Source organism: Bubalus kerabau, chromosome 7 (assembly GCF_029407905.1).
Source record: "Bubalus kerabau isolate K-KA32 ecotype Philippines breed swamp buffalo chromosome 7, PCC_UOA_SB_1v2, whole genome shotgun sequence".
In the NCBI taxonomy this organism is placed as follows: Eukaryota; Metazoa; Chordata; class Mammalia; order Artiodactyla; family Bovidae; genus Bubalus; species Bubalus kerabau.
In genome coordinates this window covers 69,452,901-69,723,517 of record NC_073630.1, presented here as the reverse complement: position 1 = coordinate 69,723,517, position 270,617 = coordinate 69,452,901, and the positions used below count along the sequence as shown (strand labels likewise).

General features: G+C 37.9%; 1 protein-coding gene across 8 annotated transcripts; it reads left to right on the top strand.

The window, feature by feature from the left end:
• Positions 1 to 29,662: 29,662 nt before the first annotated feature.
• Positions 29,663 to 171,033, top strand: LOC129657828 (cytochrome c oxidase subunit 7B2, mitochondrial). Of its 8 annotated transcripts, none has more exons than XM_055588474.1 (4): positions 31,021 to 31,161; positions 87,188 to 87,243; positions 118,447 to 118,509; positions 170,617 to 171,033. In XM_055588474.1, exon 4 carries the CDS (start codon positions 170,679 to 170,681, stop codon positions 170,913 to 170,915), a length of 237 nt encoding a protein of 78 aa, XP_055444449.1. In that variant the 5' UTR covers positions 31,021 to 31,161; positions 87,188 to 87,243; positions 118,447 to 118,509; positions 170,617 to 170,678; the 3' UTR covers positions 170,916 to 171,033. The 8 variants fall into 8 exon arrangements, 6 of the variants coding, with proteins under 6 accessions (XP_055444449.1, XP_055444444.1, XP_055444445.1 ...); XM_055588470.1 differs by lacking the exon at positions 118,447 to 118,509 and adding an exon at positions 86,282 to 86,407 and having other exon boundaries at positions 31,039 to 31,161; XM_055588471.1 differs by lacking the exon at positions 118,447 to 118,509 and adding an exon at positions 86,282 to 86,455 and having other exon boundaries at positions 31,039 to 31,161.
• Positions 171,034 to 270,617: the final 99,584 nt, after the last annotated feature.

Below are 270,617 nucleotides of genomic sequence, written 5' to 3'. Positions count from 1 at the left end.
GCTTAACAGCTTAATTAATTTTCTTTCAGCAGTCCTATGCCTCTAAATCTAGGCCTAGTTTTTTTTGTTGTGTTACTTCCAAGATTTTTCTTCTGTACTTCTCTCTTCCTGATCTGGGGTATGTGAATGAATGTGTTCTGGATGTTTGGGGACTATTTTGATAGAAATGGCCACCTTGTCAACAGTATTTCTTATTTTTTTAGAAAATATATATATTAATTTGCATTAGTTTTTTAGTTGTTGAATTGCCTTGAAATGGTTGTATATGAGACCTATAAAACGTGCAAATACTAAATATTAATTTGAATCATATCTGAGAATTCCTTCTTGGCTATGTCTCTAGGTGTTTCTTAGAATCATCAATAATTTTAAGGCTGAAGAATATTTTAGAAATCATCCAGTCCAAACTCCTCATTTACAAATTGATGCCAGTAGTATGAAGCCCAATAAAATTTGTATATGTGTATATATTTAATAAAGAATACTTATAACAAAAAAGCTGATAATAAATTATTTCATGAATGTGAGTAGATTTATAGCCTTCAGGATGATGTTTGAAATTGTGGTCAGAAGCTATGATTGTTCTTTATTCCAACAAAATGACCTTATTTCTTTGGTGAGGAAAATGCTCTTTGCTTGTCTGTTGGCCTATTCTTAAGAATAGTTCATTGGCTTTCTTTTTTTTAAAAGAAATTCTTCTCCTATAAATTCTTGCAGATTTTTAGGGAATAAAAAGAAATGGTTTTAGATTTGTAGATCAGTGATACAGGTGGATTCATAATTTTGTCTTTACCTTTGTATGTGAAGATTTTTAAAATAATTCAGGTAGCCAAGCAAAGAGAAAGGACAAAACTAACCAAGGATTCTTCGTTGTTAAATGGAAGAATAAATTGACCAGAATGTTTAATCATTCTTGTGAAAAGGAATTATTTCTATTGCCCACAATGTTAGTAGTAAAAATATACAGTTTGTTTTTCTTAACTCAATTCCATCAAATTAATTCAAAGCTAACTTTTTAAAATGATCTTTTCTATCTTTTCAATAACTCAGAGATGCATTAATGGAACATTCTTGTGAAGAACCAGTCACATTTCACCATGAGAAAATATCACAAGAGTTATTAGGAGAGCCCAAATCCTGGCAGTTTGTGGAAAAGAATGGCTATGAATGGTACCTTTTTACGTCTCTATCTTCTTATTTTTGGCTGCATCGTAGTTGCAGCACTAAGGATCGTCATTGCATTGTGCAGGAACTTTTGTTGCAGTGCATAGACTATATATTTGTGGCAAACAGGCTTCAATGCGCTGCAGGCTGTGGGATCTTAGCTCCCTGACCAGGAATCAAACCCACGTCATTGCAAGGCAGATTCTTTTTTTTTTTTTTTTTTTAATTTTATTTTATTTTATTTTTAAACTTTACATAATTGTATTAGTTTTGCCAAATATCAAAATGAATCCACCACAGGTATACATGTGTTCCCCATCCTGAACCCTCCTCCCTCCTCCCTCCCCATTCCATCCCTCTGGGTCGTCCCAGTGCACCAGCCCCAAGCATCCAGTATCGTGCATCGAACCTGGGCTGGCAACTCATTTCATACATGATATTTTACATGTTTCAATGCCATTCTCCCAAATCTTCCCACCCTCTCCCTCTCTCACAGAGTCCATAAGACTGTTCTATACATCAGTGTCTCTTTTGCTGTCTCGTACACAGGGTTATTGTTACCATCTTTCTAAATTCCATATATATGTGTTAGTATACTGTATTGGTGCTTTTCTTTCTGGCTTACTTCACTCTGTATAATAGGCTCCAGTTTCATCCACCTCATTAGAACTGATTCAAATGTATTCTTTTTAATGGCTGAGTAATACTCCATTGTGTATATGTACCACTGCTTTCTTATCCATTCATCTCCTGATGGACATCTAGGTTGCTGCCATGTCCTGGCTATTATAAACAGTGCTGCGATGAACATTGGGGTACATGTGTCTCTTTCCCTTCTGGTTTCCTCAGTGTGTATGCCCAGCAGTGGGATTGCTGGATCATAAGGCAGTTCTATTTCCAGTTTTTTAAGGCATCTCCACACTGTTCTCCATAGTGGCTGTACTAGTTTGCATTCCCACCAACAGTGTAAGAGGGTTCCCTTTTCTCCACACCCTCTCCAGCATTTATTACTTGTAGACTTTTGAATCGCAGCCATTCTGACTGGTGTGAAATGGTACCTCATAGTGGTTTTGATTTGCATTTCTCTGATAATGAGTGATGTTGAGCATCTTTTCATGTGTTTGTTAGCCATCTGTATGTCTTCTTTGGAGAAATGTCTATTTAGTTCTTTGGCCCATTTTTTGATTGGGTCATTTATTTTTCTGGAGTTGAGCTGTAGGAGTTGCTTGTATATTCTCGAGATTAATTGTTTGTCAGTTGCTTCATTTGCTATTATCTTCTCCCATTCTGAAGGCTGTCTTTTCACCTTGCTAATAGTTTCCTTTGATGTGCAGAAGCTTTTAAGGTTAATTAGGTCCCATTTGTTTATTTTTGCTTTTATTTCCAATATTCTGGGAGGTGGGTCATAGAGGATCCTGCTGTGATGTATGTCAGAGAGTGTTTTGCCTATGTTCTCCTCTAGGAGTTTTATAGTTTCTGGTCTTACGTTGAGATCTTTAATCCATTTTGAGTTTATTTTTGTGTATGGTGTTAGAAAGTGTTCTAGTTTCATTCTTTTACAAGTGGTTGACCAGTTTTCCCAGCACCACTTGTTAAAGAGATTGTCTTTAATCCATTGTATATTCTTGCCTCCTTTGTCAAAGATAAGGTGTCCATATGTGTGTGGATTTATCTCTGGGTTTTCTATTTTGTTCCATTGATTTATATTTCTGTCTTTGTGCCAGTACCATACTGTCTTGATAACTGTGGCTTTGTAGTAGAGCCTGAAGTCAGGTAGGTTGATTCCTCCAGTTCCATTCTTCTTTCTCAAGATCGCTTTGGCTATTCGAGGTTTTTTGTATTTCCATACAAATTGTGAAATTATTTGTTCTAGCTCTGTGAAGAATGCTGTTGGTAGCTTGATAGGGATTGCATTGAATCTATAGATTGCTTTGCAGATTCTTAACCACTGGACCACCAAGGAAGTACTTGTCTCTATCATTTAAAGATGAAATTCAGAATTGTTTCCTTCAGTACCAGGATCTATATTCACTAGCTGCTACGTAATTACTTCCAACTTCCAGGTATGACTAGGGATGATAATATATACTTACATGATTAATCCACAGTTGAAAAGGGCTTGCATTTTGTGTATATACAGAGTATTTGAATAATGTGTACTTTAAATTGAACCTCACAAACCTTGAATTTTAGTTGGCAGAGAGTAGAATCACCCTGTTTTACAAATGGACATGAATGATAGAGAAGTTAGTGACCAAGATAAAAGCAAAGCTGTGGAAAGAACTCTGAAAGGTCATTTTTCCATCATTTAAAATCAAAATTAATGCAAAAATTGATGATGAACAAAATGCCTAAATTTTAAAAAAATATGGGATTGGTACTAATAATTTATCCTTTTGTATCAGCCTCTAATATTGCTTGGCATGGTACTGGTATAGACAGTGAAAAAAGAATGCATGTAATTGTATGACTGTTGATGGGGAGAAAAAAAGAGTGATGGCAGGGAAGGCTTCACAGAGATCTTAAACTGAATTTTGTAGAATAACTGGGAGTTCTTATCCCTCTGTCTACTCCCACAAATAAGAAAAGCATATTTTCACCACCCTCTGAGGCATGAAAAGAGATACAGATTTTGAACTTCAAGAGGAAACTCTTTCAACAGATTGTTCACAGTATTGGGAAGCAAGGTAAACATGAGGAAGTGAGAGTTGCTGATGTTGGAAAGACCTGCTGGGACAGCGAGAGTTTTGTGTAAATTACTAAAGAGAATAGATATGATCCTGGATTAGTGGGAGTTTAATGAAAATCTTGCAGGATAATAAGATGAAAATGAACATGCTATGCTTCTGTTTCAGAGAAATTATCTGATTGCCATAAGAGCTATGAAATAGATGGCCGTAAATCTAGAATTAGTAACAGAATGGTGATATCTCATTTTTCTTTTCTCTCAATCTTTGCCTTCTAATTCTTTTTTTTGTACCCCAATGAGTTCATTGTCATTCATAAAAATATGTGATTTTTAAAAAATAAATATAGGTATCACAGAAAATTATGAACCATCTCAAAATCCCACTGCAGAGAAATTGTTAATATTTCATGAATATTGTGCCAGATACTTTTGTACAAGTGCTTGTATTGAAGACTAGAAAGACCGATTAAAAGACAGAATTCTGTAAATTTGAGCCAAATGTTCCATAAATGAATGCTCTTAAATAATTTTAAAAATATTCCATTTATCTTTATCTCAACTTAAGATAGAAATACAAGGATAAGACTGAAGAAATTATTGAAATTTAGATAGTCAAAGCAAAAGGTTTGAAAGATACCATATCTTTTTACCCCAGATTTTGGAATTTATTTCAGGATTTTTCCCCCTATTATGTGTCTAAATCACGTTTTTTCAAAGTGTTCTTTTGTTTCTCTAAAAGTGTTTAGTTTTGTTTGTGTTTGTTTTTTAATCGTCTGTTGTAATTTTAAACTTCATAATGGTTTTGGTTTTCTTCTTTTCCCGTCCTTTCCCACTCTGTGTCATTTCAATTTTTCATTTCTCTCTTCTTGTTTTTATAGTCTCTGTTAAATTTTTCTTTTTGAGCTTCTGACTCTCTTAATGAGATCATGTCTATAATTTATTTGAGGCTATAGAGAATTATTTATACAAACTTTTCCTTCATTTCCACCCCAAAAATGTTTTCTCTAGTATGAACTTCACCTGCATTTTCATTGTGCTTTTGTTCTTTGCCTTCTGGGCTGATTTCTGTTAATCACTGAATGAAGTCAGGTATTTAGCAAACTATAGTGTGGGAAGTTGGAGAAGGCAATGGCACCCCACTCTAGTACTCTTGCCTGGAAAATCCCATGGACGGAGGAGCCTGGTGGGCTGCAGTCCATGGCATCACGAAGAGTCGGACACGACTGAGCGACTTCACTTTCACTTTTCACTTTCATGCATTAGAGAAGGAAATGGCAATCCACTCCAGTGTTCTTGCCTGGAGAATCCCAGGGACGGGGGAGTCTGGTGGGCTGCCGTCTATAGGGTTGCACAGAGTCGGACACGACTGAAGCGACTTAGCAGCAGCAGTGTGGGAAGTGGTAGGAGAATGATTAGCCCACAGCAGCTTTTTAAATCTCAGGTTTCAAGCCCATCTCCCCAGATTTGGTTTATCTTCTGCCTAGAGACCATATTACTTGTCTGCTGTTGACATTTGGGTGGTCAATGTGGCTCATAGTGTAGAACTCTCAGTTTTACTTTCTCCATGTTAGTCTTTTAGTGGTTATTGCTGCTTTCCCCAGCTTTCCCACTGTGATGCCAGTGCTCCGTATTATGCTGCATCTGTGTCACAGCTATCAGAGTCTTCCAGCAATTTTGTCTTTACCCCCATATTCTACCATCTGGGAATAAACAACTGGAAACTCATGAAGACAGAATTGTTTTTCTCTTCCCTTTTCACACTCTATATTATGGTTATTTCAGTCTTTGGAGGACAGTGTAGGACTGTAACATTCAGTGAAATCCACATCCTGTCAAGATATGTGTGCCAGTCAATATTTTTCTACTGTAAGTCCAAATGTCTCTCCATTTGAAAGCTATTTATTATAGTTTATGGTCAATTACTTGTAATTATAGATGTGTTTTTCATCCCAATTTTTCATTATTATATTTTTGGGAAGGATTTCTTAGGAGCAAAGTGCATTATAAATGTCTGTGTTTCACTCTTTTAAATTGAATCCGTCTATCATTTTCCTTTCCATTAGATCAAGGTTGACCAGATTATCATTTGCTGATATCATTTACTGACAACCAGAGCTACCTGGTTTTCCCTTCTGCTTATCAGGTGTCATTGGAATCAGGTATTCAACCTACATTAAATCTGTTATGACAGTGTTGATAGAAAACACTTCCCTTTGGGGGAAGGAAAAGAAACTATAATACTAGAAAATAAATATTATTGCAGTTAACCATTGACTGACATAGTCTTTCTCAGCCATCTATATTTGTGAACAGTAGTCTACATTCCAGCTTTGCAGGTTTGCTGATATAATGCAACATGTTTGTTGTCATTTTACTGATTCCATATACTGTATTCCAATTTAATATACAATAAACCAAAGCTTTCATTTTTTAACATACATATAAATTAGTATTGGTCGATGAGGTAAGGGTCTATGATTTTAAGGAAGCGTTACTGTAAATTGAATTAAAATCCAAAGTGTTCATGCCAAACTGTACTCTGTGTTATAAGACATTGAATGGCCATAGTAAATAAGAAGCTAAATTTTCCATTGGTTTATCCTTAATGATGAAAACCTCTTAACAATTAACTGAAGAAGAAATTAAGTATTCTGTCTGGCTTTTCAATTGGAATGTTGTACAAATTGAGGAATAAAAGCTTATCTGCTTGCCCTCTGACTGATTTTGTTTCCTTAATTGTACAATTGAAAATATTGCTTATCATGAAAGTAAAGAACAGTAATAACACATATTTTATTTTATCATAAAAAACTAAATTTGTCCTCCTTTGAGCTTCATTATTCTTCTTTAATCAGAATAGCAGATAGTTAAGTGTGGTATTTAAAACAGCTCAAAATTCTGTAATAGATACACATGTTTTGATTTCATGGGGATGCAGTTTTCTTACAAAGTACCCAGTTCTGGAGCTTATAGCAACCACATTTGCCCCTGTGAAACTGATGATTTTATTCCTGTAAGCGTATTATATATTTTAATGAGTACAATACAAGGAAGAGCACATAGTCATTATGATTTTGCTTGGGCAGATTTCTTTTGAAAAAGGGATATCAAATATTGGTTTAGTATTTTAAATAATTCATCAGGAGATGAGTTTTTAAAACTGTCTTTAAGCAAACTTCCCTTGCTTCTCAAAGTTTAACTTGTTACTAGAGGTACTTTTCCTTTGCTTCTTAAAAACAATATACTTGAGCATGGCATGGTGAATAATTCAGTTTTCAATTTTCACTGGAGAGTGAGTATTTAAAATATTAAGGATTAAAATTTCCATAAAATTTGATCACAGATACTTATATCTTAAGAGACATATTTTGGAGTTGAACTCTGGAATCATTAAAATACAAACATTGTATCTCTCTAATGCAGTTTTCTATTTAAAACAATAAATATAAATATCTTTGGAATATTTGGGGGGGTGCTTAAGAACTTTTCTTCTGTTTGTAAATATGTTTTCTTTAAATTGGTCATAGAATCGTTAGTGACAAGATATGTCACTTTTGAAGCCCTGCCCGTATCATGAGTATTTCTAGTTTTTCTTACCTTTAATTCCCTGCATAACCCATACCATCATCTAGGTTATAGTTTTGCCAAGCTCTCATAATTGGGGAATTTATTTGTGGGTGATGTGGTTGAAGGTAATTTATAAGGCCCATGAGATCTGATATAGCACAATAAAAGCCTGTAACTAGCTGGTTTTGATTAAAGAGGTATCAAATTTTCTGATAAGTCAAAATAATGTATAGCTCTCCATGGTTTAATACTAACTTGTGAAAACAAAATAAAATTCTGAGAAACTAAACAATGCTAACTTATAAAAATATGTGTGTTTATGTTTTTAAATATATAGCTCAGAATAATAGTGTAATTATTTTGATGAGATGAAGCACTTTGAATGTTCTGATGGTCTTTAATGAAATTTTTAAAAAATATAATGTATTTTGAAGCACTTTTTATGTAACCCTTCTTACTCTAAAGCAACTGTTTTCTGAAGAAAAATTCAGCTTTCTGAATTATACCTTTTAAAAAGGAGAACACCTAAGAGATAAAAAGTTGACCACAGATTTTCCGTGATGTACAAGCACATGTGCATATCTGAATGCATACTAATAAATTACATAGTATTTTTGTTTTGGTTGTTCACTTTTCAGTTCAGTTCAGTTCAGTTCAGTCGCTCAGTCATGTCCGACTCTTTGCAACCCCATGAATCACAGCACGCCAGGCCTCCCTGTCCATCACCACCTCCCGGAGTTCACCCAAACTCATGTCCATGCAGTCGGTGATGCCATCCAGCCATCTCATTCTCTGTCGTCCCCTTCTCCTCCTGCCCCCAATCCCTCCCAGCATCAAGGTCTTTTCTAATGAGTCAACTCTTTGCATGAGGTGGCCAAAGTACTGGAGTTTCAGCTTCAGCATCAGTCCTTCCAATGAACACCCAGGACTGATCTCCTTTAGGATGGACTGGTTTGGATCTCCTTCACTTTTACAAGATATTAATTTAGTCCCTTCATACTTAACTGTATTTATTCAGTTAAATGTGATTCTTGTTGTGGACTGAATATTTGTGTCACCCAGGATGCATATGTTGAACCTTGACCTTCCATGTGATGGTGTTAGGAGATGGGGTTATGGAGAGAGAATTTGGCTTACATAAGGTTATAAGAGTGGAACCCTTATTAATGGGATTAGTGCCCTTATAAGAGTCAGATGAGTTTACTTCCTCTCTCTGCTGTTACATGAAGATACATTAAAAATGTGGCAGTCTGTTGGACTATGTGGGCACCTGATCATGGACTTCCAGCCTCTGTAACTGTGAGGAATACATCTCTGTTGTTTAAGCTACCCAGTCCTTCAATCATGTCCAACTCTTGTGACCCCCATGGACTACAGCCCACCAGGCTCCTCTATCCATGGAATTCTCCCGGCAAGAATTCTGGAGTGGGTAAGCTATTCCCTTCTCCAGGGGATCCAGAGATGAAACCCAGGTCTCCTGCATTGTATGCAGATTCTTTACACAGTCTATGTTATTCTGTTATGGCTGCCTAATCTGACTAAGGCAATTCTTTACTCTTGGGAGAATATTTCTATTAAATTTTTAATATTTAGATTTGTGTGAGTGGGTGTTCAGTCTCTCCATCATGTCCAACTCTTTGAGACCCCATGGACTGTAACCCTCTAGGCTCCTCTGTCCATGGGATTTTCCAGGCAAGAATATATGAGTGGGTTGCCATTTCCATCTCCAGGGTAGCTTGCCCACCCAGGGATGGAGTGCACACATGTTTCCTGCATCTCCTGCATTGGTAGGTGGATCCTTCACTACTGATCCACCTGAGAAGCCCAATATTTAAATATGTAGCCCCTTTGTTGTGTAGTGATTTGTGTTCTGCTTTAAAAAAAAAAATTGAAAGTTGTATTGATCACCAGATCTGATTTCCAATTGAAATTAATTTGCATTAGAAAATACCTGCCTTTTATAGTTAATATTGATCATAGAGAAGTACAGCTAATGTAAAAAAAAGTCAAAGTCAAAATCAAACAAACAAAGCTATTCTGAAACACAAGGTGATAATGCCACATATAGAGTTTATGACTTTTCAATTGTTATGGCATCAGTTGTTTAAATTATACCAATTTTGTTTGTTTGAATCTTCTATGAATAATTTCTACATAGCTTATATTTAAAGGTTAATTTTCTTTCTGACTAATTGGAAGCAGAAGCTCAATGCTGGCCACGTGGATATGAAAATACACCCTGGGGCAATTCAGTAATTGTGAGCTTGTTTACAATATTACCTAATCCGTATTATCATTCTCTGTGCATTTTGAAAATTAATCTCTCTCCTGAGGAAAATTATATTAAATTCTTGCTATTATATTCTCATATGTTTTCTTGATGTCAAATATGCATCCATCATGTGAGTTCTTAAATGTTATCCCTCTCATTTTATTCCAGAGGATATAAAATAATGTCATTCACTTAATGTTGTTTTGGATTATGTTCTCATTTAAAAACTCTTTAGGGTAACATTCATCAACTTGGTATTCTAAGCAAATGAATTCAGGAATCTGTATCATTAGCATTAAGATAAATGCTAATCAGTGGTATCATTTATTAAGTAAGACCCTTATGTCTGCTTTTGAAATAATAATATTGTTAAAATGCCCACATGCATCTATCAGCTGAAAACTAAACAGACTTATACATAGGTACTTTTAACAGAAGGAAATCTCTGAGTTGGCATTTACTCCAACATTCTGATACATTTCCATTTCTTCCTTCAGTCTCCTATATTTTGCCTCCTTGCTCATTACTGTAAACTTATGGTACCCAAACTCCTTCCCTCGAGTTTATGGTGTTCCGACTAGTGTCATAGAGAGAAGAGATTAAAAAAATATCTTTTTCTCCTGAATGCAAAATGGAAAGGGTATAGGCATCATTCTATTTTTGTGTGCATAATTGTTTAACCAATACATCATATAATACTCCCCCATAAATGAGAACAATACATTTTTACTCAGAAGTAAAACTTGGTTTAATGTTTCTTTTAGCAGAAAAGCAAATGTGAGGGGGAAAGCTATTGCTTTTTATTTTGGAAAAGGTTGCATTGTGAATAGAATAATACCTTCTGGCCACTCTAAGAATAAACCATAGAATTGAAAATGCCCTGTAGAGACTTGTGCTAACTGAATTATTCAAATACATCCTTTAAAGAGAAGATCTAAAATGCTGGCATTCATCATAAAAGTTGAGTGATACGTAATCCATTTTTCATTACACAATTACTCCTTGCATTTCTGCCTAAGTGATGGCCTTATTTAAGCTCCTTGATCTTAATGTCTATATAGTCTGTAATGTCTGTATAGTCTCACCCTTCTACATGCTGATGTCAGAATATTTCAGCTCATTTTACACTTATCTCTGGCTTCTCTGGTAGCTCAGCTGGTAAAGAATCCGCCTGCAATGTGGGAGACTTGGGTTCAATCCCTGGGTTGGGAAGATCCCTTGGAGAAGGAAATGTCACTCATTTCAGTATTCTGCCCTGGAGAATTCCATGGACTGTAAAGTCTATGGGGTCGCAAAGAATCAGACATGACTGAGCGACTTTCACTTCACTTCACTTTAAGTTTCTATTGGTTGGTTCATCACCTGTGTGAAAAAATATTAATACTGACCATGACATTCAGGTTCCAGTTCTGATGTCGCCTTTATCCTCTCCTTCCACCTATTCTACCATCCAGCCACCCAGGACAACATGGAATTCTCTGGACATATCTGCATTGGTCTCTTTTCAACCTAAATCCTTTGTTCGGATTGCCTTTCTTACGCTCTTGTCTTGTTGATGACCTCTTATAAGTAATAGCTCTAACATCAAAAATAGATGTAAGAAACACAAGGAAGTCCATTTCTCATTCTCATTAGTAGAATTAATTCATGGAACTTCCCCATATTTCCTACATCTATTTTTGTAGTAACTTTCATATGGAATTATGATTATTTGATAATATTTGCTTTTAATTTCTGTGTTTAATTTATAAATTAACTACATTTAGATAATGGTGTGAAGGGGCTTGGCTCCTTGACCACAAGTTCAATCTTATCTCATCAGTATAACAGGATTAAAATTAATGTGTATATTGTCTTATGGACTTCCCATGTGGCACTAGTGGTAAAGAACCGACCAGCCAATGTAGGAGGCGTAAGAGATGCGAGTTCGATCCCTGGGTTGGGAAGATCCCTTGGAGGAGGGCACAGCAATCCACTCCAGTATTCTTGCCTAGAGAATCTCATGGACAGAGGAGCCTGCAAAGAGTCCATGGGGTAGCCAAGAGTCAGACACGACTGAAGCAACTTAGCATGCACACATGCTTATTGCTTTATAACAAACAGGATCATAGCATACTGGTTGGTAATTCATAGGTTGTGTTTTTTTTTTTTCTTTTAACTTATTTTTTTATTGAGGGATAATTGCTTTACAGAATTTTGTTGTTTTCTGTCAAACTGCAACATGAATCAGCCATAGGCATACATATATCCCCTCCCTCTTGAACCTCCCTCCCATCTCCCTCCCCATCCCAACTGACCCATACAGCAAATTCCCATTGGCTATCTATTTTACATATGGTAATGTAAGTTTCCATGTTACTCTTTCCATATATCTCACCCTCTCCTCCCCTCTACCCATGTCCATAAGTTTATTCTCAATGTCTGTTTCTCCATTGCTTCCCTATAAATAAATTCTTTAGTACCATTTTCTAGATTCCATATATGTGTGTTAGAATATGATATTTATCTTTCTCTTTCTGACTCACTTCACTCTGTATAATAGATTCTAGTTTTATCCACCTCATTAGAACTGACTCAGATGTGTTCCTTTTTATGGCTGAGTTATATTCCATTGTGTGTATGCACCACAACTTCTTTATCCATTCATCTATTGATGGGCATCTAGGTTGCTTCCATGTTCTAGCTATTGTAAATAGTGCTGCAGTGAACAATGGGATACAAGTGTCTTTTTCAATTTTGGTTTCCTCAGGGTATATGCCTAGGAGTGGGATTTCTGGGTCATATGGTGGTTTTATTCCTAGTTTTTTAAGGAATCTCTAAACCATCTTCCATAGTTGGTGTATCAGTTCACATTCCCAGCAACAGTGCAAGAGCGTTCCCTTTTCTCCACACCCTCTCCAGCATTTATTGTTTGTAGACTTTTTGATGATGGCCATTCTGACTGGTGTGAGGTCATATCTTGTTGTTTTGATTTGCATTTCTCTAATAATAAGTGATGTTGAACATCTTTTCATATGTTTGTTAGCCATCTGTAGGTCTTCTTTGGAGAAGTATCTTTTTCCCAGTTTTTGATGGGTTGTTTGTGTTTCTGGCATTGAGTTGTATGAGCTGCTTGTATATTTTGGAAATAAATCCTTTGCCAGTTATTTCATTTGCTATTATTTTCTCCCATTCTGAAGGTTGTCTTTTCACCTTGCTTGTAGGTGTGTAAGGTTTTTGAAAGCTTAAAAGCTGTGCAAAAGCTTTTAAGTTTAATTAGGTCCCACTTGTTTACTTGTTTTTATTTCCATTACTCTAGGAGGTGGGTCATGGAGGATCTTGCTTTGATTTATATCTTCAAGTATTCTGCCTCTGTTTTCCTCTAAGTGTTTTATAGTTTCTGGTCTTACATTTAGGTCTTTAATCCACTTTTGAATTTATCTTTCTGTATGGTGTTAAGAAGTGTTCTAATTTCATCCTTTACCATGTAGCTGTCCAGTTTTCCCAGCACCATTTATTGAAGAGGTTGTCTTCTCCCCATTGTATAGTCTTGCCTCCTTTGTCAAAAACAAGGTACTGATAGGTGCATGGGTTTATTTCTGGGCTTTCTGTCTTGTTCCATTGGTCTATATTTGTGTTTTTGTGCCAGTACCATACTGTCTTGATGACTGTAGCTTTGTAGTATAATCTGAAGTCACAAAGGTTGATTCCTCCAGCTCCATTCTTCTTTCTCAAGACTGTTTGGCTATTCGGGGTCATTTGTGTTTCCATATGACTTGGAAATTTTTTGTTGTAGTTCTGTGAAAATTGCCATTGGTAATTTGATAGGGATCACATTGAATCTGTAGATTGCATTTGGTATTAAAATCATTTTCACAATATTGATTCATCTTACTCAGTAACATGGAATATCTCTCCTTCTGTTTATGTAGTCTTTTATTTCTTTCATAAGTGTCATATAATTTTCTGTGTACAGTTCTTTTGTCTTCTTAGGTAAGTTTCTTCCTATATATTTAATTATTATTCTTTTTTTTTTTTGCAATGGTGAATGGGATTGATTCCTTGATTTCTCTTTCTGATTTTTCATTGTTAGTATATAGAAATGCAGATGATTTCTGTGTATTGATTTTGTATCCTGCAACTTTTGCTAAATTCACTGATTAGCTCTAGTAATTTTCTGATACTATCTTTAGGGTTTTCTATGTACATATCATGTCATCTGCAAACAGTGAGAGATTTACTTCTTTTCTGATCTGGATTCCTTTTATTTCTTTTTCTTCTGATTGCCAAAGCTAGGACTTCCAGAACTATGTTGAATAATAGTGGTGAAAGTGGACACCCTTGTCTGGTTCCTGATCTTGGGGGAATGCTTTCAGTGTTTCACCACTGAGAATAATGTTTGCTGTAGGTTTATCATTTATGAGACTTCCCTGGTGGCTCAGATGGTAAAGCGTCTGCCTACAATGTGGGAGACCCAGGTTCAAACCCCGGATGGGGAAGATCTCCTGGAGAAGGAAATGGTAACCCGCTCCAGTATTCTTGCCTGGAAAATCTCATGGATGGAGGAGCCTGGTAGGCTACATTCCATGGGGTTGCAAAGAGTTGGACTTTGCAAAGAGTTCGACTTCACTTTCTTTCTTTCTTTCTATCATATATGGCCTTTACTGTGTTGAAGTAGTTTCCTTCTATGCCCATCTTTTGAAGAGTTTTAATCATAAATGGTGCTGATTTTGTCAAGGGCTTTTTCTGCATCTATTGAGATGCTCATACGGTTTTTTTTAATCTTTCAATATGTTAATATGGTGTATCACATTGATTGATTTGTGTATATTGAAGAATCCTTGCATTGCTGGAACAAACCCAACTTGATCATGGTGTTGGAGCTTTTTGATGTGTTGCTGAATTCAGTTTGTTAAAATTTTGTTGAGGATTTTTGCATCTATGTTCCTTAGTGATATTGGCCTATAGTTTTCTTTTTCTGTGTTGTCTTTGTCTGGTTTTGGGATCAGGGTGATGGTGATCCTGTAGAATGAGTTTGGAAGTGTTCCTTCCTCTGCAATTTTTGAAAGAGTTTTAGAAGGATAGGTGTTAGCTCTTCTCTACATGTTTGATAGAATTCTCCTGTGAAGCCATCTGGTCCTGAGCTTTTGATTTTTGGGAGAGTTTTGATCACAGCTTCAATTTCAGTGCTTGCAATTGGGTTGTTCATGATTTCTATATCTTCCTGGTTCAGTCTTAGAACATTGAACTTTTTTAAGAATCTGTCCATTTCTTCCAGGGTATCCATTTTATTGCCATATAGCTGTTCATAATAGTCTCTTATAATCTTTTGTATTTCTGTACTGTCTGTTGTAAACTCTCCTTTTTCATTTCTAATTTTATTGATTTGGTTCTTCTCTCTTTTTCCTTGATTAGTCTGGCCAAAGGTTTGTCAATTTTATCTTCTTGAAGAACCAGTTTTTAGTTTTATTAATCTTTACTTTGTTTCTTTCATTTCTTTTTCAGATGTTTAGGCTCAGATCTTTATTATTTCTTTGTTTTTACTAATTTTGGGGGTTTTTTTGTTCTTCTTTTTCCAATTGTTTTAGGTATAAAGTTAGGTTGTCTATTTGATGTTTTTCTTGTTTCTTTAGGTAGGATTGTATTGCTATAAACTTCCCTCTTAGAACTGCTTTTGCTGCATCCCATAGGTTTCGAGTTGTTGTATTTTCATTGTCATTTGTTTTTAGAATTTTTTTTATTTCCCTTCGATTTCTTCAGTAACCTGTTAGTTATTTTAAAATGTGTTGTTTAATCTCATGTGTTTGTGTTTCTTACAGTTTTTTCTTATAATTGATATCTAGTCTCATAGCATTGTGGTCAGAGAAGATGCATGTTATGATTTCAATTTTCTTAAATTTACTGAGGTTTGATTTGTGACCCAAGATGTGGTCTATCTTGGAGAATAGTCCATGTGTACTTGAGAAGAAGGTATATTCTTCTGCTTTGGATGGAATCTCCTGAAGATATCAGTGAGATGCATCTCATTTAATGTATCATTTAAGACTTGTGTTTCCTTATTAATTTTCTGTTTTGATGATCTGTCCATTGGTGTGAGTAGGGTGTTAAATTCTCCTACTATTATTGTGTTCCTGTCAATTTCTCCTTCTATGTCTGTTAGTGTTTGTCTTATGTATTGAGCTGCTCCTATGTTGGGTGCATAGATATTTACAATTGTTATGCCTTCCTCTTGGATTGATCCCTTGATCATTATGTAGTGTCCTTCCTTATCTCTTGTAATCTTTAAGGTCTATTTTGTCTGATATGAGGATTGTTACTCCAGCTTTCTTTTGCTTCCCATTTGCATGGAATATATTTTTCCATTCTCTCACTTTCAGTCTGTTTGTGTGTTGAGGTCTGAAGTGGGGTTTCTTGTAGACAGCATATATATGGGTCTTGTTTTTGTATCCATTCAGCCAGTCTGTGTCTTTTGGTTGGAGCATTTAATCCATTTACATTTAAAGTAATTATTGGTATATATGTTCCTATTGTCATTTTCTTAATTGGGGTTGATTCTGTAGATCTTTTTTCTTCTCTTGTATTTCTTGGCTATATAAGTCCCTTTAACATTTGTTGTAAAGTTGATTTGGTGATACTGAATTCTCTTAACTTTTGCTTGTTTGATAAGCTTTTGATTTCTCCATCAATTTTGAATGAGATCTTTGCCAGGTACAGTAGTCTTGGTTGTAGATTTTTTCCCTTCAGTATTTTAAATATATCCTGCCATTCCTTTCTGGCCTGCAATTTCTGCTGAACGATCAGCTGTTAAGCATATGGGATTTCCCTTGTATGTTACTTGTTGCTTTTCTCTTGCTGCTTTTAATATTCTTTCTTTGTGTTTAGTCTTTGTTAGTTTGATTAGTGTATGTCTTGGTGTGTTTCTCCTTGGGTTTATCCTTTATGGGACTCTTTGTGCCTGTTGGACTTGACTGACTATTTCCTTTTCCATGTTGGGGAAATTTACAACTATAATCTCTTTAAAAATTTTCTCATACCCTTTCTTTTTCTCTTCTTCCTCTGGGACCCCTATTATTCAAATGTTGCTGCATTTGATATTGTTCCAGAGGTCTCTGAGACTATCCTCGGTTCCTTTCATTCTTGTACTTTATTCTGCTCTTCAAAAGTTATTTCCACCAGTTTATCTTCCAGCTCACTGATTTGTTCCACTGCTTCAGATATTCTGCTATTGATTCCTTCTAGAGTATTTTTAATTTCAGTAGTTGTGTTGTTTGTCTCTGTATGTTTATTCTTTAATTCTCCTAGGTTTTTGTTAATTGATTCTTGCATTTTCTCAATTTTGTTTTCAATGTTTTTAATCATCTTTACTATCATTATTCTGAATTCTTTTTCAGGGAGTTTGCCTATTTCCTTTTCATTTATTTGGACTTCTGTTTCTAGTTTGTTTCTTCATTTGTGTAGTATTTCTCTGACTTTTCATTATTTTTTAAAACTTATTGTGTTTGATGTCTCCTTATCTGAGGCTTCAAAGTTCAATTCTTTCTTCCATTTGGTTTCTGCCCTCCTAAGGTTTGTCCAGTGATTTGTGTAAGCTTCATATAGGGTGAGATTTGTGCTGAGTTTTTGTTTGTTTGTTTTTCTTCTGATGGGCAAGACTGAGTGAGGTGGTAATCTTGTCTACTGGTGATTGGATTTGTATTTTTGTTTTGTTTGTTGTTTAGATGAGGAGTCCTGCACAGGGTGATGTGCAGGTCTTGGTTGGGTGATGCCTGGTCTTGTATTGAAGTGGTTTCCTTTGTGTGAGTTCTCACTATTGGATACTCGCTAGGGTTAGTTCTCTGGTAGTCTAGGGTCTTGGAATCAGTGCTCCCACTCCAAAGGCTCAGGGCTTGATTCAAGATAGACCATATTCTGGGCCATAAAACACACCTCACTCTCAAGTCTTTAAGGCTGCAGTTGCCATAGCATGCAAACAACTTAAGATATGAAAGGAGCTTTTCTCTGGTGTCTGCCAAACTCCTCAAACTTCAGAGGCTGAAGTCATTGCTAAACCCTTGGGGTTTGCCAGTGCTCCTCTCAGCAACAGATAGGTTTGTTTCATTCAATAATTTGAATTAGTTGATTACCAAAGAGGACAGTAAGCCAACAATAGATTTCACTTTTCATATACATAATGATAAAATATTTAATTATCTAAAAAAGTAGGATAAAACAAATTCCTTCATATAATTCCAATGTAAGGTTGTGTATTATGATGAAAACACCCTTTTTTAATGTTGAAAACTTCTCCCCCAGTTTTATTGAAGTATAATTGATGTACGTGACTGTATAAATTTAAGGTGTACAGTATAATGATTTGACTTACATACACCATTAAATGATTACCACAAAAATGTTAGTGAATAGCCATTATCTCATAAAGACACAAAGCTGAAGAAATAGAAAACGTATTTTTACTTGTGATGAGAACTCTTAACAACGTTGATCTACAACAAATAGCAGTGTTGTTCAGTCGCTCAGTCATGTCCGACTTCTGCCATCCCATTGACTGCAGCATGCTAGTCTTCTCTGTCCTTCACCATCTTCCAGAGCTTGTTCAAACTCATGTCCATTGAGTCAGTGATGCCAGCTAACCATCTCGTCCACTGTCATCCCCTTCTCCTGCCTTCTATCTCTCCCACCATCAGGGTCTTTTCTAATGAATTGGCTCTTTGCATCAGGTGGCCAAAGTATTGGAGCTTCATCTAAAGCATCAGTTCTTCCAATGAATATTCAAGATTGATTTCCTTTAGGGTTGACTGGTTTGATCTCCTTGCAGTCCAAGGGAGTCTCAAGAGTCTTCTCCAGTGTCACAGTTCAAAGGCATCAATTCTTCGGCACTCAGCCTTCTGTATGGTCCAACTCTCACATCCATACATGACTACTGAAAAAACCATAGCTTTGTCTAGACAGACCTTTGTTGGCAAAGTAATGTCTCAGCTTTTTAATATGCTGTCTAGGTTTGTCATAGTTTTCTTCCAAGGAGCAAACATCTTTTAATTTCATGGCTGCAGTCACCATCTGCAGTGATTTTGGAGCCCAAGAAAATAAAGTCTGTCACTGTTTCCATTGTTTCCCCATATATTTGCCATGACATGATGGAGTTTTTTGAACGTTGGGTTTTAAGCCAGGTTTTTCACTCTCCTCTTTCACTTTCATTAAGAGTCTCTTTAGTTCTTCTTCACCTTCTACCATAAGGGTGGCGTCATCTGCATATCTGAGGTTATTGATATTTCTCCCGGAAATCTTGATTCCAGCTTGGGCTTCATCTATCCTGCATTTTGCATGATGTACTCTGCATATAATTTAAATAAGCAGGGTGACAATATACAGCCTTGACGTACTCCTTTCTCAATTTGGAACCAGTCTGTTGTTCCATGTCTAGTTCTAACTGTTGCTTCTTGACCTGCATACAGGTTTCTCAGGAGGAAGGTAAGATGGTCTGGTATTCCCATCTCTTTAAGAATTTTCTTTAAATATAATGAATTAGTAGGAATGTTAAATACATTTATTATGTTCTACATTATATCCCTAGTACTTATTTATTTTATTTATTCTATAATGTACCTAGTTTGTACCTTTTGAATGCTTTCATCCAATTCTCACTCCACCGTACTCTCCACTCCTGGTAACCACAAATGTGACCTCTTTTTCTGCCTTCTTTTGATCTTGTTTCTCAGTCTTGTTTTGAAGTATAATTGACCTGAAACATGTTAGTTTCTATTATACAACATAGTGATTTGATATTTCTGTACATTTCAAAATAATCACCATGAAAAGTGTGGTTATGTCACCATATAAAGATATTACAAAGTTATTGATTATATTTCCGATACTGCGTATTTTATAACCATGACTCATTTATTTTGCAACTGGAAATTTGTTCCTTTCTCCTCATGTTTCTCTCCTCTGACAGTCACCTTTTTGTTCTCTGTATGTACAACTTTTTTTCTCTTTTCTATTTTTCCATTTGCTTTGTCATTCAGAATCTACATATAAATTAAATCATATAGTATTTGTCTTTGTCTGAGTTACTTCACTTATCATAATATCCTCTGGGTCCATACATGTTGTCACCAAATGCAAGATTTCATTCTTTTTTATGGTTTATGGCTGAGTTATATTCCATTGTGTGTAGATTGATATATGTATCTATATATAATTACATATCTCATATCTTCTAAATCAATTTGTTTGTTGATAAGCATTTAGGCTGCTTCCATGTCTTGGCTATTATAAACTGGGGTATAATGAACAGAGGAGTGTGTATGTCTTTTCTAATTTTTGTTTTCATGTCTTTGGATAAATACCCATGTGTGGAATTGCTGGATCATATGGTCATTCTATTTTTACTTTTTTGAGGAGTCTCCATGCTGTTTTCCATGGTGGCTGCACCAATTTATGTTCCCAACAACAGAGCAAGAGGATTCCCTTTTCTCTACATCTTGGTCAACACTTTTTATCTTTTTTTTTTTTTTTTTTGGCCAGTAGTCAATCTAACAGGTATAAAGTGGTATCTCATTGCAGTTTTGATTTGCATTTTCCTGGTGATTAGTGATGTTGAGTATCTTTTCATGTGTCTGTTGGCCATGTGTATATCTTGTTTGAAACAATGTTCAGATCCTCTGCCCATTTTTAATTGAATTATTTGCTTTTTTGATGTTAATTTGTAGTTCTTTGTATATTTTGGATATTAACCACATATTGGATATATTACATGCATTATATTATATTTCCTCCCATTCAGTAAGTGGCTTTATTGTTGGTTACTTTCACTGTGCTAAACTTTTTTCTGTGATTTAGTCACATTTGTTTCTCTTTTCTTTTGTTTCCCTTGCCTGAGGATACAAAAAAGCTCCTAAAAACCTATTACTAAGACTGATGTCATAGATCTTACTGTCTGTATTTTCTTCCAAATGTTTCATGGTTTCAGGCCTTACATATAAGTCTTTAATCCTGTTTGAATTTATTTTTGTGCATGATGTAAGAGAGTAGTCCACTTTGGACAGATACATGCAAAGAGTCTAAACAACCATTTTTAATACTCTTAACCAAAGGCATTATCATGACTCTATAATTATCAATGTAATTCTGACATGTAGTTGATAGAAATTGGGCTGAGATTCAGACCTATATATTTCAAAATTGTTGTTGGGTTGTATATTTTTGTTAAATAATAAATACAGCTCTACTCTTCTTGACTGTTGTTTTCTCCACTTGCCACTTTAAAATAATAGGTATAGAAAATACAAAGGATCAGCTTCACACTCACTTCTTGGTTGTAAACTTTTAATGGGATTTCTTGTGGCACAGGGGCAAAGAATCTGCCTGCAATGCAGGAGACCATGGTGCATATCTGAGTGGGGAAGATTCCCTGGAGAAGGAAATGGCCATCCACTCCAGTATACTTGTCTGGGAAATCCCACGGACAGAGGGGCCTGGCAGCCTACAGTCCACGAGTCACAAAGAGTTGGATATGACTGAGCAACTGAGCATGCACACACACATAAATGTTCTATTAACTAACAGTAGAATAGGTTGATTCCACTGGTTTTTGAAGAACACTGACATACATTGTCATTCTATGAAAACCTTACTTTAGTGCACTACTCATTGAGTTTACCAAATTCCTTCCTATAATGAGAATAGGATGAGAAAAGTAGTATCAAAGAGGTAAGAGAGTAAAAAAAGTTAGAAACACTGGTAAGAAGCATTTGAAAGAAGTTCAGCAATAGTTTTTAAAATTGGCCAGGAGCAGAATGAAATACTTGACAAAGCAGGGATGCCATTTCTACTACTTTTAGATCCGTTTTCAAATCTTACAAAATTAAAAGTTAACCTTGGGCCACAGCAATAAGTTGGAGAAGATAAAATGAGACGAGTCTTTTTCAGTTACTATAACATGATGTATATTTAAGCTTGCTGATGTTCTTATTTCTGAACTGTTTGCACAGGGACGGATGTTTAGTGGTGTGGAAAAATCAAATTGTTGCTGATCTAGCTACCTGTATTGGGTGTTGTTGGCTTTGTGGATATAAATGGAAAACTAAATCAATCGTATCTCCAACCTGTTTCCTGATTGGCAAGAAATGACTTTGTAAGAACACAAATTGATATTTGTATTATTATGTAATAACAATTTAAAGATAGAAAACTGGGCTTCCCCTGTGGCTTGGTGGTAAAGAATCCGCCTATAATGCAGGAGTCACAAGAGGCACAGGTTTGATCCTTGGGTTGGGTAGATCCCTTGGAGAAGGAAATGGCAACTTGCACCATTATTCTTGCCAGGATAATCCCAGGGTCAGGAGCCTGGCAGGCTCCAGTCCATGGTGTCACAAAAAGTCAGATGTGACTGAACACACACACACAAAGATAGAAAAGAAACTGTGGAAATAAAGACAGAGTAAGGGCAGAGAAGAAAATAAAATGAAATGTTTGTTTCACAGTCATGTCTGACTCTTTGTGACCCCATGAACTGTAGCATGCCAGGCTGATCCAGTATTTTACTTTCAATGTGTTAATATTACTTTTAAGTCTACATGATATATGGATGGATAAGCACTTACATACCTGTGATTTTTATTCACTTACTTTACTCATTTGAGGAAAGAAACATGTCTGGTACTATGTAAGTAATGGAAACATATGTGTACGATATAGATATATTTTTGTGTCAATACTATTGATTTTACTTTTAAATTTAAGATTTACAGTGTCTTTAGAGTTTATATATGTCTTGTCATCTGATATGATGAAGCTGAAAATATTTTCAATTAAGTCAATGCATGCTGGCACAAATTATTAAGCAGGGACACACATATACATACAAACACAATATGGTAAATGAGAGACAACAAACTAAGATATTTAAGGTGACAATCTACTACCTAGAAGTAGGTTAATATAGTGTTAGTTCAGGGTCTCTAGGTTCATAGATCACTTAGTAGTGTGTGACATTAGACTTATCATTTAATCTCATTGCTTTTAGTCTCCTCATCAGTCAAATAAGAATAATCACCTGAACAGTGATTTTGATGTGAACCAACTCACCTCATGAGTTGATTCATGTGAATATGTTTTGAAAAATACCTGGCTCATAGTTAAATGCTCCATAAATGATGGGTTTTATTCTCAGTTATCAATTGAGCCTAACAAACTTCCCTGACATTTGGTGGCTTAAAAACATCAATTTATTATTTACCTTTGTTGTTCTTTTGGCTCAACTGAGTGGTTCTCACTTGCAGTCCCAGATATAGTTGCAGTCAAATGGCAGGTGAAGATGGGGCCATAGGAAAGTTTTTATACTCCCAGACCTAATTCTTGGACTGAGAGGCCCACAATTATGGTGGTTATTTGAGGATTCCTGTCTGTATGTGGCCATTTTGTGCCTTCCCATGACAAGGCAGTTTCATAAATCAGATTTTATATAGGGCAGCTAGCTTTCCCGGAGCAAGCATTCCAAGAGATAGGAAGTAGAAGCAGCATGTCTATCAATGTCCATCCTACAAACTGGCACAAATATCGTGCTTGTGCCATGTTCTCTAGGTCAAAATGGAGTCCTTTCAGATTCAAGAAGAGGGGACTCAAACCTTACCTCTCAGTGGGATGTGTGTCAAAGGATTACAGCCATCTTTAATCTATCACATATATTAACATTATTCAGTGGCCTATTTAATGAATACCAACATTTCATGACTTCTTGGCAGTTGATGACCTCTGTGGAATTTAGATACATTTGCCCTAGATTCTCAATATTACAATGTTAAAAAAATGGTATTTGAACAATTAGCATTATAATCACTGGAGAATTCCAACCTATGAAAAAGACAACCCCAGCTTTATCCCCCATTGACTTGCATCATGTGGAGTGCTGTTGTGTATACCACCATTACCTAATAGTTAAAGCTCAATTCAGAGAAGAAACATTTGTTTTTCCATAAAATTCGTCAAGGATAAATATCTCTGTTTTAAAACATGAAACAAGATTGTGAGAGAACTGGGTCACATATGTTGCTGTCAACAGGGTATAAAAATTAGAGGTCATTCAGCTTCCAGGGAAAAGAATTACTGGGGCAGGGTGGCTTCTTCCTAAACCTTAGCTAAAAATGGCAGCACAGTTAAGTAAAGGGAGTTCAAAGTTTGGGATTGTGACAGTGGAGATATGTTTTTCTGCTCCTGTTGCACCAGCCCCTTAACCATCCCTTTATATAGCTAATTGACTCCAGACCTTAGTGAACTGGCACTTGAGCCAGTTAAAGTGGCAATTTGAAACAAAGAAATTTTAAAATTAGTTTTGTAGGTTCAATTCAGTTCAGTTCAGTCGCTCAGTCGTGTCAGACCCTTTGTGACCCCATGGACTGCAGCAGCCAGGCTATCTGTTCATCACCAACTCCCAGAGCATACTCAAACTCATGTCCATCAAATCAGTGATGCCATCCAGCCATCTCATCCTCTGTGGTCCACTTCTCCTTCTGCCTTCTATCTCTCCTAGCATCAGGGTCTTTTCCAATGAGTCAGTTCTTCCCATCAGGTGGCCAAAGTATTGGAGTGTCAGCTTCGGCATCAGTCCTTCAGGTGAATATTCAAGATTGATTTCCTTTGGGATTGACTGGTTAGATCTCCTTGCAGTCCAAGGGACTCTTAAGATTCTTTTCCAACATCACAGTTCAAAAGCTTCAAATCTAATACAGTTATGTAAAGTTTAAAAATAAAATAAAATTAAAAAAAAAAAAAAATGAAAAAAAAAAAAAAAAAAAAAAAAAAAAAAAAAAAAAAAAAGCTTCAATTCTTCGGTGCTCAGCTTTCTTTATGGTCCAACTCTCACATCCATACATGACTACTGGAAAAACCCTAGCTTTGACTAGATGGACCTTTGTTGGCAAAGTAATGTCTCTGCTTTTTATATGCTAAGCTGGTCATAGCTTTTCTTCCAAGGAGCAAGCATCTTTTAATTTCATGGTTGCAGTCACCATCTGCAGTGATTTTGGAGCCTCTCACTGTTTCCATTGTTTCCCCCTCTATTTGCCATGAAGTGATGGGACTGGATGCCATGCCATGATCTTCTTTTTTTGAATGTAGAGTTTTAAGCTTTTTCACTCTCCTCTTTCACTTTCATCAAAAGGCTCTTTAGTTCCTCTTTGCTTTCTGCCATAAGGGTGGTGTCATCTGCATATGAGAGGTTATTAATATTTCTTCCTGCAATCTTGATTCCAGATTGTGCTTCATCCAGCCCAGCATTTTGCATGATGTCCTCTGCATATAAGCTAAATAAGCAAGATGACAATATACAGCCTTGACTCCTTTCCCTATTTGGAACCAGCCTATTGTTCCACATTTTGAGGTTCAGTATCACAAATTTAGACAGGCGGTTCCAATGACCTAAATAAATGGAGAAGTCATTTCTGTCTAATATCCTGCACAGTATTAGCTATAAAGAAAATAAAAATAAAAACTTGCCAGGAAACATAATCTCTCAAGCATTCATGTGGTACTAATGTAGTTAGATATTTATTTTTAACCTGAATCACTTCTTGACGAAGATATATTATTTTATGACATCTCCTACTAAATTCCATTGTTTGTTTCATTAAAAAAAAAAACTTGAAATCATACACTTGGAGTAGAGTGGTTGTAGAATCACAGCACAGCAATCAAAAATCAATTTCCAAGTAAATTAATTTATTCACTTGGATTTCTTACACACCTTGAAGTGTATGCATATAATAAAAATGAACACTTAAAATCTCCTCTTATGTCCTATCCCTTTCCCCATATTCCACAGTCATTCCCATTTCCCTGCCTCCAAAAGTCTTCATAAATGCCTCCTTAAGGACCTATATCATTCACCTCTCATTTTTTACAGCTTTCTGCCTAACTCTCTAGTTTGCTTCTTCTTCATATTCCATTGTTCTTTAAAACAAAGCATCAGACTTTACTTTCACCACCAGACACATGCACAACTGGTCATCATTTCTGCTTTGGCTCAGCCTCTTCACACTTTCTGGAGCTATTTCTCTCCTCTTCCCCAGTAGCATATTGGACACCTACTGACCTGGGGGCCTTATCTTCCAGTGTCATATCTTTTTGTCTCTTCTTACTGTTTATGGAGTTCTCAAGGCAAGAATACTGAAGTGATTTGCCACTCCCTTCTCCAGCGGACTATGTTTTGTCCTTGAATATTCATTGGAAGGACTGATGCTGAAGCTGAAGCTTCAATACTTTAGCCACCTGATGTGAAGAGCCAACTCATTGGAAAAGACCCTGAAGTTGGAAAAGACTGAGGGCATGAGGAGAAGGAGCGACAAAGGATGAGATGGTTGGATGGCATCATCGCCTCAATGGACATGAGTTTGAGAAGACTCTGGGAGATATTGAAGGACAGGGAAGTATGGTGTGCTGCAGTCCCTTGGGTCACAAAGAGTTGGACATGACTGAGTGACTGAACAACAACAACATATTCCATTATGAACAAAATAACCCATCAGGCAATTGACAAAATTTTCTTTAGAGAATTCCGATCATTCCTTCTCCCCAACTTGGATTCTGAATGGATGTAAATTTAGAAGTAGGAGTAGTGTGATCAGTTTTCAGAGATAGAGAAAAGAAAAATGTAGGAAAAGAAGAGAGGTAATACAGGATGCCAAATTTCACTTCTGAAGTTAAGCTCTATGATGGAACAACAACAAAAAATCTACATGGTTAGAAATAACTATAAAGGGAGGAAAGTACACAAAATAAATGTAGTTGAGTTGGAGAAGATCTTTTGAAAGGGGATTGCTTCCACACCTTTTCTGAAGACTTTCTGAAAGTGTCAGGCTCAGAGAAGTGTGCCACAGAAAAGATTGTATATCCCATTTCTTGGAATCTTGTCCAAAATAGTATTTATCCCAGATTTTTAATTTTTGATTAAAAATTAGTCTTTATGTTTGTACTAAAATAAGTCAGCTATTTGTTAGATCTTAGCTTTATTCTTCTGACTTCTACCATGGTCTCATTAGAAATGTGAAGCATGTATAGTAAACAAAAATCTGATTTTGTTTGTTATGCATGATCAAACCTCAGAAACAACCAACAGTAGATTGTCTCTGGTTCTTGTCTTTCCAGACCCAATATAACCAACATCTTTCCATTAAGAATATTAGGTAAGATACTAATAAAGCAACATGATCTGGGACACTAGCAGCTCAGGGCAGCTAAGAGAACTAACTTCTTCTGGTCTTGGGTCACGGTGAGCAAGCTTTCTGATGCTGTTCTCCTTACTGTCCTGTTGGGGTACCATCCTGCTGTGACCTGGTTCAATAGGCCTTTGAGAGACAGAGGTCCTCCCTTAGATGCCAAAGGATGTACTCAGTGAAACATTGCAGATAAGGTACACAAAACAAGCCTGGGCAACTGAGGCTAACTTATACTACTCTTGAGCTCATGCATAATAAGCTGAATTTTCTTGTTACAGTTGTTTTGTCATTTATTATATGTTATAATAAAGTACTTTATTATTTAGTAAAATTTTAACTTGCAATAAGCCTTTTTATAGACAATCAGACTTAAAAAAAGGAAAGTGTATATTAAATGAGATTTTAAATATTAAATTTCTCTTTTTAAGAAAGTTCATAAATATTAAGTACACAAAAAAGTTGTCACCATTTATTACCCATAATGAGAACATTAGTGATATCACTACCAAAGCCAGAAGTGATGGATTTGCAAAAGAATCATCAGCATTTACTTCAAAGGTTAGTAGTTATTTTAAGACGACTGTACTGGAAGATAAGAAATTAACCCACACATGGCTACAGAAGGTGCTTCTATACATTTCATTGTGAAATAAGTATTTTCCTTTAGAGCAAGTGACTATTTATCTAGTTGTTTTTATTAGATTTTTAATCCCAATTTTTTAGTGCATGCAGTTTGATATATTGGCTATTACATAAGGCCGGTTTTGTATTATATTGCTATCTGGTGCTTCAGGTAGAAAACAAGTAAATTCCCATGCTTTTTCTTTACTATTCAGCTTGTGGAATCACATTAAAACCTGAAAATTCATTCCTCAAAAGTAAAACATCTTCTATTTTTGTGAATGTCATTTTATATTAAGTTAAAAGGATTATATTTAAAATAAAATTATCTGCAGTGATATCAATTTAAATTGGGCAGGTCATAAGATCATAGTAAAAGATAAAAATTCTTACTGAGAAATATATGTAATGACTATATCCTCAGAATTGGCTGTGGTATGTGCATAATTCATAAATGCATCCGAACTGCAATTGACTTGTAAGCTGTTAATTGTCAAACTTCACAAATAATGTTAGGTACAGATATACCTTGGTTTTTTTTGTGTGTGCGTGCTTCATGTCACTGTGTTTTGTAGATACTGAGTTTTTTACAAATTGGAGGTTTGTGACAACTCTCCTTTGGGCAAATCTATTGGAGACATTTTTCCAACAACATTTGATCACCTCGTGTCTCTGTGTCACATTTCAGGAATTCTTGGAATATGTCAAACCTCTTCATTTTATTATATTTGCTATTGTGATCTGGATTAGTGATCTTTGATGTTACTACTATGACTTGCTGAAGGCTCAGATGATGGCTAGCATATTTTAGCAATAAAATATTTAATTAAGGTATATCTTTAAATTTTAATTAAGGTATATACATTGTCTTTTTTTAGATATAATGCTATTGTACATTTAATAGACTACAATGTACTTAAACATAAATTTTATATGTGGTGGGAAGACAAAAAGTGTGTGTAACTTGATTTATTTGATATTTGCTTTGTTCTGGTGGTCTTGGGCTGAATTTACAATATCGCTGAGATATGCCTGTATATAGTTGACCTTCAGCATCTGCAGATTCCACATCCACAGATTCAACCAACCAAAGATTGAAAATATTTGAAAAAAAATTCAGAAATTTATGAAAAGCAAAACTTAAATTTGTGGTACACAGGTAACTACTTATATAGCGTTTACATTGCTTCAAATATTGTAAGCAATCTAGAGATAATTTAAAGTAAATGGGAGAATGTACATAGGTTATATGCATATTCTATGGAATTTTATATGAGGAACTAGAGCATCCATGAATTACTACTGTATATAACAGTTTGATGAATTAAACTATAAAACATTTTGTGATAAAACCAGAATTGGTTACCCCCTCCAAAAAAAAAAAAAAACCAACAACACTAAAACATAATAGCATATGTTTTCTCTCTTTAGTTTCTCCTTAATAAGATTTTATGAATATTTAATTCTTTAAAAATACATTTTAAAATAAATTTAATTATCTAAAAAGCTACTCAATTTTTTATAAACCAAAGTTAAAAATTTTGTTGCATTGTTTAAAATTCATTTAGAAATTTTAAACAGTTCAAAAGCTGTGCTAATGGAATTCAGATTTTGAAGATATTACAGTTATTGAAAAAGAGCTTGTGACACAAGAAAGACATTTATATTTACCTCTCCAAAATAGAGAAATAACCTAATCAAGTTCACATGAATTTTAAATGATGCATAATATAAGATTTAATTTTGACATTCTATAATTATTTCTTGGGATATTTTAACTCATATGAAGAATCTTTTGATGGAGTGCTTATTAAAACAGGATAAATTTGCATTCTTAGAGAAAATAAACGAAATTTAAGAGGCTCTCCAATTTGCAGCATCTAAGTTTGGCAAAACCTTCAAAAAGATCATAAATAATGGAAAACATTTTATGAAACTTGTATCATACAAATGTTTGCTGAAGATTGTTACTTTGAGTAGAGACAAAAAAGACAGTACTTGGGAAAATATTTGGACTGAAAATTATATATTTTAAGAAAAACTGGAAATGAGATTTTCTGTTTAGCATAATTTCTCTGAGTTTATTTTCTAAATTTAAAATATTATCTACAGTGAGGAGTAAATTAAAGATGTCAAAATTTCCCATATATCAAACATAAGATACATGTTTGACAAGACTGAAGGCAATTAAAAAATTTTAAAACAGTAACACCATATTGGAGAAGGCAATGGCAACCCACTCCAGTACTCTTGCCTGGAAAATCCAATGGACGGAGGAGCCTGGTAGGCTGCAGTCCATGGGGTCGCAAAGAGTTGGACACTACTGAGTGACTTCACTTTCACTTTTCACTTTCATGCCTTGGAGAAGGAAATGGCAACCCACTCCAGTGTTCTTGCCTGGAGAATCCCAGGGATGGGGGAGCCTGGTGGGCTTCCGTCTATGGGGTCGCACAGAGTCGGACACGACTGAAGCGACTTAGCGGCAGCAGCAGAAGCGACTTAGCAGCAGACTTAACAGTAGCAGAAGCAACTTAGCAGCTGCAGCGACAGCAGCAGCAACACCATATTAAAAATGTATTCTTCAGGAAAATATTAGTGAGTATTACAGACAATAAAGGCTGAAACTAATTAAAATACATTAAGATTTGCCAAGAATTACCATTTTGCTGTTTTTTAATATTCATATTATAATGAAGACATCTTAAAGTTTTTGCTTAAATATAGTTTAACTTTGAGAAATAATTTTATTTTAAAAAATGAATTTTGAATTGCTGTCTATACTAAATTCACCAATATAAAAATCTCAAAAATTTATAAATTTATTTTATTGTCCCCTTTCACTTTCAGGGGTCCTAGCTTGGAAAACATATGGTTACCATAATTAATCGGAGAAGGCAATGGCACCCCACTCCAGTACTCTTGCCTGGCAAATCCCATGGATGGAGGAGCCTGGAAGGCTGCAGTCCGTGGGGTCGCTGAGGGTCGGACACGACTGAGTGACTTCACTTTCACTTTTCACTTTCATGCTTTGGAGAAGGAAATGGCAACCCACTCCAGTGTTCTTGCCTGGAGAATCCCAGGGACGGGGAAGCCTGGTGGGCTTCCGTCTATGGGGTCGCACAGAGTCGGACATGACTGAAGTGACTTAGCAACATAATTAATAACTTGGCATGCTTAGGAGAGCTCAGAAACACTGCAAGACTTGTGGCTCATTCTCTGATTACAGGCACTTTCAAATTTCCCTCACGGCCAGGTGGGATTAAGATGTAACTGAAAGAAACAACCAGAGAGTTTGCCAAAAGATCGCTATGACAAAGGAAAAGATTCCCACCGGAAAGACCATGCATTATGTTAAGGAACAGGAACCCTTGTCCCAATGCTGTTTCCTTTACGTGGAGGGACACATACAAGAACAACACCCTTAACGGTTCTCGATCTTTGAACTTCTTCCTGTACAGCCTGTGGCAATTAGCTGTCTGATTGGTCAGTTCTGAAAGAGGAAGTCGGATGTGACCCGCCCCTTTATTTCCTTTTAGGGAGGAGCGATTTCTAGTAGGTTCCCACCTCACTCGGCACCGAGGCCGCCAGGCGGTCAAGTTGACAGGCGAGGAATTTGCTTTTGCGCCATCTTCCGTTGGACGCTGTCTGGCCAGTGGTTGGTAAGTCTAATTCTGGAGTTCAGTATCAGTAAGCCTGCGGTTATAAGCCACACTTAATTAAGTACCTTCTCTAGCAGTTGTAAGGAAATATTTTGGTTTTCCTGCCGTTTTTTTTTTTTTTTTTTTTCCATTTCTTTTAAGAGAAGAAAGAGAGGGACTTTACTTGCGGGACCCTTCTCACATGCAGACATCTAGAATATAGAGTGGGAGAAAAGAGAAAACGAAAAAGAGAAATCTGTGTTTTAGAGTGTTTATGGAGTAACACTTCGGGTACATGCTTATGGTATGGTTAGAGTGGGAGGTATTGGACAGTGTTGGACTAGGCACTGACCACATATTTTCAGCTGTAGGGAGCTGTGACAACATATTTTCAGTGGTAAGGGGCTGTTCCAGCTTATGGCAATTTTGTTTACAGGAGAGTGGCTGTTTTTATATAAGCAGATGCCGATTTTTGTAGCGGGCAAGTCTGCATGCTTTGGGATGTAAGCAAAGGTAGGCAAGCTTTCAAGGGCTCAGCAAGAAAATCTGACCAGTACCACTGAGATATCCTTATTAAATGCGCCCTAGCCAAATAGTTGCTGCTGCTTGACCTTAAATTCTGCATATTTGATTATTTCTAAGTAGCCTTGTCAGAGACAAGGGTTTGATTATAGAGAGTCTTTTCGTGTACCAGCCTTTTTTAGGTCTCAAAGTGTTTCTACTGTAATCAGCAGTATCTGCGGGATGTATTTAGTGCTAGGCTTAGGTTGTGGCAGAGAAAATATGATGAAATTCTGGTTATTTTTTATATTGTTTTCAGTCCTTTCCAGAGTCAAGAGAGAAAACAGAGGGACAAATCTAGGAGTCAGGTGACTTGTTCCTATGTTTAAAAGTTGCTCTTATCTCTTTGGGGAGATACAACAGGACTTTGTGACTAAACCACCACCACTTATCTCTTGATCTCAAGTGGCCCTAAATTTGATAATTTCATACAGTCTGACCATGACTTTTCACTGCTGAGATTCAAATTGTGACTGCACCAACAGGAGGTTGATGGATATAAAAATTAAAAAAAAAAGAGAGAACCCTTACTGTAAAGAGTATCTTGTTGTTTAGTCCCTCAGTCATGTCCAACTCTTTTATGACAGGCTTCTCTGTCTGTGGGATTTCCCAAGCAAGAATACTGGAGTGGGTTCTCATTTCCTTCTCCAGAGGATCTGCCTGATGCAAGGATTGAACTTCGGTCTCCTGCATTGTGGGCAAATTCTTTACCGCTGAGCCACCAGGGAAGCCGATAAGGACCATATAACTTCCTAAATTCAGAAGGAAAAATAACTCAATAAAACAATTGCAAAAATAGTGTCTAAGAAAACAAGTCAGATAGGCTTGTGCTTGGGAATCTCTGGTTCTAATGATTGCATTTGCTTAGTTTGAGGTATTCAAGTAATTTAAAATTCGTGCTCAGGTTAATATAGAACAATGGAAACAAATGAACAATGGACCAAATAAAAACTGGAGGAGAATAAAACTTATTTTAGAAGAAAACTTGAGAAATTATGAAGTGAATTGACAAAGGTGACGTAGAAAATTACACTTTGAAGTTCCAGTAGACATCTATAAGGGAGAAATAGAGTCAAGGGGATGTAAATGCTGTTCAACCGAGTATAAGAAAAGGGAGAGGTGTTTAGTTGTTACTAGATTGAAATAGGTCCCCAGGTCCCAAATTAATCAAAAAGAGAAAGAGGCAGGGTCTCAAATGGAATGTCTCCTTCAAAGAGAGTCAAGAAACAATTGAGGTAAGAAAATGATGTAAAGTACATTAGAACAGAATCTTAAATAGTGAGAAAAGTAGGAAGGTCTGTAGAATATACAGAGTATCATTAGGTGATTTTCAGGTACTGTAGTCTTTGTAGATTTGCAGAGAGATATACTTAGTTTGTGCCTTAAAGGAATATGCCCAAGAATTAGGACTAAAGACAAGGCTCAGCAAGATAAGGCTTATTGCAAGGAACAAGGCAAGAAGATGAGTTAAATTTAAGCTTGTATGGGCTTGATATCAGTCTGATGGGAGAAAAGTCTTTTTTGTGGAATTATCCATCTCAGAGAAGTGGGGGATAAGAAATCTGTTTAAATAGTAGATACTTTTAGTAAACTCAGAATGTAGTGATTTCATCATTGATAGTTGAAATGATTCTGGAATTTAAGAAATGGAGGAAGAAATTAGGAAAAAAAAAACAAAACCCACAAACCCTGATGTCTAGAAAAGATAAAAAGGAAGGCAAGTATTCATTTCCAGCAAACAGCAATAATCTGTTATATTTTGGAGAAGAGACCAAATTAATAAGCAGGTTAAGCAGTTAGAAACTCAACTTTTGAAATGGATTAAATGGTTAACAAATTAACTCCAACTTTCTGAAAGTTATAGGAAGATAAAAAGTAGAGGCATATTTTATTGCTGTAGAAAAATGTGTAGCAGAAAAAAAAAATGCTATTCAAGGCCTAAACACTTCAGTGATGAAAGGCACTGCCCGCAGGAGCATATGGAAGGGCTATTAGTTCTCAGTGGGCCCCTAGGCTCTCAGGCTTCAGAAACATCAATTGCAGCTTCACTTCAGGAATCAACTTTTGAGAGTGATTTTTCAGTCAAAATAAATAAGATAAAAAGGAAACCCTCTCTGAGATACAGGTTTCACCAGCTAAGCCATTCCGTAGCAAGAGGCAGAGGAAAGAGCCACTGTCATATAGGATTGAAAATATCTGCTTTCTGGAGATAGTAAGGCTTATTTCATGAGATAGAGTTTCCACTTCCAGTAGTAACAGAGTGTCAAAAACTGGAAGTTAAAGGAGAGAACAGAAATGAAGAGGTTTTAAACATATGTTGCAGAGGGAAAAATTATACTTCAAGTAAAATCTGGTGATCTTGATTGCAGAATTTTAAACTTTTCTGAAAGTCAGGAATGTCTGAAATGTCAGTCCAAGAGAGGCAGTGGTATGCTAAATGCATTTTTGTGCCTAGATTTATGAGTCCATAGTGTCATAATCAATGTACAAATAGTTTCCTGGAATCTGTACTGCTCACACAGACTTAGAAGCATCCAGATAAAGCTAAAACCAAGAATATTTCCAGGTATACTTCTTCCTTTTCGTGCATACTCAGTCGCTCAGTCCCGTCCAACTCTTTGTGACCCTATGGGCTGTAGCTTGTTAGGCTCCTCTGTCCAGGGGATTTTCCAGGCAAGAATACTGAAGCAGGTTGCCATTTCCTACACCAGGGGATCTTCCCAACTCAGGGATCAAACCTGCATCTCTTGTGTCTCCTGCTTTGGCAGGTGGATTCTTTACCGCTTGTGCCACCAATTCTGATTTTTAAGAACACAGTGTTTTAGGGGGATATCTAGTCTAGAATCTGGGAATGTCTTATATTTAAATTTTAGTGCTGTGGGGCCAGTTTTAAGTTTATATGTTAATTTACTTTTGTTTTTGAACTATACATTCCAAACTCAAAAACTTATAATTCAAAAACTAAAAAAATATACATTGATAAATCTAATTTCTGTTATATTTCTTTCAAGTTGTACTTAACTAATATTTACTTGTTTAACATGGGATTCCCAGGTGCTTCAGGGGCAGAGAATTTGCTTGCCAAGCAAGAGACCCTGATTTGATTCCTGTGTAGAGAAGATGCCCTGGAGAAGGAAATGGCAACCCAATCCAATATTCTTGCCTGGGAAATTCCTTGGACGGAGGAGCCTGGCAGGCTACAGTCCAGGGAGTCGCAAAGAGTCAGACATGACTTTGCCACTAAACAGAAGCAGCAGTTGTTTAACAAACATTACTGTAATTGTTAGTAAATGCCCAATATTGTCCTGTGTACTTTGCAGTTGTTAACTCATTATTTTTGTGCATCAATCCCATAAAGTAAGAATTCCTACAATTTCCATTTTACAGATCGTCTAAAAGATTTTAATTAATTTGTAAGTGCGAAAGATAGACCTAGGCAGTTTGGTTTGAGTTAGACTATGTGGAAAATTCTTAAAGAGATGGGAATACCAGACCATCTTACCTGCCTCCTGAGAAACCTGTATGCAGGTCAAGAAGCAACAGTTAGAAATGGACATGGAACAACAGACTGGTTCCAAATTGGGAAGGAATGCATTAAGGCTGTATATTGTCACCCTGCTTATTTAAGTTATATGTAGAGGACATCATGAGAAATGCTGGGCTGGATGAAGCACAGCCTGGAATCAAGATTTCTGAGAGAAATATCAATAATCTCAGGTATGACAGATGACATCACCCTTACGGCAGAAAGTGAAGAGGAACTACAGAGACTCTTGATGAAACTGAAAGAGAAGAGTGAAAACCTGGCTTAAAACTCAACATTTAAAAAGCTAAGATCATGGCATCCAGTCCCATCACTTCATGGCAACTAGATGGGGAAACAATGGAAACAGTGAGAGACTTTTTTTTCTTGGGCTCCAAAATCACTGCAGATGGTTACTGCAGCCATGAAATTAAAAGACACTTGCTCCTTGGAAGAAAAGCTACAACCAACCTAAACAGCATACTAAAAGGCAGAGACGTTACTTTGCCAACAAAGGGCAGTCTAGTCAAGGCTATGGTTTTTCCAGTAGTCATGTATGGATGTGAAAGTTGGACCATACAGAAGGCTGAGCACTGAAGAATTGATACTTTTGAACTGTGGTATTGGAGAAGACTCCCGAGAGTCCCTTGGACTGCAAGGAGATCCAATCAGTCCCTCCTAAAGGAAATCAGTCCTGAATATTCATTGGAAAGACTGATGCTGAAGCTGAAGCTCCGATACTTTGGCCACCTGGTGCAAAGAGCTGACTCACAGAAAAGACCCTGATGCTGGGAAAGATTGAAGGCAGAAGAAGAAGGGGATGACAGGATGAGGTGGTTGGATGGCATCACTGACTCAATGGACATGAGTTTGAGCAAGCTCTGAAAGATGGTGAAGGACAGGGAAGTCTGGTGTGCTGCAGTCCTTGGGGTTGCAAAGTTTAAACGCAATGTATGCATATATGAATACATATTTTTAATTTTGCCTTTTCTCTATAAAAGAAATCAAATTTTATATACTGTTCTACATCTTGTTTTTTCCCTTTGTTGCTCATTCTAGAAATACTTCCATATCAATAGGTAGAGAGCTTCTTTCTCATGGTATAAAATATTAATATAGCTGTAGCATGAATATTTGCTATGTGAATGTATCATAGTTTATTTAAATATTCCCCTGTTGATAGACACTTGAGTGATTTCCCTTCTTTTGCAATTAAAAATAATAGTTTGGTAATAAGCTTATATACTTCTCATTTTTGGCAAGTTATCTATAGTATAAATTCTGAGACTTGATTTTTTGGATCAGAAGTTAAATGCATATATAACATTGTTTGGTGATGGTGGTTTAATCGCTAAGTTGTGTCTGACTCTTGTGACCCCATGGACTGTAGCCTGCCAGGCTCCTCTGTCCGTGGGATTCTCCAGGCAAGAGCATTGGAGTGGGTTGCCATTTCCTTCCCCAGGAAATCTTCTTAACCTAGGAATCAAACCCAGGGCCCCCACATTGCAGGCAGATTCCCTACCGACTGAGCTATGAATAAACGATTTCAAATATTACCAATGGACCATACATCTAATCAGTTACAGGTTCCATTGTTCATCAAATATATGTTAAACTTAGCTACCAAATTCATCCAAATCTTACGTATGGAATTTTATTCAGAAACTAATGCTCTCCATTTCAAGAGACTAATATTGTCAACACTTAAGCACTTAATATCCAATTCTTCACATGAATTTTTTTGTCTGATGGACCACTGTTAACTTTTCTCATGAAGTCTGAGCAATAAAATTATATTTCATAGATGTTCTTACAGTATTTTGCAGTAGATAGCATTGTTTATATATTGCCAAATCTCATAAGTCTTTTACATTTTGCATTCTGCTTATATGCTTCACAATAGCCTTATTAACAATATTATGAAAGGTTGAGATTTTTGCCAATCTGATAAGTGAAAAATGTTACTTCAGTGTTGTTTTAATTTGCATTCATTATATAATAATAGGACACAAAAGAGTTTGATATCTTTCCATTTGTTTAAGGGCCACTTGAATTTTTCTGTGAACTGGCTTTTTGTCCTTTTTCTAGGGAACCCTTAGTGTTTTATTTCTGGTTAATATCCAGCTGCTCTTTTTATATGAAGAAGATATTAGTTTTGTCTCTGATGTGAGTTTCACATGTTTTTCCCATGTCAGTCATTTGTCTTTTGACCCTACTAATTTTTTTAATGTGGTAAAAATATATCTATTTTATTTTATAAGTTTGGGGTCCTATTTAGAAATGTATTTCTCCAAGTTTATAAAGAAATTTATTTTCTTTAGTACTTTCATGGTTTCTTTTTTTCCTTTATACATTAAATTTTTGATTCTTTTTGAGTTTGTCAGTGGTCATGAAGTAAGATACAGATTCAACTTTATTTTTTTTCAGATGACTACTTTTTGGACTCTTTAAGATGTTTGTAGTAAAAACATGTCTTTTTACCTGTCTTTGACATGATACAATTTATGACTCCTTGAGGAAACTATACCCATTTCAGACACTGAGAATACCTCTGACTGAGAAAAAGTAGAATAAATTTATCAACATGAGTTTTGGACTTTCTACTAGAAATTTGATTTTAATATTTTCAAACTGCAGCTCACAAAGGCCTGAGACTTTGATCATAGACATTAAATTTCTTTAAACCTTAAAATTTCTTGTATTTAAACTTTCAAGTTTATCTAATTTTTGGACTTTAATTTATCCTTGGGATTTTAATAATTTAAAGAGGTTATTTTCAAGTTTGGAATATGTCTATAATGTCAGAATTTTATTCTTAGAATTTCAGCCTTTTGATATAATTACAGGACTGCTGATGAAAATGGTGAATGTGCTGGTCAAAATTTGGGATAAGAAATAGAATTGGGATTAAATTTTCAGCTTTAGATTTAGAATGACTACAGATTTACTTCAGTTAATGTGGTTTTTGACCTGTTATTGAAGGATTCTGGGCTTGAAAATCAAAACTGGAAACACTAGCTCTAGAAAGATACCCAAAGTCATAGTTGGAGTGGGTGACTCAATAGTGGGAGCAGGAATGTCTTGATAAGATACTCATTCCTTTCTCTAGGGGAAAGCCACACCTCAAGCTGAGCTGAAGCTTAATGATTAAGCTTAGAGGTTTAGAAAGAACAGAATGCTGCAGAATATTGGTGTATGGGAGGGACCATAGGATGCTTCCTACCCACCTCTGATGTTTCCTTTATGTGTAAGATCCATTGTCATAACATGTCTGAAGTAGTTCAGAGAGTTATTTGATTGTTGAATTGAGAAGGAGAAACTAGGAACCCCTTTATATTCACTTGTTCTTGGAATTGAACTGTCTTCAGGAAGCTGCTCTGCTCTCCTGTTTTACAAGGGTAGAAGAAGGACTGTCGCCAATACCTTATTTCTGAGACTAAAAGGGAAAAAGCATAATTTTGGATTCAGTACTAGAAAACATATTAATAGATAAAGCGCAGTCTTCACTATCTGCTTTAGTTAGTTAATTCAGTCGCTCAGTCATGTCCGACTCTTTGCGACCCCATGAATCGCAGCATGCCAGGCCACCCTGTCCATCACCAGCTCCCGGAGTTCACTCAGACTCACGTCCATCGAGTCAGTGATGCCATCCAGCCATCTCATCCTCTGTCATCCCCTTCTCCTCCTGCCCCCAATCCCTCCCAGCATCAGAGTCTTTTCCAGTGAGTCAACTCTTCACATGAGGTGGCCAAAGTACTGGAGTTTCAGCTTGAACATCATTCCTTCCAAAGAAATCCCAGGGCTGATCTCCTTCAGAATGGACTGGTTGGATCTTCTTGCAGTCCAAGAGATTCTCAAGAGTCTTCTCCAACACCACAGTTCAAAAGCATCAATTCTTCGGCGCTCAGCCTTCTTCACAGTCCAACTCTCACATCCATACATGACCACAGGAAAAACCATAGCCTTGACTAGACAAACCTTTGTTGGCAAAGGAATGTCTCTGCTTTTGAATATGCTGTCTAAGTTGATCATAAGTTTCCTTCCAAGGAGTAAGCGTCTTTTAATTTCATGGCTGCAGTCACCATCTCCAGTGATTTTGGAGCCCCACCCCCCAAAAAAAGTCTGACACTTTCCACTGTTTCCCCATCTGTTTCCCATGAAGTGATGGGACCAGATGCCATGATCTTCGTTTTCTGAATGTTGAGCTTTAAGCCAACTTTTTCACTCTACTCTTTAACTTTCATCAAGAGGCTTTTTAAAAGTTCCTCTTCACTTTCTGCCATAAGGGTGGTGTCATCTGCATATCTGAGGTTATTGATATTTTTCCCAGCAATCTTGATTCCAGCTTGTGTTTCTTCCAGTCCAACGTTTCTCATAAGGTACTCTGCATATAAATTAAATAAGCAGGGTGACAATATACAGCCTTGACGAACTCCTTTTCCTATTTGGAACCAGTCTGTTGTTCCATGTCCAGTTCTAACTGTTGCTTCCTGACCTGCATATAGGTTTCTCAAGAGGCAGGTCAGGTGGTCTGGTATTCCCATCTCTTTCAGAATTTTCCACAGTTTATTGTGATCCACACAGTCAAAGGCTTTGGCATAGTCAATAAAGCAGAAATAGATGCTTTTCTGGAACTCTCTTGCTTTTTCCATGATGCAGTGCATGTTGGCAATTTGATCTCTGGTTCCTCTGCCTTTTCTAAAACCAGCTTGAACATCAGGAAGTTCACGGTTCACATATTGCTGAAGCCTGGCTTGGAGAATTCTGAGCATTACTTTACTAGCGTGTGAGATGAGTGCAATTGTGTGGTAGTTTGAGCATTCTTTGGCATTGCCTTTCTTTGGGATTGGAATGAAGACACCTTTTCCAGTCCTGTGGCCACTGCTGAGTTTTCCAGATTTGCTGGCATATTGAAAAAAAGAGAAGGATGAATACAGGTTGAAGTATTGATAATGTTTATTGGAGGAGATGGTACATGATTTGGACCTTGCTTTTTATAAGTAAAAAATGAAAGCATATCGGGTATGGATATTAATATGAATTAAAGCCATTTCTTGAACATATGATAACTTTCTTCTCCAGCTATAGAGAAATACAGCAATAAACAAAAAGTGATGAACAGCCCCTTTTCCCTGATTTTACAGTGTGGTAATTTTACAATACACTGTGATTTATTGATTATTCCTGTGATTAGGGAACAAAGGAGATATGCTGTCAGCAATGAACCTACCAGGTTAGACCAAAGAGTTTAAGATAGATGCTATGCATAAAGTAGGATCAACAAGAGATTTTAAACCAGAAAGTGAAAGCATGAAAAACGGTACTTTAGAAAATTTGGTTGTTGGTAAATTGAATGGAGAGAGACATAAGTCAGGAAAACCAATTAGGGAAATAGTAGAATAATCTAAGCAATAAATAATAATTTAATTTGACTTTTTCAGCAGAGAATTCAAAAGAATCAGTAGTTCTTTTAGGTTTAATTTATGAATGGAAGAGGTAATTCAGCTTCAAGATTTGTAAAAAGGTATAGAAATTTGGAAGAGAAGTAGTTAAATTCATCTTGATATACATTTGGATATTGGTCAGTGCCTATATACAGGAGAAAAATTCCTATATAAATATTGTTTTAATATTAAAAATGTTATAAAAATTAACATTATAAAATTTAATTTTGTATTTTGGCGTGGCCTGCCTTGAACCCCATCATTTGAGAGTGGACAGTAATAGGCTGTTTCCTAAATTAGTGTCTGTTAGTACTACTGGTAGCTACTTTGTTTCTTAGCAGAAGTCCAAGTGGTGTTTTTCTGCCTTAGCATTTTCTTGTTATAGAGAGAAAGAATGCCAACTGAACCAGGAGAGATATCACCTCCTTTTCTTTTTAAAGACCTGAAACAAGCATGGGGGTAGGTGAAGACAGGGGAGAAAAGAGCTGAAAACTAAATTTTATGAAAAAACTAGCATTTCTTAATAGGGCCCACAGCTTGAGTGACCTGTATTTCCAGACAGTTGTCCCTGTCTTGACCTGTTCGTTTCTGGTTTGTTGTCTGTGCCCCTGGGGTGAGGCTAAGGACAAAGGACAGTTGGGAAGCCAGCCCTGGCCCGCAAAATAAGCCTTCAATTGTCATTTTAATGGCTCTGCCATTTCACCTTAATTTAATTTCCCTACCTCCAAGAATATATCTTGTTTTGTAAGTTCACAAGCTGACACATCATCCAGAGAGACTATTTATTTTTCCTATCTTCTTCACACAAATGCTGAGATTATTCTAGCAACAGTAATCAAGATCTTCTGTCTTTGGGTTGCAAAGAAAATGCATTCAACTGTATTTGAAAGAGGAAATTGAAATTTGGCAACAGATGATAAAGTACATTCTCCTCTCTTTCGATTCTGTCTGCTCTTATCCACTGAACTGCATTAATAAAAGCAAAAGGGGCAAATATACAATAATCAGTTGCCCAAAACTATGTTTTAGGTGTGTTGTGGTTATTCCCAGTACAGAACCTTGTGCTTCTAGTCCTTTTTTGGGTCAGTGCTAGCATGGTGCAAAATGAACCACGAAAATAGTCCCTAGAGGAAGGTTTTCCCACTAGCTTTAATAGCAGAGCTACTGTGAATTTTCTAGAAATATGATCAGATCTCAAATATGATTGTCTTGCCTATCTGCTCACTGTAGCCTTTTTACATTTACTGGGGTAATTATTTTAGGAAACAACCCTGTAAATTTATTAGCATGCTTAATGCTAGCTTTAATTATTTATTGCATTTATTGGGTATGCAAGTCATGAAATTGCCACTGGGTACATTTACCAATAGCACAACCACCACATTAATAAAAGGCATCCAAAAATAAAAGTAGGTTGGTGCCTCTGAGAGAGAGTGAGTTCCATAAATAAAGGGCGTACTGCAGATTTTTCTTTTCCCCCATCAGACATTCTCATGGTCATGATGATTGTGAAACCATAGTCAAATTTATAGAAATGCATGGGTAAGGGCAAAATAAAAGTTCATACTCACGTACACTCAAAATAATCCTTTATTGCTAGCCCTGTAATAGGTGGGTGGCACACGTCTAGGCAAAATTTTGAAGTAGGAATAGTTCAATTTTAGGTGCTTCTAGTTGGAGAAGGAAATGGCAGCCCACTCCAGTGTTCTTGCCTGGAGAATCCCAGGGACGGGGGAGCCTGGTGGGCTGCCGTCTATGGGGTCTCACAGAGTCGGACACGACTGAAGCGACTTAGCAGCAGCAGACTCCTCCTTGTGTACCTACTAACATTTCCTTCTCCAGAAGCCTCATTTATTTTCTTTCCCCTCCAAAATTATTTATTCTCAAGAGGAGATGAGATGCATTAACACCGGGGGTTAAATGATGAAGGGGGCTCTATGACGCCAAGCAGCCCTAGTTTCAAGTCCATTTTTTATTATTTTCCATCTATGTGATTTTAATGAATGATGTCTGCCTCAGGGAGATGAGGTGTTGGTACAGCTTGAGTTTATGCAATTTAGAGGACTCTTTAGAAAAATATAAAACTGTGTCTATACATTTAGGTAAGAAAGTGAATATTTATAATTATACTTTAAAAATGACAAATACATCAAAATTCAGGAAAATAAACTTTACTGGACATTCACCAATCATATTTGTCCATAAAAATTTTTCTACAACAACAACAACAAGAATACCTTTCCAAAATAACGAGTGGTCTTGGGATACAGTGACCTATTCTGATTTTCTGAAGATATAGGACTACTTTGATTTTCTCTCCTCTTAATGAGTCATTTTTTTCTGATAATGAAAACTGATGTGGGGAAGATGGGTAAAGTTTGGGATGAGTCAGGCACCACTGAGTAAGTCACCTCTTCAAGAACACTGAGCTCTCCCATTCATATAAGCTGGTGGCAAGTCCCCAAAGTAACTCTTGTGCAAGGAATGCATGTCTTTGCCTTACTTCCTGAATCATGGCCAAGCCAATAAACTGCTTGTAAGATGTATCATAAAGTCCATAAAGAACTATAGAAATAAAGATAACATGACAGTGATTTCAAAGATGCTCACCTATACTGTTTACCTATATGTGACATTTCCAATAGACTTCTCCCAGTAACATTATGAAAAGTTTCACTTAAGTCTAATACCACATGTGATACTGCTTGTCTTTTCTTTTTAGCCTATATTCTAACCTGTAACAGTAATACCAACAGTCCCTGCAGTTAATATCAAAGTCAGGAAGAAGACTCTCAGGCCACCAGAGTTAGCAAGAAGTCTTGGACCCTCCTGAGAGGAAAGATTCTTTCCTTTGACATTGATGCATTAAGCAGGCTGTTCTTTGGAACCTTTGGGTTGTACTCAATTATAGTCCTTAGTATTTGCCTCTCCTAAAGGATGCCCAACAATAGCTAAAAATAAATTTAACTGAATAGGGTGAAAGAGTAAGGAAATAAAATGAATACATAAGAGGTCCGTTGCACAGAGCTGGAACAAAAGAAACCTACTTATATCTGAGATTCATTTTCTCTTCACTGCATCAGAATAACATGCCTGAAATATAATTTGATTTTACAATGCTCACAATCAAGCTCGGCTTTCAGGATGTGTTATTCTGAAAAATCTGTGGTCTCTTCAGCTTTTGCTGAATCCAGAGTCATCCTCTAGTTGCAAGAGGAGAAGGGAAAGAAACAAGAGTGGGCTCAGAGTAAGCAAACTAATTCATAACGAGGTGGCACAGTATTTACTAGTCTACTACATAGATTTCCCCCATGAGAATTGGGGAAACTGAGACTTGGTGTAAACTACTGTCTTTTCTCCAAGGCTCTGAGATCAGAGACAAGACAAGGGAGTTTTACATAGTTGTGTTATTCATCATATGTGAAACGAATCACCAGTCCAGGTTCGATGCATGATACAGGATGCTCAGGACTGGTGCACTGGGATGACCCAGAGGGGTGGTATGGGGAGGGAGGTGGGAGGGGGGTTCAGGATGGGGAACACGTGTACACCCGTGGCGGATTCATGTTGATGTATGGCAAAACCAATACAATATTGCAAAGTAATTAGCCTCAAATTAAAATAAATAAATTTATATTAAAAACATCAAAGTGCATTCTCTTAGACTCTTTCAGTTGGTTCTGGGGGCATCTTCTAATCTTCTCCTTGTCTCATTGGTTTTCCCTTTCAGTCCTCTCTGCTGGATCCTCTTTTTCATTCTGGCCTTAAATGTTGAAGTGTCCCAGGACTCCGTCCCTCGACCACGCCTATTCTTTAGACACATTCACTCCCTAGGTGATCTTTTAATTACCACTCTGACACCGAAGGCTCCCTAGGTTCCATCTATGGCCTGAATCTTTGAGCCCCATATCCAAATGTCTGCTTAAACCTAACGTAACCAAACTTGAATTCTCGATTTTTCTCTACCAACTCTGTTTATCTCATAGTATTCCCCTTCAAGCAAATGATAATATCTAGTTGCTCAAGTCAAAAAATTTGGCATCATCCTTGACATCACTCTTTGTTTCATATCCCACATCAGCAAAACTGTTGGTTGTGAACTTTTGAATCTGACTACTTCTCTCCATTTCTATTGTCACCACTTTCATTCAAGCCATCATCATCTATTGCCTGGACGTTTACTTAATCCTCCTACCTCTTATGTCTTCCCTTGCCTCCATTTAGCTATATGTCTTACATTGCCAAAAGTTCCATTTAAAATGTAAATATGCTACGACCCTCTGAGTAAAGCCCTTGAGTGCATTGCTATCATACTCAATGAAGTATAAAATCCTTATTCACCCGAAGGCCTTACATTATGTGCCTCCAGACTCCCTAGTTTCTGTCCTTACTTCCTGTTCTCCAGCAGCTCTGCTGCTCCTTTGCACTCGCTGTTCTGTCCAAAATGATCTTAGTCCGTGTGGTTCGCTCTTTTATTTCTTTCAGTCTTTGTCAGCTTGTCAGAGAAAACTTCACTGCTTGTCTTGCTCAAAGAAGCAGCTTTATCCTGCTTTATTTTTCTTTAAATCTTTATTGTCTGCATCTCCCAGTAGTATGTGAGATCTATGTGGAAAGAGATGTGGTCTGATTTGTCTTCTTTTATATGCCCTAAGTGTCAGATGTCCGGGCATAGTGTAGTCAGTAAGTAAATATTTGGAGAGTGAATGGATAAGTCATCATTAATGTTCTTGGGGGGCTCCATTTGTTTTAGAGCAGCATCCTTTCTGTTCTGTAGTCAAGTCCATTATAGTTCCCAGCCAGTTTCCAGTCCTGGCTTTTAGTAGCTAATCTCTACTAGAACAGATGCCAAATCCTAGTGATTATGAGAACATGGCATGCACTAAGGAAGGCCTAGACTTAGGCTACATTTCTGCCCAGACACACCAGAGTAACAAAGCTTCAGAGCTCATTACAGATTCTTCTTAATGGAGGCTTAAGTCTGCTGTCCCGCTCTCTTCAGCTATAAGTCATATTTTCAGAGCAGGGACACCTGGCTGTGCTGGTTGAAGGTTTCAAGGCTTAGTGACTTTCTGTAAGAAATGCTGCTGGAATTTATTCCTTTGTGTAAATCAATTTTCCTTTGTTATAAAAATAACACTGACTAGATGAATGAGGAAACATTGGCAAAACAAGAATTGTAGAAAAAGGTAGAGAAATAATTATTCAAAATTCCACTACTTGCTGTGTTTCTCATTAACTTTATTTTAGTGTTTGTTTATGTGTGTGTGTGTGTGTGTGTTTTACACAGTCGGGGTAAGCCAACAGTATTTATTGAGCACTATTTGTTGTCCTGGTGGCTCAGGCAGTAAAGAATTTGCCCACAATGCGAGAGACCTGGGTTCAATTCCTGGGTTGGGAAGATCCCGTGGAGAAGGGAATGCAACCCACTCCAGTATTTTTGCCTGGAGAATTTCATGGACAGAGGAGCCTGACGAGCCCCAGTCCATGGGGTCTCAAAGAGTCGGACACGACTGACTGACTTACACACACATTTTTATTCAGAGCCTTCTGTCCCTGTCCTAATGATCTTATAAAAAAATGAGGGGTTTTGACTTTCTGTCCTCAATATGAATACTCTCCAGGAGGCATTCCTTTCACATGAAATTAAACTTCAGTCTTTCCACGTTACCATTACCCTGTGCTGAATGTACATTTGTCCTTTTAGTTACCTATCTATCTAGTCTCTCTCCCCCTCTCTGAGAGGTAATTCCCCTAGAAGCCTGCCCAGATATGTTGGAACAGTGTTGGAAAACAGAATTCCAGTGAAAACAAGAGAAAAGTATGTGAGAGTGTCATTGACTTGAAGAAGAGTCAAGTAGTATTGTGGTGTCAGGCTTGGTGGATATAGGGAAGAGTTGAATGTTAAGAAATATTTGTGACTGAACCTAAATTCAGGGAGCAGATAGCAGGTTTAAGGCCAGACCTAACAAAGAAGATGTGAAGTCCTAGCCAGAGAGAATGCAGATAGTAAACATAATGTATAATGGAAATGTGAGGACGTTTTATAGAGGTAGATGGATTAGTTCTACCAAATGGACTTTTCTCCTTGGGTTTATTAATATATGGTCATTATAGAAACACTAGAAAGTGCAGTTAAGTAGCTGTCCACTTGGTGCTTGCTTTGTGATATTAGTGATGTCTAGGGTAGAGATTAGAGAAAGAGAGAATTGGAAATTGGAAGAGGTAGGGCTTCCCTGATGGCTCAGATGGTAAAGAATTTGCCTGCAATGCTGGAGACCCGAGTTTGATCCCTGGGTCAGGAAGATCCCCTGGAGAAGGTAATGGCTACCCACCCCAGTATTATTGCCTGGTAAAGTCCATGGACAGAGGAGCCTGGCAAGCTACAGTCTGTGAGGTCACAAGGAGTCAGACATGACTGAGTGACTTTCACTTTCAGTATACAAGAAATGAATAGGGAAACACGTCATTGTAATATAATCATTCAGAAAGAAATAGTAATCTGTCATCTTTATAAATATAGTAACCTGTATATCCCTGCTACTTGACTTGTTATGTATTACTTTTGTGATTTGAGTCAAATCTGTTACATTTAAAAAAACACTTAAATTCATAAACTGGCATTAAGAAGGTGGAAATAGACCAGAATTTAAATGCTACTTATTTCCTCTAATTCTAAAAGAATTCTTTGAAATCTTAGTGGAATGCAATGTCTAAGTCTTTGCCTCAAAGAAAAGCGATGGGCTCTTGTGGCCGGGGCCACTTTGTCACTCTCATTGTGCTCTGAATTCATAGTACCCGGCATGTGATTTATTGCTTATTAGAGAAGCTCTTACTGTCACTGTGAAATGTTGTTCTCCACATGTTTGAGTCATTAAGAGTGGTGTCAGCACAGCAAGCAAGCCTTCCGTTTTGGAACATCAGTGCCTTCTGCAGGGGTCGGCAGCCTGCCGGTTCTGGCCTGATTAATAGTTGCAAACAGAAGTGAGCTGTGTCCAAGAGGTGGCGAAAGAATCCCTGGACCAGGCTAAGTGCTTCCTTTGTTTTTATTCTTCAAGCTGCCTCCAGTGTGTGGAGGCTAACTCTGCTTTGGTGAGGCAATTAGGGAATAGTCAGATAGTAAGACTGCTTTCCTAGCTGGTAAAAATTGTCACACAAGCCTCATTTTTACACACATCTTAGATGAAACCTATGAGTCCTAGGTGGCAGACAGTGTACAGATGAAGGACATAAGAACCTTTTCTCATAAACGTCAAACTGGTTAGGGTTAGAATGAAGTTTTGCTTCTTAAATGAATGTATTTGCATTTTGATGTTATTTGTTAATACTCTTGGGCTGGGAGGACATAGTATCTTTCTGTGGAAAATGCACATGAAAATTTATGCCCTAAAATGCGTCTCAGCAAAAATGAACAAAATGAAGCATTAACAGTCTAGAAAGAAGAGATGAGATTCATTCCTTCCTTCCCTCTCTCCTCCCTTTCTCTCTTTTTTCCTCCCTCCCTTCCTTCCTTTCAGTTTGATTTATATTAAACCCTCCTAGATTGAGGTCCACTTAATGACTCCTGCCTCTTGTTAGGATTGTAATGCTAATTGTTTTTTAAAAAGCCAATTATATTTTCATGTTGCTGAGAGGATTTCTGCCTAGAGTATAAGACATCTGCTTGTGATTTTTTTCCCCACACCAATTAACTGTTCTGTCCAGTAGGTGGACTCCTTCATGAACATATAAGGGTTTTCTTTTTCCTTTAATCAAGTGTTCCTTAACTCTGTGAAAAAGCATTTCCTCATATTGAACTTTTGATTTCACCAATTTATTTTCTGAAAGGCTAAAAATAGATTCTGGAATACTGCCTATTCCTGTTGAGAAATGACTTCATCTTTAGTTATTTTTTTAAATTTCATTTTTGTTTTAGTCTGTATCTTGACATTTTTTATTTATAAGTCAGAGCTTCTTTGCAGTAACTAAACTTCATCTTCACTGGATTCTCTTAAACTGCATTTCTGTGCTTATATTCACCACCATATACAAATATATGATTAATGCAAATTGACACCAAGGACTAATAATTACGTTTGTTATAATAATAAATCACTTTATAGTCTCCATAGTTTTCTTCACCTTGTTCTGCAGTAAATACTTTTTATAATGGTTTTTTCAACAAATAATCTGTCACTTGGGTCATTTGTAAGCCAGTCCCTGAAGCTTCCACTAGTTACTGCCCCTAGGCTGATCTGAAGTCAGGTGTTTTTAGCAGTTTCTCTGTGGCCTCTGGGACAAGTGCAAATTCTCATTTTATGTCTTTCTTTGTCCCTAAATTCTTACTTTGTTCTTTGAAAATCTTATCATATCATGTACTTACAGACACAGATGTTGTATGCATGAAAATTACAGTAGTTGATTCAATACTTTTATGTCAACATGAAGGAGAAATCTTTTGAAATGGAAATCCAATTTAGGAAAAGCTTCATTTGGTTAACCTTTGTGTGCTATTTCTCTGTGACTGAGCCAGTGAGGATAGCATGTGATCCGAAACCAAATTTCTCTAGCAATTCATTGCCTTTAAATATATGTTCCACCTCCAGTGAAAGATTAAAATGTCAAAGATAAGTAGAAAAAGAAAAGACAACCTTTTTCTTGTACAATCAAGACCAATTTTGCTGTTTTTATTCTAGCTTATAAATTTGTTGAAAGAGTTGTATCTTACTCATCTTTATATTTATCTTAGTATCTGATATCAAACATGGAGGTATAGCTGAACAGAATGTGTTCTATTACTTTAAAAATTGAAATAACTTGAATTAGAACCTTCTATTAAGCAGAATAATTAAGGATGTCATTATAGAAACAGAATATTTTTTAAACCCACACACAGATATTCAAGACAGGCAGGTACAGTTTTGACTCATGACTCCTTTTATTAGCTGCCTGACCCCGTACAAGTCATTGAACCTCTTGGAGCTTCAGGTTTCTCAGTTTCTAAAATGGGATTAACAATACTTAGAAATAATCAAGAACAAGGTATTATATAAATTATCCAATAATATGTTACAAAAATGATTCAAACCTAGCTCTTCTGATTTATTTTATATAACACTGAAATTGTCTTCCTATACTTTAAGCACTTATAAGGACAGGGATTAGAAAATTCTCCACACTAGTTGTGATAATCCTGTTCTACGATGATACAGAGAGAAGAAAATAGGAAACTTCATTCTGAAAGCAGATTTAAATTTTGAGACCTTTATACTATCTGAACGTTTGAGTCCCCTTCAAATTCATATGTGGAAATCCTAAGGCCCCATGTGAAAGTGTTAGTATGTGGTGCCCTTAGGCAGGGTGCTTAGGTCATGAGGGTGGAGCCTTCATAAATGAGATTAGTGCTTTTATAGAAGTGACCCCCATAGAGCTCCCTAGCCTCTTCCACCTTGTGAGGATACAATAAGAAGTTTGTAACAGGAAGAGAACCCTCAACCAACCACACAACCTGACCTTGGACTTCCGGCCTCCAGAACCATGAAAAATAAATGTTTATTGTTTATAAACCGCCCGGTATATGGTAGTCTGTTGTAGCAGCCCAAATGGGCTAAGACAGATCCTGATAAGAATTTTAAACTGATATTCAGGCAATGCAATTAAATGTTTATAAATTGGTAGATAAGAATTATTTTTAGAGAAAATTTTTAGTGTGAAAAAATGTGGAATGATGAGGAATTCTGAAAGGAACAAATCTGAGATACTATTCTAAATTAAGTAAAAAAACCAAGATATATGCCAAGCCATTAAATCTATGAAGTAATTTCAAGAAAGCATGAAGAAAATAAACAATCAGAATTGTCAGAGCAATTGATAACATCTTTCACATGGTTAGACATTTTCTTCTAGAATTGAAAATTTTAATCCAGATATGATATCAATTTAATTATACTCAAGATTGGTGCTAGCCTTATCTAGGATTCAACTGTGAGTATGAAAATATAATACACCTTGATTTTTTTCTTTATCAAAAATTTAAAACATTTTATTTCCTACTACCTATCAAAAATAAGAGGAAATTGACTTTATTTTTTATACTATTATAACCTTCAGATTTGGTTGTCCAAGATCCTGAGTGAAGTGAAAGTGAAAGTGTTAATCACTCAGTCATGTCCAACTCTTTGGTACACCATGAACTGTAGCTTTCCAGGCTCCTCTGTCCATGGAAGAATACTGAAGTGGGTTGCTATTCCCTTTTCCAGGGGATTTTACCAACCCAGGGATTGAATCCAGGTTTCCTGCATTGCAAGCAGATTCTTGGCATATGAGCTGCCAGGGAAGCCCATAAAACCCTGAGTAAAGGATATTTACTGTATGTCTTTTTCTTTTCCCCATTGCAAAACTAGGAATAGTACAGATATGTGATAATAATGATAATTGCATACAAAAAATGATTAAGAACCAAGGTTATGGGACTTTTCAAGGAAATGAACAGAGTCTACAATTTGATTTTTACTCTTTACTGCAGGCACTGTATCAAAAGCATTCAAAAGATTCAGTTCAGTTCAGTCACTCAGTTGTGTCCAATTCTTTCTGACTCCATGGAGGGCAGCACACCAGGCTTCCCTGTCCATCACCAACTCTCAGAGCTTACTCAAACTCATGTCTGTCAAGTCGGTGATGCCATTCCACCATCTCATCCTCTGTCATCTTTTTCTCCTCCTGCCTTCAATCTTGCCCAGTATCAGGGTCTTTTCTGGTCAGTTCTTCTCATCAGGTGTCCAAAGTATTGGAGCTTCAGCTTCACCATCAGTCCTTCCAGTGAATATTCAGGATGATTTCCTTTAGCATTGACTGGTTTGATCTCCTTGCAGTTCAAGGGACTCTCAAGAGTCTTCTCCAACACCACAGTTCAAAAGCATCAATTCTTCAGTGCTCAGCTTTCTTTATAGTCCAGCTCTCACATCCTGGAAAAACCCTAGTTTTGACTATATGGACCTTTGTCGGCAAAGTAATATCTCTGCTTTTTAATATGCTGTTTAGGTTTGTCATAGCTTTTCTTACAGGGAGCAGGCATCTTTTAATTTCATGGCTGTAGTCACAATCTGCAGTGATTTTGGAGCTCAAGAAAATAAAGTCTGTCACTGTTTCCATTGTTTCCCCATCTATTTGCTGTGAAATGATGGGACTGGATGACCTGATCTTAATATTTTAAATGTTGAGTTTTAAGCCAGCTTTTTCACTCTCTTTCACCTTTGTCAAAAGTCTCTTTTAGTTCCTCTTTGCTTTCTGCCATAAGGGTAGTGTCATCTGCATATCTGAGGTTATTGATATTTATCCCTGTCATCTTGATTCCAGCTTGTGCTTCATCCAGTTCAGCCTTTCTCATGATGTACTCTACATATTAAATAAGCAGAGTGACAATATACAGCCTTGATGTACTCCTTTCCCCATTTGGGACCAGTCTGTTGTTCCATGTCTGGTTCTAACTGTTGCTTCTTGACCAGTGTACAGATTTCTTAGGAAGCAAGTAAGGTGGTCTGGTGTTCCCATCTCTTTAAGAATTTTTCACATGTGTTATTCAAAAGATTAGGCTCTACCTAATATCCTTTGGGCTTTGCAAATCTGCATGCTACATTGGGAAAACCTCATCTTATAAGATATCCTGTTCAAGCTGTACTGTAAAAGCAGAGAAAGAAACAGGTCCAGGCTTTCTGTTAGGACTCCTCTTGAGATATTAATGTATACATTTACTAACGTTGAATTACAACCCAGGTTCGATTGGATCCATTAAAATGGCTTATGGTTCTGAGTAATTTATCAGATTTTTATATCTATTGGCAGAAATTGTAGTGTCATATAGACCACATACACATTGAGTTGAGGAAAGAAATCAATCCTTGTCATCTTTTAGTCTCTTTTGTCTTTGAGATGTGGCAGGAGTAGTGCTGAATGAAAGCCAAGTAAGCCGGAATCTATCCTTCTGTTAGACTGACTTGGGATAAGCTCTCAATTTTCACATAGGTGTTATTTTTAAAATACTGAATTTAGAAAGAAGAGAGCTTCGATTGTCAAAGAGATATTTTTATTATCCTGGGATACATACATCTCAAATTCTGAGACTTTTCAGTAAAAAATTTCTGCATAGCTTCCAATCAATTGCACCAGCTGCTGCTTCAGAACACCTCTTGCTCAGTATTGCCCATGACACTGGAAGGAAAGGAGAGAAACTTTCTATACATTAGAAGTGGAATCTCTGCTAAGAAATTTCTATATCCGGTTGCTGGTCTGAAGCTTTGAACTGCTCCATTTTTTTCTAATATTTCTTGTTAGATCAAGAATGTGTATTTTTATGGTATTTTATTTATCTAAAAAAAATTTATGGCTCTTCTAGTTCAGTGCAGTTCAGTTCAGTGGCTCAGTCGTGTCTGACTCTTTGCGACCCCATGAATTGCAGCACGCCAGGCCTCCCTGTCCATCACCAGCTCCCAGAGTTCACTCAGACTCATGTCCATCGAGTCAGTGATGCCATCCAGCCATCTCATCCTCTGTCGTCCCCTTCTCCTCCTGCCCCCAATCCCTCCCAGTATCACAGTCTTTTCCAATGAGTCAACTCTTCGCATGAGGTGGCCAAAGTACAGGAGTTTCAGCTTTAGCATCATTCCTTCCAAAGAAATCCCAGGGCTGATCTCCTTCAGAATGGACTGGTTGGATCTCCTTGCAGTCCAAGGGACTCTCAAGAGTCTTCTCCAACACCACAGTTCAAAATCATCAATTCTTTGGTGCTCAGCTTTCTTCACAGTCCAACTTTCACATCCATACATGACCACAGGAAAAACCATAGCCTTGACTAGACGGACCTTTGTTGGCAAAGTAATGTCTCTGCTTTTGAATATGCTATCTAGGTTGGTCATAACTTTCCTTCTAGTTAGCAGAAGACAAAGTCAGCCCACCATATTTGGACCTTAGTCAGTCATTACCAGGCTAGACTAACTGCCTTTCCAAGATGAATTTAGCAAATAAACTTTGAACAACCAAAGTTTTTCTAATAAAAATCAGTTGCATTTAACCCTAATTAGATGTAGAGACTTTTCAGAGTAAAAATGTCAGATATGTTTTCAGCATAGATGAAACTTCACAAGTACCCTTTTGGGTACTTGCATCAAACTTCCCTGCTCTAATTTATTTAATATACATGTGGCTTTACATTAACCTGTTCTAAAACATTGTAATTTTTTTTTCAAAGTATCTGTTGTTAATACTTTTCTTATAGAATTTCAAACTTAGAAAAATTAGAAGCACAGTACAAATACTACTTTCTTCTCCTGAACCATTTGTAAGTTACTGAATTGATTCTTTATCATTCCCAATACTTTAGTGTTTAAACCTTATGAAGAAGGACATTCTCCCACATAATCATGGTACTACCTTCAAAACCAAGAAATCAACTTCGGTACATCAGAGAACTCTCAGATTGCATTCACATTTTGCCTGTTGACCTAAATGCATCCAGCAAAAGAATCCAGCTAAAATTCTCATATTGTATTTAGCTGTTTTGCCTCTTTTGACTTCTTTATTCTGGAACATTTCCATGATTTTTCCTTTGATGCAAGCTCCGGGAGTTGGTGATGGACAGGGAAGCCTGGCATGCTGCAATTCATGGGGTGGCAAAGAGTCAGACATGACTGAGTGTCTGAACTGAACTGATTATGACCCTAACACTCTTGAAGATTGGAGACTAGTTATTTGGTAGAATGCCCCTTTAATGTGAATTTGTCTGATGTTTCCTCATGATTAGATTCAGATTAGGAATCTTGGTCAGAAACCACAGAAATATTTCCCTCTTTTCATTGCAGCCTATGAGGTGGTACATGATTTCAGTTTTACCCTTTACTCATGATATTCACCTTGATTACTAGATTAATGCAGTATCTGCTAGATTCCTTCACTTTTATAAAGCAACTCTTGTCCCTGTTTATATTTTGTGGGAAGTTACTTTGGTGCTGCTGCTGCTGCTATGCCTCTTGAGTCGTGTACGACTCTGTGCGACCTCATAGACGGAAGCTCACCAGGCTCCCCTGTCCCTGGGATTCTCCAGGCAACCCACTGGAGTGGGTTGCCATTTCCTTCTCCAATGTATGAAAGTGAAAAGTGAAAGTGAAGTCGCTCAGTCGTGTCCGACTCTTCGCGACCTCATGGATTGCAGCCTACCAGGCTCCTCCGTCCGTGGGATTTTTCCAGGCAAGAGTACTGGAGTGGAGGGGTGCCATCGCCTTCTCTGGGGAAGTTACTTTGGAACTGTGTAAATATCCTGTTCCTCATAAGTCTATTCTTTAATTTGTTAATTTAGGTCAATATAAACTAGAGACTTTCTATTTTATTTTTGTGTTCAAATTGTCCCAATTTGGCAAGCAGTAGCCCACTTAAGCTGGCTTCTTTGTTCTTAGGATATGCATATTATTTGAGTACTTCCTTTTTGTGACTTATCTTTTAAATTTTTTTCCAGCTCTGTTGAAACTATGACCAACAGATACACATTGTTTTTATTTAAGGTGTATGGTGCAATGATTTGGTATATATATATATACCTTGTGAAATGATTACTGGAGGGTTCAGGATGGGGAACACATGTATACCTGTGGCAGATTCATTTTGATATTTGGCAAAACTAATACAATTATGTAAAGTTTAAAAATAAAATAAAATTAAAAAAAAAAAACCCAAGATAATTACATGGATAATTGTACAAAAGTCTACCATATATTAGCTAACTATGTGTCAGTTACTGTGCTTAGGAGGTTTCTCTACTATGGCCCTTCAATAATATATTATTATCACACACACAAAAAAGAAAATTAGCATACCTGTTGCCCCACAGCTAACTTTGTGTGTGTGTGTGTGTGTGTGTGTGTGTGTGTGTGTGTGTGTGTGTATGGTGAGAAGACTTAGTATCTCTTTCCTTAGCAGATTTCGAGTAAACAATACATTATTATTAACTGTAGTCACCATTCTGAACTTACTCATCTTAAAACTGAAAGTACCTTTTGGCGAACATTTACCCATTTTCCCTAACCCCCAGGCTCCAGTAACCATTCTTCTGCTCCGTTTCTATGGATTCAACTCTTTTTTAGATTCCATATATAAGTGGGATCATGCAGTATTTCTCTTTCTGTGTTTGGCTTATTTCACTTAGCATAGTGTCCTCAAGATTTCTTATGTTGTCACAAATGGTGACATGTTGAATACTATTTCATTGCATGTATATGTATATCTTTATATGTATTTGTATATTATATATAAATAATAATACTTGTATGTGAAATATATATATTTATGATAAATTTATGCATTGTATATAATATATATATGATTGGATATGGAAAATTTGGTTTATATATATAATTGTCTTTATTCAGTCATCTCTTGATGCACACTTAGGTTGTTTTCATGTCTTGGCTGTTGTAAATGATTCTGCAGTCAGCATGAGAATGCAGATATCTCTTTGAGGTATTAATTTTATTTCCTTTAGATATATATCCATAAGTAGAATTGGTGGCTCATAGGATAGTTGTTTTTAATTTTTTGAGAACCTCTCTACTATTTTCCTTATGGCTATAACAAATTACTTTCCCACCAATAGTATATAAAAATTTCCTTTTTGCCACATCCTTGCCAACCCTTATCTTTTGACTTTTTGATAATAGCCATTCTGACAGGTTTGAAGTATCTAACTGTGGCTTTGATTTGTGTTTCCCTAATGATTCCCTAATGGCTGTCTGGGGAGGCCTTACAAATGGCTATGAAAAGAAGAGAAGCAAAAAGCAAAGGAGAAAAGGAAAGATATAAACATCTGAATGCAGAGTTCCAAAGAATAGCAAGAGATAAGAAAGCCTTCTTCAGCGATCAATGCAGAGAAATAGAGGAAAACAACAGAATGGGAAAGACTAGAGATCTCGTCAAGAAAATCAGAGATACCAAAGGAACATTTCATGCAAAGATGGGCTCGATAAAGGACAGAAATGGTATGGACCTAACAGAAGCAGAAGATATTAAGAAGAGATGGCAAGAATACACAGAAGAACTGTACAAAAAAGAGCTTCACGATCCAGATAACCACGATGGTGTGATCACTGACCTAGAGCCAGACATCCTGGAATGTGAAGTCAAGTGGGCCTTAGAAAGCATCACTATGAACAAAGCTAGTGGAGGTGATGGAATTCCAGTGGAGCTATTCCAAATCCTGAAAGATGATGCTGTGAAAGTGCTGCACTCAATATGCCAGCAAATTTGTAAAACTCAGCAGTGGCCACAGGACTGGAAAAGGTCAGTTTTCATTCCAATCCCAAAGAAAGGCAATGCCAAAGAATGCTCAAATTACCGCACAATAGCACTCATCTCACACGCTAGTAAAGTAATGCTCAGAATTCTCCAAGCCAGGCTTCAGCAATATGTGAACCGTGAACTTCCTGATGTTCAAGCTGGTTTTAGAAAAGGCAGAGGAACCAGAGATCAAACTGCCAACATCTGCTGGATCATGGAAAAAGCAAGAGAGCTCCAGAAAGCATCTATTTCTGCTTTATTGACTATGCCAAAGCCTTTGACTGTGTGGATCACAATAAACTGTGGAAAATTCTGAAAGAGATGGGAATACCAGACCACCTGACCTGCCTCTTGAGAAACCTATATGCAGGTCAGGAAGCAACAGTTAGAACTGGATATGGAACAACAGACTGGTTCCAGATAGGAAAAGGAGTTCGTCAAGGCTGTATATTGTCACCCTGCTTATTTAACTTATATGCAGAGTATATCATGAGAAATGATGGACTGGAAGAAACACAAGCTGGAATCAAGGTTGTCGGGAGAAATATCAAATACCTCAGATATGCAGATGACACCACCCTTATGGCAGAAAGTGAAGAGGAACTAAAAAGCGTCTTGATGGAAGTGAAAGAGGAGAGTGAAAAAGTTGGCTTAAAGCTCAACATTCAGAAAACGAAGATCATGGCATCCGGTCCCACCACTTCATGTGAAATAGATGGGGAAACAGGGGAAACAGTGTCAGACTTTTATTTTTGGGGGCTCCAAAATCACTACAGATGATGACTGCAGCCATGAAATTAAAAGATGCTTACTCCTTGGAAGGAAAGTTACGACCAACCTAGATAGCATATTCAAAAGCAGAGACATTACTTTGCCAACAAAGGTTCTCTAGTCAAGGCTATGGTTTTTCCTGTGGTCATGTATGGATGTGAGAGTTGGACTGTGAAGAAGGCTGAGCGCCAAAGAATTGATGCTTTTGAACTGTGGTGTTGGAGAGACTCTTGAGAGTCCCTTGGACTGCAAGGAGATCCAACCAGTCCATTCTGAAGGAGATCAGCCCTGGGATTTCTTAGGAAGGAATGATGCTAAAGCTGAAACTCCAGTACTTTGGCCACCTCATGCGAAGAGTTGACTCATTGGAAAAGACTGTGATGCTGGGAGGGATTCAGGGCAGGAGGAGAAGGGGACGACGGAGGATGAGATGGCTGGATGGCATCACTGACTCGATGGACATGATTCTGAGTGAACTCCGGGAGTTGGTGATGGACAGGGAGGCCTGGCATGCTGCAATTCATTAGGTCGCAAAGAGTCGGACACGACTGAGTGACTGATCTGATCTGATCTGAATGATTAGTGGTGCTGAGCACCTTTTTGTATACCTGTTGGCCATTTGTATATCTTCTTTGGACTCCCACGTGTACATGTCCTCTTCACATCACTAAGGATCTTATACCCCATCCTACATCACTCTTCATTGAAAGGAGCTCACCACCTCATTTGGATTGTGACATCCAGTGCTACACTGCCTTCACTTACAAATATTTTCCTCTCTGCATTTGGGCTCCTGGTTCTCCTTGTTGGACCAATCTCGGTCTATACAAAAAGATCCTTCTCACTCTGCTGGAGCTCTGACATGGCACACAAAGCTATGCCCATGAAGAGATACCCTCCTCTTCTTGCTTTGATGCTGGCATCTCACGTCAGGCCAACTTCCCACAGGAGTCACTGCTAACTCTGGTTCTGAGTGCCTGCCTTGGCCTCTCCTCTTCTCTCTTGTTTGGGTGTTCCCTAATTCACTCCAGGTTGCTATTCCATGAGGGAGGCCCTCTTCACATCAGACTCTGATACTTCAGAGGGAGATTTTCTCTGTGGATATCCTTGCTTCTCATTCATGCTCTGATACAGTGCTCTGGGTTTCTGTTGGTACCCTTCTCACAGCTGGCAGACATATCTATTAATATTTTGTTTTCCTCCTTTATCTTTTTTTAACTCCTACTTTAAAAAATAAAAAAGCTTTCTTTTTTAAGAGAACAGGACTGAAACCTGTTTGAAACTTTGGATGTGACGTGGCCCTCTTCTGTTTATAAAAATGCGATTTCTACTTAATCTTTTTCAGAGAATATACATTTGCCCCATTCACATATCATATGCAATCATTAATTAATCCATAAGTAACACTACAATTAGAATTTTATTTTGTAAACCTTTTTTAAAGATGATGATGTCATGTCCACTTTGTGTTCTCATATATCTAGTGTGTTTCCAGCAATGAAAAAAAAATTGGTAATAGATGGCATAGGGTACTATCTCATCACCTCAAGTTGGTCATGATCTTTTTGGATTAGCAGTAGTTCCAAAGGATAATGAAGGCAGCACAATATATAAACTTCTGTGAATAACTTAGACAGTTGCTAAGTATGGTGTAAATTCCAAGAAAAATATGACTTGTGGCCTAGAGCAGTTGAATTTTCTTATAGGAAATGTCTAAAGGGTCATCACTTCAGTTGATTATGAACAGTAAATGGGATGCAGATAGGTGAGTGGATGGGGAAAAAAGAAGAGGCAAACATCAGGAAAATCACAGGTAGAATAAGCATGGCACATGGGGGATGCAAAGAAATCTATTCTGATGGGAGCAACAGTAAAGGAGAAAGTCGTAGGAGGTTAGATTGATAACTAAAATGGGGGCTATTTCCCACACTGTGGAACCTGTCAGTATAAAGAGTATGATCTTTTTTCATAATCACTAGAACCACGTTGGGATCTTGAGCAATATTATGACATGATGAAAGTTGTGTTTTAGGAAATTTAATCCAGAGGTTGTTTCTACCTTGTGTGGATTAGAGTTGGGGAAAATTGTCACTTAGGCAGTTAAAAATGAATTGGGAATGTCCAGAACCTAAAATTCAGCTATGAGACTGAAGATGGAAAAGATGAAACAACTCAGAGCTCTTTTCAAGAACAACTGAGAACACAGTGAAACAAACTGAAAAATGAAGGGTAAAGAGTGGCTTCAGAAGACATCAGGCAAAATGAGTGGACAGTGCATCCTCTGAAAGAAACATTAACATCTAACATTTTGCACTTACTATTGGATTTAAATGCTTTTCTTTAACTTCCTTGTTTAGTAATTATTTTAATCCATGACTTTCCAGGAAATCTGCAGAATGTTGATTTAAAAAAGCAAAATAGGAAAATTAAAAAGAATTGGTAATGAGTGATCCAAAACACATACATGAACAGAAGTTATATCTTGATGCAGTGTAGCAGTTACCCACAGGAGGTACATGTTAGGCAGCTTTAGTTCCCAGCCATACTCTTGGAAGCAGATGGGAGATTTGAAATATTTTTAATAAGCATTTGGAGGCGGGATTGAACCCATAATTTTCAGAGAATACTTAGGAGACCAGCTGATATATCAGATTGGGAGCCCTTTGGTAAATGATAATGTGATTATATCTGTACAAACAAACACATAACAGAAGAGAAGCAACCAGCATAGAATTGCATGTGTCAGTCTTAGAAAATACAGAAAAATATCAGTGTTGAGAGAAAATCTAGGAAACATCTTCATTTGCAGCTATTCAGCCAAGTTTACAATTTTCTCTTTTAAGCTTCGTATAGAAGTCTACATAGAGAAAAAATACTGTGGTTTCAGAGGGCATCAGGGACTATATACAACCTACTTATCAAAGCATAATGTTTATTTTGAAATATTAATATAGCTGAAAATACATTCTATTCTTGGAACAAAAATAATACCCAAAGAATTAATATGATGGGCCATGTATTATTTGGTAGTTATAAAATGAAGGCTAGTTAGTTTTCAGTTGTTTTTTAGTTATATATATATTTAATGTTGCAAGTGAAAAAAATATATTCTCAGTGAAGATGTTAGGGGTGAAATCCTACTCACTGCTGCATTTCATTTGGTTCTTATTGTATCTTGACTGCAACTAAAATAACCTCAAATTTGCTTTAAGTATATTTTGTGAATCTTAAAAGTATCTCAAATGTAAGCAAATTCCAACTCCCCCCCCTCCCCCCCCCAGGTATGTTGCTCTTACTTGACTAAAACAAAATTAAATGTTGGCTTTTGGTTGTAGGTTGTAAATTATGCACTGAATTTAGTTTTCTCTGAAACGTGAGCCAAATGTTTTTTGGTTTTTTTTTTAAAGCAACAAAATAGATGGATAAGCTACAGTTTCCAAACTAAGAAAAGACTTGCTTCTGTTTGAGTTGGGACACAAAGTAAATGTAATCTGAAAGGAAAATATATTTTTTCTCTTTATAGTTTATAATATTTTAATTTACTTACCAACTGGGTATCAGTCTCCTGATAATCTGAGCAAAAAGATGTGGCTGAGGTTTAAATAAACAAGGAAATAATATCTCTACATAATAATAAAATTTATTAAATTCTTATCATAATTTAAGTGCTATTTTCTATTTAATTAAATTAACACCAAAACTCTATGAGGTGGGTAGCATTGCTGTTGCTATTCTAGGCACAGAGTGAGTCAGTAAATTGTCCAAGTTTCCACAGCTAGGAGCAGGTGAAGATAGAAACTCGGACATTCTGACCTCTGAGTTCATTTCCTTTTCTCATGCTGTAGAACTTCTCTGTTTGACATAATTTGTGAAGAATTACCTTTCTGAGATAGAAATAAGAAACACAGATATGTATTACCTAGAATCAGATAACTTGAGGATACAAAATGTCATTAAAGACATAGAATATAATGGCAATAGCTACTAGACATACTTCTTAGGTTATCATACGTAAGAGCTTTTTACTTATTTTCTTTCCCAAGCACCATTTTCCAGATGAGGAAACTAGACCTCAGATACATTATATACCTTCTTCAGTATCACAGAGCTTGTAAATGTCAGATTCAGAATTTAAACACAGATCTCTGACTCCAGAAATCTGTGTTCCTTTTAATAGGAACCTGTGAGTCCAAAAAAAAAAGGGAGCTGAATAAAGATTTAGGAAAAATATAAGATGCTGTATCTGTGGCAAGGGCAGTAAGGAAAAGGAGGAAGTTGGTAGATCTGGAATATGGATTGTTAGGTTGGAGACAACCTCATTGGCAGGAAGAGACATTTCTGGTGAGACAGGGGCTTTTAGTAATCTCACCCTCGAGGACTAATACATCTAACCATGCATTTCTCAACATATCCATCCACATGTTTTAAAGACAACACACTCTCTGTGACACTCTTGATGAGTATTTTTTCCACCCTAAGTCAGCAGATATAAGATGAGGTTCTGAATCTGCCAGCTACTGTATAATGATGAGGAATATCATAAACACACACTTTTCAGCATTCATCTGTCAAGGTTGAAGTAAGGAGCAATCAGTGGTGTTTGTGAAATGACTTTAGGAAAGTGGTCAACGTGTCATACATGTTAGTTGCTGTCATGAGTAGCAACTGTCTAGGACAGTGATTGTCAATCCTTACAACCTCCAGAACCCAAACAAAGGTACCCATACAAACACACACACACACACACACACACACACACACACACACACACACACGGTACCCATCAGAATCTTTAAGAATTGAGGGAAACGGAGTTGTATTATTTGGTAAAGTCTCCTGGTCCCAGGGAATTCTTAGGTATTACTCTTGGGTATGTCTAACTGTGGGCTTCCCTGGTGGTTCAGTTGATAATCTGCCTGCAATGCGGGAGACTTGGGTTCAATCCTTGGAGGAGGGCATGGCAACCCACTCCAGTATTCTTGCCTAGAGAATCCCCATTGACAGAGGAGCCTGGCCGGCTATAGTCCATGGGGTCGCAAGAGAGTCGGACATGACTGAGTGACTAAACACAGCATATCTAACTATACCAAACCAAATAATTGGATAACTTTGAGATGTAGTATTTTATTTATTTTCTTAGTTCTATATTTTCTTAAATTTTTACTGGGGTATAATTGATTTACAATGTTGTGTTAGTCTCAGGTGTACAGCTAAGTGAATCTGTTACTCAAATAAATATATCCACTCTTTTTTAGATTCTTTTCCCATATAGGCCATAACAGAGTATTGAATAGAGTTCCATGTGCTATACAGTAGGTCCTTAATAGTTACCTACTTTATATATAGTAATGTGTATGTGTCAATCCTAGTCTTTCAATTTATCAGTGCCTACTGTAACTCTGGTAACCGTAAGCTTATTTTCTACATCTTTGACTCTGTTGGTGTTTTGTGGGAAAGTTCATTTGTAGCCTTTTTTTAAGACTCCACATCTGAGTTGTGTCATGTGATATTTGTCTTTGTCTGACTGACTTCACTCAGTATGAGAATCTCTAGGCATATCCATGTTGCTGCATATGGCATTACTTTGTTCTTTTTTTATGGCTGAATAATATTCCATTGTATGTACATATGTACCATGTCTTCTTTATCCTTTCTTCTGTTGGATGGGGGCTTCTCTGGTGGCTCAGATAGTAAAGAGTCTGCCTGAAGTGTGGGAAACCCCGGTTTGATCCCTGGATTGGGAAGATCCTTGGAGAAGGAAATGGCAACCCACTCCAGTATTCTTGTCTGGAAAATCCCACGGACAAAGGAACATGGTCAGCCACAGTCCATGGGGTCACAAAGAGTCAGATATGACTGAGCGACTTCTCTTTCTTTCTGTTGACGGATATTTAGGTTGCTTCCATGTCCTGGCTAATGTAAATAGTGCTGCAGTGAGTATTGGAGTTCATGTATTTTTTCAGATTATGGTTTTTCTCTGAGTATATATGCCCAGGAGTGAGATTTCTAGGTCATAATGGCTCAGTCATGTCTGACTCTGCAAACCCATGGACTCTGCAAACACACTGGGCTCCTCTGGCCGTGGAATTCTCCAGGCAGGAATACTGGAGTGGGTTGCCAATTCCTTATGGTAGTTCTGTTTTTAGCTTTTTGAACTGAGAACTTCCAGATGTACAAGCTGGATTTAAAAAAGGCAGAGGATCCAGAGATCAAATTGCCAACTCCATTGTATCATAGAAAAAGCAAGGGAATTCCAGAAAAACATCTATTTCTGCTTCATTGACTAAAGACTTTCTGTGGATTACAACAAACCATGGAAAATTCTCAAACAGATGGGAATACCAGATCACCTTACCTGTGTCCTGAGAAATATGTATGCAGATCAAGAAGCAACAGTTAGAAATGGGCATGGAATGATGGGCTGCTTCCAAATTGGGAAAGGAGTACGTCAAGGCTGTATATTGTCATTCTGCTTATTTAACTTATATGCAGAGTACATCATGCAAAACACTGGGCTGAAGGAAGCACAGGCTGGAATCAATATTGCCGGGAGAAATATCAATGATCCCAAATTTGCAGATAACACTACCCTTATGGCAGAAGGCGAAAAGGAATTAAAGAGCCTTTTGATGAAGGTGAAAGAGGAGAGTGAAAAAAGCTGGCTTAAAACTCAACATTAAAAATATTAAGATCATGGCATCTGGTCCCATCACTTCATGGAAAATAGATGGGGAAACATGGAAACAGTGGCAGACATTTTTTTCTTGGGCTCCAAAATCACTGTGGACCGTGACTGCAGCCGTGAAATTAAAAGACACTTGTTCCTTGGTAGAAAAGCCATGACAAACCTTGACAGCATATTAAACGACAGAGACATTACTTTGCTGACAAAGGTCTGTATAGTCTAAGCTATAGTTTAACTTAGTTTAACTATAGCCATAGTCTCAGCTATGATTTTTCCAGTAGTCATGTACAGATGTGAGAGCTGGACCATAAAGAAGGCTGAGTGCCAAAGAATCAGTGCTTTCAAGCTGTAATGCTGGAGAAGACTCCTGAGAGTCCCTTGGACTGTAAGGAGATCAAATAAGTCAATCGACTGATGCTGAAGCTGAAGCTCAATACTTTGGCCACCTGATGTGAAGAGCTGACTCATTAGAGATCTTGATCCTGGGAAAGATTGTGGGCAGGAAGAGAAAGGGATGACAGAGGATGAGATGGTTGGATGGCATCACTGACTCAATGGACATGAAAATTTGAGCAAAGTCTGGGAGATGGTGAAGGACAGGGTAGCCTGGCCTGCTGCAGTCCATGGGGTTGCAAAGAGTTGGACACAACTGAGCGACTGAACAACAAAAAGGAACCTCCATACTGTTCTCCATAGTGCTGTAACAGTTTGCGTTCCCACAGACAGTGTGGGAGGGTTCCCTTTTCTCGACATCCACTCCAGCTTTCATTGTAGACTTTCTGATGTTTAAGGTGACTTGTGTAAGGTGATACCTCGTTGTAGTTTTGATTGCCATTTCTCTAATAATTAGTGATGTTGTGCATCTTTTCATATACTTTTTAACTATCTGTGTATCTTATTTGGAGAAATGGCTCTTTAGATTTTCCACCTATTTTTGATTGTTTTGTTTATTGCTTTGATATTGAGTTACTTGAGGTGTTTGTATATTTTGGAGGTTAATCTTTTGCCAGTTCCTTTATTTGCAAATGCTTTCTCCCATTCTGAGGGTTCTCGTTTCATTTTGTTTATGGTTTCCTTCGTCACGCAAAAGCTTTTAAGTTTTATTGGGTCCCATTTGTTATTTTTTTTTTTTTTCATTATTCTAGGAGGTGGATTGAAAAAGATCTTGCTGTGACTTATGTCTGAGAGTGTTTTCTCTATGTTTTCCTCTAAAAGTGTTATATAGTCTTTAATTCATTTTGAGTTTATTTTTGTGTATGGTGTTAGGATGTGTTCTAATTTCGTTCATTTACATGTAGCTGTCCAGTCCAGCACCACCTTTTGAAGAGACTGTCTTTTCTCCACAGTATATTCTTGTCTCTTTTGTCTTGTATTACTACTACTACGTCACTTCAGTCGTGTCCGACTCCGTGCGACCCCAGAGACAGCAGCCCACCAGGCTCCCCCGTCCCTGGGATTCTCCAGGCAAGAACACTGGAGTGGGTTGCCATTTCCTTCTCCAATGCATGAAAGTGAAAAGTCAAAGTGAAGTCGCTGAGTTGTGTCCAACCGTCAGCGACCCCATGGACTGCAGCCTACCAGGCTCCTCCGTCCATGGAATTTTCCAGGCAAGAGTACTGGAGTGGGGTGCCATTGCCTTCTCCGATTAGGTGATGATAATGCATGTGTTTATCTCTGGCCTTTCTATCCCGTTCCATTGTTTTTGTACCAGTACCATATTCTTTGTTAATGTGGGGTATCACATTGATTTGTGCATGTTGAAGAATCCTTGCATCACTAGGATAAATCCCACTTGATCCTTTTAATGTGTTGTTGGATTCAATTGAGCTTTGATAGTGGCTCAGATGGTCAAGTGTAGAAGGCAATGGCACCCCACTCCAGTACTCTTGCCTGGAAAATCCCATAGATGGAGGAGCCTGGTAGGCTTCAGTCCATAGGGTCACGAAGAGTCGGACACGACTGAGCGACTTCACTTTCACTTTTCACTTTCATCCATTGGAGAAGGAAATGGCAACCCATTCCAGTGTTCTTGCCTGGAGAATCCCAGGGACAGGGGAGCCTGGTGGGCTGCCGTCTATGGGGTCGCACAGAGTCGGACACAACTAAAGCGACTTAGCAGCAGCAGCAGCAGATGGTCAAGAATCTGCCTGAAATATGGGAGACCGGAGTATTCAGTTTGCTAATATTTTGTTGAGGACTCTTGCATCTATGTTCATCAGTAACATTGGCCTGTAAATTTATTTTTTTGTGATTTTTCTGTCTGGTATTGGTGTCAGGGCAAAGGTGGTCTTATTGAATAAGCTTGGAAGTGTTCCTTCCTCTGAAGTTTTTTGGAAGAGTTTCAGAAGGGTAGATGTTAATTTCTCTAAATGTTTGATAGAATTTGCCTGTGATTCCATCTAGTCCTGTACCAGTCATCTAATCCTGAACTTTTGTTTGTTGGAAGATTTAAAAAATAATTTTATTTATTTATTTTTGGCTGTGCTGGGTCTTCATTGCTGCATGGGCTTTTCTCTCATTGTGGTGGGTGGGGGCTGCTCTCTAGTTGTGTGGTGTGGGCTTTTCATTGCCCAGGCTTCTCTTGTGGCAGAGCATGGGCTCTAGGCACATGGCCTTCAGTAGTTTGTGGTACATGAGCTCAGTAGTTGCGGTTCCTGGGTTCTAGAGCACAGGCTCAGTAGTTGTAGCACACAGACCTAGTTGCTCCACAGCATGTGGGATCTTCCCAAATCAAGGACTGAACCTGTATCTTCTGCATTGGCAGGCGAATTTTTTACCACTGAGCTACCAGGGAACCTCCTGTTGGATGATTTTTAATTGCACTTTCAATTTCATATTTATGATTGAATGTATTCATATTTTCTGTTTCTTCCTAGTTCAGTCTTGAAAAGTTATATCTTTTTAAGATTTGTCCATTTATTCTAGGTTGTCCATTTTATTGGCATATAGTTGCTTGTAGTAATCCCTTATGATTCTTTGTATGTCTGTGGTGTCTGTTGTGACTTCTCCTTTTTCATTTTTAATTTTATTGATTTGGATTCTCTCCCTTTTTTTCTTGATGAGTCTGGCTAAAGGTTCATCAATTTTATTTATTGTCTCAAGGAATCAGCTTTTAATTTCATTGATCTTTGCTGTTGTTTTCTTGATCTCTGTTTCATTGTAGTTTTGCTCTGATCTCTGATTTCTTTCCTTCTAACTAACTTTGAGTTTTTGTTGTTGTTATTCTTTCTTTAGTTGCTTTAGGTGTAAGGATAGGTTGTTTATTTGCTATTCTTATTTCTGGAGGTAAGATTATATTGCAGTAAACTTGCCTCTTAAAACTGCTTTTGCTGTGCCCCATAGGTTTTGAGTTGTCATGTTTTTATTGTCATTCATATCTAGGTACTTTTTGATTTCCTCTTTGATTTCTTCAGTGATCCATTGATCATTAAATCAGATATTGTTTTGTCTCCATGTATTTGTGTTTTTTACAGTTTTTTCCCCCTATAATTGATTTCTAATCTGAGCATTGTGGTCAGAAAAGATGCTTGATACAATTTCAGTTTTCTTAAATTTACCAAGACATGATTTGTGACCTACCCTGGAGATGTGATTTGTCCTGGAGAATGTTCCATGTGCACTTGAGAAGAAAGTGTATTCTGCCACTTTCAGATGGAATGTCCTATAAACATCAATTAAGTCTATATGATCTAATGTATCATTTAAGGCTTGCATTTCCTTATTAAGTTCCTGTCTGGTTGCTCTTTCCATTTATATAAATGTCGATGCCCCTTTTATGGCTGTTAGCATTTGTCTTATATATTGATGTGCTCCTATGTTGGATCCATATATATTTACAATCGTTACGTCTTCCTCTTGGTTTGATCCCTTGATCATAATGTAGTGTCCTTTCTTGTCTCTTACAGTAGTCTTTATTTTAAAGTCTGTTTTGTCTGATATGAGTATTGCTTCTCCAGCTTTCTTTTGACTTCCATTTGAATTGAATATCTTTTTCCGTTCCCTTACTTTCAGTCTGTATGTGTTCCTAGGCTTGCAGTGGGTCTCTTGGAAACATCATATGTATGAATCTTGCTTTTGTATTCATGATGAAGTATTTTAAATCTCTAAAATAATGTCTATATCTTTTCTCTTTCTCTGTTTTAAATGTATTAATACAGAGCTAATCTTTTTATGAATGAAAAATTTCCTGAAACCCACATGCTGCTTAGGCTGGTTTATTAAAATATCTTAAACTATAAGTGATGCTACAATATTTTCTTCATTTTGATGGAAAATTGGGTAAGGGGAACAAAGAATATTGTATTAAAGAAACTTAACAAGTGATTTTTGTGTTTCCCAAATGTAATTAGCAGTCTCTTTCCTCCTCACCTTTGCATAAGCCATTCCTACACAAAGTTTCTTATAGCAGTGCTTGAACATTACTCCTTATATTCCCTGCTCTGACCCAACCATGGCTAATTTCTGAATTTCCTTTAGGGGGTCTGCAGACTTTTGGCTTTTTATTTTTCTAACCTTATAAGTTATTTTCTTAACTGAGCCAAGATTTTAAAAATTGAGACTTTACATTTAAAAACCCCTGCCTTCCAATTTTTTTTTTTTTAAAGAATATCAAAAGTTCTAACAACACTGGACTCTCTCTCCAAGGCTAGATCTGAGATAAATAACCTTACTCACGAGACTATTATTTTAGATTTTCCCACAAAGCTTAGGTAATTTTAAGGAAGATAGTATAATTTTATTTTTAAATCAAATTTAAAAGGGATCAGTGCCTTCTTTTTGTGGTTTTGAAATTAACATTATTTGTTTAAGAAAGTAGACTAGTTTCATTGTGATCAAGGCACTTCTTAAACTTTTGGCTGGGGACAGATCATACTCTCTTGCAATACCAGTGTCAGACATTTTGTGGCGAGACTGGGTAATCTTTAGATGAAATTAAGAAATGTAACTTTAAAATAAGAATGACAGTAAAAGTTGTTGTTGATCATTATTTGACACTGAAGATTAGCAGGAATAGAAAAGAATAATTTAAGTTTACTAGCTTTTGATGTTCTGTTTTGTGTCAAATGTTAAATTAAATGTTATTTATGTATTATATATAATCGATTTTTCCTAGTTCCAACTATGAAATGTCTACCAGTCCAGTTTCCAAGTTTATCTCTAAAAATACCATGCTCATTCCTTCCTCCAGTATTCACATATTGCCTGTAACTAAAACCATTTCATATCTCCCCTTACCCAGATCTTTCCTCCCCTCCAGGGTCTAAAATAAAGTTATCTTTTTTCATGCATCTTTTTTTTTTTTTTAATCAAAAAGTATTGCCTATTAGAAAGGATAGGGACTTTAGAGGTGGACAAACTCCTGAGAAATCTGTATGCAAGTAAAGAAGCAACAGTTAGAACTGGACAAGGAACAACAGACTGGTTCCAAATCAGGAAAGGAGGACGTCAAGGCTGTATATTGTCACCCTGCTCATTTAACTTATATGTTAAAGTACATCATGAGTAGAGTACATCATGAGAAATGCTGGGCTGGATGAAGCACAAGCTGGAATCAAGATTGCTGGGAGAAATATCAATAACCTCAGATATGCAGATGACACCACACTTATGGGAAAAAGCAAAGAAGAACTAAAGAGCCTCTTGATGAAAGTTAAAGAGGAGAGTGAAAAAGTTGACTTAAAACTCAACATTCAGAAAACTAAGATCATGGCATCTGGTCCTATCACTTCATGGGAAATAAATGGGGAAACAGTGGAAACAGTGACAGACTTTATTTTGGGGGGCTCCAAAATCACTTCAGATGGTGACTGCAACCATGAAATTAAAACTTGCTTCTTGGAAGAAAAGTTATGACCAACCTAGACAGCATATTAAAAGGCAGAGGCATTACTTTGCCAACAAAGGTCCATCTAGTCAAAGCTATGGTTTTTCCAGTAGTCATGTATGGATGTGAGAGTTGGGCTATAAAGAAATCTGAGCACTGAAGAATTGATGTTTTTGAACTGTCGTGTTGGAGAAGACTCTTGAGAGTCCCTTGGACAGCAAGGAGATCCAACCAGTCCATCCTAAAGGAAATCAGTCCTGGGTATTCATTGGAAGGACTAATGCTGAAGCTGAAACTCCCAATACTTTGGCCACCTAATGCGAAGAGCTGATTCATTGGAAAAGACCCTAATGCTAGGAAGGGTTGAAGGCAGGAGGAAAAGGGGATGACAGAGGATGAGATGGTTGGATGGCATCACCAACTCAATGGACAGTTTGAGTAGGCTCCGGGAGTTGGTGATAGACAGGGAAGCCTGGCATGCTGCAGTCCATGGAGTTACAAAGATTTGGACACGACTGAGCTGAACAGAAACTTGGTTTTGAAACCAAGTCTGCTTATTTATGTGACTGTGTAGACAATTTTAGCTTTCCTGATCCTCCATTTCCCCATAAAATCATAAAGTTGGTGTAATAATTGCCTCACTTTTTATGAGAAAAATGTTACATGCTAAACATCTGAAGATTCATAAAGTGTTAACATATTTTCTCTAGCATTTAATAATCCAAAGTAGCAGCTCACAAGATGCATAAGCCTCAAAGTTGTGTCTGTTTGATTTACCCATGTTTTAAAATGTTTACATTAATTTCCAGCACTAGAAAAATATTGATATTTTAAATAAACCTCTAAACTCCTGTTTCTGTTTAGAAAATTTGAAGATCTGGGAACCCTCGACCTCTGTTACTAAATGGCAGCAATCCATGGGTAGCTTTTCTGAAAAAACATGTTTCAGTGTGGCTCAGTATCTACTTTGCCCATTGCATGCACTTATTTGCCTTTCTTGGGTGTGATTATCATTTGAATTTGCTATCCTAGTGTTAAGCCATTTATTTTTGTATTTGAATATATTCTACCTTTCATCTTTAACTATATGTATATATATATTTCTAGTCTGCGCATGCATGCTCAATTGCTCAGTCATGTCCGACTCTTTGCAGTCCTATGAATTGTAGCTCACCATGCTTCTCTGTCCATGGGTTTTCCCAGGCAAGAATTCTTGAGTGGGTTGCCATTTCCTTCTCTGGGGGATCTTCCCAATCCAGGGATTGAACCCTGGTCTCCTGTATTGCAGGCAGATTCTTTACTGCTGAGCCACTGGCGATGCCCATCATAGTCTATAGTGTTTAAAAATACCATATATTTTAATGTACCTTGTTATATATAATGTATATTGTATGCCTTATTCTATTATATATTATAAACATATAAATGGGGCTACCCTGATAGCTCCATTGGTAAAGAATCCACCTGCAATGCAGGAGACCCTGGTTTGATTCCTGGGTTGGGAAGATCCACTGGAGAAGGGATAGGCTACCCATCCACTCCGGTATTCCTAGGCTTCCCTTGTGGCTCAGCTGCTAAAGAATCTGCCTGCAGTGTGGGAGACCTGGGTTTGATCCCAGGTTGGGAAGATCCCCTGGAGGAGGGAACGGCTACCCACTCCAGTATTCTGGCCTGGAGAATTTCATGGAGTGTACAGTTCATGGGGTTGCAAAGAGTCAGACATGACTGAGCAACTTTAAGGACTTCCTTGTAGCTAAAATGGTAGAGAATCTGCCTGTGATACAGGAGACCCAGGGTTCGATCCCTGGGTCGGGAAAATCCTCTGGAGAAGGGAATGCAATCCACTCCAATATTCTTACCTGGAGAATCCCATGGGCAGAGGAGCCTGGCAGGCTACAGTCCATGGGGTTGCAAAGAATTGGACACTATTGAGTGACTAGCACACAGACATATATAAATAAATTCCTAGATGGCACATATGAGATTTTAAAAAATCTTCAAAACTCTACCAGCTTCTGGTTGTTATGTCACATCATAAGTTAATAAATAGTGGTTAAATTATGCTGCTGCTGCTGCTTAGTCGCTTCAGTCGTGTCCAACTCTGTGCGACCCCATAGACGGCAGCCCACCAGGCTCCCCTGTTCCTGGGATTCTGCAGGCAAGAACACTGGAGTGGGTTGCCATTTCCTTCTCCAGTGCATGAAAGGGAAAAGTGAAAGTGAAGTTGCTCAGTTGTGTCTGACTCTTCACGACCCCATGGACTGCAGCCTACCAGGCTCCTCCGTCCATGGGATTTTCCAGGCAAGAGTACTGGAGTGGGGTGCCACTGCCTTCTCCGGTTAAATTATAGTATAAGGTTAAAAGGTGTAAAGATGTAAAGATGTAATGTGTCCGTGGAGTTAATTTTATCTATCATCAGTGTACCTTTCATCTCTCTATGAAACTATGAAGGAGGATACATGCAGAGGGGGAAAAAACTTATTTTTTTTTTTTCTTTTCAGCATCAGGATTGGTTTTTCAGGGTTTTTATTCTGTTCACTGAAACTTTAGTATGCATACATTCTGAAAATTCTTTGTTTTGATCAGTTTTTACTTCTGTAGCTCTCCCACTGGGAAATTTTACTTGCTCTTTGTTTAATTTAGCTGTTACATAAATATGTTGAAATGATCCATTATTTCAATTCCTACTGTGAAAATATTTTGTAAGCAGCAGTATTAAAGCACTTTTTTTTTCCTCTCAGCTGTATAGATCATAGGAATTTGAAAGCAGCCAGAGAATATAAACCTTATCCAGCAGACCTCCTCATGACACCACTGGGGCTCTGGAAAGAAAATGTCCACAGCTCACCTCTAGATTGAAGAACCTCAAGTAGGGCCCAGCATACATGACTCCTGTTCCAACCAGTGTTTAAATTTTAAATAGTAATTCAGCTTTTTATGCTGATGTGAAGCAAATAAAATGGATTTCACTGAAATAGTTATGTTTTCAACCTCATAATCTAAATCAACTAGTATTTATTAAACCTACTATGTAGTTTTATTTTATTTTCACAAGAGCTGTGTGGGATATGTACTGTTATTATCTCATCTTATGGCAGGGAAATCTGAGTGACTTTTTGAGAGTTAGAAAGCTAGTGATGGTGGATGTGAGATTTCCATTCTGGCCCTCAGACTTCAGCTTCCATGTCTGTAACCATTCAGGCCACCTGCTTTGTCATCATGTGCTTATTTTCTCTGTTCTGTCTTGCATTTGTCATGTTCATGTGTAAGAACTGATACAATGTTGACAGAGTTTTCAGTCTATCTGTGATTGTTTGAATGTTAACTTCTAAAGTTAAAAATTTCTACCTTCATTACACAGTTCTATCAAACTGTATCGCTACTGTTCTGATTCACCATTTCACCTATCTGTGAAATTCTGAAATTGCTATAGTGGTGATTTTCTTCCTCTGCAAATATCTCTACTGATATTTGCCACTTTAAAAAGCAAACAAAAACACTTTAGGTATGATGACTTTGGATGAGCAAAATAATTCTTTTAATAAGTATGCCTCAAGCTTTTTCTCGATTGCTCAAAAAAATCTCATTTCCCATAGAAATAATTTTGGTCTTCAATTTTCAGTTTCACCCTTTTTATGTAAAGAGTGCCTGATGGGATGAAAAGCTGTGTACTTTCTATTCAAGAGAGGGTTTTTCATAAAACTTTTTAATGTCTTCATTTTTACAAAAGCTAGATCCTGTGCTGGATGAGGCACTATGTAGGAGACCAAAGGATTGGAAGTTGGACTTCACAGTTGAGAATTAAAACATATGAACAATCGGTTAAATAACCTAAATCCATATAAGGTGACCCTGAGCAGTGAAAGTCAGTGTTCTAGTCCTCTAGTGCTGAGCTAAAGAGAGTATGTGAAATGAAGCACAATTGAGTCAGGTGATGTTAATCAAGGGCTTTGGAAAAAAGTACCATCCAGTTCTGGTTCTGTAGTCATATCCTCTGCCTGGCTTTCATTTCTCACTGATCTGTAAGAAATTGGAGGAGGCACATAAGTAAGATTCTGGGCTATCTTTTTTGTAACACTTTATTTTTCTGACTAGAAAACAAAACCAGACTTAACTGTGAATATTTAGAAACTATAAAAAAGTATGAAGAAAAATATTGTCATCCAACACCCAGAGAAATCCTTTGTAAACAGTTAATTTTCTATTTTTCCAGGTCTATGTGCTTAACTGTTTAAACATCTCTTTGTTGCCTTTATATTATATATGTTCAACAAATTTAGGATCGTATTGTTTATGTACAATTTGTTTATTTTTAGTTCACTTTTTCTCACTTAGCCCAGAACTCAGAGGAGCATGAAATGCATGACTAGTTTGCATACATTTAGTATTGCTCAAAAGGATGTTTTAATGCCTTTGTCATGTTTTCTTCTGTGATGATTAGTGTATTGTTATTCTGCTATTACATCTTCTCTCTTCATTTTTTAATTGAAGTATAGTTGATTTATATATTATATTAGTTTTAATTGCATAATATAGTGATTGAATAATTTTATAGATTATACTCCATTTAAAATTATTATAATGGCTGTATGTGCTGTGCTATACATTATATCCTTGTATCTTATTTACTTTGTAGATAATAGTTTGTACTTAGTCCTGTATCTCTATCTTGCCCCTTCCCCCTTTCTCTCTCCCTGTTGGTAACCACTAGTTTGTTCTCTATATCTGTGACTTTGTTTCTGTTTTGTGTTTCTGTATTCATTTATTTTTTTTATTTTTTAGATTCCACATATAAATGATATAATACTTATCTTTCTTTCTTGACATATTTCATTGCACCTAATGCCCTCCAGTTTCATCCATATTGTTATAAATGGCAAAATTTTATTTTTTATGGCTGAATAATATTTTATTATATATCTCTCATATCTTCTTTATACATTCATCTGTTGGTGGAAACTGAGGTTGCTTGCTTTCATATGGTGGAAATTGCAAATAATGCTGGTAAGAACATTGGAGTACATGTATCATTTTGAATTAGTGTTTTCATTTCCTTCAAGTACATATGTATTAGTGGACTTGCTGGATCATATGATAGCTACATTTTTATGGTAGATAAATTTTGAGGCACCTCCATACTATTTTCCATAGTAGCTACACCAATTTATATTCCCACAAACGGTGTTTTAGGGTTCCCTTATCTCCATGTCATAGCTGATAATTGTTATTTGTATTCTTTTTGATGATAACCATTCTGACAGGTGTTAGGTGATACCTCACTGTGGTTTTATTTGATTTTTCTGATGATTAGTGATGTTGCACATCTTTTCATGTGCTGGTTGGCCATCTGCATGTTCTCTTTGAAAAAAATGTCTATTCTGTTCTTCTGCCTATTTTTATTCTGTTTATATTTGGTATTGAGTTGTATGAGTTGTTTGTATGTTTTAGATATTGATCCCTATCAGTCATATAATTTGCAAATATTTTCTCCCATTCAGTAGTTTGTCTTTTTGTTGTATTGATGTTTTTCTTTGCTGTGTAAAAGCTTTTAATTAGGTCCCATTTGTTTATATTTGCTTTTGTTTTCTTTGCCTTAGGAGGTGGATCCAAAAAAATATTATGGAAATTTTTGTCAATGAATGTTCTGCCTATGTTTTCTTTTAGGAATTTTATAGCTTCTGGTCTTACATTTAGGTCTTTAATCCATTTTGAGTTTATTTTGTATATGGTGTAGCCATATGGAAAAGGTTTGGCGATTCCTCAAAAAATTAAAAATTGATCCCTGGGTTGGGAAGATCCCGTGGAGAAGGAAATGGCAACCCACTCCAATCCTCTTGCCTGAAAAATCCCATGGATGGAGAAGCCTGGTAGGCTACAGTTGATGAGGTTGCAGAGAGTCGGATACGACTGAGCAACTTCACTTCATTTCATTTCATGATCCAGAACTCACTTCTAGGTGTATATCCTAAAGCAATGAAATCATTTCCATAGGGAAAGATAGCTGCACCCTCATGTTCATTGTTTCATTATTTACAATAGCCAAGGTATGGAAATAAGTATCTGTTGATGGGTGAATGGATAAGGAAAATATCCTGTACAGGTTTCTCACACTACTCAAAAGCAGAATGTTCCTATGAAACCTTTCTTAAGCTGAAATGGCCTAAAGTGAAGCAGCAGTTACCTTATGATACACACATCTCACTAACAGATGCATGAAATAAATCTAGATAAAACACACATGCTCACACACAGTTCAAACTATGATGACTTTATGCTAAGATACTGAGTGTAGTTAATGGGGAAGAAGCTTGGTGGTGCCACTCTAAAACAGATGCTGAATGCTATTTTCACTTTTTGCCTTTTTTCATATATGTGAAAAGTCTTCTCTGGATTTCTTTTAACTAACAAAAACTGGTACTAAAAGCCAACTGGTGTAAAGCAAACCTTTGAAAAAGCAGGATTCTATATATCCTGGAGGATATGTATCTCCTGGAGGAGGGCATAACAACCCACCCATTCCAGTATTCTTGCCTGGAGAATCCCATGGACCGAGGAGCCTGGTGGGCTACAATCTATAGGGTTGCATAGAGTTGGACACAACTGAAGCGACTTACCATCCAGTATGCACTAATATAGTATGTTGATTATTGATACTCATAACTAATATATAAACATTGTGTAATATAATTATTATTATATAATATTTTCTAAATAATATAAACTGTTATTCAACCATAAATAGAAGAAAATTCAATCTCAGACAACAAGGATGGATCTTGAGGGCTAAGTGACTTAAGTCAGAGAAAGTACTGAATGATCTCATTTATATGTGAAATAAAAAAAAAATAAACTCAGAAACAATAGAGTTGCAGTGGGCAGAGGGAAATTGGGTGATAATGGTCAAAAGGTACACACTTCCAGTTATAAAATGAGTAAATTAGGGGGATATAATGTATTACGTACTTGAAAATTGCTTAGAGTGTATCTTAAATATTCTTACTGCACCACACCCACACTGCCCTACACATGTAACTATGAGAGGTGATGGCTGTGTTAACTGGCCTTACTCTGGTAATCATTTTGCAATATATCGTTGTTGTTCAGTCCTTCAGTCATCTCCAACTCTTTGCACACACCAGGCTTGCAATATATATATCTATCACATCGGCATATTGTAGCCGTTAAACTTACCCTTTGTTATATGTCAATTATATCTCACTAAAGCTGGGGGAAAAAAGGTGTCTTCTTATTAGAACACAGATGAATTTGTACTGAATTGCAACGCAGGTGCTCTTGGGGGCTACCTACTTTCTTGGATCCTGTCATAAACCAAAACACCTCCAATGGCAACTCTACTATCCTCAATGCCTATATTCCCAAGTAACATTTATTGCCTCTTTATTCCTCTGTCATTTTCAATTCCATCACTGCTCAATCTCCTTGTCATTTCTTAGTTTGAATCCAAAGAGAAAGAAGTACATTGGCTCCAGCATTTTTTAAACTTGAACCAGTTCTCATTTATTGTCACAAGCCAACCCAATGAATTCACTGTCCTTGGATTAGATGCCTAGCCCAAGATGACTGACTTCTGTTTCTATGGGGACATGGAAATGTGGTACAAAGCCTGGCTGCCTAATAATTGCACTCATCAGGAATAATGGTTTCAGCAGCCTGCTGTGGTACTGGCAAGCAATGCATTTGGCCTATGGAGAACAGCAATTTATTCTCACTAATATATGACTTGGTAAATAACTATACTTTTTTTTTTTTACAATGTTTGTAATTAATTTACATTTCTGAAGTGTTTCATAGGCTAAAATTGTGTTCACTTACATAATTTCATGTGATACTTCAGAGGGGAATAGAAAATGGATCTTAATATTAAGATATGTTTTCCATGTGTGATATCTATACTATACAAATTATTCTGTATTTGGGAAATTTACAAGATACTTATGTTCATTTAGCAATCTGTTTCTTTTTCTTGAAAATGCTCACTAACTTGTTCTAATAAATAATAATTATCCCTGGATGTAGGAATAATTAACACTAAGTAGAGGATCATGTCATCTGCAAACAGTGAGAGCTTTACTTCTTCTTTTCCAATGATCCTCTACATAGAAAACCCTAAAGACTCCACCAGAAAATTACTAGAACTAATCAATGACTATAGTAAAGTTGCAGGATATAAAATCAACACACAGAAATCCCTTGCATTCCTATACACTAATAATGAGAAAACAGAAAGAGAAATTAAGGAAACAATTCCATTCACCATTGCAACAGAAAGAATAAAATACTTAGGAATATATCTACCTAAAGAATCTAAAGACCTATATATAGAAAACTATAAAACACTGGTGAAAGAAATCAAAGAGGACACTAACAGATGGAGAAATATACCATGTTCATGGATTGGAAGAATCAATGTAGTGAAAATGAGTATATTACCCAAAGCAATCTATAGATTCAATGCAATCCCTATCAAGCTACCAACAGCATTCTTCACAGAGCTAGAACAAATAATTTCACAATTTGTATGGAAAAACAAAAAACCTCGAATAGCCAAAGCGATCTTGAGAAAGAAGAATGGAACTGGAGGAATCAACCTACCTGACTTCAGGCTCTACTACAAAGCCACAGTTATCAAGACAGTATGGTACTGGCACAAAGACAGAAATATAGATCAATGGAACAAAATAGAAAGCCCAGAGATAAATCCACGCACATATGGACACCTTATCTTCGACAAAGGAGGCAAGAATATACAATGGATAAAAGACAATCTCTTTAACAAGTGGTGCTGGGAACTCTGGTCAACCACTTGTAAAAGAATGAAACTAGAACACTTTCTAACACCATACACAAAAATAAACTCAAAATGGATTAAAGATCTAAATGTAAGACCAGAAACTATAAAACTCCTAGAGGAGAACATAGGCAAAACACTCTCTGACATACATCACAGCAGGATCCTCTATGACCCACCTCCCAGAATATTGGAAATAAAAGCAAAAATAAACAAATGGGACCTAATTAACCTTAAAAGCTTCTGCACATCAAAGGAAACTATTAGCAAGGTGAAAAGACAGCCTTCAGAATGGGAGAAGATAATAGCAAATGAAGCAACTGACAAACAACTAATCTCGAGAATATACAAGCAACTCCTCCAGCTCAACTCCAGAAAAATAAATGACCCAATCAAAAAATGGGCCAAAGAACTAAATAGACATTTCTCCAAAGAAGACATACAGATGGCTAACAAACACATGAAAAGATGCTCAACATCACTCATTATCAGAGAAATGCAAATCAAAACCACTATGAGATACCATTTCACACCAGTCAGAATGGCTGCGATCCAAAAGTCTACAAGTAATAAATGCTGGAGAGGGTGTGGAGAAAAGGGAACCCTCTTACACTGTTGGTGGGAATGCAAACTAATACAGCCACTATGGAGAACAGTGTGGAGATTCCTTAAAAAACTGGAAATAGACATGCCTTATGATCCAGCAATCCCACTGCTGGGCATACACACTGAGAAAACCAGAAGGGAAAGAGACACGAGTACCCCAATGTTCATCGCAGCACTGTTTATAATAGCCAGGACATGGAAGCAACCTAGATGTCCATCAGCAGATGAATGGATAAGAAAGCTGTGGTACATATACACAATGGAGTATTATTCAGCCATTAAAAAGAATACATTTGAATCAGTTCTAATGAGGTGGATGAAACTGGAGCCTATTATCCAGAGTGAAGTAAGCCAGAAAGAAAAACACCAATACAGTATACTAACACATATATATGGAATTTAGAAAGATGGTAACAATAACCCTGTGTACAAGACAGCAAAAGAGACACCGATGTATAGAACAGTCTTATGGACTCTGTGGGAGAGGGAGAGGGTGGGAAGATTTGGGAGAATGGCATTGAAACATGTAAAATATCACGTATGAAATGAGTTGCCAGTCCAGGTTCGATGCACGATACTGGATGCTTGGGGCTGGTGCACTGGGACGACCCAGAGGGATGGAATGGGGAGGGAGGAGGGAGGAGGGTTCAGGATGGGGAACACATGTATACCTGTGGCGGATTCATTTTGATATTTGGCAAATCTAATACAGTTATGTAAAGTTTAAAAATAAAATAAAATTTAAAATAAAAAAAAAAAAAAAGAATAATCAAGCAATACTTTTCTGAAGGGGAAAAAAAAAAAAAAAATTAACACTAAGAATGATAGTTGATAGAATCACACAGTTGATAGAATTTCTGGAAAGAGCTGTATACCTCACTCAATTCAACATCTTCATTTTAACAATGCTGTGTCCATTTATCCATCTTTCTTTAGATCATTAAGGAAGACATGCTCTGATTTTTAATTATCTTTGCAATAAATTCTTGGAATTAATCACCTAGGGAAAGATGTTTTCTTTCATAAAATGAAATACTTATTTTTGTTGGAAATAAGGTTACAGAACTTGTATTTCTGTCTTTGTAATAGCTGTGAGAAAGCACAGGGCTGGATTTAATTTTGAAAACAATTATATGGGCATATTTTTCAAAACAATTATTGTCTTCAATTCATTAGACAAATTATTGAGTGAACAAAACTATGGGTTAAGCATTTTGTAGGCCTTTATATTTAGCTGTAGTTTGTATATGTTTATCTAATAATGTATTTCCATTTGCTTGTGTAAATGCATATTTCCATTTTCATGCAAGCCACCTCAGTCATTTGGAAAAGTAGTTTTCCAGTCAGGTAAATCTTATCGAGCACATACTGTGGGTTCAAAAGTGTTTCAGTGAAAAGCTAATAGGAGTAAATACTGTGGAGGGACATATATTCTAGTGAGGTTTTGACATAGAAGATTAGGAAAACTGTTAGTAATAAAATAAGTTGAAAACGCCTCCATGCCATGACATAATTCCCCTTGCTTCATGGTGCCAAGGACATTACTGAGAATAATGAAACCTGCTAATCCAAACAAAATGAAGTATATCAGCAATTGATTTAACTTTTAGCATTAATAATGGAGTAAAACCTTGGGAAGAGCTGATGGTGCAAGATGGTGAGTTGTATTGCTAGCTTAGCAGAATATCTATAGAGAAATATACTATAAGTATATATATACACACATACACACATACATATGTATATACACACAATATATTTATATACATATATATGTGTATATATATGTGTTAGGCAGAGTAAATGCATATATAATGTATATGTTTACAGATATAATTGACCCTTGAACAACACAGATTTCATCTGCACAGATCCACTTATAGGCAGATTTCTTTCTATAGTAAATGCTATAATACTACCTAATCTGAGTTTGGTTGAATCCACAGATGTGGAATTGAGAATATGGTGGAACCATTAATTCAGAAGGCAGACTGTAAAGGTATAGAAGAATTTTTATATGTGCTGATGGTTGTCACCCTAACTCCTGTGTTGATTAAAAGAGTCAACTCTGTATAATATACACACACATATAACACATGTATACACACATATATATAGATACCACATATTGCATATGTAAAATAAAAGGGAAACATTTTGCACATTTTGGATAGTATTGTTTTCTAATAGAACAGGAATAATGAATACTTGTGTATCTTTTATACAGTTTGCCTCTCTGTTTAGCTAAGTAGGTGCTCAATATATCTTCAGTGAATAAGTGAACAAGAAAGAAACTGCTTTCAAAGCATTATAGGAAAATAGGATGCTCACTGTAGATAAATGTAGATAAAAGCTGAATACTAATGATACTAGAGCACAACATAGGCTTTGATTATGTGACAGTGTTTTATAAATAGTATAAGTTTGCATACAAATTATAGATGTTCAAAAAGTGGCAGGGCAGCTTCTTTCACTGAGACATACCTAGTTAATTCAGGGCCTTTCACATAATACATGCTCATTAGATTTAGTTGTATTAATTTTTTAAAAATGCACATTAAATGCTAATATGAGCATGTCTAAAAACAAAAGTTTTAAAATAGGTTATGTTAGCTACTTAGTAATTAAAATGAACTGACTTTGATTAATATTAAGTATTAACCAGTTTTGAAATACTAACTTTCAAAGCCTTATAAACAGTGAAGTAGCACAACTCTGGCACTAATTGGGTCTTCCTGGGAGCCTAATAAGGCTGAATGTCTTTTACTTAGGAATGCTACTTAGCGCTTTCTCCTCAGAAGGAGGCTGGAGTGAAGGTGGCTGGGACTTTGCTTCTTGTGTCCCTTCCAATGATGATCACCTATAAGCTGGCTAGAACACTAAGACCCACCTCCTCACAGAAACATCTGCAGGGACACTCATCATTGCTTAAAAAACTGTTAGGAAGGACTAGTATTATTAGTGAATGACCTCCTAAGGCAGAAGGAACTGAATGCTTACTGGCTTCTACCAATGTCCACGCAGAATCACTGCCTCTTACCACTTTCTGCCAGCAAGGCGTTAAGTAGAGGATTCCAAGGCTGGAATGGAGATGGCTCCCCCTGGTTTCCTTGTTCCTGTAAGTGGTGATTGCCCCTGTGCTCCTAGTAGGTCAGAGGACTCAACTTTCTCTTTGCTCTTTATTTTTGTGTCAGATTTGTCTGAAGAATCTGGAGAAATTTCTCTTGGAGAAATGCTTTTCTCTTGGTTTTCCTCCTACCTCACTAGTCTCTCTTCCTTCGTCTTTTCCCTGGCTTTTTCATAATTCCCTAGCCTCTAAATTTTGTGGTAGCTCAGGACTTGCATACATTTCTACTGATGCATAAAAAAATTACATCAAAGTTGGCTCAGATGGTAAAGAATCTGCCTGCAATGCAGGAAACCCAGGTTCGATCCCCAGGTGGAGAAGATCCTCTTGAGAAGGGAATGGCTACCCATTCCAGTATTTTTGCCTGGAGAACTCTATGGACAGAGGAGCGTGGTGGTCCCTGCTTGGGGTCTTTGGTCTTTGTGTCACAAAGAATCAGAAAAAACTGAGCAACTGACACTTTCCAATTGTTTTAAACAGCACACATATAATCTCACAGTTTCTTTGGGTCAGAAGTCTAGATGCAGCTTAAGTAGGTCTTCTGAAAGACTGCAGACAAGGTGTCAGCTGGTGTGGAGGTAACATCTGAATCTTTACTAGAGAAGAATATATTTCCAAGCTAAACGGGTTGTTGGCAAAATATATTTTCTTAAGGCAATAGAAGTGAGGGCTTCATTTCTTGGCTGAAGTTTAGAGACATTACAAGAAGCCAGCTAGAGGCTGCCCTCGGTTCTTTGCCTAGTGGGTTCCCCAACATGGCTCTTGCTTCACAGAAATCAGCTAGCAAGGGAAAATCTCCAACACTTTGGGCACTATATACTTTATTGTAATACTGTGGTCACAGTGTCAATCATGTGCATGCTGTCATGTATTCTGTTGGTTAGAAGCAAGTTGCAGGTCCTGCCCACATTCTAGGGAATGGGAATCAAACAAGAGCATGATCCCCAGGAGGCAGGAAGGAGTGAAGCACCTTAAGAATCCACTCACCTCTAAGGCTGGTCTCTGTCATCTTTCTTCTGTCTGTACTCACTTCCTCTTATATCTCATGTCTTTATACTATCAATGAGTTTACAACCCTGTTTTATATTTAAAACTTGATATCCTTCTGTAAGGGGCTTCCTCTGTAGCTCAGCAGTAAAGAATCCAGTGTTCTCACCAGGAAAAATCTCATGGACAGAGAAGACTGATAGGCTAACAGTCTGTAGGGTCACAAGAGACAAGTGTGACTGAGTTGGCACACACAAGCAGATACAAATCCTTCTGTAAACTCCACACTGATAAGACACTGCATTCTTTATATTGTTCCTCTTGAGTATGTCTGATAGATACCTAAAAAATTAAAATATCCAAAGTCAAAATAATTGTTTCCCCTAATAGTAAAAATAATTGCTTTACCAGTGGTTTCACAGTCCCACTAAATGGCAGCTATATTCTATGCTTTCAGTTCCTCAGATCAAGAAACTTGTGTCATTCTTGACTCTTCTTCTCTCTTATCCAAGACCCAAGTTATTAAATCTCTTACTTTTTAATTGGTCATTTCTTGATTATCCTTATCAATGTAAAGAAATTTAGGAAAACAATAGAATGGGAAAGACGAGATCTCTTCAAGAAAATTAGAGATACCAAGGGAATATTTCATGCAATGATGGGCACAATGAAGGACAGAAACAGTATGGACCTAACAGAAGCAGAAGATATTAAGAAAAGGTGGCAAGAATACACAGAAGAACTATACAGAAAAGATCTTCATGACCCAGATAACCACAATGGTGTGATCACTCACCTAGAGCCAGACATCCTGGAGTGCAAAGTCAAGTGGGTCTTAGGAAGCATCACTACGAACAAAGCTAGTGGAGGTGATGGAATTCCAGGTGAGCTATTTCAAATCCTAAAAGATGATTCTGTGAAAGTGGCGCACTCAATATGCCAGCAAATTTGGAAAACTCAGCAGTGGCCACAGGACTGGAAAAGGTCAGTTTTCATTCTAATACCAAAGTAGCACAATGCCAGAGAATGTTCAAACTACCACACAATTGCACTCATCTCACACGCTAGCAAATTAATGCTCAAAATTCCCGAACCTAGGCCTCAACAGTACGTGAACTGAGAATTTCCAGATATTCAAATTGGATTTAGAAAAGACAGAGAAACCATAGATCAAATTGCAACATCTGTTGGATCATAGAAAAAGCAAGAGAATTCAAGAAAAACATCTGCTTCATTGACTATTCTAAAGCCTTTGACTGTGTGGATCACAAGAAACTGTGGAAAATTCTTAAACAGATGGGAATACCAGACAATCTTACCTGCCTCCTGAGAAATCTGTATGCAGGTCAAGAAGCAACAGTTAGAACTGGACATGGAACAAAGACTGGTCCATAATAGGGAAAGGAGTACGTCAAGGCTGTATATTGTCATCTTGCTTATTTAACTTACATGCAGAGCACGTCATGTGAAATGCTGGACTTGATGAATCACAATCCAGTTTGTGATGAATCACAAACTGGAATCAAGGTTGCAGGGTGAAATATCAGTAACCTCAGATATGCAGATGACACCACATTTATGGCAGAAAGTGCACAGGAACTAAAGAGCCTCTTGATGAAAGTGAAAGAGGAGGGTGAAAGAGCTGGCTTAAAAACACAACATTCAAAAAACAGATCATGGCATCCAGTCCCATCACTTCATGGTAAATAGATGGGGAAAACAATGGAAACGGTGAGAAATTTTATTTTCTTGGGCACCAAAATCACTGCAGATGGTGATTGCAGCCATGAAATTAAGAGACTCTTGCTCCTTGGAAGAAAAGCTATGACAAACCTAGCATATCAAGAAGCAGAGATATTACTTTGCTGACAGTGGTCATGTGTGGATGTGAGATTTGGACCATAAAGAAAGCTGAGCTCTGAAGTTCGATGCTTTTGAACTGTAGTGTTGAGAAGAGTCTTTTGACTTTTGAATGTCCTTGGACCACAAGGAGATCAAACAAGTCAGTCCTAAAGGAAATCAGTCTTGAATATTCATTGGAAGGGCTGATGCTGAAGCTGAAGCTCCAATACTTTGACCACCTGATGCAAAGAACTGATTCATTGGAAAAGACCCTGGTGCTGGGAAAGATTGAAGGCAAGAGGCAAAGGGGACGGCAGAGGATGAGATGGTTGGATGGCATCACCAACTTGATGGATATGAATTTGAGCAAGCTTCAGGAGTTGGTGATGGGTAGGGAAGCCTGATGTGATGTAGTTCATGGGGTCACAAATAGTTGGACCTGATCCTTATGTTCAGGTAGCACTGGGACCTGATCTAAAATATAGGTAGGTCCCTTGGCGACTCTGGCAACTGGAGTCATATGGTACTTTTCAAGTAACCATTTCAAGTAACCATTGGCTGGTATCTGTTTTCTACCAGCCAGCTCAGTCATAATGAGAAGTAACCATTTCTGGTACTTTTCAAGTAACCATTTCAAGTAACCATTGGCTGGTATCTGTTTTCTACCAGCCAGCTCAGTGCCTGCTTCTACCGGGATGGACCACGTGACACTCCAACCCCTCAGCTTTCTGACTTTGCTGCTGATGGAAACTCTTGTGATTTTACAATGTGCCAGAGTTGCCTCTCACCAAACAGGTCTGCTTTTGCCTTAATGAACCTCTCAGTACAGAGTAGGAGGTGCAGGTAATGGGAGTCACATACCTCCTGTCTTAATATACTCTGTCTTCAGGGTTCTCTCTTCTTGGGCCTTCCCGCTTTTCTTCCATTATTCTTTTTGTTCTTCTTTCATACCCACATTTTGGAAAACTTATTATCTGTTTCTGGCTAGGTAGGGCTTCCCATCATCCATTTACACTTTGGTCGAAAGTATTGAATAAATAATACCATTTTCTCCAGGTGTATTTTTATAGAATAGAAAAAAAGTGTTCCTGTGACTAGAATTTGAGGCATTAATGTGATGGTGAATTTGATTTAGGGCACAAACAGTAGAGACATTCATAATTGTTTCCTTGAACTCGCATGGATGAGGTAGCTGCCTGTATTTGTACATATTAGGTGAACCTTGATCAGAACTCTGCCTATTTGAGCTTGGATACAGGTAAATGGTGACTCATGGAGGCAGCTGACAGATAAAAGAGTGTGGTCTCTACTACATGGGTTTAGAAAATTTTACAGACTCCTTCTGTATCTCCATAGGAAGGCAGGAACCATGTCCCCTTCCTTCCATATGCTTTGCAATTCTTTTCTTTGTACTTTATTTCTTCAAGTTTATTTAATCAGGTGTCACTTGTATAAAATATTTATTGTTGGTGGAGTAGTCTATGGTGATTTTCTGGATAATATAGCTCACTCTTTACTTTTTGCCTTTTTCTGTTTCCTTGAAACCTCATACTAATTCTCTAATTATATTTTTAGGAATCTGAATCTTGAACTTTGTGAGGAGAACATCTGAGCTTCAGTGTTCCTGTCAGGTAATGACAAGATATGGAAAAGGCCCATAGCGCCAAGATTAGAAATTTCACTATGAGTGTCAATTTTAGATAATTTTAAGGAACTCATTTTTTTATGGGGGGAAAAAAAAGCTAAAGTGCTAGTAAGAAATTATAAACAAATAAAATTAACAACAAAGCCGGGGTGAAAAGTTGTATGTACTTCTAAGCAGTGTATTTATTATTCAGAATTAGTCCCACCACAGAAAGACTGGGGGCATATGTAAATAGGTAAATGTTTCCAAAATAAGATTAATTCCTATCAGTCAAAAATGTTTTATTTGAGAGATTAATTTGATAATCTTAAAATTAAAGCAGTTGGATGAAAAATAAAATGTGTTTATTGCCAGCAAACATTTTGGAGAGGTAAACACTTATTGCAAGTACTGTACAGGCTTAGAAAGATCTTTTTTTTAGCTAGCTAAGACCACCATTTGTTTTAAAATGCCATCCATCATTTCAGTGTTAAGAGCGCCCCCTGGTGTGATTGTATAATCATGCTTATGAGAAATTTAGGCACTATCCTTTTTCATTTTAAAACATTTTTATTGAGTACTCTTTTATTGATACATATAGTTGATTTTTAATATTATCTTAACTTCAAATATACAGTACAGTGATTCAGAATCTTTGTATATTATACTCCATTATAAGTTATTAAAAGATAAAACTTAAAATTCTGTGTCCTGTACAATATCCTTTGTTACCTTTTTTATATACTGTTTTTTAAATCTCATTTTTCTATTATATGGTGATAGGACTTCTTTTCCTGCTATGCCAACCAGACCAGTATGGTGTGTAACTATCTGAAGAAATGTGAATTTATTTTTTTCCTTGCCCTTATCCATTTTTATATCTGGAATCAGTGGTGAACCTGAATGTAGAATTTGGGAATACTAAGCCATAAACTCCTTAAGTTAAAGTTAATGATCAGTAATATATGCTTTGGTAAATATGAAATTATATACTGAGATAAAATTTTACAGGATAATAAAATTCTTTGATGGTGATAGCTTTGTTAAGTGCCAAATTTCTATAAACAGTTTCTTTTTGGTAAACTCATGAACATTTTAATAATTAAATATGAGAATTAAGACATCACATTTTACTTTTGAAATATTCATTGTGTGAAAAAATTGATCTTAAGTTCTCTAAGTTTTTTTTTTATATTCTAGTACCCTCCTATAACCACAGAAATTCCAAATATAAACATAATAATTCATCCTTGAATCATAAACAGAACTCTTACCCACCCCCTGAAATCACCCTCACTCCTGTAAATTATCATTCAAATGTGGCAACAGATTGTCTGTTTTATAACTTCATTTTCCTTTGCATTTAATATTTAGTCCTTGGGGTATAATTAAACCATCCTTGCAAACTGAAAATGTGTATATTATTCTAAACTACATTTCTGTAAATTTGGTAATTGCAGTTATATTCCCCCTACTCTCTCTTCTCCAAACTTAAATTATCATGATGATTTTAACCATTTCTTTTAGGTTCTGTGTTCTAAACATGATCATTTAGAGGGCTATCACACTGAACTCTTTGGAGTAAACTGGTTTTACTTTCATTTTCTTCTATATGGTACCTCTTTCACTGAATTCTGAAGTTACAAGCTCAGCACAGGATTAATATTATTTCCTGGCCTGTTAAAAGGATATTTTCTAAAATATAGAATTAAAAAAATCAGAACAGTGAACGTATGATAGTTGACCTGTATTTGAATCTGTTGTTGAAATTTACTAGCATTGTGACCTTGAATAAGTCAGTATCCATTTCAGAGCCTTAATCTCTCTGTAAAAGGGGAATGCAAATTGCTACTTTGCAGAATATTGTTAATTCATCATTTATATTAATATGCATTTAAGATTTACTATCTGCCAGATTTAAGGCTGGATGCCTCGTGAGCATTTTATTCTCAAAATAATTCTGTGAAGTGGGTGCTGTTATTTCTGTGTTATTGATGAGGCTTAGGCCAAGATTTCTATTGTTATCTTTCTGATTTAAAATGAGCTTATAAACACTATGCTTTGTATTTGTTTAAATCATACTTACTCATTTCTGTTAATTCATTGATTTTATTGGCTGGATGGCATTACTGACTCGATGGACGTGAGTCTCAGTGAACTCCGGGAGTTGGTGATGGACAGGGAGGCCTGGCATGCTGCGATTCATGGGGTCGAAAAGAGTTGGACACGACTGAGCGACTGATCTGATCTGATTGTCCTTAAGGTCAAATTATCTCCCAATATACAAACGTACAAGAACCCAATCTTTTGAAAAAGAAGAGCTGGATCTTTTAATATGGATGCTCTTTATATTTGGAAAACAGAATTACTTCGGAGATTTATTCTTCTACACAATTTTTTCAAACCAGGCAATGCATTAAGAGGTTATTAGCATGGTTGAGCTGATAGTAGTGACAAGGACTATTGGGTTAGTGAACCTTGAGGTACTTTTATGCATACTATAATAAATGCTAATTTTAGGAACTGTTGCATGCTTCCAACTCACCATTTCTGCTGGTTTTCTCTGGAGCTGGAACCATAATCTATTCCTTTGTGCCTTATTAATTACTAGGAATGGCTTTGTGAAGACTACATCATTTTCCTTAAGGTTTAAGAATTTTACCTCATGTTTTAGATACCAGATTTTATTCTTTAATTGCTACAGAAGCTAATATAAGTTTCTCATTTTGCTAATAAGTTGTTTTGAAGACTACTAAACAACTCACTAAGGAAACGGTGTGAACAGGCTTGTTCTTTTGGAACACTATCTCTAGGAAAATCATCATTATTGAATCCATGAATGAGTGAAGAAATAGGAGTTGTTTTAGTTTTCTACCCTCATTTCTGTCCCATTTCTGAACTTAGTCTCCTGCCTGCCCATTACATACACATACACACACAGCATTTGGTGAGTTTATTCTTTGACTTGTTTAATGTTCGTGGAATCCAGTCTCTTTTTTTCCCCAAATCCTCTAATATTGTTTTAGAACATATTTTTCATTGTAACAATTGGAATACTCCTTTATTTTTCATATTTTTCATTGGAACAATCATATTTTTCATTGAAACAATCATATTTTTCATTGGAGCAGTCGGAATACTCCTTTAACTGAATTCTCCCTCCAGTGTTACCTGTCTCCAATAAATTGTCCCTGGTAGCACCAGAATAATTTTCTTAAAACTTAGAGCTAGTAACAGCTTAAAATTATTCATTGTCTCATTGTTCAGAAAGACTCTTTGGTTCTTGCTTACCTGTCTTCTGATTTGCCTCACTACCATTGTCTTTACCCTTTGAATTCTGTGCTTTGCACTACTGAATATGTTACACATCCCAGAATGCTTTTCACTTTCTTTGTCTTCCTGAGCCTTTATGCACTAATGCATTTGCCTTTATGCTGGTAACATCCTTCTGCATTTCATCTGGTAAGCTCCACTTTTTCTTCTCTGACAGTCAGTCCTTCCCTCTCAAAACTCACCCCACAAGCACATAGAGAGTCTAAGTGCTTCTTTAGTGGACAATTGCAAGATCCTATGCTCACTTCTGTTGTTACAAAGTTTAAATTAAGGAGGGCAGCTTTAAAGCTAGTATTGTGTTATATTATTCAACATACCACAGAGCCAGATATTTAGAAAACGCTCAGGACTACTTTATTTATAAAGCCCATAAAGAAGCTTGATGAAAAATAAATATTGTGTTAGGATTCCCATGAAGATCCCATGCCTCAGTCAGGCTTGTGGATCTGATTGATTTCTGTCAGCCGGGCAGGATAGTGAAGCAGCCATCAGCTGACTTTATATGCTCTTTCATTTACATTGAATCTTTTACATTTTCACTTAAATTGACTTTTTCCCAGCATGCATGCACTTCTCAGTACCCCTGTGTGACAGCAATTTCTTGTGACTTGTTCTGTACTCATTCTCTTCTTCTTACTTGTGGAGTCAAGAGAAAGAAAAAAACCCCCACAAATTTCCCATTATCTCATTCTCCTTGTTGTTATGGGAGACAATCTGCCATAATTCTGTCTAATGAAATATAAACAAAAATCCGATGAAATTCCTGGGATATTTCTGCATTCTTGATGTTGATTTTATCTTGTCTTCCTTCTGGCCTTTTCTTTCTTGTTCCTGGAAGGTGCACATGATGACTGGAACCTTGCTACTTTGAAAGATTAGGAATATTGCTGAAATTTTAGCCATGACTTCCTTGAACTTCCAAATCAATATCAGTAATCTTCTTCCCTTGAACTTATTATGCGAGACAAGTGTCACCATTTTGTGTTTAAGTCATTGTTATTTGAATTTTCTGTTGCATCAACTGACTCGGTTCCCAAATTGATACTTCTTACAGTTGAAATGAATGTGTTGGAAGTTAGTGGTATAAGTTTTTCACCTATTCCACGTGTTTTGCATCTGGTAACTCAACAGCCATGTATTTAGACCTATTGTCATCATATACTACACTAGACACTAACATATAAGGTCTAGAACACCATTCCTATGTAGGTGGCTTACAGTCCCATAGATGCATATAAACAAAATTAATTGTGATATTATATATGAACTATGATGAATTATGACAATAGAATATGAAATAGAATATATAATATGGTAAACACCTCAGCAGTATATGTAAAAAGCCTAAGTGTGTACAGAAGACAGTATTTACAATTTGATCAAGCTCTCCTAAAAACAAAGCTGCAATTTTTGAAATCAGAGAAATGAACCTCTTTTCTGGGATTTCAGGCACCCTGGACAGGACAGTGTGGGTGGTTACTTACCTTTATGGGTCTGTCTTCTGACTCTTACTAATAATTAAAATGAACACAGTCTTTGAAACCAGAGATAAAAATCCACACTCTGAATTGCTGACAGGCTATCTTTGGAAAGTCAAATTGGTGAAAAGCAATCTGTGGAGAAGGAGTGGCAAGAAATGACACAGGAAGTTGCCAAGGATTCTATTGACACAGAATAGTAAGCCAAGAGCTGTGACAAGGATGGCAGTAAACAAGGAACTGAAGCTCGGTGGTTGAAAGGCAAGAGTTAGTTAATGGAGAGAGACATCAAAACATCAGGCAGCCAACAGCCCGGAACAAACTCACAATGAGGGAGGGCTAGGGAACAAGCCTCCTCAAGAGAGCACAAAAATAGGCTGCTCTTCTCCGGGACTCTCGGCAAAGTCTGTGAGGAAAGCCAGAAACAGATCATAATAAAGACACTATTTATAAAATTACAGCAACTCAAAGGAGTTAAAAGGAGAAAATGGTCTCAAAATAGAGCATAAAAATTAATCCGTCAGTGTTTTGAAAAGCACTAAACATTCAAAGAACTTGCTTCAAAAAGAGAGTCCAGGGACATTGGCATTGATTTCAGTGCTTGATCTTGAAGTGATGTTTTTTTGGTACAGATTTTGAAATGAAAAAATGTTCAGGAAAGGCAAAAATCAATGTGGAATAAAATTTCTGGGCTTGGGCCAAATGCCATTCAGAATTCTCAGGTCTTGGGCTAAACTACAGAAGGAAATTTGAGCACGTTACTGTTTCTTCTAACTGTGACACGGGGTTTTCCCAGAAGATGAATGAGAGGAAAGCTGCCAGTGATCCAGGTTTGAATAATAAGGACTGGCCATCTCTAGTCTACCACACACTTGAGAGAAGCTATGAATACCAATCAGGCAACAAGACATGTTGTGTGATCACAGAATACTCCATACTTTTGCTCTACTCAGGATTAATGAACCAAGTTATGCTTTGATAGATGACTCCCAGAGTCTGATAGAAAGTTATAGATACTTTTCTGTGGCACAGTTCCAGTCTTCCTGAAAAAGAAAAAAGAGGATAACTAACAAAAATAAAGAGATATTTTGGCTTCTATGACCATATTGCATCTGCATTCTTCATCTAATGAAGGATGCTAATTACCTTGTTAAAATGGAATTTGATCAAGAGTGATTTTCTGGTGTGTGTGTGTGTGTGTGTGTGTGTGTGTGTATATATTTAATTTTTATATATTTTTATATCTGAAATATTAAATCATTTAATACAAATTAAATTATTTCTAATGTAAGACATATAGATAGTTCATTCATGATTTTGTTTTTTTTTTTTTTATAACTTTTAAAGTGCTTGCTGCCTCTGAGGAAGCATAATTATTTTGCATGATGTCAAATGCCACAGAATAAGGGTTTGACCTAAATACCTTTTACCTTTTCTTCATAATTTGATGCTTATCTAGAATATGCAAATTCATCTAAATTTTCTAGGAACTATTTTGCTTGTAGTTGGCAGGCTGCTTTGCTTCATCTGTGAAACACTAATGTGCTTTCTACTGTTTTCTAGATTTATGTTCTAGGCATCCAGAATTCAGTAAATGCCTATGTTCACTTTATTCATGTCTTCTCTTTTTGCAGTAGCTTCAGTTATTTCAACCTCAGTCTCAGAATGAGGAGTTTTGACCTTTGGTGTCTTTTTCATTTATAAATCTGTTCTATGGTTTATTATTATTATTGTCCTTAACCAAACCTTACCTTGCTTTTTAGTATTTCTGAAATGTAGCAAACAGCATGAGGCTGTATGTGTGCATACATGCTCAGTTGCTCAGTAATATCCGATTCTTTGTGACCCCATGGACTACAGCCTGCCAGGCTCCTTTATACATGGGATTTTCCAGGCAAGAATATTGGAGTGGGTTGCCATTGCCTCCTCCAGGGAATCTTCCTGACCCAGGGATCAAACCCGAATCTCCTGCATCACCTGCATTGTCAGGTGGATTCTTTAACACTGAGCCACCTGGGAAGCCCATGAGGCTATATAGAAACACAAAAAAGAGAATGTTATAAAAAACTCTTGGTGGATATATAATCATCATTACTTTTCTAAGAGCCCTGTCTCTTCCTGTTGATGAAAACTATCTCCAATAATATATTCCTGATTTTGATAAACAAGGTTATGATTATAGTGAGTCATTAATATTTGATGAATATAACTTGAAAATTACATTAGATTTCCAAAAGAGATCAAGGTCATATAATAATCAGGAATTAATTATGAATTTGCAAAGAAGTTTTATTTAAAGAGGTATTTTGTTTTTAACTTCTCAGTATCTTCCTTAGATTATTTATATAGGAAGATATTTTTTTCTTTCAAGAGTTTTCACCTATAGAAAACCAAAGTTAATGTTTTCATTTATTTGTGCCTCTACTTGTATGTTTGGGTTGGATCTCACTTACATGTTGCACAGGCTTCCCCAGGTAAGTCTGATGCACACCAGTATTATAAGAACATTCTAAAATACTCAATAAATGCAGAGTGAAAACTATTATAATGAGAAGATACTTAAAAATATGTTTAAGGTTTCTGTGTTGACTTCAAATTAAATATAATTGCAAAGTATGTGTTGTGGACTGAATGTTTGTGTTTCCCCAGAATTCATTTGTTAATTCATTCATCAAAATTCATTTGATGGTATTAGGAGGTGGAGCCTTTTGGAGTTCATTAGTTTAGATGAAGTCATGAGAGTGGAGACCCCATAGTGGGAACAGTGTTAAATGTTAGAGGATTATCAATATAATTAATATAAGAAGGGGAAGAGACTAGAGCTCTATGTGAGGACACAGTGATCTATGATACACTGCAAGCCAGGAAGAGAGCTCTCACCAGGAACCAAATCTGCCAGCACTTTGATCTTAAACTTTGCGGCCTCCAGAAGTGAGAAATTGTATTGTTCAAGCAGTCCAGTCTATGTATTTTGTGTTACAGTGGCCTGAACAGATTTAATGGTATGAATTGGAAGCCAGAAACAAATTGAAAATTTAAATACCTTTTTCTTTTTTTTTGAGTTTGGAATAGCTCTTTTACTAGCATTGAACTCTTTTTTTTTTTTAATTTTATTTTTAAACTTTACAATATTGTATTAGTTTTGCCAAATATCGAAATGAATCCGCCACAGGTATACCTGTGTTCCCCATCCTGAACCCTCTTCCCTCCTCCCTCTCCATACCCTCCCTCTGGGTTGTCCCAGTGCACCAGACCCAAGCATCCAGTATCGTGCATTGAACCTGGACTGGCGACTCATTTCATACATGGTATTATACATGGTTCAATGACATTCTCCCAAATCTCCCCACCCTCTCCCTCTCCCACAGAGTCCATAAGACTGTTCTATACATCAGTGTCTCTTTTGTTGTCTCGTACACAGGGTTATTGTTACCATCTTTCTAAATTCCATATATATGCATTAGTATACTGTATTGGTGTTTTTCTTTCTGGCTTACTTCACTGTGTATAATAGGCTCCAGTTTCATCTACCTCATTAGAACTGATTCAAATGTATTCTTTTTAATGGCTGAGTAATACTCCATTGTGTATATGTACCACAGCTTTCTTATCCATTCATCTGCTGATGGACATCTAGGTTGCTTCCATGTCCTGGCTATTATAAACAGTGCTGCGATGAACATTGGGGTACACGTGTCTCTTTCCCTTCTGGTTTCCTCAGTGTGTATGCCCAGGAGTGGGATTGCTGGATCATAAGGCAGTTCTATTTCCAGTTTTTTGAGGAATCTCCACACTGTTCTCCATAGTGGCTGTACTAGTTTGCATTCCCACCAACAGTGTAAGAGGGTTCCCTTTTCTCTACACCCTCTCCAGCATTTATTGCTTGTAGACTTTTGGATTGCAGCCATTCTGACTGGCGTGAAATGGTACCTCATAGTGGTTTTGATTTGCATTTCTCTGATAATGAGTGATGTTGAGCATCTTTTCATGTGTTTGTTAGCCATCTGTATGTCTTCTTTGGAGAAATGTCTATTTAGTTCTTTGGCCCATTTTTTGATTGGGTCATTTATTTTTCTACCTTTTTCTAACTAAAGTTGACTACTAAACTTGGAGCTGCCTCAATAAAGAATGTAAGCAAATGACCAATAGTAGGCATTACAGAAAAGATGATCCATTAGGAAACAGAATGTTTGGAAAATGTAGTGCAGATACATCCTATAGCTAAATTTAAATATGGAAAAACATAGTTAAGCAGAATGCCTAGAGAGACATTGTTCTAATTTAATTGGATCTTTGATAAAAGTTGAGCTGAATGTCCTTTGTGACTCAGTCATTGCTGACAACTTTATCATCAGTAAAATGTTATCCTTATTTGCTCTCCCTTAATGTAATCAGAATTGAATTGTTTGCTTTTGGAAACTTTACCCTGAAGCATAGTTCTCATTCCACAGTACTATCAAGGGATGAGGATTAAGAGCCATAAGTGTTTGTAATGGGACTCTCTGACATTACCTTTGTGTGATTTGCCACATTATGTTATTAATGGAATATAGAGAATTATAGATAAATAATTCAAGTTAATGATTTTATTGAAAAAACTTTTAAATCTTAGCTGTTAAAGGTGTTTATTCATCATAATAGTCATTAATTTAGAGAAAGAATTTTGTAAAACAGGATTGAGGAGATTGATATAGTCTAAAATATTTAAAGATGTATCCTGATTCTGCACACTACTTTTTAAAATTAATGGAGGTCTAAATGGAGCTCTATCTATAGTACTTATTTTGTGCTGGGCATTGAGTTAAACGTGTATACACCTAAGCATACACATATAAAATCTCAATGCTATATAATATATATAGTCTAGTTTCCGTAACAGCCTAGAAAATTAATGTATTTGTGAAAATGACTTGAGTTTGTGTGTTTGTATGTGGATTTGAGTGTTCAGAGCAATAGCAAGCAAAATTGCTCTATTATCAACTGGAACATAATTGTATTTATTATTATTATTGCTGTTGTTAGTTAAGCTTGTTCTAAAACTTGAGGAAATAAAATGAAAACTTAATAGAACTCTCAGAAATAAAGTGCTAAATTAAAAGCATGGAAAAGATAAAAAAAGAAGCACTAGAATTATCAAAATAGTGTATTCAGAGGAGTGAGAATCAGGAACAGGGCAGAAACAGTAGAAGACTTGTGTTTTATCTCGTAAACCTATTTTAAAAAAACATTTGATTTTTGTAAAATATTATTTTATAAATAGGTTTCAAATGTAACAAAAAAATAATTTTATGAGTTAAAAAAGAGAAATGAAGTGCTTAAGATACAAACTGTCAGAACCATTCTAGGTCGCTTTAGCATCAGGTAGGAAAGAAACAAGTTCATCAATTAGGTAATTACAAATTAATTAACTTTAAAGTAGCAAGATGTGTAAGATCTTTCTTCTTTTACTACCTTTACTTGATTCCTTGTCTCCACTGGCATTCCTCTCCACTCTTACTCATGTTAGATTTGAGTTGAATGTATATTTGAAAATTGTATAGTGTTTCTCTGTATGTATGTGTTCATGTGTTTTTAGTTTACATAAATTATGACCAGTGGGCCTCCCTGATGGCTCAGCTGGTAAAGAATCCGCCTGCAATGCAGGACACCCCAGTTCAATTCCTGGGTCGGGAAGATCCGCTGGAGGAGGGATAGGCTTCCCACTCCAGTATTCTTGGGCTTCCCTTGTGGCTCAACTGGTGAAGAATCCGCCTGCAGTGTTGGAGACTGGGTCTGATGGCTGGGTTGGGAAGATTTCCTGGATGAAGGGAAAGACTACCCACTCCAGTATTCTGGCCTAGAGAATAAATGAAAGTCAGTCACTCAGTCCATGGGGTTGCAAAGAGTCGGACATGACTGAATGACTTTCACTTACTTATTCTATTTAATAGGTTTTCTGATCAGCCCTGTTTTTTCTTGTGATTTATTAATTCTCTTAATAGTATTCATCTAATTTTATTCTTCTGATTGTTGCCTTGAGTTCATCTCATGCGTATACCACATTTTACTCATCTTATCTCTTATGATTGACACTTTGTATTACCAAAAGAGGATTCTATAGGTCACATGTGCATATAATTTTACTAAGTACTTCTTGATTGCTTTTCTGAAATAGTTTATAGGCCTAGCAGTAAAACCTGGAAGTTTAACTTCACCCTTATACTTTCTAACATTTGTACTATGCAACTTCCTGATTTTTGTCACTTTGAAAATTGGTATTTTGAAATTTGTATTACTTAGTAGTGAAGATGAGCCTCTTTTTCACATATGTAGCCTTTGTTCATTCTTTCTTTTGAGTTTCTTGTGTTTTCCTTGACAATTTTTAGTAGCTTCTTATATATTCTCGATTAATACTTTGCAACATCTAGTCTTTAATATCTTTTAACTTTGCTTATAGTATTCTTCACTGAACAGAAATTCTGCATGTTTTGTCAAATTTAGTAGATTTTTGCTTTATATATATCTTAATCAAAGTTAATAAGGTGTAATTTATATACAGTAAAATGCACCCATGCTGAGGATACAGTATGAAAAATTTGACAAGTATATACATCTGTGTGCTTACCATCACAATGAAGATACAGAAAATTTCCATCACACCAGAAACTACCCTTGTGACCCTTTGCAGTCAATTTCTTCCTTTTGTCTCCAGCCCCAGACAACTAATGTTCTCTTTTCTGTTGTTAAAGATTAGTTTTGCTTTTTCTAGAATATCATATAAATGGGATCATGCAGTGTGAACATTCTTTTTCACTTCTTATACTCAACATAATGTTTTTTAAAGAAATTAAAAGAAGAAAATGTATCTCTACATAAATACACATACACATATATGCATGCATACAAAAATGTGTACGCATACACAGTTAGATGTATACATATTATACATATATGTACAGTTTATGTTTCTTCTTGTGTATCTTATATATCATTTCTTTTTAATCCTTCAGACTTCCTTTAGCATTTCTTTTATGAACATCTGCTAACTCATTAAAAATGTTTTTCAACTTTATTTTGGAAGAGTAGTTTCACTCGATATAGATTAGTTATTAGCTGAATTGTTTTTTCATTTGTACTTCGGACACATCATTCTCTTCTGGAATCCACTGTTTTTGATATAAAACCCATTGTTGATTGAATCACTATTGACATCTGTGTAATATGTCAATTTTTCCCCTGCTTCCAGAGCTTTTTTTTTTTAATCTGTAGCTTTCAGAAGTTGACTGTGCAGTACCTGAGTGTGATTTTCTTTGTGTTTACCCCACTGGGAGTTTGTTAAACTTCTTGGATATGTAAGTTGTAATACTTTTTTCTTTCTTTTTTTCCTTTATATTAAGTTTATGAAGATTACAGCCCTTATTTCTTGAAATATTTCTCTTTCATTTGTTGTCTCTATTCTCCTGGTACATTGAATCATTTGATGTTACCCCAGAATTTCTGGGGCTTCCCTGATGGCTCAGACAGTAAAGGATCTGCCTGCAATGCAGAAGACCTGGGTTTGATCCCTGGGTTGGGAAGATTCTGGAGAAGGGAATGGCTATACACTCCAGTATTCTTGCCTGGAGAATTCCATGGACAAAGGAGTCCAGTGGGCTACAGTCCTTGGGGTCACAAAGAGCCAGATATGACTGAGTGACTTTTCACTTTCTGAGTGAGTACTCAGAGTCTCTGAGCCTTTATTTATTTTCTAAAGTTTTTGTCTCTTCAAATTCTATTCATTCTAATGATCTACTTTCAAATTCATTGATTCTTCTTCAACTAGTGTTGACCACATTTAGTAAAATTTAAATTTCAGTTTACTTTTCAATCCAGAATTTCCATCTCATTTTTTTTATAGTTTCTATTTCTCTGCTAAGATTCCATATCTGTTCACACATTGAAGTGTTTTCCTTTAAGTTTTGAATGGTGGTGTTTAGTTACTAAGTCCTGTCTGACTCATTGTGACCTCATGGACTGTAGCCTGCCAGACTCTTCTGTCCATGGGATTGCCCAGGCAAGAATGCTGGAATGGGTTGCCATTTCCTTCTCCAGGGGATCTTCCCCACCCAGGCATCAAACCTGTGTGCTCCACTTCTCCTTTATTGGAAGGTGAATTCTTTACCATATCTCTCTTTAATTCTTTGAACATGTTTGTAATAGCTGCCTTGAATTCTTTGCCTGGTATGTCTAGCATTTTTGCCTGGTATGTCTAGCATCTGTGCCTGTTCAAAGTCAGGTTATATTAAAATGAATATTTCATGAACAGGGGCCACAGTTTCCTGCTTTTATTGTTATTTTATTGCTTGCCTACTAATTTTTGGTAGAAAAGTGGACATTGTAAGTAATATGCTTTAATGACTCAGAAACTCCTTTTTTTCTTTCCCTGAAGATGATGATGGTGATTATGATTTTGTTCATCAGAAAAAATGGAGAAAGCTCTTATAAGTTAATTTGTTTGGAATCAAATTTTGAAATCTTATTTCTCCTTCAGTGTTCATCAGCATCTGATTTTTTCTTAGCTTCTGGCTGTTGCTACTGCCTCTTTGTCCTCCTATTCTCTCCTTGTTCTTCTTCTTCCTTTTCTCTTACTTCATTTTTCTTTTTCCCTCTTTTTGTCTAGCCTCCCAGCTCTAACCTGAGCATGAAGTTTAGCAATTAATCAAATATCTTATGTGCAGAGTTTATACTCAGATTCTGGGGCTCTGTTAGCTTTTTACCAGTCTGTTTGCTTTGTCTTTAGTTATTGACATAATTTTTTTTTACTTTATTATCTTACAATTGTGCATTACATTGGTTAGTTTCAAATATAAAATCAATTTATATATGATTGGTTTCCCTTTTTATATATTTCTAGATTTGATTGACTGATATTGTTAAAGTATTAATGTTGATTTTTATGTAGTTTTTTTTTTCCTCTAATGTCTTAATCTACTTTTGATTTCAAGATAATTCTGGAGTCAAAAAATGAGCAGAGATTTATTTCTTCCTCTCATTGTAATATTGCTTTGGCAGGGTTTCTATTTTTTTTTTTTATGTGTTTGGTAAAACTGTCAGTAAAGCAGTTTATCCTGTAGTAGTCTTTATGGGGAGTTATTAAGTTACAAATGCAATTTCCCTAGTATATATAGAGCTATTTAATTTTAAGATAATTTTTGAGTTAATTGTATTGTAGTCATGAGGAACCAGAGCTCAAATTGCCAACATCCATTGGATCATGGAAAAAGCACAAGAGTTCTAGAAAAACATCTACTTCTGCTTTATTGACTACACCAAAGCCTTGGTTATGTGGATCATAACAAACTGTGGAAAACTCTTCAAGAGATGGGAATACCAGACCACCTTCCCAGCCTCCTGAGAAATCTGTATGCAGGTCAAGAAGCAACAGTTAGAACTGGACATAGAACAACTGACTGGTTCCACATTGGGAAAGGAGTATGTCAAGGCTGTATATTGTCACCCTGCTTATTTAACTTATATGCAGAGTACATCATGCAAAATGCTGGACTGGATGAAGCACAAGCTGGAATCAACATTGCCAGGAGAAACATCAATAACCTCAGATATGCAGATGACACCACATTTATGGCAGAAAGCGAAGAGGATGTAAAGACCTTCTTGAGGAAAGTGAAAGAGGAGAGTGGAAAAGCTGGCTTAAAACTCAGCATTCAAAAAATGAAGATCATGGCATCCAGTCCCATCACTTCATGACAAATAGATGGGAAAACAATGGAAACAGTGAGAGACTTTATGTTTTGGGTTCCAAAATCACTGCAGATGGTGACAGCAGCCATGAAATTAAAAGACACTTGCTCCTTGAAAGAAAAGCTATGAAAACCCTATAAAGAAAAGCTATGACAAAGCATATTAAAAAGCAGAGACATTACTTTGCTGACAAAGGTCCATGTAGTCCAAGCTGTGGTTTTTCCAGTAGTCATGTATGGATATGAGAGTTGGACCATAAAGAAGGCTGAACACCAAAGAATTAATGCCTTTGAGCTGTCGTGTTGGAGAGACTCCTGAGAGTCCCTTGGACTAAAAGGTGATCAAACCAGTCAATTAAAGGAAATCAGTCCTGAATATTCATTGGAAGGACTGATGCTGAAGCTGAAGCTCCAGTACTTTGGTCACCTGATGCAAAGAACTCACTCCTTGGAAAAGACCCTGATGCCGGGAAAGATTGAAGGCAGGAGAATAAAGGGATGATAGAGGATGAGATGGTTGGATGGCATCACCGATTTGATGAATATGAGTTTGAGTAAGCTCTGGAAGTTGGTGATGGACAGAGAATCCCTCAGTGCTATAGTACACGGGTCACAAAGAGTCAGATGCGACTGAAGGACTGAACTGACTATAATATTTGTGATATGAACCCTTTAAATGACTAGTTTTATGGTATAATATATGATTTTTAAAAAAATGATTAGGTATAAAGTTTCATAAATGTCATCTAGATCAAGTGAAATTTTCTCAGTCATGTCTGACTCTTTGTGATCCCTTGGATTGTAGCCTGCCAGGCTTCTCTGCCCATGGAATTCTCCAGGCAAGACTACTGTAGTGGGTTGCCATGCCCTCCTCCAGGGGATCTTCCCAACCTGGGGTTCAAATCCCGGTCTGCATTGCAGGCATAATGTTTACCCTCTGAGCTACCAGGGAAGCCCAGTTTATTAATAGTGTCATTCAAAATTTGTATATTGTTAGTAAGTAATATTCTGTTTTTTTAGTTTTTTAGTTTTTTAGTCTAACACTTGTGGGGTCATATGGTAAATATATGTTTAACTTTATGAGAACATGCCAAACCATTTTCCAAAGTGGTTGTATCATTTTGAATTCCCACTCTCAATAAACGAGTGCTCTTTTTGCTTCAAAGGCATTTTTTATAGAACTAGAAAAAAAAATTTACAATTTCTGTGGAAACACAGAAGACTGCAAATAACCGAAACAGTCTTGGGAAAAAAGAATAGAGCTGCAAGAGTCAAGCTTCCCAACTTCAGACTATACTACAAACCTATAGTAATCAAGAAAGTATGGTACTGGTGCAAAAACAGATACGTTATATAGCTCAATGGAACAGGATAAAAAACCCAGGTATAAGCCCATGCACTTACAGTATGTGACTTCACTTGTAATGTGATATTTTTGTTTGGTATAGAATTCTTTGTTGGCAAGTTTTTGTCTGCTTGTGTTGTTTTCTCTTAACACAAGAAAGATATCACTCTATTGTCGTCTTGCTTGCCTGGTGGTCTGGATCCAAACCATCAATATATTTGAAGTATTCCTGTAACTGTTTGTGTTGAGACCTCAGTTCTTTGGTGGATTAAAGATAATTTTTAATTTGCTGTTTGTCTTATTTTTGTTTCTGTCATGTAAATTAGGAGTGAGGCTCTTTCTAGTTCTATTGAACTCTAAACTATTATTTTTAATGTACTAGTATATTATACAGTGTGTGAACTGTGGGCTTCCAGATGTTCAAGCTGGATTCCAAATAGGAAAAGGAGTAGGTCAAGGCTGTATGTTATCATCCTGGTTATTTAACTTATATGCAGAGGATATCATGCGAAATACTGGGCTGGATGAAGCACAAGCTGGAGTCAAGATTGCCAGGAGAAATATTTATGACCTCGGATATGCAGATGACACCACCTTTATGGCAGAAAGCAAAGAAGAACTAAAGAACCTCTTGAGGAAAGTGAAAGAGGAGAGTGAAAAGGTTGGCTTAAAACTTAACTTCAGAAAACTAAGATTGTGGCATCCAGACCCATAACTTCATGGCAAATAGATGTGGAAACAATGGAAGCAACTAAACTGAACTGATTGCTATCTAGTAATCTATATTTGCTTCCATAAATACTTTCCTTATCCTGTTTTAGAATATGTATTGTCAGTTCAGTTCAGTCGCTCAGTTGTGTCTGACTCTGTGCAACCCCATGGACTGTGCCAGGCTTCATTGTCCCTAATCAACTCCCAGAGCTTGCTCAAACTCATGTCCATCAAGTCGGTGATGCTATCCAACCACCTCATCCTCTGTTGTCCCCTTCTCCTGCCTTCAATCTTTTCCAGCATCAGGGTCTACTCCAATGGGTCAGTCCTTTGCATCAGGTGTCCAAAGTATTGAAGCTTCAGCTTCAGCATCAATCCTTCCAATGAATATTCAGGACTGATTTCGTTTAGGATTGATTGGTTGGATCTCCTTGCTGTCCAGTAGATTCTCAAGAGTCTTCTCCAATACCACAGTTCAAAAGCATCAATTCTTCAGTGCTCAGCTTTCTTTATAGCCCAACTCTTACTTGCATACATGACTAAGGGAAAAACCATAGCTTTGATTAGATGGACTTTTGTTAGCAAAGTAATGTCTCTGTTTTTTAACATGCTGTCTAGGTTGGTCATATCTGTTATCCCAAGAAGCAAGCATCTTTTAATTTTATGGCTGCAGTTCGTTCCATAATATAAGTTGGTAGAATCATTTTTTTTTCTGTAAGAATTTATGTGACATTAGATATTAACTGTTTTTAAAAACAATATGGAGGGAGATGGGAGGGGGGTTCAGGATGGGGAACACATGTACACCCGTGGCAGATGCATGTTGATGTATGGCAAAACCAATACAATATTGTAAAGTAAAATAAATAAAAAAATAAAAAACAATATGATTGTGGAAAATCTAGGATTTTTAAAATTGTTGTAAGGGAAGACATTCCTTTAATTTCATTTTGTGTAAGTTTTTCTATTTTTGTTCCAATTTTGCACAGTGCTTCTGTTTTCCTGCCTATGATGGGGTTGGGCAAAAGTTTCATCATAAGGAAGAAAAATAACACATAAATAGATATTTTCCCCTATCCCTCCATAGTCCTCTCTCCACCTGCACCTCCTTCATGTTATCTTTTGTCTCTCTAGATGTTTCTTGTAGTTTTCATGCTATATTCTGGGCTCTTTTCATCCTTCCTTGTCATTTTTGAAGCATATCCCATGTTGTTTTTGTGGACAGGATCTAGTTCATGTTAGTGGCCTTTTCCTTGAAAGACAGAATCTCTCATAATTTCTATTTAAAAATAGAAGAAACTGAATTCTTAAAGTATATTAAACACTTGACATCTATTTTGGCAGTGTTAGAGAGACATACTTCATGATTTCTGTTTCCTAGGCTTAGTTTATCGGAGAAGGCAATGGCACCCCACTCCAGTACTCTTGCCTGGAAAATCCCATGGGCGGAGGAGCCGTCTTTGGGGTTGCACAGAGTCAGACAAGACTGAAGCGACTTAGCAGCAGCAGCAGCAGCAGGCTTAGTTTATAGACTTCCCCGGTGGCACTAATGGTAAAGAGCCCGCCTGCCAATGCAGGAGATGTGGATTCTATCCCTGGGTTGGGATGATCCCCTAGAGGAAGGCACGGCAGCTCACTCCAGTATTCTTGCCTGGAAAATCCCCTGGATAGAGGAGCCTGGCAGACTATGGTCCATAGGATCACAAAGAGTCAGAAATGACTGAAGCGACTTGGCACACACACATGTGGTTAATCAACAGAGATCCCTCCATATTCCATTATCATCCTAAGTATTTGACCTTGATAATAAATATTTGTGACAGTGATGATTATTCAGCTTCTATATTTAAATAATACGTCAGGTTTTATACTACTTATACATTCAATTGATTCTCTTTTCTGCAAGTGTGAGCTAAGATACTGTTGTCTGCGTATCTAAGATTAGAGAATCTGATGCTCAGATGGGATTAAATGATCTCCCTAATATAAAAAAGTAAATGGTGGAGCAACCACCAGATCTTAATATTCCAAACCCAGTCCTGCTATTGCTAAAAAGACTGCTGCCTGTGATCACCCTTCTTGGCTGCTTATGTTGTGTCTTAATTTGTCAATTTACATACAAGCTGTAACATGGAGTCAAAAGTACTTAAGGATTCACTGAAAACTTCAAAGAATGTTTCTGCTAAATACAGTTCATATTTTCTTCTGGAAAAGTAATTTCTGTCAGAAGGAATTATCTATGCTAACTGATATTACTTTCTTGATGAGATTGACTGAATTCTGTCTGGTACAGTTTTCAAAGTGCCTCTCATGACTTTGACTTCACATTTTCCTTTTGTGTTTATGACATCTTGTTAAAGGATAATTAGAAATCCGTATTTGAGTTGAAGTCAGAGCAGAAGAACCTCAACAAGAACAACTAGGTATGAAACTCAGAGTTGATTTTTAAGTCAGCATACAGTAGTGGATCTAATTTTAGTATGTGGAAAACTTAATTGACAGACCTGTTAAAATTCAGATTCCTAGCCTTCAACTATAGTAATTCTGGTTGGCTTTCTGTGATGGGCTGTTGCATCTAAATTTTTACCTTTTAGAGATGTGCTACCTAACTTACTCTTCTGTATAAGCCAAAAGTAAGTAAGCAAAAAGCAAGTCATCAGATTAGATAGAGAATTATATTAAGCTGAATAGCTAGCATCAATCTTGCAGAAACAGTGCAATTGCCTTTTGAAATGCAGACAGTGGAAAGATCTGGAATTCTACCCTGATCTAGTTTCTATCTGGGACTAGATGAGAATTTCCTGTCACTACTCGGTTTTACTTTAGCATTTAATTATGGTTTGTAACACTTATTTGTTGCTTTAATTTATTTCTGTACCTGTGGATTGTAAAATTCCTAAGAGTGAGGTATTTGTTACTGTTTTCCTTTCAGCCCTTAGGATGGGAGCTTTAATTCCATATGTAGAAAGAATGAATGAGGTGTGACTATGAAATGATACCACCAAAGGAATTTTTGATGAAAAGTTCAATCAAGAAGTTTTCCAAATCAGATTTGCCCTAATTTTGCATTTTTTTCTATCAAAAATACTCAATAATCCCTATTATGCAAGGAACTCTTTGTCACTTGTCAGCCAAGAGAAGCTAACATGCTATGAAAAAAAGACTTTGTTTTAAGAAGGGCAAAATTTGAAGTGATTGTGAACATGTCAAAGTGACACTGAAGACGTATTCATTTTATTCAGTCATTCATTAAAAAATAGTTTTTGAGCACTTATATAAGTAGTTTTGAGCACTTATATTAATTTACAGGTAAATTAATTAATAGGTAGAATAGGTAAATTAATAGGTAGAAATAATGGTCACTTCGTTTTTGAAGCTTACGGTGTTTGGAGGAAGAAAGACAGCCAAATGAGTAGGTAAAACAAAGGAGGGGCTTTCTGCAACATTGAGATATCTGAAGTATCACAGAACAGAGCCTCCAAATTTATGGCATAGATAAGACAGATATGGAATCTGTGGTCTGCTTCACACAGATGATAACACATATGTATGCCATGTCTAAGAGAACTACTTATAGTAATGAGAACATTTTTGTGTACTTGGTTTTCCATTACATTGAAAGATGCTTAAAGTCTGCCATGCTTTGCTAAGTTACTTCAGTCATGTCTGACTCTTTGCAACCCCACCAGTCTCCTCTGTCCATGTGGTTTCTCCTGCACTGGTACCCATGCCAGAATGGACTGTTTGAAAACATCCAGAAAGTTGTGCAAGTGAGAATAAGTAAAGAGAGAAATTATGTCGATTCTCAAATTATTCAATGATCTTGTAGTACTCAGTAACCTTTATTGAATTTACTGTCTTATTAATCCTTTGTACTTCCAGCAGAAGGTAAGAAGGGTCAGTTTGGTTTTTTGTTTTGTTTTGCTTTTGTTTGTTTTATTGGAGTTCCACTCTATTATAGAGTATTCCAGTGAACTTTGTAGAGAATGTTGGTATTGTTTAGTTACTAAGGGATCCAGGGATCAAACTCAAGTCTCCTGTGGCTCCTGCACTGCAGGCAGATTCTTTACTGCTGAGCCTTATGCTCTTGTATTTTTCACAAGGGTGGCTAAGTGGTAAAGAATCCTCCTGCCAATGCAGGAGATGCAAGTTCAATCCCTGAGTCGGGAAGATCACATGGAGAAGGTTACTGAGTATACACAAGATCATTGAATAATTTGAGAATGACATAATTTTTCTCTTTATTCTCACTTGTACAACTTTCTGGATGTTTTCAAACAGTCCATTCTGGCACAGGTACCAGTGCAGTTATCCTTTGTAAGGGGCTTAATAAGACACTGGAAGCCACTGTACACTATTTTGGGGAGAAGTCTATCTTCTTCAATTTTGAATTTTTCTGAAATTTAAATTTCTAATCAGTTCTTTTTCTTTGTTCTACTGAGAAATGCGTAGGTTCAAAGAGTTATTCAGACATCTCGTGTGCAAAGCAAGTTCTGAAGTTGAGGGATAAAATGTGTTTGAAGAGGGTTTCAATAAGGTGACCCTCCAACTCTGCTCACTACCTAAACTCTAATCTACTGAGATGATTAGAGTGTCTAGGCTTTTTCAGCTGCCCCAGTTTGAGGCTTTTCCCCCTATTCCTGGTTTTCTTTAAATTTCATTGAGCCTGACTCTGTAACCAGACCCTAAGCCTCTTTGAGGCTTCTTTAACTTCATCCTGTTTCCTCAAGATGGGAAAGTATTTCAGAAAGTGCTTTTTACTCTGTGACCTAGGATTATGCTTTGATTATGTGATTATTCAGAATATTTAGAGTTTGTAGTTAGTGAATTAGAGTCACCCAATTAATGTCAGAGAGAAGTAATAAAAAAAGCACAGTGACAGTGAAAATGTCAATATTCAGATTGTACTTGATTTTTTCAGCATACTATAGTAGAGAGATCATAAACTGAGGAACTCATGGGATGAACTGTGAACCTGGCTTGTCTACTCACCTTGTAGGTATACTTAAATCCCTAGTGCCTCAGTTTCTTCAACAATGAAAAGAAGGAAAATGATTCTATCAGATGTTAGAAAGGAATAAAATAATTCATGTAAATCACTCAGCAGAACGTCTGGCTCTTGCTAATATCTAATGTGTTAACTTTTCTCTGATTCTTACTTTGCCTTTCTTCCTTCCACACACAGATAGACTCTAGCAAAGAATGTTGACATGTTATTAGTTAACCACTTAATCTGTGTAGTTGAGGTTTAAAATTTACTTGCTTCCCTTCTATCCCCTTTCTTGTCTCATTTTAATTTCCCATTTATGTTACGAGCTTAAAGCCTTGAGCTAAGGTTTTATTTATTTATTTTTTTTAAATTTTTATTTATTTTATTTTATTTTTAAACTTTGCAATATTGTATTGGTTTTGCCAAATATTGAAATGAATCTGCCACAGGTATACATGTGTTCCCCATCCTGAACCCTCCTCCCTCCTCCCTCCCCATTCCATCCCTCTGGGTCGTCCCAGTGCACCAGCCCCAAGCATCCAGTATCGTGCATCGAACCTGGACTGGCAACTCGTTTCATACATGATATTTTACATGTTTCAATGCCATTCTCCCAAATCTTCCCACCCTCTCCCTCTCCCACAGAGTCCATAAGACTGTTCTATACATCAGTGTCTCTTTTGCTGTCTTGTATACAGGGTTATTGTTGTCATCTTTCTAAATTCCATATATATGCGTTAGTATACTGTATTGGTGTTTTTCTTTCTGGCTTACTTCACTGTGTATAATAGGCTCCAGTTTCATCCACCTCATTAGAACTAATTCAAGTGTATTCTTTTTAATGGCTAATACTCCATTGTGTATATGTACCATAGCTTTCTTATCCATTCATCTGCTGATGGACATCTAGGTTGCTTCCATGTCCTGGCTATTATAAACAGTGCTGCGATGAACATTGGGGTACACATGTCTCTTTCCCTTCTGGTTTCCTCAGTGTGTATGCCCAGCAGTGGGATTGCTGGATCATAAGGCAGTTCTATTTCCAGTTTTTTAAGGCATCTCCACACTGTTCTCCATAGTGGCTGTACTAGTTTGCATTCCCACCGACAGTGTAAGAGGGTTCCCTTTTCTCCACACCCTCTCCAGCATTTATTACTTGTAGACTTTTGGATCGCAGCCATTCTGACTGGCATGAAATGGTACCTCATAGTGGTTTTGATTTGCATTTCTCTGATAATGAGTGATGTTGAGCATCGTTTCATGTGTTTGTTAGCCATCTGTATGTCTTCTTTGGAGAAATATCTATTTAGTTCTTTGGCCCATTTTTTGATTGGGTCATTTATTTTTCTGGAATTGAGCTGTAGGAGTTGCTTGTATATCTTTGAGATTAGTTGTTTGTCAGTTGCTTAATTTGCTATTATTTTCTCCCATTCTGAAGGCTGCCTTTTCACCTTGCTAATAGTTTCCTTTGTTGTGCAGAAGCTTTTAAGTTTAATTAGGTCCCATTTGTTTATTTTTGCTTTTATTTCCAATATTCTGGGAGGTGGGTCATAGAGGATCCTGCTGTGATGTATGTCGGAGAGTGTTTTGCCTATGTTCTCCTCTAGGAGTTTTATAGTTTCTGGTCTTACGTTTAGATCTTTAATCCATTTTGAGTTTATTTTTGTGTATGGTGTTAGAAAGTGCTCTAGTTTCATTCTTTTACAAGTGGTTAGCCAGTTTTTCCAGCACCACTTGTTAAAGAGATTGTCTTTAATGCATTGTATATTCTTGCCTCCTTTGTCAAAGATAAGGTGTCCATATGTGCTGCTAAGGTTTTATCACTCTCTCTCTCTCTCCATACAAAATCTAAAAGGCAAAGTGAAGCAAAATCTTGAATCTAACCCCCATTTGAAAAACAAAATTCTCAGAGGCTCAAAAAAAGCTGTAAGCTATTCAAAGTAGGATGCCAGTAAATTGACAACAACACAGCAAATAATACACTAGATGCCTCGTATGAAGGTCCACTTCTAGCCCACACATAACCAGGGTTATGGTGAAAACGAATCAGTGAGATATGAAGTATTCTAGTGAAAGTGAATACTGTGCTATTTCATGAATTTTTATTATGCAAAATAATTTTTCTTGTGGAAAATCATCCTAATGAAAATAATATATTATTTTGAAATTAAATATTTCTTAAAATTAAATAATATTTTCAACATTTGATTTGCATTTCTGCCATGTACAGGATATTTCACAGAGAATTAAAAAAAGTCCAGGTACCAAACATGATCTCAAGGTGATTACAGTATAGTAATAGGATAACTATTAAATAATTATAAGCCAGACTCGATCATTTTAAAGTTTCTAATAACATACTATGAGAATTTAGAGAAGAACATGATTACTTCCTCTCACCTAAACAAGAAAGTAAAATTTTTAAGTTCTTAATTCACTATTTAAGCAGAACTGAATCTGCATTTCTGCAGTTGTAAGTGAAGGCAGAATGTGTCCATTTTCTTACTTTGCTGAGATTTCTTTTACTAGAATCAGGGCAGTCTTTAATTTCAAAGGCTAAGCTCTGAAATTTTCTTGGTTAGCACTGAAGAGTTGCATGGGGAAGTCAGATCTAAGATGTACAAAAGGTACACTATAAATAGGGAAAGCTGTATTAGAATTGCTAGCAAGTAGGATTGTTAATGATCACATTGGAAGCCATAATGTGACTATCATGATTTCTATTGATATCTAAATAGAGTCTGCATAATTTTATGTTAATAGGCATAAATTCACTCATTCTACATTAATCATTTATTTATCATTTAAAAGAAGAGTCTACCCGTAGCCCAACTGGAGGTAATTTTTATTCACTATCTGAATAATTTATATGCCTCTCAATGACATTTTTAAAAACCAAATTTGTATACTAATAAATAGAAGAACGATAGGATTGGCAGAATTGGTTTTACCAATGCATCCAAATTCCCTAACGTCTAAAATATAACTACTGTAGGAAATCATAACTCATGCTGATATCTCTTCAATGAAAGAATCCAATGGCAGTCAGTACATCAGTAATACACAGTTACAAAAAATGACTGTCAAAACTTATAATACAATCTTTGAAATCATTCATTGCCAACAACCTCATATCATATCACCATTCATTAGTATAACTATAACTTCACATAGCAAAGAGGGTGTTTGCTATGACACATGGACATCACCAGATGGTCAATACCGAAATCAGATTGATTATATTCTTTGCAGTGAAAAATGGAGAAACTATACAGCCAGCAGAACAAGACAGGGAGCTGCCTGTGGCTCAGATCGTGAATTCCTTATTGCCAAATTTAGACTTAAATTGAAGAAAGTAGGGAAAACCACTAGACCATTCAGGTATGACCTAAATCATATCCCTTATGATTATACAGTAGAAGTGAGAAATAGATTTAAGGGACTAGATATGATAGAGAGGTGCCTCATGAACTATGGATGGGGGTTTGTGACATTGTACAGGAGACAGGGAGCAAGACCATCCCCCAAAAAAGAAATTAAAAAAGCAATGCAAATGCAAAAGCAAATGCAAAAAAAAAAAAATGGTTGTCTGAGGAGGCCTTACAAATACCTGTGAAAAGCAGTGAAAAGCAAAGGAGAAAAGGAAAGATATACCCATTTGAATGCAGAGTTCCAAAGAATAGGAAGGAGAGATTAAAAAAAGCCTTCCTCAGTTATCAGTGCAAATAAATAGAGGAAAACAATAGAATGGGAAAGACTAGAGATCTCTTCAAGAAAATTAGAGACACCAAGGGAACATTTCATGCAAAGATGGGCTCAATAAAGGACAGAAATAGTATGGACCTAACAAAGCAGAAGATATTAAGAAGAGGTGGCAAGAATACACAGAAGAACTATACAAAAAAGATCTTCATGACCAAGATAATCACAATGATGTGATCACTCATCCTGGAATGTGAAGTCAAGTGGGCTTCAGGAAGCATCACTATGAACAAAGCTAGTGGAGGTGATGGAATTCCAGTTGAGCTATTTCAAATCCTGAAAGATGATGCTGTGAAAGTGCTACACTCAATATGCCAGCAAATTTGGAAAACTTAGCAGTGGCCACAGGACTGAAAAAGTTCAGTTTTCATTCCAATCCCAAAGGAAGGCAGTGCCAAAGAATGCTCAAACTACTGCACAAACACTCATCTCACATGCTGCAAAGTAATGCTCAAAATTCTCCAAGCCAGGAAGCTCAACAGTATGTGAACTGTGAACTTCCAGATGTTCAAACTGGTTTTAGAATAGGCAGAAAAACCAGAGATCAAATTGCTAACATCGTTGGATCATCTAAAAACCAAGAGAGTTCCAGAAAAACATCTATTTCTGCTTTATTGACTATGCCAAAGCCTTTGACTGTGTGGATCACAACAAACTGTGGAAAATTCTGAAGGATATGGCAATACCAGATACCTGACCTACCTCTTGAGAAATCTGTTTGCAGGTCAGGAAGCAACAGTTAGAACTGGACATGAAACAACAGACTGGTTTCAAATAGGAAAGGAGTACGTCAAGACTGTATATTGTCACCCTGCTTATTTAACTTCTATCCAGAGTACATCATGAGAAACACTAGGCTGGATGAAGCACAAGCTGGAATCAAGATTGCCGGGAGAAATATCAATAACCTCAAATATGCAGATGACAGACACCACCGTTATGGCAGAAAGTGAAGAAGAACTAAAGAGTCGCTTGATGAAAGTGAACGAGGATTGTGAAAAAGTTGGCTTAAAGCTCAACATTCAGAAAAACAAGATCATGGCATCTGGTCCCATCACTTCATGGGAAATAGATGGGAAAATAGAAGAAACAGTGGCAGACTTTATTTTTTGGGGGGCTCCAAAATCAATGTAGATGGTGATTGCAGCCATGAAATTAAAAAACGCTTGCTCCTTGGAAGAAACGTTATGATCAACCTAGATAGCATATTCAAAAGCAGAGACATTACTTTGCCAACAAAGGTCCATCTAGTCAAAGCTATCGTTTTTCTGGTAGTCATGTATGGATGTGAAAGTTGGGCTATAAAGAAAGCTGACCACCGAAGAATCGATGCTTTTGAACTGTGATGTTGGAGAAGACTCTTGAGAGTCCTTTGGACTGCAGGGAAATCCAACTGGTCCATCCTAAAGGAAGTCAGTCCTGAATATTCATTGGAAGGACTGATGTTGAAGCTGAATCTCCAATACTTTGGCTACCTGATGCAAAGAACTGACTCATTTGAAAAGACCCTGGTGCTGGGAAAGATTGAGCATGGGAGGAGTAGGGTACAACAAAGGATGAGGTGGTTGGATGGCGTCACTGACTCAATGGATATGAGTTTGAGTAAACTCTAGGAGTTGGTGATGGACAGGGAAGCCTGGCGTTCTACAGTCCATTGAGTTACAGCGAGTCGGGCATGACTGAGCGACTGAACTGAACTGAACTGAACTTTACCTATACATACCTTTAAAGAAGGACTCTCTTAAAGTTGCTTTTATTGAATAATCGCTGTAGGCTTAGTTCATTTCCTAAAGGAAACATGTTATTTTAAAAATGTTCCATAATTTGCACTGAAATCAACTATATATTTTTAGTAGTAATTTTTCAGTAGGAAGATGATTCTGCCCAGGAAGGATACACTTAAAGATACATATTACATGTCACTTTCCCAAGGTTGATCCAACTAAAGGAAAACAGATGATGTATTTCTTTGCACATGGCAACTTCTCTGGTGAACTACAGAAAGCAAAGTGGAAGTTTCCTTCTGAAATCTGCAAGGCTACAATATCTTATGACAGACTAATAGTTTAGGCAAATAAGAAATATTTTAAAAAGTTTGTCATATGATTAAAGAAGTATCATCAGATTAACCTCAAAATTCACATGCAGCTAATGGTACTATTTTAGACATTGCTGGTTGCTGATCAAAATCCATGTTTTAATCGTCTTTCTAGTCACACTGGTAGTGTTTGCCAAACTTTCTTGTGAATAGGCATGCCATGTGACTGAGTGCCACCAAGTGGAATGGGAGCAAAAGTAAAACATGCCACTTACTCACTTGAAAATGAAATTAAACTTCTCATGTTTGTGCTTCCCTGTTTATGACCCTTTTCAACAGCCTGGAATTGAGACTCCATTTTGCATGGGAAGTCAGCTCTACTGTTTACCCATCTAATGCTTTTATGTGAACAAGAAACAAATTTCTAATATGCTTCACTCATACTGTATTTTGGAGTATATTTGTTATAACCATTAGACCATCCTAACTCATATAAATATGTATTATAGTAATTAAATAGAATATTATTCTGGTTAAGTACTGAAGCTAGGGGAGCCGCACAGTGTAAGTCCATATTTGTTAAAAGGAGCAACAACAGCAACAACAAACAGATCTAACCGATGATGGTTACATGAAAATATGGAAGGGTATTCCTCTTACTTTTATTTTTCATGATAGGGAAAGTCAGTTATTAGCATTGTGATTTTATTTTTCCAATTAAAGCCCTAAGCCATGCTTCTTGTCATTTGACTTGGTTGGTTATTAGAACATATTAAAATGGTGTATTAAAATATAGATAATCTGTTACAATTGAGATGAATAAAAGGAGAATGATTGTAAGGGCATAGTTAGGGCCAGTACATTAAGGACCAGCAGAAACCCATGTAACCTAAAATAGCAGCAAAGAAATAAGATGAATACACAATGACAAGAAGATTGAAATTGAACCAAACAAGTATTTCTTATGAGGCAAATTAGAAAGGCACAGACAATGCCTCTTGAGATGTGTGTATGCATGTATGTACACGTGGATATGTGCATGCTTGCACCTACCTGTCCGTATTGATTAAGCATACATGCTGTATGAAGAATTAGAAATATAAAGGAAGCGGAAGAAAAAGATCAGGACTCCAGGTGATCAAAATATAAGGCTATTCAAGACATCTGGTAAAGAACTTGTATTTTCCCATTCCTTCAAATATTCAAAGATTACATGAAGACATGGAAGGTTTTTATTTTATTTTATTTTTTTGAAACAATGTCAAATAGAAGCATAAAGAGTAAAAACATATAAAAGATACTATTTACCTATGAAAATCTACAAAGTGTCTGGAAATATGGGGGGAAAGAGGACATTGCAAGAAGATAAATGAAGATAGCATGAAATGACAAAAAGAAGGAAACAAATGACATCATTAAAATATTATATTTGAAGTCTTTTTTAAATTAAAAAATTATTGAAATATAGTTAGTTGTTTTACAGCCATATTTCAGGTATTAGTTTCAGGGGTACACCAAGTTAATTATGTGTGTGTGTGTATGTATATATATATATATATATATATATATATATATATTCCTTTTTTACATTCTTTTCCCATTACAGGTTATTACAAGATATTAGTGTCGTTCCCCTTGCTATGCAGTAGGTCCTTGTTGATTTTCATCTATTTTATATGTAGTAGTGTGTATCTTTTAATCCCAAACTCCTAATTTGTCCCACCCTCTCCTTTAGTAACCGTGTTTGTTTTCTATGTCTATGAGTCTTATTTCTATTTTGTAAATAAATTTGTTTGTATTATCCTTTTTAGATTCCACATATAAGCATATCATATGTTATTTGTCTTTCTCTGTCTGGATCACTTCACTTAGTATGGTAATCCCTAGGTCCATCCATGTTGCAACAAATGGCATTATTTCATTCTTTTTTGGGGGCTGAGTAATATCCCATTATAATATTTGAAGTCTTAAAAAATCTAGGCTTAGCCCCTACACCTTCCATTTGTTGGACATATAACCTTTGATTTCACCATTCTTAATTTTAGTAGTCCTATCTGTGAAAAAGAAACCAGAATTCTTGATGTATTTATCTTGTAGGATTGTAATGAAGGTGAAACAGGATAATGGGTGTGAAAGAACTTTACAACCTATAACATAGTCTTACGTACATAGGTTTTGGAGTATATTATTTGGTTAACATGTAACATCTTGAGTTTTTTTGGAAGGAGTGTAGTGATATTTTCCTAACAGAGACCTCCAAGGTAACACAAAGGCAAGAAGATTCATAGGGAAGATAGCTTACAAAAGTCTCATTCTGATTTTTTTTTTTTTTAATGAGGGGGGTGTAAACTATAATGAATACTTTACTTTGTGGACAGCTTTATATATTACAAAGTAGAGAAAGCAATGAAGTAAATGAGATTTAATTTTTGGACAAAGAGCAAGAATGATTGTGATTTGAAAGCACTGAGGAAAGAAAGAAAATGGAAAGAAAGTGTCCAATTTATCTGAGAATAAAGATTTGTACTATATTTATAAATGCTAAACATATTTGGAGTAGGGGGTAGTGGGAGAAAATGTAAAGAAATTGCATGGTCTCAGATTCTTAAAGGAACACTGGCTCAAGTCAGATGAGAATCTTAAAATTATTGAATCTAATGAAATAAAGTATTTGATGAAGAAATGGGAAGCACGGTAACTGGACAAGGAACTGTAATTGAACTCATATTTTTAATAAAGATCCAGAGAAAAGATGAAAAGAGGCTCAGTTAACCCCACAGCATTGTGAAAGAATACCAAACAGAGCTCAGATTGAGCTACAATTTGAGAAAAGTGCTAAATTCAAGAAGCAGGAAATTTTATTTGTGATTAAGGAAAGTTGGACAGGATTCTAACTCTAGGTATGGATGTCATGATGTTAGCACATGAAGCAAGAAGTCATAACACCATGGTTTTATTTGAATTCCATCTTCTCCTATAAGGAGGAAGTGGTTGAAACATAGAATCCTTTTTCTCCACACAGCATATTTAGAACCAATAGAGAAGTTACCTCAAAAGAGGCACCATGAAAGGTGGAACATGGTATAAATTTTCAGTAACTGAAAATCTGATGGTCTAGCCTAGAAGGTAGTGAAACTTGCATCTCTAGAAGTACTCAAGTAAAGGTCACATCGTTAATATCATTATTGAGTGGAACTTAAGTTGAAGTAGTTTGTTATGTTCACTCGCTCAGTCATGTCTGACTCTTTGTGGCCCCATGGATTGTAGCCCTCCAAGCTCCTCTGTCCGTGGGGTTTCCCAGGCAAGAATACTGGAGGAGGTTGCCATTTCCTTCTCCAGGGAATCTTCCCAACCTGTGTCTCCTGCTTGGCAGACAGATTCTTTACCACTGAGCCATCTGGGAAGCCCCCCAAATACAGGACACCTGGTTAAATGTGAATTTTAGATAAACAATGAATAATTTTTTAGTATAAGTATATATAAGATATTTTATCTAGAAAGCCTTCTTCTAGACATTTTTTTCCCCAATGACTCTCTGGGTCAATTTTTCCTGCTCTCTTATTATACAAGGAATAGGGAATAAAGAAATTACCAGCACAGCACAGCCCAACACTACTTACAGACTTGACTCCAGGGGTTTTCTCAAGATTGTTAAGTTAGAATCCATAGAATCACAAAATTGAAAGGAACTCCTATGTGAAATCTGGACAATTCCTTAATTTTAAGAGGAAAATGAATGATTTGGCTTCGCCAAGACAGAACATAATGATGTAGAAAGTTGTTTGCCACAGTTATTGGTTGCTAAGAAAGTTTATGGATTCTCCTTTATTGTAGGTGATTCAAAACCATTTAAAATTCATCCTTGTGCTTCTGGGAATGGAAGATAAACTTCTCCAGGTACCTTTTTGCTCTGGAAGCCTATTTTTAAGCCTTACCACAATTCCCCTGACGTATAATCCCTTCACAGTTTTATAGGACTAAGTTTTTCAGCTCATCAATCCCTGAAGTTCCAGTAACTTCACTACAGATAGTTGTGGGGATAATTTAAGCAAGTCCCATTTCCCCCCAATTTCCTTTTCCACAACTTTACAAAATAACCCAAGCGTGGGACATTCTGTAAATGTGACAGCCTAGTTTTCAGCCTCTCCTGGGGTTAGAAGCTCTTGTGGCTAACCTTTGAAGAACTAACTCAAAGAAGGAATCTCTTAAATAGATTGTTGTTCAGTCACTAAGTTGTGTCCAACACTTTGCATCCCCGTGGACTGTAGCCCACCAGGCTCTTCTGTCCATGGAATTTCCCAGGCAAGAATACTGGAGTGGGTTGCCATTCCCTTCTCCGTTCAATAGATTGCAAACTGTAATTCATTTTTTGTTGCTTGAATAACATATAAAATGATAGTAATGTTGCTGGGCATGAGGGTGGGGTGAATATTTGACTTATAATTAAAGCCATGTACCCCGAAAAAGGACATTTTAAAATATCCTGCAAAATTTTCTATTATGCATGATTTTTTCAATGTCAGCACTTTCATAAAACCATTTTACTCATTCCATGAAAGAAGCCATAGAAATTAGCTAAAATTAGCAAGTTTTTGTCATATTTAAGGACACCTTCCAAGATGTTTCATGCACATTCAACCTAATTCCCTTGTCTACTCCTGCATATCTCCTTTAAACTAATAGACTTATCCGTGTAACATGTAGCCAAAATCACTTAATATAACCCTAACAATCCTTTGAGCTTCCCTGGTGGCTCAGTAGTAAAGAATCTGCCTGCATATAGGAGAAGCATATTTGATCCCTGGGTTAAGAAGATACCCTGGAGAAGAAAATCTCAACCCACTCCAGAATTCTTGCCTGGGAAATTTCATGGACGGAAGAAACTGGCAGGCTATATAGTTCATGGGGGTCACAAAAGAGTTGGACACGACCTTAGCGATTAAACAGCAACAATCATTTGAGCTCTTGGGATTCTCCTCTTCATCTAAGCACTGGCTCTTTAGACTGACATATCTGCCTGGTTTGTTCTAACCAAATGAATGGAAACCATCTCAAACTGAACTCTCAACTCTAAAACAGAGGTAACTCCTATGCTGGTTGTTTTCTATCGAGAGGTCCCCTTAAAGTAGGAAACAACTATATTCATAAAAGGGCTGTCTCTATTAACATCATGTATGGAACTCACAGTGCTTAGAATAAATATATCTGCTCTAAGCTCTAAAGACCTGTGCATACAAGGGATATATTCAGAGCTTCCTGAGGCAAATTTTGTATGAGTTCTTTGATCTTCCTGGCAAAGGCCCCAATACTTTTATGTTAAGAAAACAAATGGGGAACTCAGAGGCAACAGAAGTACTAAGTACTTAATTTAGGGCCTGGGTTGTTCCTCAGCTTTCTCAACTGACTATGTCAGATGGGATGGTGAAGCTTAGAAAATTCACTAAACTTCCAAAGTGACTCTTAACTCATTGATACCTGGTATATGGCACCCCACTCCAGTACTCTTGCCTGGAGAATCCCGTGGATGGAGGAGCCTGGTGGGCTGCAGTCCATGGGGTCGCTGGGGGTCGGACATGACTGAGCGACTTCACTTTCACTTTTCACTTTCATGCATTGGAGAAGGAAATGACAACTCACTCCAGTGTTCTTGCCTGGATAATCCCAGGGACGGGGAGCCTGATGGGCTGCCATCTCTGGGGTTGCACAGAGTCGGACACGACTGAAGTGACTTAGCAGCAGCAGCAGCAGCAGAGCAGTGGATGTTAGAGTATTTAAAATCTGATTTGGGTGATGGCAGTGCCAAATGCTTCATTTGGGTTATGTGATATATTAAAACATGGGGCTTCCCAGGTGATACTAGTGGTAAAGAACCTGCCTGCCAATGCAGGAGATGTAAGAGATGTGGGTTTGATCCCTGGATGGGAAGATCCCCTGGAGGAGGAAATGGCAACACACTCCAGTATTCTTGCCTGGAGAATCCCATGGACAGGGGAGCCTGGCAGGCTACAGTGCATGGGGCTGTGAAGAGTCAGACATGACTGAAGTGACTTATCATACATGCATACCATGCATGCATGCAATATATTAAAGATTACAATGTCTAATAAATCATATTCTCTTTGGCTTCTTAGAATCTGGGATAGGAACAATAGGTCTTGGGAATGTCTTGCAAAATCAACTGGTTCAAAAAATATAGAAGCAACTTCAATGACATCTCCTCTGGGTCAGTATAGATTCAAGACCTTTAACTAGATTCTTGTTTAAGTATCTGAAGGTCACAGTCTTAGGCAATCTGATTGGGAAACTGGAAGATTCTAAGCAAAGTATTTGCCCTCCTAAATCTATGTGATCTATCAAGCACACATAGGAGTTCTGACTCACATGTTGAAACCTACTTCTGGAAGTTAATCAGGCATGTTTCACTGGATCTTTGTGATAGCTGAAATATTGGGGGAATTTGAGGTGCTCTTTGTATGCATTTGAACAGTGTTATTGCATTTCATTGGTTATGTTCTAAAGTCAGAGTTGAAAACACCTGTTAATTGTCATATCATCTTTTCATGCAGTGTCTAAAGACTTGGGTAATACCAATAACCATTCCTGGGTGCAAGCTGGAATTCAGGCAGGAGGGTCAGCAGATAGAGAGGTCCCTTGTTCTTTCAGAGTCCCGTGGAAAGGAATGCTTGGGTATGAGGGCAGATGTAATGCTCTGTGGGTTTGGATTCCAGGAGAGGGACTCTTAACAGCTGTTGTTTTCTTTCAATAGGGCAAATGTGAGAACAGCTTTGCATGGGAAGAAATGGACAATTTGGGCATAGGTGCTGGGCATTTGAGTGTTAGAAAGCCAGATGCCCAGCCCTGTGGCATCTAGGAAGCTCCTAGTCCCCTTGGGAGTTTTAATTTGGAAAAAGGAGAGCTACTTGGTCCTAGCTACCTAACTGCAAAGCAGTCTAGAGGAACCTCCCAGTGTCATTCACTAGATTATCCTATCTAACATGAAGTAAAAGAGACAAATGTATATCTGCAGGTTAGTCAAGACTCACCTACAAATCTACTTAAAATCCACCACTCTTGTTCAAAATAGTATCATTTTGTTAGAATTATAAAATATTATATGTATTTCCTGATACTGTTTCCACTTGAAAAGGTGCTCAGTCACACAGTTTGTCAGACTCTTAGTGACTCCATGGACTGTAGCTCTCTAAACTCGGTGGGATTTTCCCAGTAAGAATACTGCAGTGGGTTACCACTTCCTACTTCAGGGGATCCTCCCATGCAGGGATCAGACCAACGTCTCCTGTGTCTCCTGCATTGCAGGCAGATTCTTTACTGCTGAGCCACTGGGGAAGCATTTTTACTCAAAAAATTCGGTGATTAATTAATACATAGTATAGAGTTTCACACAGCTGAGAGACTTACACTTTTCACTTTTTTTCCCCCATTGGACTGAGGGTGAGATGAAGTATCCTTCTGGAGCAAACTGAACTTTTTTTGTACAATGGAATTCCACTCTCATTGAGGACATTCAGGGAAAAAAAAGAACAGAAAAATGAGAATAAGCTAGGGCTTGATGCTTAATAAGCAACAAGAATGATAGTGAGAAGTGAAAGTCGCTCAGTCATGTCTGACTACTTGCAACCCCATGGACTGTACCAGTCCATGGGATTCTCCAGGCCAGAATACTGGAGTGGGTAGCCTTTCCCTTCTCCAGGGGATCTTCCAAACCCAGGGATTAAACCCAGGTCTCCCACACAAAAATAGGGTGTTTTAATAAACAGAGTTGGGGCATAATAGATGGTTCCACATGGTAGATGGAACCATAATAGATGGTCAGGCATGTGCCCAGAGCTCATCTGGTAGACTTTATCTCAGCAGACCCTATTGAGACTGATAATACATTGCTTTCTTTGGACAGATTTGTTAGGAATAGTAAGAGTCTGAGCTTATTAGAAATTCCGGGAGGATATAGGGAACTAGAACAGACATGGGTTGAAAATAATTAAAATGTATTGGGAAGTGGGATACCAAAGGCAGAGAATATAGTTTGGGTGACCCTGTTTGGCTTTGTCTGAAATGGCACAGTCTTGATCTGGGATCAAGTAGTGACAGTGAAAGAGGAGCAAAAATAAGACAGGCATAGCAATAATAAAATAATATATATGTAATATGAATTTTGAACATGAAGTCACCAAACTGCTGATCAAAATACTATTCAAAACACTACAAATGTTAGATACATACCTAGAAGACTCAGGAATCTGGCTCTTTAGGGGCTATTTAGCTGCCCCCTCCAAATGAAATAAACCTACACATTTAGGGTACAAACTGAGTCATCTATAGAGCTTAGCCTTAGGGCAGGGCTTAATAAATATTTGCTGAGTAAGTTAATAGAATTGCAAAGAACACACCTACTTTGCCAACAAAGGTTCGTCTAGTCAAGGCTATGGTTTTTCCTGTGGTCATGTATGGATGTGAGAGTTGGACTGTGAAGAAGGCTGAACGCCGAAGAATTGATGCTTTTGAACTGTGGTGTTGGAGAAGACTCTTGAGAGTCCCTTGGACTGCAAGGAGATCCAACCAGTCCATTCTGAAGGAGGTCAGCCCTGGGATTTCTTTGGAAGGAATGATGCTAAAGCTAAAACTCCAGTACTTTGGCCACCTCATGTGAAGAGTTGACTCATTGGAAAAGACTGTGATGGTGGGAGGGATTGAGGGCAGGAGGAGAAGGGGACGACCGAGGATGAGATGGCTGGATGGCATCACTGACTCGATGGACGTGAGTCTGAGTGAACTCCGGGAGTTGGTGTTGGACAGGGAGGCCTGGTGTGCTGCGATTCATGGGGTCGCAAAGAGTCAGACACGACTGAGTGACTGATCTGATCTGATCTGATCTGAAGACAGATAAATTGTTTACTCTGCTTCTGCCTCAAATGTCCCAATGTTTCCTGATTGTAAGTAGACAATGTATAAAGGTATGCTTAGATGACAGACATAAAAGTTAAAGACATTACATCTTTTCACCAAAAGTATACCTGATTTTAAGATATAGTATTGGTCCAAACCAATATATATTATTGCTACCTCTTTTAAAACAAACCTAAAAAATAGTTTTTAGATGCAAAATATATGATAACCTTTGTTTATTTTAGTTACTAAGAGACAGTTCCACAGAGGGTCTCACTTACCTCATGTTTCTTTAAAATTCCAAGAAGTGTCACTCTTACACTTTCTAAACCTGAACTTCTACTAGTAAGATGCTCTTTAATTGGATCTATAAAAGCAATTCCCCTAGAGTATAGTTACAACCAGTTTACAGAAACCAGTTCAGGGTTTACAGAGAGAGAGGAAAAAACAACAACAACACTGAAAAACGGCAAGTCTTCCTTTGCTCAGCTTAATATTTAGAGGAAAAAGTGAGGGGGTTAAGCTTCAGTGGTTCATCTGAATGACAATTTTTTCCTTCCTTGGATTATATGAAATAAAGAAATAAAACACATTGTTTTATTTCTTTTTATGTAGTTTTCCCCAGTGTTTCAGGATCATGACATTATTAAAGCTGTGAACAGTAATATATGCCCACTGGCAATAGTTCATTCTAGAATTTTCAGAGTAATGGTAAACAGTGTTAGATCAATGAAATTGACAGATAATTCAAAAGGGTGTTCTTATTCAATAAACAATTTCAACATTCCTAGAGAATACAGTTTCTAAACCTGTTTTTCTGTTGTGAGATTTTGCTTTTTGTAATGATTGTTTTTAACAGTAGTTACATACAGGTAGGAGAGGCACAGTATTGATCTGTTTTTTGATTCAGTTGTCTTGTTTACTTATTTTGGACCTTTCTGTATTTTCATCTTATCTGGTAGAAATGCAAGTAGACAATTGAATAGTTAAAGGAGAGGCAATCAGAGGAATAGAAGTAAATGGCTTTGATAATCCATACATTAGCTAATCATCCACCTAATTTTTGAGAGTTGATTGGATTCACAGGGCGTGAAATAGAGTCCTGTAAAGTTTTTCTAACTAAACTTCAACTTATTTTTGCTTCCCAGTAACAAACTTTGTGAAGTTCAGAAATCGAATACTAAGAACAGACCAGAGATGACTTAGGACCCAAAACAGAAAATAGAAAAGCAGATATTTGGGGAAACTAGCTGAGTCATCGCAGTGCTTATTAGAAATGGTAGCCTCCACACTGAAGTCTCTCTACAATCCTGAGGATAAATAATTTTGCTCCATGGATCATTCATGGGCTGATGTAGGTCAACACTTTTCTCTGCTTTCCACTTGCATGTGTGCTAAGTCACTTCAGTCCTGTCCGACTCTTTGCTACCTGATGGACTGTAACCCACCAGGCTTCTCTGTCCCTGGGATTCTCCAGGCAAGAATACTGGAGTGGGTCGCCATTTCCTTCTCCAGGGGATCTTCCAGACCCAGGGATCGAACCCAAATTTCTTACGTCTCTCTTGCATTGGTTGCGGGTTCTTTACCACTAGCACCACCTGGGAATAGGCAAAATCATGTTCTCCATGAATGCATTATTTTTTTTAGGGGGCAAGCATCATTTCAGTAAATTAGAACAATATGAATTTATTATTAGAGTTGGAACATACTGGATCAATTTGGAATTTAGATCATATTGGAACAATATGAATGTATTAATAGATTACTATTAGATTATTTTTTGTGACTTTGTTAGAAAGTTTTATTAATTAACATGACAAGAATCAATCAATCCTGGTGATTCTTAGGATCCTAAAAAGTATCATTTAGGTCAAAGCATGCTTGTTAGAAATTCTGTTTTGAAATTCTGACTCCTTATTTTAGATTTTTGACTCCTTAAAAACAGCCATTTCACTTGATATGGATTTTTTAGCTAAGAAATGACTTTTGGTATTAAAATAATAGCATTAAAAAATAGAGAAATTTTTTCAAGGACACATTAATCTCATCAAAACTCTCAAAAGGCAACTTTTGCCTTTTGTTATCCTGTTATGTATAATGTTTTTATTGTATGACAAATAAAATTGGTTTTTCATTTCAGTTTTTATTATGTACTATCCAGCCTTGCTTGGTTTCATTTATATTGATTTAAATATAACTAGACTGAATGTAGGTGACCAAGAATATGGAACATGTTAAACTATGGAATTGGGGGCTTCTGTCTTATTGGATACCTTGTTCTACAATGTTGTTCTATAACTTTTCCTTTACTTTTCTTTCCTGGGCTTTTGTTTGTGCTGTTTTCACAATTTGGGCGTATTCTCTCTAAGTCCAAGTGCCCAGCTCAGTTTGTTGAAAGCCTTGTCTCGTAAGTCCTAAGCTACAAGAGAGATAGCTGTAGAATAGAGTTGATATCATATTTAAACAATATGGTACATAAAGATGTGTTAAGAGGGTAGATCTCATGTTAAATATTCTTAGCACAGTAGTTTTTAAAAAGCAGGAGGGAGAGAGTTTTAAAAAAAAAGGAATTGCGATCACAGGTCATACATGTCAGGACTAAAAAGCCATTCAAGAGTCTTGGAGAGAGAAAGATACACTTTGAGTGATGGGATTACCTGGGTGGTGAGGAACTGGCTAGGTTGAAGCCACTAAAACTAGAGTAAACTAAAATCCTGGGAAAGAAAATAAGGAGAACACCAAGTACATAGAACCAATGCAGGGTGTGAAAGTAATTTCAGAATTTATTTCTAGCTTCCCTGCAGTTTAATGAAGTCCTACTGAGCAGGCACTGAGTTCTACTTATTTTGAGGTCTGGCTCAGCCAGACACTGCCTTCTAGGATTTTCATCTCAGATGGTTTCTGTTCGATGCACTCTCTTTGGTATTCCCAAAGCTACAATTAATATATCCCCTCAGTACTCCACCAATATTCCCATTGTATTTTTACTTTCTAATTCAGTTTAATAAATATTGAGTGGCTACAATGTTTCAGACATTCTGCTAGGAAATACCTTGTCATTTTTTATTGGTCTCCCATTTCCTTCTAAGGCTTCCCAGATGACTCAGTGGTAAAGAATCTGTCTGCCATGCAGGAGACATTTGATCCCTGGGTTGGGAAGATCCCCTGGAGGAGGAAATGGCAACCCACTCCAGTATTCTTGCCTGGAGAATCCCATGGACAGAGGAGCCTGGTGGGCTAGGGTCCGTAAGATCACAGAGTTGGACATGACTGAGTATGCATGCACATTGTTCCCTCCTAACATCAAAAAGGAGAATTTGCACTTATTAGAAAATGGAAGAAGATTTCTGACTGGTCTCTTTGTCATGATTGTTAGTATCATCATCTTTTCCAAGCCCACAGCAAACACTTGAAATCCAGAAACTTGATCTGTTTTCATATATTTTCTGAGGATTCAAGTTTCTAAGGTATGCTATCCTGCAACGATACCCTCTTAGATATGGCCACCTTGGGGACCAACTATGGTCTATAATACCAAAGGTACCTTGTCCCTCAGTCGTGTCCAACTATTTGCAACCCCCTGGACTGTAGCACGCCAGGTCACCCTGTCCATCTCCAACTCCTGGAGTTTACTCAAACTCATGTCCATTGAGTTGGTGATGCCATCCAACCATCTCATCCTCCGTCCTCCCCTTCTCCTCCTGCCTTTAATCTTTCCCAGCATCAGAGTCTTTTCCAAGGACTCAGTTGTTCACATCAGGTGCCCAAAGGATTGGAGTTTCAGCTTCAGCATCAGTCCTTCCAATGAATATTCAGGATTGATTTCCTTTAGGATGGACCCGTTGGATCTCCTTGCAGTCCAAGGGACTCTCAAGAGTCTTCTCCAACACCACAGTTCAAAAGCATCAATTCTTCGGCACTAAGCTTTCTGGAGTCCAACTCTGACATCCATACATGACTACTGGAAAACCATAGCTTTGACTAGATGGGCCTTTGTTGGCAATGTCTCTGCTTTTTAATATGCTGTCTAGGTTGGTCATAGCTTTTCTTCCAAGGAGCAAGCGTCTTTTAATTTCATGACTACAGACAGCTTTTTCTACAAACAGGTATCCTTACTGTAATGTTTTCCACCGTAGGGTATCTCATATAGTCTCCTGAATGATTTTATGCTTTTTATAAAGGACATGCTTCTTAGGTTGCTTCTGCTTTCTACCCAGCTGTAAACATCCATACATGACTACTGGAAAACCATAGCTTTGACTAGATGGGCCTTTGTTTGCAATGTCTCTGCTTTTTAATATGCTGTCTAGGTTGGTCATAGCTTTTCTTCCAAGGAGCAAGCGTCTTTTAATTTCATGACTACAGACAGCTTTTTCTACAAACAGGTATCCTTACTGTAATGTTTTCCACCGTAGGGTATCTCATATAGTCTCCTGAATGATTTTATGCTTTTTATAAAGGACATGCTTCTTAGGTTGCTTCTGCTTTCTACTCAGCTGTAAACCCTGAGGGGAAGAATTATGAAGCCAGATTATCTCAGTAAAATGGGGGAAGGGAAAAGAGAAAATATAGCTGAAGTTCTCAAAAATTAACTTCCCAGATAGATATTGAACAAATGACTATTATAGATGAGAAAAATAATTATAGTTATCAGATCAGATCAGTTGCTCAGTCATGTCTGACTCTTTGCGACCCCATGAATCGCAGCACGCCAGGCCTCCCTGTCCATCACGAACTCCCGGAGTTCACTCAGACTCACGTCCATTGAGTCAGTGATGCCATCCAGCCATCTCATCCTCTGTCGTCCCCTTCTCCTCCTGCCCCCAATCCCTCCCAGCATCACAGTCTTTTCCAATGAGTCAACTCTTCGCATGAGGTGGCCAAAGTACTGGAGTTTCAGCTTTAGCATCATTCCTTCCAAAGAAATCCCAGGGCTGACCTCCTTCAGAATGGACTGGTTGGATCTCCTTGCAGTCCAAGGGACTCTCAAGAGTCTTCTCCAACACCACAGTTCAAAAGCATCAATTCTTTGGTGCTCAGCCTTCTTCACAGTCCAACACTCACATCCTTACATGACCACAGGAAAAACCATAGCCTTGACTAGAAGAACCTTTGTTGGCAAAGTAATGTCTCTGCTTTTGAATATGCTATCTAGGTTGGTCAGAACTTTCCTTCCAAGGAGCAGCATCTTTTAATTTCATGGCTGCAGTTACCATCTGCAGTGATTTTGGAGCCCAGAAAAATAAAGTCTGACACTGTTTCCATGTTTCCCCATCTATTTCCCATGAAGTGGTGGGATTGGATGCCATGATCTTCGTTTTCTGAATGTTGAGGTTTAAGCCAACTTTTTCACTCTCCACTTTCACTTTCATCAAGAGGCTTTTGAGTTCCTCTTCACTTTCTGCCATAAGGGTGGTGTCATCTGCATATCTGAGGTGATTGATATTTCTCCCGGCAATCTTGATTCCAGTTTGTGTTTCTTCCAGTCCAGTGTTTCTCATGATGTATTCTGCATATAAGTTAAATAAGCAGGGTGACAATATACAGCCTTGATGAACTCCTTTTCCTATTTGGAACCAGTGTGTTGTTCCATGTCCAGTTCTAACTGTTGCTTCCTGACCTGCATACAAATTTCTCAAGAGGCAGATCAGGTGGTCTGGTATTCCCATCTCTTTCAGAGTTTTCCACAGTTTATTGTGATCCACATAGTCAAAGGCTTTGTCATAGTCAATAAAGCAGAAATAGATGTTTTTCTGGAACTCTCTTGCTTTTTTCATGATCCAGCAGATGCTGGCAATTTGATCTCTGGTTCCTCTGCCATTTCTAAAACCAGCTTGAACATCAGGAAGTTCATGGTTCACATATTGCTGAAGCCTGGCTTGGAGAATTTTGAGCATTACTTTACTAGCGTGTGAGATGAGTGCAATTGTGCAGTAGTTTGAGCATTCTTTGGCATTGCCTTTATTTGGGATTGGAATGAAAACTGCCCTTTTCCAGTCCTGTGGCCACTGCTGAGTTTTACAAATTTGCTGGCATATTGAGTGTAGCACTTTCACAGCATCATCTTTCAGGATTTGGAATAGCTCAACTGGAATTCTATCACCTCCACTAGCTTTGTTCGTAGTGATGCTTTCTAAGGCCCACTTGACTTCACGTTCCAGGATGTCTGGCTCTAGGTCAGTGATCACACCATCGTGATTATCTGGGTCATGAAGATCTTTTTTGTACAGTTCTTCTGTGTATTCTTGCCATCTCTTCTTAATATCTTCTGCTTCTGTTAGGTCCATACCATTTCTGTCCTTTATCGAGCCCATCTTTGCATGAAATGTTCCCTTGGTATCTCTGATTTTCTTGAAGAGATCCCTAGTCTTTCCCATTCTGTTGTTTTCCTCTATTTCTTTGCATTGATCGCTGAAGAAGGGTTTCTTATCTCTTCTTGCTATTCTTTGGAACTCTGCATTCAGATGTTTATCTTTCCTTTTCTCCTTTGCTTTTCTCTTCTCTTCTTTTCACAGCTATTTGTAAGGCCTCCCCAGACAGCCATTTTGCTTTTTTGCATTTCTTTTCCATGAGGATGGTCTTGATCCCTGTCTCCTGTACAATGTCACGAACCTCATTCCGTAGTAGATCAGGCACTCTTATCTATCAGATCTAGGCCCTTAAATCTATTTCTCACTTCCACTGTATAATCATAAGGGATTGGATTTAGGTCATACCTGAATGGTTTAGTGGTTTTCCCTACTTTCTTCAATTTCAGTCTGAATTGGGCAATAAGGAGTTCATGGTCTGAGCCACAGTCAGCTCCTGGTCTTGTTTTTGCTGACTGTATAGAGCTTCTCCATCTTTGGCTGCAAAGAATATAATCAATCTGATTTCGGTGTTGACCATCTGGTGATGTCCATGTATAGAGTCTTCTCTTGTGTTTTTGGAAGAGGGTGTTTGTTATGACCAGTGCATTTTCTTGGCGAACCTCTATTAGTCTTTGCCCTGCTTCATTCCATATTCCAAGGCCAAATTTGCCTGTTACTCCAGGTGTTTCTTGACTTCTACTTTTGCATTCCAGTCCCCTATAATGAAAAGGACATCTTTTTGGGTGTTTGTTCTAAAAGGTCTTGTAGGTCTTCATAGAACCGTTAGCTACCCAATAAATTTGAAGGATTTATTTCCCCCAAACAATCAAACACACTAGTATTTAGTTACATTTATGTCTAGCATTGGTGAAGGAAATGGCAACCCACTCCAGTACTCTTGCCTGGAAAATCCCATGGACGGAGGAGCCTGGTAGGCTTCAGTCCATGGGGTTGCGAAGAGTCAGACAGGACTGAGCGACTTCACTTTCACTTTCCATTTTCAAACGTTGGAGAAGGAAATGGCAACCCACTCCATTGTTCTTGCCTGGAGAATCCCAGGGACAGCAGAGCCTGGTGGGCTGCCGTCCTTGGGGTCACACAGAGTTGGACATGACTGGAGTGACTTAGCATGTCTAGCATGTTCAAAAGCAGAGACATTACTTTGCCACCAAAGGTTCGTCTAGTCAAGGCTATGGTTTTTCCAGTAGTCATGTATGGATATGAGAGTTGGACTGTGAAGAAAGCTGAGCATTGAAGAATTGATGCTTTTGAACTGCTGTGGTGTTGGAGAAGACTCTTGAGAGTCCCTTGGACTGCAAGGAGATCCAACCAGTCCATTATAAAGGAGATCAGCCCTGGGTGCTAAAGCTGAAACTCCGGTACTTTGGCCACCTCCTGTGAAGAGTTGACTCATTGGAAAAGACTCTGATGCTGGGAGGGATTGGGAGCAGGAGGAGAAGAGGACGACAGAGGGATGGGATGGCTGGATGGGATCACCGACTCGATGGACGTGAGTTTGAGTGAACTCTGGGAGTTGGTGATGGACAGGGAGGCCTGGCGTGCTACAATCCATGGGGTCGCTAAGAGTCAGACTGAGCAACTGAACTGAACTGAACTGAACTGATGTCTATCACCAACCCTCTCCAGTATTCTTTCCTGAAAGTCCCATGAACAGCGTCACAAAAAGTGGGACACAGCTGAAGAGACTTAGCATGCATGGCTTGGCATGCCTATCACAGAGTCACTTATTAGAAAAAAAGGCATAGATATTAGTGGTCAGTAATGAGAGTATTCAAATAAAGTGTTCAAATAAAGTTACATCTGTAAAAGGATGTACTGCATGCATGGGTACATGGGCATTTAAATGATGGTGATATTGACATTAGAAAATGTAATATATATTTAGATGCAAAATACAGTTTACAAAGAATATGATTAACAAGATACATACCCATTTTATACCAGTGGTTATGACTAGTCCATTTAGTGGGAATTCAACAGTTTGCAGCTTTATTCTTTTTGTTCTCTTGCATTTTAAAATTTTTCTCCAAGGAATGTGTATTGTCTCTTAACCATGAAAATAAAACTAATGAACAATTTTGAATTTCAAAAAGATCTAACTGCTTCCATCTAGTAAGTGTTTATTGTGTGTGGTCACTTTGATAGGCACTTTACATACATTATTTCTATTTTTCTCCCAGTGTTAAGAATTGGTATAAAATGGAATTTTTTCCTATTTATTTCCTTTATTTGTTTCTAGAAGAGATAGTGTTAATCAGATTGGTAGATGGGAAAGCCCTGTTTCCTTCTCGGCAGGGTTGCTGTATAGTAACAGGCTCTTTTCTCACAGCCCACCCCCCTTCTGCTCCATCCATGTGATTAAGTGAAGAAGAACCCTCCACCCATGGCTTTCTTTTTTCCTTTCTCTATGATTATTATCTTAACATACTTGCTGTAATTTGGATAAAATGTGGTGATGAAGGGACAGCAAATGGACTTTAAGTATGGAGTAAGAAGAAGAAATCTGATTTTTAAAAATTTAACTGTGGAGGAATTTCCACACAAATGGCTGCATTAGATTTTATGGAATTCATGTATGTTTGTTTCCCAGCAAGGGGATAGATTTCTCAGGAAAGCAGCATTGTGTTAGTTCTACACCTTTGGTAGTATTTTCCATTTCAGTGATGGGTATAACTTTGCTTAACAGAGTATCATCCACTAATTTAATGGGCATGTAAGTGAAGCTGTACTAATTGGAGAATCAAAAAGCTGCACAAGCAATGAGACATAAAGTGATAAAATATGTGCCTTAACTGATTATTTTTAATGCTACTGAAATATATTTTTAAAAATCAGAGTAATAGGTTCTGAAAATGTATTGCAATATTTTAAATTTCTTTGTATTTACAATTTTATGCCAAATTCTTTTCATGTACCTAAATAAGCATATTATATTGGGCTTCTCTGGTGGCTCAGATGGTAAAGAAACTGCCTGCAATGCAGGAGACCTGGGTTCGATCCCTGGGTCAGGAAGATCCCCTGGAGAAGGGAATGCATATGGATAAGATACCCTTTGAGTCATGAGAATTACAACCTGTCATGGCCTAACTGATCCTTATATATCTAACGTAGATCTTGGAGTTGAAAATTTCACTCCAGTTGGTTTTTAGTATATAGAAATAGGTTATTCACTTGATTCACATAGCTCGTTTTTTTTTGTATAAGTCTATTTAGTCTTTACTGTTGTTGTTCAGTTGCTAAGCTGTGTCTGACTCTTTGCAACTCCATGGACTGCAGCACAGCAGCTCCTCTGTCCTCCACTATCTCCTGGAGTTTCCTCAGATTCATGCCCATTGAGTTAGTGATGCTAACCATCTTTACTACCTAAGCCTGAATTTATATGGCTGTTGTTGTTCACAACAACAACAGTGATGCCATCCAACCATCTCATTCTCTATCGCCCCCTTCTCCTCTTGATTTCAATCTTTCCCAGCATCAGGGTTTTTTCCAGTGAGTCAGCTTATCTTATCAGGTGGCCAAGGTATTGGGGTTCAGCTTCAGCATCAGTCCTTCCACATTTCATTTTCTTGGCCTCCAAAATCAACATGGACAGTGACTGCAGACACAAAATTAAAAGATGCCTGCTCCCTGGAAGAATAGCTATGACAAAACTTAACAGTGTATTAAAAAGCAGAGACATCTATTGTCAATAAAGGTCTGTATAGTCAAAGCTATGGCTTTTTCAGTAGTCATGGATGGGTGTGAGAGTAAGGCTAAATTTATATGGTACTTTATACTTTGCAGTGTAGTATGCTTTTTAATCCACAGTTCGATTTTTGCCTACCGAGTATCAATTTTGCTAATACTAGTACCAACTTCTTTGTACTTTACCATTCCTCTATTCCATGAGGTTCTGAGGGGACTGCTATTCTCCAAGGTAATTTGATAGTGTAGGAGGCTTGTAAGGTACTGGAGATCTGGCTGTGATTACAATGAGGACATTTTTAACATTGAATGAAATACTGTATACAAACACTGGGAAATAGAAGAAAAGTTATGATATTGTCTCAGTCATGTCCTCTGCCAAAGAGAGGATTCCAACCATTAGTAGAAAAGATAAAGAATGAGGAAAAGCAAAGCTAACAAATTCTGAGACCTGGCATTTCTATCTTATCACTCTCTGTCTGTTATAGGTAGCATTTCTAACCTTCCCAGTTAAGTAAGTTGGTAATTTATTTTTTAGCTTGTTTCATATTATTTGCACACAAAATGTGAGTGACCTCATTGAAGTGAAGTCACTTAGTCGTGTCCAACTCTTTGCGACCCCATGGACTGTAGCCTACCAGGCTCCTCCATCCATGGGATTTTCCAGGCAAGGGTACTGGAGTAGGTTGCCATTTCCTTCTCCAGGGAATCTTCCCAACCCAGGGACTGAACCCGGTCTCCCGCATTGTAAGCAAACACTTTACCATCTGAGCCACCAAGCTTATGCCCAGTATATGTGACTTTTCATTAGTAAGACCCTACTTCAAAGAAAGGTAAATAGAATGACCTACTTTATAGGTGCAGTCATTCTGCTTCCTTTGTCAACTCAGGGTTTATTCAGTAGGCTCATTTACAAAGTGGAAAAATAGAATGAGTATGGAGATGCTGGTGTGCTCAATAAAATGAGCACCTTACCCTTACCAAGACTGACCTGGCTACATCCACTGAGAGTGCCTAATTTTCCCAAATTGTTGACAAACATCACCTAATATGAAATGATATTTCTAGGAGATCAGCCAACTACCTAGTTACGGGTCAACTGCATTGAATTTCTTTCATTTTAAAATGCCAACAGTCTACAACCTCAAAAATACATATTTTGAATTTGGTTTTGTTTTCCTACCTGTAATGTTTCTGTCAGAGCCATTATTCATCGATTTCCTGAATGTTCTAATATTGTCAAAATATTTCACACAAACCATCTTTTCATATTCTGTTTGACTTCACAGTGGAACAAGGGATGTAGTGGACCAAGGCCTTGGGTTCCCTAGACTTTTCATGAATCCCACTTGAGGTACCAGGTTAGAATTTATAACTGTTTTAGTAGTGCAAAAAGAACTAAGTTGAACATAGAACTGGTGATGGACAGGGAAGCCTGGCATGCTGTAGTCCATGTGGTCGCAAAGAGTCAGAAATGACAGAGTGACTGAACTGACACAGAATATGTAGGAAAGGATTGAAGGGAAGACTTGAAAACCAAGCCTTGAGGTGTTCAGAAACTAGAGCAGTTCTGTTTTTGTCTACAGTAGATGATGCTGACTGAATCTCTAAGGCACTGTCATCAGAATCTCAGCTCTAATTTTGGTTTCTCTGTGTGTGTGTTTTTCCAGACACTATCATTTCTGGAGCGGAGAATCTGGTTGGCTTAGTTTGGGTCTGTGCTTACTCCTGTGATAAATGTGGGGAGAAAGAAGTGTATTAAATATTAGGCATCCAAGGACTGGACTGTAGTAGCTATTACTTTTGCTTCCTCAGGATGTTTCCTTTGTGTCTCCCTCTTCCCTGCTGCCCACTATTTAATAATAGAAAGTCTGTTCTCCTAGCTATATGGTTGAACATATGATCTGAGCTATTGATAAGCAAATCTAACTGTTACTGTGGTGACTGTTTCTAATTTCAAAATGATAATAGTCATCCTTTGTCTATCATATTGAAATTCATCATAAGCTATAAAATCTCCTTTGCAAGGATAATTTACAGTTAAAATATTTTCATATGGTTTATAAGTTTATTTTCCTAGGTGTAATAAATGAAGACATTGACTTCACATAATAAAAATGATATGGAGTTGTGGAGTAATGCACTATTTTATGAAGAAGGCAATGGCACCCCACTCCAGTACTCTTGCCTGGAAAATCCCATGGATGGAGGAGCCTGGTAGGCTGTAGTCCATGGGGTCGCTAAGAGTCGGACACGATTGAGCGACTTCCCTTTCACTTTTCACTTTCATTCATTGGAGAAGGAAATGGCAACCCACTCCAGTGTTCTTGCCTGGAGAATCCCAAGGACGGGGGAGCCTGGTGGGCTTCCGTCTCTGGGGTCGCACAGAGTTGGACACGACTGAAACGACTTAGCAGCAGCAGCACTATTTTAATTTTATTAATTTTATAGAGAAGATGAGTATGGATTGCCTCCAAATTACTTATAATGTATAAACAAAATATTTTGCAGTTGTTCAACTAGATGATAAATTGGAGCAAAAGAGTGTAAGCATGCTAACCTGAAGACAAAGAAAAAAAGTCAAAACAATTAGGGTTGTATTTACATTTCAGATATAGGTAATCACAGATCTGATGTTTTAATTCTTAGGGAACCAACCAAATCCTGCCAGAGATTGTATGCCTGAATAATTCTGTATTTTTTCCTTAGAGTAATTTATTATATTGGTTCTGAAATTTTTGGTTTTATGTTCTTTGTCCATGTATCACACGGTGAGGCAGAGACTGTGTCATTCATTTCTATATTTCATAATCTACTCTTTAGTTCAGAACGTGACAACACAGAACATAATGGTCACAGACATAGCACATGAGTTTTGGCTTTAGTGAAAGCTGTTTGATTATTGGATTTACCAAGGTCGAGCCATGTAACCAGGAGTAAATTGTTGACCCTAATCATGCTTATTACATTTTTATATGTGATCTGGGAATAACATTGCCTCTTTGGGTAATGTAAGAATTAGGTGTGATAATGTAAATAAATTTCTAATCACAGTTTTGACATAAATTTTAGATGAAATATAGTTAGTAGCATTGGTTATCCAATAAATATTTTTGGCTTCTTAAGTGAATGGTTATTTAATTCTTCTTGGTAAAAGCTGTTTTTTTTTGTTTTTTTTTTTTGTTTTGTTTTTTTTTTTGTCTAAAAAATTAAATCAATGAATGTAAATATTTCCAGTATCTACAATGCAAGAGTATTATCTTGTGTTTGATATAGTATTTTTGAATGTATGCAGTTATAAAAATGCAGTGTTATTGAGTAAGAACACATGCCTACTACATAAAATATTGTTACGTAAGAAGAATGAGTCTTGTAATTGAATAAAATAGGCACAGGGACCATTGAACTACTACAGTGAAAGTTTGGTTTCATTGATTATTCTGCTAGCTGAATTAACAGATGCTATAAATACTAGCAAATATCTTAATGCTGATGGAGCTAATTGATATATCAAACTATTCAGTGGATCATCAGCTGATGTGATTAAATATGCAAGATGTAAGTGATATTTTAAAATGTCTACTAATTCTATATACTTCATCTCACACATTAACACCACACATTTTTAAATTTGAGTGTAACAGTGGCAAGCTGTTTAAGTATGTCATTCATAATTGCAATTGATATATAGTGCTTATTTTTCTTGTTCTGCTAGTCAACAAATATTTTGGTAGGGTAGTCATGAACAATAATGAAACTTAAGATCTGCATGCATTTACCTGTAACTATGGTATTACTAGGAGAAAATACTGATAGCATAGAGAATTCAGAATACAGCTTGTTTTGCCAAATGCATGTTATTGTCATAGTTACTTTATATTGAGAGAGAAAAATTAATGAAAATAGCAGATTTTGTAAATCCCTTTAGAAGAAATACAAACAGTAAGGATAGTGATACAAAGGGTTTTAGCCTTGTTCTGGATACTCCCGAGAAAGAATCTGGACCTTTTCAATCTATTACAGAATTTGATTTTTAGATCATGTCTCTCACACCTGCTCTCCCCTCACCTCATAGCCACTTTAACCACAGGGAAGGTCTTTTCTTTGTTGTGGGAAGGAATCATTTCACTCTGAATCAATGAGGATAGTGTTAAAATTAGTAACTGGTGGTAATAGTAATAGGTCACCCTTTTTGAATACTTATTCTGTGTCAGGTACTATGTAAGCACTTTTCAGGTGTTATTTATTCATTATTAGTTCTGTGCCTACTAAGTCTTGGACATTTAAGAACTAGGAATATAACATAAAAAAGGAAAAATGATGGAAATTCATGTCATCACAAGCTTATATTTTGTTGAGAGTATATTGAAAAATAGATTGCTGTGTTATTTAATCCTTTTCCGCTTTATTCATTTGGTTCCAGTATTATCTTCATCTACCATTGAAGAAATGGAGGTTTAAAAGAAACCCACAATGCTGTGGCTCAGATTGTAAAGAATCTTCCTGCAATGCAGGAGACCCAGGCTTGATCCCTGGGTCAGGAAGACCTCCTGGAGAAAGGAATAGCTACCCATTCCAATATTCTACCCTTGAGATTTCCATGAACAGAGGAGCCTGGTGGGCCTGTAGTTGTTCTATGGGGTCCCAAAGAGTAGGAATGATGGCAAGACTAACACTTTGTTAATTTGCTTTACAGTTCAGTTCGGTCCAGTCTCTCAGCTGTATCCAACTCTTTGCGACCCCATGAACTGCAGCACACCAGGCCTCCCTGTCCATCACCAACTCCCGGAGTTTACTCAAACTCATGTCCATTGAGTCGGTGATACCATCCAACTATCTCATCCTCTGTCCTCCCCTTCTCCTCCTGTCTTCAATCTTTCCCAGCATCAGGGTCTTTTCAAATGAGTCAGCTCTTCACATCAGGTGGCCAAAGTATTGGGGTCTCAGCTTCAACATCAATCCTTCCAATGAATATTCAGGACTGATTTCCTTTAGCATGGACTGGTTGGATCTCCTTGCAGTCCAAGGGACTCTCAAGAGTCTTCTCCAACACCACAGTTCAAAAGCATCAATTCTTTGGCACTCAGCTTTCTTTAGAGTCCAACTCTCAACATCCATACATGACTACTGGAAAAACCATAGCTTTGACTAGATGGACCTTTGTTGGCAAAGTAATGTCTCTGCTTTTTAGTATGCCGTGTGGGTTGGTCATAACGTTTCTTCCAACGGGCAAGTATCTTTTAATTTCATGGCTGCAATCACCATCTGCAGTGATTTGGGAGCCCCAAAAAGTAACATCTGTCACCATTTCCCCATCTATTTGCCATGAAGTGATGGGACCAAATGTCATGATCTCAGTTTTCTGAATGTTGAGTCTTAAGCCAACTTTTTTACTCTCCCCTTTCACTTTCATCAAGAAGCTCTTTAGTTCTTCTTTGCTTTCAGCCATATGGGTGGTGTCATCTGCATACCTGAGATTATTGATGTTTCTCCCGGCGATCTTGATTCCAGCTTGTGCTTCATCCAGCCCAGTGTTTCTCATGATGTACTCTGCATATCTTTTAGGCAATGGCTATTTTAGGACTGAACCCAGGAACTAAAGCCCTGCAGTGTCTTGCTCTACCATGATATTCTGTTTTTCCTAGTCTACTGCTTCTTTCTTTACAGCCCTGTTCATTTCTTGAGAAAACTGAAGTTTCTTCCTGGCAGCATCTGTCATCCACATATTCTGTCTTCATCCTAATGATACAGATGAATTTTATGTGTGCCATTCTGGAGCCAGTTCCTCCGTTTGTACCCAGGATCCCTCTGCTCTTGTCTAGTTAAGGACCTTGTTCTAGCAAATTTCCCCTTTCTTTCCTGCATTAGTATTTTCCTCTCTCACTCTCTCTCTAGATCTACTGGATCATTCCCAATTAGAAGACATAAATTCTATTATTTTCTGTTATTTGAAACACTTGTGCATGCATGCACATGGGCACACATTCTCTTTACCTCAGTTTACCCTTCCGTTACTGACTCATTTATCTGTTCTTTGTTAAAAGCAGAATTTCTCATGAGTAATCCATACTGGTTGTATTCAATTGCACTTCTTCCACATTTTCTTAAAACCATCACATTCAAGCTATCACTCTTATTTCACACTGAAGTTTCCATAAGTCCAAAGGCTTCTGAATTCCTAAATCCAGTTGTCATTTGTCAGTTCCCATTAGCTTATTATTGACATTTGGCACAAATAATAACTCTCTTCTCCTTGAAATTCCTTCTATACTTAGTTTCCAGTTGAATACACTCTTCTGTTTTGTTATTTAGTGGTAGCTTTTTCTTAGTCTCTTATCAATTTTTCTTCATCTGGTTGTCCTTCTAATGATAAAATGAGCCTGGGCTCAGTTCTTAATAATTTTACTTCTTTTGCTGCTATACTCAATTGATGATCCATCTAGTCTTGATTTGTAAATACAAATATATAATCTGTGATAAACTATACTATTGCACTCACTCACTCATTCCTTGCGTTCTTGCAACAAGGTTTCACATTCTTTTCTCTTGTAGCACTGTTTTATCTTCAGGGCACAGGAGAATTCCTAATGGAAAGTAAATACATCTTTGGATAAATTTTCTCCAGTTAAAATAAACATTCTACTGTCTTTTCTAAAATTGCCAATAATTGCATCTAGTCTTTTGCCAACAACTTGGAAATAATGATAGCCATTGTCCTGTTTTAGTGCTTGGATTTTCCATCAACTTCAGGCTTCTTTTAACACCTCAGAAAACAGGGATCTCACTACCTCCCAAGGTTCTTGTTTCCTCAAAAGATAGCTTTAATGTTTATAATTCTCTTCCTTGTGTTGAGCCAAAATCTCTCTGAACCCCAACTACTGTTTTTGCAGACCTCGTAAATAATGGAAGGTTTTGACTGTCTATGTATCTTGCTGCTATAACAGATTTTACTTTGTATGTGGAGAAAATGACATTATTCAGGAGCTTCATATTATACATCAATACATAATGCAGGGCGCTGTTCATTGCAATATGACCCAATTAGAAAAAAGCATTTAAATAACATATTTATCACTGAACAGTAAGATATTAAGCTAATAAAAGTAGTGCACAGTTATGTGCAATCTATTTGAGGGAAATGTAAGATTCTAAAAAGTGGACATTATGATTTCCATGATGAAAGATTTAAAGTCATCCTAAAGTACAGTGACTTTTTGCAATCGCATTAGAGCACCAAACTGAATAGAGATGATCCCTTTAACAATACATGACTATAGTGCTACAATTTGGCTCCAGAGGGCCCAATACTCTGGTTTGCAAAATACAGTCTTATAAGATAGGCTTTGCATAACATACTGGAAGTCCTCTTTTACTTTCCTATAAAGACTATAGCTTGTCTTTTCTTAGTCATTTTCTTTAATAGTAATAAAGAATGACTAGCAAACCCTGTATATTTGCTGTATATTTTTAAGTATCAAGCGGTATCACGTATAATATCGAGGTTAAGGTTATGTCACTTCAGTCGTGTCTGACTCTGTGCGACCCCATAGACTGCAGCCCATCAGGCTCCCCCGTCCCTGGGATTCTCCAGGCAAGAACACTGGAGTGGGTTGCCATTTCCTTCTGTCTAGAGTAGGGCTAATTATGTAAATGAGGTAACAAATCAGAATATTAAAAGTTTCAGAAGTCTAATTTTATTTCAAAGATACAGAAACATCAGTTGCATATTTGACAGTAAATGGTACCTCTTTATTTATATTTCCAAGTAAAAATAACCTGTCTTATTATATAATGCCTTGTGTTTCTGAGTGAATAACTTGCTGTGTGAATTGAATAGTCAAAGTGTAAATTTTACATGTAGTTAAATCTCTGATGCATTTAACTGTTTTCCTTTTGGAGTCAAGATCAACCTTAGGAAAAGCAGTCCCTTCACTGCTCTCAAGAGAGTTTATTATCAGCTACTGTTTTTACTCACCTGTGATAAGATTTGAGAAGAGAGGCTCTGGTGAAAATGGAGCTTTCAAAATAGATGGAGATGTGAAAGAAGAGTAGGGTATATAACAAAGAAGGAGGAAAGAAAAGTCATCGATAACTCTCTATAGCCAATCAGTCCAGCAAACCATAGTTCACATGTAATTTGGAGAAACAGACAATAGTCTACCAATGGAAAAAGAGTAAGATAGACATCACCTTCCTCCTAAAATCAAGTATTCCATTTTGTGCCAACATAATAAGACGATCTGGAGAAGGCACTGGCAACCCACTCCAGTTCTCTTGCCTGGAAAATCCCATGGACGAAGGAGCCTTGTAGGCTGCAGTCCATGGGGTCTCGAAGAGTCAGACACGACTGAGTGACTTCACTTTCACGCATTGGAGAAGGAAATGGCAACCCCCTCCAGTGTTCTTGCCTGGAGAATCCCAGGGATGGGGGAGCCTGGTGGGCTGCCGTCTATGGGGTTGCACAGAGTTGGACATAACTGAAGCAACTTAGCAGCAGTAGCAGCAATAAGACTATCCACAAAAGATTTAGAGTGGAAAATTGGTGATAGGCATGAAAAATTAATAAAACTAAAGCACTGGAGCAGTACTGTATAGACTAATGGGGAGTTAGTATAATTTCTCTGCATATGAGGACATGGTCAGGCAAATTTAAAATCCAGGGCAGAATCTTTGAAAGTAGCCATTAATAGAAGAATTGAGTTCTAAAATAATGAATTATAATTGTATGGTTAGCCAACGCAAGTAAGGAAGGATGCATTTTTAAAATCATCTGCAAAAATTGGAGGCATCTTCCAAGAAGGGATTATTGGCTATTTGAGCTATTGAAAACAATAAAAGGTGAAAGCCTTAACTGAAAAACAGCCATGAAAAACATAACCTAACCAAATCTGTAACAGACTTTTTAGAAACTGTTAATGGGCTAGATTCCTGAAAGAGCAATGCTTAAGAGGAAATATCCAGGTCAGTTTAAAGAGAAAAACTGGATGAAGGAATTAGGAGGGTACATGTTTCCAGTTACTATAGGAAATACAGCCTTCTCAGGATCATGAAATTAAGTTTATTCGTTGTCTGACTGAAACATCCATCTCAGTCCATTCGGGTTGCTATAATAAAGTGCTACACGTGGAGTAGCTGATAAACAATAGTTCTGGAGATCAGAAGTTCTGAGATTTATTTCTCACAGTTATAGAGGTCGAAAGTAAGAGATCAGGGTACAAGCATTGTTGGGTAAGGGCCTTCTTCTGCATTGCAGACTGCAAGCTTCTTGCTATGTCCTCAAGTACTGAAAGGGTTGAGGATCTCTCTGGAGCCTCTTTTATAAGGTACTAGTACTCTTGCCTGGAAAATCCCATGGACAGAGGGGCCTGGTAGGCTGCAGTCCATGGGGTCGCTAGGAGTTGGACACGACTGAGCGACTTCACTTTCACTTTTCACTTTCATGCATTGGAGAAGGAAATGGCAACCCACTCCAGTGTTCTTGCCTGGAGAATCCCAGGGATGGAGAGCCTGGTGGGCTGCCGTCTATGGGGTCGCACAGAGTCGGATACGACTGAAGCGACTTAGCAGCAGCAGCAGCAATCCCATTCATGAGGGTTCCACTTTCATGATTTAAGTGCCTCCAAAATGCTCCATCTTCTAATACTGTTACATTTGGGGGTTAGGATTTCAACATGAAATTATGGGGGAGGCAAGCATATAGACAATAGCAACATTCCTCTAGATAAGGTCTTACAGAGGCACTCCATAGACTGAATATGGCCCTCAAAAGTGTTTTGTTTGCCCTACACCTTATTTTTAAAAATTAAACCTACTCTTGAAAGTCAGAATATTTCACATTCATAATCTGGATGTTCAGCTTCTCTTTAAAAAAATGAGATCTGGAAAACCATCTCAAGTCCTAACAAGGCAACAGTGAAATAAAGTTTCCATTTGTGGAAAGGATTTGATTTCATTCCTTTACCATGGTTTCCAACATAGCCTATTTTTCCCTAGCACTAAAACTTGGTGTCAGTTCTGAATTTGAATCATGCTTACACCATGGATTTTCTTTGTAACAGTATAGAAATATTTTTCTGTGCCCACATCTCTATCTAGAATGGAAAATCTAATCAGTGTAAAAATCAATGTTGTATTTCATATGTTACAAGGAAATGGAGAATACATGTATTTGGGGGGGCTTCCCTCGTGGTTCAGTGGTAAAGAATCCACCTGCAATGCAGGAGACACGGGTTTGATCCCTGGGTCAGGACGATCCCTTGGAGAAGGAAATGGCAACCCATTCCAGTATTATTGCCTGGGAAATCTCATGGACAGAGGAGCCTGGCAGGCTTCAGTCCATGGGGTTGCAAGAGTCGACTAAACCACCACCACCACCACCACATTATTTTTGTTGAAATGTAAAAATGTTCTGCCTAATTCGTATGAAAGTCTTTAGACCCTTTGCCATGTTTCCATTATTTTTCTAGCTTCTGTGGACATTTAAGTCTATGCCTTGTGTAGTGGTCTCAATAGTCCAAAGTTTTAAAAAACAATCTTACTTAAAGCTCATGACACAGAGTCATTAGGTAGTTTCGGTGTCCTTGAGTCAGGTACTCTAAATAGGCACTAAGGAGGCACCGGCAATAAATCACCCTGAACATCTGAAACCTAGACAATCTGCATACGTTGTTGGGAAAAAAAAAGACTTCTGTGCAAATGAAAATGAGGTACTGGATTGGGATCACTCCACTTAAACACATAATATAGCTGACTGCTATTCTATTCCTTGACATTTCTTTAAGTGAAAAAAACACATTATTTTCTGAGTTTTTTGCACGTCAGCATTTCTGAAATGAGTTTATCTGAACATCAGTGTGTACATTTGATGTAGCAATATTGTTTTTAATCTTTAAATAATTGTTATTGAATTTGATGACCATCGAAGCAAAGAGGAAATTTTAAAAATGCTCATTGCCTTAATATATACATTTAAAGATCCTAAATAGTAAGAAAAAAATGCTAAAGAATTCTGACATAGCAGCAGCTGGAAAAAGGAAACATTTTTTGGAAAGGTAATCTTTCAGACCATTTCAAATCAATTATGTAGATGGTTACCTACTCCTGAGTGAGGCTGACCTGAGATATTATCATTGGCCATATTTTTATCTCCAAACTATTTTGTCTTCCCTATCATACCACAAGTGTTTGAATTACCTTCTTTGCGTAGCCAAATTATATTCAGACTGAATGTGAAGACATTCAGATAGTCACTCAAGTATAACTTGGATAGAGAATCAATTTGTTGCCCATGTCATTAGTCATTTATCTATTTTGTTTCTATGTGTATATGCATATATTAATATATTTTATCTATAAACCCATATATGGGTGTAACTTCAAATATAAATGACATTTGAATTCTCTGATGGCTTCATGTTTAGTTCATATAATTGAAAGGTTGATTTTCCATTTAAGAAATCATATAGAGTGTACACCTCATTCCTGCCTTGGGCTGGATTTCTTGCCTCTTAAGTTCCTATGATTTGGCAGGGGCGGAGACATAATTACTGAGGTACACATAGAGTCTGATTAAGTTAGTGTGAAATTTGGTTGAAATAAGATCATGTTCGTGAACTCTGATAGAAATGGTCAGGAGCAGGATCAAAGACCTTATTTTGTTCTTGAAGATTTAAATGTTGTAGTCCTTTAGAAAATATATCAAAGACAATTTGAAGTCCAACTAGACCACCTGAGTCACTGTTGGTAAGAATAAGATTCTGTCCTTGGGTCTACTCTAAGACCATTTAATGTAAAGGATCACATATGCACAAAAAGGGGGAAATGGGACATGTTTTTTAAGCTCATGAAATTATAACCTTTATAGAAAAGGAAACTGAAGCAAGCTGTTATATATGTCTATATGTATATGTTTCCATTTTCCTGAGGTGGCATGAAAACTGCGATGTATACATCCCCACTTCCTTGTCATCTCTGTTAAGGGGCTGTAGTTGGACGCTTACTGACTTAACTCTATCCGAATTTATTCACTCAGCAAGGATTTATTGAGAACTTTTATATTCAAGATACTCTGTAGGTGCGAGTAATTCAAATATGAGTTGAAAACTACCTATTTTTAGTAAGTTTATTATTAAGTGGGAAAATATCAGATGGCAGGCCTTATTAATAAAGTTTAGAATGTATAACTATAGAGCTAAGAGCCTTCTTATTCTGTGTTGGACACTGTATTTCATTGTCACCTATTTCTATGCTGATTAAACCTCTTATAAACTATTTCCCCTAAGACTGCAACAGTTATTATTATCCTTATTTATATATTAGGAAAATTAAGCAAGGAAAGTTTACAACCTGCCCAAGGTCACATAGTTACTAAAGTTGCAGAGTTGAGACTAGAAATTCCTGAATCCTTCACCCAGGATCATACTATTCATGTGGTTATGTGCAGTCTCAGCAAGATAGTCTAAAAAAATAGTAGATAAATATATGACAGTCATGATTAAAGGTATCAGTAAGGTGCCTTAATAAATGATGGAATTTTTAGGTCTTTTATATTTCACTCTTCTCAACAACTTTGACCTATAGTTAGAATTTTTGATCTCTCCTGGGTGCTCTCGATTTTTAATCCCGAATGTTTCCAAAGGTCTGAGAAGGGCATAACAGAAAGCAATTCATCATGTTGGCCAGCAGAGATCCATATTTCCCTGGGGCAAAGCAATGAACCTTTGAGTTTCAAACTGCTTGGGATATTGAGTCCAAGCATTCTGATTTCAGACGTAAAACTAAAAGGAACTAATAGTCTCTGAAAAATGCATTCTCAGCCTTAATTCTATTCATACTTTCTCAGCAAGAAGCAGTGGTATGAAAACGCAAACAGGAACAGTTCATCTCTCTCCCACCTTTGGGACCAGGAGAACACAGTTGGAATGATTGACCAATTAAAGCAATGTAATCTAAATGTGGAAGGAAGAGGAGACTGTATTTGGTAAAGGCCGTTTCTAATGTGCCTCTGGTAGCTGTGCCAGATCTTTAATGGATACCATGGCCACATGAAAACTGCAGGGAACTATATTGCACTCCAGATGCTACCATTTAGGTGGTCCCCTGCTACTGGTTCTGCTGACAAGCAAGTTGTGCAAATAGAAGGAAGGGCTATTTTTCAGGGAGCTCTGGCTTCTGTTGGCATAGTGTTCTTTTTAAAGTCACTTAAAAAAAAAAAAGTGAAAGTTGCTCAGTCATGTCCAACTCTTTGCGACTTCATGGACCATAGTCCATGGAATTCTCCAGGCCAGAATACTAGAGTGAGTAGTCTTTTCCTTCTCCAGGGGATTGTTCCAACCCAGGGATCGAACCTAGGTCTCTTGCATTGTGGGAGGATTCTTTACCAGCTGAGCCACAGTTCAGTTCAGTTCAGTCGCTCAGTTTTGTCTTACTCTTTTCGACCCCATGAACTGCAGCATGCCAGGCCTCCCTATCCATCACCAACTCCCGGAGTCCACCCAGACCCATGCCCATTGAGTTGGTGATGCCATCCAACCATCTCATCCTCTTTCGACCCCTTCTCTTCCTGCCCTCAACCTTTGCCAGCATCAGGGTCTTTTCAAATGAGTCAGCTCTTCGCATCAGGTGGCCAAAGTATTGGAGTTTCAGCTTCAACATCATACCTACCAATGAACACCCAGGACTGATCTCCTTTAGGATGGACTGGTTGTATCTCCTTGCAGTCCAAGGGACTCTCAAGAGTCTTCTCCAACACTACAGCTCAAAAGAATAAATTCTTCAGCACTCAGCTTTCTTTATAGTCCAACTCTTACATCCATGCATGACCACTGGAAAAACCATAGCCTTGAATAGACGGACCTTTGTGGACAGCGTAATGTCTCTGCTTTTTAATATGCTGTCTAGGTTGGTCAAGACTTTCATTCCAAGGAGTAAGCGTCTTTTCATTTCATGGCTGCAGTCACCATCTGCAGTGATTCTGGAGCCCAGAAAAATAAAGTCAGCCACTGTTTCCACTGTTTCCCATCTATTGCCATGAAGTGATGGGACTATATGCCATGATCTTAGTTTTCTGAATGTTGAGCTTTAAGCCAACTTTTTCACTCTCCACTTTGACTTTCATCAAGAGGCTTTTGAGTTCCTCTTCACTTTCTGCCATAAGGGTGGTGTCATCTGCATATCTGAGGTTATTGATATTTCTCCCGGCAATCTTGATTCCAGCTTGTGCTTCTTCCAGCCCAGCGTTCTCATGATGTACTCTGCATATAAGTTAAATAAGCAGGGTGACAATATACAGCCTTGACGTACTCCTTTTCCTATTTGGAACCAGTCTGTTGACGTATGCTCTAAAATGATAGTAATAATTAACTTTCACATTTTCTAATGGAAGTTAAAAGAAAATCTTGGCATAAGAAGTAGATTCTAAAGTAGGCATACAAATATTGACTAAATAGCCTGCCATGAACTCCACCACCACCAATTACAGATGTACACGTGTGCTTCAATAAAAGTCCAAATGAGTCATATCATAGAGCTAGTTTTTGTTTGTTTGTTTTTAAGTAGTTGAAATGGTCAGTAAGAAAATATAAAGGTCTCTCTGAGGATACTTTGAGTTTACAACAGAAGGATGAATTAAAACTGGCTACCTGAAGTAAGAGGAGGAAAATCAGGAAACTCAGTAGAGAGAATGAATAGAAGTTGCAAAAAAATGAAGTCTATGTGTAACTGGAATGTAAGCAGTGAATAGAAGATGTTGATGAAGCAGTGATGTGAGATGTTGCTGATTAAATAATCATCCTACTAGCCTTATAGGTCATTGTTATGAACTGAATACTTGTGCCCCATGAAAGCCCTAACCCTCAGTTTGATTGTTTTTGAAGACAGGACCTGTGGGTAAGAAAGGTTAAATCAGGTTATAAGGGTGGGGCCCTCACATGATAAAGCTGGTGTCCTTATAAGCAGGACTTCCCAGATGGCCAGTTGGTAAAGAATCTGCCTCCAAATCCAGGAGATGCAAGAGACACAGATTCAGTCCTTGGGTTGGAAAGATTCCCCGGAGTAGGAAATGTCAATCCACTTCAGTGTTCTTGCCTGGAAAATTCCATGAACAAAGGAGCCTAGTGGGCTACAATCCATGGGGTCACAAAGAGTAGGACATGACTGAGCAGATGTGCTCACATGCATGGCAACAAACTGGTCAAAGAGGAAAAAGAAGAGGGAGAGAAAAAAAATGTGTGTGTGTGTGTGTGTGTGTGTGTATATATATATATATATATATATATATATATATATGAAAAGGAAAAAGATAGCAGAGCTTGTTCTCTGTCTGCTATGGAGGACACAAGGGGGTACATGTCTGTAAGCCAGGAAGAGGGCCCACACCAGAAAACAGACCCTGCTTGCCCTTGATCTTAGAATTTCCAGCCTCCAGAACTGTGAGAAAATAAAATTCTGCTTAAGTCAGGCAGTTTGTGGTATTTTTCATGGCAGCCTGAGCAGACTGGGATAGTCATATCCAATGTAAGTCTTTATCTTCAAACAATAAATGACTATTGATACTGTGTTCTGACCTAAGACAATTTGGCCTTTCATCATTGTCAGGTTACTTTGGAAAATATTTGTATTCACTAATAGTTTGAGTAGGTTGTTCACATGGATGGTATTATGATGAAAGAAATTCTTTAACTTAATATTCTCATATATGGAATGAATAGAAATAAGATATGAGAACAGAAATTCAGGGCAATATCCTTGGGCACTTTGGCACACTTCTTACATTAAAACGCGGGTGATGATATTCTTTTTTAAAGGCAGGAACAGCCAGGCATATAGTTTAATTAGATAATAGAATTCTGTATACAGTAGATAGAGTCAGGACAAATCAGATCAGATCAGTCGCTCAGTCATGTCCGACTCTTTGCTACTCCATGAATCGCAGCACACCAGGCCTCCCTGTCCATCACCAACTCCCTGAGTTCACTCAGACTCATGTCCATCGAGTCAGTGATGCCATCCAGCCATCTCATCCTCTCGTCCCCTTCTCCTCTTGCCCCCAATCCCTCCCAGCATCAGAGTCTTTTCCAATGAGTCAACTTTTCGCATGAGGTGGCCAAAGTACTGGAGTTTCAGCTTTAGCATCATTCCTTCCAAAGAAATCCAAGGGCTGATCTCCTTCAGAATGGACTGGTTGGATCTCCTTGCAGTCCAAGGGACTCTCAAGAGTCTTCTCCAGCACCACAGTTCAAAAGCATCAATTCTTTGGTGCTCAGCCTTCTTCACAGTCCAACTCTCACATCCATACGTGACCACAGGAAAAACCATAACCTTGACTAGATGAACCTTTGTTGGCAAAGGAATGTCTCTGCTTTTCAATATGATATCTAGGTTGGTTATAACTTTCCTTCCAAGGAGTAAGCATCTTTTAATTTCATGGCTGCAGTCACCATCTGCAGTGATTTTGCAGCCCCCCAAAATAAAGTCAGCCACTGTTTCCTCATCTATTTCCCATGAAGTAATGGGACCAGATGCCATGATCTTCGTTTTCTGAATGTTGAGCTTTAAGCCAACTTTTTCACTCTCCACTTTCATTTCCATAAAGACGCCTTTTAGTTCCTCTTCACTTTCTGCCATAAGGGTGGTGTCATCTGCATATCTGAGGTGATTGATATTTCTCCCGGCAATCTTGATTCCAGCTTGTGTTTCTTCCAGCCCAGCGTTTCTCATGATGTACTCTGCATATAATTTAAATAAGCAGGGTGACAATATACAGCCTTGACGAGCTCCTTTTCCTATTTGGAACCAGTCTGTTGTTCCATATCCAGTTCTAACTGTTGCTTCCTGACCTGCATACAAATTTCTCACGAAGCAGATCAGGTGGTCTGGTATTGCCATCTCTTTCAGAATTTTCCACAGTTTATTGTGATCCACATAGTCAAAGGCTTTGGCATAGTCAATAAAGCAGAAATAGATGCTTTTCTGGAACTCTCTTGCTTTTCCCATGATCCAGCGGACGTTGGCAATTTGATCTCTGGTTCCTCTGTCTTTCCTAAAACCAGCTTGAATATCAGGAAGTTCACGGTTCACATATTGCTGAAGCCTGGCTTGGAGAATTTTGAGCATTATTTTACTAGCATGTGAGATGAGTGCAGTTGTGCAGTAGTTTGAGCATTCTTTGGCATTGCCTTTATTTGGGATTGGAATGAAAACTGCCCTTTTCCAGTCCTGTGGCCACTGCTGAGTTTTCCAAATTTGCTGGCATATTGAGTGCAGCACTTTCACAGCATCATCCATCAGGATTTGGAATAGCTCAACTGGAATTCCATCACCTCCACTAGCTTTGTTTGTAGTGATGCTTTCTAAGGCCCACTTGACTTCACATTCCAGGATGTCTGGCTGTAGGTCAGTGATCACACCATTGTGATTATCTTGGTCGTGAAGATCTTTTTTTGTACAGTTCTTCTGTGTATTCTTGCCATCTCTTCTTAATATCTTCTGCATCTGTTAGGTCCATACCATTTCTGTCCTTTATCAAGCCCATCTTTGCATGAAATGTTCCTTTGGTATCTCTGATTTTCTTGAAGAGATCCCTAGTCTTTCCCATTCTGTTGTTTTCCTCTATTTCTTTGCATTGATCGCTGAGGAAGGCTTTCTTATCTCTTCTTGCTATTCTTTGGAACTCTGCATTCAAATGTTTATATCTTTCCTTTTCTCCTTTGCTTTTCGCTTCTCTTCTTTTCACAGCTATTTGTAAGGCCTCCCCAGACAGCCATTTTGCTTTTTTGCATTTCTTTTCCATGAGGATGGTCTTGATCCCTGTCTTCTGTACAATGTCATGAACCTCATTTCATAGTTCATCAGGCACTCTATCTATCAGATCTAGGCCCTTAAATCTATTTCTCACTTCTACTGTATAATCATAAGGGATTTGATTTAGGTCATACCTGAATGGTCTAGTGGTTTTCCCTACTTTCTTCAATTTAAGTCTGAATTTGGCAATAAGGAGTTCATGGTCTGAGCCACAGTCAGCTCCTGGTCTTGTTTTTGCTGACTGTATAGAGCTTCTCCATCTTTGGCTGCAAAGAATATAATTAATCTGATTTTGGTGTTGACCATCTGGTGATGTCCATGTATAGAGTCTTCTCCTGTGTTGTTGGAAGAGGGTGTTTGTTATGACCAGTGCATTTTCTTGGCAAAACTCTATTAGTCTTTGCCCTACTTCATTCCGTATTCCAAGGCCAAATTTGCCTATTACTCCAGGTGTTTCTTGACTTCCTACTTTTGCATTCCATTCCCCTATAATGAAAAGGACATCTTTTTGGGTGTTAGTTCTAAAAGGTCTTATAGGTCTTCATAGAGACCTACAGTAGATAGAGTCAGGAAAAATAAAACTGTAAAATTAAAGTACTATTTCCAGTTTATCAGGCTACTGTGTGCGCCAAAATTTCATTCTTCATCAATGCAAGAGTATTATTAGACCTAATATAACATTTCTAGTGAACCATGTATCTTGTTGTTGTGGTTCAGTTGTTAAGTTGTGTCTAACATTTTGAGACCCCATGGACTGCAGCATGGCAGACTTTCTTGTCCTTCACCATCTCCTGGAGTTTACTCAAACTCATGTCCATTGAGTCGGTTATTCTATCCAACCATCTCACCTTGTATCACCCCCTTCTCCTCCTGCCCTCCATCTTTCCCAGCATCAGGTTCTTTTCCAATGAGTAAGTTCTTCGCCATCAGGTGACCAAAGTATTGGAACTTTAGCTTCAGCATCAGTCCTTCCAATGAGTAATCAGGGTTGGTCTCCTTTAAGGTTGACTGGTTTGATCTCCTTGCTGTCCAAAGGATTCTCAAGAGTCTTCTCCAGTAGCACAGTTCAAAAGCATTAATTCTTTGGCACTCAGCCTTCTTTCTGGTCCAAGTCTCACATCTGTACATGACTACTGGGAAAACTATAGCTTTGACTCTGCAGGCCTTTGTTGGCAAAGTGATGACTCTGCTTTTTAATACACTGTCTGGGTTTGTCATACCTTTTTTTAGGAGCAAGTGTCTTTTAATTTCATGGCAGCAGTCACTGTCTAACTCATATTTTCATTGAAAAATTATTTCTAATATATTTTATTCTAAATAAGCCCTCTGATATATATTTCTATGGTTATGTGCTGGGTGCATATGTAATTATTCCTGAAATGTACATTTCTGACTGCATGCATGCTAAGCCACTTCTGTCGTGTATGACTCTTTGTGACCCTATGGACTGTATAGCCTGCCAGGCTCCTCTGTCCATGGGATTTTCCAGGCGAGAATACTGGAGCAGATTGCCATGTCCTCCCCCAGGGAATCTTTGCAACCCAGGGATCAAACCCATGTGTCTTATGTCCCCTGTATTGGCAGGTGAATTCTTTACCACTAGTGCCACCTAGGAAGCCCATGCATTTCTGATTAATAAAATTCAAATGCTAACATCCCCAAGGATATAAACTGAGGTTAAATTATTTACATATATATTATACTATTTTTATTTAAACGTTTCAAAAGTAAGTCATCTGAGAGTCTAATAAAAGATTTGTCAGTGTGGATGTGATACAGTCATGTTTCTGCTTTTAGAAGATTGTGAAGGAGGGTTCAACATATACAAGTCAAAAAAATGTGATACAGAACATTAACAAAATGAAAGATGAAAATCATATGATCACCTCAATAGATGCATAAAAAGCATTTGACAAAATTTGAAATCATTTTATGACAAAAACTCTCAAAAAATTGAGTATAGCATCAGTTCAATTCAGTCTCTCAGTCGGGTCTGACTCCCTGCAACCCCATGAATCGCAGCACTCCAGGCCTCCCTGTCCATCACCAACTCCCGGAGTTTCCTCAAATTCATGTCCTTCGAGTCGTTGATGCCATCCAGCCATCTCATCCTCTGTCGTCCCCTTCTCCTCCTGCCCCCAATCCCTTCCAGCATCAGAGTCTTTTCCTTTTTTTTTTTTTTTTAATTTTATTTTATTTTTAAACTTAACATAACTGTATTAGATTTGCCAAATATCAAAATGAATCCGCCACAGGTATACATGTGTTCCCCATCCTGAACCCTCCTCCCTCCTCCCTCCCCATTCCATCCCTCTGGGTCGTCCCAGTGCACCAGCCCCAAGCATCCAGTATCGTGCATTGAACCTGGACTGGCAACTCATTTCATACATGTTATTTTACGTTTCAATGCCATTCTCCCAAATCTTCCCACCCTCTCCCTCTCCCACAGAGTCCATAAGACTGTTCTATACATCAGTGTCTCTTTTGCTGTCTCGTAGGAGTCAACTCTTCGCATGAGGTGGCCAAACTATTGCAGTTTCAGCTTTAGCATCAGTCCTTCCAGTGAACACCCAGCACTGATCTCCTTTAGAATGGACTAGTTGGATCTCCTTGCAGTCCAAGGGACTCTCAAGAGTCTTCTCCAACACCACAGTTCAAAAGCATCAATTCTTCAGCACTCAGCTTTCTTCACAGTCCAACTCTCACATCCATACATGACCACTGGAAAAACCATAGCCTTGACTAGATGGACCTTTGTTGGCAAAGTAATGTCTCTGCTTTTTAATATGCCATCTAGGTTGGTCATAACTTTCTCAAAATAATAGAGACCATGTATGAGAAGCCCACAACTATCATACTCAAAGGTGAAAAGCTGAAAGTTTTTCCTCCATGATCAGGAACAATTCAAGGGTGCACTCTTTTGCCACTTTTATTTAACATAGTATTAGAAGTCCTAGCCAAAGCAATCTGACAGGAAATGTAAATAAATTAAAGGCACAAGTTGGAAACCAAGAAGTAAAATTGTTTCTATTTTCAGATAACATGGTACTTCGTGTAGAAAATTCTGTGGAATCCCCCCTAATTTTTTTTTCAGTAAAGTTGCAGAATATGAAATCAACATACAAAAATAAATTACATTTCTATATATTAATAATGAACTATCTGTAAAAGAAATAAAACAATTCCATTTATAATATCGTTAAAAACAATAAAATATCTAGAAATAAATTTAACTAAAGAGGTGAAAGACCTCTGAAAACTGTGACAGTGATGAAAGAAATTGAGGGAGACACAGATGAAAGATATCACATATTTATGGATTGGAAGAACTTAATATTATAAAAATGTCCACACTACCAAGTGATATATATAGTCTATGCAATTTTCCCAAATACCAATAGTATTTTTCAAAAAAATAGAAAAATAATCTTAAAATTTTTATGGAACTATCAGGACCATAATTACCAAAAGCAATCTTGAGAAAGAACAAAACTGGATGCATCACACTCACTTATTTCGAACTGTATTATAAACCTATAGTAATCAAAACAATATGTACTGGCATAAAAACAGACACATAAGACCAGGGGAACTGAGCAGAGAAGCCAGAAATATACCTATGCATATATGGTCAAATAATTTTAACAAGAGCACAAAAAACACACACTGGGGAAAAGATAATCTCTTCAATAAATGGTATTGGGAAAATTGTATATTCACATGCTAAAGAATTAAACTAGAACCCTATTTTATATCACTCGTAAAATTTAACATGAAATGGATTACAGACTTAAGTGTAAGACCTGAAATCATGAAACTCTCCTATAAGAAAACATATGGAAGAAGCTCCAAGTTGTTGGTCTTGGCAATGATTTTTTAAATTTTGAGACCAAGCCACAGGCAACAGCAACAACAACAAAAAAAATAGAGCTATATCAAAGTAAAAAGATTCTGTAAAGCAAAAGGAACAAAATGAAAAGGCTAGTTGTGGAATGGGAGAAAAATATTTGAGAACCATATATCTAAGGGATATATATATATATAAGAGACAATATACAGGATAAGGGATTAATATACAGGATATATAAAGAATTTATGCAATTCAATAGCAAATAAATAACCCAGTTAAAAAATGGGCAAAGAATCGGAAAAGACATTTACCCAAAGAAGATGTACAGATGGTCAGTAGGTACATGAAAACGTGTTCAAGGTCGCTACTCAGGAAAATGCAAATCAAAACCACAATGAAATATCACCTCACATATGTTAGGATGAGAGCGAAGTCGCTCAGTCGTGTCTGACTCTTTGCGACCCCATGGACTGTAGCCTACCAGGATTCTCCATCCATGGGATTTTCCATCAATATGTATTTGCCAGGCGAGAGTACTGGTGCTAAGTCACTTCAGTCATGTCAGACTCTGCAACCCCATAGACGGCAGCCCACCAGGCTCCCCCGTCCCTGGGATTCTCCAGGCAAGAACACTGGAGTGGGTTGCCATTTCCTTCTCCAGTGCATGAAAGTGCAAAGTGAAAGTGAAGTTGCTCAGTCGTGTCCGACTCTTAGCGATCCCATGGACTGCAGCCCACCTGGCTCCTCCATCCATGGGATTTTCCAGGCAAGAGTACTGGAGTGGGATGCCATTGCCTTCTCCAGGGGATCTTCCTGACCCAGGGATCGAACCCAGATCTCCTGCATTGTAAGCAGATGCTTTACCGTCTGAGCCACAAGGGAAGCCCCGTGTTAGGATGGCAGCATCCTAACATCATCATTTGATGCCTAGCATCAAAAAGGCAGCAGATACCAAGTGTCTTGGAAGATACGGAGAAAAGGGAACACTGGTGCACTGATGGTGGGAATATAAATGGGGTTGGAAAACACTATAGAGTTTCCTCAAAAAATAAAAATAGAAATATTATATGATCCAGTAAATCCCATTTCTAGGTATACATCCAAAGGAAACAAAATTTGTGTTTTGAAGAGATATTTGTACCCCTATGTTTATTGTAGCATTATTCACAATAGCCAAAAATGTGGAAATAATCCTTCTGTTGACAAATTAATAGGTAAGTAAAATGTGGCATATGTTCAGCTATAACAAAAAAGGAAATTCTGCCATTTGGGCCAACATGGATTAACCTAGACTGCATTATGCTGAATGAAAAAGTCAGAGAGAGAAAAACAAATACTCCATAATTTTATTTATAAGTGGAAACTGGAAAAAACACACAAACACAACTGAACTCATAGCAGCAGAGAGTAGATTGGTAGTTGTTAGGCACAGGGGATGGGGGAAATTGAGAGGTGTATTCAAGGATGCAAATTTCCATTTATAAGTTTTTTTAAAATTTTATTTTATTTTTAAACTTTACATAACTGTATTAGTTTTGCCAAATATCAAAATGAATCCGCCACAGTTTTGAAACTCTAATTGATAGCTTGTGTATACTAACAATTCTGTACTGTAAAGCTGAAATTTGAAAGTAGATCTTAAATGCCCTCATCTCTCTCTTTTCCTGTCTCTCTCCCTCTCTCTCACACATACACAATGACAACTATGTGAGGTGATGGATGTGTTAACAACCTTCATTGTTGTAGTTCATTTCGCAAAGTATACATACATCAAATTGTCACACTATGTAACTTAAATGTATGCAATGCCATATGTCATTTATACTTCAATAAAACTGGGGGAGACAAAATCACAAAAATCTCAAGCAAAAAGAAATCACTTATGAGCAGTTGGGAGGATAGATAGAGAATGTGGGATGGCAGAGGCATTGTAGAAACACCATTTATGGAAATCATTCACCATTTATGAAGAAAAGTTGAGCTATGATAGAGGCAGTTTGGATAGAAAAAAATTAATGGATTTGAGATGTTTTTAGGATGAAACTGTAAAAGAATCCAGTGCTGTATTAAATGTTTCAAGGGAGTTGAAGGTGTCAAGAATCATTTGTAAGTTTTAAGTTACTCCACCACATGTGTGGAAGTAATCTTTGCTAGGTTAGGAAGCACTAATAAAGACCAGGTTTGAGTATGGAAGGGAATAAATACACTTACACCTGTTGATTTTGTAGACATCAAATTATTTTGGATTATTTCATAATATCTTTGAATTAGAATTATCTTAGGATAGATGTTAAGAAGGCAGTTTAATGTATTGCCCTGTATCTAAGAAGATAGCTTATATGTGGAGACATAATTTGGGAGTCATCTAATTGCACATTGATGGTATGTTTATTAGTGTGCCTAGGAGTACCTAGCGAGAGAGAAAGCATATATATTCTTGAAGTACTTCTTCACAAAGGACTTATTAGAGAACAACAAGTTTGTAAAGAAGAAATAACCATAGAAATAGAAAACTTAAGAGAGATTATAGAAGCTAATGGAAGAGAAGGGATTCAGAAGAGGGGTGCATTGTTGGATTTTATTGTAGCAGAAAAGTCAAGAAAAGGGATTTACTATATCATTTTAGAGACAGAAGAGCCATTATTGCTCTTTGTAATATCTATTTATATTGAATGAGGGGAAACCAGATGGGGTGCAAGGGAAAAAAACTGGAAACTCAGGAAATTCTCAGGGTTCATTAATTGTTTGAAACTAGATCTCTCTTCCATGGAATTGTGTCCTTCTATACATTCTTACATTGTGTGCATGCATGTATGCTAAGTTGCTTCAGTCATGTCCAACTTTGTGCAACCCTATGGACTGTAGCCCATCAGGCTCCTATGTCCATGGGACTCTCCAGGCAAGAATACTGGAGTGGGTTGCCATGCCCTCCTCCAGGGGATCTTCCTGACCCGGAGATCGAACCCACATTGCTTATGTCTCCTGCATTGGCAGGTGGGCTTCCCTGTTGGCTCAGACTGTAAAGAATCCACCTGCAATGTGGGAGACCTGGGTTTGATCCCTGGGTTGGGAACATCCCCTGGAGAAGTGAATGGCTACCCATTCCAGTATTCTTGCCTGGAGGATTCCGTGGATAGAGCAGCCTGGCAGGCTAACAACCCACGGGGTCACGAAGAGTTGGATACAACTGAACCACTAAAGCACAGCACACCACAGCACCACCTTGGAAGCCCTTCACATATATCTACAGTTCACATAATGTAAATCGCTGTTTTGGCTTAAGGCTTCCCTGGTGACTCAGACAGTAAATAATCTTCCTGCAATGTGGGAGACCTAGGTTCAATCCCTGGGTTGGGAAGATCCCTTGGAGGACAGCGTGGCAACCCACTCCAGTATTCTTGCCTGGAGAATCCCCATGGTCAGAGGAGCCTGGCGATCTATAGTCTGTGGGATCAGAAAGACTTGGACATGACTGAGGAACTAAGCATAGCACATTTTGTTGTTGTTCTGGGACTGTTTTCTACAGTCAAATAAATGAATGTTTTATGTAGGAAATCCCCAGCATCATCTAGCTGCTGGGTGTATGTTGTATCAGTAATTTTGGATTTTCCCCATATTTTGACAAATACCATTTGTAGGCACTCACCTAATGTGTGACTTTGGATGTTAGGCATACTCAAAGGGAATACCTTCACAATCTAGCTTAAATTCAGTCCTGGATGAAGCAAGTGCCTATGAAACATGGCTATCATTTATTATCCCGGTATCAATTGCAAGATTTTCTTAGTTATTCTTTCTGGCTCTTTAATATAAATTATGAAGTTATAGGTGACCCTGTAAAATCATGAACTATGAAGTAAAAGCAGGAGCTTGCTTCACTTTGGATATTATTAATTCAGAGCACAATTAGATTCTCACAATCTTAATTCTAATTATTTTGTGTCTGTCCAGTCTTATAAATTGCCTGTATTTGTTCTCAAGTCTCTCAGGCTTATCTGCTATTATTTCTCAGGAACATTAACAAGTTTTTATGATGATTACAATATGATATTCAGTCTAGATGAAAATGTATTATAGAATTGGCAAAAAGTCAGAAGGAGCTTCATTCCGATATGATGTTTATGTGCTCCCATTACCAGTGCTGTTGTTATAAATTTGACATTAAAGGAGATCCTCTTAATCTGTACATGATCAGACCTGAAGATCACCTTTAAAGAGGAAATGTTTGAAAACTAAATTTTAGTTTTGCTAGTTGGAGAAAAACCCTCAATAAAGCTTTCCACCACCATTCCTTTACATCTGGTTGAGCTTATTTATGAATTTTAGCTCACTCATCCATTACTCCAGGAAAATTTTACTGAGCTCTTTGGCTGGCGTAGATGCCTTTTTTTTTGGTGGCTTAGCATCTTGATCATATCTGTTATAGAACTTTTCATATTGAAACCTTATCATTATCTGTCTTTCCCACTGAGCGTTTTTGGGAAGAATGGACCTTTCTGATCCATTTTTGTAACTCCAGTGTGTAGCAGGCTGCGATCACATAATAGGAGCTTAATTGAATCATATTCAAGCATAGAATAGTCATAATACTATTTAGGATTTTCTAGAGGATCATTTCATTATGCAAAAATCTTGAAATGGAAAATTTCAGTTCTGTAAATAAGCGGCAGAAAGAAGAGTGTACATACTCCCATCCTCACAGTCTCAATTGCTCCTTTTACTGACTTCTTTCTGCCAGTGCAACATATTTATTTGAAACTTTTGATAATAGAAATAAAATGTTATAGATGGAAAAAGCTGGAGAGAATCTAGTCCATGGATCCCTGTCATTTAATGACTACATTGCTGTGTTTCCACTCCCTTTCCAATGGACTTGTATTTGGATCAGATTTTTCTCTCAGTATAGTGGAGATATTTTTGGTTTTGGTTTTGTTTGTTGTTTTGGTTTGCCCTTGCCCATTCAGTATGCATTCCACCTTCTTCTGGTAACAGTTATCCCATTGCTTATTCAGTGTCCTGATCTAAGGGAGGGCAAAGGATTCATACCTGTTTCTATACTTTGATCTTTGTGCCTCTTTTGTAACTAGCTTACATTACATGGGGAAGGAAATGGCAATCCACTCCAGTATTCATGCCTGGAAAATCTCATGGACCGAGGAGGAGCCTGGTGGGCTGCAGTCCATGGGGTCACAAAGAGTCAGACATGACTGAGCAACTTCACTTACATTAGAAAAATACATACATGTGTTTGATTTTCCCTCAGTTAGAATGTGAATTCAGGAAAGAAGTAGTTTAATCTCTGTGTTTACTCTACTCTGTCTTCCTATTTCTACCCATGTTTTTCCTCAACATTTATTTATAGTACTAAGTCATGAATGACCAATCACCAAAAGCTGGCTATAAGCATTAAATATCAATTTAAAGTGATGTCTGGGTCTTTCGGATCTTATGGTTTGGATTCAATGAATGTGATAAAATACATAGTCTATATAAGAAGCCCACAGATCCTCATCAGCTAGGTTCTAAGCTATATATAAATTGTGAAAGTGAAAGTCACTCAGTCCTGTCTGACTCTCTGCGACCCATGGACTATAGAGTTCATGGAATTCTCCAGGCCAGAATTCTGGAGTGGGTAGCCTTTCCCTTCTCCAGGGGATCTTCTCAACCCAGGAATCGAACCCAGGTCTCCCGCATTGCAGGCAGACTCTTTGCCAGCTTAGCCACAAGGGAGGCCCACATAAATTATATGTATAATCAAATTATGGCCTATTTGCAATCTTACTTTTCAAGTTAACAAATGTTCAAAATGATTTAAATTATGCCAGGTTAGTTTAAGAATGCCCATTTAGTCTGTGAAATGTTAGACTCCGTTAGATTAAAGAAAAAGAAAGTGAAAGTAACCTCTTTGAAACCAGAATTCTAATTGGAAACCTTAAGATTTCAAAACAAGAATCTGTGTTCTGAATTTCTGTTGCGTGTGCTTAGATGGGTAACCTCCCTCAGACTTGCTTTCTTCTTTAGGCTTTTTCCCTCAAGGATTTAAAAGAAAAACTAAAACGAAATATCAGTTCACTAAAGCAGGCACCCTGCCCCAAGGTTTTGCAAAATGCATCCTGTCTTACTGTGTCTTCTGAGGCATCTGCAAGGGAAAAAAAAAATCAGTTTACTAAAGTCAGCCCCTCTGACCAAAGTCTTTCTCACTTCCAAATAATGAATTCTAAATGGAAAGGAAAAAAGAGTAGAATACCAGCATCTTGTTAAAAGTTTCCAAAATTTTATGAAAGCAAAAATAAAAAAATAAATTGTACTGAAAGAACTGGTAAAAAACAACTTGCAAAGTGATCACAGTTACTACTTGAGGGCTGTGAAGTGCTTATCTCATCAAATGATATTTCTCTGCAAATGCTCCATAAGTTGCCCAGGTGATGGCAATAACAAAAGTCTTATTCTTAAAGGTTTTATTTGCAGATATATTTTGAACAGAGTTTAGCAGGACAGAGATAGTCCAAGTAGGAAATAAAATCTGGATTTTTCAGAAACAAGGATGAAAGGATTATTCTGCAGCACTCAATATTCCAATCTAAATGTGGATTTGATCCAAATTAACTTCTGGAATAGACCATTACTGCCCTAATTTTTTACCAGTAGCTGAAAACAATTTTCATGAAAGTAGAGACACTTTCAAAATTAAAATGTGGTTGATATCTAAAAGTTAAATATTAATATTTTAGTTTTTCTCTACTTTTACGTGAATATGAATAAATACTTAAAGATAGGAATACCTTGCACGTTTTTATTTCAAGATTTAAATGAAAGTTTCACATTATGCAAAGAGGGGTCACTGATGCAACTCTAATGGCCATTTAAGAATCATACAATCTTTCTGTTCATAGAGTGTTTCATGAATAAAAAGGTAGATAGGGAAAAACATACACACAAAATATTAAAACTGTAGAAGTCAGAGTCACATAGTGAAGGCTAGAGTTAATTGCTGAGAGTGTTACCAGGCTTACCACACACTCTGTACTCCCTGAGTCATATGTTGCAAGTCCCCACAAGGAAGTGATTTAGTTTGCAAGATGCCTCCTGGAGCTATTAAACCATTTAAAATGAGTACAGTGATGTAACAGCATTGAGAACCAGAGACATCCTTTGGTGTTCCCCAAAGTGCGTTCTGGAAAACACTAATATGGAAATATGCTCCAGAGGAAGAAAGCATGCTGGCTCAACTAAGTTTGGAAATCTCCACATGGCTTTCCTCTCAGAGAATCACGGTATGCATTAGCAACATACAGGTTTGGGAAATACTTCAGTAAAAAAGAGTTCGACTTTATTACCTGCATATTTACCAAATTTAGATGACACTGAAGTCGTTTAAATAAATAACACTAGCATCAAACAGAGATACTGAAATAGGCATATCTTTGGGGAAATGCTGATAGAAGGTCACTTTACTATTGAAATCAGTGTTAGGCAAGTTAAGTTAAAAGATATATTATGTATTCCAGTCACTGGATTGGGATATTATTCTTTTAAAGTTTAGAAAATAAATTCTCACATTCCGGTTTCTGTGTCAAGTTCTGAGAGTTCCATTGGCATGAGGTGGATGCTCATCTTTACATGCCTTTGCAACCAAAAGAATTGTGGTCTAGTGCTGCAGAGCAAAGGACTGGATACAGAAATTTGAAGACTGCAGAAACAAGGGACTGGCATGTTTTAAGATCTTGATTGGGTGAACTGTCCAAGTTCTAATCATCCATCATTAGCATTTGCATTGTTCCCTTGCAAACTCGTCTCCACACCAGAGTAATGTCTAAGGTGCAACGTTGACCCCATAACTCATGTTCCTAATGTCTCTCAGTGGCTCATTTTCTAGATAAAATTTTCAAAGTTTCTGGAATTTATTAAAACCACATTCTTTTTCTTTAAAAAGAAACCACTCTTTTCTTTCCAAGATTAAGTTGGATAAATGCTACACATTTCTCCAGATGTTTCAGTTTACTGAATCCATAGACTCTTTTAGCTGGACCTGACTCTACAACAACCTACAAGCCTTGGAATGCACTTAATATAAAATCTTTTGGGAGTAAGCACAGCAGCCTTCTTTCTGACATTAATACATTGCCTAAAATAACAAGGTCACTTATTTCCAATGTTTGAAATGGATCGTAATGTAAAAATAACATGGAACTTTGCTGGATCTATTAGAGTTTAAGGGCTTCCCTGGTGGCTCAGCAGTAAAGAATCTGCCTGCAATGTGGCAGACTTGGATTTGATCCCCGGGTTGGGAAGATCCCCTGGAGGAGGAAATCGCAACCCACTAAAGTTTAATAAAAAAAGAAGATAAAGTTTAACAGAAAACAGTCATGCCATTGACTTGTAGTGTGGCGTGGAGAAGAGCCCCCAACCTCTCTGTAACAGTTTTGTTCTGTTATACGTAACTATCAGAAAGGGAGAAAATGAGGATAGTTGAGAGTGCTTTGTGACTAAAGAAAATATAATGGGCACTTCAGGAGAGAAGCATATTAATGTAATCAGTTACATAAAAGGAAATGCCTGAATGAACACTATGGTTATTCTGAGGATGGATAGAATTGAATCCTTTCAGCATTCTATATAAGATAGAAATAGTCTGCTCACTTTGGCTGTGAGAAGTACCTGAGGGAGAATATATACATTCTATCCCTTCACTCATCAAGCACCATTTGCCATTTGAGGGCATTGGCTGGCAAGTTGTCCAGTCTGTCATTTCTCCCTCCTGGCACAATAATCCACCACTGTAATCTGCCTTTGTGTTTGTTCAGGTGACATCCATTTGTGTCACTTTTAGGCTTAATAAAGTGACATAATCCACACCCTTAAACAAATGGCTGCACCATCCATCGATTGAGTAACTCAGGAGGCGATATCATTACATATGAAGTAGAACTATTGTTCAACATTTCCATCAGGGGCACTGCTTCATGCAGGGTTCCCAGATCTCCTGTTAGAAAAAGGCTGAAGGCTTAATTGTGATGGGTGACACCACATCGTGTATACTTAATCCCTCCTTGAGCAGCCTAATTTTCTGAGAAATACATAAATGAACAAAGACACTGCAGATTTGGTGCATTTTCATTTCAAGACGATTACCTTTTTACTGTTTCTTATTTTGTGTCAATGTTCTGAAGTTGTTGACGAAGAGTAGAAGAGTAGAAATAAAAGGTGGAAATAAAAGTGTTGCAGTTGAGTAATGGAGTCTAGGAGCCTTAGCTTTGAAAGAATATTATTCGTTATACAGCAGAACACCCGTGTTACTAGTGCTTTTAATGTTTTTAAATGCTACCAAATGTTTCGTTGACTAACCTATTCCCAGGGGTTCCGTATAACTCTTTCAGGTCACTCAGGTACTGCTTTCTAAATTACCGTGGTAGTGAATTCAATTACTGCTGTACTCTTTCAGTGGCCTAAAAGAATAAATGGTCTTCCTAAAATGTTTTTCTCTTTGGAAAGGTCTAGAGTGTTAGGGCTGAATAGGACCTTAGAGATGATCTGATTCAGTGTTCCATAAACTTGTCTGATGACAAGATTCTCCTGAGAACTTGTTTTCAAAAATATAGATTCTCAGGCTTCTTCCCTGGATACTCTGTTACAATATATTTGACATGGGGCCCAGGAATCTACATTTTGTAATGAAGATTCCAAATAACTAAGGCGGGTTTGGGAAAAGCCAAATTAGTTCCACTTTTTAATTTTATGGATGAAGAAGCAGATGCCTAGATAGATTAAATGATTCATCTAAATTATACTGCACAGAATATTTTGAAAAATTGAGATTATTTCAGGAAAAAAGTTGTGATGGGCAACTTACATGCATCTCATAGTAGAAAATGTATTTTCTTATAATTTAAGCCTTCTTTATTGAATAGAACAGTGCTATTTAGAAGACTGTGACAGTAGTGATGGAAGACACTTGACTCTGCATACGACAGTGGTTCTCAAGAATGATTTTGCCCCACAGGTGACATTTGGCAATGTCACAGCTAAAGAAAAAGAGGTACTACTCGTATGTAGTGTATAGAGACAGAGATGCTACTAAACACACTGCCACACACAAGACATCCTCCTACAGCAAAGAATTACGTGGACCACAGTGTCAATAGTGTCCAAATGGGGAAACCCTGGTATTAATTGCTTCTTGAGCATTATCTCCCTTTGAGATACTTAATAGTCCTATCTGGGCACATTTGAGAAGTAGGATACAGTTTCCAATTTTCTTCCTGAAATTAGATAGAAAGTCTTATACCAAAGTTAAGCAGGTCATTTATTGACCCATGTCAGGCTATTCTTAGGCTGGGTGAAATTCGTCTTCTTTTTTTTTTTTTTTTTTTATTTTAGGACGATACAGTAAAATCCTTTTAGGATTCTTCCTCTTTCGTCTACTCAAATATCTAGACCTGTCATTCCTAGTACACCTCAATTATGTTTGCTTTGACCTTTCTGCATTCTGTATCTAGATCACCCAAATTCTAATTCCAGGGGATCAGCTAAAAGCTACAGTGTCAATGTCTGCTGAGTTTTAACAGAAATTGAGACAGTTTGGGGCATAATCTTAACCTAAAGGCTAAAGTGAATAGAATACAAATTTACTTAGAGTAACTTATTTTCAAATCAATATGATTTTTTTCCCTAATATGTCTCAATTTTATCTCCTCTCTGTCGTCAGTACTTAATTCAGATATTCATCATCCTTTTAGTAAACCATTGAAAGAAACACTTAACTAACCTCTTAACTTTTCTGCCACTTTTGCTGTTTTCTTACCATTTTTTCACCTAGTCTAATTTGTAAAGTGCTTTTTCCTCCAGATTTTCCCCCACCTTAAAATTTTCCTGATTAAACCAATAGGTAGTTTCTCCCCATCAATAGAATGTTTCTCAATTGTGGATTACATATGGAATCTTTATAAAGAGGAAAGAAATCATTTTATCTCAGCTGATATCTGCTTAAATTATTTGATTGTAATATCACATGTATTTATGTATAAACATAAAATCAAATTCTTCTTTATGTTTAACACAACTATGAAACCAAAACAAATTTTCAAATTAAAAATGAACCAAACTATTCAACCAAGAAAATTCAAATTTGCAATATAACTCAGTAAGACAGTTAATATTGTCTTGAAACTAAAACATTGCTTTCAGTGGCCTTGTGTTCGTTATTTTCAAGTGCCTGTGCTATATGGTAAGCTGTGGTGTGACTCTGTTCATCTAATTCTTTATTCTGTCCCTGAAATCAGTGTATTATTTAAATATAAAACCTGCCTCTATTCTTTTCATATTAGCCCAGGACAGATAAATATACACTAGTGCAATTGAAATGCAAAACAAGGATAAACACAGGTACTAGAAATTGATACATCAGCCAGTTCTCATATTATTTTCTTGTATTTATTTATATTGTATTATTATAAAGGGAAAAATCACAGAATTAAGAATTCTTGTAAATTACAGGAAAGGCTTTGTGTTTGAGCACTGTTTCCTCAACAATGGGAAAGACTGACCTATAGAATTGAGTCCAGATGCCGCAGCAAGGCATGTAAAGTCTTCAGTATCCACTGCTGTTCTTTTTTCATCCCTCCAGGCTCATCCATGGTATTTGCTGTTTTAGTACTTATTACTTAGTGTTACAGAGCTCATCAGACTGCCTTGCTCCAATACTATTTCACCTCTGTGCTTTTGCTTGTGGTACTTGGTCTACATTTTTTCCCTACCAGTTTTGTTTTTTATGTTTCTTAATCATCGTTCAGATCAAGCCTAGATATCTTTTCCTCTAAAACCATTTCTAGAACCCCAGGGTGAAATGTACCTCTCCTCTGTGGATTAAGGGTACCCAGTGACCTTCCCTAAACTGTCTCCTCCCTTGTGACAGTGCTCTGTCCATCACCTCCCTCTATCAGAGCTACAATAAGAGTAGGGATGGTGCCACTAGCCCAGGTCCTGTCATACCAGGAATCACTCCAGAAATACATGCATGCATGTATGTATGTATGTATAGTAAGCTGAAGTGACCCATTTTAAACTGAAGACCCATCTCTGGTAACCAGGCTAGCTTTTGTTTCTTTGTATGTATGTTTGTTTCCAATGCTCAGAATTGAATGTACTTTAAGAAAACATGGCATAGTTGAAAATGCACAGTATTTAAAATCAAAGGACTTGATTTCACATCTTGCCCTGTCATTTATTCTTGTGTGTAAGATGGAGATAATCACCATCTCACACTCTTTTTGCAGATGTGCAAAATTTTGGCATAATATTTGGCAAACAGGCATATATGCAATAAATGTTCGTTTCTTTCCTATGTTATTGCTTTACTTCTTTTTATGGGCTGTATGTATTTAAAATTGTTACTGTTACCAGTGAGGTTTCAAATTTATATACCTCCTTATTACAGTTAGATTGAGGACCACTATTAGTTATTTTTTCCTGCACTGTGCTTCTGCTTTACTGTATAAAATAGATGGGACAATCCATCTTTCCTTTTCATCCTCACAGGATACCTCACTCGCTTTAACTATTTATATTTATTCAGAACATATTTTTTTTCTTTTATTGCCACAGGCATGAGAGAACCTCTACTTTGTTCTTATTACCTAGAAAAATCTGTCTTCTTCCTTCTCTTTGTAGTCCATTTTCATCAAAAAGCATCTACTTTGAGAAGCATTCTCTTTACCGGCATTGTATTATTGAATTTTCCTTTTTTATGCTTTCATACAGTTATGAGAATCTATAGCTTCAGTTCTTTGGGTAATAGACTTAAGGCTCTTAGATAACACAAAATTTATTGTAAAAGTAAGTCATGTGGAGTTCAGCAAGATGGAAAATTTCTCTAATCAGTAGGTTCCCACCTCTTACATGTGTTTTATAAACAAAAATAGATCAAAGGTAGATATGAAAGCAACTGATTCTGATTTAGCTGATGCTTACAAGGAAAAACAAAAAAAGAATGAAAAGGTGGCAGTTTTTTTATTATAGAATGAAATGACTGTAACTACATAAAGCTACAGAAAGCATTCCTAATATGAAATTCTTAATAATGGACACTTATTGGTACAAGAAAATTCAGACTAGATGGAAAAAAGTTTCACAGATCTGGTGATAGCCAAAGGATGAACTAAGCAGCAAAGAGATGCAACCAAGGGTCACTAGAGACAAAGTATTTGAGTTTCAACTTAACACTGAGAGGATAGGAATAATGAAACCAATTTGTCATAAAGCAGCAGGCATGAGTTGATGACCCACAGGAGATGCCTATTATCACGAATTATTCTCTGGTTCCATGCCTTCTTAGAGACTGAAAGCTCTGTGGCACAAGCGGCTTTTGTATTGGATTAAGGCTGCACCTGTCATACTCTGATCCATTTCACCTTCAACCAACTCTCTGAACGCCACTCAGATTAAAACTGCAGTGCTTTTTGGTGAAGAGAGTCATGACTAACAGAAAAAAAAAAAAAAAAAGCTATGAATGCTTGAAACATCAGAGGAAATGCATTTGGTTCTGTTTTTACCCTGTTTGTCACAGTCACGAAGAGTACCACTTTACCATCTGGTAGGAAATAAAAGAGAACCTTAGGGTCTTGTTTTCTAAGTTGGGAATAAAATAATTTGAGTTGGAAAATCTCAGTGAACAGTTAAAAGTTCACAAGTACTGACCTCAGGCCCTTTTGTATCCATGTTGCCTGCATTTGGGGTTCAGTTAACGTATGTCATTGCTAGAGACTGAGCACTGTTTGACAGCTTGCACAGAGAAGAGAAATTAATAGGAGGGACTCCTCCATGCGTTTCTGCTCCTATATCTCTTGTTCAGTGTAACTATCTGTTTGAAAAATTAGAATTATTAGGGCTATTATGGTCATGTACATCTGATTTCATGATTTGGGGTTTTGTTCTCAGTTGGTTTTAACTTCTTATGAGAATACCAATGTTCATTTATATTTCAGATTGACTCAAAAATGTTCTTTCTTAATTTTCATGTCAGCTACTGGGTATGCAAAATTACATTCTTTGTTCTTGAAGATTTTCAGATTACTGGAGGAGAATATAAAGATAATTCTTTAAGAGAATGACAAGACAAGCCATAGGCTGGAAGAAAATATTTGCAAAAGACATATATGATAAAGGACTGAAGGTTCATTGCAACAAATATAACAAATGTGCTATGCTGGTGCAGGATGGTAAAGGCACAGGGTTATATGGAGACTTTATACTTTCTATTCAATTTTTTGTGAATCTAAAACTAAAGAAATTAAGTGTGTTTTTATTTTTTTTTATTTTTTTTTTAATTTTATTTTATTTTTAAACTTAACATAACTGTATTAGATTTGCCAAATATCAAAATGAATCCACCACAGGTATACATGTGTTCCCCATCCTGAACCCTCCTCCCTCCTCCCTCCCCATTCCATCCCTCTGGGTCGTCCCAGTGCACCAGCCCCAAGCATCCAGTATCGTGCATCGAACCTGGACTGGCATCTCATTTCATACATGATATTTTACATGTTTCAATGCCATTCTCCCAAATCTTCCCACCCTCTCCCTCTCCCACAGAGTCCATAAGACTGTTCTATACATCAGTGTCTCTTTTGCTGTCTCGTACACAGGGTTATTGTTACCATCTTTCTAAATTCCATATATATGCGTTAGTATACTGTATTGGTGTTTTTCTTTCTGGCTTACTTCACTGTGTATAATAGGCTCCAGTTTCATCCACCTCATTAGAACTGATTCAAATGTATTCTTTTTAATGGCTGAATAATAAGTGTGTTTTTAAAAATGATTAAACCAATGCATCATGCCAGATGGTATGAAAGAAGGGTTGTAAGAAGTGTAGAAGCCCAGAGAAGAAGGGCTTGTTCAGCCTAGAGGGGTTTCAAGAAGACTTCATAGAACCGATGGCTTTTAGACCAGGATTTAAGGTAAATAGAAGTTGCCCTGTAGGAAAGTGCAAGGCAAAAATTACAGGTAGAGGAGAAGAAATGAGGAGGAGGTTTCGAAGGGAAGAAAGGAGCAGGAAAAAGATATGACATACTTGTGAATGCCTTGTAATTCTGACTGAAATTAGAGTTTTACTGTAGACATAGGCAGGTCATTGGGCTAGTGTGGCATGTTGGAAATCTAAGCCATTTTATCAGCTGGACATTTTTGTCTCAGTTTGCCATTGAAGAAATTAAGGCAAAAAGAACTATATGAACTGCCCAAGTTCATATAGCTGGTCAGTGGCAGAGCTAAGACTCAGATCCAGACATCATGAAAACTCAGCTGCCTGACCACACTGCAGGAGATGGTGTGGGTAAAACCTTCAAACTGGGAAGAACTAAATGTAGGTCAGATGTCATTGCCCATTTTTTGTTTTTGCAGGTTTCTTCACAAGGATATAGACCAGCAGCTTCAATCAACTTCAATTCTGTCATACCTTCACGATGTTTCCCTTGGTCAGAAATGCACTAAGTAGTCTCAGGATCCGAAGGATTCAACAAATTAGACAGAGTCACTCGAAACACTCACCAGATTTTCATGACAAATATGGTGATATCCTACTAGCCAGTGGAACCTCTTTCTGTCTTGTTACATGGGTATTTCTAGTCACACAGATTGGCATAGAGTGGGGCCGTTCCCCTGTTGGCAGAGTCACCCCACAAGAGTGGAATGAAGAGTAGCCATCACAGTTACTGTAAAACAGAATTGTTTCAAGGTCAACTTGTTCTTTAAGCACTCTGCTGCTCATTAAACTATAGCATAATTGAAGAAATAAAATGCATGTGAAACTGTTGAAAAGTCATTGAAAATAGTCATTATTGTGCGTGAAAGCAAGGCAGTAGTGGTATGTATAGATTCCAGGGCATTATGAAGAATAAATATTTGAAAGTAGAATTAATGAAACATGTACTTTTCTGGTTTAATAATTTACATATCCTTCAGCAGATATACATACATAGGTACTTTACAAAGGGGCTTCCCAGGTGGCACTAGTGGTAAAGAATCTCCCTGCCAAATCCAGGAGCTGCAGGAGACTTGGGTTTCATCCCTGAGTCTGGAAGATCCCTGGAGGAAGAAATGGCAACCCACTCCCATATTCTTGCCAGAAGAATGTCATGGACAGAGAAGCCTGCTGGGCTACAGTCCATGGGGTCGCAAAAGAGTAGGACATGAATGAGTATCTGAGCACACACATACACTTTACAAATTTTACAAATTTTTGTCTGGCAAATCCTATTAAGTCTTACTTTAAAACAATTCATAATTGACCATTTTTCCTTCCCCGATCTGAACCAACATACTTTGACTGGATTATTATAAAAACTTCCTAGCCTGTCTCCTTTTCTTTACACTTGATGACCCCCAAGCCTGCCCCACACCCCCCAACCCGGTCACACACTATTTTAAGGACAACAGCAAGAATGATCATTTTAAAACATTAGTCTAGTTGGGCTTCCATGGTGGCTCAGACAGTAAAGAATCTGTCTTCAGTGCAGGAGACCTGGGTTCAATCCCTGGGTCAAGAATCTCTCCTGGAGGAGGGCATGGCAACCTACTCCAATATTCTTGCCTGGAGAATCCCCATGGATGGAGGAACCTGGCAGGCTGCAGACCATGGGGTCACAAAGAGTCAGACATTACTGAGCGACAAAGCAGAACACAGTGATTTTACTCCTTTCTTCAAAACCCTGCAGCTCCCCCTTCCCTCCAGAGTACCCAGAACCCTTCGATGCTGCACTGCTCAGTTTCACCCCTGCATCAAGACTTCTTCATTTGCTCTTCTCTCTTCCTGGAATGCATTTCCTCCAGACCCTGTATGACTCACTCCATCACACATTTTCTTGGTTTTGTTTGCATACTGTCTTTTCAGAGAAGGTCTCTGACTACACTTTTGAAAATTGCAAACCCTGCTTAGACCAAGCTTTGTTTATCCTGTCTACTTGCTTTATTTTTCTCTATAGGATTTTCATCATCTGACACACAGGATATATTTTATTATTTATTGTCTGTGTATTGTTTTTTTTCATAACTTTATCCCTACAACAGGGCCTGATAAATTAGGTCTTCAGTAATTACTGGTTGAATTAATGAATTAATGACTGATTTGAGATAATTCACAGTTGTCCTTCTTAGTCTGAAAATAATACATTTGTTTACCACGGTGGGTTTGCAGTGATTACTGGAGATTTTATTAGTATCTGTTGCTACTTTACAAAGTGCCTTAAAATTTAGTGATTTGAAACGACAAACATTTATTATCTCACAGTTGCTGTGGGTCAAGAATCTGGGTATGACCTAGCTGGATATCTCAGGTCCAGGACTTCTTCAAAGTATCAGACAGGGCTGCTATTATTTTAAGACAAACTGAGGGAGGATCCATATCCAAAGTCACTCACATGGCTGTTGACTAGTCAGGCCTGACTGGATTGTGGCTGGACACATCAGTTTCTTGTCATGTCGGTCTCTCCATAGAGCTTATAATGTAACAGAATAAGAGAGGGTGTACAGGACAGAGCTTCAGTCTTTTTGTAACCTAATCTTGCAAGTAACATTCCATCACCTGCACCATATTTTGTTTATTAGAAGTGAAACACTAAATCAAGGCCCTGCAAAAGGGGAGGCAAGGATCACTGGAGCTCTTATGAGAGAGACTGTCTGTCTCTTACTAGAGTGACTAGACCACCTCCTACTTCTGGATAATCAATTTCAAGGTAAGTGTACTGTTCTCAAGCTCAAATACATATTCGTATCATTATTCTCTGGATAAAGGACACATTCCTCCCTATTATTACTATTTGAGGGTTTTCTAGAATCTTTCCGAGGTGTGTTATTTATAGGTCTTTGAGGAATGCCCATTTTCAGTTCTGTTAGTATTACTAAGTTATTCCCCAAAGTGGTTAGTTTACATTCTTTTTTTTAAAATTTTTATTTTATTTAACTTTACAATATTGGTTTTGCCATATATCAAAATGAATCTGCCACAGGTATACATGTGTTCCCCATCCTGAACCCTCCTCCTTCCTCCCTCCCCATACCATCCCTCTGGGTCGTCCCAGTGCACCAGCCCCAAGCATCCAGTATCGTGCATCGAACCTGGACTGGCGACTCCTTTCATACATGATATTATACATATTTCAACGCCATTCTCCCAAATCATCCCTAAGCAATGATATGTACAACTTCTTGTTTCACATCCAAACTCACTCTTAAAGAGTTTTCATACATTTTAATATTTTCTACTTTGATGAACATGAAATCATAGCTCATACTTTGTTTTCCTGATAATTTATGAGGTCAAACATCTTGTGTTAGCTTTTTGTGTTTGGGATTTTTTTTGTGTATATGAACTTTCTATATGTTCCTTTTTGCCATTTTTTAAATTATTTACCTTAATCATGCAGAAAATTTTGTATATTCTTCATACTATTAATGATTATATCAGTCAGGATTGAATCAGAGAGACAGAAGCAGTGTGAATAGTATAGACTCGAGAGCTAGAAGAGAAGTTTTTACAAGGCTGTTGTCTTTGGTACTGAACAAGTTCTCAGTAAAGGAGGAAAGCTGAACATCAATAAAGGGAGTGCTGGGGCCAACAGGAATTGAGAAGGGTGCACTGGAACCACGGCTATTAACTGGAAACTGTGCCTCTTTCTTACTGTCTCTTAATTGAGATGAAAAGGATGCCTTATGGGAGAAGCTAGAGCCCTTCACAGTGGAACTGCACATTCACCTGGCTCAGGACTCAAAAGAGCTGGAGAAAAACAGGCATTTAAGCAGTTACAGGCCCAGGAGCTGTTTCTTATCAATCAAGCCAGAAGATCAGTAACAGCATACGCAAGCTGCCACAGTGCAGGGCCACTTCAGTTCAATTCAGTCGCTCAGTCATGTCCGACCCTTAGCAACCCCATGAACCACAGCACGCCAGGCCTCCCTGTCCATCACCAACTCCCGGGGTCCACCCAAACCCATATCCATTGAGTTGGTAATGCCATCCAACCATCTCCTCTTGTCGACCAGTTCTCCTCTCCTGCCCTCAATCTTTCCTAGATCAGGGTCTTTTCAAATGAGTCAGCTCTTCGCATCAGGTGGCCAAAGTATTGGAGTTTCAGCTTCAACATCAGTCCCTCCAATGAATACCCAGGACTGATTTCCTTTAGGATGGACTTGTTGGATCTCCTTGCAGTCCAAGGGACTCTCTCAAGAGTCTTCTCCAGCACCACAGTTCAAAAGCATCAATGCTTTGGTGCTCAGCTTTCTTTATAGTCCAACTCTCACATTTATAGATGACCACTGGAAAAACAATAGCCTTGACTACATGGACCTTTGTTGGCAAAGTAATGACTCTGCTTTGCTATCTAGGTTGCTATCTAGGTTGGTCATAACTTTCCTTCCAAGGAGTAAGCGTCTTTTAATTTCATGGCTGCAATCACCGTTTGCAGTGATTTTAGAGCCCAGAAAAATAAAGTCAGCCATTGTTTCCGCTCTTTGCCCATCTATTTGCCATGAAGTGATGGGATCAGATGCCATGATCTTAGTTTTCTGAATGTTGAGCTTTAAGCCAACTTTTTCACTCTCCTCTTTCACTTTCATCAAGAGTCTCTTTAGTTTTTCTTCACTTTCTGCCATAAGGGTGGTGTCATCTGCACATCTGAGGTTATTGATATTTCTCCCAGCAATCTTGATTCCACCTTGTGCTTCATCCAGCCCAGTGTTTCTCATGATGTACTCTGCATATAAGTTAAATAAGCAGGGTGACAATATACAGCCTTGAAGTACTCCTTTTCCTCTTTGGAACCAGTCTCTTGTTCCATGCCCAGTTCTAACTGTTGCTTCCTGACCTCCATATAGGTTTTTCAAGAGGCAGGTCAGGTGGTCTGGTATTCCCATCTCTTTGAGAATTTCCCACAGTTTGTTGTGATGCACACAGTCAAAGGCTTTGGCACAGTGTGCAGAAATAGATATTTTTCTGCAACTCTTCTTTTTTCGATGATCCAGCGGATATTGGCAATTTGATCTCTGGTTCCTCTGCCTTTTCTAAAACCAGCTTGAACATCTGGAAGTTCACGGTTCACATATTGCTTAAGCCTGGCATGGAGAATTTTGAGCATTACCTTACTAGCGTGTGAGATGAGTGCAATTGTGCGGTAGTTTGAGCGTTCTTTGGCATTGCCTTTCTTTGGGATTGGAATGAAAACTGACCTTTTCCAGTCCTTTGGCCACTGCTGAGTTTGCCAAATTTGCTGGCATATTGAGTGCAGCACTTTCACAGCATTGTCTTCCAGGATTTGAAATAGCTCAACTGGAATTCCATCACCTCCACTAGTTTTGTTTGCAGTGATGTTTTCTAAGGCCCACTTGACTTCACACTCCAGGATTTCTGGCTCTAGGTGAGTGATCACACCATCGTGATTAACTTGGTCATGAAGATCTTTTTTGTATAGTTCTGTGTATTCTTGCCACCTTTTAATATCTTCTGCTTTGTTAGGTCCATACCATTTCTGTCCTTTATTGAGCCCATCTTTGCATGAAATGTTCCTTTGGTATCTCTAATTAGAGGTTTCTAGTTTTTCCCATTCTGTTGTTTTCCTCTATTTCTTTGCATTGATTGCTGAGGAAGGCTTTATCTCTCCTTGCTATTCTTTGGAACTCTGCATTCAGATGCTTATATCTTTCCTTTTCTCCTTTTCTTTTCGCTTCTCTTCTTTTCACAGCTATTTGTAAGGCCTCCTCAGACAGCCATTTTGCTCAGCCACTGCTGAGTTTTCCAAATTAGCTGGCATACTGAGTGCAGCACTTTCACAGCATCATCTTTCAGGATTTGCTCTACACCAATCTTCCAAGTGTAAAATGGATGCTGGTTCATGTCTACTATCCCTGTCTCATGCATCTCTCTCTCTTGTGGCCAGTCCTAACCTGAAACCATAGAGGGGAGGGAATTCTGGAAAAAGTTCAATCCTAGTTAAGTTGACATTTAATAAGCTACAGTAATCCACCACTTGTCAACTTGCCATCCATGCCAGTACTTGAATTTCAAATAAAGACAGTAGCAAAAATAAGCTTTCACCTAACACAATGCAACTGTCTCTCTTAAAACTAATACTCTAATCCTATCCTCAAAAGAGGACACCACAAAGACCCTTTATCTGTGGCAGGGCCAGTTTAGTGGAACCGTTGCTGTGAGCTCTACTGGAAACTTAGACGTCTAGACCAGCATAACTCTAAAGTTACAGGGACAGAAAACAAATGCTTCTCTAGTGTAATGCTAGGGGTGATTGTGGAAAAGCAACTCTAATCTCCACCTCTTGATTTCCAGGCCTGTGAATCTCAGTTCTGGGAAATAGCACCATATATTTGTTGGTTATTTAAAGCAAGTCCAGCATCTTGGGAGACATTACTTCAGCTGGCAAGGTAGTGTGGCCCAGTTGTTGCAGTCACTAACACTTCAAAAATGTCCCATTACCATTTCATAAGTGATGGGAAATGTGGTAATATTAGTGACTCCGAGAAGCATAAACCTATTACTATACTACATTTGCTAAAAAGTAAGCTTCTTTGTCAGTACCAGTGCTGTGTTACATACCATGGTATTAAGTAAGACACTTTGTAAATTAATGGATGATGGTATTCACAGAAAAGTCACAGAGAGAAGGGGTAAATTGACCTTGTTAGTAAGTGTGTATTCGAATGAGAACAAAATGTTGCCTGTTCTGTGATGGAGATGTCTAATGAAATCAACCTAGCACTGATAGCTAGCTGACTCCTTCCTTTCCTCTAAGAAATTAGTGTCCAGTAAAGGTGCAGTGTTGGTCTATTCATTTGATAGATTGGGCACTCAACAGTGACTACAGCCAGACTAACCTTGATGAGTGCAAGTCCACGTTGTTGAGCACAGACAGTCTCCCTACCTGCTGTCATGACCACTTTGTCTCTAAGCCACTGTGAAAGTACAGGGTGGCTGAGTGTGATAGCCGCAAGAAGGGATCATCTTGTCCACCTGAGCATTAAGATAGATACACTTCTGATAAGTATCCTTTTGGTGAGCATTTATACGGGTCTGAATATCTTCCTATTCTGTACTCATTTAGAGAAATCTGTTACATAATCCATTCCCAGACTTGTCACCAATTTTCCAATAGTGTTGCTTCTAATTCCCTGACCAGCTTACCAAACCATTAGGTGGTATCCATGACCAGGTGTACGGTTGTACCTCCAACTAAGCAACAACTCTGTGTACTATTTCATGTACTGCCTACCAAGATTTCCCTTCTTCAGGGACAATTGGTAATTAAGCTATATTGCTGAAGCTGTCTGCTTTCAGGTAGGGCCAGCATATTTTGTAGAACCAGATCTGAATTCTTTATTCCTCATTCAAATGGCTTATGAAACTATAAATCCTAGATTTTGAAGTGACATGAGACTTTCCCAAACCTACAATGTGTAAACAGTGGAACCTGGAGTCAAACTTTAGAATATGTTATTTTACTTCCAAGTTACACTGTCTCTCAGTGTTTCTTGGTGTACGGCTTGGACGTTCCAGAGGAGGACTCAAGCTGGAGCTAGAGAAGATAGGGAGTTATCATAGATTGTTGTGAAAACCAAGGGGGTGAAAAACATTATCAAGAGAATATATCAACAAGGTGGAGGAGGAAATGGCAACCCACTCCAGTATCCAGTATTCTTGCTTGGAGAATTCCATGGACAGAGGAGCCAGGTGGGCTACAGTCCATGGGGTCACAAAGAGTTGGACACGACTGAGTGTCTGAAACATGTATCAACACAAACACACACACATATCAACAAGGAAGCAGGTATAAGGAATACATGAATTATGCAATGGATACTATTACTTTATGTTCACCTTGAATATTTTCTAATTTGGAATGAGAATGAAAGCCTATCTCTTTAGGCTTATATATGCACATGTAAGTATGGGCACGCATAAATGGGAATGTGTGTGTGTGGGGGGGTGTGGAGTGTGCATATTTAGGTATACAGTTATAGACACATCTATATCGATATACACACATGTATACATGCTTTTTAAATTTATTTAAAGGAATGTCTATACACATAAATGGACTTCCCTGGTGGCTCAGATGGTAAAGCGTCTGCCTACAATGCAGGAGACCCGGGTTCAATCCTTAGGTCAGGAAGATCCGCTGGAGAAGGAAATGGCAACCCACTCCAGTGTTCTTGCCTGGAAAATCCCATGGATGGAGGAGCCTGGTAGGCTTACCATTCATAGGATCGCAAAGAGTTGGACATGACTGAGCAACTTCACTTTCACTTTCATACATATAAATAAGCTTTGCTGCTGAGTCGCTTCAGTCGAGTCCAACTCTGCGCAATCACATAGACGGCAGCTCACCAGGCTCCCTCGTCCCTGGGATTCTCCAGGCAAGAACTCTGGAGTGGGCTGCCATTTCCTTCTCCAATGCATGAAAGTGAAAAGTGAAAGTGAAGTTGCGCAGTCATATTAAAGTTTGTGACCACTGGTCTCTTATGAGAAATTGAAATATTGAATTTTTTGCTACTTCTGTCTTTTCCCACTGGATTATAATCTCAGTTCAGTTCAGTCACTCAGTCATGTCCAACTCTTTGCGACCCCATGAATTGCAGCACACCAGGCCTCCCTGTCCATCACCAACTCCTGGAGTTCACTTAGACTCATGTCCATCGAGTTGGTGATGCCATCCAGCCATCTCATCCTCTGTCATCCCCTTTTACTCCTGCCCCCAATCCCTCCCAGCATCAGAGTCTTTTCCAATGAGTCAACTCTTCGCATGAGGTGGCCAAAGTACTGGAGTTTCAGCTTTAGCATCATTCCTTCCAAAGAAATCCCAGGGCTGATCTCCTTCAGAATGGACTGGTTGGATCCCCTTGCAGTCCAAGGGACTCTCAAGAGTCTTCTCCAACACCACAGTTCAAAAGCATCAATTCTTTGGCCCTCAGCTTTTTTCACAGTCCAACTCTCACATCTATACATGACTACTGGAAAAACCATAGCCTTGACTAGACGGACCTTTGTTGGCAAAGTAATGTCTCTGCTTTTTAATATGCTATCTAGGTTGGTCATAACTTTCCTTCCAAGGAGTAAGCGTTTTTTAATTTCATGGCTGCAGTCACCATCTGCAGTGATTTTGGAGCCCCCCAAAATAAATCTGGTTATTATTATTATAATATGATCAGACATAAAACATCAAATTCAGGCTGTTTTATTATTCTCCATGTGTCCTAAAACTAACTTTTGAATACATTTATCAAATTTTCAGCCACAATGTAATTTTTTTTAATATCTCATTAAAATGTCACTGTTTTTGTTCAGTTGCTAAGTCATGTCCAACTCTTTGAGACCCCATGGACTGAAGCACTCCAGGTTTCCCTGTCCTTCACTGTCTTACAGAGTTTGCTCAAACTCACGTCCATTGAATCAGTGAGGCCATCCAACCATCTCATCCTCTGCTGCTTTCTTCTCCTCTTCCCTTCCATCTTTCCTGCATCAGGGTCTTTTCCAATGAGTCAGCTCTCCACATCAGTTGGCCAAAGTATTAGAGCTTCAGCTTCAACATCAGGGCTCCCAGTGAATATTCAGGGTTGATTTCCTTTAGGATTGACTGGTTTGATCTCTTTGCCATATAAGGGACTCTTGGAGTCCTCTTCAGAACCACAATTCAAAAACATCAATTCTTTGGCACTCAGCCTTCTTTATGGTCCACCTCTCACATCCATACATGACTACTGGAAAACCATAGCTTGACTGTATGGACTTTCATCAGCAAAGTGGTATCTCTGCTTTTTAATATGCTGTCTGGGTTTGTCATAGCTTTTCTTCCATGGAGCAAGCATCTTTTAATTTCATGGCTGCAATCAGCATACACAGTGATTTTGGAACCCAACAAAATAAAATCAGCCAGTGTTATCATTTTTTCCCCATCTATTTGCATGAAGTGATGGAACCGAATGCCATGACCTTAGTTTTTTGAATGTTGAGTTTTAAATAAGCTTTTTCACTCTCCTCTTTGATGGCTCACACGGTAAAGAATCTGCCTGCAACATGGTAGACCTGGGTTCGATCCCTGGCTTGGGAAGATCCCCTGGAGAAATGAATGGCTACCCACTCCAGTATTCTTGCCCGGAGAATTCCATGGACAGATGACAATGGCAGGCTACAGTCCATGGGGTTGCAAAGAGTCAGACACAACTGAGTGACTAATACTTTCACTTTCACCCTCATAAAAGGCTCTTTAGTTCCTCTCTGCTTTCTGCCATTAGAGTGGTATCATCTATATATCTGAGGTTTTTGATATTTTTCCTGACAATCTTTATTCCAGCTTGTGATTCATCCAGCCTGGCGCTTCACATGATGTACTCTACATAGAAGTTGAATAAGCCGTGTGAAAGTATACCTTAACAAACTCCTTTCCCAATTTTGAACCAGTCTGTTGGTCCATGTCTGTTCTAACTGTTGCTTCTTGATCTACATACAGGTTTCTCTGGAGGCAGGTAAGGTGGACTGCTATTACCGTCTCTTTAAGAATTTCCCAGAGTTTGTTGTGATCCACACAGTTAAAGGCTTTAGTGTAGCCAATGAAACAGAAGTCAATTTTTTTCTGGAATTCCTTTGCTTTGCTTGCAATCCAACAGATGTTGGCAATTTGTTCTCTGCCTGTTCTAAATCCAACTTGTACATCTGGAAGTTCTTGGTTCACCTACTGTTGAAACCTAACTTAAAGAATTTTGAGCATTATCTTGCTAGCATGTAAAATGAGCACAGTTGTAAGGTAGATTGAACATTCTTGGTAGCTCAGCTGGTAAGGAATCTGTCTGCAATGCAGGAGACCCTAGTTTGAACTCTAGGTTGGGAAGATCCCCTGGATAAGGGATATACTACCCCCTCCAGTATTGTTAGGCTTCCCTGGTAGCTCAAATGATAAAAAAAATCTGCCTGCAATACAGGAGACCTGGGTTCAATTCCTGGGTGGGGAAGATCCCCTGGAGAAGGGATATACTACCCACTCTGGTATTCCTGCATGGAGAATTCCATGGACAGAGAGGATCCTGGCAGGCTACAGTCCATGGGGTTGCAGAGTCAGACATGACTGAGCGACTTTCACTTGCACATTCTTTGGCATTGTTTTTCTTTGAGATTGGAATGAAAACTGACTTTTTCCAGTATTGTGGCCACTGCTGAGTTTTACAAATTTGCTGGCATATTGAGTGCAACACTTTAACAGCATCGTCTTTTGTGATTTGAAATAGCTCAGCTGGAATTCCATCACTCCATTAGCTTTGTTCATAATAATGCTTCCTAAGGCCCACTTGACTTCACACTCCTGGATGGCTGGCTTTAGGTGAGTGACCACACCATTGTGATTATCTGGGTCATTAAGACCTTTTTGTATAGTTCTATGTATTCTTGCACTTCTTGATCTCTTCTGCTTCTGTTAGATCCTTGCTATTTCTGTCTAGTCTTTTCCCTTCTGTTATTTTGCTCTATTTCTTTGCACCAAAGAAGGCTTTCTTATCTTTTCTTACTTATCTCCCGAATGCTGCATTCAGTTGAGTATATCTTTCCCTTTCTCCTTTGCCTTTCACTTCTTTTTCTCAGCTATTTGTAAGGCCTCCTCAGACAACCATTTTGCCTTGTTGCATTTCTTTTTCTTTGTGATAGTTTTGGTCACTGCCTCCTTTAGAATGTTATGAACCTCTGTCCATAGTTCTTCAGGCACTCCTGTCTATCAGATCTAATCCCCTGAATCTATTTATCATCTCCACTGTATGATCATAAATGATCTGATATAGATCATACCTGAATGGCCTAGTGGTTTTTGCTACTTTCTTCAATTTAAGTCTGAATTTTACAACAAGGAGCTCATGATCTGAGCCACAGTCAGCTCCAGGTCTTGTTTTTTGCTGACTGTATGGAGCTTTTCCATTTTCGGCTGCAAAGATAATAAGCAATCTGATTTCAGTATTGACCATCTAATGATGTCCATGTGCAGAGTCAGCTCTCGTGTTGTTGGAAGTGCATGTTTGCTATGACCAGGGTGTTCTCTTGACAAAACTCTGTTAACCCTTACTCTGCTTCATTTTATAATCCAAGGCCAGCTTGCCTGTTACTCCAGGTATGTGACAACATCTTTAGTATAATTGTTCTCCAGTTTATGAGTCTCCTACCTGGCAGCTCTGTAATAGTGCTTCAGGCTTTATGGTAGGGCTAATGGTGCCCTCCCCCGAAAGGACTTATGCCAACACACCGACCCTCCTAGCACTGCTGTTGCCAGTTCTCCTGTGCTGCGGCAGACCACTGCTGACCCATGCCTCCACAGGGAACCTTCAAACACTTACAGGCAAGCTTGGCTCAGTCTTTTGTGGGAGTTATTGCTCCTTTCCCCTGGGTCTTGGTGCGAATGAGGTTTGTTTGTGTCCTCCAAGAGACTCTGGTGGATATGGGGTTTGATTTTAACATCCTTTTAATGTGATTCCTACTATCTCATTGTGGCTTCTCATTTGTCTTTGGACATGGGGTATCTTTTTTTGGTGGGTTGCAACATCTTCCTATCGATGGCTGTTCAGCAGCTAGTTGCGATTTTTGTGTTCTCACAGGAGAATATGAGCACACATTCTTCTACTCCACCATCTTGTATATATCATTATGAGGAATATATTACTTGGAAATTACTGAATATATTTGCTTGCTGCCATCAAAGGAGGAGAACTTCATTCTGCACATTCTCTATTTATTTTGAAAAACTGGGCTAGTAAGGCTACACTTTCATACTGGCTTAAGTATGAATAATAAGTGAAGATAGAATAATTAAAGCTTTCTATTTCTACATGCTCTTTTAGTTGTTGAAGCACTGAATATTTTTCTTATTTGAAATGTATAGAGTACATAAGCTTGTCATGTATCCTATTGAATAAATGTATATCTGTGATTAGCCATGGGTTGGTTAAGTTTGGATGTCATCCAAAATTAAAGATAGAGATAGAACCCACATCTCTTGGCCTTTGGTCTACTGTCTCATTAGAATTTCACATGCTTCTAAGAAAAGACAACCCTGATCTCATCCCTTGGGATGATGGTAAATTGATAAATAACTGGAGTGGCTGCATGCCAGCTATTGGGAAAATAGGTAAGTTAGAGTCAGGCTGGAGAACAGGACTGAAAGGGTGGTGTGTGTGTGTGTGTGTGATCAGTCTAATTTATGTGCATGCACCCACTTTAATGTGATTTGAATATGAGGTCCAGCATTTACTAATTAATAAAAATGACAGAAGCTATCCAAAAAGTATGAACAATAAGTAAAGAGATATCTCTGTGCTAAATTTTTCACTCACATCATTAATTGATGTAACAGATGCAATGTGTGCCATCTTCAAAGATGTGACATAAGATAAATGAAGTGGAGATGACAAGCTAGTTCTTAACAGCCATTGTTAAAACAGATTTCAGTAGAAAATTCCCCCTTTTAAGGGAAATTTCTGCTAAATTTAGAACTGTTTAAGTATCATGTTAGTTCCTCATTTGTTACAAGCATAGAAAATAGCATAGATGTTTGACCTACATCATAAAATCTTTCATGTTTTGCAATAACAGCAGTTGCTTTCCTTAGTGGGGGGGGTATATTAATTTGAGCAGTTATCTGTTATTTTCCAATAACCTTTTACATTACAAAAAAAAAAAAATCTGTAACTTCGTTTTCTTCTCCTATCTGGAAACCATAGAAACCAATGCGAAATTACAGCAAAGAAGTTCGTCACTGGGCTATCTCAAGCTGATCTCCATGGAAACATTTCACATTTTCTTGAAATGAAAGATATTCCAGTCAGACACAACCATAACTGATGGGTGTCTGACAAATATACCACCACCAACAAAAAGTACACAGATATTTTTATTAGATAATACATTTGGAAGAGTTTTATAACTACTTCATAAATGAGGACATTTAAATGGTAAGTGTGATACCAACTACAGAAATAAAAATACAGTTTTGAAAACAATGTTCTGTCACTCTATTTAAATATTTTTCTTTCTAGATTTTTGCATAAAAGGCAACTTCCTAAAATAGTATGGACTTCGAATTCAGAAAGATCTGTATTCACAGCGTAACTCTGCCCCTTAGCTGTCTGGCTTCTGACTCCTAATTTTTTTATTATAAAGTTGAGGAAAATAATACCTGATTTACAGGTTTTGTTTGCTAATGGGTTATGCTAAATGCTTAATAAGCAATTATGAATTTTTAACTGGTTAAATGAATAAATGAGTGATGGAAGTATTGATAAGGGTGAGAAGGAGGATTATATCAGCCTTTTAATGAATGGTTAAGAGATGAAAGGTGAAAAGAGACTAAATAGATGAAAGAGACCAAATAGGAATGTCAAGAGTTTTGACAATGATTTAATTCTAATAATACAATGATTATTCCTAATTCAAAATTTGAATAATCTCCAAAAAATTATTTTTAAGATTGCTGTTTGGAGCTTGGGTCATATGAATGGGGTGGAGAAGGGACTTCATCATATTATAGGAGTGAGCCCTAAAATAAGCCCATAAGATAAAAATCATATTTTCAAAAGTATCTTAAATTGCATGTAAAATTCAGTATCCATTAAATGTGGTCTGTTATATAAAGAATATACACAGTAACACATATTAACCAAGACATATACAGGACAAATATACAATATACCTCCATAGAGTGTGAGGGCATGTTCTTTTATGAGAGCAAAGTGAAACCAAAAAAACACTCAGAAACACGTAGGTTTACTGAGCAGAACAATAGACAGATTGTTCTGCTCTGTATTCACTATATTTTTGTGTGTGTCTGTCATTCTGTATCTATGTTCCAGTCTCTTTAATCTCTCCCCATGCCTCTTTCCATTTTCGTGTCCTCCTGTTTGTCTCCAAGCCTATAAGCTGATCTGATTAAATTAAACACATATATGATATGACTCCACTATATTACCATGGAAGCAATATTAAAATTAAGCAGCAACACATGCAACACATGCTGAGTGATATAAAACAAACTTCTATGGGTGTATTCAGAATTTTATTTTTCCAAAAATAAGGAACGCTAAAGGAACAATCATGTTAAGTCAGTTAAGAAGTCATGGATATGCATAAAAGTATTTTAAACACACACAATTTCATTGATTATAGAATAATCAAACTCATGCATAAGCTGTATAATATGGAGAAGGACATGGCAACCCACTCCAGTATTCTTGCCTGGAAAATCCCAAGGACAGAAGAGCCTGGTGGGCTGCCGTCTATGGGGTCGCACAGAGTTGGACATGACTGAAGCAACTTAGAAGCAGCAGCAGCATGTATATTAAAGACCTACATTTAAAATTTTTTGCTTACTTTAGGTTAAGATAGGATTTCAGTTATGTTACAATTTCCAGTGCATTACCTTTGACCACACACCTTTTTATCTCAATGAAATAAATTCACATGTTAATATGTGTAAAAGGCATATGATAGGAAAACCTTAAACTACTCCAATTTCTTTCCTTTTCTTTATATATCTACCTCCCCTACCTACTAAATAATTTGTGAATCTGAGTTTTTAACTCTTAGGACTTTAGCAATAAAGACATTATAATTTTTACATCACTTAATGAGAATGCTGGCTAGGATTATATGACATCCTGCCAAAGTTTGTTTACTTCATGCATTCTCTAAATTGTGATATCAAGAAAATGTTCTGTTCTGATAGCTCTAAAAATTACTCTCTAATGATACTGAAAAGCACTAAAAGCTGTTATCCCCAGTGAAATAGAATGGCTTATTACCATAAGTGAATACCCAGTTGCTTCAGTTATGTCTGACTCTTTGCAACCATGTTTACAGTAGCCTGCCAGGCTCCTGTGTCTATGGGATTTTCCCAGCAAGAATCCTGGAGTGGGTTGCCATGTCCTTCTCCAGGGGGTCTTCCTGACCCAGGGATTGAACCTGCATCTCTTGCATCTTCTGCACTGCAGGTGGATTCCTTACCTCTGAACCACCAGGGAAGCCCACTGACTGTACACTTATTTTTAAAAAGTTACTTATAAATTAAATTTATAAGTAAGAAACTACCCATTTAATATATGAATGAAAATTAATCTTCAATGTATTTTCACAGTCAGTTCAGTTCAGTTCAGTCGCTCAGTCGTGTCTGACTCTTTGCGACCCCATGAATTGCAGCACGCCAGGCCTCCCTGTCCATCACCAACTCCCAGAGTTCACCCAAACTCACGTCCACCGAGTTGGTGATGCCATCCAGCCATCTCATCCTCTGTCATCCCCTTCTCCTCCTGCCCCCAATCCCTCCCAGCATCAGAGTCTTTTCCAATGAGTCAACTCTTCGCATAAAGTGGCCAAAGTATTGGAGTTTCAGCTTCAGCTTCAGCTGAAACTGATCAGTCCTTCTAATGAACACCCAGGACTGATTTCCTTTAGAATGGACTGGTTGGATCTCCTTGCAGTCCAAGGGACTCTCAAGAGTCTTCTCCAACACCACAGTTCAAAAGCATCAATTCTTCGGCTCTCAGCTTTCTTCAGAGTCCAACTCTCACATCCATACATGACCACTGGAAAAACCATAGCCTTGACTAGACAGACCTTTGTTGGCAAAGTAATGTCTCTGCTTTTGAATATGCTATCTAGGTTGGTCATAACTTTCCTTCCAAGGAGTAAGCATCTTTTAATTTCATGGCTGCAGTCACCATCTGCAGTGATTTTGGAGCCCAGAAAAATAAAGTCAGCCACTGTTGCCACTGTTTCCCCATCTATTTGCCATGAAGTGATGGGACCAGATGCCATGATCTTTGTTTTCTGAATGTTGAGCTTTAAGCCAACTTTTTCACTCTCCTCTTTCACTTTCATCAAGAGGCTTTTGAGTTCCTCTTCACTTTCTGCCATAAGGGTGGTGTCATCTGTCATTGATATTTCTCCCGGCAATCTTGATTCCAGCTTGTGCTTCTTCCAGCCCAGCGTTTCTCATGATGTACTCTGCACATAAGTTAAATGAGCAGGGTGACAATATACATCCTCGATGTACTCCTTTATTATAACTTAAATACAAATAAATTTTTTATTTTCCTAATCTGACAACATAGAATGATTTGTTGAGCATGATAATTATTCCATAAATTTAAAAATAATAATAATTTAGCTTTACTGTGTTGGACAAACAGCATTACAACTTGACTAATTAAAGAATCAGACTAACAAGAAAAAAATAGAGTTTCTTTGTTTGCTAAATATTATCCAACTTCAGTGTTCAGTTTTTGAGTTATTACCTGACAAGTGAAGAAACCAGGTAGCTCAGACAGTAAAGTGTCTGCCTGCAATGCAGGAGACCTGTGTTTGATCTCTGGTTCGGGAAGATCCCCTGGAGAAGGAAATGGCAGCCCACTCCAGTATTCTTGCCTGGAGAATCCCATGGATAGAGGAGCCTGGCAGGCTACAGTCCATGGGATCGCAGAGTTGGACAGGACTGAGTGACTAATACTTTGACTTTTTGACTTTTTGCTTCTGTAAAATGAAAAAAAAAAATGCTATTAGTAGCCTTTAAAAGGCAGTTTCCAAAAGAATTGGGCAAAAAGGAATTTTATATTTTACACAACTATTCTGGTATATTACATAAAAATTTTAAGCAAGATTATTTGCTTTGTCTTTAATTATGTCACATAATTATGTTGTTGTTGTTATTGTATAGTCACTAAGCTGTGTCTGACTCTTTGCTACCCCATAGACTGCAACATGCCAGGCTTCCCTGTCCTTCACTATCTCCCAGAGTTTGATTAAATTCAAGTCCATTGAGTAGGTGATGCTATCCAACTATCTCATCCACCACCACCCTCTTCCCGTTTTGTCTTCAAACTTTCCCAGCAACAGGGTCTTTCCCAATGAGTTGGCTCATCACATCATGTGGCCAAAATATTGGAGCTTCAACTTCAGCATCAGTCCTTCCAATGAATACTCAGGGTTGATTTCCTTAGGATTGACTGGTCTGATCTCCTTGCTGTCCAAGAGACTCTCAAAAGTCTTCTCCAGCACCACAGCTCAAAAGCGTAAATTCTTTGGTGCTCAGCCTTCTTTATGATCGAATTCTCTCATCCATACATGACTACTGGAAAAATCATAGCTTTGACTATATGGACCTTTGTTGGTACAGTGATGTCTCTGCTTTTTAATATGCTGTCTAGGTTTGTCATAGCTTTCCTTCTAAGGAGCAAGTATCTTTTTATTTCATGGCTACAATTACCACCCAATGATTTTGGAGCCCAAGAAAATAAAATCTACTACTGCTTCCACTTTTCCCCCATTTATTTGCTATGAGGTGGTGGGACTGGATGCCATGATCTTAGTTTTTTGAATATTGAGTTTTAAGTCGGCTTTTTCACTCTCTTCTTTCATCTTCATCAAGAAGCTCTTTAGTTCCTCTTTGCTTTCTCCCATTAGAGTGGTATCATCTGCATATGTGAGATTGATATTCTGGCAATCTTGATTCCAGCTTGTGCTTCCTCCAGCCCAGTATTTCGCATGAAATGCTCTGCATATAAGTTAAATTAACAGGGTGACAATATACAGCCTTAACATACTCCTTTCCAAATTTTGAATCAGTCTGTTGTTCTATGTCTGGTTCTAACTATTGCTTCTTGACCAGCATACAAGTTTCTCAGGATACTGGTTAGGTGTTCTGGTATTCCAATCTTTTTAAGAATTTTCCATAGTTTATTGTGATCCACACAGTCAAAGGCTTTCATATAGTAAATGAAGCAGAAGGAGATGTTTTTCTGGAATTCTCTTGCTTTCTCTATGATACAATATGTGTTGGCAATTTGATCTCTGGCTCCTCTGCCTCTTCAAAACCAGGGTTGTACATCTGGAAGTTCTTATTTCACATGCTGCTGAAGACTAGCTTGAAGAATTTTGAGCATAACCCTACTGGCATGTGAAACAGGTGCAATTTTATGGTAGTTTGAATGTTTTTGGCATTGCCCTTCTTTGAGATTGGAATGAAAACACATTTTCCAGTTCTGTGGACACTGCTGAGTTTCAAAATTTGCTGACATATTCAGTGCAGCACTTTAACAGCACATCTTTTAGGATTTGACATAGCACAGCTGAAATTCCATCACTTCCACTAGCTTTATTTGTTTAAATGCTTCCTAAGGCCCACTTGACTTCACACTGTAGGACATCTAGCTCTAGGTGAGTGACCACACCATCATGGTTATCTGGGTCATTAAGACCTTTTTTGTATAGTTTTGTTTGTTTATTCTTGCATCTCTTCCTAATCTCTTCTGTTTTTCTTAGGTCCTTACCATTTTTGTCCTTTATCATGCCTATTCTTTCATGAAATAGTCCCTTGATATTGCCAACTTTCTTGAGATCTTTAGCCTTTCCCATTATGTTATTTTCCTCTATTTCTTTGCATTGTTTATTTAAGAAGGCTTTCTTGTCTCTCCTTATTATTCTCTGGAACTCTGCATTCAGTTGGGTGTATCTTTCCCTTTTCCCCTTGCCTTTTGCTTCTCTTCTTTTCTCAGCTATTTTAAAGCCTTCTCAGACAGCCACTTTGCCTTCTTGCATTTCTTTTTCTTTGAGATTGTTTTGGTCACTGCCTCCTGTGCAACATTATGAGCTTCCATCCATATTTTCAGGCACTCTGTTTAGCAGATCTAATCCCTTGAATTTATTTGTCACTTCCACTGTATACTCATAGGGATTTATTTAGATTGTAACTGAATGTTCTAGTGGTTTCCCCTACTCTCTTCAATTTAAGTCTGAATTTGGCAATAAGGAGTTCATGATCTGAGCACGGTCAGCTCCTGGTCTTGTTTTTGCAGACTGTATAGAGCTTCTCCATGTTTGGCTGCAAAAAATATAATTAATCTGATTTTGGTGTTGGCCATCTAGTGATGTGCATGTGTAGAGTCCTCTCTTATATTGTTGGAAAACGGTGTTTGCTGTGACCGGTGTCTTCTTTTGAAAAAACCCTGTTAGCCTTTTTCCTGCTTCATTTTGTACTCCAAACTCAATCTTGCCTCAATACTCCAGGTATCTCTTGATTTTCTACTCTTGCATTCCAGTCCTCTATGATGAAAAGTATATCTTTGTGTGTGTTAGTTCTAAATGATCTTATGGGCTTCCCTGATGCTCAACAGGTAAAGAATCTGCCTGTAAGGCAAGAGATGCAAGAGATATGAGTCCCATCCCTGAGTCTGCAAGATCCCTTGGAGGAGGGCATGGCAAGTCACTTCAGTATTCTTGCCTGGAGACCTAGATTACTGTGATGTTGAATGGTTTTCCTTGGAAGTGAACCAAGATCATTGTCATTTTTGAGATTGCACCCAAGTACTGTATTTCAGATTCTTTTGTTGACTATGATGGCTACTCTTATTTCTTCTTCAGGATTCTTCCCCTCAGTAGTATATATAGTGATCATCTGAATTAAATTTGCCCTCTCCTGTACATTTTAGTTCACTTATTTTGATGTTTACTCTTGACATCTCCTGCCTGACCACATTCAAGTTACCTTGATTCATAGTCCTAACATTCTAGGTTCCTATACAGTATTGTTCTTTGCAGCATCAGACTTTACTTTTACCACCAGATACATCTATAGCCGAGTGTCATTTCCACTTTGACCGAACTGCTTCACTCTTTCTGGAGCTATTGGTTATTGTCTCTCACTCTTCCCCAGTAGCATATTGGACATCTTCCAACCTGGGGGGCTCAACTTCTGGTGTCATATCTTTTTCTGTGTTCATACTGTTCATGGGATTCTCTTGGCAAGAATACTGGAGTGGTTTGCTGTTTTCTCCTCCAGTGTACCACATTTTGTCAAAACTCTCCCCTATGACTAGTTTGTCTTGGGTGGCCCTGCACAGCATGGCTCATAGCTTCATTGCATTATACAAGCTTCTTTGCCATAACAAGACTGTGATAGTTCTTTAATTAATAGACTGCTATCATAGAGAATGTTTGTATCTCTCCAAAATTCATTTTGAAACTTAATTCCCAATGTAATGGTATTTGGCAGTGGGATCTTGGGGAAATGATTAGATTATGATGATGAAGCCCTCGTGAATGGGGTTAGTGCCCTTAGAAGAGATCCCAAAGAGTTTACTTGCCTTTCTGACATGTGAGAACTTAATCAGAAGAACCTATATTTAAATCAGAAAGCAGGATTTCATCAGACGCTGAGTTGACAGCAGCTTGATCTCAGACATCTCAGCCTCCAGAACTGTGAGAGATGCATTGCTGCTGTTTATAAGCCACTCAGTCTCTGGGATTCTGTTATAGTAGCCTGAATATACCAAGACAAATGTTTTGTATATTTTACTCATTCAAAATTATTAATTTATTTGGTTGTACTATAAATCTCCTCAGAATACAATATAATTAAATAGTCTGTAGGACAGAATTATTAGCATTTGAAATGATTGTGGGAAAGAGAGTGGCAAAGTAACAAAAAGAAGTATCTTCTTTTATGAGTTAGTCCAAAACGCATGCCACACTTTATTTGTATTAGTTGGAACTGACCGTTTTGTAAAGTTACCTGTTACTAAGCCAATGTCTCTTCAGAGATAAACTTTATAAACTTGGTGAATTTGTCTGTAGTTAGTTAGATAAAATAAGGCTAAGCTTAAAGTTGAAATTTCTTTCTTTCTGATTTAGCAGTTCTGTGCAGGTGAACAGTTTAGGGCATTAAGCAACACCATAGCAACAGCAGAAGCCACTGGAGATTCAAGGACAAATAGGAAGCATTCACAGTAAGAAGGAGATTAACACACCTCTTACACCAAAGCAGTGCAGGTTCCCTGTTTTCTCTCAAAATAGTATGGTTATAGAAACAGGAAGGTTGTGTGTGTATGTGTGCATGATTGTAGTAATAAATTCTATGACCATACTGCAATTAAAACCAAAACAAACAAAAACTCCCCAAATTTTAAAACAGAAAGCCCTGCCCACTTGGTGTGTGTGTGTGTGTGTATATATATATATATATGCGTTTCATTATCAGGTATAGATTAGTTCCTTGGTATAACAAGGAGATCCAACCAGTCCATCCTAAAGGAAATCATTCCTGAATATTCATTGGAAGGACTGATGGTGAAGCTGAAACACCAAACTTTGGCCACCTGATGTGAAGAACTGATTCATTTGAAAAGACCCTGATGCTGGGAAAGATTGAAGTTGGGAGGAGAAGGGGACGACAGAGGATGAGATGAATGGATGGCATCCCAGACTCAATGGACATGAGTTTGAGTAGGCTACGGAAGTTGGTGATAGACAGCCAAACCTGGCGTGAGGCAGTACATGGGGTCACAAAGAGTCAGACATGAATGAGCAACTAAACTGAACGGAACTGAATAGTTTGGCTCATGCAATGATGAAGGCTAAGTTCCAAGATCTGAAGGGTGAGTGGGCAAGCTGGAGACCCAGGAAACAAAAGTGTAATTCATGTCAAATTCCAGCAGCCTGAGAACCAGCAGAGCTAATGATGTAATTTCCAGTCTGAAAGTCAGGCAGGCTCTAGACCCAAGATGAGCAGATATTTCAGTCTGATTCCAGGGGCCAGTGTCCCAGCTCAAACAACAAGAGGGGTTTTTATTTGCAGGAAGGTCAGCTTTTTACTCTTTTCACACTTTCAATTGATTTGATGAGGGCACACACATTAGGGAGGGCAGTCAGTTTTATTCAATGTACGAATTTTGAATTTCAAATGCTAATCTCACTCTAAAACACCATCTCAGACCTACCATAATGCTACTTGACCAAATATATGGGCACATGAAATTAACTATCACACAGCTCATGGGTCAAAGAGTGTTACTGAAAGAGTATGTGTTTGGGGTCTGGCTGCTCACTGCTTAAAAGCCAATGAACATGTCAGGTTGGTGGAAAGGAACATTTGCTTTATTTCAGATGCTGGCAACTGGGGTGGGGGTCGGGGAGAGTGGCAGACATCTGTCCAAAGGCAGACTTGCCCCTGATAAGCAGGGAGTGTCAGCTTTTATAGACAGAGTAGAGGGGGAGTACACAGCACCGTCATCTCTAACATCATCTTCAAACTGGTCATCGGTGGTCTGACCAGCATCATCTTGATTGTTTTAGGTACAGTTAAACAATCTTCGGTTCCAGGGTCCATTTGCTCCCATTTCTTTGCGGTCAATTCTCTGAATTGTGGCCGCTCATGTCCTGGGTACAGCCTGGTCCTCATAGTTAACTTCTCCACCTGATGTTTTGGTATCTATAAGACAGCTCACAGGATATGACTCAGAATATTACCTACAACCCTTGAGAAAGAACTAAAGGTCCCTGATGATGTTTAGTGACTTTGTTTATGTTATGTTTGTTATTTAACCCCTTTTGACTGTTTTCTTTTGTTTCAGTATTTCTCACTTCTCTGATTAAACTTATTCTTTGACTAAAGGTTTCCACAGGCAAAGGCAGGCCGAGGACATAGTGGGGGGTGTGGTGGGGGGGCAAGGATCATAGGGTCCTGCTCAGTTTCAAGAGGAAGTAGAATCCAAAATTTCAGACCTTCCTCAAAATTCAAGAGAACACAATGTATCAGAATTGATGAGATACAGCTAAATTAGGTATTAGATGACAGTTTTTAGATTACATATTTATAAATATAAAAGTGAAAAGTGAATTAAACACCTCGCAGGTCAGTAAACAAGAAACTTTAGAAAGAATTATATAAAACTCAAATCAGAAGATTTAAATCAACTCTAAAACTGAAACATAATGAAACATCATTAAGAACTAACTAATAATCCAAAAGTGAACTCACTCATTTGAAATGATCAACACAATAAGAGATCACTAGTCAATAAATAATCATATTAATTTTAAAAATGTGGGAGAGGACACATATACTGAAATTTAGAAATGGCAATGTTTTATTCAAATTGAAAAAATATAACCGATTATTCATATTCTGTTTATATATATTATTTACATTTATATATATTTATATTCAATATATTTAAAAATCTAGATGAAATGAATAATTTTCTAGCAAAATATAATTTATCAAAGTTCATTTATTCTAAAGGATATATAAACATACCAATTACCTCAGAATAAAGAGATGACTCCAATAAAAAAAAAGAAAAGAAAACCCTGAATAGGCCCAGTTGAGAATTTGGCCAAACTTTGAAAATAAGAAAATCCTCAATCTATTTAAACTATTATAGAACAGGAAAAAATGAAAATTCCAAATTTATTTTAGGAAATAAATGAGTTATAGACCCTCAAATTAAAAAGAATGTACCTAAATTAAAATTCAATCTCAATATCAATGTGGGAATAATACACAATGACCATGTGGATTTATTCCAGGAATGCAATGATAGTTAAATATTGACATTTACATAACCCATTATATCAATGGAACTAGGGAGGTAAATGATATCCTCAGGTTCAAAGATGTATAATGATATTTAACAATGTATAAATTTTTTTTCATTTTAAAAATATTCATGTGTGTGAATGTACACACACACAGACACACACACTCCTACAACCCTTGATCCCAAAGTCAGCATCTTATGTAATGGAAAAGCACTGGGGACATTCTGATTAAAATAAAGCAAAAAGCACATATGTTCTCAGCTTCTATTATTTAAAATTTTAACTTACAGGAAGTAGCATATACAATTAGTCAGTAAAAATGCAATTAGAAGCGTAGGAGTTGGAAAGAGTTAACTCCTATTTGCAGATGACAGAATTGTGTATGTGGAAAATGGGAAAAAAAGAAACAAAACTGATGTGGTAACTACAAACAGTAAAAGAATTCCAGGTGAGATCAGATTATAAAATCATAGAGTCAACATTTGAAAAGATAATGTGGTTGAGACAATTCCACTTACCAAGGAAAAATAATGAGCACATAGAACAGCTATATGTAGAAAAATGTACAGCATATGTATGTGTGTCTGTATGAACGAATGAAAACACATGCCGTGGTCTTGGACAGAGAACTTCAATGTCATAGAGTTTAATCTTCTCTGAGATAATTTTAGCATTAAAGCTTTTCCAGGAAATATTAGTAAACTGTATTTCTTTAGGACTTGGCAAGTTAATTATAAAATTCATTTAGCAGAGCAGATAATAATCAGGACACATGAATATCCTGGAAGGTAGTGACTGTCTCTCTTAGTTATTGAAACATTTTTCATAATCTTAATTTCTAAAGCACTGTGCCATCATGTATAAATAGAAGCCAGACCAATATAATGGAATAGGGAACCCATAAATAGATTTTTTATGTGGAAATTTAATATATGACAAAGGTAGCATTTAAACAGTGGGGAGAAGATGCATTTTTAATGAATAGTGTTGGGATAACTAGTCACTCACAAGGAAAATAGATAAAATTGTGTCTACTTCTGACACTTAATACAGAATAAATTCCAACTGGTTTGAATCTCTAAATACAAGAAGAAAAAAAAAGAAAAGAAAATATAAATCAAGAAGAAAACATGGAGAAAATTTTTTTTGAGTCACAAAATTTCATAATTATAAGTCAAAATCAATATGCAATGAGAAAAAATACTGATAAATTTAATGATATAAAGAAATAACTTTTACATTGCAAAACAATCCAATAAAGTAAAAATTACAATGACAAATAGGAGAAAAGTGTTTGAAAATTATGTCATTTTAAAGAGTTATTATCCCTAAAAAAGCCTTCTGCTCACTTAGGTTGTTACATAATATTGAGGAGAGTGGGAAAATAATTTGAAAAAGAATAGATACATGTGTACATACAACTGAATCACTTTGCTGTACACTTGAAACTAACACAACATTGTTAATCAACTATATTTCAATATAAAAAGTTAAAAAATAAAAGTCTTCTGAAAGTAGAGAGATAAAAGGCCAATTTACAAAAGAGATATGAGCAGATAGTTCACAGAAGGAATGCAAATAGTTCTTATATATGAAAATATTCACAACTTTCCATAAGAGAAATGTGCTAATTACAGCTAAGCTGAGATACTGTTTCTCATCAATCAGATTGACAAAAATCCCAAAGTAGACTAAACGTTGATGAGGTTGAGGGAAAACAAGCACTTTCATAGATTGCTATTGGGAATGGAAAATGGTAACATTTCCTGAAGGAGAATTTTAGCTATATTTTCCATTTATCTTTTGATCCAGGTATCTCATTACTAGAAATCGATCTCAAAATGCACTGACAAATACATGAAAAAGTATAAACAGCATGCTATTCATGGCAGCAGTTTTGAAAGAGAAAAAAAAAATAGCCTGTTATTAAACTCTTATTTGTTTATTTTCAGCTTCAAAATCCACACTTGTATAACTGACCAGATTTGCAGTCTGGCTCTATTGACCACAGTTCTGTTTGCTCCATGGCTTCTGTTCGTCTCTGCCTGCAGGGGACACTATAACAAACAGAAACTCAGAAAAGGAAATAAAGAATGCTGACTTTTCCAAAACATCTAAAGGATGATTTGCCTCCAGTTTCTTTGAGTGTCACAACAGCAACATTTCTTCACTCCAACAACAAGAACTTGTTCCCCAGTGATTTAAATGCTGCCTTTACCACATAGTAAATGCTTTGTCTGAAGCTTAACCTGTTGGTAATACAGTTCATTTGGAAGAACAAATAATATCCAGGAAAACCTGGACTTCTTACTAAATTGTGTTGGACTAGCTGGTTAACAACAGGAATAATAGATAAAACTGATTTTATTTATGACCTTCTCCACAGGTTTGATTCCAGATGGTTCTGAGATTTAAATATTTTAAAAATGAAATTGTATAACTAGATGAAAATGGGAACACTTACGGGTCACACAGGTAGTAACTACAGGGAAAAACAATATCTATGACTAGATAGCATATTCAAAAGCAGAGACATTACTTTGCCAACAAAGGTCCGTCTAGTCAAGGCTATGGTTTTTCCAGTGGTCACGTATGGATGTGAGAGTTGGACTGTGAAGAAAGCTGAGCACTGAAGAATTGATGCTTTTGAACTGTGGTGTTGGAGAAGACTCCTGAGAGTCCCTTGGACTGCAAGGAGATCCAACCAGTCCATTCTGAAGGAGATCAGCCCTGGGATTTCTTTGGAAGGAATGATGCTAAAGCTGAAACTCCAGTACTTTGGCCACCTCATGCGAAGAGTTGACTCATTGGAAAAGACTCTGATGCTGGGAGGGATTGGGGTCAGGAGGAGAAGGGGACGACAGAGGATGAGATGGCTGGATGGCATCACTGACTCGATGGACGTGAGTCTGAGTGAACTCTGGGAGTTGGTGATGGACAGGGAGGCCTGGCGTGCTGCGATTCATGGGGTTGCAAAGAGTCAGACACGACTGAGCGACTGAACTGAACTGAACTGATGACCAGGGAAACAAAGGGGTGAATAATCTGTAGTTATGAGAACTTGAAAGCCTGAAAAGGGAAGTAGCAGAACTGGTACTTAGACCTCTAAAGAAAGGGCACTGCTTGGATGGCACTGGCGTATTTGATCTTCAAGTCCTGTGGAGCTGGCATCCAGACCTCCAATGAGGGGAGACCAGCAGGTATGTGCTGCTCGGTATCTCTGATAGCATAATAAACATCCCTCTATGAGAATTAGAACCTCTAAAATGCAATCAAATGCTCCCTTTGGAGCACTTAGGAAACCATCTAATATTTTCCAAAGACTGGAATAAAAAATTTTAGTATTCATCCTGCCTCTTCTCTATGAACTCAACTGACGGATAAACAAATGGCAAGAAGTCTCTTTTCATATTATTCTGCTAATGAATAAAGAAAAAAACGAGTTAGAATATAACCAGTGAACAATGAATCTAAGCAAAGTAACTACTGACTGCTGCTGCTGCTAAGTCGCTTCAGTCGTGTCCGACTCTGTGCGACCCCATAGACGGCAGCCCACCAGGCTCCCCTGTCTCTGGGATTCTCCAGGCAAGAACACTGGAGCGGGTTGCCATTTCCTTCTCCAATGCATGAAAGTGAAAAGTGAAAGTGAAGTCGCTCAGTCGTGTCCGACTCTTCGTGACCCCATGGACTGCAGCCTACCAGGCTCCTCTGTCCATGGGATTTTCCAGGCAAGAGTACTGGAGTGGGGTGCCATTGTCTTCTCCAAATTAGTGACTACTCACAATTGCACTCATCTCACACACTAGTAAAGTAATGCTCAAAATTCTCCAAGCCAGGCTTCAGCAATATGTGAACCGTGAACTTCCTGACGTTCAAGCTGGTTTTAGAAAGGTCAGAGGAACCAGAGATCAAATTGCCAACGTCCACTTGATCAGGGAAAAAGCAAGAGAGTTCCAGAAAAACATGTATTTCTGCTTTATTGACTATGCCAAAGCCTTTTACTGTGTGGATCACAATAAACTGTGGAAAATTCTGAAAGAGATGGGAAAACCAGACCACCTGATCTGCCTCTTGAGAAATTTGTATGCAGGTCAGGAAGCAAGAGTTAGAACTGGACGTGGAACAACAGACTGGTTCCAAATAGGAAAAGGAGTACGTCAAGGCTCTACATTGGCACCCTGCTTATTTAACTTATATGCAGAGTACATCATGAGAAATTCTGGGCCGGAAGAAGCACAAGCTGGAATCAAGATTTCCGGGAGAAATATCAATAACCTCAGATATGCAGATGACACCACCCTTGTGGCAGAAAGTGAAGAGGAACTCAAAAGCCTCTTGATGAAAGTGAAAGTGGAGAGTGAAAAAGTTGGCTTAAAGCTCAACATTCAGAAAACGAAGATCATAGCATCCAGTCCCACCACTTCATGGGAAATAGATGGGGAAACAGTGGAAACAGTGTCAGACTTTATTTTTCTGGGCTCCAAAATCACTGCAGATGGTGATGGCAGCCATGAAATTAAAAGACGCTTACTTCTTGGAAGAAAAGTTCTGACCAACCTAGATAGCATATTCAAAAGCAGAGACATTACTTTGCCAACAAAGGTTCGTCTAGTCAAGGCTATGGTGTTTCCAGTGGTCATGTATGGATGTGAGAGTTGGACTGTGAAGAAGGCTGAGCACCGAAGAATTGATGCTTTTGAACTGTGGTGTTGGAGAAGACTCTTGAGAGTCCCTTGGCCTGCAAGGAGCTCCAACCAGTCCATTCTGAAGGAGATCAGCCCTGGGATTTCTTTGGAAGGAATGATGCTAAAGCTGAAACTCCAGTACTTTGGCCACCTCATGAGAAGAGTTGACTCATTGGAAAGGACTCTGATGCTGGGAGGGATTGGGGGCAAGAGGAGAAGGGGACGGCAGAGGATGAGATGGCTGGATGGCATCACTGACTCAATGGATGTGAGTCTCAGTGAACTCCTGGAGTTGGTGATGGACAGGGACGCCTGGCATGCCGCGATTCATGGGGTCGCAAAGAGTCAGACACGACTGAGTGACTGATCTAATCTGATCTGATCTGATATCCTTCCCTGGTGGCTCAGATGGTAAAGCGTCTGCCTACAATGTGGGAGACCTGGGTTTGATCCCTGGGTCGGAAAGATCCCCTGGAGAAGGAAATGGCAACCCACTCCAGTATTCTTGCCTAGAAAATCCCATGGACGGAGGAGCTTTGTTGGCTACTATCCATGGGGTGGCAAAGAGTCGGATACGACTGAGTGACTTCATTATCACTATCACTACCACTATATCACACAAAAAAGAGAAAATCAGACAATATTACCTACTGGTGAGAATACAGAGACTATTTCTGGACCATTCTTGCCAAAAAAAATTCCCAGAGTTGAATGTCATTCTAACTACCAATTTACAGGAAATAATGAGAGAGAGAAACAGTTTGTACAACACCATGGAGATACGCTAAGCAAAATCAAGACTGGGAAACTCTTGGACAAATATCCAGTTTCCTCTGCAAATAATTGGCAAGGAAAAAAAAAGAGAGATGGAGAAAAAAAAGAGGGAGTCGGTGGGAACATATAAAGTGAAACTTGAAACAAAATAATTGCAAATTGCAATGTATGGACCTTCCTTGGATTTTGATTCAAACAAAATATATATGAGACAATTGGGAATTTGAACACTGACTGGCCTGAACATGTGATGATTTTAAGGAATTTTGTTTTAGATATAACAATGATATTTTGGTTATGTTGCAAGTAAGAGAATGCTTGTATTTTAGAAATATACCCTGAGACACTTTTAAGTAAACTGCTACCTAGAACTTGCTTCAAAATAATCCAGTGTGCATAGTGGGGGCAGGGAGGCATAAATGAAATGAAAATGGCCACTTGTTGAAAACTATTAAAACTTAGAATTGTGTGCATAGGAGTTCATTTTCTTATTCTATTTGTATATTTATATATTATTTTTTACATTTTTCAAAATTAAAAGTAAATAATTTAGTGTATTTATAGTATCTTTTGCTGATAATCATAGTGATTAATAATAATGACAATGAACATTCCATTTGAGAACTGTGATGCTTAAATGTACTTTAAATGCTTTATTTCTTTAAATTTCCCCAGTAAATATGTGGAATACTGATTTTTGTATAAGTATTTCCATTTTGCCTGATTTCAAAGCCTTTATCCTCACAACTATTTGCTTCTCTGCCATTCTATCTAATTAGTGGTAAAAGGTGGTAAAAATTTCAGTTTCAAGTTTGTCAGTGAATAAGTTCTTTTAATATTAATGTTTAATAATTATTAAATAATATTGGTTGTCTGTTATCATTATGTACCAGGCACTGTTCTAAGGACTTTGAGTATTTATTTGACACCTTTGACTATTCTAAGAAGTAAAACTTTTATTAGCTAAATGCATTTTATCATGCTTAGAAAGCTTGTGTGATTTCGGGGTCTCCTATGCAGAATCTGTTTAAACATTTATCTTCTATTAGACCTATAAATTCCTCATTTGTTCCTATTAGAAATAGTACTGTATGAGGAACTCTTATACACAAATCTTGAAGCTTCACTTCTGGTATTTTTAAGAAGAATCTTAAAAAATTTACTAGGTATAAACATTTGAAACTTTATATATTGATATGTATATTGATTAATAATCCCCTTCAGAAAAACTTTGTCAGCTTCCACCAGTTTTACATAACAGTTCCAGTATTATGTGGAGTTCAGTACACTTGAGTTTCACTTAGTAGTCTCATTTTTTAAAAAGCACAGTTGAAACCTGAGAGTTTTCATGTGATTTTTATGTTTTCATTTCTTTGATAATAGTATAAGACATTTTGAAGTAAGATAATTTTGTATTATGTGACTATGTGTATATATGTATTGTCCATTAGTTTCCTTCATCTGTTTTTTTTTAATATGAAGATTTATTTATTTTTGATCATGCTGAGTCTTAGTTGCTACATGGGCTTTTCTCTAGTTGCAGCTAGCAGGGGCTACTCTCTACTTGTGGTGTGTGGGCGTCTTGTTATGGTGGCTTCTCTTGTTGTGGATCCAGCAGTATTTGCTGCCTGTGGGCTCAGTAAATGCGGCTTCTGGGCTCTAGCGCACAGGCTCAGTAGTTGTGGCATATGCAATTAATTGTTCCTCAGCATGAGGGATCTTCCCAGATGAGGGATGGAACCCATGTCTCCTGCATGGACAGAAAGATGCTTTACCACCCAGCTACCAAGGAAGCCTCTGTTTGTTTGACTGACATTCTTATGTTTTTAAATTCTAAGACTTCTGATAATCATAAAATACCAGTTATTTTCAGTCATATGTCCTGCAAAAATTTTCTTACTTTAGTGTTTGCTCTTTATATTTGTTCATGGTATTTCTGACAGGTGATTTTTTCCAATTTTGATGTAATCATTTAATCAATCATTTCCTTTTACCTTTTCTAATGAGCTTTTTCACTTGGACAGTCTTTGGGGATCACATCAGAGAAACATTCACAGACTTGTGCACTAATTGGTTAGGTTTTGAGCCATTATTCCCCGCTTTGCCCCCAAATGCTCTAGTCAACTGACTTCCTTTCAGAACCTTGACTCTTACCAAGCTCTTTTCCAGCTTAGGCTGGGAAAACGTTGTTGTAACACCTGCTCTCTAGGCAGTGCAGAGCTGGACCAACTAGTTCTAAGGCTGTTTTGTAGTCTGAATTGGTTGAAGAATCCTGGCTGTCAAAGTACCTGATCTCAGCAGGAAGTTTCTGGCGTTGAGCCAAGGAGCATTATTAGTGTAAAGGCTACGGAAGGCAGCTTGAGAGGAGAGCATCACCAATGCCTTTCGGTGTGAACACTTGGTTTGGATGCAAATAGGTTCTTAGTAGAAAAGACAGAGGAGAAATAATTGAAAAAAATCAACATTTTTGAAGCAAGTTTTAATTTTTGTTGGCATTGCTGAAATGGAGCAGGATCCTGTGGTCCTTGCCCCTCTAACCTGCCCCATGTCTTCTGTCTTCCTTTTGTCTGTGATAAACCAGTCAAAGAAAAAGTTTAATCAGAGTAGTGAGAAATGAGGAAACAAAGGAAAACAGTCAAAGGAGACTAAATAATAATAATGTAATCATTAAGCTTAGTCAAAGACCTTTAGATAATGTTCTGAACCATATCCTGTGAGTTATCCTGTAGATACTAAAACACCAGATGGAGAAGTTAACTACATGTTGACTAGACTATACCCAGGACATGAGCTGCCACAATTCTGAGAATTGGCCACAAGAAATGGGAACAGATAGACCCTGGAACTGAAGATTGACTGTCCCTAACACGAAGATGACACTGGTCAGACAGCTGATGACCAACTGGAAGATGACTATTACAGATGACTGTGCTGATCTGCATGCGGCCCCTGCAGCCTTTAGACAGATGTTGGCCCTCCCCCTCCCCACTGAGTTGCCAGCACTTGAAATAAAGCAAACTTTCGTTTCAACCAACTTGGCCTGTTTATTGGCATTTTGAGCAGAGAGCAGCCAGATGCCACCACATACCATGTCTTTAATGATGGCATAGGAGATATTTAGCAAGATGCTTGGAGATTTTCATTCAGGGACATAGCTTTATCTAAAGCACTGAAATTCCAAAGTTCAGTTCAGTTCAGTTCAGTCGCTCAGTCGTGTCCGACTCTTTGCGACCCCATGAATCGCAGCACGCCAGGCCTCCCTGTCCATCACCAATTCCCAGAGTTCACTCAGACTCACGTCCATCGAGTCAGTGATGCCATCCAGCCATCTCATCCTCTGTCGTCCCCTTTTCCTCCTGCCCCCAATCCCTCCCAGCATCAGAGTCTTTTCCAATGAGTCAACTCTTCACATGAGGTGGCCAAAGTACTGGAGTTTCAGCTTTAGCATCATTCCTTTCAGAGAAATCCCAGGGCTGATCTCCCTCAGAATGGACTGGTTGGATCTCCTTGCAGTCCAAGGGACTCTCAAGAGTCTTCTCCAACACCACAGTTCAAAAGCATCAATTCCTCGGTGCTCAGCCTTCTTCACAGTCCAACTCTCACATCCATGCATGACCACAGGAAAAACCATAGCCTTGACTAGACAGACCTTTGTTGGCAAAGTAATGTCTGTGCTTTTGAATAAACTCACATCAAGTACACACTTGATTAAAGAATTTCAGTGATGGCCACAAAGTTAATCATTCCCATTAAAACTTCAGAGATGATTCTCCGTTTCTGTTTTCACTACTCAGAATGAGAGTTAAAACAAGTGTGAATTTAGAAACCTGACTTTTGTTTGGAAAATCTTGTTATTTTGAGAAGGAACATTTTGAAACAGATTTCTTCCCATTTTTAACATTATTTTTTATTTGTAACAAAGTAGTACAAGTACATGGTTTTTTAAACTCTAGCAATGTAGAAGGCTTAAAAAAAAAAATTAGTCTCCCACACAATTTCCTTCCATCTTCAGTTTCTCTTTCATTAGAACCTTTTTACCATTTTCTAATTGTTTTTCTGTTTGCTAATTTTTCTTGTAGCTCTACATCATAAACTGGCATTGATATCTCTTGATTAATTTATTTCAGCCTTTGTCTCTGCATATCTTTGTATGATGGATGCTGTGCGTGCCCAGTCATCCCAAATTCTTTGTGACCCCATGGACTGTAGCCCACCAGGCTCCTCTGCCCATGGGATTTTCCAGACAAGAATCCTGGAGTGGGTTGTCACTTCCTCCTCCAGAGGATCTTCCCGACCCAGGGATCAAACCTACATCTCCTGCGTCTCCTGCATTGGCAGGTTGATTCCTCACCCCTAAGTCACCTGGGAATGATAAATGAGTATCTAGCAATATTTTCTGTTCTCATTTTTGGGATTAGAAAATCTTTTCAAATCTGTGTACTAGGGTTAAAATTCTTTGTTTTTTAAAAAGCTCACTTCAGTTCCCTGATAATTGATCTTTTTCCTTTGGTAACTTTTTCAAATTTGTTTAGCTTGATCTTTCCCTTGCTACAGATTTTTCTTCAGTTTCTAGCATATTTCTTTCATAGAGAGAATGACTGTCAATGTAAGGTGTGTGCTTCGGGCCTGTGAACTGGCAGGATTCATTTTGAATAATTGAGCAGGGAACTGGAATTTTTCTGAATAGTAGAATTTGAAAAATTTTGCTTTTAAGGCAAATACCCATTTATCTCAGTTTGCCCACAGACACTTAAGTTTCATTAGAATGAAGTCCCCTTCCTCCTAACCTCAACACTTTGGGTGATTTTGCCTTATTTAGAAGTCAGGATAAATGGGGACTGTTCTGACTTTTCTAAAAATTAACACTGAGGTGTTGTGTTTAGAAGGTCAGCTCCCTGTGTTTCTGAGTTCTTCCTTAAATTCTAGGGTGGGTGGGTCCTCTTCTGTTTGTCCATGTTTGATAAATCTGTCTGCTGAAGCTCTTATCTCATTTTATTATAGTCATCTATATATTTTTTGAGCATTACTTTACTAGCGTGTGAGATGAGTGCAATTGTGCGGTAGTTTGAGCATTCTTTGGCATTGCCTTTCTTTGGGATTGGAATAAAATCTGACCTTTTCTAGTCCTGTGGTCACTGCTGAGTTTTCCAAATTTGCTGGCATACTGAGTGCAACACTTTCACAACATCATCTTTCAGAATTTGAAATAGCTCAACTGGAATTCCATCACCTCCACTAGCTTTGTTCGTAGTGATGCTTTCTAAGGCCCACTTGACTTCACATTCCAGGATGTCTGGCTCTAGGTCAGTGATCACACCATCGTGATTATCTGGGTCGTGAAGATCTTTTCTGTACAGTTCTTCTGTGTATACTTGCCACCTCTTCTTCATATCTTCTGCTTCTGTTAGGTCCATACCATTTCTGTCCTTTATCGAGCCCATCTTTGCATGAAACGTTCCCTTGGTATCTCTAATTTTCTTGAAGAGATCTCTAGTCTTTCCCATTCTGTTGTTTTCCTCCATTTCTTTGCATTGATCGCTGAGGAAGGCTTTCTTATCTCTTCGTGCTATTCTTTGGAACTCTGCATTCAGATACTTATATCTTTCCTTTTCCCCTTTGCTTTTTGCTTCTCTTCTTTTCACAGCTATTTGTAAGGCCTCCCCAGACAGCCATTTTGCTTTTTTACATTTCTTTTCCATGGGGATGGTCTTGATCCCTGTCTCCTGTACAATGTCACGAACCTCATTCCATAGTTCATCAGGCACTCTATCTATCAGATCTAGGCCCTTAAATCTATTTCTCACTTCCACTGTATAATCATAAGGGATTTGATGTAGGTCATACCTGAATGGTCTAGTGGTTTTCCCTACTTTCTTCAATTTAAGTCTGAATTTGGTAATAAGGAGTTCATGATCTGAGCCACAGTCAGCTCCTGGTCTTGTTTTTGTTGACTGTATGATGCTAAGTCACTTAAGTTGTGTCTGACTCTGTGCGACCCCAGAGACGGCAGCCCACCAGTCTCTGCCATCCCTGGGATTCTCCAGGCAAGAACACTGGAGTGGGTTGCCATTTCCTTCTCCAATGCAGGAAAGTGAAAAGTGAAAGTGAAGTTGCTCAGTCGTGTCCGACTCTTCCCGACCCCATGGAGTGCAGCCTATCAGCTCCTCCATCCATGGGATTTTCCAGGCAAGAGTACTGGAGTGGTGACTGTATAGAGCTTCTCCATCTTTGGCTGCAAAGAATATAATCAATCCGATTTCGGTGTTGACCATCTGGTAATGTCCATGTGTAGAGTCTTCTCTTGTGTTGTTGGAAGAGGGTGTTTGCTATGACCAGTGCATTTTCTTGGCAAAACTCTATTAGTCTTTGCCCTGCTTCATTCCATATTCCAAGGCCAAATTTTCCTGTTATTCCAGGTGTTTCTTGACTTCCTACTTTTGCATTCCAGTCCCCTATAATGAAAAGGACATCTTTTTTGGGTGTTAGTTCTAAAAGGTCTTGTGGGTCTTCATAGAACCGTTCAACTTCAGCTTCTTCAGCATTACTGGTTGCAGCATAGATTTGGATTACTGTGATATTGAATGGTTTGCCTTGGAAACGAATAGAGATCATTCTGTTGTTTTTGAGATTGCATCCAAGTACTGCCTTTCAAACTCTTTTGTTGACCATGATGGCCGCTCCATGTCTTCTGAGGGATTCCTGCCCGCAGTAATAGATATAATGGTCATGTGAGTTAAATTCGCCCATTCCAGTCCATTTTAGTTCGCTGATTCCTAGAATGTTGATGTTCACTCTTGCCATCTCTTGTTTGACCACTTCCAGTTTGCCTTGATTCATGGACCTGACATTCCAGGTTCCTATGCAATATTGCTCTTTACAGCATCGGACCTTGCTTCTATCACCAGTCACATCCACAGCTGGGTATTGTTTTTGCTTTGGCTCCATCCCTTCATTCTTTCTGGAGTTATTTCTCCACTGATCTCCAGTAGCATATTGGACACCTACTTACCTGGGGAATTCCTCTTTCAGTATCCTATAATTTTTCCTTTTCATACTGTTCATGGAGTTCTCAAGGCAAGAATACTGAAGTGGTTTGCCATTCCCTTCTCCAGTGGACCATATTCTGTCAGACCTCTCCACCATGACCCGCCCGTCTTGGGTGGCCCCACTGGCATGGCTTAGTTTCATTGAGTTAGACAAGGCTGTGGTCCTAGTGTGATTAGATTGACTAGTTTTCAGTGATTATGGTTTTAGTGTTTCTGCCCTCTGATGCCCTCTTGCAACACCTACCATCTTACTTGGGTTTCTCTTACCTTGGATGTGGGGTATCTCTTCACGGCTGCTCCAGCAAAGTGCAGCCACTGCTCCTTACCTTGGACCAGGGGTATCTCCTCACAGCTGTCCCTTCTGACCTTGAATGTGGAATAGCTCCTCTAGGCCCTCCTGCATCCGTGCAGCCACAGCTCCTTGGAGGTTCACATATTATATACATGAACCTTGGAGGTTCATGTATAGCTTCAGCAATACATGAATTGTGAACTTCCAATTGTTCAAGCTGGTTTTAGAAAAGGCAGAGGAACCAGAGACCAAATTGCCAACATCGCTGGATCATCGAAAAAGCAAGAGAGATCCAGAAAAACATCTATTTCTGCATTATTCACTATGCCAAAGCCTTTGACTGTGTGGATCACAATAAACTGTGGAAAATTCTAATAGAGATGGGAATACCAGAACACCTGATCTGCCTCTTGAGAAACCTATATGCAGGTCAGGAAGCAACAGTTAGAACTGGACATGGAACAACAGACTGGTTCCAAATAGGAAAAGGAGTACATCAAGGCTGTATATTGTCACCCTGCTTATTTAACTTATATGCAGAGTACATCATGAGAAATGCTGGGCTGGAAAAAGCACAAGCTGGAATCAAGATTGCCGGGAGAAATATCAATAACCTCAGATATGCAGAGGACACCACCCTTATGGCAGAAAGTGAAGAAGAATTAAAAAGCCTCTTGATGAAGGTGAAAGAGGAGAGTGAAAAAGTTGGCTTAAAACTCAACATTCAGAAAATTAAGATCATGGCATCTGGTCCCATCACTTCATGGGAAATAGATGGGGAAACAGTGGAAACAGTGTCAGACTTTATTTTTCTGGGCTCCCAAAATCACTGTAGATGGTGACTGCAGCCATGAAATTAAAAGATGCTTACTCCTTGGAAGGAAAGTTGTGACCAACCTAGATAGCATATTGAAAAGCAGAGACATACCTTTGCCAACAAAGGTTCATCTAGTCAAGGCTATGGTTTTTCCAGTGGTCATGTATGGATGTGAGAATTGGACTGTGAAGAAAGCTGAGTGCCGAAGAATTGATGCTTTTGAACTGTGGTGTTGGAGAAGACTCTTGAGAGTCCCTTGGACTGCAAGGAGATCCAGCCAGTCCATTCTGAAGGAGATCAGCCCTGGGATTTCTTTGGAATGAATGATGCTAAAGCTGAAACTCCAGTACTTTGGCTACCTCATGCGAAGAGTTGACTCATTGGAAAAGACTCTGATGCTGGGAGGGATTGGGGGCAAGAGGAGAAGGGGACGACAGAGGATGAGATGGCTGGATGGCATCACTGACTCGATGGACGTGAGTCTGGGTGAACTCCAGGAGTTGGTGATGGACAGGCAGGCCTGGGGTGCTGCGATTCATGGGGTCACAAAGAGTCGGACACGACTGAGTGACTGAACTGAACTGAACTGATGTATTTTTTACTCTTTATTGGCCTTTGTTGAAGATCTTAAGGTAAGAGAAGAAAAGTGTTTGCATTTTATCATCTGTCCTGAACCAGAAATCATGTTACTTTTTAAAATAAATTTTACTGCATTTTATTTTTAAAACAAATAAGTAATCATTGAAGAAAAAGCTGGCTTAAAACTCAACATTAAAAAAACTAAGCTTGTGGCATTCAATCCCATCACTTCTTGGCAAATAGATGGGGAAACAATGGAAATGGAAACAGTGGTACATTATATTTTCTTGGGATCCAAAATCACTGCAGATGATGACTGCAGCCATGATATTGAAAGGCACTTGTTACTTGGAAGAAACACCATGACAGACCTAGACAGTGTATTGAAAAGCAGAGACATCACTTTGCCAACACACTTTGGAAGCACTGTGGCTCAGATGGTAAAGAATCTGCCTGCAGTCCAGGAGACCCTGGTTTGATACCAAAGTTAGGATGATACCCTGGAGAAGGGAATAGCCACCCACTCCAGTATTCTTGCCTGGAGAATTCCAAGGACAGAGGAATATAATGTAACTACAGTTCATGGGATTGCAAAGAGTCGGATGTAGTTGAGCAATTAACACATGCACATCATTTGCCAACAAAGGCCCAAACAGTCAAAGCTATGGATTTTCCTGTCATGTATGGGTGTGAGAGGTGGACCATAAAGAAGGCTGAGAGCTGAAGAATTGATGCTTTCAAATTGTGGTGCTGAAGAAGACTCTTGAAAATCTCTTGGACTACAAGGAGACCAAACCAGTTAATCTTACAGGAAATCAACCCTGAATATTCATTGGAAGGGCTGATGCTGAAGCTGAAGGTCCAATACTTTGGCCACCTGAAGCAAAGACCCAACCCTTTCAAAAAGACCCTTATGCTGGGAAAGAGTGAGGGCAACAGAAGATGAGATGGTTGGATGGCATCATTTACACAATGTACATGAGTTTGAGCAACTCTGGAAGATAGTGAAGGACAGGGAGAGTTGGACATGACTTAGCAATTGAACAACAACAGCAATCATTAAAGAAAACTTGTAATACTCAGGAACATATAAAGAAGGAAATAACCATAAAGAATCATCTCATTATTAATTATCATGACATTTTGCTACTTTTTTGCAAATCTATATTTTTACTTCTGTATCTATAGCTGTACTGTAGCTTTGGTCCAGTTTTGATCACAATATTGTATGGTAAGGATTTTTCATGTACATGATAATTACTCAGAAACAAATTTTGAGGGAAAAAATTCTCCATTGTGTACATGAATATATCATAACATAATTTACTATTCCCTCATGGTTACAGTGTAAAACGCCTTCGCCTTAATCACTGCTGTAATAATGCTACAGTGAGAATTCTTTACATAATCTTTGCCCCTATTCCTCATTGTTTCCTTGGGATTTCATCTTCATAGTAAAAATTCTGAATAAAAGTCTATAAAAATATTAAATTTCACAATTCATGTGCCAAATTGTTTTACCAAAAAATGTATTCATCAGCAGTATGTAAGAGACCTATCACACCATTGTCTTCACATAACATGATATTAACTTTTAGTAAATGCCAATTTCGTACATATAAGCTGCATCTTATTTTACTTGGCTTTCCTTTCATCATTAACAAGGTTGAATTTTTTAAATTTTATTTGTCTATTTTTGTTTCTTTTTTCATAATTTATCTGCTTGGATCCTTTGCTGATTTTTGAAATCATGATATGTAACGGTTGCATTTTAGAATTTTGTAATAAATCAGGATGTGTTCCATATAAAAGCTACTTCTATATACCAACAGTTTTGTTTTAGAAATTTTGTAGTGTAGACCATGCCTAGAATGTTAAGTCAACTTTTAGCTTTCTGTAAATACTGTAATTATCTACTTATGGTTTTGCATGTTGCCAAATTTTAAAACTAAATCATAAACACAATAGAAGCATAAAGGAAAGAAAATTATGGCAAGGATAGTAATAGTTTTATTATTAATGTTGTTTAGTCTCTAAGTCATGTCACCTTGCAATACCAAGGACTGTAGCCTGCCGAGCTCCTGCCAAGTCCATGGGATTTCCCAGGCAAGAGTACCACTGTGGGTTGCCATTTCCTTCTGCAGGGGATCTTCCTGACCCAAGGATTGAACCCACATCTCCTGCACTGCAGGCAGATACTTTACCCCTGAGCCATTAGAGAAGCCCAGTTACATTATTAGCTCAGGAGAAATAGGCAAGACAATTGCAAAGTATGCAGAGAAGTGTAGTATCTACTGTAGTGCCTGCTTAGAGGCTGTCCCCACATACGTATTTGGTGAATGAATGAGTCAGGGAAGTATGGCCAAGCAGAGGGCTGAAGACACATCTGGTGATGGCATCTCTTCCTCCTTTCAGTCTTTTCTATGGTTTGATAAGTATAAAGGCTGATAAGGAACTCTCCTTTTGTTCCAGTTTTTCTATACTGCTGAAAATAATCATATCCACAACACTCCAAGGTGATGCATTTATTGATAATGTTTTCAAAAGTGGTCTGACTGCTTTAAAACAGAATTAGGCAAATACAAGCAGTTCTTATCAAGATATCATACATAATGGAAAGAGTATTAATTCACATTCAAGACAGATAGGCTTGCAAAAGTTAGTGTTTCTTTAAATAGCAGGTGTTATGATTGTTTCTATAGCAATAAAACAACCTTCATAATGTTTTAAAGTTATTCTCTTTTGGCAAGAATTTTTTCCTTTGAAACTTTTTAATTGTTAAAAACAATATCAGAATCATATTAAAGATAATTCAGGGAAAATTGCTTCAAGTGCACCTGTTGTTAATTTACATTCCATTTTCCTAACGGTTAATGGGATATGTATTTGCTAGAAGCTGTTGTAGACACTTCAAACTAGGTATGAGAAAATAAATTTTTAGTGAATTTGAACTCTATGTGCAAAAACTAAATTAAAAAATGAAGTTGGGGTCATTTCAGTCAGATATTTTTATTACCAAAAGCCTTTATATAAATATTTTTTGAGACTTTCTTTGTTACAAACCATGGAATTTATCTGTGACCTTTATATCTTGCCTATATTCCTTGCTTTGGGTGAGTTCCTCTTCTCTAACCTCCTCTCCTGGCTACAGAAGAAAAAAATAATCCAGGTTGACCTGTAAGAATAGCCTTTACTGTTAGGAACATTAACTACTCCAGAACCTTTCAAAGGATTAATATAGATGTTAATAGTAAAGGGAATATTCTATTTCTGTGGCAGGAATGTTTGGTATAAGGAGACAGAAAACCCAGACCATGCATCTTTGTTAAGGTATGACTAGTCCATTTGAGAATGAAATGATGGCAGCTTCTTGATAGTATTTGAACTTTTGGATCCAGCCAAGTCCAAAGCAAGAACAACAACATATATTTTCTTATTAAATGAGTCAATAGGTTTCTGTTTTAGCTTAAGCTAATTGGGATTGGGTTTCTGTTTGTTGTTGTTGTTGTTAAAGAACTGTGTCCTGATGCCTTATGCAGACTCTGAGTATGTAGATTCCATCTTCAAGTGAAATGAACAACAAAAAAGAGAAACTCTTGTCACCCAGTGCAGATTAATGCAGATGGTAGCAGTGAGTGCACAGAAGCCCAGATGTATAGTGGAACTTGGATAAAGGCATAGAGGTAAGAGAGATACTAGGACACATTAAGAAAATCAATGCATTTGAGGGGCATGGAAGTTGTCACTCTGTTCTAAAAACAAATAAAAAGCTGAACAAACTGAACATCCACTACTCTTAGATCCATCAGAGAACTGAAGTCATAGGACAAATTGTTACCCCCCAAATTAGAAGGATAGACAAGAAGATACAGAAAATCACAGTTTACTAGAGCAGAAATCTAAACTGTAATCGACAAAATGCTAGAGTTTCAGTGTAGGCAAGCCTGAGCTTTAAAAACTAAAGGAGACCCAGACTTAGGGGGAACCTTACATTAAACTTACTGTGACCATATGATTCAGAAGTCACAATCCCTTGGTTATTGCCCACATGAGATGACAACATGTTCACAAAAACTTGCACACAGATGTTTATAGCAGCATTATTCACAGTTGTCGCAACCTGGGAGTAGCCAAAATGTCTTTCAGTAAGTGAATGGATAAATAAACTATGGTGAGTGAAAGTCATTCAGTTGTGTCCAACTCTTTGTGACCCCATAGACTATACCATCCATGGGATTCTCTAGGACAGAATACTGGAGAGGGTAGCCTTTCCCTTCTCTAGGGAAATCTTCCCAGCCCAGGAATCGAACCCAGGTCTCCTGCATTGCAGGCAGATTATAAACTATGGTAAATCTATAAAATGGAATACTATTCAGGACTAAAAAGGAAATAAGAAATCAAGCCATGAAAAGACATGTAGGAACCTTAAATACATATTACTAAATGAAAAAAAGCCAATCAGAAAAGGCTACATACTGTGTGATTTCAACTGTATGACATTCTATAATGGCAAAGCAATGCAGAGAGTAAAAAGATCAGTTATTGCCAGGGATTAGGGAAGAGACAGTGTAGAGTAGACAAAGCACAGGATTTTTAGATAATGAAATTACTCCATACGATACTAGAAAGCTGGATACTTCTCATTGTATGTTTGTAAAGTCCCTAGAATGTACAACACCAAGAGTGAGCTCTCATGTAAACTATGGACTTTGGGTGGTAATAATATATCAATGTAGGTTCAGTGATTATAACAAATGTACCACTCTGGTGAGGGTTGTTGATAACTAGGGAAGCTATGCATGTGTGTGGTCAGGGAGTATATAGGAAATGTACTTTCTGCTCAACTTTGCTGTGAAACTAAACTGTTGTAAAAAATAGAGCTTTTGGGGGTTGGGGGCAGAATCTAGCATTATCAAGAATAATGAATATGAGAAAAATGACAGAAGATAGTTCCATCATCCACTATGACCACAACCACAACTGCTACAGTGGAAATTGGTTTGTTGTTGTTCAGTTGCTAAGTCATGACTGACTCTTTATGACCCATGGCATGCAGCATGCCAGGCTTCCTGTCCTTCGCTATCTCCTGGAGTTTGCTTAAACTCATGTCCATTGAGTCAATGATGCCATCCAACCATCTCATCCTCTGTCACCCCCTTCGCCTCCTGCCCTCAATCTTCAGCTTCAGAATCAGTCCTTCCAATGAATATTCAGTGGTGCTTTCCTTAAGGATTGACTGGTTTGATCTCCGTGCAGTCCAAGGGACTCTCAAGAATCTTCTCCAACACCACAATTAGAAAGCATCAGTTCTTTGGTGCTCAGTTTTCTTTATGGCTCGATACTCACATCTATACATGACTATTGGAAAAACCATAGCTATGATTATGTGGACCTTTGCTGGCAAAGTGATGTCTTTGTTTTTTTAATACATTGTCTATGTTTGTCATGGGATTCCCATGTGGTACAGTGGTAAACAATCCATCTGCCAATGCAAGAGATGAAAGAGACACGGGCCCAATTCCTGTATCAGGAAGATCCCCTGGAGTAGGAAATGGCAACCCACTCCAGTATACTTGCCTGGAGAATTCCATTGACAGAGAAGCCTGGCGGGCTGCAGTCCATGGGGTTGCACAGATATGGACATGACAGAGCACACCACACCACGCCACACAGGTTTGTCATATTTTTTTCTTACATCTATTTGCACCTGATTCCTAGCAATCATGATGTCTTTTAAAAAGGTTTACTAACTTAATTTTATTTATTTTTGCATTTTATTTATTTTTCACTGTGTTGGATCTTTGTTGCTGTGTGGGCTTTTATCTAGTCAAGGTGCATGGGCAGTCAGGCTTCAGTAGTTGTGGCAAGTGGGCTTGGTAATTACGGCTCCCAGGCTCTAGAGTGCAACCCACTCCAGCATTCTTAGCAACTAAACACCACCACCACCACCACCACCACCACCACCAATATTGTTATCTGTAATCACTATGCTGTGCATTAGATCTCTAGGACCCATTTGTTCACAAGTTGCAAGTATGTACCCTTAAGCAGCATCCCTCCAATTCCCCCACTCCCCAACCCCTGGTCACCACTGTTCTACTCTGTTTTTACAAGGTCAGCTGTTTTAGGTGCCATGTGTAAGTGATATCATACAGTATTTGTCTTTCTTCACCTGACATCTCACTTAGCATAATGTTCTTAAGGTGTTTAAGTATTTAAAGCAAAGTAGTGACATCACTTATTTGATATGTATGTGGCAAAGACACTCTTGGTATTGGGAAAAATAGATTTGATTAGGATGAGAGTAGCAGAAATGAAATAAGTTAGAGAACTGTTATTATCATCCAAGTTAAACTCATGAGTGTGTAGACAAAGAGAGGGGAAGGATTGAAGAAGCAATAAGGAGTTGGACCCGCAAGACTTGGTGAGGGTTAGTGAGAGAATAGGAGGGACTAGAAAGAGCAGACTGGCCTCTGACTTTTAGGCTCCAGTGCATGAGTCAGTGTAGGTCAACATAATCACAGGTTTTAAAAATCTATGTAAGTTGACAATCCAGTAATTAAAACACATCCTCTCCTCTCCTCCTGAAAAATATAAATCTGTAATGACAGATTAACTATAGGGTTAATCTATGATTTTTATATAACAATGTTGGTAAAATATCAGTGATAATTTAATTACTATATAGTGCATATCTGAATGTTTTTGTCAGCATTTTTTCATGAAAATAATGGCTTAAGGGATTAAAAGCTAAAATATAATTGTGCTCAAAGTATATGTAATTATATTTTTGATAAAATTATAAACTTAAAAAATTACTTTTCATATTTTGGGGAAGGATTTTTTTCACCTAAAGCAACCCAATCATCTATTAAAATTAAGATGTGAAATGTAAATTATAAAGAATATTCTATTTAAGATCAATTCTAGCATTTAATGTCTACCTGGTTGCCAATATGAAGAATCGGTATCATACTTCATGCCTGTTTCCTCCAGACCTTAACTCATACAAATTTAATATTAAGAATTCTTAACATTGATAAATGTTCCATAGTCTCCACTGAACAGTTAGCAACACGATACTAATGCTTGAGCACCTCTGGAACTACAAATTGGAACATGAAGAGAACATGAAAATGGATGCTTAGCCCAAGAAATTATTGCAAGAATCCATTGTACCCATGCCTGCTGAAGGAACATTTTGACAAGATCATTAATATGTCTTTTCATTTACCTTAGCACATCCACAGCTTAAATCCTCATCGTTCTCTTTGGCAAGACCCCTTTCTGAAGTTGTTAGTGACACAGTTCTCACACCTTCCCATCATTCAGAAGTAATTCCCTTTGATTTCAAGAATATAGGGCAAAAGATATGTGAAACGTTGTCATGGAAACTGAAGGGTACTAGCCAAGAGAAAAGATATTAGTGGCACAATTCACCTTGTGCCAATCTGTGTGCCAGACCCAGAAAGTCAGAGATGCCCATGACTTCCTTGAGAGAGAGAGAGAGTGTTTGTGCATGAGAGAGAGAACCTGGAATTTTTTTTAAAGATGTGTGTACTCAGTTGCTCAGTCATGTCTGACTTTTTGCGACCCTATGGACTGTAGCCCACTAGGCTCTGCTGTCCATGGAATTTTCCAGGCAAGAATACTGGAGTGGATGGATCAGAATAGATGTTTCTCTTGCCTTGGTTCAGTGATGCTTGGAGGACCACCGTGACATTTTTACCTTAAGTGTCTAGGCTTCTGACGGGTTCTTAACCAGGATAGGGATTATCATAGCAAGAGGAGCAGATTTAGGAGAAAATTATAGGTTCAGTTTGGGACAAGTTAATTTTGAGATGGTGGGATAGTCAAACTAAGAAATTTAGCTGAGTTAGAAATGTAGTCTGGGCCTCTGAATATGGGAATGAATCTGCAATATAGACTTAAGAGCTGTTAGCTTTGTAGTTTCTGGGGGAAAAGGAAGATTTCACATTTCTACTCTCACACTCTTCTTTTTCTTCTAGAGGAGAAATCTGCTTGTCAGATGTTAGATACTGAAAAGGCCATAACAAGCAATGAGTGAAGTTAATCTGTGGGTTAAATGGCCAGCTCCCTTTGAAATCTCTCTCATGCCTCCTCGACTCGGAGTTCAGGAACTTGGCCATTTCAACAACCCTGGAGCCTACTTTACTTTCTTTTTCTTTCTTTGAATATCTTCTACATCTTCCTGCCATGAAATTAGAATGTGATAATACTGAAAATCTGCCTTAGGTTGAGGAGGTATGTGTGGGAGGAGAGTTTGAAATAGAAAAGGTGACAGGTTAAACTTCAGAAGTCTCAATATAAAATGATTATAAGCTTTGAGGTTTAGGGACAAATATAGCTTTTGCCCAAAGCTTCTTTCTCCCATTTGTCATTGTTCATTGTGTATAGCCTCATGAGAAGGGTGATATAGTGTAGGTTAAAATTTCAGTACTCCTGGATCAGTCCAACTGATACTGGTGAAATCCCATCATAATATGAATTACCAGGGTTAAAAAGTAAAAGTCCTATTATTACCTGCATTATTGATAATTAAATAAATTCAAATGGTAACATTTGAACACATGTGCAATGAAAGAAGTTTTCCATTCTACTTTAGGTCTGGGTCCCACATATCAACACAAACAGGAACCTTCCCTGCCTATTGATCAATGCTTTAATTTCCTCACTAACAACATATTGAAAGAAAACAACATTGTTAATAAATGTCAGTGCATACATTTGTGTGCACATGTATACGTAAGAATATATTCCAAGAAGTAAAATTTCTAAATCAGAAAATATCTGCCCTTAAAATTTTGTGATTGCCAAATTGTTCTCCAAAGAGACATAGCCAATTTTCACCAAGATTTGAAATTTTTAGATGAATGTTCATAAATATTTTCACTTTTTTAATCTTGGGAGATAATGATGGCATCAAATTTTTGTTTTAAAGTGCATCCTATTGATTATGAAAGAGGTTTGTAAATTGGTGGTATTTCTTCTTTATATAATCTATACATGTATCTGTAGGGTTATTGAGTTTTTCTTCTAATGTGTAGAAATGTTTTATATCTTTAGGAAACATAGCCCTATTTTTAGTTTATCACTTGCTATGTTTATCTTTTCATAATATTTTTCCTGGACTGATATTTAATAATTTTGTTATATACAACTTTAACAACATTTTCCTCTATGAAAGTGTTAGTCACTCAGATGTGTCTGACTCTTTGCGACCCCATGGACTGTAATCCACCAGGCTCTTCTGTCCATGGAATTCTCCAGGCAAGAATACTCTAATGGGTAGCCATTCCCTTCTCCAGGGGACTTTTCTGACCCAGGGATCAAACCCAGGTCTCCTGCATTGCAGGCAGATTCTTTATCATCTGAGCCACCAGGGAACCCATTTTCCTCTATAGCTTTCTCTAAATTGTTAAACATTATTAAAATATTTAACAATATTTTCCTTTGTAGTCCTTTCCTCTCTAGTGTTTCTCATGAAGAAAGTCATAACCAACCCTAATATAATGAATAAATATGCTCATCTTTTTCTATCTCCTATGATATATTCATATTTTCTACTTTGATATATCTAAAGTATATTTTGTTTAAAATGATAATGTTGAAATATAGCTCTATTTGTTCCTAGTGACTAGCAGTCATTCTGAACACTTTAAGAAAGAAAAATAATTCATCTTTTTCCTATTGAAGTGAAATGCCACATTTAGCTATTTGCTAAATCCCCATATGCATTTGTTTCTATTTCTGCACTCTCCATTCTGTTCCTTTGATCTGTCTACATTTCTCACACCACAAAAGATCAAGTGAACAGAAGTTTTGAAATATGAAAGATGTAAATAAAACTATAACATATATTTTATAGAAATACACATACCTATACACAAATATACATAAAACCAGCAAAGTTTATGTACAGATAGTCTATAAGAAAAGAAACACAAATGCCTTATGAAAATTTGAAACATGCCCAACTTCAGTCATAATCAAAGATGAGCAAATTAACATTACAATGATGTTCCATTTTTGGTCTATTATGTTGGCAAAAGTGAAAATGTTTGATTAACACGGGTACTCCCTTACCATTAATGGAATGTAAATTGGCACTTTTTATTTGATTAACCACTTGATAAGAACTCTCAAGAGTCTAACTGTACATATCTTTCAACCCAATAATTTCCTACAGATGTCTTGTATACATTAAAAAAATATAAGTACAGTATGATATGTACAATATTAAAAGACCAGAAACAAACATTCAGGGGTAAGAGAACTTTTAAAATGAAATATTACATACATACAAAGACAAAGTTTTCAGCCTTTAAAAAGAGTGATTTCAATATGTATCGACAAGGAAAAATATTCTGAAAATATATTATAAATGAAAAATTTTTTTAATGATATAAGCAAATACTGAAGAATTGTAAGCTCCTCTGTATATTAAGGAGTATATATCTCATGAAATTGGCACACACGGATTTGTCTCTTTATGGATAGAAGATTTCTGAAAGAATATGTAAGAAAAAACTAGTGATTCATTCTGGTAACAGGCAGAATGTAGTGTTTCCAACATAATTGACAAGGTTTATTTAATCATGAAATGTTTTCATAAGAAGGAGTACCAGCAACTCTTTTCAAACATGGAAAAGTAAGCCAGTAAATATTTTACAGGAAAAAAACAACTATAGTGTTTAACCTTACTCCAAAATGAACATTAACATGAAATTCCATTCTTTACCTATCAAATTAGAAAAGTTTGGCAACTCAAAATTTAGTAGTTTATATATATGTATATAGCTTCCAATTTGACAGTACTTTATTTCTAGGGATAAATGAATAATAGAGTAGTGTGTGTGTGTGTGTGTGTGTGTGTGTATGTGTTTATAAGGTACTTCCCTGGTGGCTCAGATGGTAAAGCATCTGCCTACAATGTGGGAGACCCAGGTTCAATCCCCGATTCGGGAAGAACTCAGGGAGAAGGAAATGGCAACCCACTCCAGTACTCTTGCCTGGAAAATCCCATGGATGGAGGCGCCTGGTAGGCTACAGTCCTTGGGGTCCCAAAGAGTTGGACACAACTGAGCGACTTCACTTTCTTTCTTTGATTCTGTTAACTTTAACCAGAAATCCTTGATTTTCTGTCTGCTGTTAAATAAAACAAAGGAAAGAAAGAAAATAAAAACAAAATAATAATAATAATAATAATAATGAGAAACCTTCACTGCTGCTGCTGCTGCGTCGCTTCAGTCGTGTCCGAGTCTGTGTGACCCCATGGACTGTAGCCTACCAGGCACCTCATGGACCTTCACTAAACAGAGTCAAAAAAGCAGAAGGGGGAGCTCTCATGTGCTGTGAAAGCAGAGCCCAACAGGGAAAAGAAAGACTCATCTTCTTTCCTGGCAAGGACTCAGCCAATGAAAATCACAGACTATTTACTAGAGCTGTCTGAACTTCCTCTTTCCCTCCGTAAAAGTGTATTCCTTCCCCTGCCCTGTGGGAACATGTACGTGGCTTGCCACGTTGCAGAACCTGAATTACAATTTTATGCTGATCCTGCATAAACCTCTCATTGCTGGGGAAATATCTGGCAGTCTATTTGTTTCAGGTCAGCATTTTGGTGACCTATTTGGGAACTAGAGAAGACCCCTGAGGGCCCTGGGACTGGTGAGCAGATCTGAACCCTTTGTCACTCATTGCTTTTCTTACCAACCCTGGGGTTCAAACGTATGCGTTTCTCCTGGATCTAAGTTTACAACCTGTTTGTGTTTGAAGCTCTCCAGGTGTTGTTTGGGGTCTATTTAAGGGTTTTGACTTTCTGGTTAAGACCTTGTTCTGTGTTCTAGTACTGGTTTGGCATTTCCATCTGACTTTGAAATCAGACTGTTTCAACTGATAGTGGTTGGAATTGCTGTTGGCCCAATTCTTTTAGGAAGGAACTGCTTCAAAAGAAACTGTGCTGAGTTTTTTAGCCTTCAGACTATTCCTTTGGAAAGACTATTCTCTGCAGACTGAGAAAAAAAAAAGCTTTTGCCTTGGCTCTTCCTGGACCAAGCTGTCTTCTTAGGACTGGCTGGGGTTGACTTGCAAGCTGTTTGAACTGAATCATTTGTGCTGTAAGCTGTTTGAGCTGTTTGAAAATTGTTTTTACTCTAGAAGAAAAAAACCCTGAAAATGGAGCCTCAGTTATCTAAATATTTTGAGGACCCCACCCATCCATCCCACCACAAAGTCTAATATTGGCTAATATTATGCTTAAAAACCGTGATCCTTCCTTATGTGCATTTCTATCTAAACGGACCAACCTGACCAAATGCAATTTAGAATATCACTGGTCATTACGGGGAATTTTGTAATCCCCAAACTTAATTTCCTTAATACTAAACTGAACCACAGAAACTCAAAAATTTCCAGAACTGAGTGGAATGCTTATTGTGATTGGTATTTTGAGACTTCTTAACATTATCAAGAGTCTAAAATTGCCTCTTTGCAAAATAAGGTGTTAATATTAACTGAGGCAAACAAATGATTGAAAAAAGGTAAAATGAGTCCTGAAACCTCAGATTGGCCTTTCCTGGCTTCTTTGTCTCAGGCTCTGTCTCCAGCAGCATCTTGTCTCTCTCTCGGCCCGGAACCATCACTGGCACCATCTTCTTCCTTTCCTTCTACACCGCCAGTGGCTCCATTGTTCTCCCATAAAAACTTCCAAACTATCTTCCCCTTTTCTTGGAGCTTGCCCCATTCCCTTTTCCTCTGAATTGTCAGAACCTATTCATTTAAAGTTAATCCTTTTGAGGCTCCATAGACTAAACTCTTAATTTCTTATATTCCCCAGACTAAAGCTGAACTATAAGCCATAGTCAAAGATTTTCCCAAAGTAATAGGAGATTCTCACAGATTTCTGAGGAATTTAACACAGTCACTCAAACTTATCAGTTTCTTTTCTCATACTTATATCAGCTAATTCATACACTAGTCTGTAAGACCAAGCCTAGCACTTAATGAAAACCACTAATTGGGAAAGTTCTGAAAGGTCTCTGGAATTAAAACTGGGAGGCCAGCTGACTAATTTATAAAATCAGGCTTAAGCAAGCACTGAGTGATTTCATCAATAAATTCCTAGAGCTTTTCCAAAGCATGGTGATTGGGACAAAATTCACGCCTGCACACAAAAGTCTGATGAATATAGTCATGATTGTTACAATTGACTTCAGTTTATTTTTAAAGAAAATTCTGATCTTCCTTTAAATGCTGATTCCACCCAAGTAACTTTCAACTCTATATTTATTAATGAAATGGACTGGGACCTTTCCCCTCTAGTGAAAAGGACCAGGGTAAAATGGGAAATTATGTCCACTTCAGGTTTAGTTCATCTGGTAAACTAACGCTCTTCTACTTTAGATGATGTTGTTGTTCAATAGTTGAGACGTGTTTGACTGTTTGCAACCCCATGCACTACAGCACGCCAGGCTTGCCTGTCCTTCATTATATTCCAGAGTTTGCTCAATCTCATGTCTATTGAGACAGTGATGTCATCCTCTGTTGCCCCCTTTTCCTCTTGCCGTCAGTCTTTCCCAGCATCAGGGCCTTTTCCAGTGAGTCGGCTCTTTGCATCTATTGGAGCTTTAAGTAAGTTATTGCCAAAGAAAATCACAAAAATATTTTTTCTTCAACTCCAATAAATGAAGGCTCCGAAATGAAACCACTGCCCACCTACACACACATGCTCTCTCATTTTACCAGTGAGAAAACCTAAGGGCTGATAATGGAGGTTTGTCCAGGACCTCTAAGCAATGAGTAACACTGTTATCCTTTGATAGCCTGTTGTTCCTAATCCTTATGTGTTACTAATATGCATTCCTACTGGAAGTAAATTCTTTAAATTGATTCATGCAGCACAGTCTTTAGTATTCCAGTTGATGAATCTAGACAGTACCTTTTTGCTTTCATTTTGGAAGGAAACAGTAATGCCTCAGGGTTTTACTGAGAGTTCTTATTTCTTGCAAATCCTGAAGGCTAACCCAGATGACAAAGAGTTCTTTAGAGGTTCTACTTTGTTGTGGTATATGGATGATTTGCTTTTTTGCTTTCCTTCTCAAACTTCTTCTGGCGTGCTGTAGTGCATGGGGCTGCAAACAGTCGAACACGTCTCAACTATTGAACAAGGCTGCATCCACTTGCTAACTTTTAGTCTTAAAAATTATAACGCCACCAAGGAAAAATTGCTATTTGCCCAAACCCAGGTTTGATATTTAGGGCAAATTTAGAACAAAGTCTACACCTAGATCCAGAGAGACTTCATGGTGTCCTGTTTCCCCAAACTCAAAACAATGCCAACTGTGAGTTTTTGTTAGGCTAGTAGGTTATTGCCAAAATTAGATTCCAAATTTTTCTCTTACAGTTAAACCTCTATATGTTTTACTCAACAATAACAAGTCTGATCCAATTTTATGGGAAAAATTGAATGACATAGCCTACAGGGCCTTAAAGGAAAGTTTGATGAACCCACTTGTCCTGGGTATCCCAATTATTAGATACCTTTTCCCATTTTATATGTGAAAAGAAAGGGAATACCTTTGGGTACATACCCTTAAACAAAGGAGACCACCATCAGTCCATACGGTATTATAGTCAATCACTGGGTCCTGTAGTACAGGGATACTCCACTTACTTTAGAGACATTACAGCCACTGCCCTTTTGGTTAAGACCAAAGAGAAAATTGCTGTCCCCTTTAATCATTTTTGTACCTCATGCAGTAGAAACTCTCCAGAATTTGCAACATACTCAACATTTCTTAGCCAGCCACTTTACCTCACAGAAATTTTTCTTATTAACTGACCCTCAGATAACTATTTTACATTTTAATAGCCTCAGCTTGGCTACTTTTCTCTCCTTTGCCACCAAAGGAGTATATCAAAACTGCTTAACTCTGGTGGATCACTTCCTGACTCCTCATAATGATCTACAGGAAATTTCATTTGGTAAAGTTGACTTCTAATTGTTCACTGATGGTTGTTATTCAAAAGGTGAAAATGGCAATATTGTACTGGGTGTACTATTGTAAATCCTTTTGATATTGTTGTTGAGGCAACATCTTTATCTATGGCTAGATAAAGCCATAGATAAAGGTTCAACAGGTTGAATTATAAACTTTAGAAAAGGCAGAGGAACCAGAGATCAAATTGCCAGCATCTGCTGGATCATAGAAAAAACAAGAGAGTTCCAGAAAAACATCTATTTATGCTTTATTGACTATGTCAAAGCCTTTAACTGTGTGGATCACAATAAACTGTGGAAAATTCTGAAAGAGATGGGAAAACCAGAACACCTGACCTGCCTCTTGAGAAATTTGTATATGGGTCAGAAAGCAAGAGTTAGAACTGGACATGGAACAACAGACTGGTTCCAAATAGGAAAAGGAGTACGTCAAGGCTGTATATTGTCACCCTGCTTCTTTAACTTTTATGCAGAGTACATCATGAGAAATGCTGGACTGGAAGAAACACAAGCTGGACTCAAGATTGCCGGGAGAAATATCAATCACCTCAGATATGCAGATGACACCACCCTTATGGCAGAAAGTGATCAGATCAGATCAGTCGCTCAGTCATGTCCAACTCTTTGCGACCCCATGAATCGCAGCATGCCAGGCCTCCCTGTCCATCACCAACTCCCGGAGTTCACTCAGAATCATGTCAATCCAGTCGGTGATGCCATCCAGCCATCTCATCCTCTGTTGTCCCCTTCTACTCCTGCCCCCAATCCCTCCCAGCATCAGAGTCTTTTCCAATGAGTCAATTCTTCGCATGAGGTGGCCAAAGTACTGGAGTTTCAGCTTTAGCATCATTCCTTCCAAAGAAATCCCAGGGCTGATCTCCTTCAGAATGGACTGGTTGGAGCTCCTTGCAGGCCAAGGGACTCTCAAGAGTCTTCTCCAACACCACAGTTCAAAAGCATCAATTCTTCAGCACTCAGCCTTCTTCACAGTCCAACTCTCACATCCATACATGACCACAGGAAAAACCATAGGCTTGACTAGACGAACCTTTGTTGGCAAAGTAATGTCTCTGCTTTTGAATATGCTATCTAGGTTGGTCATAACTTTCCTTCCAAGGAGTAAGCGTCTTTTAATTTCATGGCTGCAGTCACCATCTGCAGTGATTTTGGAGCCCAGAAAAATAAAGTCTGACACTGTTTCCATTCTTTCCCCATCTATTTCCTATGAAGTGGTGGGACCAGATGCCATAATCTTCGTTTTCTGAATGTTGAGCTTTAAGCCAACTTTTTCACTCTCCACTTTCACTTTCATCAAGAGGCTTTTGAGTTCCTCTTCACTTTCTGCCATAAGGGTGGTGTCATTTGCATATCTGAGGTTATTGATATTTCTCCCAGCAATCTTGATTCCAGCTTGTGTTTCTTCCGTCCAGTGTTTCTCATGATGTACTCTGCATATAAGTTAAATAAACAGGGTGACAATATACAGCCTTGATGAACTCCTTTTCCTATTTGGAACCAGTCTGTTGTTCCATGCCCAGTTCTAACTCTTGCTTCCTGACCTGCATACAAATTTCTCAAGAGGCAGATCAGGTGGTCTGGTATTCCCATCTCTTTCAGAATTTTCCAGTTTATTGTGATCCACACAGTCAAAGGCTTTGGCATAGTCAATAAAGCAGAAATAGATGTTTTTCTGGAACTCTCTTGCTTTTTCTATGATCCAGCAGATGCTGGCAATTTGATCTCTGGTTCCTCTGCCTTTTCTAAAACCAGCTTGAACATCAGGAAGTTCGCGGTTCACGTATTGCTTAAGCCTGGCTTGGAGAATTTTGAGCATTATTTTACTAGCGTGTGAGATGAGTGCAATTGTGCGGTAGTTTGAGCATTCTTTGGCATTGCCTTTCTTTGGGATTGGAATGAAAACTGCCCTTTTCCAGTCCTGTGGCCACTGCTGAGTTTTCCAAATTTGCTGGCATATTGAGTGCAGCACTTTCACAGCATCAGCTTTCAGGATTTGGAATAGCTCAACTGGAATTCCATCACCTCCACTAGCTTTGTTCATAGTGATGCTTTCTAAGGCCCCCACTTGACTTCACATTCCAGGATGTCTGGCTCTAGATCAGTGATCACACCATGGTGATTATCTGGGTCGTGAAGATCTTTTTTGTACAGTTCTTCTGTGTATTCTTGCCACCTCTTCTTAATATCTTCTGCTTCTGTTAGGTCCATACCATTTCTGTCCTTTATTGAACCCATCTTTGCATGAAATGTTCCTTTGGTATCTCTGATTTTCTTGAAGAGATCCCTAGTCTTTCCCATTCTGTTGTTTTCCTCTATTTCTTTGCATTGATCACTGAATAAGGCTTTCTTATCTCTTCTTGCTCTTCTTTGGAACTCTGCATTCAGTTGCTTATATCTTTCCTTTTCTCCTTTGCTTTTCGCTTCTCTTCTTTTCACAGCTATTTGTAAGGCCTCCCCAGACAGCCATTTTGCTTTTTTGCATTTCTTTTCTATGGGAATGGTCTTGGTCCCTGTCTCCTGTACAATGTCATGAACCTCATTCCATAGTTCATCAGGCACTCTATCAGATCTAGGCCCTTAAATCTATTTCTGGCTTCCACTGTATAATCATAAGGGATTTGATGTAGGTTATACCTGAATGGTCTAGTGGTTTTCCCTACTTTCTTCAATTTAAGTCTGTATTTGGCAATAAGGAGTTCATGGTCTGAGCCACAGTCAGCTCCTGGTCTTGTTTTTGCTGACTGTATAGAGCTTCTCCATCTTTGGCTGCAAAGAATATAATCAATCTGATTTCGGTGTTGACCATCTGGTGATGTCCATGTATAGATCTTCTCTTGTGTTGTTGGAAGAGGATGTTTGTTATGACCAGTGCATTTTCTTGGCAAAACTCTATTAGTCTTTGCCCTGCTTCATTCCGTATTCCAAGGCCAAATTTGCCTGTTACTCCAGGTGTTTCTTGACTTCCTACTTTTGCATTCCAGTCCCCTATAATGAAAAGGACATCTTTTGGGGGTGTTAGTTCTAAAAGGTCTTGTAGATTTTCATAGAACCATTCAACTTCAGCTTCTTCAGCATTACTGGTGGGGGCATAGACTTGGATTGCTGTGATATTGAATGGTTTGCCTTGGAAATGAACAGAGATCATTCTGTCATTTTTGAGATTGCATCCAAGTACTGCATTTCGGACTCTTTTGTGAAGAGGAACTAAAAAGCCTCTTGATGAAAGTGAAAGTGGAGAGTGAAGAAGTTGGCTTAAAGCTCAACATTCAGAAAAAGATGATCATGGAATCCAGTCCCATCACTTCATGGGAAATAGATGGGGAAAGAGTGGAAACAGTGTCAGACTTTATTTTTCTGGGCTCCAAAATCACTGCAGATGGTGACTGCAGCCATGAAATTAAAAGACACTTACTCCTCTGAAGGAAAGTTATGACCAACCTAGATAGCATATTGAAAAGCGGAGACATTCCTTTGCCAACAAAGGTCCGTCTAATCAAGCCTATGGTTTTTCCAGTGGTCATGTATGGATGTGAGAGTTGGACTGTGAAGAAGGCTGAGTGCTGAAGAATTGATGCTTTTGAACTGTGGTGTTGGAGAAGACTCTTAAGAGTCCCTTGGACTGCAAGGAGCTCCAACCAGTCCATTCTGAAGGAGATCAGCCCTGAGATTTCTTTGGAAGGAATGATGCTAAAGCTGAAACTCTAGTACTTTGGCCACCTCATGCAAATAGTTGACTCATTGGAAGAGACTCTGATGCTGGGAGGGATTGGGGGCAGGAGGAGAAGGTGACGACAGAGGATGAGATGGCTGGATGGCATCACCGACTGGATTGACATGATTCTGAGTGAACTCCGGGAGTTGGTGATGGACAGGGAGGCCTGGCATGCTGCAATTCATGGGGTTGCAAAGAGTCAGACATGACTGAGCCACTGAACTGAACTGAATTGAACTGAACACAGGCGAAGACACATCTGCCAGTATTTATACTGGTAGCAGGTATACCCTCAGAATAGCTCATGATTTTAGAATGTTGTGGAAGCAGCATGGCTTTCTTATTTTCTGGAGAAATAAAATTAAAAATAGCTCCAGTGCTCAGGAATTTGGGGATGCAATACTTTTCCAGAAGCTTTGGCAATTATTAAGATTCTAAGGCATTCTAAACTTTATTGTCAGGAAGCTAGAGGAAATCACCTTGTTGCTATTTCTGTAGGGAATACTACCTTTAAGGGGATCAAGAGCAGCCAGACCTGTGTCATGGTGACTTGGTGGTCTTGTTGTAAAATATTGAGTAGAAAGTAGAGATTATTCTATTTAGAAGCTTTAATAAATACATTATTTGTTTCAGATAAAACTGCATAATTCATCAATCTATCGACTAAAATACTGTTTAGTTCATTTTTGTTCAGACACAGCATAGTATATTTTTCGTATTTTTGATATTAAAAATCTATGGAATGTGAAGCAATGGAGGACAGATTTAAAATATTTTTCTTCAAGATTATTCTTAAACCCATAACCCACCTGATTCTTAAATATAGCTAGAGGAGGCCTTTGTATAATCACTCCTATTCTCTAATATAACTCCAAGACAGAAGAGTTTTTTCAAGATTATATTAGTCCCTCCTGAAATTGAAGATTTTTCTTGTGTTACCTCTCTTTATTATGTAATACTAATAACCTCTGACCTTAATATTTTAATATAAAAATGCCAATATCTAAAAATAAACATCTTTAGAATTAAATTTACATTAGAGTTGATAAATCAAACATGAATAAACAAACTAATGCAACTATCCAGTTATAAAAACTTGCCAGAAGAAAAAAAAGACAGTTTAATTTAATGGAGAGCCATATATCTTTTGTAGAGCTCCTGAGTAGGAAATTTTTGGATAGCATCTTTGTTGAATTGCAGCTGAGTCATGTCAATTTTGGTTCAGTTTTCAATATGGGATATCAGTTTAAAAATGTAATGTTTTCTGGAAAATTAAGCACTAAAAACAAATTAAAATCAAAACCTTTACCTACATCTTATGAAATGTAGTCAAGATATTGGTTTCTAGCATATTGTTTCAGGCATAAGTTAAAAGACTGTAGACATCAATTAAGATCAAACTTTTCAAGCATTTCTAATTATAATGAAAAGCCATTTCTATTTGTTTTTCAAAAAGTGAGTATTGACTTTATATTGATGGCAATTAAAATTATCATCAGATTTAGTTGTAAAGAAAAGCATCCATCTCAGAAAAAGAGTCATTTTCCATACTATTTAACTTTGGCACAGATCATAACATTGTGCTTCTCAATACCCAGATCACAAACATCATACCATTTTATGAGACCCAAGCTGCTGCTGCTGCTAAGTCGCTTAAGTCGTGTCCAACTCGTGTGATCCCATAGATGGCAGCCCACCAGGCCCCGCCATCCCTGGGATTCTCCAGGCAAGAACACTGGAGTGGGTTGCCATTTCCTTCCCCAGTGCATGAAAGTGAAAAGTGAAAGTTAAGTCGTTCAGTCATGTCTGACTCTTCGCGTCCCCATGGACTGCAGCCTTCCAGGCTCCTCCGTCCATGGGATTTTCCAGGCAAGAGAACTGGAGTGGGGTGCCATTGCCTTCTCCTGGGGACCCAAGGGGGCACAAAATTCACAGGTGGAACCAGAGATGTGAAGATCACTGGATTGAAATGACACCCAGTGAGTCAGGTACAAAGCAGAGCCCTCTTCTATGCGAAGGAGATTAAAACGTAAATGAAACAGAAGGAAGCCTTTTCTGGATGATTAAACTAACTGGGTCATGACCAGTCATCTAGTACTTTAGTTTTTCATAATCCACCTACCCAGTATATCTAGATATGGTATGTGGTAACTTATTAGAAATAGGATAGAAAGTTAAACTTTCTTCAAGGTTATAAGATTAAAGCCTGGTTCTCTTTATGACCATATGATTATTTCTCTGTTTAAAGTCATGGAGAAAATCATTGAATATAGGAGATCTGGACAGGAAACAGCTTAACGACTTGTTCCATGTTTGAGACATGGAAATGGAAACCCACAGTCACTCAGAAGAGAAATGCTAAGCCACATAATTTATTGTAACACAGGGAGAAACTAGTTTTCTTACCTTGGATCCATGTTTCAGTCTTACAGTGTTGCTGATAGTTCTGAGACACTTCTGAGAAATCCTGTGTACTTCTCTCAGTTCTTCAAGAAAAAAAGATAGATACGTGTTTTTCTCTCTTTGTCTCTCCTGGGACAGCTGAAATTGTGTCTTTCTATGTTCTTCTAGGGGTGAGATGATGTGTGATAATTGATTCTTTTTGTGTGGTGTAACACTCTAAAATGAGTAATAATCCAGGGTATTACAAGTTCTTCAACAATTTAGCTGAAATTATCTTAGAGCAGCATTGTCCAACAGAAATGTAATGTGAATCACGCAGGTAGTTTTAAATATTTTAGTGACAATCTTTTTAAAAAAATAAAGAGAAGGAATAAACATAATTTTAATAACAGATTTCAGTTAACTTGATATATCAAAAATATTATTGCTTCCACATGTAATCAATATAAAATTTTTAATGACATACTTAAGACTAATTTCTTAAGTGCAGGTTAATGCAGGTTTTTTTTTTTTTTTTTAACTTCTTTGTTTGTTTGTTCTTACAGAACACCTAATTCATACCAGCACTTAATATTTGTATGGAGATCATGGTCATTGTACTACACAGCGCAGCACTAGGTTGTAGGCAAAGAGATGAGAGAGGAGGATAGCCTGATCTAGGCAAAATAATGAGATTCTTGGACTGTGAGGATTAAAGGATGTTGGAGATCAGTTTCCTATATGCAAATATACTCTGTAATTTGGCAGGATTTCAGGGGGGAAAGCTGCAAAATGCCCGTGGAAGGCTGTGAGCCAGGGTAATTTGTTTCAAAATGTGACATTTCTTACATTTGATTATTCTTGGATAAACTCACACCTGTTTTGTGGGTGTTCACCTCCAAATAGAGTTTCTGATTAAAGTATCTAAATAGAATAATATTGTCCATACTCAATACTTCTATCCCCAAAACCACGACTTGTGGCTCAATCTGATGAGGCCTAAATTCTGCTTCTAATCTCTTGTTGAAATTATCCACTCTAAGACAAGGAAGGATGGAAGTTTAGTTGAATCAGAGGAGGACTTATTTTTGGAAATTCTCATAAAGAATTTATTTTATGATACCATTATTATTTTCTTCTACAACAAAACAAAGAAGCTGTGAGTTGATAATAAATTCTAGAGGCCATGTAACTTAATATTCATATAATACTAAAGGCTTTACCATGGATTTGTAGTGTACTCAGTTTAACTATGAAGTGAAGAGTTAGTCCCTCAGCTGTGTCCGACTCTTTGTAACCCCATGGACTGTATGTAGCCCACCAGGCTCCTCTGTCCATGGGATTCCCCAGGCAAGAATACTGGAGTGGGTTATCATTTCCTTCTTTGGGGGATCTTTTGGACCCAGAGATCAAACCTGGTTCTCCTGTATTGCAGACAGATTCTTTACCATTTGAGCCACCAGGGAAGCCCAGTTTAACCATAAACTTGGGGACATAAGGTTTAGACTAGACTAAGCATAGCAGTTTTCATTTCATATGTTAACCTGGAAGCTCTGGTAAAGACCACCATTATCTCTTTGTGAATTACAGATTTGAGGATATAAATTTCTGGGTTTTTAAAAACTTTTTTGAGGTACAGTTGATGAACAATATAGTAAGATATTTAAAGTGCACATCATGATTTGAAACATGCATTCTTTGTGAAAGAAGTCTTCCCATCTAGTTAATTAAGCTGGGCTTGATTACAATGTCTGCTGTGAGTTCAGGAGGTAGACTGGATTAGATCATGCTTGAGTTATATAATTGTATATGTTTTCATTGAATATTTTAGACTCTATGCCTCCAGAAGTCACATTTGGAGAGTCAGACATACCCAAGAACTATTACTACCTCATGCTGGTATCCAGACCCAACTCACTGCTCATCTTTGGTGCTGTGAAAAACAGGGAGAGTGATGGCATCAGTTAAGTTGAAATGTAGAGTAGAGAAAAAAGAATGAGTCTTAAAATGGGAATACTTGGATAGAAATATCAACTCTGTAAAGTTAGTTATGTATAGTTAGGAAAATTAATTTTCTCTTCTCTAAAATGAGGATAATAATAACACCTATCTTACAGGATTGTTGTGAAGCTCCCTTTAATGTATAAAGCATTTGGCATGCATTGTTCTTACTTTGATTTGGGACCCTTATAAGATTTTTAAGAACAAGGACCATGACTTCAGTTCCTTTGTACAAATCCAGCATAGGCAAACAATATGTGTGAAAGCAAATGAAGTACTTTTGAACTGGAATGTTGTCAAGTTTTACTTTTTGTGTACTTCAAAGCAAAAGCATAAGTTAACTTTCTTGTCTAGTTGATCAAAGTATAGGCTTTATTAGAGATAGGATAAGATGCTGAAAAAGTTCTCTGGGTGGCTGCCAACACTTTCTTTCTATGCTACCAAAATAGCCAAAAGGGAAGGGCCTGCCCATAACAATTTTGAGCAGGGATTCATTGGTAGTCATTGTGTGGTTGTTGTAAAATACAGCTTAGTATTTTATGGCAGCTTAATCTACTTTGCCTTTCATCTGTGCATCTGTGAAAAAATAGTGACAACATGGAAAATATTCTAAATCAAACATATGGAGTGTTGGAGTCTGCAGCCAAATCCTGTCCTCACCAAACTGTTATTGAGAGAAAGTAGAAATTCCAAGGCTTATTTGAATGCTATTATAGATTATTGTAATGTACTCAGCCACTCCCTTAAATTGATTATTATTCTAAAATATCCTCAAAACAGAAACAATGAAAAGTCACATGAAGTATTTTTTTTAATCTTACCAAATGTTTAAGACAGAAAAGAACTTTCAGTAAATCCATACATAAGGAACATACATACATCACAGACACACACAGCATAGATACCTGATAGTTGAACACAAATTAACATGTATGGATCCAAAGTGAAAGAGTGTATAGATTCAAAATGAAGGACCTCAGTTGTGTCCAACTCTTTGCGACCCCATGGCATATATAGTCCATGGAATCTCCAGGCCAGAATATTGGAGTGGGTAGCAAAGATCTCCAGGAGATCATCCCAATCCAGGGATTGAACCTAGGTCTCCCACTTTGCGGGTGGATTTTTTTTTACCAGCTGAGCCACAAGGGAAGCCCAAGAATACTGACGTGGATAGCCTATTCCTTCTTCAGGGGATCTTCCTGACCAAGGTATCAAAACGGGGTCTCCTATTCCTTAAAAAACTGGAAATAGAACTGCCATATGACCCAGCAATCCCACTGCTGGGCATACACACTGAGGAAACCAGAAGGGAAAGAGACACGTGTACCCCAATGTTCATCGCAGCACTGTTTATAATAGCCAGGACATGGAAGCAACCTAGATGTCCATCAGCAGATGAATGGATAAGAAAGCTGTGGTACATATACACAATGGAGTATTACTCAGCCATTAAAAAGAATACATTTGAATCAGTTCTAATGAGGTGGATGAAACTGGAGCCTATTATACAGAGTGAAGTAAGCCAGAAAGAAAAACACCAATACAGTATACTAACGCATATATATGGAATTTAGAAAGAGGGTAACAATAACCCTGTATTTAGACACAAATGTATAGAACAGTCTTATGGACTCTGTGGGAGAGGGCGAGGGTGGGATGATTTGGGAGAATGGCATTGAAACATGTATATTATCATATGTGAAATGAATCACCAGTCCAGGTTCGAAGCCTGATACAGGATGCTCGGGGCTGGTGCACTGGGACGACCCAGAGGGATGGTACGGGGAGGAAGGTGGGAGGGGTGTTCAGGATGGGGAACACGTGTACACCTGTGGCAGATTCATGTTGATGTATGGCAAAACCAATACAATATTGTAAAGTAATTAGCCTCCAATTAAAATAAATAAATTTATATTAAAAAAAAAAACACGAGGTCTTCTGCATTGCAGGTGGATTCTTTACCATCTGAGCTATCAGGGAAGTCCAACATGAAGCAGGCTTAGCATTAAAATTTTGAACAAGAATAAACTGATTACATGGCATGATGTCACATCTGTGTATCACAGTTTGTTGTTGTTTAATACTGTGCCTCACTCAGAGAGGTGAAGAATGGAGCTCATGAAGTGCTGCTCACACCAGGTTCAGTGTTTTGTCATTTGAACTGTGCCTCCACATCTGTGGAGGGACCAGTCACACAGATCATGATGTGAAGGGCAGCTGTACATCATCAGAGCAGCACTCAATCTAAAAACACCAAATGAACTCCAAAAAATGAGTTTTTCTGCGGGAAGATGACCTCATACTACCTTTTAGTTTGATTATATATTATATTGTAAATTATTTGATATTCTATATTTTGGTACAATATGCATTACTCAGCAATCTTTCTCCAAGAGCAATGCTTTGCAAATGTTGGCTACATTGTAATCTTTGAAAGGCTTGTTTAAAAAAAAAAAGGATTTCTGAACTCTGACCCCATAGTTTCTACTTCAGTTAAGTTTGAGGTAGAGACAGAATTTTTATCTTGAGCTAGTTTTTAAGTGATACTGATTCAGTTGGTCCAGGGACCACACACTGAGAATCTCTTTCATTATAGTAATTGTTGAAATAATATACCAGTGAATAAATGAGATAAGCAGTAGAATTACATTTATACTGATTTTTTTTTTTTTTTTTACAATTTCAGTATACATGGAGATACTTTTATATAACACTCTAAATATAAAGTGACAATGTTGGTTATTTGGTAGATGTTGTCTATACCTAACTTTATGTATCCAAATATATGGCATCAAGTAGACAATTGCTTTGATTACTCTACATTTTACTTTTGACACAGATGTATTTACATGAACTTACTGGGAGTGAGATTGTATTTTTAATTGAAATGTTGAAATAATAATTTAAAAACAAGTCAGACTGACAGATCCTATGCTACCCAAAGATATTTGCCTTAGAATATTCTTGTTTTAAAAGAAACTGCTCAAGGTTTATAGATATCAGGAAATTGTTGACTTTAGGATTTGGTTATAAGACATCTCTTTTTCCTTTTATCATTTTTTAATTACTATGATTTCAATTATAGGCCATCACCTGTGCCTGTTTAGGGTGGTGCAGGCTTTGCGGTTAGGTTGTTTCTAGCCACTCATTACTTAAGAGATAAGCATCAATAAAACACAAAAGACTTGACATATAAAACAAACTCTATTCTGTCAACTTAGGAGAAGCTCGGGCTTTCTGAAAAATATTTTAGTATGCTATAAAAGGTACCAAATGACACTAGATTTTTAAAGCAAAAAAACAAACTAATGAACAAAAACCCCAGAGCAACAACAAAAATAAACAGTAAAATTTTATTACTTATTACAGTGATTGTACTATTTGCTATTTCTGCTCATTTAATTAAATATAAATATAATAATTTTTATTTTGTAAGGTATAGAAGTATTCAAAATATACAAAAATATATAGCAAAAAAATCCACGCACCACACACACAAACACAACAGGATAATTGAACAGGTGATAATTTAGGTTCTTTGGATCCTTCAGTTGATCTCTGGTTGATAAGGAACAGATGTCCACTCAAGCTTACTCAAATAAAGGGGGAGGTTGCATCTTCACAAAAATCTGCAAATGCTGAAAAAATAGGCCTTATATAATAAAATAAAAATGCATTAGCTCCAGGAGCCCATCAACTAGATTTTGTGGGCCTTCACTCTGGTTTCTCTGACTTTATGTTCACTTATCTCTACTTACTGAATCTGCATCCCCCACCGCTGTTTCCTAAGGGATGTTAGGAAACTGATGTCTCAGTGTCTCTAAATATTCAAATTTCAAATTCCAAGGAAAGAAATCTAATGGGTAGCCCAGCCTGTGGATAAAATCTTCTGGGGCCAATGGTTTGCTAGTTGTTCATCTATGATTAGATAATATATGGGCACATGCTACATGGAAAGGCCCTCGTCAGGGATTCTTGCATAGTTGAGTTAAAATATAAAGGTTGGGTGGATACTATAGTCAAATGAAGCATTTTTAGAAGAAGCCAGATTGGCTGAGGCATAACATCCTAAACAGAGCTGGTGATTCATGTACTGACAAAGCACCCAGATTACAGAGGGAATACCAGAAGGGAAATAAATGGCCTCTTGAGAATGGGATTCAAATTTAAACATAAATTAATGAAATTGCAAGTAACAGGAAGCAAAATGTAGAACCCATGGAGGGAGCAAAATGCCTCCTGCAGTGAGGTAGTATGTCATAAGGAAAGAAGTAGACAGGACTACCCAGGAGAAATCATACATACTCAGTACATTAGAAGTGCCTTGGGTCTGTTGGAGAGGAAAAAAATTTCCTCTACCCTTCTAAGTTGCTTCGCTGGTGGCTTAGTTGGTGAAGAATCTGCCTGCAATGCAGGAGACCTGGGTTTGATGCATGGGTTGGGAAGATCCCCTGGGGAAGGGAAAGGTACCCACTCCAGTATTCTGGCCTAGAGAATTCCATGGAATTCTCCAAAGAGTTGAACATGACTGAATGACTTTCATTCAGTCTAAGTTCTTTGGGATGATCTAAGAATTAAATTGACACACCCCAAAAAAGATGTCCTTTTCATTATAGGGGACTGGAATGCAAAAGTAGGAAGTCAAGAAACACCTGGAGTAACAGGCAAATTTGGCCTTGGAATACAGAATGAAGCAGGGTAAAGACTAATAGAGTTTTGCCAAGAAAATGCACTGGTCATAACAAACACCCTCTTCCAACAACACAAGAGAAGACTCTATACATGGACATCACCAGATGGTCAACACCGAAATCAGATTGATTATATTCTTTGCAGCCAAAGATGGAGAAGCTCTATACAGTCAGCAAAAATAAGACCAGGAGCTGACTGTGGCTCAGACCATGAACTCCTTATTGCCAAATACAGACTTAAATTGAAGAAAGTAGGGAAAACCACTAGACCATTCAGGTATGACCTAAATCAAATCCCTTATGATTATACAGTGGAAGTGAGAAATAGATTTAAGGGCCTAGATCTGATAGATAGAGTGCCTGATGAACTATGGAATGAGGTTTCGTGACATTGTACAGGAGACAGGGATCAAGACCATCCCCATGGAAAAGAAATGCAAAAAAGCAAAATGGCTGTCTGGGGAGGCCTTACAAATAGCTGTGAAAAGAAGAGAAGTGAAAAGCAAAGGAGAAAAGCAAAGTTATAAGCATCTGAATGCAGAGTTCCAAAGAATAGCAAGAAGAGATAAGAAAGCCTTCTTCAGCGATCAATGCAAAGAAATAGAGGAAAACAACAGAATGGGAAAGACTAGGGATCTCTTCAAGAAAATCAGAGATACCAAAGGAACATTTCATGCAAAGATGGGCTCGATAAAGGACAGAAATGGTATGGACCTAACAGAAGCAGAAGATATTAAGAAGAGGTGGCAAGAATACACAGAAGAACTGTACAAAAAAGATCTTCATGACCCAGATAATCACGATGGTGTGATCACTGACCTAGAGCCAGACATCCTGGAATGTGAAGTCAACTGGGCCTTAGAAAGCATCACTACGAACAAAGCTAGTGGAGGTGATGGAATTCCAGTTGAGCTATTCCAAATCCTGAAAGCTGATGCTGTGAAAGTGCTGCACTCAATATGCCAGCAAATTTGGAAAACTCAGCAGTGGCCACAGGACTGGAAAAGGGCAGTTTTCATTCCAATCCCAAAGAAAGGCAATGCCAAAGAATGCTCAAACTACCACACAATTGCACTCATCTCACACGCTAGTAAAGTAATGCTCAAAATTCTCCAAGCCAGGCTTCAGCAATATGTGAACCGTGAACTTCCTGATGTTCAAGCTGGTTTTAGAAAAGGCAGAGGAACCAGAGATCAAATTGCCAGCATCCGCTGGATCATAGAAAAAGCAAGAGAGTTCCAGAAAAACATCTATTTCTGCTTTATTGACTATGCCAAAGCCTTTGACTGTGTGGATCACAATAAACTGTGGAAAATTCTGAAAGAGATGGGAATACCAGACCACCTGATCTGCCTCTTGAGAAATTTGTATGCAGGTCAGGAAGCAAGAGTTAGAACTGGATATGGAACAACAGACTGGTTCCAAATAGGAAAAGGAGTTCGTCAACGCTGTATATTGTCACCCTGTTTATTTAACTTATATGCAGAGTACATCATGAGAAATGCTGGACTGGAAGAAACACAAACTGGAATCAAGATTGCCGGGAGAAATATCAATCACCTCAGATATGCAGATGACACCACCCTTATGGCAGAAAGTGAAGAGGAACTCAAAAGCCTCTTGATGAAAGTGAAAGTGGAGAGTGAAAAAGTTGGCTTAAAGCTCAACATTCAGAAAATGAAGATTATGGCATCCACTCCCACCACTTCATGTGAAATAGATGGGGAAACAGTGGAAACAGTGTCAGACTTTATTTTTCTGGGCTCCAAAATCACTGCAGATGGTGACTGCAGCCATGAAATTAAAAGACGCTTACTCCTTGGAAGGAAAGTTATGACCAACCTAGATAGCATATTCAAAAGCAGAGACATTACTTTGCCAACAAAGGTTCGTCTAGTCAAGGCTATGGTTTTCCCTGTGGTCATATATGGATGTGAGAGTTGGACTGTGAAGAAGGCTGAGCGCCGAAGAATGGATGCTGTTGAACTGTGGTGTTGGAGAAGACTCTTGAGAGTCCCTTGGACTGCAAGGAGATCCAACCAGTCCATTCTGAAGGAGATCAGCCCTGGGATTTCTTTGGAAGGAATGATGCTAAAGCTGAAACTCCAATACTTTGGCCACCTCATGTGAAGAGTTGACTCATTCGAAAAGACTCTGATGCTGGGAGGGATTGGAGGCAGGAGGAGAAGGGGACGACAGAGGATGAGGAGATGGCTGGATGGCATCACTGACTTGATGGATGTGAGTCTGAGTGAACTCCAGGAGTTGGTGATGGACAAGGAGGCCTGGTGTACTGCGATTCATGGGGTTGCAAAGAGTCAGACACGACTGAGGGACTGATCTGATCTGAGATCTAAGAGTTAAATTGACATGAGATTAATGGAGAAAATAAAGTAAAAGTTTCATAGCGTGTATTTGCAGAAAAGACCCAGGAAAACTGAGCTACTCACCCAAATAGCCAAAATTCTCACCTTATTTACTGTTTTCAGCCTACGAAAAAGAGGATGTTGCATAAGGTGGTTTGAGATTTCAGAAGGGAAGAAGGCACTTGATATGAAGATGGAAAAGCACAGATTTGGTGAATAAATGTTTGTTGGTCCATACAGAGGCAATGGGAAAGGGAGTGGACTTTGATCTTTAAACCCTGCCAAGTCTCCTCCACCACATCTAGACCACATTCTTTGCAGGTATCTCTGGTGATGGCTCTATTTTGAAACAGAGCTTTCATCTAAATTATGTAGACAAAAAAAGATTTCCTGGGTCTTCTGTTTCTCAAAGATAATCAGCTAAATTAGTCTTCTTGCCAAAGAGACATTTTAGGGTGCCAAATTTTGTTTCCTCACTGGTTTTATGATGAATATCTTATCTTCAGACTTCATAGTAACATTGTGTTATAACTTTAATAATTCTTTCATAGAATAAAAAATTGAAATCCCCCATATGTAAGCTTACTAATATCATCTTATTTGGCCCAATTACGAATCTCATGTTAGGTGCTTTTATCTTTACTATAGGAAGCTTCAAATTTAGAAATATATAGATTTTCCTATCTTAAAATTAAGTTTTAAATTTACCTTTCTAACCACTTTTTAACAATGGGAGGAATAAATGATTGTATACCTTACCACTTCTGCTTTTCACCATCTAAAATTGAACTATTTAGTGGTTGATGGTTGAGAGTGATTCAGTTCACTTCAGTTCAGTCACTCAGTCATGTCGGACTCTTTTCAAACCCATGAACTGCAGCACGCCAGGCCTCCTTGTCCATCACCAACTTCCGGAGTCCACCAAAACCCATGTCCATTGAGTCGGTGATGCCATCCAACCATCTCATCATCCATCAACCATCTCTGTCATCCCTTTCTCCTCCTGCCCTCAATCTTTCCCAGGATCAGGGTACTCACATCAAAGAATAGAACTCTCTTACTAAAGAAAACTTTCAATGTGTGTAGTTTTAAAGTAATTTGACTTTTACCAATCCTTAATATTGACCATGATCATAGTTTCTAATGAAAACATGCTTTTATCACCGGGATTTTTTTTCATCTAATTATCCCTTTGGACTTAGTGAATTAGTTAGACAAAATAAATATTGAAGCTCATGTATGCTTTTCTATTCTCAGAAAACAAGCTTCACTTTCCTGTGTTTTTTTTTTTTTAATTTTAATTCACTTCTATAGTTTCTTTACCTTTTTTTTTTTTTTTTTACTATATGTAAAAATCTCTACCTATAATTCAAAGCCACGCATTGCTTGGCTACTTATACTTGCACTGGGTGGATAACATGGAAGAGAGAAAGAAAAAGAAGATTGGAAAGGTAAGGCTGAGGTCAAATTTCTGAATTATTTTGGAGGCATTCTTAGGATTTCTGGCCCTGTGATCCTTGAAATCTGTTGTGCCTCACATTTTACTTTATTTAATTTTTTTAAGGTATCTTGTTCTTCTTGTAAATATTCTTATTTAAAAGATTTTGGATGAGACCTTGGAATCTGTAGTTTGAAGAATCAACTGATGATGTTGCACTTCAGTATTTGGAAGAAACTATCTTTGGCAGTGGAGAGTCAATGAAGGGTTTTGAGCACAGAAGTATTAAGCAGAGATATGCTTCAGAAAGATTACTTTAGGAAATAATGGGTTTGTGAAATCTGGGACTTAACACAGAGAAACAAGTTAGGAGATGATTGCAAATGGCCAAGAAAGAGTTAATGAGGGTCAAAGTTGGGATGATGGCATGAGAATTGGAAGGACAAGGAAGACTCAATGGTTCAATAAATATTTGCTGCTGCTGCTGCTGCTAAGTCGCTTCAGTCGTGTCTGACTCTATGCGACCCCAGAGATGGCAGCCCACTAGGCTCCTCCATCCCTGGGATTCTCCAGGCAAGAATACTGGAGTGGGTTGCCATTTCCTTCTCCAGTGCATGAAAGTGAAAAGTGAAAGTGAAGTCGCTCAGTCGTTCCGGACTCTTAGCGACCCCATGGACTGCAGCCTATCAGGCTCCTCCATCCATGAGATTTTTCAGGCAAGCATACTGGAGTGGGGTGCCATTGCCTTCTCCACAATAAATATTTACCAAATGCGTACTATAAGCAGGTATTGTTCTAGGTATTGTGAATACAGCAAAAAGAAAAACAGAAAAAAATTTTTTTACTCTTGTGGAGGTTATATTCTATTGCTATGACATAAAATAAACATATTACTTACATAGATAGATATAGATAAAGATTGACAGATTAGGTGCTATGAGGAAAAAAAGCAGTGAAGGGGACATACAGTGCCAGGTGGAGAGAGGCGTTAAATAAGATGATTTGGAATGGTTTTACTGATACAGTAATATTTTAAATAAATTTGAAGGAGGTGAAGTTTCAAGCCAAGTAGTTATCTGGTGAAAGTCATTCCTGACAGAGAGCAACATATCAATAGAAAGATCAAAGCATGGAAGTGTCCTAGAAACAGCAAAGCATGATACTGTAGCTGGAATAAAAGTAATGGGGAGAGGAGTAGAATGTTAGGTGAGATGAACAGTGGGGTGCCTGATATTTAGAACTCTAGTTTCTTATAAGAACTTTGGCTTTTGCTCTTAACTGTGATAGAAAACCAAGAAGGGCTTTGAGAAATGGAAAGACACATTGTGCTTTATGTATTAATAGGATAAATCTGACTGCTGTTTCAATAGACTTGGTGACAGTGTCAAAGGAAGAAAGAGAAAGACTAGTTAGAAGGATATTGCAATAACCCAGTTTCATATAGTGATACTTTGGACATTGTGACAGCAATGGAAATAATTTGAATCATCAGTTTCTTAAACTATTCTGAAGATACGGACAACTCAAGTTTCTGACAATTGGATGTGATATATGAATGATAAGGAGGACTTAAAGATGTCTTCAGGGAAAGATGGAATGGTTATTAAAACAGAAGAGTTAAACTGCAGGTGGAAAAAATTGGGGGGAAGAATATCAGGGGTCTAATTTTGACATGGTTACATTTGAAATGGATATTAAGGCATCAAAGTAAAGATGTTGAGTAAGAGGTTGAATCCTATAATTTTGGAGTTTGAAAGGTCAAGCCTTGAGATAGAAATTTGGTAGTCCTCAGTTCCATAGATGAGATCACTAAGGAAAGAGTCTTGAGAGAGAAGAGAAGCATCCTAGGGACTGACATTTGGAGCATTTTAAAAACAAGACATTTCCTTCTCCAGCAAATCTTCCCACCCTGGGATGGAAACTGAGTCTCTTGAGTCTCCTGCATTGGCAGGCAAGTGTTTTTTTTTATCACTGGTGCCACCTGGGAAGCCATAAGGTAGACAAGGAGGAACAAAGAGACTGAAAAACAGCACCAGTGAGATAGGAGGAAACTTAGAGATTATAATGTCTTAAAAGCCAGGAGAAGAAATTTTTTCCAAGTTGGAAGAGTAATCAACTGAATCAAACACAGCTGGCATTTCAAGCAAGAATTCTAAAAACTGACCTTTGGATTAAATAATAATGAAATCTTTGCTGACCTTCACAAGAAGAGATTCTGTGTGGAGGTGGAGTGAAAGTATTTCTGAATTGCATTCAAGGGACAATGGGAGTAGACGAATTGGAACAGTGAAGAGTTTTCTTTTTTTTTTTAATTTTATTTTATTTTTAAACTTTACATAATTGTATTAGTTTTGCCAAATATCAAAATGAATCTGCCACAGTTATACATATGTTCCCCATCCTGAACCCTCCTCCCTCCTCCCTCCCCATTCCATCCCTCTGGGTCGTCCCAGTGCACCAGCCCCAAGCATCCAGTATCATGCATCGAACCTGGACTGGCAACTCGTTTCATACATGATATTTTACATGTTTCAATGCCATTCTCCCAAATCTTCCCACCCTCTCCCTCTCTCACAGAGTCCATAAGACTGTTCTATACATCAGTGTCTCTTTTGCTGTCTTGTACACAGGGTTATTGTTACCATCTTTCTAAATTCCATATATATGCGTTAGTATACTGTATTGGTGTTTTTCTTTCTGGCTTACTTCACTCTGTATAATAGGCTCCAGTTTCATCCACCTCATTAGAACTGATTCAAATGTATTCTTTTTAATGGCTGAGTAATACTCCATTGTGTATATGTACCACAGCTTTCTTATCCATTCATCTGCTGATGGACATCTAGGTTGCTTCCATGTCCTGGCTATTATAAACAGTGCTGCGATGAACATTGGGGTACATGTGTCTCTTTCCCTTCTGGTTTCCTTAGTGTGTATGCCCAGCAGTGGGATTGCTGGATCATAAGGCAGTTCTATTTCCAGTTTTTTAAGGCATCTCCACACTGTTCTCCATAGTGGCTGTACTAGTTTGCATTCCCACCGACAGTGTAAGAGGGTTCCCTTTTCTCCACACCCTCTCCAGCATTTATTACTTGTAGACTTTTGGATCGCAGCCATTCTAATTTAAAAGAGCCAAGAGAAAATATTAGATAATACAAGGAAGAATTTGAAAATGAAAAAGGAAAGATATTTTTTTGTAGTTACCCATCCATGCCCCCAACAAAATTGGTTAATATGTCTAAATTGGTGATATCACATATGCTAAGAAGTTATGAAAAGGTTTAGTGCATATAATGGGTCTATCTGTTGATAGTAGTCAGGTACAATAACTTGAGCAAAGGAAGGGACTTCTGTTTTTATTTCAGTTAGAGTATGAAGTCTAGAGTAAGAGTTTCTGTGTGGACTGGGTTTGCATAGGTCAAAGTCCTGCTGGTGCCAAGGGAAGGTGAGTGAAGTCTTTCTTACTGACTTTCTTAGCTGTGGGGCAAGAGACAGAAATAGATGGGGCTTGAAAACTGTCAGCGGTCAAAGACCAAAAATGGAATCAGAATGCTACAAAAGAGCTTAGTGACAAGTTTGGCATAGACATTTAGGAAAGTTATAAAGAAGTATCTCTACTTTGAAGCATAATGATTGAAGATATTGATGGCATTTAATCAAGACAAGAAACACCCAGTGTGGATCAAGTTACATCTAGAAGTACCAGCCCATTCTGGTCCTCAGGAAGAAGCAAGAGGAGCAAAGGAGGAGAAAGGGTGGAGAGCCAAGATAAAGTAGTAAGGGCTGATGGTGTGAATTTTGACATTTGAGTCTTGAAGAATTATTCTTCCAAATTTCCATTTCTCTTTATGCAAATGTTTCTCATTTAGTTAAGGATTTTATAGTATGAAATCAGATAAAAAGGATCACTTTTTTTAATTTTGAGGAGTTTGCTCTTTCCTTTTTAAGTTAGCTAAATTCTTTAGTCAGCATCATATTGAAAAGAATTTATTAAGAGTCTGTTGTGAAACTTCTTGACTTCCAATTTTGGTTCTGAAATGAAAATAGCTTGGAAGTGGTTGTTTTTCTTTCCAATAAGAAAAAAACTGAACAGATGAAAAGTCAATAATTTTTAAAAATTCATCACAAGGCTGAAGTTGTAAGGTAAATCTCTCCCCCAAAATCTGGGCGGACAGGTGTAACTAGAGAGTCACAGACAAACTCTCCTTACATGAGGTGGAAACCACTAGAGCCATAAACTAGTAGTGAAACCAAGCAGGACTCTGTAGGACTCCTGGGCACAGAAGCCTTTCTGTCCCCAGGTTTTTTACTCCAGCCTCCATGACCTGCCCTGAGTTCAAAAGGACAGATTTAAACAGTGGAAATCAACCCTGAATATTCATTGGAAGGACTGATGCTGTAGCTGAAGCTCCAATACTTTGGCCACCTGATGCAAAGAGCCAACTCATTAAAAAAGACCCTGATGCTGGTAAAGATTGAAGGCAGGAGTATAAGGGGACAACAGAGGATGAGATGGTTGCATGGCATTATAGACTCGACATGAGTTTGGGCAAGCTCCCAGAGATGGTGAAGGACAGGGAAGCCTGACGTGTTGCAATCTGTGATGTCATAAAGAGTTGGACATGACTGAGTGACAGAACAACAACAATACTCCTGGAAGGGAAGGGATGCAAAGAAAAGGGAGAGGCAGCCCAGGAAGCAATAGTATAGCCTTGGGCCAGGGTCCTGGTTCCACTTCAAGGAATAAAAATGTTCTAAGCTCTCTTTAAGATGTTAGCCTTCTTCATACCAGAGAAAGACCACCTTAGTCTACATGAAAGGAATTAGAGTAACTCATCAAGAAGCTCTGGTCACCTGAGACCAGAGAAGAGGAGCAGAGATCTGCACAAAGCCTCATCTTACCCCACTCTTGAATCCTTGCTATAAAACCCTTCCTCAAGTCCTCCCAGGTTGGGACACATAGTTTTTGAAAGGCAGAGCCTGCTGTGTCCCCCATTGCCTGGCAAAGCAATAAAGCTATTCTTTTCTAGTTCACCCAAAACTCTGTGAGATTTGATTTGACATTGGTGTACAGAGACTGAGCTTTTGGTATCAGTTGTTTAGTTGCTAGGTCCTGTCCAACTCACTGGAAAAGACCCTGGTGATGGGGAAGATTGAGGGCAGGAGGAGAAGGGGACGACAGAGGATGAGATGGTTGGATGGCATCACCGACTCAATGGACATGAATTTGAGCAAACTCTGGGAGACAGTGAAGGACAGGGAAGCCTAGCATGCTGTGGTCCATGGGGTCGTAAAGAGTTGGACATGAATGAGTGACCGAACAACAACAAGCAAGAGAGTGAGAAACTATGGGAGCTTCTGTCTTAAAGGACCCTCTGATTTTCATGTTTTAACCTGTAGTAATCCATCAAGCTCTCATATTGAAGAGTTGGAGAAGATCCCCACCCAGTTCTGCTAAGGGGCCTACAAGAGCAATCACTGTGAAATATCTAGAGCTTTCTCCATAACAAAGGTTTCCCTCAGGAGGAAAAGCATTTACCAGCGATTTATCTCCGCTAGAGGCAGGGTACTCCTCAAACTCAAGCCTCTTCTATACTTCTAACTCATTGGAAATGACCCTAATGCTGGGAAAGATTGAGGACAGGAGAAGGGGGAGACTGAGGATGAGATGGTTGGTGGGATCATTGATTCAATGGATGTGAGTTTGAGCCAAGCTCTGGGAGATAGTGAAGAACAGGGAAGCCTGGAGTACTGCAGTTGATGGGGTCGCAAGGAGTTGCACACGACTGAGTGACTGAAAAACAACCAATTCCTAGCCAGATTAACATAAAGGCATATTTATCTTAGCTCCTATTATTGTGTACAAGGCATCCAGTTTTCAACAAGAATGGATATGTCCAAGGACTGCAAAAGACAAAAAGAAAAAAAGAATTGAAGAGACAAAACAATCATCAGAACCAGCCTCAGATATGACATAGGTATTTGAACTAGCAAATTGTGAATTTATATATCTATCATTAATATGTTAAGGACTCTCAAGGAAAAAGTAGACAACATGCAAGAATGGATGAGAAATAAGTATAGATATGGAAATTCTAACAAATAAGCAAAAGTTCAGTTCAGTCCAGTCGCTCAGTCATGTCCGACTCTTTGTGACCCCATGAATCGCAGCACTCCAGGCCTCCCTGTCCATCACCAACTCTTGGAGTTCACTCAAACTCACGTCCATTGAGTCAGTGATGCCATCCAGCCATCTCATCCTCTGTCGTCCCCTTCTCCTCCTGCCCCCAATCCCTCCCAGTATCAGAGTCTTTTCCAATGAGTCAACTCTTCGCATGAGGTGGCCAAAGTACTGGAGTTTCAGCTTTAGCATCATTCCTTCCAATGAACACCCAGGGCTGATTTCCTTCAGAATGGACTGGTTGGATCTCTTTGCAGTCCAAGGGACCCTTAAGAGTCTTCTCCAACACCACAGTTCAAAAGCATCAATTCTTCAGTGCTCAGCTTTCTTCATAGTCCAACGCTCACATCCATACATGACCACTGGAAAAACCATAGGCTTGACTAGACGGAACTTTGTTGGCAAAGTAATGTCTCTGCTTTTCAATATGCTGTCTAGGTTGGTCATAACTTTCCTTCCAAGGAGTAACCATCTTTTAATTTCATGGCTGCAATCACCATCTGCAGTGATTTTGGAGCCCCCCAAAATAAAGTCTGACACTGTTTCCACTCTTTCCCCATCTATTTCCCATGAAATGATGGAACCAAAAGCCATGATCTTCGTTTTGTGAATGTTGAGTTTTAAGCCAACTTTTTCACTCTCCTCTTTCACCTTCATCAAGAGGCTTTTTAGTTCCTCTTCACTTTCTGCCATAAGGGTGGTGTCCTCGGCATATCTGAGGCTATTGATATATCTCCCGGCAATCTTGATTCCAGCTTGTGCTTCCTCCAGCTCAGCGTTTCTCATGATGTACTCTGCATATAAGTTAAATAAGCAGGGTGACAATATACAGCCTTGATTTACTCTTTTCCCTATTTGGAACCAGTCTGTTGTTCTATGACCAGTTTTAACTCTTGCTTCCTGACCTGCATATAGATTTCTCAAGAGGCAGTTCAGGTGGTCTGGTATTCCCATCTCTTTCAGAATTTTCCACAGTTTATTGTGATCCACACAGTCAAAGGCTTTGGCATAGTCAATAAAACAGAAATAGATGCTTTTCTGGAACTCTCTTGCTTTTTCCATGATCCAGCGGATGTTGGCAATTTGATCTCTGGTTCCTCTGCCTTTTCTAAAACCAGCTTGAACATCTGGAAGTTCACGGTTCACGTACTGCTAAAGCCTGGCTTGCAAAATTTTGAGTATTACTTTACTAGCATGTGAGATCAGTGCAATTGTGCGGTAGTTTGAGCATTCTTTGGTATTGTCTTTCTTTGGGATTGGAATGAAAACTGACCTCTTCCAGTCCTATGGCCACTGCTGAGTTTTCCAAATTTGCTGGCATATTGAGTGCAGCACTTTCACAGCATCATCTTTCAGGATTTGAAATAGTTCAACTGGAATCCCATCAAGCTAGTGAATCCCATCCACTAGCTTTGTTTGTAGTGATGTTTTCTAAGGCCCACTTGACTTCACATTCCAGGATGTCTGGCTCTAGGTGAGTGATCGCATCATCGTGATTAACTTGGTCATGAAGATCTTTTTTGTACAGTTCTTCTGTATATTCTTGCCATCTCTTCTTAATATCTTCTGCTTCTGTTAGGTCCATAACATTTCTGTCCTTTATCGAGCCCAAGCAGGGCAAAGGCCAATAGAGTTTTGCCAAGAGAATGCACTGGTAATAGCAAACACCCTCTTCCAACAACACAAGAGAAGACTCTACACATGGACATCACCAGATGGTCAACACCAAAATCAGATTGATTATATTCTTTGCAGCCAAAGATGGAGAAGCTCTATACAGTCAGCAAAAACAAGACCGGGAGCTGACTGTGGCTCAGATCATGAACTCCTTATTGCCAAATTCAGACTTAAATTGAAGAAAGTAGGGAAAACCACTTGACCATTCAGGTCTGACCCAAATCACATCCCTTATGATTATACAGTGGAAGTGAGAAATAGATTTAAGGGCCTAGATCTGATAGATAGAGTGCCTGATGAACTATGGACGGAGGTTCGTGACATTGTACAGGAGACAGGGATCAAGACCATACCCATGGAAAAGAAATGCAAAAAAAAAAAAAAAAAAAAAAAAAAGGCAAAATGGCTGTCTGAGGAGGCCCTACAAATAGCTGTGAAAAGAAGAGAAGCAAAAGCAAAGAAGAAAAGGAAAGATATAAGTATCTGAATGCAGAGTTCCAAAGAATAGCAAGAGGAGATAAGAAAGCCTTCCTCAGCGATCAATGCAAAGACATAGAGGAAAACAACAGAATGGGAAAGACTAGAGATCTCTTCATGGAGAAGGCAATGGCACCCCACTCCAGTACTCTTGCCTAGAAAATCCCATGGATGGAGGAACCTGGTAGGCTGCAATCCATGGGGTTGCTAAGGGTTGGACACGACTGAGCGACTTCACTTTCACTTTTCACTTTCATGCATTGGAGAAGGAAATGGCAACCCACTCCAGTGTTGTTGCCTGGAGAATCCCAGGGACGGGGGAGCCTGGTGGGCTGCTGTCTATGGGGTCGCACAGAGTTGGACACGACTGATGCGACTTAGCAACAGCAGCAGAGATCTCTTCAAGAAAATTAGAGATACCAAGGAACATTTCATGCAAAGATGGGCTCAATAAAGAAGCAAAAGGAAATGTCATAAATCAAAAACACAATAAAAGAAACAAATTATACTTTTAGATGAGCTCATCAGTAAACTGACATAGTTAAGGAAAGAATTAGTGAGCTTAAAGATAGGAAATTTCCAAACTGAAATGCAAATATAAAGCAATAATACACCCAGAACAGAACACTCAAAAAACTGTGGGACAATTTTAAAAGCTACTGAAATACCATACTCTTCATGCCCTGAATCGCTTCCATCACATTTAAAAGCTGAGCTCTCTATTTGATCAGGTTCTCTTATTTCTCAGGCTTCGTCTCATATATTCTACTATCAGTTGTTAATACTCTAGCCTAACTGACTTTCTTTTTATCAAACACATTAAGTTTGTTCCTACATTATGGTATTTTTCCTAGTTATCTATTATATCTGGAATATTCCTCGCAAATAACTGGCCTGGCTGCTAGCTACTTATCATCTGGAAGTCAGCATTAAAGTAACCCTCACAGGTGTACATGGATTGAAGCCTTTGCCTTCTCCACTGACATGAGTTTCTGGAGATTGAATCATCCCCCTCTTCCTGGCACAGTGAGTGAGACACCCTTACAAACAAAGATTTCCCTTATAAACATAGACATCTCTTACAAACAGTAACTTGCCTCTTGGTTTTCAGAACTTCTCTAGTGCCTGTCATTTATTAAAAATCAGCAGCTAAAAATAATCTTTATGCCAAAGAGGTACATTTTGGGGTGGCAAATTCTACCCCCAGTACCCTCTCTCATCATTCAATCTATAGTAGCAAGCCAGTCACTCTCTTTCATAGTGCACTATTTATTTTTATTATATTTGTCTTCATAATATTAACCACTATGAAAATTATTCTGTTTACTTATATTTCTTGTTGATTTCATCCAGTAAAATAAAGTATGAGTGTGAGGATCATGTCTGTTGATCTTGTTTTATTGTCCTACCTGCAGTGATTAGGTGAACAAAACATGCTTGTTCTCAAATTTGATTTGTTTTTCAAAGTAAGGTACTGTATACTACTCATCTTCAAAATCCCCAGATGTCAAAGGAACTGTCTTTCATATAGCATTCAAAGCATGAGATGATGTGTTATTATAAATTTAGTACATCCATTAAAACACTGGGCTGTATTCTATATTTAAATTAAAATATGCAAATCAACTCCTCTGTGTCTCTCTTTCTCTATCCAAATGTTAAGGTGCTTTTCTCTCGATATTGGAATTATAATGGTTTTCTTTTTTTTTTTTTTCTTAATTTTTGGAGAAGGGATGGATTTGTATGGAGTAGAAACTTTATTATTTGATACACTCATGACCAGAGATAGTCAATAGATTAAAAAATTAATTTAAGGCAGAGTCATAAAAGTTATATATAAATGCTGCTTTACTTCATGTCATTGCTGCTGCTGCTGCTGCTAAGTCGCTTCAGTCATGTCCGACTCTGTGCGACCCCATAGACTGCAGCCCACCAGGCTCTGCCATCCCTGGGATTCTCCAGGCAAGAACACTGGAGTGGGTTGCCATTTCCTTCTCCAAAGCATGAAAGTGAAAAGTGAAAGTGAAGTTGCTCAGTCCTGTCCGACTCCTAGCGACCCCATGGACTGCAGCCTACCAGGCTCCTCCGTCCATGGGATTTGCCAGGCAAGAGTACTGGAGTGGGTTACTTCGTGTCATTAGTCACCTAATATTTAGCATAAATTATCAGGTGTGATCCAAGGGACTCACCATACATAACAAAAACATTTTTACCACTTGAGAAATTCCAAGAGTTTAAGAGATTGCTTTTCAGGACCCTGGGACAAAGGCAAGAGTGCTTGGGGCAAGATCAAATTAATTACTACACAGATTATAATTATGGTAAGAGAAGGAAATGGCAACCTCCTCCAGTATTCTTGCCTGGAGAATCCCAGGGATGAGGGAGCCTGGTGGGCTGCTGTCTATGGGGCCACACAGAGTTGGACACGACTGAAGTGACTTAGCAGCAGCAGCAGTACATCTGACACAGGTAATTCTGGTAATGAACATTATGGTCTCTTTGCAATCCTAAAATTCACTTCCTATGGATAAAGCATGTACATCGTAGGAAAGTCTAAAAGAGGGAACATTCAGTTCATCATTATAGACTTGTATTATTATTATACTTTTAGGGAAACTTCCTCTTAATATGCTTTCTAAACAATTGAGGAAATGAGTAAGTTGAGGTCATGAAGATCTTGTATTGAATTTCTATTTTTTATAATAACTATGAATTCGTTAATTATGAGCATACATATTAAAGAACATGTTTTAAATGCTTAAAGGAAATTTTTTTGAGTTTTGAGATAGTGAATAAAATTAAATATTTATGTTTTTTCCTGAAAATAGTTGATCTTCAATTGCATTATAAAAGTATCTTTTTTTTTTTTTTCTTCTGTCCTTATTGCTTGTTGCCTCACCTCTTCAAAGTTACAATACATCTTGTTGGAGGTGGAAAAATCTTTAAAGTCCTTGTAGAGTTCAGGCTTTCACTTTTCAGATGAGGAAACAATATGCTGTGAACTAACTTGCTCAACATCAAGCAAATTCTATCAGAGGGCTTACTGCAATTCAGAGTTCTTGAGTTCAGTCCAGGGCTTTTATGAGGAGTTAAAAAAGGCAAAAATTATGACAATTGCATATGTCCTAATTGAGAGATAGCATGACACACGATAAAGAGCTTCATTTTTTAATTAGGTCTACAATTATATGTCACGTCTTGTTATCACTGGCTAGGTGCCTTTGATCAAATTATTTAACCTACTTGAACTATGGTTGCTTCCCAGTTTAGAGATTATTAAATGAGGTAACTTCTAAAGTAACCCAGCATTGAGAGTACTTCTATGAGTAATTGTGCTGCGTGCCATTTAATTAATAAATGTCTAGTAAGTCAGACTTCCTACTTTTTTATTTGAATTGGAATATGAGCAGATATATTACATTTCAAAGCTGACCCCTTTTGATTTCCAGATCCAACCTACTGAGTTCATACTTTGCAGTTCGTTGCTTCTTTAACTCTCCCATGGAGACTGTTATTGCTGCATCATTCAAACTGCTGAAATGAAAGATTTCCATTCTTCTGGAGTATTTTAAAAATCACTGAGAAGCTTCACTGAGGCTTAACACTTTGCAAGCATGCTCAAATACCACGGCAGGTGTCTCATGTGTCTTGTGAGAAATCTAAAATATATTGAGGTTAAAACACATAAGAATGACTGAAAAGAAAAGACAATATTACTGTAATGACTTCTTAAAAGGATTTACCATGTTAACAAAAATATTACTAAGTGAGAAGCCAATATGAAAAGGCCACATACTGTATGATTCCAACTATATGACTTTCTGGAAAGGCAGAACTGTGGAAACAGTATAAAGATCTGTGGTTGCTAGGAAAAAGCAGGGTGATGGGAGGTGAACAGAAGAGTTTGGGGCAGTGAAAATACTTTGTATAGTATTATAATGATGAATATATGTCATTATACTTTGTCCAAAGTCGTAGAATGTGCAACAACAAAAGTGAAACCTAAAGTCAGCTGTGGACCTGGGGTGATGATGACGTGTCAGCGTAGGTTCATCCTGGGTCATAAATGTGCCATTCTGGTAAGTGCTTGTGTGAGAACAGGGGACATAAAGGAAATCTCTGTACCTTCTTCTCAGTTTTATTGTAAAACCTAAAACTGCTCTTAAAAATACATTCTTTCTAGAAAATAAAAAATAAGTAGTTTGAAAACAAAAAATAAATACTTTAAATTTTTGGCTGAGTGCTGAACTTTCAGTTGAATGTAATATTTTAAAAGTCGTATACAGCTAGTTTCATATTTTTAAGATTTCACTTATGATACCTTTCTCTATTTGTCAAGTCCAGTCAAGAACTATTAAGCAAAACATCTGCTCTGTATTTCTCTCTCTTCATTGCTATCTTACTTACATAATGATTTATAATATTAAAACAACTGAGAATTATATGCAGCAACTATAGTACAAAATTCTAAACATAATTAATATCTGCAAAAATCATACCATTGAACTTAAGGGATCATCAGTTTAAAGACATAAGTAATGTTGGTTTGAATCAATAAATGTATTTTTGGATGCTAGGCACTCTGGTAAGAACTAACATAGAAGTGAATAAGACATGAGTCCTTACTCCTCAAAGTCTCAAACTAGTACTAGAAAACTCCATCTGTACATTTGCTGTGAGGAGTTGGTTCTCATTTACCTAAAGATACATGATGATTAGGAAACTTCCAATTATCTGGTGTAAAATATAAGACATAGATATATTTAATTTATTTAATTATTGTGATTTAAGGTTACCCAAAGGCAGTGGTTCTATCATGTGGTTAGTTTCTCTTAAACTGTTATTTCACTTTGATAGAAAACATTGCATTCTAAGACTCTGAAAAGTATAAAAAATTAATAGAAACCCAAATTAAATAGAGCTGGGAGACTGGAAGTGGTAGCTTTCCCCCACTGTATTGATAGCAGAATCCAAAAGGAAGAAGAAAGACTTTCCTTTTTTCCTGGCAATAACTCTGCCAAATGAAAACCCATGGACTCTGTTTCCTATAGCCCTCCCAAGTTCCTTTCCCTTTTATAAAGTGCCCTCCTTCCTTTGCCAGGCACTCACATGCAGGTGCAAGATTGCAATTCTCTCGTGATTCCTATCCGCCCCCCCACCCCCCACATCATCTTTGCTGCAGAGATATCTGGGAGGTATCTGATAGACCATTTGTTTTAGGTCAAGAAAAGGAAATTATTGGGTTGGCCAAAAGGTTCATTCTGGTTTTGGAAACCCAATAAATGCTGCAATAATACACCTCACAGCATATTTTATGTGAGGCTCAAAATGACATTACTTTGAGTGCCCCAAGAAGATATTTTGGGAATCAGGTAGATCTCTGAGCAGTGTTCCCAAAGATACAAACTACGAAGATCATGAAACTAAAACTAAAGAGAAGATTTCAATTATGTCCTCTTTCTGATAGAATTATATTGAAACTAGGCACATAAAAAGATGTTGCCACTTTTGTGATGTGAAGAAATAATCAACAAGAATAGAAGATGACATGTCAGTCACTCTGTGCTTTGATAGAGAAACCACAGATTGTCTGAGATGTATAATATGACTTCCACAAAGGGAGAGGCAGAATTGAAGGAGCTAAATTTTTCAAAAACAATGATCTAAGGAGAGCTAGAACACTGAAAAAGAGGCCGTCACTGATGGACTTCCTAAAAACTATATTATGTAGCTGGAACACAGAATTGTTAGGCTTAGGACAAATGTCCTTGGATATATATTTCTAAAAAGAAAATAAATAACAGTGATAGAATTTAACATGAAGAAAAGGAAAAACAATGACATTTTAGCAGTAAAAAAAAATAAGATAGAATTTGAGATAATGGCTTCATCCCTTGGGACAAGGGTTATGAAATAATAAAAATGTATTGCAGTTGGGGGATAACGACAAGGGGAAAGTGGAATTAAATTTCTAATTACAAAAATCATGTGTTTATGCAAAGGTCTAGTCAATTATCTTACAGTAGTCTGACTCACTCAACACATTAACACATAGCAAATTTTGAAATGCATTTGGGAGGCAAAAAGCAATCATTTGGGGTTTGAAATTATAAAGGAAGTAATTGTGAACAATTTCCAAGTGTTTAGCTATTATGGAAGAAAAGCTACATTTGAAATAAACAATTGAATAAAAAAACAGCATTACAGGGAATGCAAAATGTGAATTTTGTATTGTTTAAAATGTAGAAGAGAGATAAGGGTTCCACAAGAAATATTAAATATATTGTTAAACCCCTGGGGTAATTGAGTAAAAAGAAGGTTCAACAGTTATTGTTTAAGGGCTATTGAAAAGGAAGGATGAGAAAATTCATTTTTAATTTCAAAAAGCTAGAATCTGGCTTACTTCAAGGAAAATAAGAAAAATGATGCTTCTGTAAAAGGCAACTTAAAAAAATAATTTCAATTTAATGTGTGCCCACAAGTTGGCACAAACAGTATGCATATTATATGATGATGAACACATGCAATTTCCTTCTTTACTGTATTTTAAGACTGCTCTGTATGGGTGGAACTATAAAACATTCCATGCATTATTGAAGTGAGAGAAAAATGGTCTAATACTTGCTCAGCTGAATATAGAATGAAAAACAAGTATATTTCTTGTTTCTATTAAAAATAGAACATTAAACTCATGAGGAAAAAGATCATGTCAGAGCTGATCACTTGTTCAGATGCTTCAAAATTTTGGATTCCATAATGCTTTCAGTGTATAGAATGCTTTATTCTGAGAAACACAAAAACATTTTTTGCATAACTTTCTTTATGTCTATACACAGTCTGTTGTAGATATGAGGATGCTAAAACTGGAAAGAAGGTTTAGAAGTTTTAAGCTTTTCCTGATAGACCTTCATAGAACCAGGCACATAGGAAGATTTGCATCTATTATGATATAAAAAAAATTAATAAGGATAGAAGAGGCACAGAACAAAAAAACAACCAGATCTTGAACAATGTTGGAAGATGTTGAAAACTGTCTTTAGTATCATCTCAAACATACACCCCACTCCAGTACTCTTGCCTGGAAAGTCCCATGGACGGAGGAGCCTGGTGGGCTGCAGTCCAAGGGGTCGCTGGGACTTGGACGTGACTGATCGACTTCACTTTCACTTTTCACTTTCATGCATTGGAGGAGGAAATGGCAACCCACTCCAGTGTTCTTGCCTGGAGAATCCCAGGGATGGGGGAGCCTGGTGGGCTGCCGTCTCTGGGGTCGCACAGAGTCGGACACGACTGAAGCGACTTAGCAGCAGCAGTAGCAGCAAACCTACAAACCAGGACAACCAACAATCAAAGCAGAGTCTGTTGCTGCTGTATCAAACTAAGTGCTATCTTCCTGAACTCTGATACTGCCACAAAGTCCATAATTTTTTTTTCTGTTTTTTGCTATGTGATTTATTTTGAACATGTCAGAGAACAGGAACAGTTCTCAGTCCTACTCAAATTGAACTCTAGATTTTACAGTTAATTCATCCATTGAATTTGTTTATGAATGCCTATTGCCTTTCAATCAATTGTTACCTATATTCAGGGTCTATTGTACCAGGAGGGGCTTCCTGGGTGGCACTAGTAGTAAAGAACACACCTACCAGTGCAGGAGACCTGGGTTCGATTCCTAGGTTGGGAAGCTTCCTTGGAGGAGGAAATGGCAACCCACTCCAGTATTCTTGCCTAGGTAATCCCATGGACAGAGGAGCCTGACAGGCTATAGTCCATAGAGTCACAAAGAGTTGGACAAGACTGAACTAACTTAGCACACATTGTATCTGGATCTATTTTTGACCTACCTCTTTTCCTGGTAGAATCCCTAGAATGCTTTATTCTACATTTTCCCTCAACTAGACTTTTCCCTCAAGGCACTGACTGTTCTTTGCACATGTCCCATCATTCATTTTTTCAGTACCATGCAGATCAGTTCAGTTCAGCTGCTCAGTCATGTAAGACTGTGACACCATGGACTGCAGCATGCCAGGCTTCCCTGTCCATCACCAACTCCCAGAGCTTACTCAAACTCATGTCCATTGAGTTGGTGATGCCATCCAACCATCTCATCCTCTGTCGTCCCCTTCTTCTCCTGCCTTAATCTTTCTCAGCATCAGAGTCTTTTCTAATGAGTCAGTTCTTTCCATCCGGTGATCAAAGTATTGGAGTTTCAGCTTCAGCATCAGTCATTCCAATGAATATTCCGGACTGATTTCTTTTAGGATGAACTGGTTGGATTTCCTTGCAGTCCAAGGGACTCTCAAGAGTCTTTTCCAATACCACAGTTCAAAAGCATAAATTCTTCAGTGTTCAGCCTTCTTTATGGTCCAGCTCTCATGTCCATACATGACAACTGGAAAAACCATAGCTTGACCATAGATGGATCTTAGTCAGTGAAGTAATGTCTCTGCTTTTTTAGTATGATGTCTAGGTTTGTTATAGCTTTACTTGCAAGGAGCAAGTATCTTTTAATTTATGGCTATAGTCACCATCTGCAGTGATTTTGGAGCCCCCCAAAATAAAGTCTGTCACTGTTTCCATTGTTTCCCCATCTATTTGCCATGAAGTGATGGGACAAGATACCATGATCTTAGTTTCTTGAATGTTGTTTTAAGCCATCTTTTTCACTCTCCTCTTTTACCTTCAGCAAGAGGCTCTTTAGTTCCTCTTTGCTTTCTGCCATAAGGGTGGTGTCATCTGCATATCTTAGGTTATTGATATTTCTTCCGGCAGTCTTGATTCCAGCTAGTGCTTCATCCGGCCTGGCATTTTGCATGATATACTCTGCACATAAATTAAATAAGCAGCATGACAAAATACAGCCTTGACATACTCCTTTCCCAATTTGGAACCAGTCTGTTGCTCTATGTCCACTTCTAACTGTTGCTTCTTGATCTTCATACAGATTTCTCTGAAGGCAGGTAAGTTGGTCTGGTATTCCCATCTCTTTAAGAATTTTCCACAGTTTGCTGTGTTTGAAACAGTCAAAGGCTTTAGCATAGACAATGAAGCAGAAGTAAATGTTTTTCTGGAATTCTCTTGCTTTTTCTATGATCCAACAGATGTTGGCAATTTGATCTCTGGTTCCTCTGCCTTTTCCAAATCCAGCTTGAACATTTGTAATATCTCTGTTCACATACTGGTGAAGCCTAACTTGGAGAATTTTGAGCATTACTTTGCTAGCATGTGAAATGAGTTCAATTGTGCAGTAGTTTGAACATTCTTTGGCATTGCCTTTCTTTGGTATTGGAATGAAAACTGATCTTTTCCAGTCCTGTGGTCATGGCTGAGTTTTCCAAATTTTCTGGCATATTAAATGCAGAACTGTTACAGCATCATTTTTTAGGATGTGAAATAGCTCAGGTAGAATTCCATCACTGCCACTTGCTTTGTTCATAATGATGCTTCCTAAGGCCCCCTTGACTTCTCACTCCAGGATGTCTGCCTTTAGATGAGTGATCACACCGCTGTGGCTATCTCCGTCACTAAGATCTTCTTTGTATAGTTCTTCTGTGTGTTCTTGCCGCCTCTTCTTAATATCTTCAGCCTCTGTTAAGTCCATATCGTTTCTGTCCTTTAATGGTTTCTGTGCTATTAATTAGGACCTTTTTAACAAATAGAGGTCAACTTATTCAAAGAGTTATATATCCTTGACATCTTGACTATTTAAAATCCTGTGTTTAGGGGCTATGTGGATAGCAATGGGAAAGTGTTATGCTTCCTCTCAAGCTGGTGTATAATAACTTCACCAAGCTGTGCTCTGGAACATTGTTTTAGTTTCTCTGAAAGGTGTGGCCTCCCAGCATGGAGCCTACCAGTGATTCTGGATCTTGCTCAAACCTAATGTGGTAGAAAGGGAGGACCCAGGAGCCATTGTGTGGATGGGTAGACCATGATGGGAAATGTTTTGAAAAGAGACATAAAGATTGGGTCTTGGCTAGTCTCTGACACTAGCTGTTGGACCTTGAACTGGAGTATATATTTTATTAGGCTAGTGTTTCTTAAACTTTGCTATCCTATAAATCATCCATTATGTTATGAAGATACAGATTCCTGTTCAATAGGTATGAGATTCCTATTCAATAGGCATATAGTGAGGCCTACAATGTGGTATTTTTAATGATTCCCAGATGCTGTTGTTTGTGGGCTACACTTAGAGTAATAAGGCTCTGGATCATATTGGTAAAATGGAGGTGATGGTGGTGGTGGTAGATTAGTTGCTAAGTAATGTCTGACTTTTGCAATCCCATGGACTGTAGCTTGCTAAGCTCCTCTGTCCATGGGATTCGCTACGTAAGAAAATGGAGGTGAGCTTCTAAATTCTTTAAGTGTGCTTACATTCTGTATTCTTTCAGAGATGATACTTTGGTGATTGGATCTGAACCAGTTCACATTTATGAAAAGATTAAGATTTACTGCTCTGAAACACCCCCAGTGAAGATGTTAGGCATTGAAGGATGCTGTAAATGTTCATCCAGGTCATTGCAAGGGGAGGCAATTTACTCAAGAGTATATAAACCCTTGTTAAAATATTAGTTTTCACAATATTGCTATTGGGGTACCAGGGGATCTGAAATGTGGCTTATGGTTCAAAGGAACAATGGCATATTTAGGTTTTCATATTTCTTTCTTCTTAAGTGGCATTCTTTAATTTTCTGATTATTAACTTTTAAAAGTTCTATTTGCATAAATTATAAAAGCTTTTTCTCTAGTATAGCTGGGATGATGCAAATTAATGATTTCTTGCTAGATCAAATAGACTCAGAATAAGTTGCCAAATGCAATAGAATAGGAAACATTATTAAAAGGCTGTTGATCAAAAATGAGTGGTTTGAAGGACTATCATCTATTATTTTTATAATGAGATAGACTTATTTTGAGATGATATCCCTAACATATGGTGTCTGGTCCCATCATTTCATGGGAAATAAATGGGGAAACAGTGGAAAGAGTGTCAGACTTTATTTTTCTGGGCTCCAAAATCACTGCAGATGGTGACTGCAGCCATGCAATTAAAAGACACTTACTCCTTGGAAGAAAAGTTATGACCAACCTAGATAGCATATTGAAAAGCAGAGACATTATTTTGCCAACAAAGGTCCATCTAGTCAAGGCTATGGTTTTTCCAGTGGTCATGTATGGATGTGAGAGTTGGACTGTGAAGAAAGCTGAGCACCAAAGAATTGATGCTTTTGAACTGTGGTGTTGGAGAAGACTCTTGAGAGTCCCTTGGACTGCAAGGAGATCCAACCAGTCCATTCTAAAGGAGATCAGCCCTGGGTGTTCTTTGGAAGGAATGATGCTAAAGCTGAAACTCCAGTACTTTGGCCACCTCATGCGAAGAGTTGACTCACTGGAAAAGACTCTGATGCTGGGAGGGATTGCGGGTAGGAGGAGAAGGGGACGACAGAGGATGAGATGGCTGGATGGCATCACCGACTCAATGGACGTGAGTCTCAGTGAATTCTGGGAGTTGGTGATGAACAGGGAGGCCTGGCATGCTGTGATTCATGGGGTCTCAAAGAGTCGGACACGACTGAGCAACTGAACTGAACTGAACTGATCCCTAACATAAAGATAGCAAAGTTAAATACAGATGCAGGGTTTGTTGCAGTGTAAAAAAAAACAAGAGTCTAGGATAAGACAAACTGGGCACTAAGTATATAGGAGAGTTGCCAAGCTTTAGTAAAAGTAGGCCAGTAGCAGCTGATATCAAAGTAAGGCACAGAGAAAGGAGAACCACATTGGAAAGCTCAGAGTCAGATGTTTTCTTGAATCATGGTTTTAAGTCATCAAGATCAACACTTACAGCTTAATGTTTAACTTGTTTTATTCCTCAACAGGAAAACAAGTAACATCAATAACAAATAGGGTAAAATATAATTCAGGAAATTAGTATGAAGAGAAACTTCTATAAAAATTATAATCATGACAACTATGATATTTACTGTTATCAATAATTCCAAGAAGTTAAAGAGCTGACCTCTTTGCCCTCCTATGCACAGTTCTCATACTCCTTTTTTATCCACAAAGTTGATACAGAGGACTCCAAGGCCTGGGAAGAGGCAGAGCCATGACATGGAAGCAACCAGACTCCCTGACTCATCATGTAGAAGAAAGCAACAGGAATGTATGTGCAGAACTGTTATGCAGTTGTGAAATACTTTTACAGTCTGTTAAGTCACTGAAATTTGGTTCTGATTTATAACTGCAGCTAGGTCACCCAAACTAATACAGAAATTTATACCAGAAGTGGAGTGCTACTAGTAAAAAAAAACACTAAAATCTGTTGAACTGGATTAGCAGTCTGGTTGTGGGCAGCAAATAGAGGTGGCTAGAAAACGAGATCTTTGTTTACCATGGCAAACATTTGATAAAATTGTCACCTGGGATGACCTAGAAGGTAGATCAAGTGCCTACTAAGCTGGTAGCTCTTAGGAAAGCTGTCCAGAACCATCCAGATAGTTAGAATATTTTGGTTAATTCCTTCTAGAATAGTAATTGACTAGCTTTCAAGTGGAAAATATAACACATTGATTTCACATCATGATAAAAACTAATAGTTTCTGGAGTTCAAATAATAGAAAATATGACTGAAAAGGCATTGAGGGCATAAAGACCATCTAGGCCTCTCAGGTGAAAAAAATGTAATTGAGGCATCAGTTCAATTAGTTCAGTGGCTCAGTCATGTTCAACTCTTTGCAACCCCATGGACTGCGGCACTCCAGGCCTCTCTGTCTATCACCAACTTCCAGAGTTTACTCAAAATCAAGTCCATTGAATCAGTGATGCCATCCAACTATCTCATCCTCTGTTGTCCCCTTCTCCTCCCAACTTCAATCTTTCCCAGCATCAGGGTCTTTTCAAATGAGTCAGTTCTTCACATCAGGTGGCCAAACTATTGGAGTTTCAGCTTCAGCATCAGTCCTTCCAATGAACATTTAGGACTGATTTCCTCTAAAGGGCTGGTTAGATCTCCTTGCAGTCCAAGGGACTCTCAAGAATCTTCTCCAACACCACAGTCCAAAAGCATCAATTCTTCGGCACTCAGCTTTCTTTATACTCCAACTCTCACATCCATACATGAGTACTGGAAAAACCATAGCTTTGACTAGACGGACATTTGTTGGCAAAGTAATGTCTCTGCTGTTTAATATGCTGTCTGCTGCTAAGTCGCTTCAGTCGTGTCCGACTCTGTGCGGCCCCATGGACTGCAGACTACCAGGCTTATCCATCCATGGGATTCTCCAGGCAAGAACACTGGAGTGGGTTGCCATTTCCTTCTCCAATGCATGAAAGTGAAGTTGCTCAGTTGTGTCTGACTCTTAGCGACCCCATGGACTGCAGCCTACCAGGCTCCTCCATCCGTGGGATTTTCTGGGCAACAGTACTGGAGTAGGGTGCTATTGCCTAGGTTGGTCCTAACTTTACTTCCAAGGAATAAGTGTCTTTTAATTTCATGGGTGCAGTCACCATCGGCAGTGATTTTGGAGCCCCCTAAAATAAAGTCTGTCACTATTTCCACTGTTTCCCCATCTATTTGCCATGAAGTGATGGGACCAGATGCTATGATCTTAGTTTTCTGAATGTTGAGCTTTAAGCCAACTTTTTCACTCTCCTCTTTCACTTTCATCAAAAGGCTCTTTAGTTCTTCTTCGCTTTCTGCCATAAGGATGGTGTCATCTGCATATCTGAGGTATTGATATTTCTCCTGGCAATCTTGATTCCAGCTTGTGCTTCTTCCAGCCCAGCGATTCTCATGATGTACTCTGCATATAAGTTAAATAAACAGGGTGACAATATACAGCCTTGACATACTCCTTGCCCATTTGGAACCTTTCTGTTGTTTCATGTCCAGTTCTAACTGTTGCTTCAGACCATATAAAATTAAGGGGATTGACTTTCACTCTATGCCAGCAGGCCTCAATATGGTAAGATCTTCCTGACCCAGGGATCGAACCTGGGTCTCCTGCATTGCAGGCAGATTCTTTTGTCTGAGCCACCAGGGAAGCTCTTTTTTTTTTGCCAAAACCGTACTGCTAAGGATACTATGATCCCAGCCAAAAATAACAGGTGACTTTGAACCAACTCTTAGGCCACAGTTCCAACTTACCTTGTTAGGAAGTAGAATAAAAAAGCTAAACTTTCCACAGTTCCCTAACTAAGGCCAACTCTCCTGTATGCTCAGTGAGCAGAGCTAAGCATTACAGAGTACAATGAACAGTTGGTTCCTTCAAGGTAACCAATCAAAGTCAAGCAAAAAACAGAGGAAGATTCTTCAAACTGCTTGCTCAGCAGAATTCTGTCTTTGCCATAGATCGGTAACTGCTGTGTGTTTCCCATTTTCACTTTGTTGATCTGAAGTTTTTATTGGGCACACCCTGTCCTTGTTCCAGGCATACTCTGCCCCTGCTCCATCATTGTATAATGGCTGATTTGTATTACGTAGAGATGCAGCAAGTTTGTCATTTTAGTTTGTATGTTGTGACTCCCACAGGGAAACACAAAAGACTTCAAAAAAGATACTGTACTACCTAAAAAGCCTAGACTTCAAGCTGGGTTCAGTAACTATATGGTGCTTTGAATTATTTCCCTTTAAGACAGAAATAAGTGTTGTAATAGATTGAATATATTGCTTCAATTCATATTTTGATATATAATTCCAAATGAGATGATATTTGTAGGTAGGACATCTGGGAAGTGATTAGGTCATGAAGGCAGAGCCTTCATGAATGAGATTAGTACCCTTATAAAAGAGATAAATCTCCTTTCTGGTTGAGCTATTTCAAATCCTAAAAGATGAGGCTGTGAAAGGATTGCACTCAGTATGCCAGCAAATTTGGAAAACTCATCAGTGGCCACAGGACTGGAAAAGGTCAGTTTTCATTCCAATCCCAAAGAAAGGCAAAGCCAAAGAAGGCTCAAACTACCGCACAACTGCACTCATCTCACATGCCAGTAATGCTCAAAATTCTCCAAGCCAGGCTTCAACAGTACGTGAACTGTGAACTTCCAGATATTAAAGCTGGATTTGGGAAAAGCAGAGGAACCAGAGATCAAATTGCCAACATCTGCTGGATCATGGAAAAAGCAAGAGAGTTCCAGAAAAACATCTATTTCTGCTTTATTGACTATGCCAAAGCCTTTGACTGTGTGGATTACATTAAACTGTGGAAATTTTTGAAAGAGATGGGAATACCAGACCACCTTACCTGTCTCTTGAGAAATCTGCATGCAGATCAGAAAGCAACAGTTAGAACTGGACATAGAACAGACTGGTTCCAAATTGGGAAAGGAGTATGTCAAGGCTGTATATTGTCACCCTACTTATTTAAATTATGTGCAGAGTACATCATGAGAAATGCTGGGCTGGATGAAGCAGAAGCTGGAATCAAGATTACTAGGAGAAATATCAATAACCTCAGATATGCCAATGATACCACCTTATGGCAGAAAGTGAAGAACTAAAAAGCCTCTTGATGAAAGTGAAAGAGGAGAGTGAAAAAGTTGGCTTAAAACTCAGCATTCAGAAAACTAAGATCATGGCATCTGGACCCATCACTTCATGGCAAATAGATGGGGAAACAATAGAGACAGTGACAGACTTTATTTTTGGGGGCTCCAAAAATCACTGCAGATGGTGACTGCAGCCATGAAATTAAAAGACACTTACTCCTTGGAAAAAAAGTTAGGACCAACCTAGACAGCATATTAAAAAGCAGAGACATTACTTTGCCAACAAAAGTCTGTCTTGTCAAGGCTATTGTTTTTCAAGTAGTCATCCATCTGGATGGATCATGGATGTGAGAGTTGGACTCCAAAAGCACCAAAGAATTTATGCTTTTGACTGTGATGTTGGAGAAGACTCTTGAGTGTCCCTTGGACTGTAAGGAGGTCCAACTATTCCATCCTAAAGAAAATCAGTCCTGAATATTCATAGGAAGGACTGATGCTAAAGATGAAACTCCAATACTTTGGCCACCTGGTACGAAGAAGTGACTCATTTGAAAAGACCCTGATGCTGGGAAAGATTGAAGTTGGGAGGAAAAAAGGACGACAGAGGATAAGATGGTTGAATGGCATCACCAACTCAATGGACATGAGTTGGAGTAAACTCCGGGAGTTGGTGATGGACAGGGAGGCCTGGTGTGCTGCAATCCATGGGGTCGCAAAGAGTCGGACACGACTGAGCGACTGGACTGAACTGAAATGAACTGAACTGAACTGAAAGCTCCTTTGCCCCTTCTGCCACGTGAAAACATAGCAAGAAGATGTTCTTATAAGTCTTTTTTTTGTTTTACTGAGTGAAGTAGAATACAAATAAAAAATTAACAAATGAATGCATTGCTTTTCGTTGTTTAGTTTTTGTTGAAATTCAATAGGTAGTAACAGCAGTTAATGATTATGTTTACCTATTTAATAAAAGTTTATGAACATAATGATTGCATGAGAAAGATTCATTCTGAATTAAATATTCCTGTGACCATAGTCATTAAATTCTGACAGTTATTGCTATGGTTTCAAAAAGATATAGGTTTTGAGATTCATCAAAGCAATGTGGTTTATCTACAGCACAATATTTAGCCTTGACACTCATGAAATTGGGTGGGGCTGTCTTTACATTGTAGAATGCTAGCATAATACCTACCTTCTACCTGTCTATGCTAATAGGACTCCTCTGCCCCTACTGTGACAATGAAAGTTATATCCAAATATTGCCAAATGTCCCTGGGAAATAAAATCACCCCAATGGAGAATCTGACATACAACTTCCATCCATTCATTTGTCAACCAATTTAAAAATGATATTGAATGTTTACTCCATGTCTGGCACTATTCTAGCACTAGGAATACAGCAATGAATGAAACAGAAAAGACTCTACCTTAACAAAGCCTCTATTATGGAAGAATAAATATAGAATAAATAAATAAAGTAATCCATAATATAAGGTAAGGTAGTGAGAAATGATATGAAGAAAATGAAGTTGGTATGAGGATTATATTAATAATGTCTTTTATTTTCTGTATTCTAATATCTTCACATCTGAGAATTTCTGACCCTGGAGTGATTGTCCTTCCTAGGGCTAGCCAGTTCCTAGTGGTATAAACAACTTGCCGGAAACTGTGTTTTTAAATGCAACTTAAACAGTGAGAGTCTCACCCTCAAGTACTTTCTCTATGAGGTTCTCACTCTGGACCATTATCCACCTGCCCTAATCAGCTCAGGGCCAGGTACCAGGGAGTTAGGAACAGCCCTTGTGCCCCAGAGATGCTGAAAGTATTCAAAGTAGGCAATCCGAAACCTGCTTACCGTGTCTCACCTGTTCCTTCCTGAGAAAACCACAGTATAGGCATTTGCCCAGTTCCCCCAACCTGTTCCCTTGGTTTCCTGACCAACCCTGGTGCCTCTCTGTGTGCCAGCCCACTCATTTCATGGCATGCCCTCTCATGGGAACTATGAGTGATAAACTATCTTTTCACTGGTAATTGTCTCCTGATCTGTTGGCCTCTCTATTACCTCAATACACCATATTTTAGAATAAGATTAAAGATCAGTAGGGTTCTATTTCAGATGAGGTGGTCAGGAAAGGACTCTGTAAAGGAGTGACATTTGCAAAACCAGAATAGGATGCATGAACCGTGCTAGTACTGGAAACAGTAGAAACCACAGAGGCAAAGATCTTGAGGTGGATGCACATGTGTGTCTAAGGAAAAGCAGAGGCCCGTGTGACTGGGGCGCAGTGTGAGGGACAGAGGGGAAACTGGCGAGGTAGCCAGGGGCCAGATCATATAGGACTCTGTGGGCCTCTGTAAGGTTTCTAACTTTGAGTGTGAGTAGGATAAGAAGCAAATGTAGAGCTACTAGCTGGGAAGTGCATAATTAGACTTACGTTTTAAAAAGATTCCATGTGACTTCTCTGGTGATCCAGTGACTAAGACCGCACTGCCCAGTTTCGATCTCTGGTCAGGGAACAGAATTCCACATGTCACAACTAAGATTTGGCACAGCCAAATAAATAAATAAATATTAAAAATAAAAAGATTTCTTCTGATGCTGTTTAGAGAACAAACTGTAGTGGGGAAAAGTGTGAAAGCAAGGAGATCAATTAGGAGGTCAGGAATTGTGAACTAGGAGACTAGCTATTGAGGGGGACACATTTTGAATGTAGAATCAAGAGATTTGATAGGATTTGCAGTGAACTGGATTTTCTATGTGAGACAAAGTGAAAGTTTTGATCTTAGGGATCTAGTGATGACATTTGCTGATATAAGGAACACTAAAAATAGAGCAAGTTAAAATCAACAACTCAGTTTGGGGCATTAAATGTGTGTTTCCTGGTCAAGGCTGTATATTGTCACCCTGCTTATTTAACTTATATGCAGAGTACATCATGAGAAACGCTGGGCTGGAAGAAGCACAAGCTGGAATCAAGATTGCCGGGAGAAATATCAATAACCTCAGATATGCAGGTGACACCACCCTTATGACAGAAAGTGAAGAGGAACTAAAAAGCCTCTTGATGAAAGTGAAAGAGGAGAGTGAAAAAGTTGGCTTAAAGCTCAACATTCAGAAAAGTAAGGTCATGGAGTCTGGTCCCATCACTTCATGGGAAATAGATGGGGAAACAGTGGAAACAGTGTCAGACTTTATTTTTGGGGGCTCCAAAATCACTACAGATGGTGACTGCAGCCATGAAATTAAAAGCCGCTTACTCCTTGGAAGGAAAGTTATGACCAACCTAGATAGCATATTCAAAAGCAGAGACATTCCTTTGCCAACAAAGGTCCGTCTAGTCAAGCCTATGGTTTTTCCAGTGGTCATGTATGGATGTGAGAGTTGGACTCTGAAGAAAGCTGAGCACCGAAGAATTGATGCTTCTGAACTGTGGTGTTGGAGAAGACTCTTGAGAGTCCCTTGGACTGCAAGGAGATCCAACCAGTCCATTCTGAAGGAGATCAGCCCTGAGATTTCTTTGGAAGGACTGATGCTAAACTGAAACTCCAGTACTTCGGCCACCTCATGCGAAGAGTTGACTCATTGGAAAAGACTCTGATGCTTGGAGGGATTGGGGGCAGGAGGAGAATGGGACGACAGAAGATGAGATGGCTGGATGGCATCACTGACTCAATGGTCGTGAGTCTGAGTGAACTCTGGGAGTTGGTGATGGACAGGGAGGCCTGGCATGCTGCACTTCTTGGGGTCGCAAAGAGTCAGATACAACTGAGTGACTGAACTGAACTGAAATAAATAATAAGCATTTGTGTATATATATCACTGGTATCCCAAGAAATAATAGGGGCTAGTGATATAAATTTTGGATTCATTTATATCACTATATAAATGAATGAGTATATAGATAATATTTAAAGCCACTGAGATGAATGAGATCAACTCACAACAGTATATTCTGCTTATAGGCCCAGAAGAAATGAAAGCATGTATTACAATGAGTTTAGACTTGGAAACTATGACTTAGAAAATGTTTCAAACATCATAAGGAATAAAGAAAAGAAAGTCCTGTAAGATTTTAGGGCTTCCCTCATAGCTCAGTTGATAAAGAATCTGCCTGCAATGCAAGAGACCCTGGTTTGATTCCTGGGTCAGTAAGACCCGCTGGACAAAATCCCTGGAGAAGGGATATGCTATGCACTCCAGTATTCTTGGATTTCCCTTGTGGCTCAGTTGGTAAAGAACCTGCCTGCATTGTGGGAGACCTGGGTTTGATCTCTGGGTTGGGAAGATCACCTGGAGAAGGGAAAGGCTACCCAGTCCAGTATTTTGGCCTGGCGAATTCCATGGACTGTATAGTCCATGGGGTCCCAAAGAGTCGGACACCACTGAGTGAATTTCACTTTCTTTCTTTCAGAGGTAATTAGCAAATGGTAAAAGTTTTTAGAAGCCTTTAGTTCAATCTTCTGTAGACTTATGGGTAGATTTATTGGTAGCTGTCTATTTATTTATCTCCTTGTAGAAGTATAGATTTGTTGAAGTATAGATTTATTGAAGGGGGAGGATAGGAAATAGGATAGTGATTTTTTTTCTTCTTCTATTGCATATTTATAGCTTTCACACCTTCACTTGAAGGCTTATTTATTTGTTTATTTCAAATTCTTAACCTGGCTTATTACCCTCCCTCCTCCTCCCTTTTGAGATTTCTCCCATTTGGCAGAGTGTTAGGCAGCAGTACTCATGATGATAAAGCATAGAGCGATAGCAATTCCAATTGGTCTCTGTGGACTAGCGTGATAATGCGTCGATGATGAACCCTGACTACTTTTCTTAAAAATGCACTGCTAGCATCAGCACCAATGAGTCCTTTGGAGCCATTACCATTTGCCTGTGTCTTTGCTAGACTGAGGCAAATATCCAGAGAATACAGTATGCTGAGTTCAGGTTATATCTGAATCCCTTTCTTGATCTTTTCTTCTAGCTCTTGATAAAGTCTCATACAAAAATTACAAAAATGTTCAACACACAAACAAATATGAAATACTTTTTCTAATTTGTATTATATATATATGTGTATGTGATTTTTTTTCATGCTACCTACCTCATTACTTAGCTACCTTTCCATATATCTAATGTCAATAATAATGAAAAGATTATATATAGATGTCTATTTTTAGAGATAAAATTTTTTAAGGCCTTGAACCTAGGTAGAAAAATGAGAGGGACTTCTTTTATATAATGAAATTTTCTACAGGGCTAATAACTTACGGTAACAATGAGAGTGGGGACATGGTTAGTTGAGGAAATATATTTACCAAAAATACATCGGGCTATGAGCAAATTATGTATTAAATTAACAGAAAGCCAGAGAAGGAAATCTGGAAGGTTAAAGCAAATGGACAACCCAAGACACAAAGTAAGTAGCTATGTGAAATAAAAGTTTTGGGACTTCCCTGGTGGTCCAGTGGTTAAGACTCTGCCCTTCCACTTTAGGAGGCACAGATTTGATTGTTGGTGGGGAACTGAGATCCTACAAGGCATGCCACATGCCCCCCAGCCCTTGCCAAAAAAAAAAAAAAAAAGAAAGAAAGAAACACCCAACCAACCAACTAAACAACAAAAAAAACTTGATGACAAGGAACATTCAACAGCTCTGAATATATACTTTTGGTCTTTTTCCATGTGTAAGAGAAATAAAATTGTTTTTTAAAAAAGAGAGAAATAGTTTTATAATGGAGAGTACTTAGAAAAAAGCTTAAATTCCTACATACCACTGAAGAGATAAAACTAATATTCAAGAGAATAAATATTCAATGTTACTCACATATGCACTCACATATAACACTTCTTATAGGTGTTTAGCGGAGAAGGCAATGGCACCCCACTCCAGTACTCTTGACTAGGAAATCCCATGGACAGAGGAGCCTGGTAGGCTGCAGTCCATGGGGTCGCTAAGGGTCGGTCACGACTGAGCGACTTCACTTTCACTTTCCACTTTCATGCATTGGAGAAGGAAATGGCAACCCACTCCAGTGTTCTTGCCTGGAGAATCCCAGGGACGAGGGAGCCTGGTGGGCTGCCGTCTATGGGGCCACACAGAGTCGGATATGACTGACGCGACTTAGCAGCAGCAGCATAGGTGTTTAGACACCAGGCACTCATCTTACTGCATGACAGCGTGTTGTTGCTGTTCAGTTGCTGTTTGTTGTGGTCGTTGTTCAGTTGCATCAGCGGTGTAAGTCACACAAATACCTGTTACAGGGGCCCTCTTGGCACTTTGCTAGGCAGAGCAGCACATCAATATGAATATGGATGAAGTATCTCCAAGTAACTTTCTTCTTAGAATCCTCTTGTTTAAGTCAAG

Excerpts from the sequence above, each read along its gene's own strand:
- LOC129657828 (XM_055588474.1), top strand. The coding sequence starts at position 170,679 with ATGTTTCCCTTGGTCAGAAATGCACTAAGTAGTCTCAGGATCCGAAGG.